Here is a 288358-nt window from a genome sequence, read left to right as displayed (position 1 = left end):
TCTACCTAGGACCTTGACTGCTGATGGAGTAATGACCTCCACTATGAAAGGGGGGTTAAATCTGGGCTCGTGCCACTTTCGGGTAACATTTTTAATTAAAATTGTATCTCCAGTAAAACGTCTTGGTACACGTAACTCTTCAGGTCTGGTTGCTGTATGGTCCTCATCTGTTTTCTGAGACTGACACCCCATCCGCTTGACATGGTCTGAAAATGACAGAGATACTCACACCTCACATATTCTCCATCTAGTAAATACTTCTCATACTAAAAACTTTGCAGCGCAAGTGGCTTCAGGGTGTGTGCATGGACCCGCCCCGAGCCACCTAGCGGAGGGGCACACCTCCACTATCATATACCTGTATCCATTACAGACCTGCAGCATATCAACATAGTCGATATGTAAATGCTGAAAAGGACCATTTGGTCAAGGAATAACTCTGCAGTAAATATGTGACTTACGATAGAATTTACTACATAAAAAGCAACATGTTCTAACAGGTTCGGTACAAAGTTGCAATTGCAGTCCTCTGCAATTGTTGCTGCGAGGGTCTCCCTAATGACATGTGCAGGGTAGTGTAGCTGTTCTAACACCACCCTTAATAAGGCTACAGGCATCACCGGTTTACCAGTGCTGTCTTGTCACCAGAGTGCCTCGAAAGGGGATAGAGAACACCCCCTCTGTGTCCGCAGGTCTTTCTCTTCCTGTGGGGCTTCACCTTGGACTTCCATAAATTGCGTTTGCGATGCATGGTTAAAGCTTTCATTCACAATCATCATCACCACCATTTTCTCTTTCACATCAGGCGTATTAAAACTCTTTATGTTAGGTGAATATGCACCTCTTTTGGCCTCTTCGTCTGTGGCTTAGTTTCTGCGTGAAATAAAGTCTGTTCTCTTCGCTTCACACTTAACTATCGTAATGGCTACTGGGAAATTGTAGTGCTTTAATAAGTCTGTCCAATAATGCGGTGTGTTGCACTGGAGTGCTGTCCGCTCGGAGGTAGCCCGTCCTTTTCCAATGTGTTAACCCTGTGTGCACGGTTCACGTCACATAGGCAGAGTCACTGTACGCTGTTATTTCCTGGTCTGCGTGTTTCTCGAGCACGACTATCAGCGCCACTAATTCTGCAGCCTGTGCTGAAAAGGGAGATGGTAGTCATGCACTTGACATTACTTCAAATTCCCCATTAGCCCTGTGATTTACCACAGCAGCACCTGAATGCTTTTCTCCATCAGTTTGATCAATTTTTGAAGAACCAACAATAAAGAGACTCTCCCCAGCTGCTGAAGTATTTTCTTTCACCCTTGGGATATCGTCATAGAATTTTTCATAAACCGAGCAATCATGTACTTGCTTGTCCTCTGCCAGCGGTTTTTCTACAAACGTGGCAGGGTTCATCGTCTTACATCTGAATATTTTAATCGCTGGATTTGATATAACCACCCTAAAAGCAGAAGCTTTTTGAGATGTCAGTGTACTTTTGAGTTTCTCGAAAACAGCAAATAAAGCATGTTCAACGTCATGGAACACCCCATTACTATGCTGGCAAACTTCTCAATAGCGAACACGGCTGCTGCCAATGATTGTTCGCAAGGGAAGTGATCACTCATTACTGGATCCAAAATCCCACTGTAACACGCTAAGGGATTGTACCCCAACGTAGTTTCTATGCGTGAGTACTGCTGTCATGACTGTTCCATTCGTGTGCAAAAATAAAATTAATTCCTCAGAATAATTAGGAATCCCTAAAACTGGAGCTGTGCAAATTGCCTTTTTCAACTCATCAAACCCCTCCTCCATTTCATCAGTCCATTCAATTTTTTCCTGATTCACTTGGGCCTTTTTCAGGGCCTGCACAAGGGTCTTGTGTATGAACTATAATCGAATACCCATGCTCCGACATAATTGCACAATCCTAAAAATGGTTGCATTTGCTTAATCGTGTGCGGTTTTGATGTTTTCAAAATCGCCTCAGCAAAATCGCCTCATCTCTTTCAGGTGTAACTTTCTTTCCTTCATGCAAGATTGACTGTCCTATGTATAACACCTCTTCTTGGCAGTACTGAAATTTCTCTTTGTCTACCTTATATCCCTTCTCTGCTAGAATAATCATTAGCTGAACTGAGTCACGTCTGCACACTTCTTCTGATGTGCTGCATACCAAATATCATCTATGTATTGCAGCATGACATTTGGCAAATCAACAATGCTTAGGTCCATCTGCCGTACCCTATTGAAAATCGATGGAGACTCACAATACCCTTGAGTTAATCTTGTGCTTTACAGCCTAGTCTGACGGGACGTCAATGACGTCAGATCTTGAGAATCTTTATGCAACGGGATTGAGAAAAACGCATTTTCAAGTCAGTTACAGTAAAATATCACGCCTCAACTGGAATAATACATAGGATCGTTGCCGGATTAGGAACTAGAAAAAACTCTGCCTCAACAATCTGGTTAATTGGTCTCATGTCCTGGATTAAACACCACACCCCCCCTTAGATTTTTTGATAAGGTACACTGCAGAATTGCATGGTGACTCTGACATCACTAAGATGCCCTGATACATCATGTCTGATATCGTCTTGAAAATACCCTTGTCTGCCTCTCGAGACATGGGATTCTGCCTTGCTCAAGGTAAAATTGCTCCTGGCTTCAATCTAATCTTAACTTCTCCAACCCCCTTTAACAGGCCTACGCCATAGGGGCCCGTAGTCCATAAAGAAACTTGCACTTCCGCTATATCTTCATTGAAAAATGTGGGACGCTGCCGCATGATCAAACATTTTCTGTGGAACCTCATGTCTTTCTGTCCTGATCCAATATGTAATGCTCATCTTGTGCATCTTTGCTTCTGCTTTCTCTCCTCCTCTCCCCTGCTGAACTCCTGGCTGACACTGAAACTGCACTGGTCACCTGGCTACCCTCTGTTCTTGGGCCCAGCTCCCCTCCGCGCCAGTTGCAGACCTGCACTGCCACCCTGGCAATCCTTGCACTCTGGGGCTGTTTCTGTACATCTATTGCCTCCTATCAGTACTTGACACCTGATGTCTGCACTTACCCTTGCACTTACCACCAGCTGCCTGCACTTCTTATTTATTGTTATTTATTGTTTTTATATATTTTCTGTGTATCCCATGTACTGCACTTCCCCTCCCCTTTCATCTCGCACTTTTCCCCTCTCCCCGTCCCCTGCATTTGCACGATCTCAATGTCTCCTGGCCTAGTAAGATTGCTGTCTCTGTCTTCCCTCTGTTCCCCTCCCTGGCCTCATCGCGCCTTGAAACACTTGTGTATAGGCGCTTCTTAAATGCCATATCCTATCATATCATGTCATATAATTTTGCTCTACTAACAGACAAAGATTTCTTTGAGAGTATCAATGATTTCATTTCTGGATTCATCAAAAATAATCAATTTAAAGATGCTTCTGTTGTCTGGGCCCCATGGAGCCCGGCAACGCATTGCTGAGGGGGCAGGGCAGAAGCCCCAACAAGGCTGCAGGTGCCCGGCAATGAAAGTGGTGACATCCCCATTGTCATGAAAGGCTTCTTCTGATTTGGCAGAGAAGTAATTCTCTCTCTTCATTCGGCTCATCAGTTCCTTGTATCTCTTCTTTCTCATGTGAGCATCTACTTTCGGGAAACTGTCAATATTCAGGTCACCATTTGGAATCACCAATGCTGGAATATGGACATTCACCAATGTGCATATACCTCCCCAATTCTTCGGCAACCTAATATATGCTTTGGATCCACATGCCCAATAATGATCCATGATCACTGCAGTACCATGTGCCATTACTGTAGCATCGAAAATTCATCCACAGTTCTGATTTTCTCTCATTTTTATTGTACCATTGTTTCTGTAGCACAGTTTGGAATTCTCCAATGGCACTATCTGTAGGGGTCCTCCTTTGTCTTCGACCCATGTTAGCAGCCTTGCCAGTCTCGGCCATAATGGTTTGTATACTATCTGTACATTTTCAATGGTTTCCTTATAGTGTCTAATGATCATCCATGCTCTGCAGATCACTACTCACTTCTCCCATCCGTCTGGTGAAAGCACTGTTCCCCAGATTTGCATTTGACCTCTTTTCTTCCATCTTCGCAATTCTTCTGGAGATTTTCCTTTGAAGTTCAGTTTTTTGTTTGTTTCTCTTCTAATTTCTGCTCCTTTAACTCCAGGCTTTTCATATCTTATCACAATGTTCTTTGTTTTGCCATTGTTTCTTGTCTTAATGTCTTGTACATAATCATCTTCGTCTGGATCAGTCACTTCAGTTGCCCATTTGAGTGAAGCATCACTTCCCATGAACTGACCTCTGGTCTTGCACATTGCTATGTGTGACAGACAGTGTGCTGTCTAAACATCTACTTCAACAGTTACAAAGATTTTTGGCTTCCCCATGCTGTAAGGTAGGAGTGCACACACGAAGCATTCTTCCTCTGAAGTTTGTCTTCCAACTTCCTTCATGTGTTGGTACCATATTTTGTTCCCAAGTGTGCTGTGCTGTCCAAGTAATTGTTCAATTTGTTATTGTCTTCTTGTGTGCTCCTTCTAATTCCTAGGATCTTCCTGTAGTTTGCTATAACCACTTCCTTAAACACATCTGTGTAGCTTCTTCTTGCTGGAGGATTCTCGGGTATCTTCATCAATGATCCTGACATTTTCATCTGTACCATTTGAGTAGGGGGGAGTCTGGTAAGTCTTTCCTTGTCTTCCTCTCTCTTTTTGGCTCTGTTTTGTGAACGTCCATATTGATTCTACCATTATCCCAGCACTTGATTGTATTGCAGGATTTAAGCTTAACCTCTTCATCACTGGATCAGGCATGCTCGTCGGTGCTGTCTCTGTTAGTTCATTCTCTAGAGTCTTTTGTCTCTTCAAATGTTCAACTTTCTCCATCTGCCTCTCAACTTCTCTTTGTGTGAAACCTCTCATTGTTGTTTTTCCAAGCTTCCCCCATTCTTTGGAATGTGATTCTGAACTTATTGACACTAGACCTGGTGTGTATGTACTCATTATTTGTGTATGTGTACCTTCCCTCAACCCCTTCATGGGTTTACTTTGCCGACCCTGTCTCTGGCATTGCAATTCATGTGTTACCCCAAGTTTCGTGCGTGTGTCATTATTTATCACATCCATCTCAAGTTCAATCACTCTGTCATTCTTTCTAGGAACTGGAATGATTATGTAAGGTCTGGGTACCTTTGTAGGTTGCATGCATACATCATTAGGTGGGTGCACAGGAACCTCAACGCTCTGTGTACCAATGAAAAATGCAGTTCTAATCGTCAACGACAGTAATATGATGATGAATACTATGCATATGTAAGTAATAAATATGTAAGTAAGCTTACAGCATTTGTTCCTTGGCCAATATGTACGTCTCTCCTCATGAGGGAGGACAATGTTACTGCTCTGGTTTCCCATCTCGATCATTTAAGGAAGCAAAACTAACTTTTAATACATGCTAACATTTGCCATTTTTATCTGGATTCTACTGTCTCTGTTTGCAGGTTACAAAAGCTGGACTGCTTATCCTCCTTGTCTGAATATTTGGGCTGTCTCTTGTCTCTGGAAACAGTTCTTTTTCTAAAAACGAAAGTTCCAAATGAGGCAATAGGTTCAGCAAGTCTTTTAATTCCCATGTTCAAAATATACCAGTTCCCAGTCAATGTCGCTTATCTGTTTCGCTCCAGATGACATATTGTTCCTTTTTGTCAGCATAAACAAAAGCGAAGTCCTTGGCAACACATTCATGATCTGTCCCTCGAAGGAAAGTTTTACAATCTTCTCCGGTAATTCTGCTGATGTTTATAAAGTTTGACCTGCATTATGATACCATGTAGGAGCATACTCATCTGTACAGAGCTCGCTGCGTCTTTAATGAAAATGAGGACATCAACACTGGTATGTCTCCCCACAAGTTCTGGAAAGTCTTCAATTAAGCGAAAGAAAATGTTACTAGCTAGTCTGCTATCTTCTCGTGACAGGGACATTTGTCTTGCCCTCGCTGTATTCCGGAAGCAAAAGAAACTGCACTGCAATCACTGTGAGCAGCCTCCTTATTGTCTTTTCGTTTTCAGGATCTTGAAGAAACTCTGTTATGCTTGTGATTCTTCCCACCAACAACGGGTATGACCTCAATACTAACTCGAAATAGATCAGAATGTCTTTGGTGAGGTCACTATTGCGAGGAAGTCGAAATAAGGCTTCTGTATTGAAAGAGTCAGCATACTGTACTCTCTTACAATTTACATATCCTCGATTGAAATCTGGCATATCTTTCTTTTCACGGCTTCCTCAGTCCAAAGTCTAAAATCAACAAGCTATTCTTTTGTTTTCTTACACGTGCATTTCTTCTTCACCCTGCAAGTGGGATGCACAGAGTGTCCGTGTTTTTATGTCCCCTTTTTTCCCCTTATTTTACTCAAAGGAAGTGTCCAGAATTAAGCCATAATTTGCACAAATTGTTCCTTGGTTCTGCTTTGCTGGTCATGCGTCCTTCTTCCTCGTCATGGATCTTGTCTGCCCGTGCTGTGGTTCTTCCCCATTGTCTGTAGTTTCTATGCAGAGGGGTGCAGGCAGAGGGTCTTCTCCGATGCATGGCTTGATGTCGCCCAGAAAGATCCAAGCTCTTCTTCCCTGTAGCTTGAATGCAGAAGGGTGTAACGTCTGAACCTCGGCTCGTCCCACTTTTTTATTCTGTGGTTTCTCAACAGGACTGTGTCCCCAGGGAATATGGGAGGAACATGTAATTTCGGAACTGGGTCTGTTGTAGTATCTCCTTCTGTGTTCTGTGCTGCCCTGCACCCTTCTTGTCGTCGCTGCAGCTGTCCTGAAATTACAGTAAGACAAGATGTCATACAATTCAAGTAGTTTTGCATTTCCAAACCTAACACTTTTCCTGTTGGCTGGGCATCACATCTAGCTCTATTTTGAGGTGGCAATGGCGTGCGCATCCTTCTGCCTGTCACGATTTTGTGTGGCGTGAGATGATGGACAGAACCAGGCTGGTTTCTGAGTGCATACAGTGCCAGTGGAAGACAGTGTAGCCATACCTTATTCAGAGTAAGCTTCAACTTGGCTATCCTTTCCTTTGAGCTTCTTGCATATGCCGTTCCCTTGAGGATGATATGCCAAAGAAAACTTGTGTTTTATACCAAGCAACAAGCTAATCTGTTCAAATACTGCATTAACAAAATGAGGACCATTGTCTGACCTCATGATTTCACACACTGCCCATCTGGGAAACACCTCCCTCACCAAGAATTTGGCCGCACAGGTAGAGTCTGGGTATGTACATGGCCCTGCTTCTATCCATCTAGAGAATGGACACACCACAAGAATTAGATACCTGTACCCGTTCCATACTTGAATCTTGTCAACGTAGTCGATATGCAAATGCTGAAAAGGCCCATTAGGCGTTGGGATAACTCCTCTAATTACATGTAGTGTATGCCCAGCCGTGAGCTGCTGGCATGTTATACAGTTCACCATAAAAAATGCAACGTGTTCTGCCAAGTTCGGTATGAACCAATCTTCACCAATCGTTGCAGCTAGATTCTCCTTTGTCATGTGCGCTGGATGGTGTAACTGTTCCAGTGTTATCTTCAATAAGGCTATAGGCATCACCGGTTTACCAGTGCTGTCTTGTCACCACAAGCTCTCAGAGGGGTTTAAAGAACACCCTCGTCGTTTCCATAAGTTCTTCTCTTCCTGTGGTGCTTCCCCATGGAGCTCCAGTAACTGAGTTCTTGCCAAATTGCTACAGCCTTCAAGCTCGCTCCGTGTAACAGTCATTCTCTCATGTACATCAGTTATTTCCACACTCATGATTATTTCGTCTTTAGTTGCCACACGCTTGGCTTCAGTGTCTGCTGTTTGGTTTCCATGTGAGATAAAATCTGTCCCTTTCATGTGGAAAGCGCATTTCACAACCGCTATGCCCATTGGGAGCTCTAGTGCCTTACTGAGCCTGTCCAGTAAGGCTGCGTGTTGCACTGGCGTGCTGTCCGCTCAGAGGTAGCCCCTCCTTTTCCAGCATGCTAGGCATGCATGCACTGTTGACGTCACAAAGGCAAAGTCACTGTACACTGTCACTTCCTGGTCTGCCTGATTCTCGAGTGTGAATATCAACACCAATCATTCTGCAGCTTGTGCTGAATAATGTGAGGTTAATCATGCACTAATGAGTACTTGAAATTCCCCATTTGCCGTGTGCTTCATCACAGCGGCGTCTGTATATCTTTGTCCATCATTTTGATCGATCCTCGAAGAACCATGAACGTAGATGATTTCTCCTCCTCGCAATGCCTTTTCTTTCACTCTGGGAATCTCATTATAGAATTCTTCATAGTTGGCGCAATCATGTATTGGCTCTCCTTCAGTGACTGGCTCTACTATAAACATAGCTGGGTTCAGTATTTTGCATCAAACTATTTTAATCGTTGGATTTGATATGATCACTTCATAAGCAGAAGCTCTCTGAGATGTCAGTGTGCCTTTTGGTTTCTCTAAAATGGCAAATAGTGCGTGCCCGACGAACAACGTCATTGGGAATCCCATTACAATGGTTGTAGCCTTCTCTATTGCGAACACTGCGGCAGCTAAACTTTGTTCGCACAGGAAGTGACCCCTCATCACTGGGTCTAAATTCCCACTGTTGTATGCAAGGGGCTTGTACCCCAACGTGGTTCTCTGTGTGGGTACTGCTCTCATAACACTGCCATTTGTGTGTAAAAACAGGTAGAATTCCTCTGCATAGTTGGGAATCCTTAAAACTGATGCAGTGCAAATGGCCTTTTTCAATTCAATAAACCCTTCTTCCATGGTTTCGGTCCACACAATTTTTTCTTTCATTGCCTGTGCTTTCTTCAAGGCTTGTAACAAGGGTCTGGTATAGGAACTGTAGTCAAAGACCCACGCCCTGACATAATTGCATAATCCGAGAAAACTGCATTTGTTTTATCAAGTGTGGTTTGGCTGTCTTTGAAATGGCTTCAGCTCTTTCAGGGTTAACCTTTTACCCCTCATGTGAGATTAGATGGCCTATATACAGCACTTCTGGTTATCAATATTGTAACTTCTCTTTGTCAACTTTATATCCTTTCTCAGCCAGTATAGTCAATAGCTGAATAGAATCGTGTCTGCACCTTTCCTCTGTTGTGGTACAAATTAGAATGTCATCCACCTATTGCAAGACTACACTAATGCGATATTGCTCAAGTCCATCTGCAGAACTCTGTTAAAAATCGAAGGAGACTCACAGTCCCTTGGGGCAGCCTTGTGCTTTTCAGATGAACTTGTCTGAACGTAAACAATGTCAGATCATGTGAATCTTTGTGCAATGGGATTGAGAAAAATACATTTTTCAAGTCAATCACTGTGAAATACCTTGCTTCAACGGGTATATTACATAGGATCATGGACGGGTTTGGGACTAGATGGAACTTGGCCTCGACTATCTGGTTTATCGGTCGTAAATCTTGCACAAGCCTCCAAGAGCCCCCTTTCACTTTTTTCACTGGGTAAATCAAAGTATTACATGACGACTCTGACATCACTAAGACGCCCTGCTCCATCATGGTAGAAATTGTCTTAAAAATCCCTTTGTCTGCTTCCCTACACATGGGATACTGTTGTGCTTTTGGTAAAATTGCTCCTGGTTTCAACTTAATCTTCACTTCTCCGACTCCTTTCAGTAAGCCTACCTCACAGGGGCCTGTAGTCCATACTGAGACAGGCACCTTTGCCATGTCGTCCTCAAAATATTCAGGACATTTTTGTGACAGCATCTTTCACTGAGGCACTTCCCTTTTGATCATTTTTACCAAATAGATGAGATTAACCTCAACTGTCATCTCTTCACTTGTTTGTTCTTCAAACAGATCGTCATCAGTGACGTCAGTCAATCTGTAACCTTCCCCAATGGCGATTACTGCACACCATTGTCTGCCTTCATCATCACAACTGTCAATCAGAGCCATTTCTCTTCACACTATGGCTGCTTGTATTGTCAAGGGAAACACTTGTCGCTTTTCCTCATGCATAGGTATTCTTGGTCTGAATAAAAACTCATCTGGGGTTATCATGGTTTTGTCTGCAAGGCCTGGCAGCCATGACATTAATATGCGCACTCCTTAAGCGAATATTTCTGGTTTGAATGGAATAGCTCTCATAGCCATTTGTCCTGCGTATGTTCTAATCATTTTGCATACGTTCAAATAATGCATTCCAGGAGTTGAACATGCTATGCCCTTCTCCGTGTACAAGATTGTCATGTTTAGTTTTGTCATTAGGTCTCGTCCCAGTATATTCACCGGGGCTTGTCTTGAATATAGCAGTGGCACATTAATGTCACATTCTCCTATGGAGACTGGAAGTTCTTTGGTAAAAGGAACATGACTTGTTGCTCCTGTGAAGCCCTGAGTATTTATGTCATCACCGGATAAAGAAAACTTGACTTCACGTATACACAAGCGTGTCGCACCTGTGTCAACTAAGAAAGAATATTCTTTATCCCCTATACAGACATCTACCCTTGGTTCCTCGTGAGGGTTTGGTGTCACTGATAGGATAGAACACATAAGGTCTCCCAGTGAGCTGTCCTAGTCTATATATAATCTTGTCCCATTCTGAGTAAACAGATTTCCCTGTCACTTGTGGCATTTCTCATTCCTGAATTCAGTATCTGTCCTGCACCTGTTGTTTGCGACAGTTGTATTGGCGACTGTTGAGACTGTCCCTGTGGAAAATGTGTCACATTCTGGGGTTGCAAACTTTGCTGAACTCCCGGTGCTTGCTGTTGCACAATGTGATTCTGCGCAACTCCATTTCCACCCTGCTGAGAGAACGCAGATGGATTCACCATCTCTCCTCTTGTGAACTGGTCGGTTTGTACCATGCCTTGACTTCTGCATGTGCGTGCTAGATGCCCTGTCATTCCACACGTCCAACATGTTGGTGGTGGTCTGATTATTTGCCCATTTTTCATACCCTGGATTCCGTTTTGCATATTTTGAAAACCTCCTTGATTGTTCTAAAACCCTCCCTGATTACTCTGCCATCCTCGTCCTCGAAAGCCACTTCCCCTTGGGTAAAGCCCATTATTGCTTTGATCAAACTTTCTTTGGCTATAGGCCTGCTGCATGTTTGACCCATCTCTATTTATTATCATTGGCCCCTCAATTGCATACATTGATAATTTTTTATGCACCAATTTAGCCGCTTCACCTTTTCGTGCAGCATCCTTTTTGTGATTTATCTCCTGCAGCAGCCTACAATAGTGCACAATGGTCAACTGTATTTCAGTCCATGGCTTAGCCTCAATACCCATCAATTTCTTGAGCTGCTTCTGTACCTGTTCTGGCAGGACTTGCCATAATATATGGTAAAACACAGGTATAGATTTCCCCCAAGATTCATGAGTTTCCAGCACCCAGGCGTCTTGGAAATTCTGAATGTAAAGCAAAGGATCATCGGACTCCTTCATCTTGCATGTCATTAAAGCTCCCATATCAGAAGTGTCTGGGTATAGACCTCAAAGCACTTTCCATAACGCGGTTCTGCAATTGTTAAACAGCGCTGCGTCATGCGCGGTATTAAATGTAGTCACTCCAGGGTAACCTGTTCATGCCCACACATCGTCAGCTCTATCACCATGTATGGCGATGAAAAGACCCTTAATATCCCCTATATTTAATGTGTTCCCTCCTGTCATTTTTTCTAATTCATGTATCCATTTTCCAGCTCTCGATGTCAGCATTGGGAGCTTATTTTTCAGGTTCGCTCTGTCCATGTGAGGCCAGGGTACATATTGTGGCCTTGCTCCTCCTTTTTCTAATAAAGGGAACTGTGACACATGAAACTCTTTCTCCTCTCTCATTATTTTCCTGTCTACCGCAGCGGTAATATTCCTGCATCGCCGTCTACCTCGCAATGTCCTTAGTCTGCTCACATAGGGTGGTGGAGACACCCCCCTCTGACCATATGATACTCCTTCATGCCAATTTGATGGTGTGGCTGACTCTGATGTCTTAGGTGCAGACCCACTAGAATCTGACCATCTTACTCCCTTTCCCCTAGAGAATCATTTTTCGTGTCTTCTCTCATCTTCTCTTTCTTCACATTACTTTCTGCGTCCGATATTGTCTGTGCCCAACTTGTGCAACTTCTCGCATCCTCCTCATTTCTGGTTATGGTCAGCCTATCTAATGACAGCTATCAATTTCTGCTACTTCTTGAGGCATCCTCAGTATCGTACAACTGAGTGCTCTCCAAACGCTCCTCCTCTCCTTCCCTTTGGGATACTCTTTCCAGCCCCATCTCATCATATATTCTATTGATCGTCTCTCCGATGCTTCTGGTGTCGAAGTCATCTTCGATATTTGCCCTAGACGTGCCTGGTACTGAATCGTACTCAGGGAAGAATTCTTCCATCTCTTCCCAGCCTACTACTGGATCGGGTTTTTCAGATATTCTAGATCCCGCGCTCTCTGTCTCCGCTTATGTTCTATGTTGTCATCAAACTCTCTACGTTTCCTCGCATCCTCTCTGACCCTATCTTCTTCTTGTTTCCTCGCATCTCTTCATTCGTTTGCCCTTTGCATTTCCTCATCCTTTTGTCTTTTTATTCTCTTCTCCCGTATCTTTTGTTCTTCTATCCTCCTTTGTTCTATTCTATCTCGATCAGCAGCTTTTCTTTGCTTATGATCGTGTTTTCTCTGCTCTTCTGCCTTTTCCTGTTTTCTGACCTGTTCCCCACGATATACCTGCTTTCGTTTCTGTCTATCCTTTTCTTAGCCCCTTCGTCTCTTGATCTGTTTTCTTTTTCCTTCCTCTCTAATTCATCCCGTTCTCCTTTTTGTCTCATATTCTCAATGCCTTAACCATTGAGCTTCAATAAAATCTGACCTCCCATCCATTAGTTCTGTGTGAATGCCATCTCCTCTGTCCTATCCTCATCTCCTTTCCATCTCTTTTCCTCTCTTCCCGTATCTGGAGATGTATTTGCTTATGTTTGGTCTCCTTTTTCCTTTTCGCGCTTCTCCTTGTCTTTCAGGACTTTGGAGATAATGGGCCTCATTACGAGGTAGGAGGTAACGGATTAGCGGCACCGGTAAGGGTGCCAGTGCTGCTAATCCCTTACTTCCATATTCCGAGGTCCCTTAGCGGTTCCCTTCCTTAACGCCTGGTCTGACCAGGCGTTAAGGACGGGACCTGCTAAGGGACTTCAGAGCTAATAACGGTACCGCAAATTGCGGTACCGTTATTAGCCACTTCCCCATTCCCATTGAGCCCTATGGGTCCTATGGGGGCTCAAATGGGAATGGGGAATGGTTCTCAGAATGGGGACTTACCGGGTCCTCCAAGGTTGGAATGACCCGGTAAGTACCCATTCCGAGAACCCGGACCCGGTATGCGGTAAGGGGGTAGCCATGGTGCTAGTAGCACCATGACTACCTCCTACCTCGTAATGAGGTCCAATATCTCTGTCTCTGGGACTCATTACAAGTGAGGCGGAACGGGTTAATGGGACCCGCTAAAGGAGGCGGACCCATTAAACCCATTCTGCCTCATTACAAGCTCCCCTCGCGGGACCCGGTAAGTAACGTCTGGTTACCATGCGTGCTTACCGGGACCCGCGAGGGGAAGAGGGAGCAAACAACAGGCCGCTCGTAATCGGCCCGTTGTTTGCTCCCTCCCCCATTCCCATTCAGCCCTATGGGGGCCGAAATGGGAATGGGGAAGGTCCAGGCCCGGGTTCCTGGAGGGAGGAATTACCGGGCCCTCCGAACTCAGAATGGCCCGGTAATTCCCCATTCTGGGAACCAGGACCCGATTTTGGCGGCAGCCATGCCGCCAATAGCGACATGGCTACCGCCAAAATCGTAATGAGGCCCTCTGGCTTTCTCTGGGCTTTCGTCACTACTTTGCATAGGTAACTCATATGCTGGGTTGCTATATCCTGTGGCTGCTTTAAGTTCCCTCAACGGGTATAATCCTCCGTCCTTACTAGCTTCGCTTTTTTGTTTCAGATGGGGCGGGTGGCGCAGAAGGGTCTTTACCCCCTTCTTTGCATATATTCAGTATCCAATCTAACGGTGGCTCCTCCTCCTTTTCTTGTTGGTACATTTTCCAAAGTTCTAAACTAGCTAGGCGTTTGTCTAACTTTTTGCCCGTGTATGTGGCGTGAAAATATGTCATCATGTGCTGTAGGACCGTTTTAGATAGCGATCGTCCCTGGGGCCATGGAATAAACATTTTGTTTACGGCCCTTTAACCCATTCTGCACTGTACTGTTTAAGCTTAGGTGCATGCTTCGGCAGCTGTTTGCACATGTGCGTCAATGGGGTCATGTCTTCCATGCTTAACATGTTTATCTTATCTTTGTATAACACTTTATTATGCTTTACGTTTCACGACCAAGATCAACAATATGAGCGAGCACCAATAGTTGCAAGCTCCAATCTAGTTTCATTTTCCGACAAAAATGTCACTTTTACTTTTGTTAACTACAACCATCAATACATGCCATGCAACATCATATTATCACAATCGTGCAATTTTCATGCTATTTTTAAATGTTTTTTACCTTCTGATGTCATAGACAAAAACGTGAAACAGACAAGACAGACTCCGGCCAGCTACACAAATCTCATGCCATCTGCTTCCTCAGATGCAATCTGCCCCTAATTGTATTCCGACATGGAATTTAAGCCCATTTCTTTCAGATCGTCTTTAATCGATTCTGGTCTTCTACGTCGTTCTATCAATTCAGGACCTTAAATGAAGGCTTCTTCTAGCACTCTTTTAAAACCTAGGAAAATGGGTGTATACTCTCTACCTTGGAAGTGGTTTTACAAAACATAGTTTAATATGCACAAACATTTCATCTGGCTATTGAAGCAGTAAAGACAATTCTTCAGTGTATAAATGATTCTTTTCAACATCAAAAAAAGTGTCCATTAAATCATTTCTAAAAGTTAAAATACAGTACCAAGTGTATAAATCACAAACAAGTGAATACATAAGGCATTTTACATTAGATAATGCCTTTTCAATGGATTGTTCTAGTGCTGTATCTGTGCACCAGTGTATAAGTATTTTAATGGCCACTATAGTGCCAGCATATAGAAAAAAAAAACCCAAACACTTGTACTATTATCACACAATATTAAAGTACCACAGGCGCCTCACAAGAGGGGTCCTGTTTAACACCTAAAACCTATTATATAGACAACATACACAATATGATGTCAACTATGTATAACACAGTCTATGTCAGCAATTTATTGCATAGATCTAAAAAAACATGAGACCTGCTCATGCTAAATCAGGGTCGACCGGTTTCATAACCGTAACTTATTGTGGTCATCTTCATCAGGACTTTTAATTAAGAAGGTCTTGACTGCCTGTCTAGGGTCGCTGTCTTGCACCCCTCCGTGTGTGTTTCTATTCCTATAGATTATAGTTCAAAGGAAACAAAAAAAGGGGGATGGTCTTAATATGTGCCATTCAAACTTCTACGAGTCTATACTGCTTTGCATATATTGCTTTTAAATTGTATTCAAGAATATCATTAGGCTTTCTTACTATTGGACAAATGATTGTGTCCAAGACATGTGCCTATTATTACATTTAACATCAAAGGGAAGGGGGGGGGAGAAGGGGAAGGGGTAGGTGGGGGTTGGTTGTGTACAAACATGCACGGGAACATCTCCACATTCTAATCATTTCGTTGTGAATGGAGGTGAGAAAAGGGGGGGGCTCCCCGTGGTGAAATGACCTTATAGCCCATATCAATCTGTGCGTTAACTTACCGCACTTAGCTGAAGAGCGTCACTGCTCTTGGGTGTCTAGGGACTAAACGCTTCCTGACGTGGAAGTACTCGATATCATGCTCTAAGGTTATAGAGTAGACTCATGTACACCCTATAAAAATACATGATGCTTTTATTTACGAAATTTCCACTCGAAAAACGGCCGTTTTTTTAAAAAAACGGCCGTTTTTTTAAAAAGACAATGCAAGACTTATAAAATGCTGTCTCTTACCTTGCTAGCTCTGTTGAGTGTCTGTATCAGTGCTTTAATGCAACTGCACCAAAAATCGTGGGCTGGAAATTGCTTTTACACTCTGCACCTGCCAAGCTAGTACTTACATAGGAAAACGACGCTCTTCGGGCCATGGAAAACTCTATGCCCGGTCGGCCATTTTAGTGCAGGAAAAACGAAGAGGCCATATTGAGTCGGGCTTCAGAGATGTATGTGTCCGAGGGCCTCCCAGTATAAGAGGTTCCTTCTAATGGCAATCGCTATGATTTTTACAAGTGAAACAAATGGATACAAGTCCATTGTTGTAAAACAATGAATTAATGTATTAATATATTACTATATAAGTAAAAATTTTAGTAAAAATGTAACTTTTTGAATTTAAGCGCTCTCACCGCTGGTGGCATATCGTGCTGAAAAACTACTACATCAGCATGATGTTATGTGCGCCGTTATTACTAAAGCAGGGGGGGGGGGAGAAGGGGGGGAGGAAGGGGGGGGGAGGAAAAAGAAGAAAGGAAAAAAGAAGGAGAGGCATCTGAATATGGCCCGTGATCTCTCTGCTCATATTTTCAATGTCCTAAAATGGTGTCTAATGTACTATTTATTCATATTGGTACTGTATCTTTCAAAAGAAGTTCAGCATTGTGCAATCATATTATTTTCCTACCCATAAATAAGACTGTTCAAAAATGAAGACAAAAAGGAAAAAAAGCACTTTTTCAATTTCAATCTCAAGTATAAACACAAAAATCCAATAATCTACAGGCTGCTGATACCTATTGATGGACACTGGCAATACATGTGATACATTGTTTTTTCATGACTAGCAGACACATTTATACTTTCTAAAACAGGATACCCAGGCTCAATGACATAGTCAGACTCAACAGTGTGGCATGTTCCTAAATACAAATGTATGTTCAAAATATTATTTTCTACATCATACATTAATTGAGATCATGTCTCACAGGTTTCCTATATTTTTGACTTCCAGATAGTTATGGGTGCTGTCTACAAGATGGATAGAACTAAATGCATTCAATCCTTAGTTTTGCCGTAATAAGGGCTCTGTGATGTATAATGCTTTTAGGTGGAAAGGACAGCTAGCTCATTCCACTGGATGAATTCATTGAGTCCTTTCTTATGGGTATTGAGCCTAAATATCCAGTTTTGCTCTCTCCTAAAGAGTATATTCTGGAAATTACCACCCCGTTTGGGAATATTGATTTTTTCAATTATTGTCCATTTAAATGATTCCGGGCTATGTCCTTTTGTGATAAAATGATTTACCATGGGCGCTGTCAACTTTTTAGTCCTTAGGCACGAGCGATGTTCAATCATGCGCTTCTTAATGGGTCTCATAGTCATCCCTACATATTTAAGATTGCAGGGGCATTTGATGAGGTAGATCACTCCTGCGGTGTTACAATTGGTAAGTTGTCGTTGTATCCAAGGAGTGCGGAGCCCCACATCTATTTCTTTTGTGCGCTCAGTTTGTGAGCACATTGAACAAGAGCCACATGGGGAGTGTCCTGTAGGAGCTGTACTTTGCCATATTGTTACAGGGTTGTTATCTCTTTTGTCTCTGAAGGTCTTAACTAACTTATCCCGGATATTACTCCTCCTTTTAATGGCAAATTTAGGCTCTTCCAGATGGTGTTGGCCTGTGTTCAGAATTGGCCATAGGTTCTTGATTTCCTTTTTTAGTCTGTTCAGCATAGGGGAGTAACTCATGACTGCCATGATGTTATTTTTAGCCAGTGGTTTTGGATGTTGTTGAAGAGTGACACTCCTTGGAATGTTTCGGGCTCTCTTGTATGTAGAGTCGATAATCCTCTTGGGATACCCTCTATGGGCCAGTTGTTTTTTGAGGCCTTTTCCTTGTTCTTCATAGTCTGAAATCTGAGTACAGATTCTTCTATGTCGGAGAAATTGTCCAAATGGAAGGTTATCTTTTAATGCCTGTGGGTGATAGCTTGAGTAGGTCAAGAGTGAATTCCTGTCTGTGGCCTTCTTATATACTCTTGAGCATAGTTTGTCTTGTACCACCATAATATCAAGATCCAAAAAATGTATAGTGTTTTTATCAAATTCTATAGTGAACTTGAGAAACGGATTAAGTGAATTAAGCCACGTGTGAAATCTGTGTAGTTCCGCTTCTGTGCCTCTGAAGATCATAAACACGTCATCTATGTACCTCTTCCATAGGATTATTTGATCCAAGTAAGGATTAGTGGGAGGATAGATGACATCACATTCAAAGGCATTAACAAAGAGATTAGCCAGGCTTGGCGCAAAAGTGGCCCCCATAGCAGTTCCAGAGATCTGCTGATAAAAAGTTTCATTGCAGATGAAATAATTTCTGGTAAGAGCTATTTCAGCAAGTTGTATTATCAACCCTGAAGGAGTATTATGTAGGTCGATGCCAGATTCCAGTAGGCGTTGTACCATGGAAAGTGTAGCTTGTTGTGGTATTTTCGTATACAACGACTCTATGTCCATGGTAACTAGCCATTCTGTCTCTTGATTGTAAGTAATGGAATCCAGGAGATGTAGCATTGCTGTAGAGTCCTTCACATATGCACGCATTTTTTAAACTTCGTCTTTGATGAAAAAGTCAACGAATTGAGAAAGAGGTTCTAGAACTGACTGGATGCCCGATACTATAGGTCTACCGGGAGGTGGAATTATTCCTTTGTGAATTTTTGGAGTAGCGTAAAAGGCTGGTATACGAGGGTTAGGCGGTGTAAGAAAAGCTGCTTCTTTTGCGCTTATATATCCCTCTGCTTCTGCTTCTTCAATTATGATGTTAATTTGACTTTGCAGTTGCTTGGTCGGATTGCTCGGAAGTATGCGATAACTAGTGCGATCTTGTAAGAGCGTCTGGACCATATTATCATAGTCAGCCTTATCCATCACAACAGTTGCTCCCCCTTTGTCCGCTGGCTTAATCACAATTGATTCATTATCTGCCAAGGTTTTTAATGCAGCTGTTTGTTGTTTTGTGCAGTTGGAGTGTATGAAAGGGATGTTCTCTTCTAATTCGCTAATTCTCTTGAGCAAAGCTTGCTCAAAGGTCGTAGATTCAACTGTGTTGGAAGAATAAGGGGGGTAAAATTGAGACGGTGGTTTCAAGCCGGTAGCGTCTAGTATGCCCGGCGTATTATCATCAAAAAATTGTTTTAACCTGATTTTTCTCATCAACTGACTGACTTCTATTCTTGTTTGAAAAGGATCATAGTATGCTGTTGGCACAAAAGACAAACCTTTTTGTAACACCTCATCCTCTGCTTTTGTGAGTATGTATGTAGATAAATTCACCACTAGCGAGTCATCGGTTGTTGGAGGCCTCTCCCTCTGCTGCGAGTGACTATCGTGGGGTGTCCTTGCCACCGCTGGTTGCCTCTGTTGCCTCCTCGTTGTCCTAAAAAAGGGGCATTAGTGGGAGCTCCCAAGGCCTGATTGGAGTTAAATCTTACTCTTGAGATGCCAGAACCATTAGATGATCCAGATGAAGAGCCTGATCTATTCCTGTTGTTTCCTCTCTGCATATTCTGAAATCTAAGTTGTGCTGCATCACGTCTAGCCTGTATTGCGTCATCTGAGAAGTAATCAACTCCCACATATGGATATATTTTTTCATGGGAAAAAGCTGCCAGGTCTTTTTTCAATTTGGTCAATTTTTTATTCAGATTCAGGTCTTTGAATTCTTTCAAAGATGTTTCTAACGTCAGTAATTTGGCATTATAAATGTCCAGTGAGATCTTGAGTTTCAAAGCGTCACTTTTATCGTTAAGTTCTTTCATCAGTTGTTCTGTGACTTTTTTGGCCGTATTGATTATAAGAATTAGCCAGTCTCTGGTACATTTGTTCGCTATATATGACCAATCTTTTCTGAATGCTATATTGTCCAAGAAAATCCTGGGTTCTATGTGTATTATAAAACCATTCGGGGCTGCGTGTGCTCTGAGATATTCAATCATCATAGCCCCATGTAGTTCTGTGCGGATGATTTTCTTTCTGATGATTTCCATTTCGTTCCATTCATCTGAATTAGGAATGACATGACTGGCTAGATCGGCACTCAATAGGGAAGGGTTAGATAAAATACCTTCAACTAGTTCTTCCGCATAGGCAAGGTAGTTGTTTTCAGCCATTCTTATGTGTATGGTTAGGGCTCAACCTAATAACTTGTCTGTCCAGTGACAGCAGAAAAAGACTACCAGTTTTGGTAGATAAATGGAGTGTTCCCCACATGTAGTACGGACAAACAAAGGACAATGAAGCAATTTCTTTTTATGCTTCCTACAATTATGGACTCCCAGGTGTGTATCACCTGGGTCCTAGGAATGAATCAATCAAACCCAACAACCCTGAGGTTGTGCGGAAAATACTAGAACACCAAGGGTTAATTTTACTTCTACCTTAATCAAGGTTAAATTTCAATTCTTACCGAGAATTACAAGATTATTGTCACACTCAATCACGGTCTATAGAGGAAGTGGTTTTACAAAACATAGTTTAATATGCACAAACATTTCATCTGGCTATTGAAGCAGTAAAGACAATTCTTCAGTGTATAAATGATTCTTTTCAACATCAAAAAAAGTGTCCATTAAATCATTTCTAAAAGTTAAAATACAGTACCAAGTGTATAAATCACAAACGAGTGAATACATAAGGCATTTTACATTAGATAATGCCTTTTCAATGGATTGTTCTAGTGCTGTATCTGTGCACCAGTGTATAAGTATTTTAATGGCCACTATAGTGCCAGCATATAGAAAAAAAAAACCCAAACGTACTATTATCACACAATATTAAAGTACCACAGGCGCCTCACAAGAGGGGTCCTGTTTAACACCTAAAACCTATTATATAGACAACATACACAATATGATGTCAACTATGTATAACACAGTCTATGTCAGCAATTTATTGCATAGATCTAAAAAAACATGAGACCTGCTCATGCTAAATCAGGGTCGACCGGTTTCATAACCGTAACTTATTGTGGTCATCTTCATCAGGACTTTTAATTAAGAAGGTCTTGACTGCCTGTCTAGGGTCGCTGTCTTGCACCCCTCCGTGTGTGTTTCTATTCCTATAGATTATAGTTCAAAGGAAACAAAAAAAGGGGGATGGTCTTAATATGTGCCATTCAAACTTCTACGAGTCTATACTGCTATGCATATATTGCTTTTAAATTGTATTCAAGAATATCATTAGGCTTTCTTACTATTGGACAAATGATTGTGTCCAAGACATGTGCCTATTATTACATTTAACATCAAAGGGAAGAGGGGGGGTGGGGGGGGAGAAGGGGAAGGGGTAGGTGGGGGTTGGTTGTGTACAAACATGCACGGGAACATCTCCACATTCTAATCATTTGGTTGTGAATGGAGGTGAGAAAAGGGGGGGCTCCCCGTGGTGAAATGACCTTATAGCCCATATCAATCTGTGCGTTAACTTACCGCACTTAGCTGAAGAGCGTCACTGCTCTTGGGTGTCTAGGGACTAAACGCTTCCTGACGTGGAAGTACTCGATGTCATGCTCTAAGGTTATAGAGTAGACTCATGTACACCCTATAAAAATACATGATGCTTTTATTTACGAAATTTCCACTCGAAAAACGGCCGTTTTTTTAAAAAGACAATGCAAGACTTATAAAATGCTGTCTCTTACCTTGCTAGCTCTGTTGAGTGTCTGTATCAGTGCTTTAATGCAACTGCACCAAAAATCGTGGGCTGGAAATTGCTTTTACACTCTGCACCTGCCAAGCTAGTACCTATATAGGAAAACGACGCTCTTCGGGCCATGGAAAACTCTATGCCCGGTCGGCCATTTTAGTGCAGGAAAAACGAAGAGGCCATATTGAGTCGGGCTTCAGAGATGTATGTGTCCGAGGGCCTCCCAGTATAAGAGGTTCCTTCTAATGGCAATCGCTATGATTTTTACAAGTGAAACAAATGGATACAAGTCCATTGTTGTAAAACAATGAATTAATGTATTAATATATTACTATATAAGTAAAAATTTTAGTAAAAATTTAACTTTTTGAATTTAAGCGCTCTCACCGCTGGTGGCATATCGTGCTGAAAAACTACTACATCAGCATGATGTTATGTGCGCCGTTATTACTAAAGCAGGGGGGGGAGAAGGGGGGGTGGGGGAAGGGAGGGGAAGGGGGGGGAGTAAGAGGGGGGGAGGAAAAAGAAGAAAGGAAAAAAGAAGGAGAGGCATCTGAATATGGCCCGTGATCTCTCTGCTCATATTTTCAATGTCCTAAAATGGTGTCTAATGTACTATTTATTCATATTGGTACTGTATCTTTCAAAAGAAGTTCAGCATTGTGCAATCATATTATTTTCCTTCCCATAAATAAGACTGTTCAAAAATGAAGACAAAAAGGAAAAAAAGCACTTTTTCAATTTCAATCTCAAGTATAAACACAAAAATCCAATAATCTACAGGCTGCTGATACCTATTGATGGACACTGGCAATACATGTGATACATTGTTTTTTCATGACTAGAAGACACATTTATACTTTCTAAAACAGGATACCCAGGCTCAATGACATAGTCAGACTCAACAGTGTGGCATGTTCCTAAATACAAATGTATGTTCAAAATATTATTGCATTCTGTGTATTCTAAGTTGTTTTATGCACTTCATCCACATATTTCACCCATACCATCTACATACTTCATCCGTTCCATCCACATATTTCACACGCTCCATCCACATACGTCGACCGTTTCATCCGCATACGTCGCCTGTTCCATCCACATACGTTGCCCGTCCATCCACATACGTTACCCATTCCATCCACAGACGTCATCTGTCTACATACGTCACCCGTTTCATCCACACACGTTATGCGTTCTATCACACACATTATACGTTCTATCCACCTACGTCATCCATTCTATTCACATACATCACTCGTTCTATACATATATGTCACCCATTCCATCCACATATTTCACCCGTTCCGTCCGCACTACACATTCAGTGGCTCTACGTACTCATTCGCTCTACGCATTCTTTTGTTCTAGGCACTCATCCGATCTACATGCTCTACGCACTCATCCGCTCTACGCAACTCATCCGCTCTACGCAACTCATCTGTACTATGCAACTCATCCGCTCTACGCCAGTCATCCACTCTACGCCAGTCATCCGGTCTAGGCACTCGTCCGCTCTAGGCACTCACCTGTTCTACACATTCCCCCGCTCTACGCACGCACTCGCTCTTGCGCACCCCTCCTTTCTTACGCACCCATTCGCTCATATGCACTCGTTTGTTCCATACACTCGTCGGCTCTACCCACTAGTCTGTTCTACGCAATCATCTGCTCCACACACTCCTCCATTCTTATGCACTCCTCCGCTCGGCGCACTCTTCCGCTCAGCGCAAGCATCCGCTCTGTGCAAGCATCCGCTCTGCGCAACCATCCGCTCCGCTCACCCATCCGCTCCACGCACTCATCCGCTGCACACACTGATCCACTCCACACACTCATCCGCTCTATGCATTCGTTCTTTCCACACATTCTTTTAGTATATGCATTCATCAGCTCTACAATGTCGTTTGCTCATATGCAGTCATCCGCTCTATGCCCTCATCCGCTCTATACACTCATCCGCTCTATGTACTCATCCGCTCTATGTACTCATCCGCTCTAAATACTCATCCGCTCTATACACTCATCTGCTCTGTATACTCATCCGCTCTATACGCTCATCCGCTCTATATACTCATCCGGTCTGCACATTCATCTGCTCCAGCCTTCTACAGACTCTTTCGCAGTTCCGCACTCATCCGCTCTACACACTCATCCGCTCTACACACTCATCCATTCTGCACTCATCCATTCTGCACATTCATCTGCTCTACACACTCTTGCGTTCTACACACTTCTGTGCACTTACGCACATATCCGCTCTACACTATTGTCCGCTCTACATATCCAGACGCTCAACACAGTCATCTGCTCAACATACTCATCCGATCTACACACTCATCTGATCTACACACTCATCCGATCTACACACTCATCTGCTCAACGCATTCATCCGCTCAGCGCATTCATCCGTTCCACACGCTTCTTCCATTCTAAAGATTTCATCCACTCCATCCACTTCGTTCATTCATCGTGCATTACATCCATTTCATTCAGTTAAATTTCGTTACTGTTTTTGTACGATTTATTCTTATTGTCCACTTCACTGCTTTGATCTACTTTACTTGTTCTATTCTGTTTGTCCTTTTATTTTGTATTAGTGGTTATTAGATGTCAATTTCTCGCATCTAGTAGTTTGTTGGATTGGTGTCATTCAGATGCTGTTATTCTGTTTGGGTTAGTTTGCGTATGGGTTGGTTTTAGGGGAAGAGCCAGGTTTTCAGTAGTGTGCTGAAAGACATTAGATCTTCAGCTAGGCAGATGTGGGGTGGGAGTGTGTTCCACAGCGTGGGGGCCAAGGCTGAGAATGATGATCCGCCTAACCTGACTGAGTTTGTCTTAGGTATGACTAGGAGGCCGACTGAGCTTGATCTTAGAGTGCGTGGAGGGTGATAGGGTTTTAGCTTGTCTTGTAGATATTGAGGTCCGGTTTTATGCAACACTCGATGGGAGATGCATAAGGTTTTGAAAGTCACCCTTCGTGGCACTGGAAGCCAGTGCAGAGTCTTAAGGGCTGGGGAGATGTGGTCTCTTGGTCCGAGCGCAAGTATCAGTTTGCCTGCAGCGTTTTGTGCCCTTTGAAGTTTATTCAGTTGGTAAGCGTGGACTCCGAGGTAGAGGGGGTTTGCATAGTCCAGTCTTGATATAACAATTGATTGGAGCGCGGAGAGTATGTTGGGAAAGGAAAGATATGGAAAAATGTGCCTAAGTGTTTTAAGGTGGTAGTGCCAGGACTTTGAGATGTTGTTGACTTGGCGCAAGAGTGTTAGGTCGAGTCAAGGGTGCATACAAGGTTTTTCACTGAGTTAGAGGGGGTCGGTGAGTTGCCCATGGCGGATGGCCAGGGTAGTGGGTGTGGAAGAAGTTCGGAGTTGCCACATACCATGATTTCAGTTTTCGAGGGGTTTAACAAGAGGTGGCTTTGGGTCATCCAGAGCTCTATGTCAAGGAGGCAGGAGGCGAGGTCAGGTCGGCAGTTGGGTTTGGAGTTCAGGAGTTTTAGAATTAGTTGAGTGTCATCAGCGTAGTTGTAACACAGGATGTTGTGTGAAAAAATTATTGGTGGGAGGGTGATCAGGTAGAGATTGAACAGGAGGGCAGATAGGCATGCTCCTTGTGGGACTCCCATGTCGACTGGTCGGGCTTGGGAGTAATAGGTGCAGAGTATCGTTATTTGGTACCTATCTTTGAGGAATGAGGCTTTCCATTTAAGAGCGGTTCCAAGAATTCCTAGGGAGTGGAGGCGGTCAAGTAGGATTGAGTGATTGATTGTGTCGAAGGCGGTGGATAGGTCAAGAAGGATTAATGCGGTGCATCCCGCGGAGTCAGCCGTCATTTTAAAGTCGTTCCAGATTGAGGTTAGGGTGGTTTCAGTTCCGTGACGGGCCCTGAAACTTGATTGTGCAGGGTCTAGGAGATTGCTGGCTTCGACAAAGGCATTTAGTTGGGAGTAGGCGGTTCAGTCAATGAGTTTGGCAAGGAATCTGGTGTTTGAGATGGGCTGGTAGTTTTTGGGCTTGAGAGGGTCGAGGGAGGATTTTTTTATTAGAGGTTTGACATGAACCGTTTTGAATGCGTCGGGAAAGATACCCGAGGAAAGGGAGGCAATTATGATGGATCTTGCGTGTTCTCCTGCGCAGGTGGAAGCAAACATTTCTTTGAGGGTTGTGGCCGGGCAAGGGTCTAGCGGAGAGCCGGATGGTTTGCGGGCAGATAGAAGTTTTAGAAATTGGTCTGGTGATATTGGACTAAAGGATTCTAACGTTGGTTGAATAGAGGTCACAGGCGGTGGGTTGGTCAGTATGGGGGAGGGTTGCCTGGTGGATGTAAGAGAGCCAGTTTGGTGGTTAGAGCATTTTTTCTCTCGAGAGCCGTGGCGTAAAAGTGGAGAGAGAGAGAGAGTTGCACAGTGATTGTGAGGGGGTCGGGACGGTCGTAGTTCTTTGCTGGGGTTTTTGCAGTTTAGGATTCGGGAGTTGTAGTAGGTTTTTTTTGCTTTCTGGATTTCGGCCTTGTACTGATGCAGGTGTCGGGCCAAGTTGCCTCTACTCTCCTGGGTTTTGTCTTTCTGCCATTTGCGTTCTAGGTATTTATATAGTTGTTTAGTGGTCTTCAGCTCAGGTGTGAACCATCTAGGGAACAGGCCATGGTGGACTGATGGTTTGCAAGAGGGTATGAGTCGCATTAGTGAGGTGTTGAGCCATGAGTCAAAGGCCTCGGGGGTTAGTTGTTTATTGAGTTGGCAGGTAGGAGGTGTAGACTGGAGGAGTGCGTCAGCTAGGTCAGAAACAATTATTAGTTTTTTCCAGCTTTTGCAAAGCATCGGAGGATCATATTCGAGTACGGGAAGGGGGTCAGGTGAGCAAATGGTGAAAGAAACAATGAAGTGATCGGACCAGATGATAGGGGTGGGGGGGTTTAGATGTATCCGGTTGTGGGAGCTAAAGATGGCATCAAGAGTGTGTCCTTTATAGTGAGTCAGGCCGTTTATGTGGGGTTGGAGGTTAATTGCGTCTAGACCATCAACCAGAGAGTGTGTCATAGGGTTGGTGGGGATGTCGAGCCATATGTTGAAGTCTCCAAGGAGGGTGAGGTTGGGATGGTTTAGTTGAAGGGTGGCAATAGCGTCGCAGAGGTTGTTTGAGAATTGTCTATGGTAGCCAGGGGGTCTGTAGATTATTAGGAAGCTGTGCGAGAACGACGGGGAGAGGGATAGTTTAACAAGGAGTGATTCGCAGGAAGGAATGGAAGGTTGGTTGTTGATGATTGAGGCGTGGAAGTGGGACTTGAAGACGAATGCTATTCCCCCACCTCTAGATGGATGGTTCAGTGGGATGAGGGAGTAGCCAGGGGGGAAAGCTTCATTGGCGGTTGGGGCGAAGTCATCAGAGAATCAAGTTTCAGTGATGAAAACCAGTTCTGGTTTGTCAGAGGCGAGGGGGTCAAAGATGCAGTGTCTGTTTTTTGCTACAGATCGGGCATTAAATAGGATGCAGTTCTCTTCGGTAGGTGAGGTTGGTGTCGGAGCTGGAGCAGAAGGGAGTGGGGGGAGAGAGTGGAAACTGGAGAGGGAGAGGGGTAGGGTGGTTGATGATCAATGGGAAACGTGGGCGAGCAGAAAAGTTGGCGGGTTTCGGGTGGGAGTGGGTGGATGCGTGTGTTAGGATGATTGGCTTTGGCCCGGGGGGTGGGCGGTTAGGAGTTTCAGTTGCAGTTAGTGAGAAATCGAGGGAGAGGGGTTTCAGGAAGGGTGAAAAGAGGGGGGAAGGTGGTGATTGGGGGAAAGAGGTGGTGGGTCAAGACAGGGGAGGCGAGGAGTGCAGAGAGAATGAGGGGGACCAGGTAAGTTTCCTCTTTAGTGTCTTTGTTGCGATTGGTGTGTGAGAGAGTTTAGGGGGTCAGAGGGGGAGAGGGATGAGGCTTCTGTTCTTGCTAGGGCTAGGCGTGCAGTTTTTAGGGAGGGGAAAGGGTGTGGTCGAGGGGGGAAGATGGTGGGGTTTTGTGGGAAAGGCGGGGGTTGGATGATTGCAGTGCGGGGAGTGCCCAGTATGATAGTGAGGGGAGCGGGCATGATCAACGTAGGCTGGTCGATGGTGGGCATCGGGAGAGCAGTGGTCTTAGGGTGGTTGGCTCGCCATTGTGCGCATCTGGCTTGGTGTTTGGAAAGGGGAAGGGTAGGGGATGTGAAGGAGGGTGGGATGATTTGGGAAGGGGGTGATGGGAGGCAAGGCAGACCGGAGAGTGGAGGCGGTCCACGGTTGTTGTTTCCGGCAAACCCTGGTGGAGTGGGTGCACTCATGGTTAGTATGAGCTGTTAGGTGTAGTTTTAGGTGCAACTTACACTTTATTGGACTTTATAAGTTCGGCTATATCACTGGGTGAGATTAGTTTTGGTTACAGGGTTCGACTAAGCCTGGAGATATTATTCATTTATTCTAGGTTTTAGTGTATTAGTTGTACTAGGTTGCAGATATTAGGCCGTTTTGAAGTGTAGCTAGACCTTATGATATGCTGATTAGGTGGCCTATTTAGTTGCAACTATAGAACAGTTGCTCTGTTGGGTAGGCTTTCTTCTAGTAAACTGGAATACAGGTAACTTATTAGGGCAAAATTGAATGCAGCAACACCACAGGTATGGTTTAGGTGGATTTTTAGGTGCTGTTTAGGAAGGCTTTCAAACGGTAGTTCTAAATTCAATGGGGGCACGCTATTAGCCACACTTCTAGATTCGAGCAAGGGGCGCTATTAGGCCCACTTCTAAATTTGAGTTTTGTACAGATAGGATATTAGGGATGCTTCTATATTCAGCTAATAACTCAACGCTACTGGGCACACTATTGGAGAGAGAGGGATATTATGTACACTGAGAGGGTATTAGGCATACTTCCGAGTTCAACGTACACAGAGAGTATATTAGGTACACTTCCAAGTTCAATTTGCACAAAGAGAGTTTTAGGGTTACTTCTGAATCCAGCTAGGGCAGATTATTATGCACACTTCTAAATTCGGGCAAGGTGCACTATTGGGTCCACTTCTCAATTTAGCTTTGCACTGAGAGGATATTTAGGGACACTTCAAATTCAACTTTGGGCAGAGGGGATATTCAGGCACACTTCTTAATCCAAGTTTTGCACAGAGACGCTTTTAGTCACACTTCTAGTCAATATTTTCCCCTTATACATACAATATACTCTTACTCTGACGTTATTTTTTGTCCCACCTCCCTCCGTTACCTTCCCTTTTCCTGTTTCGACGCCTTCAACATTTTTCCAAAGCATTCAGTCTTTTTGACTCACTGTTCGCATGTTTTTCCTCTCTGGATGCTTGGGATCACCGCCTTGGTTACCGCCTTTCCGTGCTGCTCGTCCGATCGGCTGCTTGTAGAAGTGGGAAGGGATTTTTGGGGGAAAGCAAAGGTTCCTTCAGACCTAATCTACAGGGTTTTTAATTAAACTAGCCACTATCCACAGGGAGCTCCTCATTCTATCAGCCGGATGGCAAAGGACTTGTGATATTGCCGAGGACCCGAAGTTACTTATGTCGGCGGTCAATGGGTGTCTTATCTAATCTTAACCATCTAATCTCTGCTTCCAAGTGAACTGGATGGACCCCAGCCGGCCCATGAGACTCAGGGTCTCCAAACAGTCCTTTAAGATGAGCAGCATCACCCTCGAGATAGATGGGGATGCAGATTTGTACTCTTGCATCAAAATAATAATGACAACTCAATAGTTTGGCAAAGGGAGTCCTTTTAATGACAAGTACAGAAAACGGGGAGTTCAATGAACATCAGCAACCGCTCAATCTTCCTTCTCGCTTAAATCTCCAATTAATTTCAGAAGAAACACAACATTTATACCAAAAACTCATCATCATTGACGTGTAATCTTCAAAACCTAACATGCAACTTGATTGGTTATAGGAAGGTAACTTTAACATAGGTACTATATTGTATATGGTAACAGGGAGAGGGGATTGGATTATAATGTCAGGTGGGGCAACTAAGCCCTTCCTTCAAACTGGCGACTGTAAACGTCACTAAAAGTACGACGTCTCAGTGGCTCTACTCTCTATAGGACCCTAGTTTACATGGTCCACTATGATTGGGTTGGCATCGATCCCACACATACTTTTCCACTTTGCTTAGCAGCATGCAGAATAATTAGCCAAGTGCACGGAGTAAGTCTGCACCCCAGCTTCCCTCCAATTTATGTTACAACCATTCATCACCTCAGTGGCCGTGTGTCAATTACTGCTTTGTAGTTTTGCCTTGAGTCTGCTTCTTGGTCTGAGAAAGTTAAGGAGTATGGATACGGCAAGGCTCGATGTGTAGGTGTGAAAGTCTCATCCCTTTCTGCCTGCCTTGCCACATGACTAGGACACCGTGAAATCGTCCTCTTCTTCGTGCTATTTTGTGTATTTGATTCAATTCTGCCAGTCGTTTACCATCTGCGGCTTATCTTGACCTTGCTGAACAGGAGACTCTGTTATTTTTTCTCTTTAATTGTAGGCATTGCTAGCCTATTCCAGCCTGATACGACCTTGGCTTCTTTGCATGGTTACCTTCAGTTGGGTTTCTCTGTCTTTAATTCTTTATTTGTTTGCTGCGGCCTTGTCCTCTTGAGACCTTTAGTAACCTCTATTCAATTCTGCTCATGTGCGTATTGGATTTTCACTCATCTATAAAGTGCTTTTGAGGTAGATATGTGTATAGTTGGCCCTTGCTGCAATCTATTTTACTACTAAGCATAAGCAAGCTTCATGATTTCTTTGCTTCTCTCGGTTTCTTGCGTATGTACACGTTTAAACTGGCTTAATGTCTTCATCTTGCATATGGCATAAGTTTCTTCATCTTGAAATCAACTGTTTCACCTCAGCTCAAGGTGTCACTTATCCATGGTATTTCGTCTCTTTATCAGCATTCTTAGGTCATTCTATACTTTTTATGTGCGTCAATCCAATCTCTCATGACGTCACCAGTCGTCTTCTTTTAGTATATTCTTGGCTTCTTCGGGTATTCCATTCTGACAAACGTCCTTTTGTCGTGTCTGTAGATATGATTTCTCAGGGGGTACCTTATTGTTCAGGTTTGCTGAGGTGTCGGTACTTCAATAGGTGCTGTTATTCTGATAGGCACTGGGCAGGGCCTAACTGCAGCTCTCTGCTGGTTTATCTGTTTTTCATACGTCACATATTTTGGCGTGAACATTCCTGGCACTTCGAAGGGGGTGGCTGCAGTGCGGATGATGCCTGCCACTTCCTCTTCAAAGTGCCTTATCATTCAAAACAGAGCCCTTGTACCATATGCACAGATTGTAGGTTTTAAATTAAAAAAATAAATGACTTAACTCGCAGCATAGTTCCTTTGTGTCAGTCACAATACATCTAATGTCAACATTGGAAACATTGCTCTTGTGCCAACACGTATTTTGACCGTACTAAGGATCTTTTTCAAGACTGGGCCAGTTAACATACAAATAATGCACTCAAAATGTGGATGATTACAATATTTGGTCAATATCATATAGAAACACGGTCTCCTGAAAAAGAAAAATACAAGGTTTAAAAAATGAAGTTTGCATATTAGGTAGGGGATCAGACTAGGCTGATAGCCTAGTTAGGTACATACAGTCATCTTGCATCCCCACTTGTCAGGTTGATCTTGGTGTTAACCCAAAGCAAACATGGAGAATTCCTCAGTTTGTCCCATTAACATTCCATCTGTGCACTGAGAGCAAGGTTTAGATGAACCACCTCTGGTGAGTGAATTTTTCCACTACCTCACACCAATAGTCTTTCTATTACATTTTTTCTCTGTTGTTTGAGTCTCCATTCAACAGAGATCATGCCAAAGTGCCCATCTTGATTCATTAAGCTATATCACACGCTGAATCAATTATTATTCTTTGGAAATAGTCTCTAGAGAGACATATTATTAATGAGATGTCCACTAGGGGCTAATATTGGTGCTTATCTCTCATGAACTATTCACCTTACTATGGTGAATTTCTTGATACTCCGATTAAACTCGAAATAATAATCCAGTTTATACAGTTAGAGTTCTGTGAAACAAAATAAGACAATGGGGGTCATTCCGAGTTGGGCGGTAGCCATGGTGCTACTAGCACCATGGCTGCCTCCCATACCGGGTCCGGTCTGGTTGAATGGGGACTTACCGGGTCATTCCGACCCTAGAGAACCTGGTAAGTCCCCATTCAACCAACCATTCTCAATTCCCACTGAGCCCCTATAGTGCTCAATGGGCATGGGGAAGGTGCTAATAACGGGCCTGTGAATAGCAAGCCTGTTATTAGCGCTCATGGTCCCTTAGCGGGACCCATAAAGGACATGTGGTCAGACCACACGTACTTTACAGTTCCCGCTAAGGGACCTCGGAATTGGGCGGTAAAGGATTACTGGCACCGGGCTCCTTACCGGTGCCCGGTATCCCTTACCGCCCAACTCGGAATGACCCCCAATATCAAGAAAACTATTACTGTACTTAATTCTGGCTGTCTATCGGCAGGACTCTGTCATACTAAAGGTAATATAGATGTTCACCTGATGAGAATTTATATACTCCATCTCCAATTTATGTATTCAGGCGATACGAGTTTGATAGTGAATCCTATAAAAATCGTAAATAATGATTAAATACCGAGTTAGTTAGCTTCTTATAACCCATGAACACTTAAATGTATTGGTGCTGGTGTGAATACTCACCGATCTCGCTTATTATATCCTTTAGCATAATGAGTGGATATGTGCAGTTTCTACTGTGTCAGCAAAATCACTGAACAAAAATAATCCATTCAAAATCCGTTATACCGATTGTTTTGTTTTGGAGAATTTAATCTCACTGATCTAAACTCCTATGTCAATTATTGGAATTGAAAAGGTCTCACCTGTTCCTGTAGAGAAAAATAAACTGACCATATTGTTCAAGGCCTTGTAAACACTGCGGTCTGGAGGTTAAATTGTGGCCGCCATTTTGTTTTGTGTTTAAATCTAATTAATGAGATCCTGCGTCTGACGTCCTAGTGCTCCATCATTGTTTACTTTTGCTACTAGGAAGCACTTCACGCATCTATTGCGCTGGTATTCGCCCATTACTGAAATGTGAAAGTAAGCGACCCCTCAATGTGCGGCACGTTATTCAAGTAACTGTGACATCTTTAACTAAGTTACTCAAGTAACTGTGACATCTTTAACTAAAGGCGTGCATGCGTGAGCCTCGTTTCGGGCCGTGCATGCGCGGAAGCAATAAAGATGGTCCATGCGGCAATTGCCGCTGGGACCCTGGAAGACACAGACGTGTGCATCATTTGCTCAGTGAGTGTATGCGTACGTGTGTTAGTACAGGGCGGCCCGAGGCTTGGTCGCAAACTACCTGTTCGTCTCAAGGACTACGTCCTGGACTCAGGAGACTGAGCCGACACCCGAGTCAGGTCAGCGACCCCCGTTGGGTCCGTTTACAGTTGTTATGTTCATGTTCTGTATAAGTTGTTCTTCTGTTTAAAGGAAAGGAGGGATGTGACGTCTTTAACTAAAGGTGAGCATGCGCGAGCCTCGTTTCGGGCCGCGCATGCACGGAAGCAATAAAGACAGTCCGTGCGGCAGTTGCCACCGGGACCCTGGAAGACACAGACGTGTGCATCATTGGCTCAGTGAGTGTATGCGTGCGTGTGTTAGTACAGGGTGGCCCGAGGCACGGGTTCGCCCATCACAGTAACGTAAATACATTTTTAAAAATAGACTATCCCCAAATGCAGTTTAGGAGATCAATATCTCCTAATTTATATACATAAGATTATTTAAAACGCTATGTCAGTTACCGATCTGGGTTCATGCTGAGCAGCATGAGTTTCTAATGTCAAACATTGACTCAAAAATGTTGATTCTGTGGATGAAAAGTTATTCTTGGATAAGGCCGATAGTAAATATAATCCAACCAGCGAATAACGTTATAATTGTTACAACACTTTTTTTTTTTTTTTAAATGAATGGTACCTGTTTATGAAGAAAATATATTACCTATTAGCTTGTAACTATGCCGTGGGTAAGTTATATATGTATGTTGCCCTCCCGATCCTAACTTACGATATAGCAAGGGCAGTGAGCATAATCACTGACTTGCATGCTTGAGCTGGTTCATTGTAGTGATTAATCTCCTAACGTGAGAATTCGGGTTACTATGTATCTATGTTAAAAATTAGTTCTGAGCTAAAGTGTGGCTGGGGACTCTCGAGTGGATACCTTCCCAAAGAACAGGTCAATGGGCCGTGTTTGTTCTCGCAGAGGGGCGCCTATGGACTCTTTTCTGAATGTATCCATGTTACCCTCCCAATCTAGTCTCCTAACAGGAACAACTTAAAATCTCACCTGACATGATACCTAGATGCTTGCGGCATATTAATTCCATGAACCGGTAAAAATAAACTGCATAATCATTGTTAAAAGCAGTGTGGGTCTATATCATTTGCGTTCTCAGTCAAGAATCAGATTATATGTTCTCAGTCAAACAGGTCATGCGGCATCACAGTTACCGTGCTCTACTGTGGTCACACATTACCTAGCTTCAAGAAGCATTGGAGCGCTTTACACAGGTATACAACAATACAGATACATAACTGAGCACTTTTCAGAGATAACAAGAGAACAGATATATAGTATAGGCCTCTGATACTGGTGCCAAGTACATAATGCTTTTTCACAAAAAAGATATGGGGCCTCATTACGAGTCCGGCGGTAACCGCGGTGGTAAAACCGCCTGGTTACCGCCGGACTCGTATTACCATTCTGCCTCTGTGATTCCCGGAATTACCTGGGCATTACAACCCCGGTTTACCGGGCATCACGGAGGCAGAATGGTGTAAATCCCCATCCCATTGAGTCCGATGGGACTCAATGGGAATCGGGATCATGGAAACACCGGCAGCATCTCGTAATGCTGCCGGTGCTTCCTCGTCCGCCTGCGTGCGGGAGGTGTTAAACCCGCCAGGTCAGACCTGCCGGGAACATCACCTCCCGCCTGCAGGGGTCGGGATCAGGCGGTCCGGAAACAAAGGTGGCGGCGGGTTTACCGTCACCGTTATTTCTGGACTGCCTGGGTCGTAATGAGGCCCATGGTCATGGTGAGCACACCACATATGCTCAAACTACTGCACACTGAGTATCTAGACTGATCATTATCTAACTGCTCACCACTTCGGGTGTGGCTCTAATTAGATCGGGCTACACTCCTAGGCCATGCTGGAGGCTGCAACCTTCTTCTTTGAATGATATCTATCGCTTATGTGCAAATGGTGATTGCTGAAATACAGATTTCTTTATTTTCTTGCATCTGCGTTTTATGAGAATCATTTATAGTTACTATTCAGGGTATATCGATGGCCATGACTTAGGGAGAACATTGCAACTGAAACAGAAAGATCACCGATTTAGAGCGCCAAGTTTAAAACTTTGATAGGCCACACAGTATAGAACCTACATTGACAAAATAACTGATATGATCGCGGGAACTATCCTGTGGCCGAAAAGACTGTTTTTTTGTGTGTGCACTTTGCAACATAATTATATGCGTGGGAGACCCCCATCTCTCCCACATTCCCCTTACACACACAGGGTAATTCATAGAATCCAGCGCACAAGTAGCGCACGCGGCTGGCGCACAGCTTGCGCCTGCGATAGTCTGCGCCAGCCGCGTGCGCCAAAACCGAATCCGGCGCACAGCGTATTCATGGATTTTAGCTTCCCCAGGCAGCCGTGGCGCACAGTGGCGCAGCGACTCGCTGCAGCGCCAGTTACGCCCCCAGGAACGCCCCTTGCGCTGGGAAATCTCATAAAAATCACAAACCAGCGCAAGGGGCTGCGCTAACACTGGACCATCACGGCAAGCGGCCCATGCGATTTTCAAGGGTGCGCGGGAAGTTTCACACGTCAAATCCCAGGCTACGTCCATTTCAGGGGTGCGCGGGAAGTTTCACACGCGAAAAGCTAGGCTACGGGAATTGCAGGGGTGCGCGGGAAGTCCCACACGCGAATAGCCTGGGCGCGTGTATTTCAGGGGTGCGCGGGAAGTCCCACACGCGATTACAGCAGGGTACGTGTATTTCAGGGGTGCGCGGGAAGTTCCACACGCGAATAGCCTGTCCGCGTGTATTTCAGGGGTGCGCGGAAGTCCCACACGCGATTACAGCAGGGTACTTGTATTTCAGGGGTGCGCGGGAAGTTCCACACGCGAATAGCCTGTCCGCGTGTATTTCAGGGGTGCGCGGGAAGTCCCACACGCGATTACAGCAGGGTACGTGTATTTCAGGGGTGCGCGGGAAGTTCCACACGCGAATAGCCTGGCCGCGTGTATTTCAGGGGTGCGTGGGAAGTCCCACACGCGAATAGCCTGGGCGCGTGTATTTCAGGGGTGCGCGGGAAGTCCCACACGCGATTACAGCAGGGTACTTGTATTTCAGGGGTGCGCGGGAAGTTCCACACGCGAATAGCCTGGGCGCGTGTATTTCAGGGGTGCGCGGGAATTTCCACACGCGAATAGCCTGGGCGCGTGTATTTCAGGGGTGCGCGGGAATTATCACACGCGAATAGCCTGGGCGCGTGTATTTCAGGGGTGCGCGGGAATTTCCACACGCGAATAGGCTGGGCGCGTGTATTACAGGGGTGCGCGGGAAGTTTTACACGCGACTTCAGCAGGGTACGTGTATTTCAGGGGTGCGTGGGAATTCTCACACGCGAATTGGCTTGGTACGTGTATTACAGGGGTGCGTGGGAAGTTACACACGCGATTAGGCTGGGTGGGCCCTCACAGGTGTACCCTGTACACCCTCCACGGCCCCTGCAGGCAGCCCACAAAACAGGGGACTACCCTGCACACCTGATCATGTCCTCCTGCACCCCCATCCACCAGGGGCACCCTCCACCAGGCCCCCACCCATGTCTCCCACCACCCCCACCCCCCAGCAGTGCAGGGGCACCTGCCATCAGGCCCCCACCCATGTCTCCCACCACCCCCACCCCCCATCCACCAGGGGCACCCTCCACCAGGCCCCCACCCATGTCTCCCACCCCCCCCACCCACCAGCACTGTGGGGCACGTGGCCAGCAGGCAGTCAGGCAGCAGCAGATGGCAGGTGGGAGCGTGCTCAGGGCTCTGGGGGACTGTAATTTGGCCTCCTGGCCAGGAGCGTGGTCTTTCGTGTTTGAACGCGTGGACAGCCTGATAGGGAGTGATTCTGCACGTGAAAACCCCACACTCAGCGAATCGCGCGAAAACCCGTCACCAGCATATGTGCGTCTATAGTTACCTGCACGTGCAGTGTCAAAGCGTGTGATTGGTGAAAATGGATCTACACGCAGGAGTGACAAAGCGTGTGATTGGTGAAAATGGATCTACACGCAGGAGTGACAAAGCGTGTGATTGGTGAAAAGTGAGCTACACGCAGAAGTGTCAAAGCGTGTGATTGGTGAAAAAGGATCCACACGCAGAAGTGACAAAGCGTGTGATTGGTGAACATGGGCCAAGCACGTACACGCCGTAAGTGACGCTGTACGTGTGGGCCTGTATATAAGGTAGTGTTGAACACCATTTCCTTGTACGTGCTTTTCGTGGAGAGCGAGTGGGTGAATTCTGTACTTCTTGTCGTTTCACACGCGATTTACTTCACGGCGTTTCCAGTTCGTACTCCCTGTTACCTCTGACAGCTTTTTCTCTTTTTCCTCTTGTACTGGTTTACCTGGGCCTGTTCCCTCAAACAGTGTCCCCTTCTACTGTTGTCCTGTCTCCTCAGACAGCGTACACATCTTCTTTTGGCGGGGGTGTTGCCAACCAAACGCGCTCATTTTTCACGCTCTTTTACCTGGCAGACGGTGAGTCACGCACGTATCTAACTTCTGTGCTTGCCCCGTGTGTAGCCTACCCCTTCAGAGGTCATTCTAGGCTGCGTGTGACACGCATACGTTCATTGTGTTACTGGATGCCACAGCGTAGTGCAGGGTTTTCCATCAGCACACGTGGTCTAGGAGGGGTATTGTGCACGTTCCTTAACTTTTCTGGGGTGCCTGTGCGTTGCGTGACCCGTCATCTTTCCCCAGGGGTGTCATATAGCCTTGCCACTGCACTAGGGTACGAATACCATCTGGTACCCAACCCCTTTGACACCCAATTGCCCAGGACAATTGTGCACACCGACTCCCATACGCACAATAACATCAGTGCCATGGTTGGGAGGCGTGCAAGCCGTAAGGGTGGCAAAGGTGGCCGAGCCACACGTGGTGGCCGTGGAGGATCCACTAGGGGACGTGGTTGTGACTTGCAGGGTGCCCCTGTCCCCCCCAGTCTGGAGGACCAGTCAGGGACACCCATGCCCCCCCCCAGTTGAGGGTCATGTGGCTGATACCAACCCTGATCAGCCCTTGTTGGACCAGCCCATTGTGGCAGCAGACCTGTCCGAGGGTGATCCCATCGCTGACATCCAGGTCAGCAGGTCCACTGCACGTGCACCGGTGCACATTGGTGTCATCAGGGCACGCGCATCTATGCCAGATAGGTCATCTGCTGGCCCCCGTAGCCAGGGTGTGGCTCCATCCACCCCACCTCTCATACACCCTGCCAAGACTGTGTCGGTCCTAGTTCATGCACCTCAGATCAGGCCTGACCCCATCCCACTACCCCCAATGCCTGCACCTACTCCCATGCTGAGTGTGCAATCCCACACACCCAGTACTGAGTCCACCACGGCTCCTGCCCCTAGTGTCCACAGCAGCGTAGGACACTCTGGATCCCCACCCCCTTCCAAGCGCAAGAGGAAGAGTGCACGTCCGGCACAGGCTGATTCCCCAGGCACGGCTGCACAGTCCGGCCCATCAAGGAAGCCAAGCTTCACAGACGCCGAACTGAATGCACTTGTTCAGTATGTGTCAGATCATGATAGGGAAATGGTCATCGTTGCAGGGTCCAAGACCACACATGCCAGACGCCAGGCACACTGGCAGACCATTGCTGACAGAATAAGTGCCCTTGGAGTAGTGAGGCGCACAGCTAGTGATTGCCAGAAGCGCTGGAATGACCTTAAGCGCAGGGCAAAGGATAAGCTGGCCTCAAGTCATGCCGCAACCTTGGTGACTGGAGGTGGGTCCCCAGCACAGGAAATAGAACTCACACCACACGAGTCCGTAGCTGGATCCTACGTCACCGAGGGACAACTCCAAGGTGTGGGAGATCTCCCTGATTACGAGGCATCATCCGGTGAGTGCACATGCATGTGTGTATTATCCATGTGCATGGTGTGTGTGTGAAGCATTCATGTTGGGTGCCTGTCAAGGGGGTGTGTGGCAGAGTAGATAGTGGCACCCATGTGCCTCATCCAGTATGTTCAGTGCAACACCATCTGCCCACAGCACTATCCCAACTGGCAACAGTGCACATATGGCCCTACACCATGGAAGTTGCCCTTGAATTGTCATTTTGTCACTACATTGTTGCTCATACTCCCCTGTCTATTCATCTGATGTCTTACATACCATTCCTATACTTTCCCCCAGCCAATCAAGTTTCATCTTCACATGCCTGACATGCAATGATACCACATGCTAATGCGTCCTCTGTATATAAATGCCAACCAACATGCTGTCATACTGTGGATGTTGCCTTGACATCCACCTCCTACCTGTGTGCTTTGGTACCGTCTGGTTTCGAGCCCCATTCCCTCACACTCCATGCTGCTCTTCATGGTCTATCTTCCCTGACTTCTACAGTTCAGACCATCGTGCCCTACTCACGACACCTGCTTGCTAACAGTCAAATGAGGGCACCCTGCCCTCCAATGCGACCCACCCTATTGCTGACAAGTGCATCTGAGCCTACTCAAAGCCAACTCTCACTGACATCTGCTCATACATGCCTTTGCCTGTCCCATAGACCCTTCACATGGTCCCTGTCCTCTCTCCTTGCTCCTCTTCCACCATCAATGGTGGGACCCGTTGGGGTGTACTCCTGGCCTCCTTCCAATCCTCAGAGGCCACAATTGATGTGCATGGTAATGGGAGCATCTCAGTCCAAGGCCCTTAGGCCAACCTCATTCTCCTTGAGAAATGCTAGCCACATCTCATCAACTTCCTTTCCTCTCCTGCTGTCCCCCCTCCTCTCTCCTCATCAATCCTGCACTGCCTCCCTGCACCCTCCCATGATCCTTCTCCGCCTCCCACTCCAACTCCTACACATGCTGCACCTCTGATCTCTAGCACTCCCCGTAAGTCCTCCAAGGCTGTCAACCTCCTCCACAATTACACTCCTTTCACTGCGGCTGCATCAGGCATTCCTCCGATATCTGTCACTTACATGAGGTTATGCACCTTGACATCCTTGGTCTCATGGAAACATGTCTGACGGCCAGCTCTGTCTGCATCCTTCACACACTCCTACCTGATGTTCAGGAGACCCTCTCCTTGGCCCGCCACTACTGTGCAGGGGGGGTGTGCCCTTGGCTTCCCTGAGGGTATTCCTGCCACTGTCACTCCTACTTAGACCTACTCCACTCTGGAATGGCTTGTGTGACGTCTCTCTCTACCACACCTTGACATTCACAAACTGTGCGTACTGTGTCTGGGAAAACTGGTCAAATGTACTACTTCCTTTCTGAGTGTCCTCACCTCTCCTCCTCACTCATGTCCCCAGACACAGAAATCCTCTTCCTTGTTGCTGTACGCATCCACCTGCATGCTTGTTGACCCCCCCACGTGACCTTTCTGTGACCTCAGCAACTCCCTCTCACCCTCTAGACTCCCGTCTGTCCCTACTCATTCTGCAGGGCACACTCTTGATGCTCTGATCTCATCTGACTTTCCCCTCTCCGTCCATCTCTGCACTCCTCTCTCCTGGAGTGATCACATTCTCCTCTCCTCCCAGCTCACCCTCACCACACCACAGGCAAAGCCACCCTCACCACTGTCACACACCTTCTTGGTATTCCAACCCATGAAGTGTGTGTCAGTCGAGGCTCATGCTGCCAAAATCTCCCCCCCATCCAGCTCCCCCTTAGGCTCACTCCCATCCTGACAGGGCCCACTCCATGCTCCACTCTATGTCAGGTACACTGGATGTCTTTGCCACGGTCATGACCACCTGTCTGAAGCCCCATGCCAATGCAGAGTCCTGGCATGACTCGGATCTTGTGAACCCAGACCACAGGTGCCGGGTGGCAGAGAGGGAATGTCCTGCATCATGCTCATCCTCTGGCAAACTGGCCTGCCACATGCTCCAAAGGCAATAGCGCCTCACCCTTTTCACCAAGATGAGATCCCCAATCCAAGGGCACATATCTGCGGCATGTGACAACTCTGCAGGACACATAGAAATCTGCAAGGACCTTGCCGAGCCAGATGCAGTGTGTACCTCCCCTGTCCCCTCCGAGCCCACAGCACTGCATGATTGTCTCTGTACCCCTATAGGCCACCCCCCCCAGCACTTGTCTGCGCCTAACACCATCTGCCCTTGACGTTAAGTCCTACTTACCTTGTACAGCACTCCCAGCCGCCACTTCCCCTTGCACTTAATTGTGCCACCCACCCCTGCACTTGCGTGACATGAATGACACCAGCACCAGTAGGATTGTTGACTGGCATCCCCTACTGCCCCACCACCCCTCAGTGCTCCGCTGTACCTTCATACATTTCTGGACCGGTGCTTCACGAATGCTATATGATTCCTTTACAGGTGATGGGGAGGTGGAATCTCATTGTTTACTGCATTTAGTTGATGTAGACAAGGCACTGTGCATCGTGGCCAATTTGGACTAGCAGATCCATGTACAACATGTCAACTTATTGATGTGATGATGCAATGTCAGGACCAGAGTGGTAGAAATCCTAAAAAGTTGCCCTCCTCTCCCTCTTCACTTGGTGGCTATGTCACATGCCATGTGTGTGATGGCATGTGCCTTTGACATGGCAATCACCGGCCAATGTGTGATGGCAGTGCTAGGCAGCATGGTGAGCAGGCGTTGCTCTCCAATCTGTACATTGTATGCCCTGAGCCTCCCCTACAGACCCAGTGATGGTGAATGCATAGGAGGTCTCCCAGTCATGTGGGACATGTGTCGTAGAACTACTGCCTCTGTTGTTCATCAGCCCTTGTTGCATGCCATGGTGCTAATGCCTGTTTCCATTTTTCTCTTTCATGTCTTTGCAGGGGACGAAGCACTTGTTGATGCTGGGGATGTGGTGGTTGAGCCGTCCCAGGAGGGCAACCCGGGCCGACCTTCCACAAGTGAGGGACGTGGTGTGTTTGTGGGTGAAAACCCACAAGTGCTGCAGGTCGTGCTGTCGAGGGGTGTCTCTGGGGGTTCCTCCCCCGAGCAGTATTCAGGTGTAGACTCGGAGGATGACACCTATGTGCAGTCGCAGGTGAGTGTTCTTGGGAGAGAATCTCCTCTGTCCGACCCACCTGCAGCCGGGCCATTGCCCTCAATGGGGATGTCAGTGTCGGCAGCTCAGCCTCCGGTGGTTACGGATGCAGGGCCACACCACACAATCTCTGATCCTGTTCCTGGGGCTGCAGATCAGAGAGCGAATGCAGTCCTGCAGCCTGAGGCCTTGCCGGCACAGCAAGGCGCAGTCCGCCTTGCCCCAGGCAGGTGTGGTGCCCGTCAACGTGGTGGCCGTATGCCACCTGGCAATACCGCTTGGGAGCAATCCATCTACGGTATGGCCAACCAACAGGCAGCATCATCCGAGATGATTGCACAGGCCATGGATAGGGTGGCCACTTCCATTGTCCCCCCAGAAAGGCTGATGGAGCGACTGGAGCAGGCTACAGAGTCCATCTGCCAGGCACACAGGGAGGATATGTTGGCGTCCAACAAGGACAGGCGGGCGGCACTGGCGACTCTGCGGGAATCACTTTCCATGGAGTCCCAGCGCCACAGGGAAGGCCTGAGGGAAGAATTCCATCACCTCAGGTCGACCCTGTTAGAGCTTGAGGCTTCATCCCATAGAAGGACAGAGGAGCAGCTGGAGCGTCTGACACGGACGCTCTCGGCCGAGATGCAGGCAACTCGTGCGGAGGTCAGGTCATCCCGGGAGTTACTGCATGGGGACCTCCGCATGATTATAACCCAGAACCAGAACTACCAGACCCGCCTGCTTGCAGCCATGGAGGAGCAAACTCGTGCTTTGCGTGGGCTGCCTCCCATTGTCACACCATCTTCTGAGGCAGCTCCCCCACCTCCTGAGTCAGCTGCAGGGTCTGGCCAGAGCGATAGCGACTCATCTCCCACAACAGAGTAGCCGTGTGGGCCACGAGCCTATGGGGTGTTTTAGTTTCCCATGATCCACACAGGTGGATTGTGGCGTGCATCCTGTCCTCGGACCTCATAGGTGCCCCCCCCCCCCCCGCCGGCCCTTTCATGGCCATTTTTTCTCAATTTTCTTTTTTCTTTTCCAAGAGTGTTGCCTTGTGTGGGTACCTGGGCATACACTGTATTGTGGCTGGGCACATGCAGGCTTGTCCTGAGTTTGGTTTAGATGCTTGGGTAGCAGACATCCACACCCCTCCTGCTTCCGTTTCTATGGGCTTGCAAAGGGTGTGCCCAAGTGACAGCAAATTACACGGTGACATTGGACTCCCATGAGCTGTTGGCCAGTCCATAGTCAATACTGTGTAGACATTCATGGTGTACATTGTTGTTGCACCTAACTATGCATGATGGTTTGATATGTGCCTCTACTTACATATGTTGCTCATGTATTGCAGGTATTTCACACAGTTCTTCACACGGGCATACTCTCTGGAGTCAGACTACATGTCGGTAGATGTGCACTGACACTTTTGCGTGGCGCCATCACTGTACATCTGGACGGTGAGGACATACCAGCAGAATCAGGTAATGAGACTACCATTGATTACATGCATTGTGTCTTGTTTGGGTGGGCTTCAGGGTGGGTTGGTGTGTAATTTGATTCAAATTACTCTTACACAGGTGTGTAGTAGTGGCTCCAGCGCGGTTAGCTGTTCAAGTGCGGCTATGTTCCATTTGGGGCACTGCTATTTGTGACACCGGTGTCATGTTGTGATGGCCAGTTTGTTTGCTCTCACATACCATGACATGGTGTCCTCAGTGGCGGGACTGTGAAGGGAATGGGTGACATGGCAATGTTGTCATGTAGTGAATCGCCTGTGGCAATGCATATTTGATTGATGGAGTTGTGTCTTCTCGTTGTGATGCATTGCTGGTGTATGTGTAGGTAGGGGTGCACACATAGTGACACTTCCATGTTAACAATCTCAGGCTGATGTGTATCTGACAGTTTATTGTCAAGTAATTTTGTGACATTGTCAGGTAGTGTCATCATTGATTGTCAGATGGTATGTGCCAGAGCAGTGTGCACTAGCCAGCACTGTGATTCCTAGGTGAAGAAGTTGGCCACCAGTTGCGTACGGGCTGCCACCCCCCGTGCCCTTTCCCCTCCCATGCGCAGCGGGCGTGCATGTGGTTGTGGATGTGGGGGCACCACCATGTCCACGGGCAGGCCCCGGCGTGTTGCAACGTTGTGCAGGACACATGCTGCCACTATGATCCTGCACACTATTCGGGGAGCATATAACAGCTGCCCGCCAGAACGGTCAAGGGAGCGAAAGCGTGACTTCAGCACTCCGAATGTGCGCTCCACTATGCCCCGTGTTGCAATGTGGGCTGTGTTGTACCTTACCTCGGGTGGCGTGGTGGGGTTCCGGATTGGGGTCATCATGTGGGGGCTGATAGGGTAGGCACTGTCCCCTGCGGAGGTGGTGATGGGTATCATTAGTGGTGTTGTGTCATGACCCAGTATCTGACATGCATGCATGTGCAGTGGCATTCATGCTCACCAAGCAGCCATGTATCTCCATGCTGGCCAGCCTCCAGGTCCCGGCATAGTGTAGACATTCTGTAGATGAAGCTGTCGTGGGTGGACCCGGGATAGTTGGCATATACTGATGTGATTATTCCCTTGGCATTGCATACAACTTGCACGTTGATGGAATGCCAGTGCTTGCGGTTTCTATAGATGTGCTCTGTTGCCCTGGGTGGACGTAGAGCCACATGTGTGCAGTCAATTGCACCAAGCACTTTGGGGAATTGAGCCACACCATAGAATTCCTGGATGCACGTCCGCCTTTCTGCATGAGTCCTGGGGAGATATATGTGCCTGCGGACTGATGGCCGTGCAGTGATGATGTTCAAGACCTGGTGTAGGCAGCGTGACTGCGTGGCCTGTGACACACCACCCACTATGGCACTTGTCCGCTGAAAGGATCCAGTGGCCAAGAAGTGCAGTACATTCAGGACCTTCTGCAGGGGGCTGAGTGCTTGGGAGCACAGGGTGGGTGATGTGAGGTCATCCTCCCACTCACTGACCAGGTCCAGTATGATGTGTGCTGGAAACCTGTACCTCCCATACACCTGGTCATCAGGCATCCCGAATAGGCTGGTTCTGGGTGTGAATATTCTGGCCCTGACTCTCCTCCTCCTCCTCCTTTGGTAGCCCACTGCCACTGCTGCTAGGAACGGTATGTTCATCCTGGCATCTGGCTTGTTTATTGATAAGTGCGCAAATTAATGCCTTGCGCGTGTTCTAGGCGAGCGTGTGACCCTCGCACCCCTGGAATCTAGTTCCCACTCCAATAGCGTGTGGAAATTCCCACGCAGCAGGCATACAGGTGCGCTGACGTACTTGCGTGTGTAAGTGCCCGCGCACCCCTGTAATACACGTACATAGGCCAATGGCGTGTACGCGCACTTTTGGCCAATTACACGCGATGTAATACACGTACATTGGCCAATCGCGTGTACGCGCACTTTTGGACAATTACACGCGATGTAATACACGTACATTGGCCAATCGGGTGTACGCGCACTTTTGGCCAATTACACGCGATGTAATACACGTACATTGGCCAATCGCGTGTACGCGCACTTTTGGCCAATTACACGCGATGACACTCTGACGTGCAGTATTTCCACGTGTGCTCCGTCATCACGTGCTGAGTGGGGAACGCCCGTGCGGATCACGTCAGACGCGCTTACGCGGTGAGGGACTCTGGTCCAATAGAATCGCGTATGCGTGCTGATGCACTTACGCGCTAAGGCCCTTTCCTCGGATTTCACGCTGACGTGCAGGAATTTCACGTGCCAAATCACTCCGTATCAAGCTGGCCACCCGAAAACACACGGAACACCACGCTCCTGCCCAGAAGGCCGAGTTACTGCCCCCCAGTGCCCTGAGCAGCCTCCCACGTGCTATCTGCTGCTGCCTGCCTGCCTGCCTGCCTGCTGCCACCGTGCCCTGCCATTTGGTGCCTGCACATCAGCCATCTGCAGGGGTCCAGTTGCTGTGTCCACCCCTGCTGGAACTGAAGACTCCCAACTGGGATTACATCGCTCCACAGCCCAGCCCCAGGACCCAGTTGCCCACCCACACCTGCCTCTGGGGTTGCCATGTCGGGCACTTCGACATCTGGCACCAGTGGCAACCCCAGGCCAGAGGGGCAGAGGGGCACCAGCTTCACTGCCACCGAAGTTGGTGTCCTGGTGGAGCATGTCCTGGGGCAGTATGATGCCCTCTTTGGATCGTCCCGCGCCAGCAAGGAAGGACGGGAGAGGATCTGGGCCGACTGTGTGGTTGCCATCAACGCGGAGGGGGTGGCAACCCGCAACGTCCAGAAGATCAAGAAGCGCTGGGAGGACTTGAGGTCCAGGACCCTTGTGAAGGCCCGGCGCCTCGTGGAGGGGGGCCGGGGCCGCATGAGTTCCATCCAGAAGAGGGTCCTGGAACGCGTACGCCCAGTGCTCCACGCCCAGGTCCTTGAGAGGGAGGCCCGTCTGGAGTTGAGCGGTAAGTGTGCAAGCATTACTGTGTGAGACAGGGCATGTTGCGGTGTGCTGGTTCTATGATACTTGCCTGTATGTGTGCCATGGGCCATGTATGCATGTATGTGTGCAGGGACATCATGGTAATGCATGTGCGACCAGTGATGTGTGACCCACATGGTTGTTGCATGTGTTGAAATGTGGCATGGGGAGCCCTATGCAGATTTAGGACATGAGAGCATGCCAGTCTCTGTACCTGGACATGGATGGGGGTGAAGGATGGGTGCTGATGCCAGGTACATATATGGTAGCCATGTCTGTGTGCCTGACCTGCGTGTCTGTGACTTGTGCATGCCATGGATGCATGACACATGTGTGTGACAATGCACAGATTCTGTGACGCACCCAACTAACCCTTGTTTCGCCTGTGTTCGTTGTGTTTGGGGCCAGATGGATGTGACTGAGGTGAAGTGTGTGCATGTGATATGCATGAGCCATGATGCATGTGAGTCACATATCATTGAATGTTTCAAGAGTCAATTGGACATGCATGGAAATGTGCATGGCATGCACCATGCCTGTTACTGTGTGTGTTTTGCCTGGACTGACCCATGTGTTGTGGAGGGACATGATGGAAGTGTACTTTGACAGGGGTGCTCATCTGCTATTGCTTCCTGTCTAGGGGACCATTTTACAGTAGCCTGATGCTTGTGTCCTTTGTCTCCCTCTACGCAGCGGCTAGTGAAGAAGAGGGCGGAGACGGCGCTGTGGAGCAAGGCGGCGGGGATGCCCCCACGGCTGCTGCGGAAGGGGTGGGTGAGCCCCCACAGGGGCCTGCTACGGCGGGAGACGGTGAGGAGCCATCCAGGTTGGTGGTTTGCACAGAGGAGGAGGAGGCCGACACTGGTGCACACATGGGGCCTGGTGGGAGCATCCCTGCTGGTGCAAGTGGTGCAGTCCAGGGCCAGGGGCAGGAGGCAGCACAGGTCACCGTGGAGGTGCCTGTGCATGTCGCTGTCCCTGACCCTGTGAGTGCACCACCATGCACCAGCAGGGATGCCCCGTCCCAGGCCCGTCCGCAGGTAGTGGGGATGTCCATGTCAACTGACTCCCCTCCACCTGCGGCCGTGGGAACCCCTGGCCGCGTGGAGCAGGTCCTGATTGGGGTCGCGATGCGCACGGCTGTGATTCGTGATGACGTGCGTGCTTCCCGGGAGGAGCACGCACGTCATCACGAAGTGCACCGTGCCGACGTGGCCCAATTGGGATCGGCCATGTTCGGGGGGTTCCTGCATGTGTTGGCCAATCTGACGGCCCTCTCCTCCTCTGTGCAGGCTATCCAACGGTCGTTCTCCTTGCCGTCTTCCGGCCCAGATGCCACCATGGCCCCCTGTGGACCTGCCCCGACCAATGCAGCCAGCTCGGTGGGGATCCCATCCCTGCCACAGTTGGGAGTCGGAGGTCCAGCAGGGGTGGACGACACAGCAAGTGGACCCCAGCAGATGGAAGATGTGCCGGCATCATCGGGCAGGGCACGTGCACGACGGCGTCGGTGGTTACCATCAGCCTGGATGCCGTCGTGCTGGCAGAGGCAGTGGCGTCGGAGGCAGCAGCGGGCTCGACGTGGGAGGCATCATGGCTCAGGGCCATCAAGATCAGAGGGGCAGGCATCGGCCGGAGGGCAGGGCAACCCTGGCATGGCGGTGTGTTCCGTGTGGGAGGAGTTTGGCCAGCGGATAGGTGCGGAGCGGCAGCGGGCGGAAGAGGAGCGGCTCGCCATGGCCAGGGCGGAGATCTCCATGCATCGGGCATTGAGGCGGGCTGAGTGCCTCGAGGAGGCTCGCAGGGATTTTGGTGAGCACATGGGGTTGTCCCTGCGAGACCTCGGGGCCAGGACAGAGTCCCGCCTCCAGGACATTGACATGGAGTTCGAGGATGCCCTGGCCAGCATCACCAAGTGAGCCGCAGGACTAGCCCGCTGCCTTTGTATATAGTTTTTTAGTTAGTTAGTGCTAGGTTTCCTTTATTTATTTTTATTATTTTGGACCGCTCGGACAATGGCCACTTTTTTGTACATATTTATTTTATTAGTTAGTATTAGGTTTCATTTGTGCTGTTGGGCTCATGGACCCTGGAACATTCCTGTATATATAGTTATATTTTGGGAGATACATTTTTTAATTTTTTTATTGTTTACACCATGACGTAATGGTTTTTCTTTGATTTCCTACTACATGGTTTTGCTTTGGACAAATTATATTGATTTTTTAATCCTTTGTTTTTTGGTTTATCATTTTTGTTCTCGGACATGGACCTTTTATTTACTTTGCCACATAGTTGTATGTTTTATTGGTTTACTTGATTTGTGTTTTTAATACATTTTTATATTATCTTACACTTGTGTTATTTTCTCTTTGGTTTCTTACATGTCATGATATGGGTTTTGACATTCACTTGCACCCATTGTGTATGTGTGTGTGACAGACATGTGTTCTTTTGCATACTTGCCTTTGGGGTTGTGTCATGTGATTGCATTCACTATGTGGGTGTGTGCAATCCTTGCCTGGGTGTTTGTGCTGGGTATGCTGGCCATTACTGCCATGATTGTGTATCGTCAGGACCTGGGGCCAGGGGGACATGGGTGGGGGCCTGCTGGCAGGTTCCCCACAGTGCTGGGGGTGGTGGGAGACATGGGTGGGGGCCTGGTGGAGGGTGTCCCTGGTGGATGGGGGGTGGGGGTGGTGGGAGACATGGGTTGGACATGGGTGGGGGCCTGCTGGCAGGTTCCCCACAGTGCTGGGGGTGGGGGTGGTGGGAGACATGGGTTGGACATGGGTGGGGGCCTGCTGGCAGGTTCCCCACAGTGCTGGGGGTGGTGGGAGACATGGGTGGGGGCCTGGTGGAGGGTGTCCCTGGTGGATGGGGGTGGGGGTGGTGGGAGACATGGGTTGGACATGGGTGGGGGCCTGCTGGCAGGTTCCCCACAGTGCTGGGGGTGGTGGGAGACATGGGTGGGGGCCTGGTGGAGGGTGTCCCTGGTGGATGGGGGGTGGGGGTGGTGGGAGACATGGGTGGGGGCCTGGTGGAGGGTGTCCCTGGTGGATGGGGGGTGGGGGTGGTGGGAGACATGAGCAGGTGTGCAGGGTAGTTCCCTGTGGTGTGTGCTGCCTGCAGGGGCCGTGGAGGGTGTACAGGTGATGCCTGGGAGCACACAGCCATATCGCGTGTGGAACTTCCCGCGCACCCCTGAAATCCACGTACCCGGCCATGTCGCGTGTGGGACTTCCCGCGCACCCCTGAAATCCACGTACCCTGCCATATCGCGTGTGGTACTTCCTGCGCACCCCTGAAATCCACGTACCCTGACTAATCGCGTGTGGAACTTCCCGCGCACCCCTGCAATCCACGTACCCGGCCATATCGCGTGTGGAACTTCCCGCGCACCCCTGAAATCCACGTACACGGCCATATCGCGTGTGGAACTTCCCACGCACCCCTGAAATCCACGTACCCGGCCATATCGCGTGTGGAACTTCCCGCGCACCCCTGAAATCCACGTACACGGCCATATTGCGTGTGGGACTTCCCGCGCACCCCTGCAATCCACGTACCCGGCCATATCGCGTGTGGGACTTCCCGCGCACCCCTGAAATCCACGTACCCTGACTAATCGCGTGTGGAACTTCCCGCGCACCCCTGCAATCCACGTACCCGGCCATATCGCGTGTGGAACTTCCCGCGCACCCCTGAAATCCACGTACACGGCCATATCGCGTGTGGAACTTCCCGCGCACCCCTGAAATCCACGTACCCGGCCATATCGCGTGTGGGACTTCCCGCGCACCCCTGAAATCCACGTACCCTGACTAATCGCGTGTGGAACTTCCCGCGCACCCCTGCAATCCACGTACCCGGCCATATCGCGTGTGGAACTTCCCGCGCACCCCTGAAATCCACGTACACGGCCATATCGCGTGTGGAACTTCCCACGCACCCCTGAAATCCACGTACCCGGCCATATCGCGTGTGGAACTTCCCGCGCACCCCTGAAATCCACGTACACGGCCATATCGCGTGTGGGACTTCCCGCGCACCCCTGCAATCCACGTACCCGGCCATATCGCGTGTGGGACTTCCCGCGCACCCCTGAAATCCACGTACCCTGACTAATCGCGTGTGGAACTTCCCGCGCACCCCTGCAATCCACGTACCCGGCCATATCGCGTGTGGAACTTCCCGCGCACCCCTGAAATCCACATACACGGCCATATCGCGTGTGGAACTTCCCGCGCACCCCTGAAATCCACGTACCCGGCCATATCGCGTGTGGGACTTCCCGCGCACCCCTGAAATCCACGTACCCTGACTAATCGCGTGTGGAACTTCCCGCGCACCCCTGCAATCCACGTACCCGGCCATATCACGTGTGGAACTTCCCGCGCACCCCTGAAATCCACGTACACGGCCATATCGCGTGTGGAACTTCCCGCGCACCCCTGAAATCCACGTACCCGGCCATATCGCGTGTGGGACTTCCCGCGCACCCCTGAAATCAACGTACCCGGCCATATCGCGTGTGGGACTTCCCGCGCACCCCTGAAATCCACGTACCCTGCCATATCGCGTGTGGTACTTCCCGCACACCCCTGAAATCCACGTACCCTGACTAATCGCGTGTGGAACTTCCCGCGCACCCCTGCAATCCACGTACCCGGCCATATCGCGTGTGGAACTTCCCGCGCACCCCTGAAATCCACGTACCCGGCCATATCGCGTGTGGAACTTCCCGCGCACCCCGGTATGCACGCACACGTTTATTTTTTCTCTCAGCGCGTGTCTGTGTTTGTGGGTACCCCTTTGTACGTCATTTGTCCTGGAGGGCCACAGTATTGGACATTGATCATGTCTGTATATAGGTGCTATTTGTTGGCGCTCCTTTTAGCGCACATTTCTTGCAGGCGCAGAGACGCTACCGCCTGCTTTCTTGTGGCGGTCGTGTTTGTGCCTGTTTGTGCCTGTGCGCTGTTTTGAGCGTGCGCTTTTTTGCCCTATTCTATTCCATGAATACGTGTTGTATGCGAGCGTGTGGGCGTTCCGCGCACTTGCCTCCTATACTTTCCCCGTGCCGCCCACATTCTTCCCCATTCCGAGTGTTGTGCCCCATTTTATTCCCCATTCCGAGTGTCCCGCCCTGTGTTCCGCCTACTTTAGAGCTGTGCGCTGCGCTCGGAGTGATAGCGCAGTGGCCGTGGCGCACGACGTTGGTTGACCTGTGCGCCGGCCTGCGCCGCGCGCTTTTTCAGCGCACGTCCTCTGCTTTTCTTGCGCACGGACTTCCATGAATCGACGTGCGCTGGTTTCCCTGCGCTTTTCGCTAATTTTCGGCGCAGCGCACGTATTGGCCCCTCTGCGCCGGAATTTTCGGCGCACATTTATTCCATGAATCGGCCTGTAAATGTTTACCCTAACCCACCCCCCACACATAAATGCATTCAAAAAGTGCAAATTAAAACAGTCTTTTCGGCCGTAGGATTTATTCACCATGACCATATCAGTGGACATCCGGATTGAGACATGAGTTGCTTGGAATGTGGTCCGGGAGTGATTTCGCAAGTCTGAAAATCTGAACATTCTGTGATTTTTATATTGAATTATAACGAAATGTATGAATTTGTGGATTTTAATTGTTATTTAACAAAATAGGTGTATTGGTGGATTTTCTTTTTATTTTGATTGTTATTATTTGCTGATTTTAGGGCCATCTAGCTGAAATAAAATATTCTTAGAATTAATTTGCAGATAAGCCAGGCAAAGCATTAGCCTGGTGCGTGACCTGATAGGAGGCTAGCAAGAAAAAAAAGAGTTCTCTTTATCCATCCATGGTGGCCTATTTTCAATTCCAGGATTTCCTTGAAAAAAAACATCTTAGTCATCCATCAGTCTGGAATTTAGAACACAACACAGGACGGAAACAGTCCTCATGGACCTTAAAACCACCTAATCCAGTATAGTAGAAAAAGGGCATTGCTGATGCTCTTGGATCTCTCTGAGGCCTTACACTTTTCTTGTCGAAAAGGCTGAAGTTCATGGTGGGTTGCTCCAACAAGGCCTAAGGCTGGATAGCATCCTTTCTTGACCCTAGGGTGTCAAGAGTAGCAGTGGAAGATATTCAATGTTCTTTAAACTATATCAAGGCTGGAGTCCCACAGGGATCTTGTATTTCACCCTCGCTTTTCAACATCTATATAAGACTTTTGCTTGACTTTTTGGATCATCTGGGTGTCCGATATACCAACTATGAGGACGACACCCAGGTGGTCTTTGAGCTGCCTGGCAACTATGTTCAAGATTCTGAAGCCCTTAATGGCGTGTACGCAGCAATACAGTCATGGATGATTTCTAATTCTTTGTCTCTAAATGATAATAAAATGGAGCTCCTTATTGTGGCTACTGGCCAGTGACTTAATAATCTTGGCACCTCTTACAAGAGTTTCAACATTGCAAATAGGCAGGGCATTCATCTTGACTTGGAACTGAATATGAAGGCCCATGTATCCCATACCTGCTTATCCTGTGGTTAGGCTTCTGAGCAAATCAGGCCTTACGTCTCGCTTGAGAACAGAAACATTCTTGACTTGGCCTTGGTGAACTCGAGGCTTAACTATTGTAGTAGCCTTCTGTCAGGGATGACACAGGCTAATCACCAGTCCCTGCAGACAGCCCAGAATCGTGCGGTGCATGCAGTTTTTGGACTGTGTAGACAGGATCATGTTACAGACTCTAGAAAGGCATTGCACTGTTTACCTGTCAAACACAGGATCACCCATAAGATTTTATCATTAGCCTACAAGGGCTTGACATCCACTACCGCTATGTACATGGCAAAACAACTGATTTTCGCCCTTCCCTCTCGACTTCTTCGTTCCAGCGTGGCCATAAATTTTAACAGTTTGAAAAAGTCTGAGTTTTCAGCCTGTACAGGATCTGGCGCTACTCTCTTTATATTATGTATTGTGGAGTTTGGGGTAGTGCTTGCTGTGAGTATGGTTCCCTTACTGAGGCTGTGCAGGAAAATACGTCAACAATTGCAAAAGATAGAGGGGGGTTTTGAACCATATATTCTTGCGCTAAGCACTGTCCTGAAGCACTGTTCTGAAGGAAAAGGCCTCTCTTCTTGAGTATGTGCTGTATTTTGCAGCAACAGTTTATTGATAAAGTTCACAAAGATACATATCTTAACAGTGTATTCTTTTCAAACATGCATAGATTCAATCCCATACTTGAATTACATACCATTCAGTACAGTTGGTCTAATTTCTCACATTCTTTGCGTTGAATTGGTGTGGTTTCGCTCTGTTAATGAGCCGATACTGTTTATGATCAGTCTACATTGGGGTAGGTCCATGAAGGGTGTATGTATCTTCGGTACAAAGTATATGGTTGGGAGTATCGGATGGGTTACACTTATGTAAATATGTTCTTCTTCTGTAATTAGACATAGATATTTCCAATGTGTGCTCATGAGTTTCCAATCTTTCTGTAGTTCTGTGATTGGATTTGTGGCAAGAGGTTGGTAGCAGTTTTTCTTGTTCAGTTGTTGCTTCGTTATGCTAATGTAGTCTTCTGTTTGGAGTAGAACTATGTTGCCTCCTTTGTGTGCAATTTTCACAATAATGTCATTGTCTTCCTTAAGTTTTTGTATGGCTTGTTTTTGTTTATAACTTAAGTTTTGTTTGATCCTAGGTTTTTTGTTCCATAGGTAAAGTTGTCTTAGTTCTTGGTGGACGGCCCTAAACAACATATCAATTGCATTGTCTGCAGCCAGAGTTGGGGTAAAATGTGATGTGGGTTTCAATTTGGTCGGTTCTGAGAGTTCCAATTAGATTTGTTGTTCTTCTACATATGTTTCTATGGTGTGTAGATCACTTTCTTCAGATATGTTTAGTAGACTGATGGTATTCTCTGCATGTGTTGATAAGTCAGAGCTAGGTTCTTGAATGCTTTGTCTTTTTCGTATTGTGTTGTTAAGAAAATATTTTTTTTATTTGATATTTCTACAGAAACGGCATAGATCAGTGATTGTTTCAAAGTAATCATAGGTGTTAGTCGGACAGAACGTCACATTTTTGTTAAATGCTGAGATTAAGGGGCCAATTCATAGAATTCGGCGCACAAGTGGAGCACGCGGCTGGCGCACAGTGTGCGCGTGCGGTAGTCTGCGCCAGCCGCGTGCGCCGAAACACATTCAGGCGCACAGCGTATTCATGGATTCCAACATCCACAACCAGCCGTGGCGCAGAGTGGCGCAGCGACCCTGCAGCAGCGTCAGTTACGCCCCCAAGAACGCCCCTCGCGCAGGGAAAAGCCATCAAAATCCCCAATCCAGCGCAAAGGGCAGCAGCAAACGCAGAGCGGGGAGCGTGTATTTCAGGGGTGTGCGGGTGTCCCCACACGCGATAGGCCTGGGTACGTGTATTACAGGGGTGCGCGAGAAAATCTACATGCGATTGGCCTGGGTATGTGGATTTCTGGGGTGCGCGAGAAATTCTACACGCGATTGGCCTGGGTACGTGGATTACAGGGGTGCGCGAGAAATTCTACACGCGATTGGCATGGGTACGTGTATTACAGGGGTGCGTGAGAAAATCTACACGCGATTGGCCTGGGTACGTGGATTTCAGGGGTGCGCGAGAAAATCTACACGCGATTGGCCTGGGTACGTGTAGTACAGGGGTGCGCAAGAAAATCTACACGCGATTGGCCTGGGTACGTGGATTTCAGGGGTGCGCGAGAAATTCTACACGCGATTGGCCTGGGTACGTGTACTACAGGGGTGCGCGAGAAAATCTACACGCGATTGGGCTGGGTACGTGGATTTCAGGGTGCGCGAGAAATTCTACACGCGATTGGCCTGGGTACGTGGATTTCAGGGGTGCGCAAGAAAATCTACACGCGATTGGGCTGGGTACGTGGATTTCAGGGGTGCGCGAGAAATTCTACACGCGATTGGCCTGGGTACGTGGATTTCAGGGGTGCGCGAGAAAATCTACACGCGATTGGGCTGGGTACGTGGATTTCAGGGGTGCGCGAGAAATTCTACACGCGATTGGCCTGGGTACGTGGATTTCAGGGGTGCGCGAGAAAATCTACACGCGATTGGGCTGGGTACGTGGATTTCAGGGGTGCGCGAGAAATTCTACACGCGATTGGCCTGGGTAGGTGGATTTCAGGGGTGCGCGAGAAAATCTACACGCGATTGGGCTGGGTACGTGGATTTCAGGGGTGCGCGAGAAATTCTACATGCGATTGGCCTGGGTACGTGGATTTCAGGGGTGCGCGAGAAAATCTACACGCGATTGGCCTGGGTACGTGTATTACAGGGGTGCGCGAGAAATCCTACACGCGATTGGGCCTGTGCGAGTGGGGCAGTGTATTACGTGGGTGTGCGGGAAGTTGAAGAGGTGAATTGCCAGTGTGGGTCCTCCCAGGTCTCCCCTCTACCCCCTCCACGACCTCTGCAGGCAGCCCACACCACAGGGGACTACCCTGCACCCCTGGTCATGTCCCGCAGGCAGCCCATCCACCATGGGCATGCCCCCCAGCCAAGCCACATGTCCCCTTGCACCCCCACCCCCCAGCACCGTGGGGCACCTGCCAGCAGGCCCCCAACCATGTCCCACACATGTCCCCTTGCACCCCCACCCCCCAGTCACCAGGGGCAGCCTCCACCAGGCCCCCACCCATGTCTCCCACCACCCCCACCCCTCCAGTCACCAGGGGCAGCCTCCACCATGCCCCCACCCATGTCTCCCACCACCCCCACCCCTCCAGTCACCAGGGGCAGCCTCCACAAGGCCCCCACCCATGTCTCCCACCACCCCCACCCCCCAGTCACCAGGGGCAGCCTCCACCAGGCCCCCACCCATGTCTCACACCACCCCCACCCCTCCAGTCACCAGGGGCAGCCTCCACCGGGCCCCCACCCATGTCTCCCACCACCCCCACCCCTCCAGTCACCAGGGGCAGCCTCCACCAGGCCCCCACCCATGTCTCCCACCACCCCCACCGCTCCAGTCACCAGGGGCAGCCTCCACCAGGCCCCCACCCATGTCTCCCACCACCCCCACCCCTCCAGTCACCAGGGGCAGCCTCCACCAGGCCCCCACCCATGTCTCCCACCACCGCCACCACCCAGTCACCAGGGGCAGCCTCCACAAGGCCCCCACCCATGTCTCCCACCACCCCCACCCCTCCAGTCACCAGGGGCAGCCTCCACAAGGCCCCCACCCATGTCTCCCACCACCCCCACCCCTCCAGTCACCAGGGGCAGCCTCCACCAGGCCCCCACCCATGTCTCCCACCACCCCCGCCCCTCCAGTCACCAGGGGCAGCCTCCACCAGGCCCCCACCCATGTCTCCCACCACCCCCGCCCCTCCAGTCACCAGGGGCAGCCTCCACCAGGCCCCCACCCATGTCTCCCACCACCCCCGCCCCTCCAGTCACCAGGGGCAGCCTCCACCAGGCCCCCACCCATGTCTCCCACCACCCCCGCCCCTCCAGTCACCAGGGGCAGCCTCCACAAGGCCCCCACCCATGTCTCCCACCACCCCCGCCCCTCCAGTCACCCGGGGCAGCCTCCACAAGGCCCCCACCCATGTCTCCCACCACCCCCACCCCTCCAGTCACCAGGGGCAGCCTCCACAAGGCCCCCACCCATGTCTCCCACCACCCCCACCACCCAGTCACCAGGGGCAGCCTCCACAAGGCCCCCACCCATGTCTCATACCACCCCCACCCCTCCAGTCACCAGGGGCAGCCTCCACCAGGCCCCCAACCATGTCTCCCACCACCCCCACCCCCCAGCAGGCCCCCACTCATGTCCCCTTGCACCCCCACCCCCCAGCAGGCCCCCACTCATGTCCCCTTGCACTCCCACCCACCAGCACTGTGGGGCACCTGCCAGCAGGCCCCCAACCATGTCCCACTCATGTCCCCTTGCACCCCCACCCCCCAGCACTGTGGGGCACCTGCCAGCAGGCCCCCAACCATGTCCCCTTGCACCCCCACCCCCCGGCAGGCCCCCACTCATGTCCCCCTGCACCCCCACCCCCCAGCACGGTGGGGCACTTGCCAGCAGGCCCCCAACCATTTCCCCTTGCACCCCCACCCCCCAGCAGGCCCCCACTCATGTCCCCTGCACCCCCACCCCTCAGCACTGTGGGGCACCTGCCAGCATGCCCCCAACCATGTCTCCCACCACCCCCACCCCTCCAGTCACCAGGGGCAGCCTCCACAAGGCCCCCACCCATGTCTCCCACCACCCCCACCCCTCCAGTCACCAGGGGCAGCCTCCACCAGGCCCCCACCCATGTCTCCCACCACCCCCACCCCTCCAGTCACCAGGGGCAGCCTCCACAAGGCCCCCACCCATGTCTCCCACCACCCCCACCATCCAGTCACCAGGGGCAGCCTCCACAAGGCCCCCACCCATGTCTCCCACCACCCCCACCCCTCCAGTCACCAGGGGCAGCCTCCACAAGGCCCCCACCCATGTCTCCCACCACCCCCACCCCTCCAGTCACCAGGGGCAGCCTCCACCAGGCCCTCACCCATGTCTCCCACCACCCCCACCCCTCCAGTAACCAGGGGCAGCCTCCACAAGGCCCCCACCCATGTCTCCCACCACCCCCACCACCCAGTCACCAGGGGGCAGCCTCCACAAGGCCCCCACCCATGTCTCCCACCACCCCCACCCCTCCAGTCACCAGGGGCAGCCTCCACAAGGCCCCCACCCATGTCTCCCACCACCCCCACCCCTCCAGTCACCAGGGGCAGCCTCCACCAGGCCCCCACCCATGTCTCCCACCACCCTCACCCCTCCAGTCACCAGGGGCAGCCTCCACCAGGCCCCCACCCATGTCTCCCACCACCCCCACCCCTCCAGTCACCAGGGGCAGCCTCCACCAGGCCCCCACCCATGTCTCCCACCACCCCCACCCCTCCAGTCACCAGGGGCAGCCTCCACCAGGCCCCCACCCATGTGTCCCACCACCCCCGCCCCTCCAGTCACCAGGGGCAGCCTCCACAAGGCCCCCACCCATGTCTCCCACCACCCCCGCCCCTCCAGTCACCAGGGGCAGCCTCCACAAGGCCCCCACCCATGTCTCCCACCACCGCACCCCTCCAGTCACCAGGGGCAGCCTCCACAAGGCCCCCACCCATGTCTCCCACCACCCCCACCACCCAGTCACCAGGGGCAGCCTCCACAAGGCCCCCACCCATGTCTCCCACCACCCCCACCCCCCAGTCACCAGGGGCAGCCTCCACAAGGCCCCCACCCATGTCTCCCACCACCCCCACCCCCCAGCAGGCCCCCACTCATGTCCCCTTGCACCCCCACCCCCCAGCAGGCCCCCACTCATGTCCCCTTGCACCCCCACCCCCCAGCACTGTGGGGCACCTGCCAGCAGGCCCCCAACCATGTCCCCTTGCACCCCCACCCCCCAGCAGGCCCCCACTCATGTCCCCTTGCACCCCCACACCCCAGCAGGCCCCCACTCATGTCCCCCTGCACCCCCACCCCCCAGCACTGTGGGGCACCTGCCACCAGGCCCCCAACCATGTCTCCCACCACCCCCACCCCCCAGCAGGCCCCCACTCATGTCCCCTTGCACCCCCACCCCCCTGCAGGCCCCCACTCATGTCCCCCTGCCCCCAGGTCCTGACGAAACGCAATCATGGCAGTAATGGGCAGCATACCCAGCACAAACACCCAGCCAAGGATTGCATCCACCCACATAGTAGATGCAATTACATGATACAACCCCAATGGCAAGTATGTAAATGAACACATGTCCGTCACACACACATACACAATGGGTGCAAGTGAATGTCAAAACCCATATCATGACATGCATGAAACCAATGAGAAAATACCACAAATGTAAGTAATAAATATATGTATTAAAGATGAAAATGAAGTAAAGAAATAAAACACACAACAATGGGGATGACAAAACAAATGGTCCATGTCCGAGAACTAATAGAAAAAATCAAAAAACAAAGGAATCCAAAAACTAATGTAATCCAAAGCAAAATAATGGGGGGAAAAAATAAGGAAAAACCATTGCCTCATGGTGAACACAAATATAAATCCAACAAATGTTTTCCAAACATCAAACTATGTACAAGAATAACCCAGGGTCCATGAGCCCAACACCATAAATGAAACCTACTACTACTAACTAATAAAAAATATATATACAGAAAAGTGGCCATTGTCCGAGCGGTCCAAAAAAAACTTAAAAAATAAAGGAAACCTAACACTAACTAACTAAAGAACTATATACAATGGCAGCGGGCAAGTCCTGCGGCTCACTCTGTGATGTTGCCGGCCAGGGCATCATCGAACTCCATGTTGATGTCCCGGAGGCGGGACTCTGTCCTGGCCCCGAGGTCTCGCAGGGACAACCCTGTGTCCACCTCAAACTCCCTGCGAGCTTCCTCGAGGCACTCAGCCCGCCTCAACGCCCGACGCATGGAGAACTCCGCCCTGACCATGGTGAGCCGCTCCTCTTCCGCCCGCTGCCGCTCCGCACCTATCCGCTGGACCAACTGCTCCCACACGGAAGACACTGCCATCCCAGGGTTCTCCTGCCCTCCGGCCGATGCCTGCCCCTCTGATCTTGATGGCCCCGAGCCATGATGCCTCCCACGTCGAGCCTGCTGCTGCCTCCGACGCCACTGCCTCTGCCAGCACGACGGCATCCAGGCTGATGGAATCCACCGATGCCGTCGTGCACATGCCCTGCCAGATGATGCCGGCACATCCTCCATCTGCAGGGGGACAGTTGCTGGTGTGTCCACCCCTGCTGGACCTTCGACTCCCGACTGTGGCAGGGATGGGGTCCCCACCGAGCTGGCTGCGTTGGTCGGGGCAGATCCACAGGGGGCCCTGGTGGCATCTGGGCCGGAAGACGGCATGGAGCACGACTGGCGCATAGCCTCCACAGAGGAGGAGAGGGTCGCCAGAAGGCCACACACATGTAGGAAACCCCCGACCATGGCGGCTCCCAAATGGTTCACGTACGCACGGTGCTCTTCGTGATGATGTGCATGCTCCTCCCGGGAAGCATGCACCTCATCACGAATGCCAGCCGTGCGCAACGCGACACCAATCAGGACCCTCTCCACACGGCCAGGGGTCCCCTCGTCCGCAGGTAGAGGAGTGTCAGATGACATGGACATCTCCCCTACCTGCGGACGGGCCTGGGATGGGGCATCCCTGCTGGTGCATGGTGGTGCAGTCACAGTGTCAGGGACAGTGACATGCACAGGCACCTCCACGGCGACCTGTGCTGCCTCCTGCCCCTGGCCCTGGACTGCACCACTTGCACCAGCGGGGATGCCCCCACCAGGCCCCATGTGTGGCTCAGTAGCGGCCTCCTCCCCCTCTGTGGAAACCACCAACCTGGATGTCTCCACGCCGTCTTCCGCCGGTGCAAGCCCCTGTGGGGGCTCACCCACCCCCTCCGCTGCAGCCGTGGCGGCATCCCCGCCGCTCTGCTCCACAGCGCCTTCTCCGCCCTCTTCTTCACTTGCCACTGTGTAGAGGGAGACATAGAACACAAGCATCAGGGTACTGTACAATGGTCCCCTAGACAGGAAGCAACAGTAGATGAGTGGCACTGTCATACATCACTTCCATCATGTCCCTCCACAACACATGGGTCAGTGCAGGCAAAACACATACAGTAACAGGCATGGCGCATGCCATGGACATTGGCATACATGACCAAGGGACTCATGATTCATGCAATGTTGGTTTTAAACTCACATGCATCATGGGTCTTGCCATCACATGCACACACCTCACCATAGTTCCATCCATCTGGCCTCGTACACCACAGACGCAGTGGATACAAGGATGACTAGGCTGCATCAGTGAATCTGAACATTGTCACAGACATGTGTCATGCATCCATGGCAGTTACAAGTCACAGACACGCAGGTCAGACACACACACATGGACACCATACGTGTACATGGGACCAGCACCCATCCCTCACCCCCACCCATGTCCAGGAACAGAGACTGCCATGCTTCCATGTGTCCATTCCGCACAGAGCCCCCCATGTTGCAATAGAACACATGCACCAACCATGTGGTTCACACATCACTGTACTCACATGCCTGACCATGATGTCCCTGCACACACACATACGTACATGGCCTATGTCACACATACAGGCAGGTATCAGACAACCAGCACACTGCAACATGCCCTGTCTCACACAGTAATGCTTGGCCACTTACCGGCCAACTCCAGATGGGTCTGCCTCCGAAGGATCTGGGCGTGGAGCGCTGGGTCTACGCGTTCCAGGACCCTCATCTGGATGTCACTCAGGCATGCCCGGCCCCCCTCCGCGAGGCGCCGGGCCTTATTGAGGGTCCTGGACCTCAAGTCCTCCCAGCGCTTCTTGATGTGCTTGATGTCGCGGGTTGCCACCCCCTCCGCGTTGATGGCAACCACTACATCGTCCCAGATCCTCTCCCGTCCTTCCTTGTTGGCGCGTGGTCTTCCGAAGAGGGCATCATAATGCCCCAGGACATGCTCCACCAGGACACCAACTTCCTTCTCACTGAAGCTGGTGGCCCTCTGCCTCTCTGGCTGGGGGTCGCCACTGGTCTCAGATGGTGCTTGCCCCGACATGGCGACCCCCGAGGCAGGCGTGGGTGGGCAACTGGGTCCTGGGGCTTGGCTGTGGAGCGATGGTATCCCAGTCGGGAGTCTACTGTTCCAGCAGGGGTGGACACAGCAACTGGACCCCTGCAGATGGCTGATGTGCAGGCACCAAATGGCAGGGCACGGTGGCAGCAGGCAGGCAGGCAGGCAGGCAGGCAGCAGCAGATGGCACGTGGGAGGCTGCTCGGGGCACTGGGGGGCAGTGATTCGGCCTTCTGGGCAGGAGCGTGGTCTTCCGTGTGTATTCGCGTGGCCAGCTTGATACAGAGTGATTTGGCACGTGAAAAATCTGCACGTCAGCGTGTAATTCGAGGAAAGGCCCATAGCGCGTAAACGCGTCTGCACGCATACGCATTTTCATTGGACCAAAGGCCCTCAGCGCGTGAGCGCGTCTGTGACGTGTCGTGCGAGGGTGTATCCCTCATTGCACGTGATGACAGAACACACGTGGATTTCAACCAATCGCGTGTGAAAGTTCACGGTACCCCGGAACACACGTACCCAGGCCAATCGCGTGTAGATTTTCTCGCGCACCCCTGAAATCCACGTACCCAGGCCAATCGCGTGTAGCATTTCTCGCGCACCCCTGTAATACACGTACCCAGGCCAATCGCGTGTAGATTTTCTCGCGCACCCCTGTAATACACGTACCCAGGCCAATCGCGTGTAGCATTTCTCGCGCACCCCTGTAATACACGTACCCAGGCCAATCGCGTGTGGAACTACCCGCGCACCCGGAAACACACGTACCCAGGCCAATCGCGTGTACGCTCGCTCCCCTCCGATCACACGCGATGACACCCGAATACGGGAAACACGTGCACGGCAAAAGACGTGCACAGGCGTCAACGAGTCCGCCCACACGGAGCGCGGACAGCATAAAAGTGCACGCAAACAACAAACGCGTATATACAGCGATGATGAATGCCCCATTTGTTGCTGCACTGATCGTGGGACACCGCAGGAGGAGGAGAATAGCCAGGGCACGCATTTTTGCACCACGGACAAGCCTTTTTGGGATGCCTGACGACCAGGTCTACGGCAGGTATAGGTTTCCACCCCATATCATCCTAGACCTGGTCAGGGAGTGGGAAGATGACCTCACATCCCCCACCCTTTGCTCCCAAGCATTGAGCCCCTTGGAGAAGCTGCTCAATGTCTTGCATTTTTTGGCCACTGGGTCGTTTCAGCGGACCACTGCCATAGTGGGGGGGGTCTCACAGGCCACGCAGTCACGCTGCCTACACCAGGTACTGGCAATCATGACAGCGCGCCCCTCAGTCCGCAGGCACATATACATGCCCAGAACACCCGCAGAAAGGCAGGCCGTTGTCCTGGATTTTTTCAGGGTGGCACACTTCCCCAAAGTGCTCGGTGCCATAGATTGCACCCATGTGGCCCTACGTCCACCTAGGGCCACTGAGCACATCTACCGAAACCGCAAGCACTGGCATTCCATCATTGTACAGGTGGTATGCGATGCAAAGGGAATCATCACCTCTGTCTATGCAAACTACCCTTGCTCCACCCATGACAGTTTCATATACAGAATGTCCGCCCTGAGCCGGGCCCTGGAAGCTGGGCAGCATGGCGACACATGGCTCCTAGGTCAGTACAAATGCCCTTGCACATGCATGCAAGTCACACACAGACAAACATCCCAACCCTAATAATCTCAATTATTATCGCCTCCCCAGGGGACAGTGCCTACCCTCTGAGCAACCACATGATGACGCCAATCCGGAACCCCACCACACCAGGGGCATAGTGGAGCGCACATTCGGAGTGCTCAAGTCACGTTTCCGCTCCCTTGACCGCTCTGGTGGGCAACTACTCTATGCACCACCAGTAGTGTGCAGGATCATTGTGGCAGCATGTGTCCTGCACAATGTTGCAACACGGCAGGGCGTCCCGGTGGACATGGTGGTGCCCCCACATCCCCAACCACAGGCACAGGCGCTGCCCATGGGAGGGGACAGGGCACGTGGCGAGGAAGCCCGGACCCAGCTTGTGGCCACATTTTTCACCTAAACTCCCACCCCTGCGGAGTGCACACAGGCCTGGCACATACCAGGTGACAATCGATGATGACAAAGTGACAGTCAACTGTCACAACCCTACCACCCTGAGATAGTTGCCATGGAAGTGCCACATCGTCTGCATCCCTAGCTACTTAAACACAAGCTATCCTGTACAACCAAAATGCACACATATGACATGTGACATGACATGGGCCATACACAAGTATTCCAAGGCGCAATGAGGCAGGGGGGGGGAATAAGGGAACACAGAGAACGGTACTACTAGGCCAGGTGTCATTGAGATTGTGCAAGTGCAGGGGTAGGGGGAAGCGAAAAGGGGAAGGGTGGGGAGGAGTCCAGTACAGGGGAAGTAGGCCAAAAGAATAATACATAGGTCGCCTGGTGGCAACTGCAAAGGTAAGTGCAGACAAGTGCTGGGAAGGGAGGGCTGTAGGGATAGAGAGACAGTACTGCAGTGCAGGGGTTGCCAGGGTGGCAGTGCAAGTGGACAGTGGCTGGGCCAGGGACCGAGGTTGGTGAGAGTGTCCCAGTAGCAGCTCCTGTGCAGTTCCAGTGAAGAATTCTGCAAGGGAGAGGCAGAGAGTAAGCAGAAACAAAGAGGAAGGTCTTGAGGTGCTTCCAGAACTGGAGATGGTTCCCCTCAAGTTCAAGTCAGGCAGGAAGTCTGTTCCAGGGGGAGGGCCCTGCTGCGGAGAGAAACCTACCCCCAGCTAGTTGCTCTGAGAAGCGGATGACCTGGACATGCAAGGTGTGCATCACACACACCTGCAAAACAGGCCATGGCCATCACTGTCATGTCAGTCAAACCCTCCCAAACATCAACATGACATGGCAAGCAATACCCATACACTGCCGCAGTAACAATAAGGTACACATTGCCATGTCCTAAATGTACAGTGGCATCGGACAATGATGCCTGACCCGGAATCAGATGAAATGACAGACCAACAAAATGTCCCACCCAAAATAAGTTGTTTCCAAATGCATTGCAACAGTCGTAGACGTAACATCACAATGAATGCCTGTCTATATGCACATTATGCATTGCAAAATCAACACTGCAGCTCATGTGTGCAGTGTCCCACTCCTGCATCACACTGCTCAGCGCACAGCACAGTGAACAGCCATTGCGTGTGATGCACACCCTGAGCATCACATCTAAGTGACAGACTACATCAAACATCAAATTTGGCATGTACTGGAACCATAATCGGTCACAGAACATGTGCTGCCGGGACACAGTGGGCACCAGAAGGCAAACAGTGTACACGTGGATATGCAAGGGTGGGAGTACATGGAGTGCATCCGAGTGCAAGTGTGTGGTTCTGCAGGGACATGCACTCCACATATGCATGTGCACTCAAGTGACCATTAGTGTTCCCTACACATCACATGTGAACATCCACCATGTGTACACCCCAGCATGTCAAACCACAACTATCCCCTCGCACCTGAAAGGAAAACACAACACATGAACAGGCATTGATCAGCAGAACACAACATGTACATAGGACAACAACATTACAATGGGCCTCATTACGACCCTGGCGGTAATCGCCCGTCATTACCGCCATGGCGTAATGAGCGTTTACGCCGTGGGACGATGGCGTAAAGAGCGCCACATCACGACCCATCGCGCACGAGCATTACGCCATGGCGGTAATGCAAATAACGCCATGGCGGAAAAGGCCCCTACCGGCATCGCTAAGCGAGCAAGGTGCCCTTCCGCCAGCGTAAGTAGCGGCCACCGTAATTTACGGCCACCGTAATTAGCGGCGGCCGTAAAAGGCCAAACCGGAAATAGCGTCATCGCGCCGGAACGGGAAGCAGCCCGTCGGCCATCTTTAAAAACACAATCCATCGCCATCCTACCAAACAACACCAGACCCAACCCTGACACCTGTCCCAACCAAACACCCACCCATCCAAGTTCCCGGAAATGCCAAAATCCGTGAAAAAGGCATGTGACCGCCAGCGCCAGGAGCGATTCAGCCGGGAGGAACTCTGCATGCTAGCGGAGACCCTGCAGGACAACGCAGGTGTTGTTTTCTCCCCTGAAATGACCAGGACAGCAATCGGGAAGAAGAAGGCCATCTGGGCCCTGGTGGCTGAGCGCGTCAGCGCGGTGGGGACCGTACCCCGCACCCCACAGCAGTGCCGGAAGCGCTGGGATGACCTGCGCATACGGGTCAGAGCCGTCATCTCGGCAAACCGCAACCTTGCCCAGGGAACCGGTGGAGGGTCGGAATCCCCCCTGAAACTCCAACCGTGGGAGGAGATCTGTGCTACCACCATCGGCATGGAATCCATCGAAGGCGTTGGAGGGATGGAAAGGGGAGCCCCGACATCAGGCGATGAAGGTAGGTGCCTCATACAAGACATGCCATAGTCACAGCAGTCCAATCATGTGTAGCACAAGGTTGCCCTAGAGTGTAAATGCAACACAAATCAATACTGCCCATAGCCACATGCGAGCACCACCCTGCATACACTGCTGGCACCCGCATACCTGCATCCACATACCACACCAAAAGGAGACAACCTGCATGGCACTGCCTGAAATCTGCCTCATCCACTGGCCAAAATAATGTCAACCATTGTCATTCAAAAGTCCGTATACCCATCAATAACGCCCTCCCACCTTTGCTCCACCACAGGCACAGAATCACACCCAGAGGACCAGGACACCCCTGCGCCAAAGAGGGCGAAGTCCAACAACAACCTCCCTGCACCCTCAACCTCAGCTGCAGTGAGGCAGTCCCCACGACAAGCAGGTCCCACTGCAGGCATACCGGAGGTCCCACCGGCAAGCACCCCTGTTGGCAGCAGGCCAGCAGCAGCTGCTCCACCTCCACCGACATTGCCTGCCACAGAAGGCAGGGGGTCAGCGGCCAGCAGCAACATCGGGGAGACAGCTGCAACAGCTGCATGTTCTGACTCGGACATGGAGCAGGAGGTCAGAAGCCCCACTGACCAACTACATTCCCCCTGTTTCTCAGACGCCAGCCCCCATGAGGGCGACACACAGGGGCACACTGAGGCAGAGGAGTGGCCTTCCACCCCATGCCCTGTCCAGACTCCACAGGAGGGGACCAGCCCCTCCATCACTCCACCTGCACTGGCCATGGGCCAGCACGGCCAGCCGTCCCTCGAGGAAATCACTCAACGGCAGCATCAACTGTCCGCAATGCTGGATGAGCATGCCGCGGAATGTGTGGGGGCTAGGTTTAGCATTGAACAGGCCACAGAGACACTAAGGGCGGAAGTGGCGCAGAGCACTGCCACCCTGAGGGATGCCATGCAGGCCATGTCCAGGGACATCTGTGCAGAACTTGCGGCCTTGCGTCGTGCGGTCACTGGCCTCACCCACACACGACAGGACGTGCATGCACAGGAGCAGCCAGGGACATCCTCCACTGCCAGTTCTGCGCAGAGCAGCCCCGTGCGCCGTTCCGGACGCAACCTGCGCTCCACAGCCAGGGGTGCCCCGGGTGCCGGGAGAGGGGGCTTGTGACGGCCTGTGGACACTGTCACAGGCATCTGTTGACAGCTACATGGGGTGTGTTGGGGTGTGCAGGGGTGTGGTGGGAGGTGGGAGGGGGTGTGTTGGGGTGTGCAGGGGGGAGGTGGGAGGTGGGAGGGGGTGTGTTGGGGTGTGCAGGGGGGTGGTGGGAGGTGGGAGGGGGTGTGTTGGGGTGTGCAGGGGGGAGGTGGGAGGTGGGAGGGGGTGTGTTGGGGTGTGCAGGGGGGAGGTGGGAGGGGGTGTGACACGACAGTTCATAGTTCCAATACACTTTTTTCTTTCAAAAAAAGGAAATGTGTGGACATTTTCATTGCGTATGTGTGCTTTATTGGTGTACAGTCCACAGTGTGCATGTCCCAGAGACACACAGTGCCCCAAGTGCAGTCTCCATGCGATGAACACCAGCCGTGTGTGCTAGAAGCAGTGGTTGATGATACTTTGGCGCATGGCACGCCCCTCCTGTGCATCGCCTCCTCCATGTGGTGGCGCCCCATCTGCACCCTCCTCATCCTCATCCTCATCGTCAGGTGGTTGCAGTTCTGCGTCAGGGGGCAGGGGCACATTCCGTCTGACGCACATATTGTGCAGCATGACACATGCCATGACGATCTTTGCCACCTTCTCATGGCCATACAGGAGTGCCCCACCAGACCTGCTGAGGCTTCGGAACCGTGCCTTCAGGAGGCCGAATGTCTGCTCTATGACCACACGAGTACGTGTATGTGCACGGTTGAAGTCCTCCTCGTGCTGGTTCTGCGGGTTCCGGACTGGCGTGAGGAGCCACCTCTTCAGGGGGTAGGCTGCATCACCTGTATGTAGGCGAGAATGTATGTGTCAGTCATGTTGTCTGATCAAGAACATGATGTTCCACCATGGCTGGCATGGAACTGTTACCTTGGCTCACTTCTACATGCACTCATTGATTCACACTATGCAACCAGTATATGCTCATTGCTGCCATGGCCTGTTTTGCATGCCATCACCCTATGTATGCAGAGGGGTTTTGTGCATTGTGAGTGGCCTTCCTCTGTATCCGTTCTCTGTGTTACTCACAGCCAGGTGGAGTATGCATCACCCCCCCCCCCTTTCTGCCAGGTGGAGTATGCATCATCCCCCCCCCCTTTCTGCCAGGTGGAGTATGCATCATCCCCCCCCCTTTCTGCCAGGTGGAGTATGCATCATCCCCCCCCCTTTCTGCCAGGTGGAGTATGCATCATCCCCCCCCCCCCTTTCTGCCAGGTGGAGTATGCATCATCCCCCCCCCCCTTTCTGCCAGGTGGAGTATGCACTGGTACGTCATTCCCATGCCCACTTCCATGACATTGCACTCACCGAGTAGCCAGGATCTTGGGCCTGCATGTCGCTCCATGTAGCGTGGTATTGTGGAGTTCCTCAGGACCATGGAATCATGGGTTGATCCGGGGAATCGGGCACAACAATGTGTGATGATCTTGTTGGAGTCACAGACCATTTGCACGTTGATAGAGTGGAACTGTTTCCGGTTGCGGTACGGTACCTCCATGGCACGTGGAACCACCAATTCCACATGGGTGCAGTCGATGGCACCAATGCAACCGGGTATGCTGGCTAGTGCATGGAAACCCACTTTGGTGTTTGCAATCTCCTGGGCAGTCCGTGGTAATGAGATGTGGTCGTCTGTGTGCTTGAGGAGGGCATCGAGCACTTGGATGAGTGTTCGTGAGAATAATGGTTGTGAAATGCCATGCAGGTGCCCCACTGTGTGCTGGTAGGTGCCTGTGGCCAGGAAGTGGAGTACAGCCACTACCTTCAGTAGGGGGGGGATGGCGGTTGGACTTTCTATCATGCTGACGATGTCGTCGTGTGTCATGTCTACGATGGCGGTGATGGTGTCCCGGTCCAAACGGTACAGGGTGTGGATCTGCTCAGCAGTGAGGTTGTTTGGATTGGCTCTGATGCGTGGGATTGGGGGCTGCCTGCGTGGTGGCACTGGCTGTGCTGGTGGGGCTTGCTGGGCCTGCCTTGCCCTCCTTCTCCTCCTGCGTCTCCTCTGTGCTGCCTGTTGTTGTTGTTGTTGTTGCTGTTGTAGTAGCACATGCATTGCTATCAGGTCCTCCAGCCCCAACATTGCTAGTCGTATTGGCATCATTGTGGAGTGTGACTGGGTGTGGGTAGGGGTGGGGTGTGCTCTTTTTGTACTCCCCTGAGTCTGTATTGCCTTCACCTGTGCTGTTTCTGTGCACCTGTGGCAGCTGAATGCACTTGAATTGGCCCTTTACGGTTGGTTCGCGATGGCGTTATTTGCACCATGGCGGTAAGGTACTTAGCGGCCTCGGTGATGGCGTTAGGTGCATGTCCGCTTGGGTCGGCATTTGCGTGCCTTTCCGCCATGGCGCTAAGTACGGTGTGGGCGGTCGCGTGCGCGCACCCTTAGCGCAGTTAGCGGCAGCGTTAACTACGATGCCGCTATTGGCATCGTAGTTTACGGTCAGGAGTCATGATCGGACCTGGCGGAAAACGATGGCGGTAAGCATTTACCGCCATCGTTTTTCACTTAGCGCCAGGGTCGTAATGAGGCCCAATGTCAGAGTTCCCATCACACTGCAGGGCAATGCAACTATCAACAACAACCCCCCCCTCCCACGCAAATGACCATGACCCACTGAACAACTGCACCTGGGTCATGGAGCCTCCAACCCTCATTTCCACCTGGCAACAGGATCACCTTTACCCTTCGTGTCCATCTCCCACCTTGTGTGTAAAAAGATGCCTGAACCCTCAGAATCACACTCATTTCCAAAATCACAAAATCCAAGGCATGAAAACGAACCCAAACACCCTCCAATAGATGACTTGACGTAGCAGTACCTCACAAACGCCAAGTACTACCACAATGATGCAACAACCAAGGTAGCACAGCAGAACAATGTCACGACAGGATGTGAGACATGTGTGGTACATGACATAGGATGATGCACCATGAATGGATGTGTACTGTCACAGGTCCCCTGTACAGGCGCGGGAGTCTCATGAAACAACCACCCACACCATGTCCTGGGTGCCTGCAAGGTCAAACTCACACAGGCCCCTGAGATCATGGTGGGGAATGAGGTTCAGGGATATGCAGTCGGGACAGGTGTAGACACACTGGATGACTGGAATGAGTGGCAGGTGAGGGGAGGAGGAATGACACATGAAACTAGGGAATGCACGAAAATGTACAACCTGCATGAACACATACACAATCCAAACAAACTTGGACATCATTGTCATGGCCTTCTGTAGTCCAGGCTCAGGAGTGGTACGAACCAACCACCCCCTCTAGGGTTTTGGCGCCTGCAAGTTCGGGGCTTACACAGGCATCCGCAACCCCAGTGGGGAAAGAGGGTCAGGGAACGTTGCTTGGATAGGCACGGGAAGCAGGAACACCGGGTAGAGGGTACAGGTTTCATAATTGCATAGTTTCACAGGTGATTAGGGAAAAAACATACCAAATAGGACCACACATACATCCATGCATCAGTACACTCCCCAGCAAGCCTATGCAGGGCAGTTTGTAAGGAAAACAACAAGACACTTAGCTCTGGTTTTGAGTGCTGGCCTCCTGCCTGCGCACTCTTAGGGCCGGTTACAGAAGCACTCCAATGCTGCAAAGAGAGACACAGTCAACAACCTGTATTTGCCAATTACACGAAAACACAACACAAAACATGCCCCATAGCAACAAACTACTCTACAAACAGACAATCAGTGCTCGATGCTTCGTACCCATATATAACATCACCCCTGTGACGGGTCATACACAGTCAATGCAGTAAGTCAGGCGCTGGTGGGTGCGTGGCAAATGGAACACCAATGTGTCACAATTCACACAACATGCAATGTTCCCTGGGTAAGCAGACAGACCCATATGGCAAGCCATGACTACAGAGCAAGTTGCGTACCACCATGACCAAAACAAAGTTGGCAGTGCATTTATCATGAAGTACGTGGAATAGACATGCACTGCACCCAAGTATGTCCCTTGCTGTATGTCCCTGTGAGCTGCCCCTTTCCATGTCTCGGAAGGCTACATGGTTGATACAAGTGCCTCAATGAACCTTGGTGTACCGCAGGGTATGTGCCACTGCCCCTGCATGTGTCCCAGACAACCCTACTATCAACAGCCATCAGTCCACAAACACACCTGAGCTGCATTGTGTGCTTCAACACCAATATTCGTCTAAGCTCACCCTCAGTGCTGTGACTAAGCCTGCATGTGCAACTCGCCTGGTGCAAGCTTTGCTGTGTCGTGGCCCCCCTGTGATGCTCACCTTGCCTGGAGTTCCTTGGAACATGTCAGCAGTTCTAGGATGTGGGTCTGCAATCACTGTGGCTCTGCTCGTGCACACATGTGCATGTGGGCACCAACAAACGGGTCAGGAATTCCGTCGTCCAATGGGCCATGTCTGCTGGCAAAGGTGCTCTGGTGCCTCATCCCCCTGCAGAAAGTGCATGAAACAAATGATTAATGCATCAAAGTGATCTGTGTGTGTCTCATCAGGCATCTCATTACTTGACCATGTCAGAGAGTCACATCACAAATCACACCATCAGTCCGTCTTTGACTTCCAAAGTGTGGAACACTATCTACAGCATGAATTGCAACAGTCACGTGTACAGGAAAGAAATGAGACATAATACACAATGCATAGCAATCAATGTCCACATTAATCATGACACACCCCATCTAGCAAAAGCTGAACAGTGGACAATTACACCTAAATCATCCCCACTAGGGGTGTCAACACAAGTCACAAAGCACCAGACATGCCACAGATATGACAGTCCAAAGCCCTTGTGTAAAATTCTGTAACACCGAACCATCCTTGCGAGCCCATGGATAAGGGAGGCAGGAGTGGCATATGTGAGTCAAGGAACCCAAGCAGCAAACACATACACAAGACAACCATGAAGGGCCCAGCTGGAACAGACAGTGGATGCCTTCAAAAACCACAAGGCACCGCACTGTCACATGAAAGCACAATAGACTACAAATTTTAAACTAACTCAACTATTAACTAATTACACTAACTATGGAAAACCTACATTACCTATTTAAACTAACTATCAAACAGAAACTTAACTAACTAAACTAAACGAAAAATCAAAAATGGCCACATACGACCCGGGGGGAGGGGAGGCACCCAGGAGGGGGGAGGTACAGGGTGCTGCTCAACATCCACATGCGATGATGCTGAGCCAAAAAAAAATACCTCCATGGGCTCAACGCCTGCACAGCACGACCTTTGTGGGAGATAGATGGTCGTCCGAGTCTGGCTCATCCCGGAAAGGAGGACGTGGCACAGTAGCCTGGCCACGCCTAGCCGCAGCTTGCCCCTCGTCGGCAGCAAGTCTGCCGGACAGGTGAGCCTGGTTCTGTGTGGCGATGTTACATAGGTCTGCATGCAGAACCTCACGTGATACACGTGCTTCCTCTTGCAAGGTAGCACGTGTAACACGGAGTTCCTCCTGCAAGGCCTGGCTGGACAACCGCTGCACCTCCCGGCAAGCCTGTAGCTCAGCCGAGATGGTGCGCTCAAGCTGTGCAAACCTCTCCTCTGCCTGCTGCCTCTGGGACATCATAAGGACACCCAGAGTGGATCTGAGGGAGGCATACTCCTCACTCAGGGCATCCATGTGCGCCTCTGCGTGAGCAGCAATTGCTTGACGCAGAGACGACATTTCAGCCTGGCGTGCCCTGTCTGAGGCCGCCATGCCCAGCCTGAGCGAGCGGGCCGTGGACCGTGCCGCCTGCTGCTGGAGAAGCACCTGCCTAGCAGGGGGGAGCACAGACCGGGCCACACGCTCCATGGTGTCAGCGATGTTCTCCATTGCTGCCCCCTGCCGTTCGGAATTGGCAGTCATGTCTTGCTCCCACTCAGTATACAGCGGTTGCGCACGGCGACCGCGTTGCCGGGCTTGACCCCTGCGGGACCCAAGGACCGGAGGTCCTCGCTGTGTTGGCACCGCCTGCGGCTGCACGACTACATACCCCCGTCGACGTGATGTCCCAGGCACATCAGTGACTGGTGTGGAGGGTGACCCTGCGTCCCGATCCACCACGGGCGGAGGAACCAAGACTGTCTGATCCCTCAGTGCAGGTGTCGCAGACAGAGGAGTGTCCACATCAGAATCACTCACCCCTGACACATGGACTTGATGCTCATCCAACTCAACATGGACGTCAGAGTCGTCATCAAGGCTGGACTCATAGGCAGCCAGAGACAGGATGGACTGCAGCACTTGGGGGTTTTCGTGGCCTACCACCCCACGACCCCCACTAGTGCCGGGTTGATGTGGTCTTACCAACCCTGTGTCTGGCATGACAACACCATCCTCTGCATCCATTGCGTCATCACCTGAAAAATAGAGAGGAAAAGGTCACTACACATGTCAGAAGCACACAACACACACACACACCGACAGCAAAGGCATCCGGCAGACATGTGACACACAACATATGACCCGGCATGCATGCTGGGTCTACTTTGAATAGCTACTGTGATCAGACCTGTTGAAAGGTGGCAGTTTGCATGGAAGTGGGTCTATGCAGTGCTGAAAATGTGTACGCCACTCACTACCTACATATACAAGCACTCCATGGTGTGTGCCAGGAAATGTGAAGGCAGTGCAATGTCAAATTCAGACATCACGTGCATTGTGTATTCAATGTGTACCATGTCTAGCAGCCAAGCACCCCTCCACCCCAGTACCAAAGCAGGGATGCCTAGCATGGTATCAAAAGGCTGCCCATACACCTGTGTATTGACAAGCAGTGTTGACTGGCATCAACAGCTTAATGTGATTCAAATTACAACACTGCAAATGATGCTGGGACAGTGGGCAGGACACATGATGGAAGATCCGGAGGCCAGCCACGTGTGAAGAAGACACGACAAGAGTTGGACAGAGTCATTGGCCATTGAACAGGCTGAGGCCTGTGAGCCACACAGATTGTCAGAGCCTAAACATGTGTGCAACGCAGGACTGAGCCACAGTTGACATGGGGAGGCCGATAATATGGCAGGCAATGTATGTAACCAAGGACTCATATTACAGTGATCATCCAGTCAAGGACACATAGGGGCATGCGTGCAATGCACATGGAGCATGAATGGGCACTCATGTCCCTGCGGGACATCTGACCCATGCACAGTACAAGTGGGATACCCTGCATCGAGTACTAAGGCTGTACCACACGGCATATGTCTGGCAGTTTCTAAGCTGGAAGTTAGCATCTACACAGGACACATGAACAAGAAACTACACATTGGCAAGAATGTAGCAGACCAGTGCAAAGGTGGAACTGGGGTGCAGAGTGGCGGAGGAGGGGCAAGGGAGCATGCCCACATGGAGTCCCGCATGCAGGCAGAGGAGACATGCATGACGGTAGCATTGCATTACTTACACATCAGAACCATGTACACGTCACATGTAGCAGCAATCATGCACAACACATCCCACAAGTGAAACACACACGTCCTCAACAACTACGCATGAACACTCACTGGACTAGGCATCAAAGTCCAGCATCTCTCCCACACCTTCGACCAATTCTGGTGGTATGAACTCCGCAACGAGAGCCTCATGCGGAGTGAGTTCTTCCTCCTCTGGTGCAGGCCCACCGCCAGTCACCAGAGTCAAGTTGTAATTTGAGGCACGCTTAGCCTTAGTGCTGCGCTTGATGTCATTCCAGCGCTTTTTGCACTCCTGCGCCGTGCGCACCTCATGGCCGAATGAACTGACATGTTCCGCAACATGCTTCCAGTGGGTGTCACGTTGGGCAGCCGTAGTCTGACTATTGGCACCCACTAGCATGTCACGGCTGTGTCCCCGCACGTAGTCCACGAGGAAGTCCAGTTCCTGCTTACAGAAAGGCTTCTTCCTCGACGTGCAGGAGGTCGTGGCTGTGTGTGGGGTCCCAGACTGTGCTGCAGGTGCAACCTTCCTCCTCTTGGACTGTGGCGCAGACCCTGGCTGGCTAATGCCGCCCTGACCAGTATGGCCAGTGGGTTCGGTGGATTGAGCCGAGGGAGTGGCAGGTGGAGGGATGACCAAAGGCCTGACTTGTGTCAGTGGCAGCTGGGTGCCCACTAATGGACCCTGCGCAGCAACATCAGCTGTGGCAGGGTCATTGACCGCAACGGTCCTGGTTGGCAGACTCACAACCGGGGTGCTGTTGGGTGCATCTGCCCCTGCACTTGCCAACACCCGGCTGTTCGGGCAGCAGATGACATGACTGCCCCAGGGACACGTGTCTTGGTCTGAGCAGCCCGGCGTGCCCCTATGGTTTCCCCCCTGGCCTGTTGGAGATCTACCAAGGGCTCTTCAAGTGCCAACGCAGCCTGCGCTGGCAGACCCTGAGCCTGGGTGGCGGTGTCCACAGCTGCACCTGCAGCTACCGCTACCCTTGGGCCCGTGGCAGTCGATGGAACGGACTGCCGGGTCATACGGGTGCCAGTGCCAGATGCAGGAGCTGCATCCCCCGGAACCACAGGGGGTGGTGGCATGGCTGCACCAACACATGGCACAACATTCTGCTCAAGTGGCGCACCCCTGCCTCTTCCCCCTCTGTGGCTGCCCTGGACACCCTGGAGTCCCCCTACTCCCTGGTCACCACGGCCACGTCCCCGACCACGCCCGCCACGAGGAGTACGCCCAGCTGAGGCGCCCCTCACCTTTGGTGGCCTCCCAACCATGGCACAGATGTAATAGTGCTGGCACAGATGGAGTGGTGCCAATGGGAGGTGTACAGCACAATTGACCTGGGCAATTGGGGTGAAGGGGGTGGGAAGCAAGATGTTAACAGCCCCCCTGCACCTGCAAGGCTGTATGTGACCCCGGTAATGTGGTGACGGGTCACGCAACGCTCAGGCACCCCAAAACTGCAGTAAAACCGTGCATGCAACCCTGCAGCCTATGTGCGTGGATTTAACCTCCCGCAGTACGCGGTGGCACCCAGTAACACGAATAACGCGTACACGTGGGACACGCAGGCTACGATGACATCGAAAATGGGTGCAATACACAGGGGCACCCGCAGTGGGAAAAGGAGCGTTTGCGACTCACCGTCTGACTAGCGCGATGCAGAAAAACACGCGTAGCCAATACCCCCGCCAAAAGAAGAGATACGTCCTTGAGAGCTGTGAAGTAGATGGCGCGCGAAACAACTGGAAGCAGCAACACACGTCGGTCTCCACGGAAGGCACGTACAGCGAACTGCTGGGCCCGCTCACCTTTAACCCGTGCTGAGGGAAACGCATGCGCGCGTCACGTCACATGCGGACGTGCAGTTTTTCACGCGCGTTTACGCGCATTACACGCGGACGTGCAGTTTTTCACGCGCGATTATGCGCATTACACGCGGACGTGCAGTTTTCCACACGCGATTAGCCTGGGTATGTGTGTTTCCGGGTGCGCGGGTAGTTCCACACGCGATTGGCCTGGGTACGTGTATTACAGGGGTGCGCGAGAAAATCTACATGCGATTGGCCTGGGTACGCGTGTTCCGAGGTGCCGTGAACTTTCACACGCGATTGGTTGAAATCCACGTGTGTTCTGTCATCACGTGCAATGAGGGATACACCCTCGCACGACACGTCACAGACGCGCTCACGCGCTGAGGGCCTTTGGTCCAATGAAAATGCGTATGCGTGCAGACGCGCTTACGCGCTAAGGGCCTTTCCTCGAATTACACGCTGACGTGCAGATTTTTCACGTGCCAAATCACTCCGTATCAAGCTGGCCACGCGAATACACCCGGAAGACCACGCTCCTGCCCAGAAGGCCGAATCACTGCCCCCCAGTGCCCCGAGCAGCCTCCCACGTGCCATCTGCTGCTGCCTGCTTGCCTGCCTGCCTGCCTGCTGCCACCGTGCCCTGCCATTTGGTGCCTGCACATCAGCCATCTGCAGGGGTCCAGTTGCTGTGTCCACCCCTGCTGGAACAGTAGACTCCCGACTGGGATACCATCGCTCCACAGCCCAGCCCCAGGACCCAGTTGCCCACCCACGCCTGCCTCGGGGGTCACCATGTCGGGGCAAGCACCATCTGAGACCAGTGGCGACCCCCAGCCAGAGAGGCAGAAGGCCACCAGCTTCAGTGAGAAGGAAGTTGGTGTCCTGGTGGAGCATGTCCTGGGGCATTATGATGCCCTCTTCGGAAGACCACGCGCCAACAAGGAAGGACGGGAGAGGATCTGGGACGATGTAGTGGTTGCCATCAACGCGGAGGGGGTGGCAACCCGCGATATCAAGCACATCAAGAAGCGCTGGGAGGACTTGAGGTCCAGGACCCTCAATAAGGCCCGGCGCCTCACGGAGGGGGGCCGGGCACGCCTGAGTGACATCCAGATGAGGGTCCTGGAACGCGTAGACCCAGCGCTCCACGCCCAGATCCTTCAGAGGCAGACCCATCTGGAGTTGGCCGGTAAGTGGCCAAACATTACTGTGTGAGACAGGGCATGTTGCAGTGTGCTGGTTGTCTGATACCTGCCTGTATGTGTGACATAGGCCATGTACGTATGTGTGTGTGCAGGGACATCATGGTCAGGCATGTGAGTACAGTGATGTGTGAACCACATGGTTGGTGCATGTGTTCTATTGCAACATGGGGGGCTCTGTGCGGAATGGACACATGGAAGCATGGCAGTCTCTGTTCCTGGACATGGGTGGGGGTGAGGGATGGGTGCTGGTCCCATGTACACGTATGGTGTCCATGTGTGTATGTCTGACCTGCGTGTCTGTGACTTGTAACTGCCATGGATGCATGACACATGTCTGTGACAATGTTCAGATTCACTGATGCAGCCTAGTCGTCCTTGTATCCACTGCGTCTGTGGTGTACGAGGCCAGATGGATGGAACTACGGTGAGGTGTGTGCATGTGATGGCAAGACCCATGATGCATGTGAGTTTAAAACCAACATTGCATGAATCATGAGTCCCTTGGTCATGTATGCCAATGTCCATGGCATGCGCCATGCCTGTTACTGTATGTGTTTTGCCTGCACTGACCCATGTGTTGTGGAGGGACATGATGGAAGTGATGTATGACAGTGCCACTCATCTGCTGTTGCTTCCTGTCTAGGGGACCATTGTACAGTACCCTGATGCTTGTGTTCTATGTCTCCCTCTACACAGTGGCAAGTGAAGAAGAGGGCGGAGAAGGCGCTGAGGAGCAGAGCGGCGGGGATGCCGCCACGGCTGCAGCGGAAGGGGTGGGTGAGCCCACACAGGGGCTTGCACCGGCGGAAGACGGCGTGGAGACATCCAGGTTGGTGGTTTCCATAGAGGGGGAGGAGGCCGCTACTGAGCCACACATGGGGCCTGGTGGGGGCATCCCCGCTGGTGCAAGTGGTGCAGTCCAGGGCCAGGGGCAGGAGGCAGCACAGGTCACCGTGGAGGTGCCTGTGCATGTCACTGTCCCTGACACTGTGACTGCACCACCATGCACCAGCAGGGATGCCCCATCCCTGGCCCGTCCGCAGGTAGGGGAGATGTCCATGTCATCTGACACTCCTCTACCTGCGGACGAGGGGACACCTGGCCGTGTGGAGAGGGTCCTGATTGGTGTCGCGTTGCGCACGGCTGGCATTCGTGATGAGGTGCATGCTTCCCGGGAGGAGCATGCACATCATCACGAAGAGCACCGTGCGTACGTGAACCATTTGGGAGCCGCCATGGTCGGGGGTTTCCTACATGTGTGTGGCCTTCTGGCGACCCTCTCCTCCTCTGTGGAGGCTATGCGCCAGTCGTGCTCCATGCCGTCTTCCGGCCCAGATGCCACCAGGGCCCCCTGTGGACGTGCCCCGACCAACGCAGCCAGCTCGGTGGGGACCCCATCCCTGCCACAGTCGGGAGTCGAAGGTCCAGCAGGGGTGGACACACCAGCAACTGTCCCCCTGCAGATGGAGGATGTGCCGGCATCATCTGGCAGGGCACGTGCACGACGGCATCGGTGGATTCCATCAGCCTGGATGCCGTCGTGCTGGCAGAGGCAGTGGCGTCGGAGGCAGCAGCAGGCTCGACGTGGGAGGCATCATGGCTCGGGGCCATCAAGATCAGAGGGGCAGGCATCGGCCGGAGGGCAGGAGAACCCTGGGATGGCAGTGTCTTCTGTGTGGGAGCAGTTGGTCCAGCAGATAGGTGCGGAGCGGCAGCGGGCGGAAGAGGAGCCGCTCACCATGGTCAGGGCGGAGTTCTCCATGCGTCGGGCGTTGAGGCGGGCTGAGTGCCTCGAGGAAGCTCGCAGGGAGTTTGAGGTGGACACGGGGTTGTCCCTGCGAGACCTCGGGGCCAGGACAGAGTCCCGCCTCCGGGACATCGACATGGAGTTCGATGATGCCCTGGCCGGCAACATCACAGAGTGAGCCGCAGGACTTGCCCGCTGCCATTGTATATAGTTCTTTAGTTAGTTAGTGTTAGGTTTCCTTTATTTTTTAAGTTTTTTTTGGACCGCTCGGACAATGGCCACTTTTCTGTATATATATTTTTATTAGTTAGTAGTAGTAGGTTTCATTTATGGTGTTGGGCTCATGGACCCTGGGATATTCTTGTACATAGTTTGATGTTTGGAAAACATTTGTTGGATTTATATTTGTGTTCACCATGAGGCAATGGTTTTTCCTTATTTTTTCCCCCCATTATTTTGCTTTGGACTACATTAGTTTTTGGATTCCTTTGTTTTTTGATTTTTTCTATTGGTTCTCGGACATGGACCATTTGTTTTGTCATCCCCATTGTTGTGTGTTTTATTTCTTTACTTCATTTTCATCTTTAATACATATATTTATTACTTACATTTGTGGTATTTTCTCATTGGTTTCATGCATGTCATGATATGGGTTTTGACATTCACTTGCACCCATTGTGTATGTGTGTGTGACGGACATGTGTTCATTTACATACTTGCCATTGGGGTTGTATCATGTAATTGCATCTACTAAGTGGGTGGATGCAATCCTTGGCTGGGTGTTTGTGCTGGGTATGCTGCCCATTACTGCCATGATTGCGTTTCGTCAGGACCTGGGGGCAGGGGGACATGAGTGGGGGCCTGCAGGGGGGTGGGGGTGCAAGGGGACATGAGTGGGGGCCTGCTGGGGGGTGGGGGGGTGGGAGACATGGTTGGGGGCCTGGTGGAGGCTGCCCCTGGTGACTGGAGGGGTGGGGTGGTGTGAGACATGGGTGGGGGCCTGGTGGAGGCTGCCCCTGGTGACTGGAGGGGTGGGGGTGGTGGGAGACATGCGTGGGGGCCTTGTGGAGGCTGCCCCTGGTGACTGGGGGGTGGGGGTGGTGTGAGACATGGGTGTGGGCCTTGTGGAGGCTGCCCCTGGTGACTGGAGGGGTGGGGGTGGTGGGAGACATGGGTGGGGGCCTGGTGGAGGCTGCCCCTGGTGACTGGAGGGGTGGGGGTGCAAGGGGACATGAGTGGGACATGGTTGGGGGCCTGCTGGCAGGTGCCCCACAGTGCTGGGGGGTGGGGGTGCAAGGGGACATGAGTGGGGGCCCGCTGGGGGGTGGGGGTGCAAGGGGACATGGGTGGGGGCCTTGTGGAGGCTGCCCCTGGTGACTGGAGGGGTGGGGGTGGTGGGAGACATGGGTGGGGGCCTGGTGGAGGCTGCCCCTGGTGACTGGAGGGGTGGGGGTGGAGGGAGACATGGGTGGGGGCCTTGTGGAGGCTGCCCCTGGTGACTGGAGGGGTGGGGGTGGTGGGAGACATGGGTGGGGGCCTTGTGGAGGCTGCCCCTGGTGACTGGGTGGTGGGGGTGGTGTGAGACATGGGTGGGGGCCTTGTGGAGGCTGCCCCTGGTGACTGGAGGGGTGGGGGTGCAAGGGGACATGAGTGGGACATGGTTGGGGGCCTGCTGGCAGGTGCCCCACAGTGCTGGGGGGTGGGGGTGCAAGGGGACATGAGTGGGGGCCTGCTGTGGGGTGGGGGTGGTGGGAGACATAGTTGGGGGCCTGGTGGAGGCTGCCCCTGGTGACTGGGTGGTGGGGGTGGTGTGAGACATGGGTGGGGGCCTTGTGGAGGCTGCCCCTGGTGACTGGAGGGGTGGGGGTGCAAGGGGACATGAGTGGGACATGGTTGGGGGCCTGCTGGCAGGTGCCCCACAGTGCTGGGGGGTGGGGGTGCAAGGGGACATGAGTGGGGGCCTGCTGGGGGGTGGGGGTGGTGGGAGACATGGTTGGGGGCCTGGTGGAGGCTGCCCCTGGTGACTGGAGGGGTGGGGGTGGTGGGAGACATGGTTGGGGGCCTGGTGGAGGCTGCCCCTGGTGACTGGAGGGGTGGGGGTGGTGGGAGACATGGGTGGGGGCCTTGTGGAGGCTGCCCCTGGTGACTGGAGGGGTGGGGGTGGTGGGAGACATGGGTGGGGGCCTGGTGGAGGCTGCCCCTGGTGACTGGAGGGGTGGGGGTGGTGGGAGACATGGGTGGGGGCCTTGTGGAGGCTGCCCCTGGTGACTGGAGGGGTGGGGGTGGTGGGAGACATGGGTGGGGGCCTGGTGGAGGCTGCCCCTGGTGACTGGAGGGGTGGGGGTGGTGGGAGACATGGGTGGGGGCCTTGTGGAGGCTGCCCCTGGTGACTGGAGGGGTGGGGGTGGTGGGAGACATGGGTGGGGGCCTTGTGGAGGCTGCCCCTGGTGACTGGAGGGGTGGGGGTGGTGGGAGACATGGGTGGGGGCCTGGTGGAGGCTGCCCCTGGTGACTGGAGGGGTGGGGGTTGTGGGAGACATGGGTGGGGGCCTTGTGGAGGCTGCCCCTGGTGACTGGAGGGGTGGGGGTGGTGGGAGACATGGGTGGGGGCCTTGTGGAGGCTGCCCCTGGTGACTGGGTGGTGGGGGTGGTGTGAGACATGGGTGGGGGCCTTGTGGAGGCTGCCCCTGGTGACTGGAGGGGTGGGGGTGCAAGGGGACATGAGTGGGACATGGTTGGGGGCCTGCTGGCAGGTGCCCCACAGTGCTGGGGGTGGGGGTGCAAGGGGACATGAGTGGGGGCCTGCTGGGGGGTGGGGGTGGTGGGAGACATGGTTGGGGGCCTGGTGGAGGCTGCCCCTGGTGACTGGGTGGTGGGGGTGGTGGGAGACATGGGTGGGGGCCTTGTGGAGGCTGCCCCTGGTGACTGGAGGGGTGGGGGTGGTGGGAGACATGGGTGGAGGCCTGGTGGAGGCTGCCCCTGGTGACTGGAGGGGTGGGGGTGGTGTGAGACATGGGTGGGGGCCTTGTGGAGGCTGCCCCTGGTGACTGGGGGGTGGGGGTGGTGGGAGACATGGGTGGGGGCCTGCTGGGGGGTGGGGGTGCAAGGGGACATGGTTGGGGGCCTGCTGGGGGGTGGGGGTGCAAGGGGACATGGTTGGGGGCCTGCTGGCAGGTGCCCCATAGTGCTGGGGGGTGGGGGTGCAGGGGGACATGAGTGGGGGCCTGCTGGGGGGTGGGGGTGGTGGGAGACATGGTTGGGGGCCTGGTGGAGGCTGCCCCTGGTGACTGGGTGGTGGGGGTGGTGGGAGACATGGGTGGGGGCCTTGTGGAGGCTGCCCCTGGTGACTGGAGGGGTGGGGGTGGTGGGAGACATGGGTGGGGGCCTGGTGGAGGCTGCCCCTGGTGACTGGAGGGGTGGGGGTGGTGTGAGACATGGGTGGGGGCCTTGTGGAGGCTGCCCCTGGTGACTGGAGGGGTGGGGGTGGTGGGAGACATGGTTGGGGGCCTGCTGGGGGGTGGGGGTGCAAGGGGACATGGTTGGGGGCCTGCTGGGGGGTGGGGGTGCAAGGGGACATGGTTGGGGGCCTGCTGGCAGGTGCCCCATAGTGCTGGGGGGTGGGGGTGCAGGGGGACATGAGTGGGGGCCTGCTGGGGGGTGGGGGTGCAAGGGGACATGGTTGGGGGCCTGCTGGCAGGTGCCCCACAGTGCTGGGGGGTGGGGGTGCAGGGGGACATGAGTGGGGGCCTGCTGCGGGGTGGGGGTGCAAGGGGACATGGTTGGGGGCCTGCTGGCAGGTGCCCCACAGTGCTGGGGGGTGGGGGTGCAAGGGGACATGAGTGGGACATGGTTGGGGGCCTGCTGGCAGGTGCCCCACAGTGCTGGGGGGTGGGGGTGCAAGGGGACATGAGTGGGGGCCTGCTGGGGGGTGGGGGTGGTGGGAGACATGGTTGGGGGCCTGGTGGAGGCTGCCCCTGGTGACTGGAGGGGTGGGGGTGGTGGGAGACATGGGTGGGGGCCTGGTGGAGGCTGCCCCTGGTGACTGGAGGGGTGGGGGTGGTGGGAGACATGGTTGTGGGCCTGCTGGCAGGTGCCCCACAGTGCTGGGGGGTGGGGGTGCAGGGGGACATGAGTGGGGGCCTGCTGGGGGGTGGGGGTGCAAGGGGACATGGTTGGGGGCCTGCTGGCAGGTGCCCCACAGTGCTGGGGGGTGGGGGTGCAGGGGGACATGAGTGGGGGCCTGGTGGCGGCTGCCCCTGGTGACTGGAGGGGTGGGGGTGGTGGGAGACATGGGTGGGGGCCTGGTGGAGGCTGCCCCTGGTGACTGGAGGGGTGGGGGTGGTGGGAGACATGGTTGGGGGCCTGCTGGCAGGTGCCCCACAGTGCTGGGGGGTGGGGGTGCAGGGGGACATGAGTGGGGGCCTGCTGGGGGGTGGGGGTGCAAGGGGACATGGTTGGGGGCCTGCTGGCAGGTGCCCCACAGTGCTGGGGGGTGGGGGTAAAGGGGGACATGAGTGGGGGCCTGGTGGAGGCTGCCCCTGGTGACTGGGGGGTGGGGGTGCAAGAGGACATGAGTGGGACATGGTTGGGGGCCTGCTGGTAGGTGCCCCACGGTGCTGGGGGGTGGGGGTGCAAGGGGACATGTGGCTTGGCTGGGGGGCATGCCCATGGTGGATGGGCTGCCTGCGGGACATGACCAGGGGTGCAGGGTAGTCCCCTGTGGTGTGGGCTGCCTGCAGAGGTCGTGGAGGGGGTAGAGGGGAGACCTGGGAGGACCCACACTGGCAATTCACCTCTTCAACTTCCCGCACACCCACGTAATACACTGCCCCACTCGCACAGGCCCAATCGCGTGTAGGATTTCTCGTACACCCCTGTAATACACGTACCCAGGCCAATCGCGTGTAGATTTTCTCGCGCACCCCTGAAATCCACGTACCCAGGCCAATCGCGTGTAGCATTTCTCGCGCACCCCTGAAATCCACGTACCCAGGCCAATCGCGTGTAGATTTTCTCGCGCATCCCTGTAATACACGTACCCAGGCCAATCGCGTGTAGATTTTCTCGCGCACCCCTGTAATACACGTACCCAGGCCAATCGCGTGTAGAATTTCTTGCGCACCCCTGAAATCCACGTACCCCGCTCAATCGCGTATTTAACTTCCCGCGCGCCACTTTTTTGATGCGCTGGGACTCTACCGCCTGCCTTCGTGTGGCGGCCATGTTTCAGCTTGTGCGTGTCTTTGGCTGTGCGTGGCTTTGCCCTATTCGATTCCATGAATACGTGTGGTTCGAGTGCGTGTGGGCGTTCCGTCTGCTTCCCTGCAGTACATCCCCAGTTACGCCCTTATTTTCACGTGTTGTTCCCCATTCCGCGCGTTACGCCCCATGTCCCGCCCACTTTCTGGTGTGTGCGCTGAGGTTGTGCGCTTTCACTGTGCGCGTCGCGCACGCCTTTCGCGATGTTGCAGTGACGTGTGCGCCATGCACGGGTTTGGCGCACATCCCGAGGAAGACACGCGCAGGGACTTCCATGAATCGCACGCGTGCGCGTGCGCCTCTTTTTTTCCGCTTGCGCCTGCTTGCGCCTGCTTGCGCCGGCTTGCGCGTAGATTTTCGGCGCACGTTTGTTCCATGATTCGGCCCCTAAGTCTGAGGGTAATTCCTGTTTGGTGAGATTGACTACTAGATTCTCTTCCATAGTTCTTCTTTTAGACATACAACCAAGTGAGCATCATAACCAATTTCAAACCACCATTATCCCCTGAAGAACCGTCAGCACATAGATGGGGAAACACGTGTTGGGAAAACACAGGCGCCAAATGCAATTGGGCAAAGCCATAGCCCTCATATCATCACAAGAACCAGTAAAGGCATAGGAATGAAAAAGGTGCATAGAAAGCACACAGACTAAACCAATTGAATTAAGGGGCACCAAGTACAATTGCAACACATAGAATAAATGGAGAAAGTATTTGCATCATAAAAATAAGACATTCTAATTGGAAGCAAACCAATTCAATGCAATAAATGCAATAAATGTGAGAAATTAGACCAACTGCACTTTAGTGACCTGTTATTCCCACATTTACATAATTTGAAAGAGACATCCTCCCTCAGGAAAGCTGTGATAATACTTATATCGAAACCACGTAAATCAGAAGCCAAGTGCACGTCATGCAGACCACTATTACTCATCAACACGGACTTGAACATTCTAATAAAATTCAAGCTGGTAGGCTCTCAAGAATTATGCCCTCAATAATCACAGTAGATCAAGCCAGAGGACAAAGAGGAACCTCTCACTTGAAGATCTTCTTCTCTTAGTATGCAAAGGCTGTTTTCTGATAGTGGACTCGGGCAATTCCAATCCTGGTGATTTTGCTATGGCCAGTTTAGTTGCCAAAAAGACCTTCGATCCTGTTAACTGGGGGTTCATCCATTCAACTATTCAACGGTTTGAGGTTTGGAATGAAGTTTCAACAATGAACTGCCTTATTGTTCAATGAACATACTACTAGAGTTAAAACCAACGCCACTATTTCAGACAAACAAAATATAAGCAGAGGAACTAGGTAGGGCTGCCCGTTGTCACTTATATTATTTGCTCCCATTATAGAACCCTTGGCCTGCAAAATTAGGTCTGACTTTTCCAATAGTGGTATATCAGTGACTGCGTTTATGCATGTTATATCACTTTAGACAGATTATATTATTTTTATATATTAAAAGATTCCAGTACTACCTTGCTAATTATGCTGTATGTAATTGAACAATATGGTGTCTGTCCTCTTAATTAACTAGTCCAAGTAGGTACTCTATTTCCATCTCCCAGGATGTGGGACTTGACAAGATACTTTTGAAAGTTAACGCATATTATCTCTAATACCTAGATGACCAATGCCAATTTCAGTAGTGTATATTAAGATCATTTAGGAAACACGCTAAAGAATTTAAACAGCCTGGTAAATACTTGGTCTAACCCACTGTTCTACTTAATGAGCAAGATTTCTGTTTGGCCATACTTCCTAAAATCTTTTATTTTCTTCAGGTCTTGCCAATGGATATAACAACATCCTCCTTTAAGGCTTTGGATGAGCTTTTACTGAAATTATTTTGCGTGAATGGTACTAGATTATTGAAGGAAAGTCCATTCTCTATTCCACAACTATCAATATGCATTTAGAACTACAATTGGATGACAGCCAGCCAGCATACTCAGAAAGAATTCACCCAGTATACTCCCAGAGGAAATGCAAGTTAACATTTCACTGAGGTCGACCTACAATCATGGAATAATCTGGATGGAGACATGAGACATTAGGGCAGTGGTGGGTAACGTGGCCCCCCAGATGTTTTTGCCTACAATCAGTGCTAACCTGCATAGTCAATGGTGAGGGATCCTGCGAGTCAAAGAGGAACACATCTGGAGGGCCACATGTTCCCCACCACTACCCTAGGAAGACTACTTCAAATTCTGAAAAACCCTTGAAACAGCCCCATATCTGCACGTTAGGTCTTCTATCAAACACTGTTGAACTCAATCCATTATTGAACAAAGGTAATAACTATTTATTAGGTCATGGATTGCCAGACCCTGAATGGACATTAAAGGTGCTGATGGTGTACCTACTCCCAGGATTTCTCATATTTCTACTGATACAGACTCTAAGGTCATAAATCACCCCAGACCCTTGATGCCATGCTCCCGACCTTTCAGAGGGTTGTTTTCGCACAGATGAAAAGTGATGTTCTTTGTGCAGTGGCGGTTACCGTGGCTACGGTGGAAACCCCTGTTTGCACATCACATAGCTAGCGCCTTTCTCCCGGTCACGTGCCACGGCGAGAATAAAGACCACCTTCTCCGGCTATCCGGTGCTTCTAATTGAAGTTGCAATCTGACTTGCGTGTTGTGACTAACGCTGAGTTTCCTGCTTCTGACCCATTGCTTTGTTGTTCTGAACCTTGCCTTTGCCCGACCCTTATCTGCCTTTTCTGCTATTCCATTGAATCCGACCCAGCCTGCATAACGAACTGCTTTGTGTTGTTATTTGGATAATCTGCTGCCCGCTCGCCTACCAGACCTTGCCTGCATAACGGACTGCTTTGCCATGCGTACGGATCTTTTCTGCCTTCCTCATCTTGATGTCGGACTGCCATCGGACTCCTTCCTAGCATTTCCATGAAGACCGAACTGCTGATATCTTCAACGCACTTGGGACTTACTGTACAGCGAAACACCTGGTTGCATTTTGATTCTGTTCTGCACATGGACTAGAGACGCTTGCTGCCAAGCTACTATTCTAGGCATCCTCATGCCGTCGGGATAGGTCCTTGGTGTTGCATTTCTGATTTTGAACTCTCAGGACATTCCGCTGCTTGAGTGATTACCCTTCTGGTAAGGACACTTCCCTCTTCCCACTGTTACTATCTTCCTACTCTTTCTGTTTACTCAGTTGGCGGTTTCTGTATTTCCAGGTACACCCATCCTACGGGATGCCATTACATTACCAGGTCTACTAGACCACCAACTACGTATAGGGGACAGTTCACCTATTGAGAGGTTAGTTTTGCCCGGTCTGTGTTGTGGTTTAGTTTGTGGAGCCAGAGCAGTGTGTCCCCATCTTCCAACTAATAGATCCCTCTGATTTACAGTATCACACAACTGAGGGCTACATTGATAGGAAGAACTCGTCTACTTCAAACGATTAGTATATCCTGACAGTTACTGGTTACTCCTATCACACTGTGAGAAGGTACTGGTGGTGAGTCCTAACACCTGCATACTCACATTTTTCCTCATCCACTTCAAAAATGTATCCTTTGGTTCTTGAGGGCCATTTTTATTTTCCATGTAGAGTGATCCAAAAGACCAATAAGAAATAAGTGATTGCACTACTTTAGGAGGTTGAACATTTGCTCACAGAGTCATCTCTACATGAAATTCTCCTCCGCAACAGCTCTGTTACCCTTAGTAACATCATCTACTGCTGCACATTCTCGAATATCTAGCTCTTCACTTAAGACTTGACTAATTTCCCTTTCTGTTTTGCCAGGTGACCTGAGACTATTTTGTCTGTATGTCTTTCTCCTTAACTGTGTCCAAATAAGAAAAACAATTAAATGATGTGTGAGATATCGAAACTGTGAAATGGTATAACAAATTATTTAAAACCATATGTGTCCACTATCTGTGCTCAAAATCATAGTGATACATTTGCTAAATGAGACCAACCTATTTATTAATTCATTCATAATTCTCGAGAACTGTAATGAATGCACCTTTAATACACCCTTCACTTACCGGCTATCATTCATGTGGGGCTCCAGTAGACTCACTGGCATATGCTTAGTTTTATAAATTATTTCAGCTCAGTGTGTTGCCTTAGAGCATTTGGTAACATAAAGCTATAAGTCAAATTATACAATCTCATGTGTTTCATGTTTCTCCATTTAATTAGTTTTAACATCAAAACTTCAAAGAGTTTTGAAAAAAGATATGGTTGCTTCAATATTGAGGAGCATTCTGATATGGATTTTGCTAGTTAGGTTCATCATACCATGAAATTCAGCCCTACTCGAGTCCGAATAGGACCAAAGAACTCAACACAATAAAATGTGTCTATACAGAAAAACACAGATGATCTTAGAATTTTTTTAATTTGAAATCATACCAAATGTCAACACAGTTTAAAATGTGTCAAAGGTGTTCATTGATGATCCAGAGTTCAAGAATGCAAGGATGCACATGAGCAATATGTTCTCTTATGACTTGGTTATCATAATAACAGAGAAAGCAAAAAGGTTAAGCCAGGAAGGGAAATGATCGTTTAAGAGCCGAGAAAAGTGTAGTTTAGCAAATTGGGCTCCCAGCTTATTCCATTTCTGATGGTTCGAGTGATGATAAAGAAAAAGCCAAATGTGCCATGGATTCCTGGAAGAGAAGCTTCCTTTTCCATCATCAATGCCTTTCTATACATGTTAACACACACTGAGATCTCTGTGTTCTCCTGGGGTCCTCTTGTTCCAATGCAGCCGAAGATAAAGAAGCAAAGACAGCTACCAGTAATGAAGAGCAGGTCTGAGGAAACTCTGGGGTGTGTAGAGAAGCAAAAACAGCTACCAGCAATGAAGAGCAGGTCTGGAGAAACTTTGAGGGGGGGGATAAGCAAAAACAGCAACCAGCAACAAGGAACGGGCATGGAGAAGCTCTGCGGTGTGAAAAGAATCAAAAACAGCTACCAGCAATGAAGAGCATGTCTGAAGAAACTCTGGGGTGTACAGAGAAGCAACAACAGCTAACAGCAAATAAGGACTGGTCTGGGGAAACTCTGGGGTGTGTAGAGAAGCAAAAACAGCTACAAGCAATGAAGAGCAGGTCTGGAGAAACTCTGGGATGTGTAGAGAAGCAAAATCAGCTACCAGCAATGAAGGCCAGGTCTGGGGAAACTCTGGGGGTGTGTAGAGAAGCAGAATCAGCTACCAGTAATGAAGAGCAGGTCCGTAGAAAGTCTGGGGTGTGCAGAGAAGCACAAACAGCTAACAGCAATGAAGGGCAGGTCTGGGGAAACTCTGTGGTGTGTAGAGAAGCAATAGCAGCTACCAGCAATGAAGAGCAGGTCTGGAGAAACTCAGAGGTGTGTAGAGAAGCAAACCCAGCTACCAGAAATGAAGAGCAGGTCTGGAGAAACTGGGAGGTGGGGGCTTATGGGTGATAAGCAAAAAGAGCTACCAGCAATGAAGAGCAGGTCGGGAGAAACTATGGGATGTGAAGAGAAGCAAAGACAGCTACCAAGAATGAAGAGCGGGTCTGGAGCTACTTGTGGAGGTGTAGGCACCAGTGGGATATAGTACTGAGTAATATTGGTGGCCTTGGATTTCAGAGGAAGTCAGAGAACCATGACCTGGTGTATTTGTAGTCTAGTCCGCTTGTTAGGATTTAGATTCGCAGTGCATTGGCTCTATAGGCTCAAGGCACAGCAGCATCATCATGTCCTTGAAATTTCATGGGGCGCGGTTCCACAATTCAGACTTCGACACAGCTGGCCAAAGCAAGGGGCATAAGGGCCAGTTCTCTCCTTACTCGGGAAGGTCAAAAATGCAGTTCCCACAGGTATATAGCAGAGTGATGGCTTCAGAGTCTTGGAAGATTGTTATGGGATAAACAACAAGATTCCTCATCTTATCCTCAGAGCAAATCCTATTCCATATAACATCACTTAACTCCATATTTATAGGGAATTGATGTCAGTGAAGGGTCCCAAAATGAGCCAACAATGTCACCCTCTGATCTGTTGAACTTGCTGTATTTTAACCTGAGGCTGTTTGGGAGAGGGATAACTCAGATGTCAGGGAGAAAGATACCCCAAACGTTGGTGGGAATATAGCCCTAGGGGTTGAAGAGAGAAACAACTCAGATGTTATGGAGAGAGATACCTCAGAGGTCATGGAGCCAGATAACAGAGATATGGGAAAGAGATAGATACGACAGACGTTGGGGAGAGGAGGACCCCCAAGCTTGGGGAGAGAAAGACTCTGATACCTTGAATATATTCTAGAACTCTCCTCCTGGTTCTGAAGGATGCATCCATTCCTTTGGTCAGTGGGAATATGTTTGATGAATGTATTGCAAAATATACCATTTCAGCTCTAACATAAGAATCAGTTTAAAAAAACACCACTTTATCAGTGCCTACTTTTGTCTTCGACAGTCGTCTTCAGGACTTCACCTGTTTTACTCCAACCCTGACTAAAATGCACTAATTGGTGGACCCTCCATTGCATTACTACTAGGCCACAGTTTGCCTATTGTTTAAAAAGAGTGCAACACCTTACAAATGCATTGCACAGAAACGCAGCACTTCTTTCATTACAATCAGCAGTACTAAAGTAACCTGAATGACGCCTGGCCTAGTAGGATCGTTGTCTGTCTTCCCCTTCTCCCTGCCTCGTCGCGCCTTGAAACAGTTGTGTATAGGCGCGTTACCAATGCCATATCATATCATATCATATCATATCATATCATAACCTACGAATGCACCTTTTTCTAACACACATTTTTGCCCTGTTCATTCTAATCTCCTGAACAGCACTACTCACGCTCCAATTGTTCTAACAACATAGTTAACATACTTTAGTAGACTATCCATAACACAACTTTGTTAACTCCTTTTCCCAACAACTCCTCTTTTACTAAAAGTACTTCATCATTACCATATATACCCACTAACTTGCTTTTACAATTACACGAAGAAGAAAATTCCCAAAGACACCATCCAGAAGAAGACTATTCTTCATATCCTACATAGTAAGTACATTACTATAGTTTGAATTTCTCTATTATTGTAATAATGTAGTTTCGCTGTATATTAGCCTACAGTAGTCATTTCAAATCGACATTTAGTTCACTGTTACTCATTATATTTCAACATGCCCACTCTTTCTATTCTCATATAAACACCATAATTGTAACACACACTGTTCTCCTCAAAACATCATATAATGGCCCTACTTATTCACTCACACCGCCACTCTCTTACTCACTAACCCAAACCCTTCACACCTCTACACACTCTTACGCTTACAACCTTCCCAGCAACCAACAACTATCATCCCACTGCACAATCACATAGCACTCTATTCATCTCTACCATCACAGTCACACAACCATTCACAATACATCCATATACATTCCACGACTTTTAAACACAAACATTCTTTTTTCCAACAGACACAACAGAATGCATACTAAAAAGCAACTCCATAGATAGCAAAGATAAAATAGAGCAGATACAAATAAAAGCAATCCATATAGTCATCCACCTCTAAAACAATTTATAGAACACATTACAACAAAACTGCTAGTAGCATCGCTCAGCAAAACTCAACCAGCAACCACTAAAAAAGGCCCCTCTTCTAAAAAGTAATAGTAAAATAAAATGTATAAACAAAAGCAAACGTTCTAATGAACCTAATCCAATATATACCAATGTTAACGTAGCCACAGAAAAGAATACAAAATGTTTTATTTTTACAAAGAATGCACCAGTGTAGAGTACTTAATAATCTTATGAAGACAGCTGCAAAGTCACGATCTATCCTTAAAAATTACAGCAGAAGACTAATCCTCGAAGATCTAATTGACAGCACATTTCTACTAGTAAGAAGGTTGTTTATATTAATTTTAAACAGAATGAAACCACTAACTAAATTAATCAGTAAATTACAAAAAGTACTTCTGAACATGCGCAATGTCAATGTAGATACCTTTTCAAACTTCTGTGAAGGTGAATGGATTCACACAAGCAGCACAGAATCATATTTCAATGAAGAGGCTAATAAACAAGAACAAAAAAAACAAATGACATAGACAGTAATGGATGAGGGTATGAAATGGCCAAAGAAACCCTTATAGTAAAACATCCCCAACAAACTTTCAACCAACTGTTTCTTTCACCCAAACAATCCGTCCAGTGTACAAATGGATATGCAGCTCAATGTGTAACGTACACCAACAATCCTTCAATTCTTGACAATTTCTCAATCCCTATGCAAAACTAAAAGACAAAAGTAGAAGGAAAGCTTTACAAACCATTGACTCGTGTCCAGTGCGCAGCCACATTGCACTGCGAGAACATTCATTAGCCTGCATTTCAGGAACTGCTTGCAAAAGCCCCTTCTACCACATCAACATTCTAGCAACACACCATTGCACTATACAGAATCTGGTGCATAGATTGTACTATGCAATAAGTGCTCTACAACTTCAAAATGTACATAACATTCTCCTATATGGAACAGCCAAACAACTCCATCAAGCAATGGATCACATTCAAAGTAAATATTTTGAAACTGAAGTTCACTTAGAAAATCCAGTACCTTCAGAAAACATTAGTGAAAACCTTACACACACCAACCTCGTAACAAACGCATACAAAAAAGAAATAGCAAAGTTTCAATAAACATCTGCTGAAATACCAGACCAAGGATGTGTCTGTTGTCGCAAACGTTTTTATAAAAAGAGCAAAAAAATAGAAGATATGGCCTACAAAACAGAGGACAAAGAGGAATCTCAATGGTTCCAGTTAGCTTTATATTTAACAGAAAATAAATACAAAATAACTGACCCTCAATAGTTTGCACGTACTGCAATACAAAGCTTGACAATAACAAAATGCCATCACTAAAAACATTAAAATATTCCCACCTCCAAAGGTTCTCCAAAACTTAACTTGTATGAGAGCATTACAATCCAAACAGTTCACCCATTTCAAGCTATAATACGCTTTCAACCCAACATAGCCAAATTTGCTCCTTCTGAGTTATTAAATGGTATTCGTGACACAGTAGTATATTTGCCATTAGATCCTAAAGAAAATGTAGAAAATCTAGGAGTATAACTGCCAATAGATCAATCTTTTTCCAGGTTGAAATAGTGTACCAACAAAAAACAAAATGATTTAGCAACAACTAGTTGACTTAAACAAGTTAGACAAGCCCTACAATATCTTAAAGAGAACAATGAACTTTACAAAGATTTGATCCTATTTATTTTATCATGTATTATGCCTTGAATGATTGATTGATCTGATGTGATGGTATCGATGTTATTAGATGTATGTGATTTGTTACATCATGTATATTGAATATAATTTATAATTCAGTGGTTTGATGTTATTATGTGTAAAGTTTTTTACGTTTGTTTAAAACTAGATCACATTAATAAATAATAATAATTGGTAAACACAGAGGAGAACTTAAGAGAAACCACCTAAATAATTCAGGCCAACTGGCCAATTTGAATGTGTAAATCCTATTACTGCAGCCAACATTTTGGACCAGTATACAATTCACCCGCTAAACTCCAAAGACACCATAGAAGATGCATCACAAACATATTCAAAACGTAAAGCCAAAGGATCTCAAATGAGCATATGGGAGAAAAGTGTAGAATCAAATTCCTTTCCTCTACTCTTTCCTATTGGAAATGGAGGAAGTTATGATGAAAGGTCCACACAAATAACAGCATCAGAATATCGTTCTTTATAAATGTATTCTGAAGACTCCAGATTCAGACAAAATGCAGAATAAATGTTCCACATCCTGCTCGGAAGTGAACTAGCAACTCTAAGTTATGGAGTTTCACACACATTAAAACAGTCTCTAATTGTTTAAACATATTCGCAAACCCAACAGCTTCAAAAGATAAAAGACAACATTGAAGTTTTGAAGTCAAGTATCACAAATCTGTTGGCAAACAATTGTGGTACAAAAGAATACTGGTTCCGACGTCACACTGATGTACGCCGTATGCTAAGGAACTAGGCCACCCACATGGTTTATTACTTTAAGTTGTGCATAATATGCATGGGATGACTTGCACAACTTCTTGCACACAGAAAACCAAAATAAAGAAGGCACAGACATAAAAACACCAGGAGAACTCTGTTCTCTTGACCCTGGCAATGTAGCACAGTACTTTCACCAGCACTTTAATGCCATGCTGCACTACATCTGCAATATAAATACCCCTCTACTCAGAGAAGTGGAGCACTTCTTTTGGAAAAAAGAATATCAATCCAGAGGAGCACCACACATCCACATGCTTTTGTGGATAAATGATGCTCCCAAATGACAGTGATGCCCGCTTTAGGGTTTATTCAAAAATACATAACCTGCGACATTGCTTCAGAAACCACACATTTTGACCAACGTACAAAAATCTTGTGCTTCCAAAAACAACATTTTGGCAAATACTGTTTACGTACATATAAAAACAAAGGTAAATACTATACCAAATGTTGCTTTGGCTTCCCTAGACCAGTTTCGGCAAAAGGACAAATAAATAGCTTGATGTCTAAAAGGCAAATTGCCTAAAAACACATACAATATGAAAAGAGATGAACCATCAAAGTACATCAATGATTGCAATGCAATCATTGCCCTCTTGTGGAATGCAAATATAGAAATATAATATATTGCAGACAGTTCCACTGCTGTTGAAAGATTTGACACAGCCTATCTCACCAAAGATGAGAAAACAGAGTTAAAAGACCTCAGAGATGACTTATCAAGTGGCAAAAGACTTTCACAGAAATTGTTCAGCTTTGCTATAAACATGATCTCCCATAGAGAATGCAGGTGCTACAAAGCTGCAGATCGCTTAACAGGTACAGCCTTATATGGCAAATCTGAACACATTGGGCCTCATTATGACATCAGCGGTAGCCATGCCTGTAATACAGGCACGGTTGCCACCAATGTAATTTTTTCTTCGGCGCCTGTGAATGGGCAATTACTGGGTCATTACGGCCCTGCCGAACCCGGTAATTGCCCATTTGTGGGTGCCAGAAAAAAGATGCTCCCCATTCCCATTCGGCCCTTAGGGCTGGATGGGAATGGGGAGGTCAGATGCACCGGCACCGTTTATGATGGTGCTGGTACATCTGACATGCTGTGCTTGCGGGTGCTGCTCTGCCCACCAGATCCGAACTGGCAGGCAGAAAGGCACCTGCAAGCACAACTCGTAGTTTGCCGGTCCGGGAACTACAGTACCGGCAAGCTTACTGGTACTGTAGTTCACGGACCGGCAAACTTATAATGAGGCCCATTGTCTGGCTAAACATTGGTTCAGCTTCATCTCGAAAAAGAGCACTGAAATTCTATCAAGAGACTACATACTACTCAAACAGAAGTACTGCTTTGTAAAACATGTGCCTGTACCACATAGCCTATAACTACTCCTACAAAAATAATGTCACACCAGATGAGACAACTGGCAAATATTTTGTCTCAACTTGTGAAGGAAGCCCAGTCAAACTTATCAAACCCAGCCTAATTAATCATAGAAAATTATAATTTAAATCTCATACATAGGGAACCTTATTACATGGCCCTACTTCAACTTTTTTAACCATGGAGAAAAGAAGAAGAATTATTATTAGCCAACCATGACTCATTTTAAGCTGCATTCAATGCAAATCAAAGAAGTATAGCAACTGCCAATTTCAAGCAATACTAAGAAATGTTGGCCAATGAACACCAACAAGAAGCAGCAGTTGAAGCACAACTAGATAAAGACAATCCAGAGGGAAGTCAACCTTCCCTTACAGGAACCACATGGAGAACCACTCATTCTAAATGAAGCAGAAATTTCCATGATTGAATTAGAAAATACTATGTATCAATATAAGAAATAGGTAGAATTGTCAGTGCTAAAATCACAGCTAAATGATGAAAAAGTCAGCATTTATCTAGAAGTCACTGAAGAAATTGAATGTGGTTTTAAACATGCTAAAACATGTGCCTGTAAAAAGTACAAACTTCTGCTCCTGTATGTAAGTGGTGAAGCTGGTTCTGGAAAAACATTCTTAATTAAAATAATCAGCACATTTCTACAAAACATAACAAACAACACCCTTTTGGCTGTTGTAACAGTCCCCACATGTTTAGCTGCCTACAACATAGGAGGTGTTACTTTACACCGACTAATGCTCCTTCCAGAAGAACAGCAAAACACATTAGAATACTACAAATTATCAGCAGAAGCTGCTACTGAAGTACACAGATAATTCAGCTCAGAAAGCAAGAAGTCCTAAAAACAGACTACAAACAACTGTTTGGGGGAAAACACATTATTGTTTTCTGAGACCTCCAACAGTTAACACCATTAAAAGGTGAACCTATTTTTAAAACATTAGGACACAAACAATGCCGCAAAACACTCGGCAGCATAGGGAATGTAAATCTCTGGTAACATTTTCAGCACAAAGAACTAACTCAAAACATGCATCAGTCTGCAGACCTCACCTATGCTAACATTTTAAAAAGCATTAGAACTGGTCTGCTTACGAAAGATGCAATATCCATCTTAAATAGTAGACTAATCCATGAGCTACATGGGTGACACACATCTGCTTGTGATGTAATGGAACAACTAACTCAACAAAATATAAAATGCATGTGTTTAATGCCAACCCCAGTAAGCTGTACTCAATCTAATGAGACAATGTTAAAAAAAGAAATGTAACTTCTACTGCATATCGGCTAAACAGACAAACTAGAAGTGCACAGCATGACACTCTCTATGTGTCAGCAAGCTAAAGCACGACTATGCGGCTGATTCATGGAATTATGTACGCCAAAAAACGGGCTTTGTGTGCCATTCTGCTTGCAAATCCCCATTTGTGAAACAGGGATTTGTGGGCAGAATAGTGCACATAGCCCGTTTTTCGGCGCACATAATTCCATGAATCAGCCCCTAAATAGCTTACAAAATTCTATCACCAGAACATCTGGATTGGAGAAAATGTTAGCGTTGTGTCTAAACTGCAGAGTAATTCTAAAACATCCTTGGATAATGGTGTTTGGTAAAGGAAACCGGCTGCAGAAATCTTTAGGGCCGTGCTCCTATGCCCCAAATGAGAATTGGGTGTGTTTGTATTGGACTTGTACACAATTGGCGCTTTATACATTTGGTATACCTCTTGGAGGAATCCTATGTTTATAGGCGTCCTATAGTAATGAAAGATATATAATCCACTTGTTGTAACTTAATATCATTTAGATATTTATTATCACCATGAGCGCCGACATGTGTTTCGAAAATTACCACAGTCTTTGTCAAGGTTGCAGTCATTATCACGCATGCATCGTCCATTTGAATATTGATCATCATATCCAAACATGAGTGTAACTTGTGCAGAGTGATGAGTGATGCGTGATTAAGTGAATGGTGTGTGTGGTGACGTGTATAAGCTCATAAGGAAAAGATTTTGTATTTTGACATTATTACATCATGAGTCATATTCTTTGACCCATTATCAGTTACAATCAATTCATTACAGATCATGATGAAAGTGGTGTATGCGTTGCATACCAATATAGAAAATTACATCATAGTACACGAGAGACATTTACAGCACAAGGGAAAGAGATGGAAAAGGAGATTATATCAGTTAGCAAGTGGTAGACATAGTGTGCTTATAATTAGATTTATTTATTTACTTGACTTTAATCGAAAGGATTTTAATGATTTTTACAAGAGCCTTTTTCTTCAAAATCATTTCATCGCTAGTTCACTATTTAGCAAGTGAACGATGAAAGAAACTCGATCATTTGTCTCGTATTTGGATCACCGGGTCATTGTTCTCCTGGTTAAATTCTAGAGGTATCAGTGACTCAACCCCCTCTGGTGCTGATATTCCTAGTTCGGCCTGTTCACTCAGTGAATTGGAGATCATTTCGAAGGCTAGTTCTATTAACTTCACCGTTGTAATAGTCCATCTCGTTGTCTCTCCTGAGATTAGCCTATTCCGCACAGCCTCTTCATCTAGCGTTACCGCCCATGCAGGCAGGATTCGAGGTATTTGTCTCTGTTTTGCAGAGTCTTCGGACATCTTAGCACTAGATGTTTCAGTGTTTCCACTTCCTCTTTGTCTTTACACAGACGGCATCTGTTGTCCATCTTTGGTGTTCGAATAAGATTTCATGAGTCAACAGCAGATTTAATCTGGCTTTCAAAAAAGTTCCTTGCAAGTTTTTATTCAGGAATTTTGTACAATAATTCAGTGGCGTTTTTACTTTATTAAAAGTTGGTGGGAGGTGCAAGAGTAGCTTATTTGCACTAGCAGTATCAATCGTCCAGATCCAGTCCATGAATTCCATTTTTCTTTTTACTCGGTCAGGATTGGTTTTTAGATCTTCTTCCGCGCATGATACTTCACTAAGGCTATCTTGTACTGTTTTCGCCCATTTATTCAGAGCCTTGCAGGTGCTACTTTTAAGCTCTTCTGCGATGATAGCATAAATTGGCAAGGGGTCTGCCATCAGGATCTTTCTATAAAGTCTCCTCTTACTCTGTTCTACCAAAGATGCGAGGGAGACCAAACCCAGTTCCCGTCTAATTGCTGACATGGATGTCGACTTTGGTAGGCCTTAAACTGATTTCCAAACATGTCCTTCAAGTTTCTGCTATATCGCACTCGGCATGTTTAGCGATGCCTCCATGCCATAAATAATGGACGGTACGACCTTGGACTTATAAAAGTTAATCGCTGGCAGGATGGAGAATTTCCCAAATATTTTGTCTACCAATCTCGTTTGAGCTGTTAATCTTTTTACTATATCCCATAACTGATCTTGCATTGCTTTATCTACGGAAGACCTGTCAATGGTCACCCCTAGATATTTAAACTGGTTGACTAGTTCAAGATTGGTTCTTTTGACTTTTGTTTTTGCTGTGTTGATTTCCAAAAATGTTTTTGTGCACCTTGCCTAATTTGTCAGTTTCCGTTGAAGGCCAATTTGGGTTTGATCAGTGATGATGGCGTTGTCTGCATAGAGGAGTAACGAGATGGTAATCTTGCCAATTTTTGGTGGAAATGCTCTCATTTTCTCCTCATCATTCTGATAGACCCCAAGGAAAGCAATGAAAAGGGCTGGGGCTAAGGGGCACCCTTGTTTGACGCCCCGCTTCACTGGAATCTCCTCCGACAGTGCACCTTGTTTGCTCAATTTCATCCTGATCCTCGTATCGGCGTGCAGGGCCTTTATCGGTCCCATGATTGACATTGGGCACTTCCAATTGCTTAGTTTGGACCACAGTTTTGCCAGGTCTATTTTATCGAATGCTTTCGATAAATCGACAAACGCCAAGTAGACTCTGGGTGCTCCTTCTCTTACTTTTGCTTTGAGAATATTTATCATCAAGATGTTTATTGCCGTGCTTCCATTTTTCTGGAAACCTGTCTGGAAGATGTCAAAACAGGGCGCGCTTTTCGCCCAAATTCTAAAGTGGTCCAACAACTGCATTGCATAGATTTTTCCCACAATGTCCAAGAGGGCTATAGGCCTATAACTTTCTGGATCTTCTCTTCCTCCTTTCTTATACACAGGCACAATTATGGCATTTAACCATGTTTCAGGGACCATTTTTATTTGGCCACAATGGGCGAAGATTTTACTGATTATTTCCGCCCATGCTTTCGCTGACTGTTTCAAACCCAGATTAGTCAAGCCATCTGGGCCCGGGGCCCTTGATGAATTCAATTTGTTGATGGCTATTTCAATATCGGCCACCTTAGCAACCTCCACCTACGATGTTATCTTATCCTGTTTTTCTTTGGTCATAGACATGTCTTGGACCTGCCTCTTTCCTCGGCTGGCCTACAACAGGTTTTCTGTAGGGGAAAAGTAGAGGTAGATAATTTGGTCACTTTGCGGGCACCTGGATCTTGGCCGCGTCCGGGAGTATGTATTTTTCAGTTATCATTATGACGTCTGCTTCCGACAGACTTACCCTTGATTGTTGATTGTTTGACTCAACATTGTATTTGTATGACTGTCTCTGCATTTGTTTTCCTCACCATGAACATGTCAAAAGATTGTGGTCGCTGTGCATGGTTCTTTTCACTTTATAGTCTTGGATTCTAGGTAAGAGACCGGTAGACACATAGATATAATCCAAAGTGGCTTTGGAGTTCAAATACTCCCAAGTCGGGATATTCCTTTGTTGCGTGAATACTGCAGCGATGTTAAACAGATTTCTTGGTTTGATCATCGCCCTCCATGCTTTTCCTCATTTCCATGTCGCTCCTTGTGATCCACAACCCTTCATTTCCTCGTTCCCTTCGTTACAATCTGCATTCAAATCTCCACACAAAATTACATCAATGTTCTCATTCTCAGCGTCGATCAGATCTAATATTTCCGCCATTTTTGTGCAATATGCTTTAGTTGTCATTTGTTGCGGATTCCAGTATGTATTTATTATAATGACTTGTTTGCTGCAAGCCTTCTTCATCAATTCAGATTGATCGGTCCATGCCGTCTGAATGACCAGCATCTCATATGATTTGTGTAGCTTTATAGGTGTAGCCAAGCCTACCCCCATTTTGTTGCTGTCAGGAGACCTGCCGATGGACGGCCTAAAAGGCCCTTGCATTCTGGTGATATTTCGACAACAAAGCCGTCTAGACTTGGTTTGTCTTGTAGCCACGTCTCTTGTAGACATATAATGTCCAATAAGCCCAGATCGACATCACCTGGTCTAGTTAGATGGGCGTGACCCCTTGTATTCCACGATCCCAAGACCAGATTTTTCTTGCTTTCTTCGTGCCCTAAGTTGGTGAGTTCACTGTGCGTAGTTTTCGGGTTCGGTTTTAGTTGCTAGTTTTCCGTTTTAAGATTCAACGTTGATTTTCGCCATGCCCATTGGCCCCTGCCTTCTGGCGTGTTCTTTGTTTGCGCTAGGGCTGTCTTGGAACCCCTCACGTTTCGGTGCCTGCGTGAGATTAACTCTGGACCATATTGCCGATATTTTGCGAGTTGTCCCCTCCTTGTCGCGACTTGTATTTGTCTGGGACTATTTCCTACCGTTCACTCCTTATTTGCATATTATTTCTTTTCTTCTCGTCGCTTGACTATCTCTGGCTAGGATTTTTGTCGTCTGATCGAAAGTACTCTCTCTCGCAGTCATGTGTCTTTTCACCTTGTCCTTTAGCTATCCGGTTCACTCGATAGCGCTCTTCTGTTCTCGATGTGAACCGATATTGCCTTTCTACCCGGTCATTATGGCCGTTTCCTTTCTTCTCCCTTTGAGTTTCTCGTTTTATTTCAGTCAACCAAAACCCATTTTGCTCCATTTCTATCACAGAGCTTTCATCCAGGTGCATGCAATCTTGAATGCTTAACGTTAACATAAGGCTTTTGCAATCTTTCTTATATGATATTATTCCACTAAATTAATGTCTCTTGTTTTTATACTTTTCAGCGAGTTCATTTTACTCATTAGCTTCAGGATCGACTTCCTATTGAGGATCATATAGCCTGTTTTTGTGTCTATTTGTTCAACTTTGAATACACGTTCCTCATTCTCTGAGTTTGTATTTTTTTTGCTTCGGTGATCATCTGCCCTTTTAGGGTCCTCTTTTCGCTGAGGCATAACTTGCAAACTCGATCCTTGCCCACTTGGGTTCATGTCTGCCTCACTCCTCTGTCTCTTCTTTTTTTGTTCCTCTGGCGAAACTATCTCTAGGATCTCGTTTAGGTCCTAATTTTCTGTTCTTTTTTGGAATTTTATCTTTTCTGTATTGCTTGTTACTTGATCTTGTGATTTTTTTTCCTTTATCTGTTGCTCCGTGTAACCCTCATTCTCTGAATTAATGGAGACGGTCTCCCAGTGTTGGGAGAGATTCATCAAGTTTGTGTCACTCATGAAATCTTCTAAGGATCTTGAGGAGCTCCTCAACTCCTCTCTGTTTTTAGATCTCGTGTGTTTTCTTGTGTTTCCTTATTTTTCTTTACTTTTTTTTCCTTTGACCTGGATGATTCCTGCTGACACCCTTTCTCCCCTGGTGTAGATTTTTGAGGCAGATCTTTCTTTGTTAATTTTAATACCACTGGGGCTTTTTTTGGTGGTTGGTCTAGCAGGCCCGATTTGATTGGGTATAGATGGGAGAGTTTCAATCAATCCTCACTCGCTTCCTTTACCTCTTGCCGAGCCTCTAATATGTCCGCACCTTCACTAGTCTGGCTTCCGGCCTCATTACTTTTGTTTCTCACGGGCTCCTTCACCTTCTCTGTTTGTAGGTGCTCAACTTGCATTTTCAGATCCTCTACTTCTTTTTCCCAGCCTTTCTGGTGTAGGTTATTCCTTTCTTCCAATGCTGTAATATAACCTTCTATGTGTGTCATTTTTGTGGACGTATTGGGATGTATTATCTTGTATACCATCTTTTATTGCCTCGTACAGTTTACAGAATGGGGCTAATGCAATCGTAATGGCGGACATGATGGTTAGCAAGTCAGATTTTTTGCTCTGTGAATCTTTTTGCGTTGGTGTGGCTATTTCGCTTAACCATCTATTTTTCGGTGATTTTGGCGTGCTCCCTGCTTTACCTGGCATTGAAATTGCTTCAATAAACAAGCTGTCGCTCAACCGGGTGCCTTGTAGCTCCCCCTCTATCATTGATTGCGTGTACTGCACTTTGAAGACTTCGCTGTGTTGGTTGGTTCATACCATAATGCTCTCTTATTTTGACTGGAGTACTTAATAGTTGGTCTGGGTTCAGTCCAGGCGAGAGACATTTTGACGGGGGTCTTTTAATTGCGGCATCTGTTTTGGATGGCCGGTTCCTTCTTGAGGTATTTTCTCTTGCTGGGTTAGTAGCACATTCAGCTGCTTTGGGGGACCCTTTACCAGGACCTACGCTTGTCTTTGTTTGCTTTCTTCATTCCTTTGTAGGCTCATTAGTCCTTGTGTAGCCACATCCTGTTGATCTTTCAAGGAGATCAGCCTCCGACTTTCTTCTATTTCCTCTCTTTGCAGTCGGATTGCTTTTGCTGCATTTCTTTTTTCTAATAGGATCTGTGAAAGACCCGCTTCCATGGGGCCTTTATTACCTTCCTGATCCCCTTCTGTGACCATTTTCTGATGTTTATTCGCTGAAGTGCTCTCTTGAACAGCTTCCAGGAGTTCTGCATCTGACAGTTCATTGTCCGAGTCCACTTTACGTTTCTGATGGTTTAAAAAGAATGCTTTTAAGGTTCCTGACAGCGATGGAGGTGGCAGCCCTTTTGACTGTGCTTCATTTCTTTTCTGTAGTTTCAGACTCCTATTCGCTGCTGCCCCTTTCGCTTTTACTGTTTTGCCGCCATTCTCTTGTTTATTCTTTGCTGTTTTCAATAAACAAATCTTTTCTTGATTTTTCCTTTGATTCGTTATTTTGCTCATGTTTTTTCTTTTTTTTCGTTATTGGCGATGATACCCTTCTCTCAGAGTCCAATTCTGAGTCTGATATTAACTTTTCACTTCCCCTCATACTTTCATCTTTATCACTCTCCTCACTCTCTAGTATAGTAACCGTCTTGTTCGTATGCTGGTTCGGGTTACTGTCTTTAAGGGTTTGTTCCTCCTGTGCAGAGCTTTCTTTTCTGCCTGGCTCCTCTACTGACTCTGGCTCCAAGTGTACCATAGCCCGAATAGACGTTACGGTTTCCTTCACTTGCTCACCTTCACTCCGGTTCCTGCCGTCTCTTTCTTGGACTACTTTTGCTCCTGTCTGCGGCTGCCCTTTCAAGCCCTAAATTCGGGCTCTTTATCATTTTTGTTGTCAACTCCACTCTATCCCGTCCTTCGGGACTCCTCGACACACTTCGGCTTCCCTCGCATACGAGCCCCCACTCTCTCTCCTTCCGTGTCAGGCTCTCTCCGTGCTGCTCCAGTTCAAGCGAGCCTGGAGTGCCGGCGGGAGCTTTCTTTACCGGCTCTACTTCACTTCTTGGTTCCCGTACCTCAGCATTGCAGCGCACCCGCAGAGGGTCCGTCAGTGGCCGCCCTCCGACTGCCCCTGCTGGAAACCCACTCGCCAAGCCGGTGGTACGCGCGGCGCTGCACGCCTCGTCGTTGGGTAAGTCGTTTAGCTTGCCGCTTGGTTCCATTTGCATGTCTTGTGTGTCATTAACTTGAGCTTGATCTGGGAGGGCTGAAACATTAACTGCATCCTTCATATGCTTCGTTTTGGTCGGCTGCGTCATGGGAGCTTGGAACTCTTCAAAGGTTTTTTGAAATACTTCTTCACTGATGGAAGTCTTTGATCTCGACCTCTTAACTGGGGTTTTATTACTCCTTAGACGACGCCGGCTTTGCTCCGCATCTGGATCTGCGACTGCCTCTTCAGCTCGCTCGTTTCTGGCGCCTTTTCGCTCCTGATGGACTAGGAGCCTCGAGGATTTCTGAGTCGAGTCAATTTCTCCGCGGACGCCCGCAGACTCCTGCAGACTCAACTCTCCTCACCAACTCCGCTCACCGCTCCGCACTGGGTGGGGGTTTATGAGTCCTCCCACACACTGGTTCAGTAGTACACAGGGGAGAGAGACTGCGACTCCTGCAGACTCAACTCTCCTCACCAACTCCGCTCATTTTAATTAGGCAAGTATGTATTGGTAATGTTGTGTGATCACCTAACAATTGGTGTTCTCTTCCGTATTTATTTGGTGGCTTATAGCCCAAGATAATTGTCCATATATCGAGGCAGATAGTTTTGCCGAAATCACCAACCACGTGGGTCCTTTGTTGTCCTTAGGTATCCGATCGGACCTCTTTTGTCCATTGATCAGGTGAGTCATGACCCGATTCTTAAGTATCCTGATCATTTGTTTTGGTGTATTGTTCTTGCAAGTACAATTATTGACCAGGTAACAGCAGGTATCTGATATGCCTGAGAAATTGTCTGCCTGCTTCAGGGCGTTATTCCGCAGTGACAGACAATCTTTGGAATTTAGCCTACCGGCGCCACAGTAGGGGTCTCCGGCGTGTACTATGTACTGCAAGCACGGCATTGGTAGTATAGTGTTTAATGATATTTGGCACAGACAAACTAGACATGCTTCCGAACTTCAGTGGCCAACCAATGGTAGTTTTGAAATTCCTTATATAGAATATTTAGAGTCTATATTATTAAAGAAAAAGGCTAGACCTGCAGCATTTGATGTATTACAGAATTAGAAAAAAGAAGCTATGCAGCAACTTAAAAGCAGAGAAAAACAAGCGTGCCGTCACATGTCCAACGCCAAAAAAAGCATTGTTGTACGATCAAAATAAATAGTCTGAGTCAGTTAGAAATATGGATAGGGCTTTTCAACTTGGTATTCAGAAAATGTATCCGTCTAAAGACTTTCATGTGTCTGATGAGTTGATTGACAAACTTCTAAATGAACGAAGGCCTGGTGCCACTGCGCCACCTCCGTATGTACCTATTCCTGCTGCTTTACCTCTTTCTGCTGTCGTTCTTCCTCCCGTAGTAATTCCTGCTCCTCCTATCGTTCCTCCTATTTTTCCTCTTCCTATGGCTATTGTTCTTCCCCCTATCGTTGCTCCTCCACCTGCACCTCCACCTTTGCCTACTGTTACGGGTCTGGTAGATCTGCCTTCCGGACCAGTGATAGCACCTTTGTTACCGAATGTACAAGATTTGTCTACTCGTCCTCTTCCGAGTGGTTCTGTTCCACTTGTAGTTGATAAGGGAGCGGAATCAAAGATTGTAACTCGTAATACTGTGTCTAAAGAGAGAAAGTGCGATTTGACCACATGGGCCAAACAGTGCATGGTGAGGGGTGAACAAGCTGATGTTTTTGCCACACTCTCTAATCTAGATAGTTTTCCTGAGAAAGATGTTTTTATTGACGGGTTGGGAATTAATTTATGTGTAATGTGGAACAGATTGCATGATATAGGTCTCCCACAAGGGTTGAGGGATCTGAATGTTTTAGCATATTCAAGAGATGCTGCGGAGAAACTATATGAGCACGTCAAGAGGGTTTTTGAGTATAGAAGGGAGTTGGAAAAGTTATAGAATGAAGAAATTGATGGTGATAGTTTGAACGCTACTTTTGTACAGAAACAATTCCTTCCTTGTTGTAAGTCGATAAGTGAGGAAACACGAATTTGCACAAAGGATGCGATTAGATGGATTTCAGACATGTCGATATCTCCCGTAGAAGTATATGATACGTATAGTCAGCATATGCCAGAAATGCAGAGGAAAGTGATAAAGGTAATGGTAGAATAGCTGCAGGATGAATGCATAAAACGAAAGATTTGTTGTCCCGCAGAATTATTGAATATCTATAAGAGAGCTTTTTTGTCTGACACTCCTTCCGCTGCTTTAGCACTCGATTTAGCTCTGTTGCTCATTAAGCATTCAGAGTTTCCTATCTATCAGTTGCCTATGAGAGAGGTTCTGCCGACATTTGTCCCAAAAGTTGAGATTCCAGCTAATGCCGCAGCAGGTACTGCTGCCTATGACATTCCTGCACATTATGTGTCACAGTTTGTTCACGTCCGTTACAGGAAGTGAACACCATCAAACAATCCATTCCCGATATTAGGAAGAATCCGACAGGGTTCTATAAAGAGATAGAATCTGTCTTGCAGTCGTCAGTATTTACTCTGAGTGATATAGATTTGTTATTTCCCGTGCTCCTTCCTATTGATTTGTGGAAACAGATTAGGACTGTAGACAATGTACCAGGGCTAGGGGACACATGGGTTGATATAGTATAGACTAGATAGAGAAAGGCCAGCTGGTGAGAGACCGCCACAGGTAATACTGACTTTGCCTGATAGAATAGTCATGAAACTAAAAGCCATAATCCCTGAAAGAAGGATTATTTGGGACAAACGTACTGCTTGTGTCCAAGGGAAGTCTGAGAGTGCTACCAAATTCTTTAATCGGTTCGAACAAGTGTTTTCAGATTTCAGTGGACAACATTTGAGCACAGAGTCTGGAAAACAACTATTTGTAGACAAATTTGTGCGTGGATTGTTGCCTGACATCCAATCGCAAATGATGTCTTCTGAGAGCGCTTGGCAAGCTAAGTCTCAGTCCGAAGTGTTGCATATGGCTCAATGCTATGAGACCCGAGTCAATAATGAGAAAAAGAGAATCGAAAAGAAAAAGGGAGACCTGAAAACTAAAGTTATATTGTAACAAATTGTTAGAAGCCCTAGAGGGGGTAATTCGCAATTTAGGGGACAGTATGCTCCACTGGGTAATGTGCCGTTGGGTCCTATACACACGAACCAATGTGCTTATTGCAGATAAGAGGGTCATTTGCGAGCAAAATGCCGGATCCTCCAGCAGAGGTCAAATAACACATTTGGTACCATGGGTAGACGATCCAGAGGCCGCCCTGGGGTAGGGGTCCTGGTAGAAGTCAGTTTTCTCAAAATTCACAACCTTTTTCACAGGATAATCAGTCTCTGAGTGTGGATAATAGAAACATTTTTTGATTAGCCTTCTGCTGCATATCTCTCTGAAGACCTTCCTTTTGATGACATTTTGTTTTGCTAGGATTGCCCGAAGCAGGGTTTGGAACCGATTCCTATTTCCATTTATCAGAAAGGTCCCTACGTTGAAATGATAGTGGGAAATAGGAAACATCTATTCTTGATAGATACAGGAGCACAGAAGTGTTCCATTGACCATTCACGGGTTCCGAACATTCCACTGTCAGGGCAAACCAATGTTTCTGTAGGGTTTTCTGGTTCACCAGTAGTTTGTCCGGTTTCTTCGCCGGTACTGATTACATTGGGTCCATTTACAGACCACTGTCCATTTCTTTTGACTACGAACTGTGGAGAGAATTGGTTGGGGTTGAATCTGTTGAAGGATTGCGGTAATTCATGCAGATGCGGTAATTCATTGTTCTTCGGATGGAGTGCGTTTGATGATTTCACCACAGCAACTTTCTGTCTCTCACCCCTTGACTAGACCTTTGCCACCGGAATTTAGTGATGTTCCGGAATGTTTATGGGCAATTGATGACAATGATGTCGGTGTTCTACAAATTGAGCCTGTTAAGATCATTTTAAAACACGGAGTAAAGTTGTCACGTATTCCTCAATATAAGATTTCGATTGATGGTGAGCAAGCTTTGAAGTGCATGGTCTCCAATTTTGTACATCGTGGGGTATTTGAGGAAATTGCAGGTAGTTTGTGTAATAGTCCGATTTTGCCTGTGTATAAGAAAGGCGATAATGCAGTTCCTTTTCGTTTTATCATTGATTTACGCGCTATCAATAAGATTGTTGCTCCACAATTTCCTATTGTGCCTGATGTGACGACAATACTAAACATGATTCTGGCTTCTGCTACTGACTTTAGTGTTGTAGTCCTTAAGAATGCTTTCTTTAGCATTCCTATACACAAGGATAGCAGATATCTGTTCACGTTCACCTTAAGGGGACGCTCGTTTACATTCACCCGTGCGCCGCAAGTTTACACAGAAAGTCCAAGCATATATAGTAGGGCTTTGAAAGAGCAGCTTGATACACTCGAGTTGCCTACCACTTGTACACTGCTTCAGTATGTAGACAATCTTCTTTTAGTTGCTGAGTCAAAAAGTGCCTGTAAGGAGGGCACCGTGTTGTTGCTTATTCACCTAGCCAAACATGGACACAAAGCTTCACTCAAAAATGTCAATATTGTCTAAAATGGTGGACTATGTTTCCAACTTGTAACCAAGCCTTCCCGACATTTTCACCAACTTAATGGTTAGACTGTCCGCGAGCTGAATGCCTAGACTAGTGGCCTCATCGCGAGTCTGGCGGTAACCCTTAAATGCAGCGGTAGCGCTATTACCGCCGTATTTAAGTGTCCGCCATATCATGGCTTTGGCGGATTTCCCCCAATGGGGAATGAGGAATTCCCGAATGGGCCCAATGGGGAATGGACAATAACCCTTCCGCCAAACCCGTGATCCGGCGCTAATAGCTAATTGCACCGGGGGGTTTGGCAGTAGGGCCGGCATTACCGCCCAACTCGTGATGAGGCCCCAGGTATTGAGATCTTGTCCCATACATGACTTGTGGTTTTAGGATTGTCTGCACCAACAAGCCTAATCCACGAAAATACATCGAAGACAATGTAGTGCAAATATTGAGCGTGGACACTGGCTGAAACACATTGTGAAGGGATATGTGCTAAGGCTTACTGCTAAATCCTGGAATACACTTTACCATTGTAACTTGTCTGAAATGTAAACCAAAGTAATCTGTGTGCATATTGTTGTATGAGCCATAAGTGAACTCGGCACAAACTCTAGACCACAGATTATTAAGCTGCAGAGGGGCTGAACATTATTACTAAATTGTATAAATGTACGAATGTCCAGATGTCCAGTACCTCTCACTCCTCACACTGAAGGGCTCGTACTCACTGTGATGTATTGAGGGCCAGATAGATATCTGAATTTGTTTCTTTGTAATTGCACAGTAGAATAAAGATCCGTGAATCTTTACAAGCCCGTGTTTGGTACATTTCCTTTTGTGGTACTCAGCCTCGATATTTCCTTTTACTTTTACATAACAAGAACCCATATTCACAGGCTGTCCTCTCAGCCCTAAATATCTTGACATTGCCAATGTGTCCCGCCTATTCTAATAGCTATTTAAAGTTCTGGGTTTATCAGGAGATGTGCACATGGGGGGCTTGGGGAATTATCATGATTACCCTGTCATTTAAAATGTTTGATATTATCTCTTTTAATTGTGTGAGCCCATGATACTCAGACCTGTGTCTCCTGACAGTGTCATTTTGTCACACCTAATTAAAATACTTGGTCAAACCCTGAGACGTTACAAGAACCTCAATCCATGGGCTGTCCCCTGTCTTCTAAGCTCAAACTCTGCAGGGGGCAGTGAACAGTCTTGCAGCTTGGCACAGATACATTTAATTGATCCTTTTACAAAACACTTGGAGCTTTTTTTAAATGAGGGAAATTCATTGCAGGCAGCCGCACAGAGGCCTTTGATTTTGGCTGTGTGGAAGAAATGGGGAACTATTACATATTTTCATTTTGTTAATTTAAATCTCCTAATCGGTGTGTGTGTATGTGTAACCCCTGCCAGCTATACGACTGTATTGCTTGCAAGTGTAGCAAACATTTGTTCAGAGCAGGCTATTTTGATGTATTGAATTCGTTTAGACTGCTGCAAACTTTATAGAAGGACATAAATCACACGCACACACATATACACAGCCTTGTTTCAAATATAAACACATTTTGTTCTAATAAACAAATATGTCCTTGTTTAAAATAGCACACAAGTTTTACAGGCCCATTTAACTATAGCAAGCGCTCTATAAGGTTCTACTAATCATTTTTAAAAATAAAAAAGTGCACAATTGCACCCGCGCTGTCCATACATTCCCATTTCCCATCAGCGCTGGAACATTACACTTGTTTTGCCAGCTTCTATTTTTAATGGTTGCATGGTCCTTAAGCATACATGCCTGAGCATGTCGGCGCCCGCCGCACCCCCAAAAAGGGCATGCCTAAAACTCTCTTTTTTATATTTAATCCAAATAAAATCATCTCTGCAATCCCCCTAGAATTATATTCAAACTCTCTAAAACCCCTATCAAGTTGTGATGTCATTTAGCACGTCTAGATTTATATTCATAAAACTCTTAGCACTGCGTGACGTCACCCAATCTGCATAGCTTTATATTCCATCTCTATCAAACTCTCACACATGCAGCACCAACCATTCCCTCATCATCGCTGCATCAACAAACCCTAACACTCGCCGTCTAACTCCTAGCAACTCACTTTGCCCTCAATCAAACAGCAGCGCACACTTGGTCTCCCATATTAAACATGTTTTAATATACATTTTATATCATTTTGATATAAACTTTATATCAAAACCTATCAAAGAGACACACACACACTTTATGTAGCTGTTTATATAAAACGGATATCAAATCGACATAAAATTTGACATTGAAACATTTTGATGTAAAAAATTCATTGATTTCAAATTCCATATAAAAAATAAATCAAGCCCACATCAAAAAGGGGCGGGACTAAGGACAACCAGGGGACATTCCCACCTGTCAAAAATGTTACATTGGAAAAAAGGGGCACCCTATAACTACTAACAGGGTCCTGTGATGGACAAAAGGCCTGAGTCAGATGCTAAGGCAGTGCACTTGGAGGTAATTTATGAGTTCCGCGTAAATTACGCAGAAGGGACCTGTCAATTTTTGCATAGGCAGGTCTTCTATGCAGACTTTACAACTTTTGCATTGCCGAGTGCAAGAAGGAAGTTTAAAAAGGTGGCATACTCTCTTTTATCCCACCCTTTTGCACATCGCTGTGCAAAATGATTAAGCAATGCATACCATTTACACATGACAGGCAGCGCTTGTAGGCAGCGTTTACAATGGATTCCTATGGAATCTGCCAGCTTTTTGCTGGTGTAAAGTTTTTGCATGGCGGAGAGGGTGAGCAATGTGGAATCGTGACTTATGATTTGTGCGTCTCTGCCATACAAACAACAGAAAATTAGCCGTAAAGTAAATTATGCACAAATAAGTGTTTCGCTAGACTTTGTGGCATTAGATTTACGGTACAGCTCAAACAATAAGGGCACCAAATAGTTTTTTTTCCTCCGTGAAGTGGGGGCTGACTGGTGGTGAGGCTTCTGTACTCTGGGTGCCCTTGGAACTCAAGTGAAATTACCATCAGTGTGGTAATATAGGAGTCATGGATGCGGGTCATTTTAACGTCATGGGGCTGTAAGTTAATTGGCAAGACCTGGGGTCTCATTATGGGTTCGGTGTTAAACCAACCAATTTAGTGCCAAAATCCTTTACCATTACCCACACTCAGTGGTGTTAGTCCCCATTTTTGGAATCCATATGCCTCTTTGGAGATTGTTTGCAGATTTACCGCAAATGGTGATTTTGATGAAGGCAAATCTTCACACTTTCCACCAAACTTGTAATATGACGGTGCACCAATGCAGCCGGAAATTGGCAGTAAACAAATGTCCACCATTGTTTACTGCACCTCTAAATTCGTACTGAGGTCCGTGGTCGTAATCTTTTCAAGCAGAATGCCCACACTAACATATTAAACTGTAGGCAATTCCTCATTTATTGCTACTTATCGCTTAGAAAAAGAGTGCACAGTCATTGCTGAAAAACGAAGGAATTAAATATGTGTAGTAATGGCTACGTGCCAACCTACAGCACCTATTGTACATTGTTTGCTTCTCTTGGTAGACAGTGTTCTTAGAAATCCCAGAGGGAAAGTGGCACCAATCACAGGAATGGCAGGTGCCTGCCCACACTTGCTAATTCAGTGAAATAGGTAAAATCACCTCTTTACAGAAATGTTTTCTGGCTGACATAGGCTCATTTAATAAAGCCTGTAATTAACTTGCATCTCTGGGCAAAAGATTAAGAAAGGGTTTCATTGGCATAGAGTCTCTTCCACTCACTTTCCAGTCCTAATGGTGCCAATCTAGCCGCCAGCCATGCTGTCATCTCTCATAAAACAACTGACATCTGGCGCGGGAAACAAGGCCTGCCACCCTGCGTGCCCAAAATGAGATCCAACCAAGGGAAGGTGCACTTGGCAGGCCTCGATCTTTCCATAGACTTCTCAGCTTTGGTTACCCATGTGTGGTGCACTGAATCCATGGATGAATGCCCGGAACTCATCACTCAGTAAACTCCTTCCCTGCAAAGTATTTTAAGTGGAGCAACATTAGGTGGTTTCAGTTCTCACTAGTACAAAGCAATTTTAATTCAATTTCCTTTGGAACCACTAGACGTTAAAATGAGCGAAAGATCATGTGTAGTCAGCGGTTGAGAACTTGACTATAGTTTCAATGACTATAGATTGAAATAAAAATCCAGAGGGGCCAATTCACGATGATTTATATCGAACAAATATTGGGAAAGACAATTGGCCTGATTTACAGAGCATTTTTCAATGGGATCGACACATTATAAAACGCTTCACATACCAGGCACAGTATAACGGGCTTTGTCAATGATACACCAGACAAGTTCCCTAGGGTAACTGTGACAATCAACTTCCGGGGCACCAGTGGCCCAGGGATGAATTTCGCTTTCTAAACCAACAATCAGCCCCACACCTCTAGTGCACCAGAAGTGATCCGAACAGATTGGAAACACAAGTCTGTTATAAACCTTCTTGTCCAATTTTGGTAACATGCACGGAATGGCAGGCCTATCGCTGCAAGGTCATGGATCGTTGGTTAGTTGCAACACAGCGAAAATACAATTATTACCCAATGAAAAAAGGGACTGTCCAGTCAAGGTTGCACAACAGACAGTTCTAGCACACTACAAAATACAACCCACCGTGTAAAGGAATGTAGAGGACAGACAGTTTCAAGAAGGAAAAGGGATGCACACTGGATACTGACAGGAGGGCAGTCGGTAAAAAAATAAATCGTAATAGTTCAAGGATACGTGGTTTCTCCACAAAGGGAGAAATGGGTCGTAAAATGTCATTAGGGGCCTTTGGAGAAGGATGTACCTTGTGCATGTAAAAGTTCTTTATGCTCGACAGGGTCGAGTCGGTTTCAGGGCTTTTTGCAGCTTCTGCGACAGAGTTCAAGACAGATGACAGGAGACACGGCGGCACCAGGCCAAGAATCGTTGTCTCTGTGCTTGTTGGCAGATCTGGAACGCTGGTCAAGTCATCTCGGATGGCTTTAGTGACTGCAGCGTGAAAACAGTCAGTGGTGCAGCCGGTCGCGGTTCGATGGCTCGACTGCCTCGAAAATGTCCTTAAAAGATGGATGCTGGTTGATGCTTATTGTGTCACTCCTGGCTTCTTCTCTGGGCTTGTGTCATACTTTAAGGTGGACAGCCCAAAGCCGAGTAGAGTGTTTGCAGGTAACAGGCTTGTCCCTTGTTTAGAGACTCTCTGGCACTTCCCACCTAGGAAGCTTGCTCGCGGAACCTAGCAGGGCACACTGTGTTCTGGCTGGGTAACCGTTCTTGAACTTCTGGATGGGGCCTCTGAGTTCGGTATCTCCCTCTGTTCCCTGGGAGATGTTTAGGGGAAGGATTTTGCTTCCCTCTTGGAAATCCTGGCCTTCCTTCACTGGCGGAAGCTGTAAGGCAGACTGTACCTTCAGCCAGGGTTCAAATGAGTACTTCTTCTTTCGAGGTCATCGGATGATCTGCCAAAAGAGGGGCTCAACCCTCTTTTAAAGCCAAATGGGCCCTAGTGTTTGGTGCAGGCTAAGCCTACCTCAGTGAACCAATCTTGTTCCCACCAAGAATCTTCTGTTATGCATCATAACCAGAGTGCTTTGCAACAAGAAAGATAAAGGGGTGACAATATGTACTACTAAGTCCCACCCATCTTCCTGTCTGTTGTGGATTAAAGTGTCTCTCTGGTTGATTGAGCTCTCTGTGGTTCCTGATCAAAAGCAGCAGGTCTCCCTTGAATCGGCGGTCAGACCAGACTTATGGTCGCCGCCAAACCACACACTCGTACCTTCCTGAAAAGGGGTCCAACTGCGGGGATTACCAATGTAAACAGTTGTCCCAGGCATGACATTTCACTGCACTTCAAACTAAGAGCGGGGAGCTGACTTCAGGTTGACACAGATGCATATCAAAAGGGTGTTGGGTATCCTGTCCTTCGTCAGTCTTGTGACCAGGACTCTCGCAGGCCTGCTTCATTTAACTTCTCATCAGTATGTGCTGCCACCAGCAGGGCAGACAAAGGGTAGGGAGGTTCCATGGAGCCTTTGTCAGTTAATGAGGCTGGCCATGGCAGGAGGAAGGCTTTGTCTTCCCCTTCTTGAGATGCTTTGATGTACCTGTGACTGTCACATTCCAGCCGAACATGACAGGATTACGGCGCTTGTAGGCTGTGTCCACCCAGAGTACACGTTGTGACTATGTGCTTGTTGTGCGGTGAGCATAGGAAAAGGTGTGCGGATTAGCCCCGCACACTTTCTGGAGGTTGACCTCCCGCCATTCAATTTCATTCCAAAATTTCAACAAAAAAATCTAGGCGAATGCACACTCTCTGTGCGGATGGCCGAATTCTTCACATGCCTCCCAGCCTCAGCATGTGAACTACCATCCTACTGAGGATCTGGTTCATCATCAAGACAAAAGTACCAGCTGGGGCCATCTGCATTTCCAGGCTGGTGGCCTGGCTTGTGCTGGATGTCCATATCTAATCCCTGTAGGGATATGGTCCAAAGCAAAAGCTTAGAGTTCTCCCCTTGCATGGCCATTAACCATCGTAGATGCCGGTGGTCTGCCTGGATCGTAAATTGAGAACCAAAGATGTAGGTTTTCAGCTTCTTTAATAGCCCATACAACTGTGTACACCTCTTTTTCTATGACAGCCCAGTTCCTTTCCGTTTTCGTCAACCGCCTGCTAATGTAGGTGACAGGTTGCGCCCCCGTTCAGAGTTCAGCTGCGCTAACACTGCTCCAATCCCAAATTCACAGGCGTCTGTCTGGATAATGGACTCTTAACTGTAGTCTGGCACTTCCAGAACTGGGGCCCTGCACAATCCACCCTTTAAATCCTGACAGGATGTTAGAACGGCGGGGGTCCAAGTTACCTTCTTCAGCATCTTCTTGGAGGTTACATCATTCAGGGCCATGGCAATGGTCCCATGCCCTCTGATGAGTGACCGGTAGTACCCGGTGAGACCTAGAAAGGCTCTCACCTGTGTCTGTGTGGTAGGGATGTTCCAAACCTTCACAGCCTGTACCTTAGCATTCAGAGGTTGTTTCTTACCTCCACCGACCAGGTGGCCTAGGGAAGTCACTGTGGCTTGCTCTATCTGGAACTCCGTGGTCTAGATAGTCAGACCTGCATTCAGCAGCACCTGATGCACTTGTTTCAGGTGGGATAAGTGATCCTCCCAGGTGTGGCTGATGACAGCAGTGTTGTCTAAATTGGCGACAATGAGGTTTTCCAGCCCCTACAAAACCTGGTTAACAATCTGCTGAGTAGTGGCAGGGGAATTCTTCAATCTGAAGGGCATTGAAGTGAGCTCATAATGACCTTCCAGGTTTGAGAATGCTGACCTCTCTTTTGCTCCATCTGTCAAGACGACATGCCAATACCCTGCCGTTAGGCCAAAGGTACTTATGTACTTGGCTGTGCCGAGCTTGTCACTGAGCTCATCTGACCGACGAATGGGGAGAGCATCTGTCTTCCTGACTGAATTGAGCCCCCTGTAGTCCACACAAAAGCGAACTTCAGTCTTTTCACCACTGGTCTTTTTAGGGACCAGTACCACTGGGCTAGCTCAGGGGCTGTGGGATGGCTCTATCACTCCAAGGGACACTATCTTGGAACCTTCTCCTTGATGGAGTCCCTGACCTTATCGGACATCCGGCGAATCCTATTCTTGACCGGCTTACTGTCTCCAGTGTCCACATCATGGGTACGCCAATCTGCGTGACCCGGAGTCAGCGAAAACAGACAGGCAAACTGTCCCAGTAAACAGCGAGAGTCTGTCAGTTGATGTGCTGACAGGTCAGTTGCATTGTTGACACCTTCAACTGACCATCTATGGTTTCAGTGTGCAGGAGGTCTGGGAGGTCTCCTACTCAGTCTCTCCGTCAGTCACTAATACCATGGCCAAGCCATCCCAACTATAATGGGATTTAGCCGGTTGACGTGAAAGACCCAGCACATCTGTTTAGGTCCTTTCATGTCAATTAGATAATTCACCTCACTGGCTTTTCCCACACACAGTAAGGCCCAGTTCACTTGACCTGAAGATCACTGGGGTTGACAGGCTCCGTAATCCACACACACTGGCCTTGAGAATAGACTGTTACGGTGGCCTTCTGGTTGTGCCACTGCTTCATCAGCTTTTGACTGACCTTTAGGTTCTTTGTCTACTGTTCCATGTACTTTGCCATTCTAGACCAAAGGCAGAGTACATAGTCCACCACATCTCATGGAGGGGATGAGGGCTTGCTTTCCCATCCCCCTTTCACTAGACCAGTGGTCTTCAAACTTCATTTTTTTTTCAACTCAATATTTTATTAGAATTTCAAGAAATGACAAAGACTTCAGACAATACATATATGCATGTAAAAATACATTAGCATGTTCTCAGCGCAGTTCCATATTGGGAGGGTTGGGTTTGTGGAAATATGCGGCTTTCCGGGGCGGGACAGCCAACATGAGTCTGCCTTATAGTTAGTTGGTTCATTCCAGCCAGCGAGTTAGTGGAGGTCTTCGTGTGAGGGCTAGGAACTTTCCTGCATAGTCCATAAATGGGGCCCAGGTGTTACAAAAGGAGTTCAGATTCCCTGATCGGATTGCTGTGATCTTTTCAGCCACTACGATGTCCCAGCACTTTGACCACCACAGCAGAAGTGATGGGCCCACCGGGTTTTCCAGAGCCGTACTAGTGCTATTTTGGCTGCTGTTAGGAGGTGGATGCACCAGCGCACTGTGTGTCCTGTCAGTGGGACTTCCCCATCACCGGTGGCCCCAAGCATTATGATCCCTGGATCCCAGGGAATCATAAGACCTGTGATTGCCTTTATCTGATGAAGTACCCCTTGGCAGTATTTTGTAGCGTGCGGACAGGTCCGTAGTAGGTGGAACAGCTTTCCCTCATTCGTGCAGCCTCTCCAACAGTTCGGTGAGATGTTTAAGTTCGATTTGTGTAACTGTACAGGAGTGAGGTAGTATCTATAACAAACCTTATACCCGCCTTCTCTGTTGGTGACACATTGTGTGGCTTTGTGCAGTCTTGTCCAGATCTTACCCCATGCTGCCATGTCTATTGTTCGCCCAGGTCCTTTTCCCATATTTATATATGATCATATATTTTTCTTTTGTGGAGGGGTCTGATTTGTCCAGGAGTCGATATATAGCGGATATTTTCCCTTTGGGGGGAGCAGATGTTAATGTTAGTTCCAATGCAGTAAGGTCCCTGGAGCCCTTCTCCTTAACTTTCCTCTGGGATATCCAATGACGGATCTGAGAATATCTGAATCTTTCCCCTTCTGCGATTTTGAATTTTCGTCTTGCAGCCTTCGAATGTGATGCGGTTACCACCCTCTAGAAAATCTGAGATCCTTTGGAGGCCCCCGTTTTGCCAGGCGGAAAAGCTCTGAGAATGGAGACCCAGTGAGAACTCTGGGTTATCCCATAAAGGCGTGAGCGGGGCCAGAGTAGGAGGAGTGGGCCCAGAGTAGGAGACCAGCGTTAGGCTGGGTCTGCGGGGCCTGGATGTGCGGGAGGTCGGCTAGAGGAGGTCTGCACCATGCATCTTCTATCTCCTTCCAGTACGGCGGGTCTGATATTCGAGTCCATGTGAATGCGGGGAATAGCTGTGCTGCTTGTCTATATCTTGATATTGCTGATGCTCCCAGTCCTTCTGAAGCTCGGCCTCATATCATGATTCTCTTTGCTATACAGGGCTTCCCCCCCTAGATGAACTTTAGTACGGCTTTCTATAGAGCACACAATTCCATCTCTGGGAAATGTGTGGGGAGTGCGAGGCATTGGTAGATTAGTCTTGGGACAAGGTTCATCTTTATCACCGCTATTCTAACCAACCATGAGATATCCTGTGTACCCCAGTGTTGTATATCTCTCCGCAGATCTTTAATCAGTTGTGGGAAATTGCACTGATAGATCTGAGTGTGTTTTTTGGGAATCAGTATCCCCGGGTATCTGAGCGCTGTGTCTGCCCATGAAATGGAGAGCTTAGGGCCAAGCTCTTCCTTCTGTCTTTTGGTGAGGTTGATTGCTAATGCAGCGGATTTATCGTTATTTATCCTAAATCTGGAAGCTATTCCGAATGTGTTGTGCTCCTCTATTAACGGGCTAGAGATGTGCCTGGTTGGGTTATTGTTAAAAGAATGTCATCGGCGTATAGTGCTGCTTTATATTCCCTGCCTCCCCCTGTGAGCCTGTGTATATCTATATTTTGTCCGACCCTTCCCGCGAAGGGCTCCATGGATAACACGAATACCATGGGAGACAGCAGGCAGCCCTGGCGAGTGCCCCTATTTATGGCAATACTCTCTGATCTCATTCCATTCACTCTCACTCGCTAATTGGGTGCTAGGGCATTGATAGTTCACCATTATCCTCTTTGTGATGTTGCGCCCAAGACCCATGCGGGCAAGCGTGAGCCTAATATATTCCCATTTCACAAGGTCGAACGCTTTGTGAGCGTCCGGGAGATAACCAGTAGTTCCGCCCCCTGTCAGTTGCCACTTTCAATAATGTCTAGCGTTATTCTAATGTTATCATGTGTACCCCTCCCCAGAATGAACCCTGTCTGGTCCCTGTCTATCAAGTGAGGGAGAAGGTTTCCCAGTCTCGATGCTAGGACTTTAAAATAAATCTTCCCATCCAGGTTCATAAGTCGATATGAGGACACCTGCTCAGGGTCTTTCCCTGGTTTGTGCACTAATATTGTGAGTGACTCCACCATTGATTTGGTTACCCTCCTGGATTCCAGGAACGAGTTGAAAACGAGTGCAAGCTGCGGGGATAGGATTTGTGCATATGTTTCATATAATTTTATTGTTAGCCCTCTGGGCTCGGACGGTGTTCTTCAGGGATTTCATGCTGTTGGATACCTCCTCTACTGATATTGGGACTTCTAAGGATTCGAGATGGGGTTTGATATTTGGACCTACATACGTTTGTAAGTACTGTAAGTTTGGGGTTGGCTCCTCGAGTGGGGTGGCAGGCCGGACATGATCGCTCTGTGATGGACTAGTAGGGCATCCATCTTATCTGTGTTAGAATATCAGGGTTTGCCGTCCTCACCGAGGAGGCATGATATATTATTTCTTTTATGCACCCGCTGCAATTTATAAGCTAATATGCGATTTGCCTTGTTGCTTTTGTTATAATAAAATTGTTTAGTGTATGCTAGGGATTTAGCAGAAGGGTCCGCCCAGTGAATTTCTAGGGATGTTCTCGCTTTTTTCAGTGCCCTCTCTGCCTTCCTCGTATGGCGTGCCTTTAGCTCCTTCTCCAATGTTGATACTTTTAGCTCTAGAGTGTTTCCTTGGATCTTGGAGATCCAATATTGTTCTGCAGCTGCACTTATAAGTGTCATGGTCATGAAGTCAGGTGCACAGGCATGCAGGGGTCGCATGCACAGGAGTCCTGGGTGGCTCATGCACAAAAGTAAACAATAACATCCATTTAACACCAAAAAGCTTTTATTATGGACATAGCACTTCAGATGCATTAACCTTGAACATTCCATCCATGAAGCAGGATGCATTAACCTTGAACATTCCATCCATTAAGCAGCCCAAAATGTATTCTCGGGTGTGGCTGCTAACTCTAGGAGTGGCAGGGTGTGGCTGGTAAGAAGGCCCTAATGGGCGTGCCCATGATCTCAGCTATGTAAGCTGCCCCGATCCTCAAGGCAGACGCTTCGCGCTATTCTGCACTTGCAAGCAGCGTAACGCTCACCGTCGCCTGAGGTCAGACTTACGTTTGAAGATCCTGCTTCCTGGACATCCTGCTTCCTGCCAGCATACTTACCAACTGGGGGAAGCTGTTCTTACCTGTACATCTCTTCAGCGAACTAAGTATTCATCTTTACACTTTCCGGAACGCCTAAATCTTCATCTTGGCACCGCAGCACTCCATCGTCGACAGCAGCGCCTGCAAGTTAAAATAGAAGACAAGGTTAGACATCGAAAAAACAGTCAGTTTAAGGTTGCGCTTTGCCATACTTCGCGCTTTTCCTTAAACCATCACTTACCTGCTGTTGAACATTGTGGTAGCATCCATCTTCAATCCGGCCACGTCTCTCAGCTGCATTGAGGCCGCATTTCCATCTAAGGGAAGAAAACAGAAGAGAGACATTATTGTGGGGAATAAATAGGAGCAACATATAAAGACATTAAACAGAACGAACAGCATCACAAGTGCTCAAGAAAGACTTCCCAATCATAAGGAGAAGCATAATCGCAGCTGGACTGGACTAATCCTTATCAGGGATCAGTGAAGGAACTAGATCCCATTCGACGCGCCCCTGCCAGAAGTAGCAGGATGGAGAGCTTATCTTTCATAATTCACAGGTGAGCTTTATGGGCCGGCGTATGCTCACAGAAACCGTACTTTGGGGTGAAGGGTTCGAGAGGTACAGCAATCACAGATTGGCGCACTCACACACTCTTAACTCCATGCAGGAGCAGTATCACCACGTACCACCGCTCACAGCTTTTCTGCTGAGGGAGATGCATGAAGGGGGTGATTCAAGTTCAGGGAGGGCTGCAACCGTGCCCCAACGCCTCCGCAGAGACCAGGTGAGTGTAACAATAAGTGTTCCCCTAACCACTGACTTCATGGCTTTCAAAATTGTCCCAATAGATGTGTCAGGGGTTGTGTTTTCTTTGAAATAGTTGGTCAGCCTGTCCCTCACCTCTGCTCTAATTGTATCGTCCAATAATATGGAGTCATTGAGCTTCCAATATCTTGGAGGGGGTGTGGGCGACCCTCTGATTGTTAGGTCTGCAGACACTGCAGCATGATCAGAAATAATCCTGTTGTGGATTTATTTTCTCCTTATGCACGGGAAGAGGTTCCCAGTGATCACGAGTAGGTCAATCCGTGAATGGCCTTCATGCACATTGGAATAAAAGGTGTAGTCCCTGGCTCCCATGTTTGCCAGTCTCCAGGCATCTACCACTTCGGTTTACCGCAGGAGTCTGGCGAGGGCTAGGACCTGTGTGAAGTCGGCACTAGGTGGGGGGAGGGATTGGGGGGAGGGTTTTGTCTGTTAAGGGTCGGGGGCCATGTTAAAGTCTTTGCCGATGAGAAGGTATCCTGTTGTAAATGTCAGTAGTGTTGAGAGGAGATCCAGCAGGAACTTATCTTAGCCGGCATTAGGGCAATAAATCCCTGCTATGGTAATTGGTTTCTCAGATATGTTTCCCTTCAGCAAGATGTACCTGCCCTTGGGGTCCACTTTTTACAGTGGGTTCTGTGAGTGGGAAATTATTGCTGAGTAAGATCGCTACTCCCCTTTTTTTCTCCACTGAGGAGGCGAAATAGGTCTTTTTAAATCGCCTAAATCTGATGCGTCGTTCGTCTGCAGCCAATAAATTTGTCTCCTGTAGAATTATTATATCCCCTGCTAAGGAGGTAAGTCAATTTTTGTATATTCCACGTTATAATGCGAATGTCTCTTTCCTCATCCGACCCCATGAGGCTCCTGTATGTATTCGGCTATAGGCCCCTTAGGACTGGGTCCAGTGTTAGTGGCGTGGTGAGTCCCCCTATGAGAGTGTGCGCGTGTGCTATCTGTGTATGTCTAAGTTGCGTAAGGCTTGGGTGTGTGGGGAGTCTGGAATGTACATGCTTCCCTAACCTTCAGCTTCCCCCCCTCCCTCCTGACCCCACTCCCCCCCCAACTACTAGGAGTGAGACCAGCTTCAACCGACGGGGCAACTAGCTGAGCCCCATGATCGAACCAATTGAGGTCAACAGGGCTTACCCGCCATCAATGGGACGGCAGTGGACATATCATGCGCCCAGTGGACCTGTATATTGCGTTTCAACTGCACGTAGTGATTGTGTTTAAGTGTGCTGGGGATTGCCCCTTGATATTGGGGGGACTCTCCCGCCTCCCCTGCCCACCCCTCTAATGGTAGTGTGGTTAGCGCTCCAACGAGAAGACTGTGAAGATGAGACACCTGGAGGGGCAACTAACCTGTGAGTGGCTGATATGAATTCTGATTCAGTCTGGCTTAGTGGTTTTATGAGGGTCGCAAGGCCTTTGCCTCCTGTTGGCTTGGGACCAGCAGCCGGCAGATGGTGTTCTTGTTTGATCTTGGGCGGGTGCTTCTGATTCGGAATCTCCACTTTCTGCCCCAGCTCCCATAAATGTTTCCGCCTCTTTAGGGATACGTATTTGCCTTCGGGCACCTTCCCACGTGGAATTCAAGGCTGTTGGAAAGATCCAGCTGTATTGGACTTCTCGGACCTGTAGCCATTCTGTGAGGTTCTTGAGTGCTTTCCGCTTCTGCAGGGTAGTGCTTGCTAGGTCTTGATATAGGGAGATGGTTACCCCTCTGAAGGTGATCTGTTTAGTTTTTCTAGCCTCCCTCATTATTTCTTCTTTCATTTTGAAGAAGTGAATCTGCACCAGCACATCTGGGGTGATGATGATGTCTGCCTCGGGGCTGTACGATGGACTCAGTCTATTTCCAGAGGAGAGTTGTCCAGGAGGGTAAGAATAAATCTGAACAAGTCCTTTGTAAAGGCTTCGAGTTCCGCGTCTGCAATTGCTGAAGAATCCCTCAGAGTTGGATATTAATCCTCATATAATGATTTTCTGCGTCCTCCTGCTTCGCCTCAAGCAGCTCACATTTTGCTTCCAGGGCTGTAATGCGGTCCAGGCCCTTTTCCAACTCAAAGGCATTATCACACACGTTGTTTTCCACGTCTCCCGTGCGGCTTTCTACCTCTTCCACCTTTTTGTCCAGCGTTGATATTCTTTGTGATTTTGTGAGTTCCTTTCTGGATCTCTTTTGTTATGATTGACAGTAGGTCCTTGAGGTCTGATTTAGTCACTGATTGAACGGGCTCGGGCATCTCTGGTGTGCTAGTTGCTTCGGTGGGTGCATCCTGTGTTTGATCATTTTTCTTTGCCTTCTCCTGGGAGGAGTGACTTATTAGGGCTCCGATATCTATATGATGTTTGTTTTGTCGCTTTCCCGCCCTTTGCCATGACTTCTGCGGTAACTCTAATGGTTGGTGGTGGGGGGGTGAGGACTCCTCACTCCTTGGCCTTGTCTCAGGGCAGACCTCTGCTGCTACACTGGCATGAGAGGTGTCACCTTATTCTTGCCGCCCCTCAATGCTATAAGCACCGTGGTGCTGCGGTGCTCCTCTGCCCACTTCCCCCGCCGGGCGCCTTATTGTGATCGCTCTTTTTTGGGATGCCACCAGCCACTCAACTGCTGCTGGGTGGGTGCTTCTTCTTTCTGCTTACGGCAGGTTGGTGGAGCTTCTTTTGGTGGTGTGAGAGCTCCCGTGGGAGGTAGTTGGATCTTTTGCGTACTGTGTGGTGGTAAGGGATTATGCAGGTGGGAGCTGTGTTGGGAGTCTGCCACGGTTACGTTTCCCCTTCCGACCGTGGTTCCCGGAAGGTTGTGGGGGTACTTGCTTTCCGCTGCTTGTCGAGATGACTCCCGGTGGACCAGCTGTGGTGCTGAGGTCTCAGGTTCTGCTGCCGGGAAGTGAGTAATTGATGCAAATAATCGCTTCAGGGGGCTGGCACCGATTACATTCCGGTTCCCGGTTCCATGATTGCTGGTGTTTGTCTCTTATTCTCCCCCTCCACTCTGATTTGACGTGGCTGCTTCCTCTGCTAGAGAGCGCGCACTGGGTCTCTGGCTGCCTGCCGGGCGTCTGGGCGTCTGGGCTGCTGAAGGGCTGAGGTGTACTTGTGCCCCTGTATGGGTGGAGAGATTGATTTATTAATGTGAGAGCACAGAAGCCCGCGTCTAGTGCGCCATATTCAAGGGGCCCCTGTGGATTCCGTCAGGTGTGGAGGGTGTGTGCCTCGGATCTGCAGCTGCAGGTGCTTCGGTGCATCATCTTGCTGCTCCCGCTCCAACGGTGTTGGGGAGTCGGGACGTCCCACCTGTTGGTTGCTGTTTCCCTCAGGCGATGGCAGAGGCTGGCAGCTGCTCCTGCCGCTCAGTACAGAGTGTCTCCGGCGGGGTCCCCGAGTGGGTGCTGCTTTAGCGACGGGATGGGTGAGCAGGTTCCTCCTCCGTGCTGGGAACTTCGCCGATGCTCCCCTCTAAGCTTATGGGAGTATGGTGCCTGTGTCCTGGCCCCGATCAGGTCATTAAATTTACAGTGCAGCGCTGTATTTATCTGGGCAGCATTAGCTGGCCAGGCTGTAAATGTGGACTCAACTCCCTTCTTCCCGCGTTCTTCACAAACTTTTTATGGCAAGGCCCCTCTGAGCAAATAATAAATTGTTCCGGAACCCCCTCCCCCGCCCCTCTGTGTGGTGTTATTTTTATTTTTTTTATAGAGATGGCTGCAGAATGCCTGGTGCCATAATTTTGATTGAAACACAAAAACTGTGCAAGTAAATACAACATTCTCCAGCAGGGCTTTTATTTTCTCAAAATACATTCCTATTAGTATATTCAGCAGAAGGTAATTTGATTTTACAGAGCAAGTACTAATGGGAAGGGTGGGCCTGTCTCTCAGCAGAAAGTGAGTCAATGTGTGACTTTATTTTTGAGACCGCCACTCTGAGGTTGTCCTCCACTTCCAGCCTTGTGCAGTATTTCGTTTTTAGTACAGCCAATGCTGAAAAGCCTATTTCACACGAGTAGGACGACTCAAAGAGTAAAAGAGACTGTATAGCAGACCTTGCCAAAGTAGGATATTCCAGGATTACCTTCAGCCAAAATGTCACCCACTGAAATGTTCCTAAAATCAGATTGCAGAGTAGTGTCTGACTGAACCTCAATCAGCTCATCCTGGACATCAAATGGAAGATGCACCACCTCCTGTGCCAGAATAGGCTGCATCACCCAGTCATTAATGCCAGCATTTTCTTCAGCGAAGTATTAATCTAGACCTTAATGTTTGTTAGATGACTTAATCAGCATTCAGTGAGTAAAATAACCTTGTAAAAATAAAATGCAGCTTTACATAAAATTAAAGAGAATTTTGGGATTATCAGGCACAGTGAAGGCCCCTCCATTGAAAATGTTGAAATGCCCTGACGCCTCTAATTTGAAAAGGATGAAATGCCCTGGCTCCTTCCCTGTCCACTGCTGCAGCAGGAGAAATGAGGACCATGGGATCTTTGTTCTGTTCACTGGTACAAAGTCCCCACAGTCCTCATTTCTCCCCCGTTTAGAGTGGAAGCAGTCTGCGGCACAGCTTGTAATGCAAAGTGTACATTTTAAGCACCAGGACAAAAAACAAAGTAGTGAATACATTGCTGAGCTAAATGAATTCTGACTGTCAACATGGGGGCAGTTGCTCCCCCTACCACCCTCTCCCATCTGAAAGTAGGGCAGTGTGTCACTAATGAGCCATCATTAGTGATTTCCTGCTCTTCATTCAGATGGGAGGGGCTGGTCGTCCCCACAAAAGGTGTGTGCTGTAATCAGGGCAGTTTCTAGCCAGCTTGGTGCTCAGAGCAAAACATCAAAAACATCAGAATGCACCCCCCACCCACACTGACTGGCACACGTCACTCCCAAACTACACCTCTGTCTTGTGACAAAACCCCTCCACAATATGAATAATTAATTGCTATATAAATGAAGCTGGTTTCATTACATTGTAATTCAAGTACTTTACAGAAAAAATTGTAATGTGAAAACACAGCTGTTGCAGCCCAAGTAAATGGTTTTTCTGTCACGGACCTGGCCCTATATTGCAGGTCTTCTGTTTGTACCACCTCACTTGTATTTCGCATGGGGCAATACTAGACTAACCATATGAGTTACTTTCTGATAGAAGGTTATCATCCCAAGATGGAAAATCTAGTACACTCTTATTGTACTCTTTCAAAATACCTCTCTGAGAGTGGGAAAGGGGACACATAGCACTAATGAGGATTCCTGTATACTTTGCATTAAATCACAGAGCATTTCAGGACTATAACAGTGATCAGAGATTTCTACATTTGATAAGCAAGTTTGTGATAAAAGGATTGTATGTGTGAATCTCTAAATGCATGACTGATGCAAGGCTTGTTGCTCACATCACGGTTCACAATACTCACCCTGAAATTAAAATGTTTGTAACCATAGATGCTCATTTGGACAGCTTACGTTTTTGGATGCGAGTATAAAATGGCTGTAACACCAGCCCCTCAAATGGGGCACAAGGCCTCTTTAGCTTCTTGTTTCTGAAGAATTTTAGAGGAGGAAGGGCTGCATCTCAGTGTGGGCGTGCCCATCCCAATACAGAGACATCTTTAGGGAATTATATCTACAGACAGTGCAGGATACCTCACAAGAGAGCCCCAATAAACAATGCACAGAAAGGCTACACAGAAAGGATTGTACCTCTTTCAAACTTTAGCCTGACCAGTAATAAGCTGATGACGCGTTTTAAACTAAACCAGTTTCTGATGCTTGGTAAAGGGCCCACAGTTCCTCAGCCACTAGCTCATCACCATTGCGCAGGCGTCAAGGGTTATTTCGGTAAGAAAGAGCAGGCCCATGCATTATCTAACCAAGCTGGCATTAGCATCTCTTATTAGTGCTGGCCAGCAGCTGGTGAAAACCATGGTGTGGCAGTGTAGAAAGGGCGGTTGGCCTCGTGGATTTACAATTTGAGGCAACTTCTTTGATTGTTTAAGTGTGGGCACAGTATGTCATGCTCGTCAGAGTCACATATACAAAACAGTCCAGTGTGCTCTTGTATGGATATTGGGCACATCAGAGAAAAACAGGTATATGTGCTATTACATGAAGGAGCACCACATAGACACAATTAACCAACAGGGTGGTGACGTGTACAGCACACAAATCATTGCTGCACACATCACTGCATTGATTCGCTATGGACTACTGTCTGCATGGTGACACACAATGAACTCCAATTTCCTAATCAAGGTGCCAAGTGACATTGAGTTGCCATCTGAGCTGTGAAGAAGTCAGTCTGATCTGGGCCCCCAGCTATGGCAAACTCATGCAGCTTGGGCAGGCCCTTCAGATCTACACTCACCTGGTCCTCCACCTCTGGCTGGTTCCTGCACTGTGCAAGGCAACTCTGAGGTCACTGAGTCCCCTGCTACCAAAGTAGGGCCCTCAGTGGCTGCTGGCCTCTCTCCCACAGGAGTTGGTGATTCAGCAGTCTGTGGAACTGGACTTGGGGCTACCGGCCATGCTGTTCCTTCCAACAAGCCCTCTGGAAGCACTCCAGGCCCTAAGGCTTTGAGAGTGTTCAATCTGGTGGTCTCTTTGGCCCTCAATTGGTTAGCCGCATGCAACTAATTCAGGATCAGGAAGATCATTACCCAACAGACATGGGACAGGGATGGAGCCTTTCACTGCTACATGGCGCTGGGTTAGGCTCACTGCTACACGAAGCTGTGTCATTTCACCTCGCCAGCTGAACTCTGCTATCGCCAAGGGGCACTTACTCTTTTAGTCAGAATCACTGACGCTACAATCAGGCCCATCAATATATTGGCCTGGCTGTGCCTACTGCCAGGTGACAGCAGTGAGGCTAGTCACGGTGTCTCGGACCGCAGGAGTTTTGTGTATATTGATATACACAAGTTCTAAATAGAGTTGACTGTTATTGGGAACTGGGATCTCTTCTGGAGACCCGGTACTGTTCCCACTGAGTGTAACCAATCCACATTGGCCCACTCCTTGGCCTAGTGTGAGGTCCTCCCATAAAAGGCCCACACTAATGATAACCTCTTCCATAAGTCCAACATTCACTATGGCATGATTGGGTAATCCCTTGCAAGCAGGATCCCCTTTCCTGTGGCCCAGCACCTTATACACTAAACAACCTTTGGGTGGTGAGAACGCAGGTGTACCAGTGTTTGGGGTGCCTGTGCTCCTATTTTTGGTGTGCACGGCTGAACTAGAGTTTTGGGATTTCCCTTCATTCTCTTGGAGACCTGACTTCGAATAGGATTGGGTTGGACCTTTGTCCTTCCCATCCTTGTTTACTTTTTTGACCGCCTATATCTCTTCTGGTTTAGGTGTGCTCGCCTGAGCCTTTTTCTGGACTCGAGTACCCAGCCTTTGCAAGCTCCCTAGGGTCTGTGATAGTCTTTGCCTCAAGATGCTGGTCTAGTTCAATCTCAAAGTTTTTCAATACATGCTCACACGCAATCAAGTTGTACATCCCTTTAAATGTGTCAACTTTGTTACCAGTAACCCACCCACTCAGATATTTCAACGACAAGTGTGTGAACACTTCAAATGTCTGCCCATTTTTCATTCCAAGCTCTCTGAAGCTCTTGAGATACTATTCTAGGGTTTTACAGAACTTCCTGAGGAAGGTTGCCTTCATGCTCTCATAAATGGGTCTTTCCTCAGGAATTAAATGAAGAATTGCATTAGTCCCTGGTGTCGGAAAGTAACTCATCAGATCTGCACCCCACAGTACCTCATCCCCCTCCTGTAGCTGGAAAGCCAGCTCAAGCACTTCAAACCAGTCATAAATATCCGTCTCAACTTCATAAGCCTGCTCTAAGTCTTTGGGGATGTGTCGCCAGGGCTTATCCTGGGCACTCTGGTTCGAGCCACCACTGCTGCTTTTGCTAAAGGTGGATCTGTTGGCCTCCTTCTTCTCTGCAAGTGGCAGCTTGTGCAGTTATACGGGACCTTGACCCACAGTTTCTGTTCCACTAGCACTAGTCTCCTCTCTTTGAGCAGGAGCTTTCTAGCCGCTAAATCATTAACAGTCAGAACAATACTGGGCCACTTAGAAATTGTGCTGAGGCCTGGGACCTGCAGGATGCCGCACTAGCCCCTGTCCTCACTGACACTTGAGTGGTGAGAAACCAAACTTGCCTCCCAGTAGGTTGATTGCTGAGAAACACTGCTCATTCGGTCGTTCTTGTCATTTTCCCCCTACAGAAGGTCTTGTTCGTTCGAGTACACAGGGCCTAGCCCACCCTGGGGTCTTCTCCCCAACCGCCCTCGCTTCTACCCAAGCTTGGAGGCTGGTCAGCAGCTCAGGTATGTTAGCCTTAGTGCTGTGGGGAAGTCCCCTCTCTTGACATAAGACGTGCAGGACATCCTTGGTCATGCCTTCTACAGTCTCCATGTCAAGACCCATGACTAATACCTAGCAGTGACTAAACATTGCCTGCAACAGTACTCCTTATCGTTGGGTGACTAAGCTGTGTGCAAGGCTCCAACTGATCCGACCGCTTGCCACTAATGTGACGTATAAACATCCGGGGCACCAGTGGTCCAGGGATTAATATCGTTTCTAAACCCTCAATCAGCCGCACACCTCTAGTACACCAGAAGGGACCCGAGCAGATTGGAAGCACAAGTCAATTATAAACCTCTGTTTCCAATTTTGGTAACATGGATGGAACAGCAGGCCCATTTCCGCAAGGTCCAGGATAATTGGTTAGTTGCAACACAGCGAAACTACAATTATTACCCAATGCTAAAAAGGACTGTCCGGTCAAGGTTGTATACAAATACAAATATCTACTTTATTATTATTCAACAGACAGTCTTGCACACTGCAAAATACAACCCACAGTTTCAAGAAGGAAAAGGGATGCGCTTTGTATATTGACAGGGTAGTCAGCAAAGTAATAAATCGTAATAGTTCAAGGATACTTGGCTTCAGCACAAAGGGAGCAATGGGTCGTAAAATGTTGTAAAATGTCATTAGGGGCCTTCGTAGACGGACTAGGGGGGTAGAACCAGAATGTACCTTGTGCTTGTATAGGTTCTTGGTGCTCGACAGGGTCGAGTCAGTTTCAGGGCGATTTGCACCTTCTGCGACAGAGTTTAAGACAGGAGACAGATCCAGGTATCAGGCGGCAGGAAGTTCGGCAAGCGAGACTGGACAGACAGCTCCAGGCTGGCCTGCACGGTTGCTCAGGGTCAAGAATCGCTGTCTCTGTGCTGGTTGGCGGATCTGGAAAGCTGGGCGAGTCGTCTCGAACAGCTTTAGTTAAAACAGTCAGTGGTGCAGCCGGTCGCGGTTCAAGGTCTCGACTGCCTAAAAAATGTCCTTAAAAGCCGGATGCTGGTTGATGCTTGTCGTGGCACTCCTCATAGCTTCTTCGCTGGGCTGGTGTCGTCCTTTAAGATGGACTGCCCAAAGCTGAGGAGAGTGTTTACAGGCAACAGCCTTGTCCTTTGTTCAGAGACTCTCTGGAACTTCTGGAAGGAAGCTTGCTGGCAAAACCTAGCAGGTCATGCTGTGTGGTGGCTGGGTACCGGTTCTGGAGCTGTTGGGCGGTTCCTCTGAGTTCGGTATCTCCCTCTGTTCTCTGGGAGATGTTTAGGCGAGGGATCTTGCTTACCTCTTGGAAATACTGGCCTTCCTTCACTGGTGGAATCTGTATGGCAGACTGTACCTTCAAATTCTTCTACTAGGTTAAGCCCCCACACACAAGGTATTGACACCTCCTACTCAGTGGGGATATAATATTCTCAAATCTAAAAAAAAGGAAGGGTATACAACATAATTTTCATATATACTGTCAGTAATAGAGTGGGTACCTTGACAAAAACCCCCTCTGAAAAAAATCTAGGGTTTATTTCTGTAACTATCTTTCATATCAAGTTTAATTATTAATATATTCAAAGCAACAAAATCATGACACAATTCTAAAAAACATAAAAGCATATGCACATGTTACAATACAATATACAAAACGCATAAAAATGTTTACCAAAAGGGGTAAACCAAGTAGGAAAAACAAATAATCTCTACCTGTATCGAGAAGCCAAAGGATATAAATCTCTTAAGCCATATTACGATTGTAATTCTTGGTTGGATTCACACAGGTCATCATATCACACATATTCCATTGGGTCTATCTGTGCGAGAAACAAACAAACAAATACACACAAGGAAAACCGTGAGGACAGGAACATATCACCTTATTAATCCACACCTGACACAAAGTGAACTTTGACATCTACCACCAGCATAAGTCATGGTGAGAGAGAAAGTACTCAATAGAGAACCTCACCTCAACAGAACCGTATAATTATCCGTCTGTCAATGTAGGGCCGGCAAAAAATCTTCCATAGTCCATTAATTTACCAGACGCTCCACAGGTAGAGATTATTTGTTTTTCCTACTTGGTTTACCCCTTTTGGTATTGAGGGTTAGGGCGAGGTGAAGTTTTTCAAACCGTTGACGCCTGCATAGTGATATGTATCTTTATATTTGTGTACCTACAGATATTGGAGTACCTTGTTGAAACTTGAAGTAAGAATTACAATCAGAAGTGGAAAAGAATCACCACATGTTAAGCACAAGATACATGACTGCCCCTGAGGAATGTCAAGTTATCTAATAACATCTAGGACAGAAATGTATATAAGTCGGGCTATGATGGAATTCGTGTTGAATAACAACCATTTTTCTTGTTCTGTTTCCCTCCTGTTCAAATAATGGTGTATGGGTTTTTTTAGTAAACATTTTTAGTCTTCAGTAGTAACAACTCAGAGGGGGAGAAAGAGGGCACGGGTGGGAGAATAGCTGAGCGACAACGTGTTTGTTTTGGAACAAGACCATGAAAAGCAACACAGGTTTGAATCCTTGTCTTGTGCTTAGAGTCTGATCTCCATATTGAGCGTGTTATAAAAGATGAATTACTGAATTAACAGGTCTAAGAATGCAACCAGAAGAGAGGATGACATCATTTACAGGCAAGCATTTTGATGTTCAATCTGATTTTATTTGCACTTACAGTTTTTTTACCACTTACCACGTCCCCTTTAAAAGAGAGAAAGAAATGTGGGTGTTCTTCAGGAAAGTCAGATCATAATTATTTTCAGTATCCATGGACCAAGAACTAAAACCAAGTTCTGTATTTATGACACTGGCCCCAAGTAGGCCACTCGAAATATTAACGTCTGTAAGCACTATCGTGAAAGAAGTCAATTTTCTCACCCAAAACAAATTTTATATTCTCAATCATTTGACACAAGAAAAACACATTTACCGCAGTGCAAAATGATGATGGTTTCCTGTTTTCAGTTTTAAAGTAACTCCTGGTGGTGTTTTTCCAGTGCTTTCTAAAACGTGGCATCAGTGTTTCCCCTTTTCCCTGCAAAATAATTGCAGACAATTTGCTTTTCCCATCAATACAAAAAAAAGTTGTTTTTATTGCTGCATTGATGCACGATGAATGTATGGCACATTGTGGCCACAGATTCTCCTGGTTCATGTTACAAACATGATTTACTTTCATGAGTATTCAGAATCATGTTCTTGACACACTAATAATTTATTTATTTATTTATTTATGGTTTTATGAAAAAAAACCTCTACAAGTTATTAAAAGGAATAAAACGGTACAGATTAATTTTGATTAGTAAATGACAAAGATTATATAATGCAAAATTCCCAATTTCATAAATTAAGAGAAAATAGTACATCAGAGCAAAAAATGTTTTGGGGGAAAACCATAATAGGAAGAGAAAGAAAACACAAATTGCTCTAGATACATAACTAACTAACTAAACAATTTACACACATCCTTTAGGAATCTTGCAACACTAATTATTAAGGAAACATTTTTACCATGAAGCATATTTAACCATAAATAATCCAATGACACAAAATAAAGATTTGAAACATATTTCCCAAAAAACAATAATCTTTGAGATCTTAATGCAGGACAATAAATCTATAAATGCTTCAAGGATACAACCACTTGATTGTTCTGACAAAACCTACAGAAAGCATAGTCATGTATATCATTTACCTGCCTTATATTTAAAATTTCATTTGTTAAACAAACATTAAAAACAAAAACGCATGAAGTTATTTCTGACATTTTCACTGTGAATTGGATCAAGTACGGTCCTAATGTTCCAATTTCTTTTTGTAAGACATGATATGTCCATATAACTTAGAGCTGGTAGTAGCATCTATAGTTTTAGACCAATCAAAGCACTGATTGTTCTTTTTTACAAAATTAGGATGAGCTAATAATACAGTCTGTGAGGACCCCATTTTTCCAATGATTGAGAGACCCCTCTCCTGCATCCACTTCCTCCTTGTTCCCTATCCCTCCCACCTCCCAAACCACCCCTCCACCGTGATTGGCTCATTCTCTGGTCATAACTGACCCTCCCAGCGCAGCCCTCTGCCTGTGCAGCCCCTGTGGCTAAGGGCCCCAAGGCAAAGGGTGGCTCCAACAGGGGCGGCTCCAGGTTGTGTATGCAGGTGTCAGCAGGGGAAGCCAGTGGCCTGTCATCAACCATTGCAGCTACTAACAAGGTAGGAGTGGCTGGGATGGGGAGTAGAGCAATCATTCTACCTTGGAAGCCCAACCACTTTACAAACTATCCCAGCACTATGAATGTTAGCCTGCATCGTACCTTTAGGAATTGCAGTTTGACTTGAATCACATCTGCTCTGGCTGCACTCTTCCACCTCTCGAAAGTACACACTGTTATATTACTGTGATTTACTGTAAGTGATTTACCTGCCTGGGCAACTCACCTAGAATATATTCCTGTTACTTTGATTCACATATAGAAAGTGCCCACTGAGGCAGTACTGTACTTTATTTGCCTGTCCCTCTCTCTTAGAACTTGTTCATGCTAGCATGATTCACACCCAGAAGGTGGCTACTGAGATATCTCTGTGCTTTACTTACAGGCACCGGTCACACATAGAAACTCTTCTTGCTGCATTGATGCTCGTCTACAAAGTCCACACTGAAATTTCTGCAATTTAGTTGCCTCTGCTGATTACTTAGAATTTGTCCCTGTTACATTGACTCATATCTAGAAAGTTCCCATGGTGATAGTACTGCAATCTAACTGCCAAATTACTTATAAATTATTGTTGTTAGATTGAGTCACATCTAGAAAGTTACATCTAGAAATGTATTGTTGTTAGGTCGAGTCACATCTAGAAAGTTACAATAATTTTCTAGAAAGCTGCCCACCTAGATAGTACTGTGATTTATCTACTTAGACATTGGGCCTCATTATAAGTTTGCCGGTCCGGGAACTACGGTACTGGTAAGCTTGCCAGTACCGTAGTTGCCGCACTGGCAAACTACAAGTTGTGCTCGCTGGTGTCTTTATGCCCGCCAGGTCGGACCTGACGGCAGAGCGGCACCCGCGAGCACAGCATGCCGGTGCATCCGACCTCCCCATTCCCATTCAGCCCTATAGGGCTGAATGGGAATGGGGAGCATCTTTGTTACGGCGCCCGCAAATGGACAATTATTGGTTCCGGCAGGGCCGTAATGACCCGGTAATTGCCCATTTGCGGGTGCTGGAAAGAAAATGACACCGGCGGCAGCCGTGCCTGTATCACAGGTAAGGCTACCGCCGATGTCATAATGAGGCCCATTGTTCCGTAGTTTGATTCGCATCACTGAGATGAGACTGTGATCTATCTGTATCACACACTTAGAGAATTGTTCTCATTGCATTGATTCACATCTTGAAAGTGCCCTCTAAGATATTACCGCAATTTATTTTGCCTATCCCGCACACTTAGAAACTGTTCCTGTTTGCCTAATTTGCTTCTAGAAAGTGCCCACTAAGATAATACTGTACTTTAATTGTACAACACATTTAGAAAATTGCTCTAGTTGCACTGATTTGCATCGAGAAAGTTCCAACTGAGACAGTACTGTAATTATATTTCGCCTGTCCCACACTCTTAGAAATTGTTCTTGTTAGCTTGATCCGCATCTAAAGTGCCATCTGAGATAGTTCTGTAATTTATTTGCCTTTCCTGCTCACCTAGAACTTGTTCTCTTAGAATTTGTTCTGTTACTTCGATTCTGCTAGAATCGTCCCTTTTACATCCACTGTGACTTAGAAATTCTTCTAGTTAGACTGACTCCTAGAAAGTTACACTGATTCGCACCTAAAAAGTGACCACAGTGATAACAATGTGATTTACTAATACCACAGACTTAGAAAAATGTTCTTGTTGCATTGATTCACATTTAGAAAGTCGCTGCTGTGACTCTGAAATTGTTCCTGTTAACCTGTTATGCATCGAAAGTGCCCGCTAAGATAATACAATAAGATAATACTGTGATTTATTTGCACCACACACTTTGAAAATTGTTCTTGCTGCACTGAATTTCATCTAGAATCTGCCCACTGAGACCGTACTGTAATTTTTTTGTCCCTGTAAGTTAGAACTTGTTCTTGTTAGCCTGATTCACATCCAGAAGGTGCCCACTGAGATATCCCTGTGATTTACTAGCCTGCAACGGTCACACTCAGAAACTGCTCTTGCTGCATTAATGCACTTCTAGAAAGTGCACACAGTGATATTTGTGATTTAGTTGCCTCTGCCGCTCACTTAGAATTCATTCCTGTTACACCGATTCTGTTAGAAATTGTTCCTGTTACATCCTCTGTGAACTAGAAATTGTTCTAGTTAAGACTGACTCTCTCCTAGAAAGTTACATTGAGTCTCACTGCGAAAGTCCCCACTGAGATAGTACTGTGACCTACCTACCTGTGCCGCACACCTGGAATTGCTCTTGCTCGTCTGATTCACTTCTCGAAGGTGCCCACCAAGACAGTACTGTGATTTGTTTACTTGTACCGCTCTCCTAGAATTTGTTCTTGTTGGATTGATTCACATCTGTAGGCTGCCCACTGTGATAGTACTGTGATTTCCCTGCCTGTGCCACTCATTTAGAATGTATCTTGTCACATTGATTCAAAGTACCCCCTGAGATGGCACTGTGATTTACTTGCCTACGCTGCACAATTAGAATTGCACTCACTCATTCGATTTAGGCGCTTCTACTTCATCTAGACCTCCACCCTACCGCTACCCTCTTTGGCCCTCTCCCACTGCCATGGTGTCCAGAATATAGATGCAGTTTTTACATCAAGGACCTCTACTTCTACTGTTACTAGTTCATCAATCCCTAGGTACCGCCCTGACCTCCCCCTGGGATGGGGATCCCAGCTCATCATATAACCCCTCTCCGACCTGTCCTGATTCCAATCCTTCCCACACCATACCCCCCTTTGCTCACCCCACATGGCACGTGCTCTAGCACCCAACTTCACGACCCCCCCTCTATTCCTCACCAGATCGCAAACCATGACTCCTCCCCTCGTACATCAATACAACCTGACACCGCCCACCCACTCTCCTACAATCATCCCTCGTCCAACTCTAAGATCAGAGGAGCACTATGGCGTGGCAAACACCTGCCTCCTCAAGCACCTATCCCACATCCTCATCCCACCCTAACTCATCGACTTCCACTCTCCCTCTGACATCTATTGAGAACACCCTGATACCCCACACCTTTTATCGAAATCCCAAGTAAGGGGAGCCCTCTGGCGCTCCAAACAGGTCAAATCCGCTTCTACTTCCGCTCCATCCTTGTGCCCTCTGAGGAACTCCCCTCCCTCTCTTCCAAACTCCCTTGCCGCCCATTCCCTCCCCCTCAGCCCACTGGTGAACTCACCAACCTCTTGACCAACCTCCCATGCCACCCTCTCCCTCCTTCGAAACCCCTACTCGACCCCTGCCAATAAACCACCCCCTTCATGTCCCTCTGAAAACAGAGCATATCGGCCTTTCTAGAATGGTAGCCTCATCGCCCTCCCCTTCTGACCCTCCAACCCCCTCTCAACGCCCTATGGCACCAACACCCACAAAATGCAGAAAACATGACTGGTCCTCTCCCTCGACCCTCTAGTCCTCACCACTTCTGCTTCAGCCCAACCTCCCAGCCGCTCGCTCCCCTACTCCCATAGACTCCCTTCTCCCCTCGCCCAGTTCTCCCCTTGCCCAGTTTCCACCCCCTTTCTGTTGACTTCGCCCCTGTACACCTTAATGCCCAGCACCCTCCAGACTCATTCCAAAATCTACCCACCTAAACCCCCACACACCAACTGATCCATCCACCGCCCTCCCAACCCCCCTTCACCCACCCCTCACCTCTCACATATCCACCTCCACCCACCTGCTCTTCCCGCCCCCATCAACGTAAACCTCTCACCCGTCACTCAAAGTCCACACACACCCAGCCCCTCCTGTACCCCACCCCACCCTGTCTGAACCGCCCAGAATGTTCCTACCACACCCACCACCTACCGGGCACCAACGTACTCCAAGCTCCCACTTCGATGAGCATCACGAAAACCACATACCCTCACAAAGTCACTTGCATCCTTTTTAATGCCTGCTCTGTAGCAAGAAACAGACATAGAATCTTTGACCTCCTACCCTCTGACAAGCCCAGCCTCATCTTTATCACTGAAACCTGGTTCTCTGATGACTGTGCACCTGTAGCACATGTAGCCTTCCCCCCTAGCTACTTGCTCATCGCCCACAATAGTCCCTCCAGAGGTGGCGGAGTGGCAGTCCTCTTCAATCCTCATTTCTCTGTCTCACTCATCGAATCCCAGACATGCATCCCCTCCTGTGAATCCCTTCTAGTAAACTCTCGCTACCACCGACTTTCTCCCACAGCTTCCTACTCATTTACAGACCCACTAGATACAACAGACACTTCGCCAACAACCTCTGTGATTCAATAGCTACCATCCAAGTAACTCACCCATCTCTGACACTCCTAGGAGACTTCAATATCTGGTTTGATATACCCAACAGCCCCATGACTCATCCGCTGGTTGACAGTCTTGATGCACTCAACCTCTCCCATCATACGACTGGTCCAATCCACTCATGTGGGCACAACCTTGATGCAATTTTCCGCTCCCATGACCTGGTTTATATATCCCGTCACAAACCACTCATCTGGACCAATCACTATGCCTTCCCTTTCTCGATCCACACCCCTGTCCCTCCTCCTACAGCTCCCCCAGCCACCCCTTGGGATCTCAAATGCTGGAACAAAGTCAACCTAGCCGAAGCGGTGCTTCTTCACCCCCCTGCAAGACCCACCCCGATAGAGCCTTAACCATCTACTCTTTTGACTCCTGCTTAATGACTCACTAAATCCTCTCACCCTCTCGTGCCCCACTTCTTCACACATTGGACCGTCCCCCAAATGGTTCACGCCTCACCTGAGGAATGGCAAAAAGCAAAACCGATCTCAGCAGATCCATGTTCTCCCTGCACCACCGTAATTAAAAAGCTGAAATTCGACAGGCCAAAAAAGCTTATTACAATAAACAAATTCTCAATTGTGGCAACCAAAGCAAAGAACATGATCATATCAGAATTCTTCAAACCCACATGCTCCTTCACACACAATCACTCGGCGACTCCCTCTGCCTACACTTCTAGAACGCCGCTCTTGACAGGACGACATTCCTTAACATCAAACTGTCCTTTCTCTCCCCCCCATCACCGACCACTCCTAATCCCATTGCCCCGATGCCCAATTCCTCTACCTTCGACTCCTTTAAACCCATCTCCAGAAACAAGTTCCTTGACCTACTAACAGCCAGCAAACAATCTGGATCGCCCCTCGGCCCCTGCCCCGACTCTTTCCGGAAAGAAATATTCTCATCTACCTGCGCAGGAGAATAGGCAAGAGCCATTCTAAATGAATACCTCACCTCTGGCATCTTCCATGATGCCTTCAAAATACTGCATGTGAAGCCACTTCTAAAAAAGGCATCCCTTGACCCACTTGACCCCAAGAATTACAGACCAATCTCCAACACCAGATTTCTCACGAAACTCATTGACTGCATACTCACAGCTCAACTCCTTTGTAGAATCCAACTGTCTCCTCAACCCCGCACAATCATGTGCTTCATGGAACTAAAACCACTCTTATTTAGATCTGAGATGATCTCAAGGTCAGGGCTGGTCTTTGTGTCAGGCGGATCAGGCAGCTGCCTGATGTCTGTCAGCCTCTAGGGGGCGCTGCATCAGCAGTCTGCTTTTCATTTAAAAAAAATAAAATAATAATCTTTCACTGTTTACCGTACCTTTTAATTAATTGACAAACACTGGCTGCGCCACATGTCACCACCAGTCACACAGGGCCCATTTTGTGGGGTTCAGATTATGTAATTTCACAATGAGTTGTCAACTCCCAGATCATTAAAGAACCCTGCCTGAAGGAGAGCAAAACGAAAATGTTTACTGGCATTTCAAAAGAAAAAGTAACATTGAACTGAAAACAAAGATTGGGTTCACCTGCTGTATGGCCTTTATTTGACACACCAAAACGTATTTTATTCCTATATTACCTTTTAGTTACATATGGCGCATCCCTGGGAAGGTTAACTGACATTTTCATACTTAAATATTCTAGTGTCTGCTTTGGACTAAACGCATCAGCTTAGCACCAAAGGTTGTTTAATTTTCTAAACAAGCCAGAGCCAGCCACTGCCTAGCATGCACACCAAATGGCAACTCAACTCAATGTTTAATGGAAATGCCATTAAAGTATACGAGGTACTTGCCTTATCAAAATGGCCGCCTGCTTTCCTATTGCAGACCTCAGTGCCTACTGAGTCTCCAGCCTCCACCCCGATAGGCTGCTGGGACTTCTTGAGCCACCATTGGCCACCGGCAGGCGAAGCCGGCCCACACTCCCCAAGGCCCACTGTAACAAGGCCAGCACCTGTTTGATGCCTGTTTGTGCCTGTGTCTGCCGTCTGCCAGACACCCTGTCTGTCACATACCAGGTAACTTCTAAACCTTCACAACATCATCATTGCGGCATAACGCTGTGGAGCATGGCCTCCTCCTAACTAACATCCACTTCACTAACTCTATCCCAAGCAACCATGACTTTGCCTAGCAGCATCACAACTGCATCTAGATTACTGAGTTTGCCTTTTGGCCATACTAACTATTGCTTTTATAACTAGATAAATTGACTTTAGACTGCCTCTCAGCAACTGCATTTAAACTGCCATAACCTGTTTGACCACTGCCTCTTTGCTGCATATCTATCACCTGTAGCCCTAAGTGCTAAAAGTCGAATTTAGGTGACCCATTGCTTGTGCATCCTACTAGTGACCTATGCTTCTTGCCCTGATTGCTAAAAGTCGAATTTAGGTGACCCATTGCCTGGGCATCCTGCTAGCGACCTATGTTTTTTGCGCTGAGTGCTAAAAGTCGAATTTAGGTGACCCATTGCTTGTGCATCCTACTAGCGACCTATGTTTCTTGCCCTGATTGCTAAAAGTCGAATTTAGGTGACCCATTGCCTGTGCATCCTGCTAGCGACCTATGTTTTTTGCCCTGATTGCTAAAAGTCGAATTTCGGTGACCCATTGCCTGTGCATCCTGCTAGCGACCTATGTTTTTTGCCCTGATTGCTAAAAGTCGAATTTAGGTGACCCATTGCTTGTGCATCCTGCTAGCGACCTATGTTTGATGTTGTGATTGCATTAGCGCATTACCTGCCTGCGCTGGATTATTGAACTTAGCCTATATGTCCATTGTGATTGAATTAGTGCATTACCTGCCTGCGCTGGATTATTGAATTTAGCCTATATGTCCATTGTGATTGCATTAGTGCATTGCCTACCCGTGCTGGATTATTAAATTTAACCCATGTGCCTAAATGGTTTATTGAACTCTATCTCTGCCCACTCACCCCTACCAATATAATGCTGGCTCTCCTTACCACTATCATGTTCCCTTTTTGTATAGTTCCTAATGCCACACCATGCACAAGAGGACAATTCATCAAGATTGGCGAAGGATTAGCCAGACTAGGTTGTCAACGTCACTTCCCAATCCCCGGCCCTACCCCCTTCCTCCCCACACACCCCCCTTTACCCATACTATCTTCGCACTCCCACATTACACCTGCCACTATCAAGAACGCAGCAACCTCAGACATCTCGTGCCTCAGTCCCAACCTGCCCACATACAAACACACCAAACCTATTAGCATTAACGATAGGACCACACCCATCCTGGGTATTGAAAGACTCAATAGACTTATGTCTAGAACTAAAATGTCCCTATTAGCTACCTCACTCACCACCACACCCAACAGACTGACCAGACTAAACACCACGCCCATTAATTTCCAACACAAAAGCCTCCACAACTCACCTCCCAAACACCAAATCAAGACCAAAACCACTGATTTTTCCCCCATCCTAGGTAACACACCACGCCCTGCCCCCACCTCTACCCTCAAAATTGCACTCATCAATGCCTGTTCACTAGGTGCCCATGCAATAGATATCCATGACTTTATCGAGAACCAACATCTTCATATGCTGGTAGTCACTGAAACTTGGCTTCACCCAGCGGCAGGACCAATACTAGCCCTTGCCATTCCCCCAGGTTTTAGCATCTTCAGAACAGATAGGACAAACACCCAAGGAGGTGGAGTTGCCATAATAGCCAAAACCACCCTGGAAATCAGAGACTGCCCAATAGAACAGATACAAGGTTATGAACTCCTACTAGTAAAGTATACTTCCAACCCCAAAACCACTACCAACTTCCTAGTGGTGTACAGATCACCCAATAAAAATACACACCCCGATTTGGACATCCCACTACTCCTAACTCCCCTCATCAAGCCTAAAACTAAATGCATAGTCCTTGGTGACTTCAACCTAGGGTACAATGACCCCCTGGACTCTGATGCATCAACCTTCTATACAGCTATGCCAGAAATGAACTTCGTACAACTGATAGACAAACCCACCCACTCCAAAGGAAGAACCCTGGAATGGCTTCTCACTCTTAACTCTCAAGTCACCATTGACTCCATCCTCCCAGTCAAATGGTCAGATCACCATGTAATCAACTTCACAATAGACAATGTTAGTACAGATCACCTCACTCCCAAAAAACCAGACACCTTCAAAACTAGAAATATCAAAAAGCTCTCATCTGACAAACTCACTCCAGCCTTGAGTGCTGCTCTTGCCCATACGGTTCTAGGCACCAACAACCCTTCCTATCTAGCAGAACAATACCAACAATGCCTCACCCAAACTATTGATCTACTTGCTCCCATCACCACTAAAACCCGTAGACCTGACAAACGATCCTGTTTTTGGTTTAATGAGGAACTTGTAGCCTTAAGACGCACAAAAAGATCACATGAACACCTTCATAAGAAAAACAATACCCCAGAATCAGCATTAGCCTTTGCTGAAGCCAACAAAACATACAAATCAGCAATAATCACCCAAAAAGCCAATGCCTTTAACCTCCGTATTACTAATGCGTCCTCAGACAGCAAAGAACTGTTTACCATCCTTAGAGAGCTTGAAAGCCCCTGTCAAACCTCAGCACCTACCAACTCTAGTAAAGACTGGTGTACCAGTATACAAAACGCCCTCTCATTTAAAATCCTCCTACTGCAAAATAAAATCAATAGCAAAAAAACACTCTTAGCTGACAAAACTCCACCCACCATATCAATGACCACATCAAATAACACTACTGGCCCCCCATTTCAATTCACACCAGTTTCTAACAAAGAAGTATTTGACACCATAACGAAACTCAAAGCCTCCAACTGTAAAGAAGACCAATTCCCTTCCCACCTAGTGAAACTCTGCGCCCCCACCCTTACACCCATCATCACCGAATTCATCAATGCCTCTTTCCTCACAAACACAGTCCCCACCAGTATCAAAAAAGCATGGGTGACACCACTTCTAAAAAAAACATCCCTGGACCCGTCAATACCCACCAACTACCGACCTATTACAACGGTCCCATTTCTCCTAAAAATAATTGATAAAATAGCCTACTGCCAAATTCAGAACCATCTGGAACACCATCAACTATTAGGAGACCGTCAGTCAGGATTCCGTTCCAACCATAGCACAGAGACAGCCCTCCTTGATCTGAAGATCCAAATGGATGCCACTAGAGAAGCAGGTAAACTCTGTCTACTGATGCTCCTGGACCTCTCAGCGGCCTTTGATCTGGTTGACCGCGATAAACTCTGTAACACTCTAGCAAACAATTTCAACCTAGCTCAGAACGCCACCAACTGGATTAAATCATTCTTGGCAGATAGGACCTCCAGAGTATCCATCGGCAAAGAATCAGCAGACCCGGTGCCTGTCCCTGCAGGTGTGCCGCAAGGCTCCTGCCTATCCCCCACTCTGTATAATGCCTATACCAAGCTACTATTCGCAGCTTTGGATGCCATGGGTGTCATCTATACTAAGTTCGCCGATGACACCCAAATCCTCATTCCACTCTCAGGCAATCACGAACAAGACTCACTCTTGGTTAACCAAATCTACTCACTCATTCAAAACTAGATGGCTAATAATAGCCTTTGTCTCAACGACGACAAAACTGAGCTCCTCATACTAGGCTCCTCCAGCAAAATCAATACCCTTGAGCCCGCTTTCAAATCATTCACCATCGATGGCACCATAATCCCTGTTCTTAAACAAGTCAAGACCCTTGGCGTTTGCTTAGATGCTACACTGTCCATGTCTAAACAAGTAAACACATTAGCCTCGTCCACCTCTTACACCTCCAAACTCATCTCCCTTAGCCGCAAATTCCTCTCAGCCAATAACTGCATTACTCTAGCCAGAGCACTCATACTGTCTAAGCTAGACTATTGTAATATCCTTTTCCTTGGCACCTCCAAAGCCAACATAGCCAAACTTAAACTCATGCAGAACAAGGCCCTGAGAGCAGCCCTAGGCATCAAAAAATATGAACATATCTCGAACACCAGAAGAGACCACCACTGGCTCCCTATCCAAGCTAGAATTTTATTTAAAACCTTGAGCATCACTCACAAATGCATGGCCAACAAAGCACCCAAATACCTCAACAACATAGTCATGAAGAAGCCCCAGACCAGACTCCTCAGGTCCAATAAAAACGCATACCTTGAAACCCCCAGATACAAAAGAGAGAAAGCAGGGGGTAGTAGCTTCAAAACACTGGCTCCCAGACATTGGAACGCTCTACCCACCCACATTATGAACGAAACATCCTTCCCAAAATTCAAAAGCTCTTTGAAGACTTGGCTTTTCAACAAGTACTAACTGAACCAGAGCACCAATCCGCTCCAATTAACTGTACATATCTGACTATTTTGTATATTGTTGTATATTATTGACTGTTATTCCTGTGTACTTCTGTGTTCGCTTTTAAGATTGCATTCTCCGATTGTCTGTAACTACGCTGTGATACCCCCGGGTCTGGGCGTATAACAAATGTAATAAAATATAAATAATATAATATAAAATATAAATATAAAAATAAATATAAATGTGACTTGGCATCTTGATTAGGAAAGCAGGGTTTATTGTGTCACCGTGCAGACCATAGATTGTGGCAAATAAGTGCAGTGGTATATGTGCAGCAATGATTTGTGCGCTGGCCAAGTCACCACCCTGTTGGTTAATGGCGTCTATGTGGCGCTCCTGTATTGTCACGAACCTTGCCCAAAACCTTCTCTGGCAAACCCATTGGCCAGGTGGAGTCAGGACTCGGGCCTCTAGAGCCTGGCATCCTCTTCAAAAGCCCTCATGGGGCCAGTCCTGGCGCCTTTGGCGCCAGGTTCATACACCATGAAAAACAATGTGCTTGGGAACTACTTTATTGTATTGTCAGCCAACATGGAGGCATCCACATAACTTGGTTCCTAAGAACCAAGTTATGCGGTCTAGTGTTTTGGGTGTGGTAGCCTAGGGACTACTTTACATGGACTATTTTGTTGGTGCTATTTAAACCACACCCGAGCAAGACAACACGCTTCGCCTTACTTTGCAGCTTGCAACGTGACGCTCACCGTGTCCAGCTATTCCCTCGAACCTCGGAGAAGCAGAACCTGCAAGGAGACAAAAGGAACATCATTAGCAGCAGCATATTACCTGTAGACTTCATCTTTAAACACTTGCAGCTACTGAGAACAGCCTCCTCGAATCTACATGCCTCCCGGACAGAACGACTTGAAAGAGGAAGATAGAGGCAACAATAAAGAAAGCAGTAGAGACATTTACAAATTACAAATTGCTCAAAAGGCTTACCTGGCTGGTCGCCTCTCGGCTGGCACCACTCCGGACATTCCACTCGCGCTGAAGAACACTGCGATCTACAAAGAAGGAAAACACAGGTTAGCAAAGGCAAGACTTTGCGGCACTGCGCATAGCTCTTACTTACCGCATCATAGCGCTCTAAATGCGCCATCATTTACCAGCGGGGCTCAACCAAGCCAGTTCGCCGCGCTGAAGCTCTGCATACCTAAGGGAGAAAAACAAGACATTTTTAAACAAAGAAAGGCATGCAGGATAGCAACAAAACTAAAGAACAGCAATAAGACCTACCTGAACAATATGAAATGGGCCGGCGTCAGAGAAGTAACTGGACCGCACTCGCCCAAGAAAGACAACGTGCCCCTGCAAAGAAGGCAGATCGGAGAGCACGCCTAATTCTACCACAAGACAGAACCTTCCCCGCAGACCACATCAGGGCAAAGCTGAGAAGCATACCAGTGAGTAACCCAGCTGGGTGGCGTCCCTGTGGATACCAGGTGAGCGTAACATGTAAGTAACAGCACATATACCTGTTGTCTGATGTGCCCAATGTCCATACTATAGCACACTGGAATGTTTTGTGTATTTGACTCTGACAAGCGTGCCATACTGTGCCCACACTTGAAAAACACATAGATAGAATTGTGAACATTAGCCTCCGTCACATCTAGATAGGATTGTGAATGTTAACAAGTACCACATTTAGATAGAATTGTAAACATTAACCTGCGCTGTACTCGTGTGCAATTGTGAATGTTGGCAAATGTCACACTTAGCTAGAGTTGAGAAAGGCCTGCACCGGACCCAGATGGAGTTGTGGGTTTTGGCCAATGCCGCACTTGGTTAGAGTTGTGAACAGAGGCATGCGTCGCCTCTTTATGGAATTGTCAATGTTGGCAATGTGCCACACCTGGATGGAATTGTGGACACTGGCCTGCGTCGCATTGTACAGGAGGGCGGGATGACCACCAACGGGCCCATAGGTCGGTGCTCACCCTCTAGTACTTGTAAAACAAGATAGCTGCACCATGTGAGGGATGTTGGTGCAGGATTCACTTACTCCAACACGACTCAATAATGACAAGTACATCAAACAGGGAAGCAGTTGGGAATCAGCATTGTTGCGACCACCTGTCTCGCTCCGACTTCCTCGAACTTCAGTTGAACAGCAACCTTTATGCATAAAACACGTCATCATTGACATCTAATTCTACAAAAACTCGTCATGCAATATAATTGGTTAGGAAAAGTAACTTAAGTATAGGTGCTGTATCTGTATATGATAATAGAACATGCAGATTGGATAACTCTTATCAGGTGGGCGTCTACACCCCTCCCTCTACATCACACGTGATTGACGTCACTGCAAGTACAATGTCTCATTGGTTCTACGATATATAGGACCCCAGATAACTTGGTCCATTGTGATTGGGCAGGTTACACCCCTAGACATAAATCTCCACTTTTAATTAACAGCATGCAGAATGGACACCCATGTGCCTGGTGTCCCAAGTTTCACCTAGCATCCCTTCCATCAATCAGTATCTTGGGCTATGTGTCAATTAGTTGGCTGGGTATGGCCTCGAAACTGTAGCCTCTTATCAGGCAAAGTTATGGCATCTCGGGTTCTGGGTGACATCAGACGGTGGTACCTCTTCGCGTCTGGCTGATCACGTGCTAGTTCACCATGAATACACTTCAGTTTCCAGCCTTTAGTGTATTTAATTCTGTTTCAGCCTCGCCACCTGCATGGGCCCCCCTTACCTTGACCTTCATGGGGCAGGCTGGTATGCTCTGAAATTTGAGTCTTGTTAGCTGACACTCTCCTCTATTTCTCTGGTTGACCTCGATTTCCTAGGCATGAGCCGCTCTTTGTTGAGTTTCGATTACGCTCCTTCTCTTGCCTCTGGCTGGGTTACGAAACTTGGCATGTTAGGCCTCTGGCAGCCTGGGTATATTTCTGCTTTACAAAATGGAGTCGCACTTGTACAATATGCCTTATTGAGGTAGATATATGGTTGGCGCTTGCCGCTCTAATCTTCTACTAAGCATTGCAAGCAGTATCGTTTTCTTTAGCCTCTTGCGTTTCAAGCCTATTTACACACATTTAACTGGTCGGTTGCTTCCATCTTGTCTCGTAGCAACGTTTCCTTACGTTTTAACATTGTCTCTTTCCTGTGTCCATTACATTTATTTTCGTAGCTACTCGCACTGGCGTGCTTGTCTTCGATAGCCGTTTTTGTTCATTCACGAGTCTGTCCAGGCCCTTGTGTCATTTCCACTGGACTTCCATTAGGGCTCTTTGGGTCTCTTCATGGACCGTCTGTAGGTACTCTTCGTTTCGTATCAGCAGCTGGTACGGCTGTCTGATAGTGTACTGTGCTGCCCAGGGTTGTCTGGTTATGGGCGCTTCAACTGGTATGGATCTTCTGATGTACACTGGGCAGAGCCCCAGTGCAGCTCTTTGTTGGTTCATCTGCTCCTCATACGTCACATACCTTGGTGGGTACGCTCCTGGTACCTTGAAATGAGGGGGAGGGGTGCCAGCCATGTCTGGGACCTCCTCTACATCATCTAGACAGTGTTGTGAAGGTAGGAAAGTGCCACATGTATATAGAAGAGCAAATATTAACAGTAACACCAACCTAGAAATTGTTCTTGCTGCATTGGTTCATAAATCCATGCAAACACTCTCATGCCATATCATTATGCTTGCTCTCTACTCTACACCATCACACAATTAGAATGCAGCTATACCCCTCGATCAAACTGGCCTAGCTGTTCACATTCCAACATTACCACTTGAACACCTTAGCATTCTAATAAAACGCAGCTATATCCCAAGAAAAACCGGCATAGTTGCATGAATAAGCGTCCTACATAGGCCTAACGCAGCTAGAACCCAGTCTTGGTGTCCACCCTCCAGACTTCACACATTCAACTGATATCAATACCTCCACACCTAATGCTAGGATGCAGCTATCATCAGGCAATTACATCAGCTGTACACATAACTGGTGCACTCAAGCACCCTATGACACCTTACTCTCTCAACTGATCTGGACTACAGTCCCCAAGGGCGTTCATCCTACCGGCGCTTTGAGGTCATACCAATGATATTTAGAGCGCTACATAAATGCCAAATAACATAACAAAACCCTTGGATGAAACCTTTTTTATCCAGTGCCTCTCTGCCCATACTTCCAAGATTTCCTCATAAGCGACAACTGCTTCCACTCCACCAAACTAGTGAGTGACTGCAAACCTAGCTCATATCTTAGAGCCGCAAAAGTAACGCAACGGGGTAGATGGAACAAACCCTTCCGCCATATTAGAGCCTCCTAAAGATCCAACTACCCATGAATCCATTCTGGGAAAAGTTCCAGATCATATGATAGCCTAGGTACCACCTTGGTAATGCAGAACTTCTAAGCCGGAGCATGCGAAAAATAGCCATACTTAATGTTCACTTTGACCATTTGTGCTGCGAGTAGTATCGCTTTATTCCTTAGGTACACCCTATAAAATCCCCTGCAAGGGTGAGCAACTATGGGATGACCCAAGTAAACCATTTGGTGTAGTCATAACAACATACTTGATATGAAATGATATGATTAGTTTATTTATATAGCGCCTATACACAATGTGTTTCAAAGCGCTTCAAGGCAAGGGAGGGAACAAGGGAAAATACAATGACATTCTTACAGCCATTGAACAGTACAGATGTGAAATTAGAGCCGGAGAAAAACAAAAGGTGAGGGAGAGGAGTGCAGAAAGGTAGGAGAGGAATAAAACAAGCGACTATCGTACTAGGCCTGATGACATTTTAGATAGTGCTGGAGGGGAATGGGGGGGGACAAGTATTTGGAGGGGGGGACAAGTATTTGGAGGGGAAAGACACAGACGAGGTTGCTATCATAGTAGGTCCATGGACAATTCTGATAGAGTAAGTGCATAGAAGAAAGTAAGAGGAAGAGTGGAAGAGTTAGCAAAGGGAGTAAGGGGGAGGAGGAGAGAACAGAGATTAAGCAGTCAAAAGGAGTGGAGAAGCAAGACGGGAGAGCGAATACAATTGCAGAAGTCAGTAGTAACACATGGGCCCTCATTACAAGTCAGGCGGTGGACCATGGTGCTATTAGCACCATGGTCCATGCCGGATTCCGCCATGGTGGATGGCGGAATTACCGCCCCATTCCAAGGTGAGTGGGGCGGTAATTCCCCATTCACCATTTGCCCTTCCCCATTCCCATTTTTGCCCGTTAGGGCATAATGGGGATGGGGAAGGCGCTAAGTACGGCACCGTAATTAGCACCAAGGTCGCTTAGCGCCTTGGACTTTAACACCTGCAAAAAGCAGGCGTTAAAGTGTGAATCAGGCGTTAAGGGTTAACGGCGCCGACCGCGCTGTTAACCCCTTAACGCCTCTTGTATCCTGGCTTGCAACATTATGGCCCTCATTACAAGTCAGACAAAAGTCTAATGAGGTCTTTTGTTATGAGTATGCAAGGCCTCCCAACAGCAATTAGGCCTTCCTGCCAGCAGTGGAGTGTCAGCCTGAAGTGTCAACCTTTCCCAGGCTGAGGACTGTCAAGCAGAATTGTTTTTTTTTAAATAGTTAATTAACTCCAAGCTGGGCTTAACTTTAAGTTTCACCTATCTTTCATTTAAACATATAAAATGAACACAGTTAATAGGTGGATTTTTTACATTAGCAATCCTTTGACATTTCTTAAAGAATTAAACTTTAAACAAAAGCATGCTTTCAAAATAGGATTTTGCCCTTCACTCCTGAAAAAGCACATTAAACTGAGTCCTTTAAATCAGATTTTCCTCTGCACCACATACACACTTTATTCAGTATTAGGTCTTCCCCTCTGAGCCACACTGGATTATCCTGGGCATTGAAATACCCTTTTACTCTCAATGATTGAATGGAAATGAATGGATCTAGTGCCAGAACAGCACTTTTTAAGGTTGCAAAGCTAACATTTTAAATGTAATTCCAGTTTTCAGCACAATTCTGCTGTTTTGCTCAATGTTGAATGTGGCAGAGCCCACTGGCATGCTCCTGCAGTGATAACTCTGTTTTTCACCCCCCCTGACTGTGTGTGGAGGGTGTGCAGCCTTTTCTGGTGGTGACCCCAATGCAGTGTTTGGCATGCACAGGAATCAGCGCATCCATTTTGGGCTGTTTCTTTCACCATTTGTAAAGTGATGCAGTGGGGCACATTGGAATGGGTCAAAATATCCCACAGAAACCCCCCCCGACTTCAGCTTGACTTCCAGTCGTGGGGAAGTTGGGCACATGTGAATTTTCTTCCTTCTTATGAAGAACACAGGTTTCTTCCAGTGTAAGTTCTTCTTCCCTCAGTGAATGATGTGACACGCTCTCTTCGCCGGCTCTGATTGGAATAGGAACGATACCCCCGTCTTCTGTCATGCTTTCTTTTCTGGTGTGGAGCGACACTCCGGATTTCTTTGGTTTTTCCTCCCGGGTCCCCGAGGAGGTCCTCCTTGGTTGTTAGGTGCACTCAGTCTTAATAATAGAAAAGAGAGCACAGCCCAGTTATGAACATATTCCCACTACTGCCTCCAATAGGGATGACAGCCGTGGGATATACATATGCATTCAGTGACAATTTACAATATTCCCCTCATGTATTTAATGACAATTTCAAATTTTCCTAGGTTTCATCATTATCTCCCTCTGGGTTTTCTGTAGGCTCTTCTATTTGCCACAAAGTATGCCTGGGGTGGCAACTCTTGAGCTGGTTGATGTGGACCCACTTGTTCTCTTCTGTCAATTCGCCTTGAGGATGCGGATTCTGTAGGCAACTGGTGAGATTTTGTCCTCAATTTCTAAAGGTCCCAGCCAGCTGGGCAAAAATGTGCACTCCTTGGCTTAATTCCTTTGGAAATTGTACAAGTAGACCCTATCTCCTACTTGATATTCATTTTTGGTTGTCTTAAGGGCATAGTGGGTCTTCATTCTGTCTGCAGATCTTTCTAGATTCCGCTGAGCATACACAAAAGCATGTTGAAGGTGTTTTCTCAGATTCTCAACATACTCATGAGTTGTGGAGGCATTTATCAATGTCTGGTCTTGGGTTCTATAGAGCATATGCTGGGGTAGCACCATCCTTCGTCCAGTCAACAGCTCAAAGGGAGACATTTTAGTTGCAGAAGAAGGGGTAGATCTGATGGCCATCAGGACAAGGGGTAATCGAATATCCCAACTTGGCCCAGAGTCTGCCACACATTTTTTTAATATGCTCACAATGGTTTTATTGTACCTCTCAACTCCACCACTAGAGGACCGGCAGTAAGCAATGTGTAATTTCCTTTTTACCCCAAGTATCTCCCACATCTTTGTCATCACTTCGCTGGTGAAGTGACTACCTCGGTCTGACTCAATCCTTTGGGCTAGTCCAAAACGCGAGAAGATGTGATTGATCATCAGGGCAGCTGCTGTTTCTGCCTTGCAAGTTGGAGCCGGAAGACATTCCACCCATTTAGTAAACAAGCATGTTACGGTTAACATGTACTTGTTCCCCTTAGAGGAGCGAATCACGGACCCGATGAAATCTACTTTTAAATCTGACCAAGGCAGTGTCATCCTCCTCTTTTGGAGGGGAGCATGGTGTGTGAGTGATGTTGGCTGAAATTGTGCACACACAAGACACCTCTTCAAGTATTGGTCGAGGTCCTGCCCCATGTGTGGCCAGTATGCAACCTCTCACAAGATTTCTAAGGTAGTATGAAAACCCCGATGACCGAATATGGCTGCATGATGGGGGTGACTTAGTATCTGGCTTTGGAATGAGGTAGGGTCCACCCACTGGTCACAGTCAGGTATGGATCTCCTCACCAACAAACCATCTTGGATTCAGAACACTTTAGGTAATTTCATCAACACTCTGAGGTCCTCTTTCCCAATGCAATCATTATCCGTCAGGGGAAAGTTCTCAGGGTCCTCAACGTGTTGATAAAACTTACCAATGATTGGATCCCCTTTTTGAGCTGTGATTAAATCAGCACCTGGGCTCTCATTACTCCACTGGGCAGTTGAGAGTTCATTGTGAGCATTTGTCTGGGACCTAGTGATAGCAGTGATCTGGATTTCCCCCAACAGGGACTCAACCTCAAGGCGATCCCCTTGGATGGCTCTGGTTTTGGCCAGCTGATCAGCTAAGTCATTTCCAGTTTTGTCTGGTCCCTCTACTTTGGAATGATCCTTGATCTTTTTCCAGTAGATGGTTATCCCACTAGAGGTGACCAGGTCATCAATATTTTGTATTAGCTTGCCATGTTTTAGTGGTTTGTTGTTAGCACATAGCATGCCTCTTGTTTTCCAATTAACCAGGTGCTCCACAAACCCGTTCCGGACATAATCTGAATCAGTGATTATGGCCAGTTCTTGGAGTTGGTGTTGGACAGCAGTGAGGATGTCTTGGTGAAGCGGCATCAGCTCTGCCACCTGACTACTAGGGGGCTGATTTTGTACCCAATGGAGGGTTCCGGGGCATCATTCACCCAGGAATTTCCAACGCCGGCCACTAATTCCTTTTACCGTTTTTGTCAACATGGTAGGAGCACCCATCCACATAGACAGTGGGCATTCCCTCACACTTGTCTTCTTCAGAGACTTTGTGTGGGGAATTCAGGTACACCTCCATGTTGTCCTGTATTTTAAGACTTTCGTCCTCGAGCCAGTTTTCTCTGGCACAATCATGCAAGTCAGCCAGACCTTGCGCGAGGGGCTCTTCTTGTTTTAGCCATATCTGACCTCCACAGGAAAGCCTTGCATTGACAGAATCCAGGAAGTAATTCTGGATTAACTCACATTTCCGGCCCGGATTCTGTCACTTTGAAGATATTGCAGAGGCTGATGTGGAGTCTCCACTATTATGCGTTCCCCCTGGATGAACGGGCGATAATTCTTCAATGCCCACACCGATGCCGGGAGTCCCTTCTCACAATCGTTGAAATTTTCCCCCACAGAGGATAAAGTCTTACTTGCATAGGAAATGACTTTATTGACCTTGTCATGCTTTTGGTATAATACTGCAGTCAAGCATGTATTTGAGAACCCTGTCTCCAAGAAGAAGAACTTGTTTTGATAGGGTAAGCTAGACAAGGCGCTTGTGAGTTGCTTTACTGCCTCGACTTGTTCTGGACCCCACTCCCACTTGACCCCCCCTTCAACAGATGGATCAGGAGTATTGTGATCTCTGCGTAATCCTCAATGAACCTTCTACTGTAGTTAGTCAGCAGTCCAATCAGGCTCCTTAGCTCACGCAGAGTTGTGGGGTCTTTTAGTTTCAAGGGTACTTCCACTTTCTTTTCCTGGGGACAGAGAGCCTCAGGAGTAATCTCATGCCCCAAGAAATTGACATGGGTCCTGCACCACTGTGCCTTTTGGAAAGATAGTGTTGCTCCGGCAACCCTCAACTGTGTCAACTGTGTCAGAACGTAATGGATTTCCGCTATGTGTTCCTCCACAGTTGAGCTTTTGATCAAAACATCATCTACATAGGCCAGGTTACCCCTTTCACCCAAGTCGGGCATGACCTTGTGTAAGAAGATATTAAATTCATTACCGGAGTTGATGTATCAATTGTACACAATGCAAAAAAAAACTAACATTCCATGAAAGTATTGTTAAATCAGACTTCACGCTAAAGCTTCACTTTATTTCATTTAACCGAGCTATGGACTCTCTTAAAGAGATGGCAAGCCACCTCCAGCTCTCTTTCTCATTCCCAACCTAGCACTCGTCAATCGTCCTTCTGGGCCAGTCATTCGAAGCCAAATTGTTGGTGGACAAAACCCTTTCAACTCCGACCATAGCTCCATTAGGAACAGTTTTTGATGGATAAGGCCTATCCATAACCTAATTTTAGATGTTTTTCTGTTTCATTCAGCAAGCTCTCATAAACCATTCTAGAGGGGATTTCCAATCTAACATAGTCGTATCGGCCCAGCTGTATAAAATCAACTAGCTTAATATATTTAGATGTAAGTAACCTAAGAGATGGAATTTCATTATATAGTGCCAATTGGATTTCTTTATCTCAGGCACAAAACCAGGATTTCCTCTCTCCTGCAGATCTCCTACGCTTGATCATTCTTGCCACACCCAGCAGCTGGTGAATCAGACCTGCATTCTCACAATTAACCAAATCTGACACGTCCTCTGACCAAGACCTGTTCAACTCCAAACAGGCTCAAAGAAAAATACCTCTGCTTGTAAGGGAGGCCACATCCTGGGAGTTAGGAGAGGGGTGGGGGGATTGAGTACAGGAGACACTGAGGAGGCTAGACTGGACAGTTTAAAAGTCAAGTCACAACACACCAAAGCTCCATCATCGCCCCTGAACCTGCACTGATCTCTGGGGCTGGCTAAGCCGCACTGGATGTCTATCTGTATCCTGATTTAGCTAAACCAGGGATTGTGTTCAACCATGCACTTGCCACACCTAGAACGATGATAATGGAAGGCTCACACAGCAACCCATTGTCTAAGTGTTGAGGGGGCGTTTTGAGACATGTTGCACACCTGCCTCCTTTTCATTTCTATGACTATCTTGGGCTGCCTAACTCCGAGATAGCATACTCCCAACCCACTCCAGCATTCTGAGCATGTATCTTGGTACTCAATGTATGAGGCCAGCCAGAACTGTGTCACTAGTTGTAGTGCACCTAGGGGGATGCTTAACAAAATGAAACTCCCTGAGAGACACAATCAGTAGAGAAGGAGAGCAGGAGTAGCCAAGCCAATTTAAGAATAGCAAGTGTTGTGAATGTGATTTCTACTACTTCCTATTTCATATCTAATAGGCATGAGTAAACTTCAACAAATATGGTTACGATGTTGTGTTTTCTGCTGATGTACTTTGGTGTTAATTTTTTTTTAAAGGCCAGAACTAGCTCGAGAGCAGTGAATCTCTTTACAGGGTGTGAGTAGCCAGGGATTGGGCTGGCATCTTTTAACAGTTGCACAGTACTGTGAATTGTGGTCTGTGTGTCCATTAGGATAAGTCCTTGGTCAGGTATTGTTGAAAAAGACATTTTTGAAAGCTTTATGACATGCAGAATCGTGGGGGAATTCTAAGTTGATACAGATGCCCAGTATCAGAGGGTGGGAGCATGATAGATGAAGGATTCTTTGTCTGTATTCTTTTTGTTGGCAAATTGTGACTCGAGCCAGTTGGCCGATTATCTATATGAGGAGCATGTGCCATTAGATATGTGGAGCTAAGCCACTAAGTGCGCTTTTGTGCTGCTGCTCCTGACTCCTTTTTAGATGGTATATTATTATTATTGTATTATTATTATTATTATTATTATTATTATTATTATTATTATTATTATTATATAGGGTATTTATTGAGCAGAGACCTAGCTCCAGGAAGCAACAGAGTGCTTTACAGTTATATGGGGAAGAACATGGTGAGGGAAGCAGAGAATTAAGGGAGCATGAAGCTAACAATAGGGGAGGAGAGTCACGTTGGCAGCAAAGGAGCTACCAGCAACCAGGGGAGGAAACAAGTGTGAGCTGATCACCCATTGTTAGGTTAGGTGGGGAGTGAATAGTATGTGGACCTACGTGTTAGGATGGAGCCATTAATTAAAGAAGAGGGTATTGAGTTCCTTCTTGAAATGTAGAAACAAGGGGGTGTAGACAGAGAAGGGCTGTCTTCTGGTTCTTTCCAGAAGCCCCAGTTTACAGATGATAATTTTCAGGATGGAGCCTTGGCATTCGGTAGGAGACTGGAGACTGGGTGTTGGTTAGAGTACAATTTGTTCATCTGGATGGCTGTGTGTCTTCCCTAGAGGTAAACCAATTCAGGGCAGTGTCAGTGAATCCCATCCTATCTGTGGGCAAGGAGAGGAGGATGTGGTGGTCACCAGTGTTGAATGCAACCGGGAGATCATAGAGGACGCGAAGACATGAGTTTTCACCTGATTGTTGGCATTCTTGATGCTGCACTTGGAGCAAAATCCTGACTGATAGTCTTGTAGGACGTGTAGTTGTGCGATTCTGGTAAGTAGCTGTGTCACGACTACTTTTTTCAAGTTTTTGCTAATAAACGAGAGGTTCAAATTGGGCCAGAAGCTGTCTAGGTTGTCAGAACTATGGTTGTTTTTACAAACAAAGTCATATGAGACCAGTGTTACGTTCTGGCCCGGCGCTGCGGCAGCCGGGGGACAGAACGTTGGAGGCCTCGGGAGTAGGCCGCAGTGGCGCAGCTCCAGCAGGAGCTAAATAACACACACCCACATGTTGCTGGTTTCACTGCCCCGGAACTGCCTCCTGTCCGCGGGGGCGGGGCTTTTATTAGAAGCCCTGCGTCACTGCGTAGCAGGACGCAGGGCGGATACAACATTCCTCCTTTATTTTAACTTAACTCGAAATCAGACAAAACATGTCATACATATCTGCAAATACTTCAACTACAAAACAGGGTGCCTCCCCTTCTTATAGTCCTCGTGGGGCTGACTACCACACATAGTTTTTGAGCCGAGCTGGCGGCTTAGTGGCGCTTCTCAAACCATATCCCCCACCCCTGGAACTGAGCCCCACTGTCTCATTGGCTGTCTCGCCTTCCATGTCCGGCTCACCCATTTCAGGTTCATTCTCCATACGGGTGCTTGGGTTCTCCCTCGTCCGGCAGGTGGTCGTCATCTTCTCGAGGACATTCCCCATCAGTCCATAAATTTCTTGGCACAGCCTTGAACCACGACGCATTTCGTGTCACCTGTCGGTGTCCTCTTTGCGCAGTTATCATGGTTCCTTGTCTCCATGGGACAGACTCATAGCGAGAGTCCAACTTGGATTTCGTTGCGGTTCCGCAGCATGACTACCTGGTCGCCCACTAGGTGGTTGGATGGTTTCGACCTCCTCTTGGCACTCATGTGTGCATTGGCTCCCGTTCTCCTTCTTTCTGTTCGCTCATTGTCAATCCTGTCCGGGCTTCTGCTGGGATGGTGTAGTATGGATGACTTTATGACTGTACCAAACATCAGGTCTGCTGGCGGGACGCCAGTCGTGCTGTGTGGTGTGACCCTATACTTTCGCAGAAATCGATATAGGTCCACTTTCCAAGGACTCACATTTGCTCTTTATAACCTCAGGACTTTTTTGAGTGTCCTCATGAAACGTTCCACATCCCCATTCGCCTGTGGCCACCTTGGCATAATGTGGTGGTAACCTATGTTCAGTTCTTGCAGGTATTGTTTGAACTCCTCCCCTTGGAATGGGGGGCCATTGTCACTCTTGAGTCTTGTGGGCAGTCCATGCGTCGCAAACATTTTCTCAATCGCAGGGATGACCACTTCCGCTGCCGTGGAGTCTACAATCTCGACTTCGGGATATCGGGAGTGGTCTTCAATGGCCACTAGGAGGTACAGGCCTTCTCGCAATTTGCAAAAATCGATGCTTATTGCGTCCCATCTGCCAAGTCCTCGCGCTGCAGAGCGAATCGGTTCTGGGTCAGGTGGAGCTCCGGTTATCTGGCATGGTAGACAGGTGTTAATTAGTCTCTCGAGCTTCTCATCTATCTGCGGAAACCACACTCGATGCCGGACACGAGCTTTAGTCCGTGCCATCCCTTGGTGGCCTTTGTGGGCTAATGCCACTATTCTGTCCTGAAGGCTCGGTGGGATGATGATTCGATCTCCCCTTAGTAGTAGCCCCTGTTCCGTGATGAATAGATCTTGCCGTATGGTGAATATCCCCGTGAGGAACGCCTTTGCTTCCGTTGTCCTATTGTGGGTGTTCTTCATGAATGACTTCCAATCACCTGAAATTATGGTGTTCTTTACCAGGTCACAACACGGGTCTTTGTGTGTTTCTTCAGCAATGTCGTCGATGCTGACGGCCTTTGGTCTCATGGCATGCACCACCTGGCAGATGTGTTCCTCTGTCTCCTCGGCTACCTGTGGAGTCGCCGCTCGAGGGTGCCTTGAGAGGAAGTCTGCCGGGTTTCCGCTTCCCGGCTGATAGACCAACTCAAACTTGTATTGTTGGAGATGTAATAACCATTTGGCTATTCTGGCCGGCGGGTGGGAGGATGTGCCCACGAAAATAGACAACAGGGGTTTGTGGTCTGTGTAGGTTGTAAACCTTCTGCCATACAGGTAGAGGTGGAAATGGCGACACCCCCATAGTACGGCAATTGCCTTGTTCTCAATGTGGGAGTATCGTTGCTCCGTCATTGTGAGGGCTCTGGACGCGTGTGCAATTGGCCTTTGCTCACCCTCTTTGGTCACCTGCGTGAGGATGGCCCTTAGGCCTACTGGGCTGGCGTCCACATATAGTTCAGTTGGGAGCGTGGTGTCATAGTACGCTATCTTGGTGTCCGTCAACAGTGATTCTTTGATGTTTTCAAAAGCTTCCTGACACACCTGCCCCCATTCCCACTTTGCATTGATCTTGGTAAGTTCTCGAAGGGGTTCCGAGAGTGTCGCCATCCCTGAGAAACTGCGCACTTTGCTCGGTGTGGTGGGTGGACTTGCAGTCTGGATGTCTGCAACTTTTTGGGGGTCCTGTGAGATGCCAGTGCTGCTGAACTTGTAGCCAAAAAACGCTATTTCCGTTTTGAGGAATTCACATTTTTCTTTGTGAATGGTTAATCCGGCTCCTTCTAGTCTGCCAAGGAGCATATGCATATGCAGCGTCTTCATGTGTTCTTCTCTGTCATGAGCATGGATCAGGATGTCCTCACTCACATTCAGGACACCTGGTATGCCCGGATGACCTCTTGAATCGTCTGTTGAAAAACCTCGGCAGCTGAAGAGATGCCAAAGCTCAGGCGCTTGTATCTTCGCAAACCCAAGTGTGTCGAAAAGGTGGTTATATATCGGGATTCCCTGTGCAACTTGAGCTGATGGTATCCTGCTTTCAGATCCACTTTGGAAAAATACTTTGATCCCGTGAGATCGGCCACAATTTAATCTAGGGTAGGCGGGATGTGGTGTTCCCGCTTGATGATTTTTTGACTACCATCGGGGAAACCCATGGTGTAGGTCCTGTTACTTCTTCTATTATGCCAGCTTTCTCCAGCGCTTTGAGTTCTTTTTCCACTTGTTCTCGCATGTGGAAGGGGCTCCTCCTGTGTTTTACGGCTTTTGGCTGGACCGACTCGTCAATGTGGAGTCTGATCGCTTTACCTTTTAAACATCCTATCTCTTTTTGCAGGATACTGTGCTAGGATCTTCTCAACTTCTTGTGAGTCCTTTACTTGACAGATGAAGCTTACTAGCCCCAAGTCTTCCACAGCATCACCACTTAAAAGGCATTCGATGCCCGCATTCACCAAGTAGATCTTGGACGGTAACATGTTTTCACCGTGGCTGAGGGTAATGCGGAATCTGCCAACCATGGGTAGAGGTTTCCTGCACCCATATGCGAACAGCAAAGTGCCCGTGTCCTTCAGGTTCGGTTGTGGCCGCAGTGTCTGAAATGTGCTCATGGGCATAACATTTACGGATGCTCCCGTGTCTATGGTCATCCATATTTGCTGGTTTTGGATTTTGACCTGGCACTTGCGCCTCCTGAGCCCTTTTCTCAGTGTGGCATGTCCATGATTAAGGGCTGACACCAGGTAGACTTTTCTCCCTTTTTTCCACTGTTCTTTGCCAGGCCCCGGTCGTGTCATCCCCTTCTTCCTCAGTCGAAGAGTTCATTGTTTCCACTCGTTGGGCACTAGCTTGCTTCTTTTTCTTGCTCCCACTCTTCTCTTGAGCATTCTGTGGTGACGGTTGGTGGGCACCCGATGACCGGCACACTTTAGCATAGTGGTCCTTCCTGCCACATGCACCGCAGGTTGTCCCTTGTGCCAAGCAGTTCCGCCATCCATGTCGCGGTCCACCACATCATCGGCACTCCATGGGTCCCGGGATTCGTGGCTGCCATCTGGCATGTGTGTAATTGCCAACAGTCTCATTCCTCATCGACTGTCTATTGGTGACTTGGGCTACCATGGCTGTTGTGAGGGCAGGCTGCAATTTTTGAAGTGTAGTGCCCATGTGAGATGCCCTAGTGTGAGCAAGTTCTCTCTGATGACCCAATTCCAGAATGCGTTTTAGGGAGATGCCTTTTTCACTCAATACCATCCTTCTCAGCTTCTCAGATTGGATGCCGTTGATGAGCTGTCTCCGAATTCCTTTCTCAACGTCTGTGAACTCGCAGGATATTGCCAGCTTTCTGAGTCGGGTGTGGTAGGCATCTAAGGTCTCCTCTTCTGCTTGAATGGTGGTACAGAATATAAAGGTTTCATAATCAGGATTGAGTTTGGGAGAAAATGAGCTGTCAAAGCATCCTTCACTTGCTGGTAAATGTCCTGGCCATCATCAATGGTTAGCGAGTTAAAAATATGTAGCACTTCATCCCCCACATTTAATAACAGGTGCGATCTCATTTTTCTGGTGGTACTAATGTCTTTACATTCCATTGCCATTTCAAATTTTTGGATCCATAGTTGCCGCCGGGGGCCAACTGACGATGGATCAGTGAATGGGTCAAACGGCTGTATCATTACAGAAGAGTCACCTTGTGGGCGGGCTTGCGGTGGTGACACCGACAAATTAGCAGCAAGTCTAGATGGTGTGCCGGGCCTGGGGGTGGACGTGCCGGTCGCCATGGCAGGGCCTCACTTCCCCTTGATAGGGTCTTCCTCCTCACCTTGGTGTGTGGCTGCAGGAGTCTGTGGTCCCCTCTGCGGGTGAAGTTACGTGCTTGCCGTGGATAGGTCTGCTACCGTGTCCCAGGTGCTCACATTGCCTGGTTGCTGTGATTATGTGTGCTTGCCGCATGTGGTGCCTTCCAGCGTCGTGCCACGTTACATCTGATCCCTAGATGTCAGTGGTCAAATCTGGCAGCTCCCTGTGGCCATAACGTGGAAGCTGCATCTCCATTTAGCGAATCGGGGGTGTGGATAGATTCTTTTTTTTGGGGGGTGGGGGGTTTTGGGTGTCCCCCCCCACCAGGGTGTCCAAAAATTGTGTGTGTTGCCGCTATGGCAAACAGCTGACGGTGCGTCGTACGCGTGTGCTGGTTCTCGTGTCCCTCGTCGCCAGTGTTACGTTCTGGCCCGGCGCTGCGGCAGCCGGGGGACAGAACGTTGGAGGCCTCGGGTGTAGGCTGCAGTGGCGCAGCTCCAGCAGGACCTAAATAACACACACCCACACATTGCTGGTTTCACTGCCCCGGAACTGCCTCCTGTCCGCGGGGGCAGGGCTTTTATTAGACGCCCTGCGTCACCGAGTAGCGGGATGCAGGGCGGATACAATCACAAGTCTTGAGGGTCTCCAGTTATGACCCTTCAGTGGGGGAGACGTTAGTGATGCCGAGGAGTGTGTTGAGCACCAGGCCTGTTAATTATTTAATGATAGAGCTCAGGATGATATTGTGCGAGTAGGCAGTAGGTTTGAAGGATGTGGGCACTTTTATCAGGTCTTGGGGAGAAAGAGGAGAGTGTTTGTTCCAGATGGGTAGTGTGTGTAATGGGAGGCAGGTAGGGGCGAATGCTGGGTGTGGGGGCGGGGGGGGTTTAATTCCATGGTCTGTCTGAAACTGTCTATTTTATCAATGAAAACGTTTTTTTTTTATAGTGTTTGATTCAAAAATGAAACTTTACAATTTATAACAATAATTTCCTTGCTTTAAAAGCAAAAAAGAAATTTACAGTATACATGTTTCAATTCATTTTCATTTTTCCTTACACAACATACGTTAAAACTTCAATTCAAATAGTTCAAAAATGAAACTTTACAATTTATAACAATATTTTCCTTCTCTTAAAAGCAAAACAAAACAAATAACAATATACATTTCCGATTCACTTTCATATTTCCATAAATAACAAAAAAGCTAAAACTTCAGTTCACTTAGTTCATTTAGTACGGAAATATCTTTCATTATTTCCTTAAAAAAATTGGTAAGATTAATAAGCAACTTACAACTATTCCCCCACATTCACCTATTCCATAGTGCAAGAATGTATAATATACAAGGTTCTATCTTTAACAGATAGAACTGAATGATTGGAATCAGGGAATAATTACAGTATTTCCTAAACAATACACACATTTGCGAAATCAGGGGTTTCATTTTTTCCCTTAACATTTTTGACCACCATAACTTGGAATTCTGGTCTGTAAGGGTGAAACCTAAATATCGCAACTCTTTAACCACCTCCAATTTTTCGATACCAATGACCCAATCATACTTGAGTGTTTTCTTACCATCCGCAAAAATCAAGATTTTAGATTTGGCCCAGTTTATTTTTAAGTTGTGGTCCTCTGCAAAAAGGTGAAAGGCATCCAGCTTATTCTGTAGCCCATAGGGGGTTCTGTCTAGGAGTAGTAGATCATCTGCAAAACTAATACAGTTTAATTTGAGATGTCCAAGTTTGGCCGGGTAGCATACAATATCCTTCCAAAGTATTTCAGTCTGAGAAAGATAGATGTTGAATAGTATTGCGGCCATAGAGCACCCCTGTTTCAGTCCAATTTCAGTTGGAATTTGATCTGTTAAGGTTCCCATTTTATTTACACGAACCATATAGCTCGTGTTAGCATGTAAAAGCGCTATCAACGCCACCAGATGTACTGGGATCCCCAAATGGATCATAATCTTCCATAGTAAACTTCTTATAACAGTGTCAAAAGCTGAACTGAGGTCTAACGCAGCCATATAGACTGGCCCAGTTCCGCTTTTATTAGAGTGACACTGAAGAAGAGATAGAATGGTGGCATTCAATGTACATCCCATATCTTTACGAAAACTGGTCTGAAATTTTGACAAAATATCATGCTTAAATAGATATTCCTGAAGATCTTTTAGAATAAGCTGAGAAAATACCTTAGCCGAAGCAATCGTAATAGCAATGGGTCTAAAGTTCTCAGGAACATTGGAGGGGCCCCTCTTATAAATGGGAACTATGATAGCAGAACACCAAGTGATGGGAATCTTTTTAGAGATGAAAATTAGATCAAATTTAGTTTTTAGGATGGAAGCCCAGAATTGCGGATCATATTTAAATACACATGCTGGGATGCAATCAGGACAAGCAGCTTTAGTATCTTTCAGCTTAAGGATAGCATCAGTCACATCCTCAAGCGACCACGGACATTGTTCTAAGATAAGTTCTGCATAATCAGTATGAGGAATACTTTGGAATGATTTAGGTAAAGAAAATGTACCACGTATAAATGTCTCCCAGGTGGCAGCAAAAATGGAAGGTTCACAAAAAATGCTTGGACCATGCACATTTCTTATCAGAGCCCAGATGTTCCTAGTATCGTGGGCCAATATATTGTACATCATACGCTGATTGTCCTTAATAGCACTTTTGTGTCTGTAAAGCCTAATCTGGTTCTTGAAAGAGACAATGATGCGCTTTTTTCCCAAGCCATACTCTAGTGGGCTCAAATTTAATTTGGCTAATTTCCTAATTTTAGAATTTTTTATGAGTTTTTGATTGTAAATTCTTAGATCAAATGCATGACGATGATCTCTATAAAAAGTAGATGGTCTAAGTTCATGCACAATATCAATCAAAAAAGCTTGAATAATTTTATTTAGTTTTACTTCCATTTTTAGTTTCGTAAACTCATAACTAGAATTTATAAATATATATATTGGATCCTCCTTAATTTTAAAATGAGTTTCCTGCAGATGTATCTATTCCATCTAATGGACAAGCCTGGCCTGTTAAACTCTATCAATTGCAGCGATTCTTCCTTAACTAATCTCCACGTTTTTGATTCTGTTACATATTTCCTAAATTGATGGCACATCAGGTTCGGGTGAGGGATTGGTACAATGCTTTACTACTTCAAATGGGGCTTTTCTCCTATTAGAGGCTGCCACAATGATGGTGGAGTGGTAAACAGCTTTGCCCTCAGTGATCAGAATGCACCAGTTGCTATGTAGAGATTTGTGGTTGGTAAGATCTCTGAGGTTATATTTTTTGTGCCACTGTTTCCCTAAGTCTCTGATTGAGCATTGGAAGTGAGTGCAGAGGTGGCTGGTTTGGTCTTAGTGTGGCTGGTTAGTAGGTGGGCATGAGTGTCCACCAATTTTATAGTACAGTTGCAGAATAATGCTCGGAGGACTGAGGCATTCCCTCTGGTGGGGAAGTCTGCAAAATTTGCTTCTGGTTTGTGTACTGGGAAGGATTTGAATGAGTGGTGCTGAGTGAAGGGGCATTTAGCCTGACCTTTGTGTGCCATGGCCCAGTGCGTGATCAACATTGGTGTGGCGGTGTGGTGCGAACAGTCAAGTGTGATAGGCTCTGTTCAGGTGATGGACGGATGATGTAAAGACTAGGTCTAGAGTGTTGCCTTTGCTGTGCATGGGGAAGAGCACAAGTGTAGTTGCCGGCGTGGGATCTCTGAGAAAGACAGTATTAGTGTATGTTAATTTGGTAGGAGAGTAAGTTGGAGATGCCATCAATGAAAGAGTTACTAATGTGAGGTGGTCTGTATGAGAGTTGGAAGTTGATGGAGTCCTTGTGTGATAAAATTCTGCAAGTGGGGTTATGTGTTCTTTCATGTGCCACCACATAGTGCTGCTTTTTTACAGGCTTCTCTTAACATGAGGGTTTCCTGCCAAACAACCTGAAACAGCAGTAGAATGCCATACCAAATTAGAGCAAATACATTGTGAAAGCTGTATTTCATGTAACTCTTAATTTTATAAAACCTTTTGTCCCCTTTATATTTCAAAGTATTTCTAAACTATTTTTAAATTTCAACTGTAAACTATAAACCCTTAACTCTATGTAACTTAAAACTCTAGTTAATGCTTAACTATTTTTAACTGGATTAACTGATTATGAAAGCATTCACTACACCCCAGGAATTAAAATAGTTAAAACATGTTAGACCAATACATAAAAGAGCTATGAGTAAGTTAGTGACAAAGAAGCACGATGGGGGAGAGAAACAGAAGAGGAGATGGCCAGCAATTACAAATGCATACTGAAAGAGTGAAGAGACGTAGCACCAGGCTAGTTCAAGTTTGGTATTGTATTGAACTCCATTTTGTCATCTATTCGTACTGCTAACATACTTGAAATACTGTTTACCACTGGGTAAGTTGATATGGGTAGGTGATGTATTACTTGAACAAATTATATATTATATTCTAAACTACACTATGCATTATAAAATATGTTGTACATTATACTATAGAATATGGTATGATATGAAATTGTTGTATGGAAACAAAATAATATGCTAACGAACAAAAAAACAAAAAGGAAAATAATATTTTAATATAAATGTGTTCTGAAACTGTACTAAAGAATGGACACAATTAAAACAGGAAACAGCTGTTTTGTTGCATTATTGGCATTAATGTAGGCACATTTCTAAATAGTTGATTAACTCCATGATAGCCTCCTTAATAGCAGAAGATGTTCAATATGGTCTTTGTAGTCCAGTTTATGTATGTGATGCTGAATTTTATATCAATGTGTGTGTTTTGTATTTTTGTTTTTCCATTTTCCAATCTTCATATTCTATTGTGTAATCCATATAATATCCTCTTTAGTGTTCTTTGTATCCTTATCCTCTAATTTTCAGTCAACCCAATATTCTGATTGTATCCCTGTATCATCATCCTTACTTCCTCTATTGAATCAATGTCTTGATTATAGGCTTGTATTATAATCCTCACATCCTCTACACTTCATGTGTTTCGATAATAGTGTAGCTCTATGAGGAATAATATTCTCTATCCGAAATGTGCCTTTCAGGCACCCTCTACAAGTCAGTATTTCCTTTCCTGCTCATGCAGACCTCTACCTTGTGTTTCCTCTCTACACTCCCTCTCCAATTCTCCTACCTTTAATCGCTCCACTCCTCTCTACCCACTGAATTCTTCTTAGGTCTGGCCTTCACCCTTTAATGTAAATCCCCCTTTCTACTACTATCATTCCCTCTTCCATACTACAACTTCCTCATCCACACTATTACTCAAACCTCCACACCACTACTGCTCCCACTTCCATACTACTATCACTTCTCCCATCCAACTACTCAAACACCAATATTTCACTCAGTACCATTCACCTCGCAATCGCACCTTATACTAAGACTCCTAACCCCACTTGCCACACGATCACGAACACTCACACTGCAGTACCATTTGCGCTGCCTCTTCAATACCTCACCTTCTCCAAAAAATGCTTCCACAATCCATTGCTCCTTCCGTTCCCCGTTCCCCGGCTGGTCTCTTGGTCTGTAACATCTTCCTCCTGTGACCTCACCTGAAAAACCCACAACTTCCTGTTTCCTGGGTTGCTTTTATCCCTCGTCCTATCCTCTGCTTAGTTTGCTGTACCTGTCTACCCCACCAGCGAGGTACAATCAATAACGTTTACAAATAGTGTGCTAACTCCTGCCTACTTTCTCTGTGCACGGCCACCGCAGTATAGGAATGGCAGCCCTGGAAGCTGAATGTCCATGTCCATGTTAGAGGGGCTGGGTGTTGGTTGACTTACAGGAAGTCCAGTGTTTTAGGCCTTGGTGGTCTTGTGTGTTGTCTGGCAGCTGCGGGTGTTTGCTGCCAGAGCAGCATGACATGGCTTCCCTGCAGTGCTGTAGGATTTGTGTTGCCGGGTCCCAACTTTTTCAGATTCCTCCTCACCTGAATCCTCGCTGTATATGGAGTCGGTAGATTCTTCTGGCGCAGAGCTGGTTTATCTTTTCCTGGGATATTTTTGGTCCTTGAAGAGGTAAGATCTCTCTCGGGAGGAAACCACTATGCCTGCCAGGTAACAGCTAAGGCCAGAGGCTCCCCACCTGTGAGAACCAAAAAATAAGGGGAAAAGCTGCAACGGCAGAAAAAACCCTTATCTTCGAATTCCAGCAGCTGATATGAGTTTGGGATCCTCACAGACGGTAGGGTATGAGCAAGACTGAAGGGTAGCTCTTCAGTAGACGTAGAACCATCGGCAATAAGAGGGGGGCCTCTATGGAACTCAACGGGCAGCAAAGCAAACCAATGGGGGAGAGGAGAAACAGGAAATGGGCAGGGCTACACAGTTGCTCAGAAAAGAGAGAGAATGTGCCGAGAGCACAGAAACTCGGAGAGCGAGCGAACTGGACAAAAGGAAAGGGAGTCCAGAAACAGGAACAGGGTAGCAGAAAAAAGCAAAGAGAATACAAACCAAGAAAACAGCATTTTACCCAAAGATGCTGAACAGGTTGTAATGCACAGTTGCAATGCTGAGACTAACATCAATAGAGGGTGCTGCCAGGTTGGAAAACATCCAACAATAGGAATAGCGAAAGGAATGGCATCGTATAGACCATCTGTTGCACACTTTTCAGGGAGGGCGAACACTGGCACCCTCTCCCTCTGATGGTTCTGTCTCTCTGGTGATGGAGCGAGGGATGATGGAGTGTTGTATTCATGCAGTGGGTTCCAGGTCTCTGATCTCCCGATGTGGATGCTGTGTGGCAGAGAGCTGCTCAGTCAGGCATCATCAAGTTTTTGACCAGTGTCTCTGAAACAAATAGAAAGACACTGGCATGCATCTGGTATAGGAGACAGGGTGTGAGACAAGTTCATACTGCAAAGACACATGCTGGAACAAGGGAGAGGGCCTGGCTGTAGTTTTCCCACTGGTAGGTCTCCCTCCTCCCACTGAGAGGGGTTCCCCTCCCCTCCAGACAAGGTCTGAGTATTGGCCTTGTCACAGTACCTTCCCCAGTACCTGATTTTGTTATTGGTTGCAAATGCAGGGTCAGTCAATGCATCTTCTAACTCAAAATGGCCCAGAAAGCGATTGGTGCACCCTGATGCATATTTAGCACCACATGCTGTTCCCTGAACATGTTTAAAGTGAAGACCATCAAAAGATAACATGTTGTGATTCAGTGGGAAACGTAGCATTTTCAATAACATCTGATTAGTTCCAAATAAGAGATTGATCTTGGTTTGAGAAAGGGACTTACTAATTCAATACCTTGATCATGTTTGATGCTGTTATATTGTGAAGTAACATCCATTGTGAAAAAGCAATAGTTGTGATTCCTGGTTATTTGCTCCAGGCTGTTCATCACATCCATGTTGTCTTTAATGTAAGAAGACAATGTTTGTACCATTGGATTCAAGTATATGTCTATTTAGTAACATATCCCATTCCATTTATTATACCCCTCATGATGAAACAATCAAATATTTTGTATGCATTTTTGGAATAAAATATATGTTGAGCAAAATTGGAGACTTGACATTAAACAAACAATACTCTTCTAAAAGCCTTTGATCATTCGAGTCTTTTCGTTGTAGCTCCCAGTCTTCCATGATCTGTTTTATCGGATTAAATTCTAATTTTGGTAGCAGCTTTTATCATTCAGTTCACATACATAATAATAATTTGGCACTTATATAGTGCTACGAACCCTCAGGTATCTGAGGGCTGCTTATTATTTTCCACGAGCTCGGAAGGATGAAAGGCTGAGTTTGGCTCCTGCCGGGATTCGAACCTGCGTTAGCAGGCTCTGCATGGATGTCAATGCGAGCGCTCTACTCGTTGTGCCACCTGACCGGCTGAGGTCATTGTTGTGGTTCATGATTACTATCCTATTGCCTATAATGATGTCATTGGTATCTTGAAATACTTCCAAATCTGCCTCCTCTTCAAGATTCCATTTAATTCAATGTGTGTTTATGCTTAGATTGCAGCCTACGCAAATCATTTGTCACTAACTTGCTAAATATATCTAAGGACTGTTTGAGGGCAAACATGATATACTTTTGGATTTATGTTTTAATGTTCTGCCCTTGCTGGCATCTGTTTGTATTTTGAGTTCTTTCATAAAAAGTTGTAAGTTATATTCTTCTTCTAAATCATCACAATTTTTTAGTGTTAATGTATCTTCAACAAATTAGACTGACATTTCAGAAATTATGTTATTTTGAGGTTTTAATATTTTGACTGTGTTTCAAAAAAATCTCTTGAGCTTTAGATTTATACAGAATTTGTAAAGGTCTGTATTTCTTTGCATGTAGTTGAAACGACTGCCAGGGCTAAATGCAAGCCCTTACTTAATGACGTCTTCAAAGCCATTGTCAAAGGTAAGCATGACAAATTGCAATTTATGTGTTCTTGGAGTTTAGATTCATATTCTTCTTGGATCCTATAAGAATGTCTTTTCTGGCTTCTTTTGTTATTTGTTTGTCCTCTTCTCTTACCTCTTTTCTTTGAGAGAAGTTGACAAATCGTGCCTTTCTAGATGTTGTTTTTCATACCTCACTTGCTTTTCAGTCACATTGCCTTATGGCATTCTCCTGTGATGCCTTCGAAATTCTTCTAAAAAGAACAATCTGTATTATGTGATGCTTTTAAGTTCCCTAAAGGTGAACTTGTACTGGGTCTTTCTTGATCACTTTCATTTTCACTGGCAGAATCTGATTACATTTGATGTTGGTGATGTCCTATTCTGTGATATGTTCACTAAATGAATACTTGTATTAGTATATATTCCTATTGTCATGGCTTCTCTGGAATGTAAATATTCTTCAATTTTTATAGTCATTTCACCCCATTGGGCGCGCTCCATGCTACACACCTCACCTGATCTCTCTTCCAGACCAATGACCTACTACCACTCACACGCAGTCACAGCTTCTTCAAAGCCACCATACCCAGTGAAATTGTATCTACAAACTGCTAAATAACACACCTGGCAAGCACACCATGCACCGTTCCCCTTGTTGCTCCAAAGGTCAGACTCCTTCACTGATTCTAGAAGACTGTCACCAGACCTCTCCTTTATGACAGGAAACAAGACTGAATTCCCCACCACAGCCCTGCATTCCCTCCCTCTCCCTTCTCACCTCAGTATCCACTCCCCCTCACTCCTCAGAATAGCGTCTCCACTCCTCACCCCCATGCACACACCCACCACTAATAACCACTGCACCTGTCATTACCAGAGGACTCCAACCTCGTGAGTATTCTTCACACACACACCTACAACACACTCAGCCACCATCACCACTCCCCTGAACAGAGACCTTAGCTCTTCCTCCAAAGAAACATCTTAGCTTCCAAAAGAAAAATCCTACCTTCTAACATTTCTCGGCCACAGTACCCATCCACTCCCGCAGACCCTACTACACAGAACACCCCAGTCATGCAGGGGACCTCCCCCAGTGGACCCCCCGCCCAGAATTTGGCAACTAAAACAGCAACATGCTTCTCCCACTCTTACTTCTATACCAACCATTCTCCTTCCTCCTGGTAGCTGCCATTACCCACTCCCTACACCCACCCTTAATCATCAACCCTTCACATCAAACACTCATCCTAATGGACTGAACTGCCTCCGGATCAATGCCAGATCCGCTGGAAAAGATCAACAACATTTACGACCTAATTTCATCTGAAGGGCCTAATATCCTCTTCATTGCCTCAAATGGGTTATCTCAAGACTTCCAGCCCATTGCACACAAGGCCTTCCCTCCAGGCTACACTATTATTGTGCATAACAGAACCAGTAGGGCAGGGGGCATTTCGATCCTGCACAATTCCTACCTCTCCATTGCACACTCAGAGGAAAAAGCATGCAAATCAGACTGCAAATCCCTCCTAATAAAATGATTCCTCTCCCCCTCACACACTCACAACTTCCTGCTCATGTATAGACCCCCGGGCCACAACAGATGCTTTTCAGACAATCTAAGCGACTCTGTAACAGCCATCTGGGTTTCTCACTCCTTCATCACTCTGCTAGAGAACTTAAACATATGGTTCGATGTCCCACATAACCCCATGACATAATCCCTTCTGGAAAATCTGGATACCCTACATCTGACACTAGTATCAGGACCTAAGCATTCTGCAGGCCATACACTAGACACAATCATCACCACTCTTAAGCTTCGTCCGCTAATCTGAACAGACCATGCAGCAATTTTCTTCACTCTCTCGACTTTAGACCTTCCATCCTCCCCGACAGCCCATGGGCCACTACCCATTCACCACTATGGAAGAAAGTCAAAGTAACTCCAGACAGTACGACGTTCATTCATCCCCCATTTTCATTTCACAGAAGTTTTTGCTGAAAATGTTTTGCTGTAAAAACATGAAAAAATATGGGGGGTTGAGGAGAGGGCATATGAGGGGCAGGATGGGCTGGTGTATAGGGATATTTAAAATAGGGGAGGGGGGATTGATTGGGGTAGCCCACTCACCCCAATCAGATCCTTCTCTAACAGACAGTGCCTCTCCCCCAGATGGTTCACATCGTCTCTCAAATCCCAGAACCACATCTTAGAACTCCAAATGCAGGCATGCCCGTGACTGTAGAATAGAATAACCTATGCCTAGCAGCTCATAGCCTACAGGGCAGAAATTTGCAAGGGTAAAACATTATAATACTGTAATACAATGACCAATGCCCCAAACATCTGCAGGGAACTCCACAAGCTTATTGCTGAATTCAAGGGCCCGGTATGCACTTCCTCCACCCACTCTCAGACTCTGTGGATCCCTATCAGACCACTACCACAGAATAGCCCTTGAAAGAAAACTTGCCATTGTCACTAAAATACTTTGCTCACGCCCCACTCTGCAGCATTCACGACCGAGTTTCAGACCTGCTCACCATCCGCTCGCTCTTCTCTACCTTCTCTCCCATCTCCTGCCCTGAATTTCTACAGCTACTCTCTAGCAGCCACCCCTCAGTATTCCATGTAGACCCCTGTCCTCCCACTCTTCTTAAAGAAATCCTATCTTCAACCTGTGCCGGCAACATTGCAAGATCCATTATTAACTCATCTCTCACATCAGGGACCTTCCCAGCAGAAGTCAAGATATTGTACATCAAACCCTTTGTCACCCTTAACTCTATTTTACCTTGTTTTCAATCTGGTTTTCAACCTCTTCTCTCCTCTGAAACCACCCTTCTTTCTGTCTTCTTTCTGTCTGTGCTCTCTGCTCTCTGCACGTTATGTTAAACACTGCTCTATTCTTATACTTTTGGATCTATCTGCTGCCTTTGAGACAATGGATCACAATGGATCACTTACTACTTGTCGCATCTCTTTCCTCTTTCCTCTTTTGGGTTTTCTGGCTCTGTACTTGCATGGTGTCAATCCTATTTGTCTCATCTTTCTTCTTTCATGCCTATTATTCATACAATTCTTTCAGCCTGTCTCTCAGCTATCGAAATCTGGATGTCTGATCACTTTCTTGTCCTCAATCCTTCAAAAACTGAAGTTCTCTTTTTCCCAGCTAACACGATCCCCCTCCACGTTGCTCCACCCTTCACCTTATGATCTCCCTCCCATCTGCCTATCTCTCTGAAGGCACGTAATCTCAACCTTCATCTTGACACTAATCTCTCTTTAATAATAATAATATTTATTGTGTTATAGTTTAAGTTATAAACTTTACACAAATTTCACATTACATAACATATAGTATTAAAACATGATCCAAAAACAATTTTAGGTACAAATGATTCAGAATCCAAGTACAATTTTAAATACAAATAATTCCTATCTTTTACCGAAAAAGTTAAAATAGAAGAATATATAATCTATATACATATGTTTCATACAATCTATTTGGTATTTACCCGCATATAATGAGTATAGTCATCTATAGAGTTATACCCAACCTAACTTCAATTTGCAGCCAGATAGTGTACAGGACTGTCAGCAGACGTATGCTGTTAGAGTTCAGACAACGATGCCAAAACAAAGCTTCCCCGATATGCGTGGTTTCATGGACATAGCTGGCAAAAAGAGGGGAAAATATGCTGGCCATCTCTGGACATTCAGTCAATAGATGCTTTGCCGTCTCCAGCTGCTCTTGGATTTTACATAGTCGGCATATGCGCTTCTCAACAGCAATCATATCTTTTCTCCCTGTGGTCATAAGCGTAGGTAGTTGTTCCAGTCTGAGCAACAATATGAACCGTCTAAGTCTGACAGATGGACAGATATTCAGATATTTCTGGGCTTTCCTAAAGTCGATCAATCTATATTGCACAAAATGGTAACTGCTCAGGCTCTTAAGATGTTCAAAATTCTCCAGCCAATCCCAGAGATCTACACGTTTGCTTAGTGCTCTATTTACTTCCTCTGAGTATTTACCATCTCTGTGTTGCCAGCCAATTTCGCGGAACAGATTATTCATCTGGTCGACGGTTGTGGAGATCAAACTTTCCTTTTCTAATTCCTGATGGACCGCTGTTAGTAGGCCATTACTTACATCTCGGGTCATTCTAAGATAAAGCGAGGCCCTCTTTTTCAGTACTAAAGCCTTTAACGAGGTCAGACCCAATTCTAATCTGATAATGGCCATAGGGACGGAGGGAGATAGGCCCAGAACATGTCGCCAAAATTTACCCTCTAGCACCTGTAGCCATTTCAGATCAGACTCCAGGAGGCCTTCCAAGCCATATGTTACCGCTGGAGCAAACACCTGGATATAGAGTTGACGAGTCCCCCACAGGCTAAAACCGCCTTGTCCAACAGTAAATCTATGGAACAAGGCAGTCAATTGTGACGCTTTAATACGGCGTGTTTGTTTACAGGCGACATAATCTCCACGATCTTCAAAATCTATGCCTAAATAGCGGTACTGGGGGACATAGGAAATGTTCGCTAGCCCTACTGTGAGTTGCACACGTGAGGCCTTCTTTTTAGTATATCTCATAATCTTTGTTTTACCTAGGTTAATACTCAGCCCATTCTTTTCTGCATACTCCCAAAGTGCCACCGCCGATCTACGCATCCCACTGATGGTATGGTCAAATACCACCAGGTCATCTGCATAAGCTAATACTGGGCAACTTGTTTTTCCGATTCTCGGCGGACAATTGCTAACATCATTTATAGCGTCTGGGATATCATAAACATATAGGTTATAGATTAGGGGTGCTGTTACACAGCCTTGTTTGACTCCCCTATTTTGCACAATATTTTCAGTTGTGTGGCCTTCTTGGTCCAACTTCAATTTAACTGAGTTGTTCAAGTGCAAAAGTCTGAGATAATATATTAAGCCTTCCGGACAGCCCATTGTTTGTAGTTTTTTCCACAGACGGCTACGAGGTATAGAATCAAATGCCGCAGAGAAATCTATGTAAAGTGCATAGAGAGGGGCAGATCCACTTCTCAATGCTCTAGATCGCAAGATATCCATTACCATGATGTTATGGGCAGTAGAGTAACCTTGTCGAAACCCACTTTGGAATCTAGACAGTACTCCTTTACCCTCGGCCCAAGATTGTAGTTCATTGAGCAAAAGTGAAGCAAATATCTTTCCCGTAACATCTAACATTGAGAGCAACCTATAGTTGCTTGGATCAAGTCTATTACCCTTTTTAAAAACGGGAATTAATATTGCCGTCTGCCAGGAGCAGGGAATTTTACCTGTTGTTACAACTTTCTCAAACAGGATATTTAGGAGACTCGCCCAAAACTCAGGGTACGCTTTCATAACAATGTTGGCCAGACCATTGGGTCCCGGTGCTCTTGACGATTTTATCTCTTTGATTTTATTCAGGATGAGCTCGTATGATATAGGAAATGGGACCTCACTCTTTTGCTTCTCACATCTCAATTACATCATATGGAGAACCAAAGGTTGCAGACCCCTGCAGTAGAAGGACTAGGAGTAGAGCTCAATATGATGGAGATTGCCAGTAAGTTAACTGTGCAATATTCATCTTTGTCTAGAATCACATCATGTTATGTCCGATGTGCACACTGTTATTTATGCATTTATTCCGTTGTGCCTGTGATTATCTAGAGGCTTGTGATGTCATCAGGGTTTTAAAGTAGAATACAAGCAAGGAGTTTTCTGATTTTATAGGATAGGAGGTGGCCAGTGATCGAAGTGTACGAAAAGAAGTAGTGGAACTATGTTCCCTGCTGGCCTGACCCTGCTCCCCACAAACCCCATTGCCACAAGCCCTCCCACACACAATACACCCCCCACAAACACTTGCACCTGCTGATTTAGGGAATGTTCAGTGCAGTGCACTGAAAGTGAAGGTTTCAACTTCTTCCTACACTTTTATTTTAAAACAAAACCATTCCGGAACGGTTTATTTTTTAAAATAAAAGTATAGGAGCTGTACAAGGTCATTTAAAAAAGTATAGGAGCACCACTCCCGACCGCTCCCGCTCACTTCGACCACTAGAGGTGGCCCCCTTCTTAATAGCCAAGAGATTAAACCTGTGTATAATTTCCCCACTCTACAAAATCTGCGACCGCTTTGAAAGTATTTTGCAGTATTGAGTTCTGTTAAAAAAGAGTGGGTTTTTTTTGGGCGCCATGTTCAGGCCCATCCTTGTTCATGGATGAGAAAGGTGTAGAACACTAGCAGTTTTGCTCCAGGGTGTCTAGGGGCCCAGCGAACAGACAGAAAGCCTCATGAATGGTGTTTGTGTGCTACAAGCTATCAGAGACCGGGTCCTTCCTGCTGTCCATCCACACCAGACCCACTTTCCCAAAGCGAACACACATACACGCTAAAGACGCAGCCCCGTTTCTTCGGTGTCGTAGGCTGTCAGCCACAAACTGCATTTCCAGCCCCCTGTGTGCTGCCCACCGTTCTCCTAGATGTGTGCACTCTGGGACTCTGGGCACCTGGAGGGAGAGAAGGCAACTATCTCAGGGACAGAGTGCCTATGCTTGCACTGACCTCTAATGAATTATTACCTCGAACTAATGGACTTTTCACTGCTTCTAGAATGTGCGGCGCTCTGCCAACTGCAGCTGGCAGAGCTATCCACTGGCATAACATGATGCACTCACAAGCTGAACTTTCTTGTGCCCAGGGAAGCTGTGGAGCACATTGCTGACGGAGCAGTCAAGCCTGACACCAAAGGCACGCCTTTGGTTGACACTGATCGCTGCCCAACAGCTGAATTCACAACTGGCCTTCCTCACCAGGTTCTAGTGGTATCCTACAGCGCTTTGCACGTTGGTACTTCTGATGCTGCTTTTCTATTGCAAGTATGGGACTTTCAGACGAAGCATGAAAACTGTTGTTGATGAACAAGCCAGCCTGCCTGAATGTGCACTCCACACAGATGACTGCTTGGTATGGTAGTTATGTACTGGCACGGTAGTTATGTGCACCGGCACGATTCCGTACTTCAAGAAATCTGTGCCTGAACAGAAAGTGTGCAATCTGTGAATGCAAAGCACAGAACAACTAAGCAAAACCGTCCAAGGAAACTATAATGCATTCTTTACAGAAACATGCACATTGACATTGGGCAGAGCTAACACCCTCTCGGATTGCCCGTGCAAAATCCATGTGTATCAAGTCTATCCATGGCTGCTTTGATTTCAGTCACTCACCGTTAATCGCCATTTGCCACTAGACTGAATATTTCATAACATTAAACATTCAAGTAAGCCTAGTTAGACTGAGGGGAAAGTGGCAGACAACACCGGCTGCACCAAACTATGAAACATAGGATATTGGACTCCAAATGAGGGCAACAATACCACAGGGATTCATCTACAAAGCTAGCATCAGTTAGTTCAGAAATATCTATACTTGAACATAGGATACTAGCCTCCAAATACTGCCAGGAATTCCACCCGCATGAATCTAAAAAGCTGGCATCAGTAGGTTCAACTATATACATACATGAACCATAGGATGCTAGGCTCCAAATACCAGATCAGCTGCATTCATCTATATAGATGGCATCAGTAAGTTCAGCAATGTCTATACTTGAACATAGGATACTAGCCTCCAAATACTGCCAAGAATTCCACCCGCATGAATCTAAAAAGCTGGCATCAGTAGGTTCAACAATATACATACATGAACCATAGGATGCTAGGCTCCAAATACCAGATCAGCTGCATTCATCTATATAGCTGGCATCAGTAAGTTCAGCAATGTCTATACTTGAACATAGGATACTAGCCTCCAAATACTGCCAAGAATGCCACCTGCATCAATCTAAAAATCTGGCATCAGTGGGTTCAACAATATACATACATGAACCATAGGATACTAGGGTCCAAATACCAGATCAGCTGCATTCATCTATATAGCTGGCATCAGTAAGTTCAGCAATGTCTATACTTGAACATAGGATACTAGCCTCCAAATACTGCCAAGAATTCCACCTGCATCAATCTAAAAAGCTGGCATCAGTAGGTTCAACAATATACATACATGGACCATAGGATACTAGGGTCCAAATACCAGATCAGCTGCATTCATCTATATAGCAGGCATCAGTAAGTTCAGCAATGTCTACACATGAACCATTGAATGCTAGCCTCCAAATACTGCTAAAAAATGCCACCTGCATAAATATGAAATGCTGGCATCAGTAAGTTCAACAATATGTATACATGAACCATAGAAAACTACTCTACAAATACCACCAACAATAGTAGCTGCATTCATCTACAAAGGCGGCATCAGTAAGTTCAGCAATATATATTCATACACCATGGGATAGTAAGCTCTAAATGCTGCCAACAATACTACCTGCATCAATCAATGTAACTGCCATCAGTAAGATTAGCGATATCTATAAATGAACCATAGTATTGTATGGTCTTGATACAGCCAACAGTGTGAGCTGCATCATCTATAAAGCTAGCATTAGTAAGTTCAGCAATATGTATACATGAACCATAGGATAATAGGCTAAAACAAACGGCCAACAATATTTTTACACATTGAAGATTAACTAGCCATCAGATAAAGTGCAGCATTAATTCTTAAACCAAAAGTACTCTTGCACAAACTCTCACACCCTTAATGCTGACAATATCCAAATGCTGGGGACATGGCAACGAATATTGTCTCTTTACCAGAAGGTTTTGGAAAAGATAATAAAATCCTATCCAAGACCAAGTTGATACCCAAATCACCATACTAAGCACCCACAGCCAGTCTATCCCACTGCCGCCTCTCCACCCGCCTGCTGATTTTGTGTTGATTTATGCTGTATTTGCAGTGGGTGCTCTCAACTGAATCAATAATTATATTATTCACTAGAGCCACTGGCTACAGGAACGGCACACATTCTTCAGGAGTGAGCCCACTCTCCAGCAGACACCGCCCTCACCAATGAGGAGGACTGAGATGTGGAACTTTCCCAAAAGAAGGAAAGTCACGAAGGACAACTTTTAACACATTGCCAATTTCCATTGTCAACAGAGGTTTCAAAACGTATATATAGATATAGATGTATTTATTTGAATCATTTAGCTCAACATAATTTGGGCCCGAGTTGGTCAATTCATCAACCAATTGGATTGTTATTAGTCTCAATCCAGGATGAGTCATGTTGGCTAGTTGAGGATATCCACATAGTCACATATTTCGTGTTCTTCTATTTTCTTTGGGTTGAGGAGAAATCCTTAAAAGAAAACACAATAAAGTATGTGTATTAGGATTATGGATCTTGCTACGAGTTTCACAGCACTGGCCGGAGGTATCTCATCCACTTTACCTGCAAAAATAGGAGGAATTACAGTGGACGGAAGGACCATCCAGAGTAATTACTCCAAAATCCCCATGGTCTCCAGACAAGGCATTTATCACTGCTGTTACCCCACTCGCAATGTGGCGAGATTGAATGGCTGCAATGGTGCATGAGTATGGTGGTATTTCCGTTGGCAACACTGCCCAACTCATATCGAAGCCCATTCTGTGTCATGACAGCGTGTGTATGATATGGAATGACATTGTATTTTCTCTTTTTCACTTATTTATTTTATTTTTATTTATTTAGTTGTTTTGTTTATTTGTCCATTTATATGGCGCTGGAGCCCACAGGCATCAGGGTGCAGAAGACGAGAAGGGAACGAGAATTAGGAAACCTGAGTCGGATACAGAAGGTCTATGTCTGGTCAAATATAGGAGCATTTAGCAGGTTGGTCGGCGCCCAGTTCTTTCGGTAGTTTGTTCCAGGCCATGACAGCCTGCACAGGAAAGGATGCACCGTACCCTCTGCCTCGTTTCTTGCTGGGAAGTATTATACGCATTTCGTCGTTAGATCTAGTGACTCTATTAGGAAAAAAAAGAACCTTTGTGCTTTTTTTAAAGTATCCTGCGGTTTGCCCGTTGCAGCATTTATTCACAATAGTGAGTGCCTTAAACCGAGTCCTGGCCTCCACTGGGAACCAGTGAAGGTTTATCCTATGTTCCGAGGCTAGTATCTATGCACATTTTTTACCAGGCGCGCAGCATAATTTTGCAGGACCTGCAAGCGACCAAGGCTGCCCTACTGGTGCCAATGTGTAGGGCTTTGCAATAGTCAACCCTGGGCATAATTAATGCTCGAGCTAGGGTCGTGAAATTGGATTTTGATACATAGGGTTTCACAGGCCTGGGGGCGTGGCCTGATGCGCATGGTGTAAGGACGTCGATCCCTTGAGCTCCGGCCGAGCCGCGCAGTCAGATCCTGCTTTGGGTGCTGAAAACTCATCCACATCACCCATTCTTTGGTGCAGTTGCACACCAGCGATTAGCAGCACCCTGCAACTTGCCCCAACAAAAATCGGACGTCAGGGACCTACTGAGACACTCTGGCCCGGCTCCCCCTGGCTCCTGGGGGAGGCACTCAGGATCCGGTCGAGCGGTGTAGCCAGATCCAGTTTCGGGTGCCGTAAACCCATCTACACCACCCATCCTTTGGTGCAGTGGTACATCAGGCGATTGACTGCACCTGGCAACCTGGTCCGACAAAAATCGGAAGACGGGGACTAGCTGGTACACTCCGGTCCGACTCCCCCTGCCCCCTGGGGAAGGCACTCAAGACCCAGCCAAGCCGTGCAGTCTCATCCTGTTTTGGGTGCTACAATCACATCCACATTACCCATCCTTTATTGCAGTGGTGAATCAGGCGACTGGCTGCGCCCGGCAACTCGTTCCGACAATAATCGGAGGATGCGGACCCACTGGGGCTCTCCGGTCCGGCCCCCCCTACCCCCTGAGGGAGGCACACAAGATGGCGGCCATATCCAGCTAACAGTCCTGGAACGACCAACGTAACTGTGTACAAGAGGAGCCCGACCTTGGCCGCCTACGCACCTCCCCCGTCGCTCACTGCTGCCCGGAGGCACAGTACACCCACCGGAGCGGATCGGCGGGCCCCGCTGAGGCATCAGTTGGGGATCGGGCGAAGACGAGGCGGGGGCTCCTGCGCCGGGTGCTGAACACCCTGGGTGTCTGGTGCTGGTGCCCCGACGCCAAACGAAGCCGGTGCGCGACCAGCGCAAGCCTCTCACCACTGCGACCCCAACCCGGGGCACCCCACACGAACTTTCCGCATCTCCGGGAGCGGAGCTTCCCCGCCCACACAGATCGTCTGGGTCGACCTGGGACCGGCGGCAGCGCTCGTCAGGGTTAATATTCTGAGAGCAGTGTGATCCTCCCCCCGGAGCACGCACTGGGGCTTCAGCAGGATCTGCCTCATATAAGTGGGACCCCCCTCCTCCTGGGATTTGATTCCATCATACTCCCCACGCTGGGTCCGATTCCACCATATTTCTTAGGCTGGGTCTGACAAATCAATTACCAAATTACGGGACGCTCCTGTCTACCTTGGGCAACAATAAGGGTCCACGCCGCGCTGCTCCCCTTGTCCTACCTGCTCCACAGCACCCCGAATCCCCTCAGCCCTTCACAATACACCAAAGGATCAGAGCCTGAACGACATGGCCCACAACTTCTCCTGTACCACAAACGCAAGGTGATCACATCCTGTGAACGCCCGGACCCTGGACTGCATTGAGCCGGGTAACCCCGCACATCTGTATGGCGCCATAATCAGACCGGAAAACTGTACACAACTTTATGCCTAAGTAGGGAACTCTAGATCCTTTCAGCAATCAACCGGGACCGAGACAATCCACTATGGCCACCGCAAGGAACAAAACCAAAAATGCCACTCTGGACCCCTTCATCACCTCGAAATCTCACCCTATCGCCCAGTCTACACCAAATGACCCAACAACACGGGACACTCCGGAGGCGGACACCAGACACAATCAGGTGATGGGGGCGATTGAGGCCCTAAGATCATTTATAGACACAAGGATTGGCGAAGTAAAAGCCGACATCCAGTTGATAAGGCAAGATGCCCGCAACCTAACGGAACGTGTCACCATTGTTGAGTCTTCCCAGAAAGACATGGCAAATGATACAGCGACCCTGAAAACTGTAGTCGCAGACCTCAGAAGTAAGGTGTCCCTCCTAGAAGCAAGGTCCGAGGAGGCGGAGGGCCGCGCTAGGCGCAGTAACATAAGAATACTGGGCATACCAGAAGGGACGGAGACTGCGGACCCGGCGGCCTTCGTGGAATCCTTAATACAACAAGAGATCGGGGTAGCAAACCTCTCACAGGGCTTTGCCATAGAGAGAGCTCATAGGTCGCTCCAGAACAAACCCCCCCCAGGCTCTTACCCTCGCCCCATCATAGCGAAGGTCCTCAACTTTCGAGACCGGGAGGTTATCCTGAAAGTCTCAAGAGAGGGTGGAGAAATTGAGCGGGGCAACTCCAAAATCACCATATACCCCGATTATACTCAGTCGGTTCAAAGAGCGAGAAACTCCTTTGTCCCAGTCAAGGCCAGGCTTAGGAAACTAAACCTAAAATATATGCTGCTATACCCCTCGAGATTGAAGGTAATTTATACCATGTGGATGGAACATAATAACCTGGCTGAGGTCCCTATTGAATCCACCCATGGGAAACTTAACGTAGACAGTCAAGGGTGAGGGCTGAACGCACCGACACAGGCACTAGCAACCCCCGCGATATATTTGAGGACTCATGAAACCACCACTAACAACGAAGCAAAACTACAAAATGAGAATTCTGAATGACTGCGGGGCTCACCTGACCTCCCACACATGTACACAGACCACGACCCCACGAAAGACCAATGCAGACCAGTTGTCAGCATGTACCTACTCGTGCCAGACACCCGGATTGGGGCAGACAGTGCGAGAGCACCTGAGCACTCCACCCTTGTGACAGATGCTGGTTGCACCAGTTATAATTGTTTTACACAAGTTGTTATTGTTTCGACTGCCCTAACTCTGAGGACCCTTAATCAAACTGAAATGAACCCGAAACTAAACACTGGAATTGACCACTCCACATGAACAGAACTAGACAAGGCTCACAAGAACATGCTGCTAAGCCGCAGAAAAGACAAAGATCTCCCCTTGGCAATCAATACAACCATGCAATGGCATCAAAAATAAGGGTGATCACATGGAACGTCAGAGGGTTGGGTTCCTATCTCCGGAGAAACCGTATACACTCCTACCTGAAGAGGAAGAAAGTATCATTTGCCCTTCTACAGGAGACACACCTCTCCCCTGACTCTGCAGATAAACTATCAAACTACTGGGGGGGCCAAGGTCACGGTTCATCATACTCGAAGTATGCAAGAGGAGTGTACACATGGGTGAGTCCAGGCACACCATTTCATCAGATGGGGGTAGAATCAGATAATGAAGGCAGGTACCTGCTGGTTTGGGGCATGCTGGAGAACACTCGAATATGCATAATGGACTCATATTTCCCCCAACACGGCATACCCTCACACCTTAAGAAGCTATGTGCCAAAGTTATGCTCCACAGGGATTACACCTTGCTATGGGGAGGTGATTTCAATTGTGTCATGAATGTAGAAATGGACAGATCCACCACACCATGAAAACACAATAACCTCCCCGCTCAGGCCCTCCACAGAGCGGTTGAGGACTTGCACTTGGTCGATATCTGGCGAGACCTTCACCCTGCTGACAGATCTTACTCATACTATTCGGCCCCTCACAACCTGCACACCAGGATAGACTACCTCTTCATAAATGATGAGCTAACCCCACAGGTCGAGTCCGCGAATTACTTGGGAAGATCAATCTCGGATCATTCCCCACTAATGATACAACTATGCCACCGTCCCCCCCGACCTCCTATCCCAATGTGGCGGATGCCAGTAGAGACATTAACCGACCCCGCATTCAAGGAGACCCTGGCCGAGAAGCTAGAAGAGTACATAGAGATTAACAAGGGAACAGTAGAAAAATGGAGCACTCTTTGGGAAGCAATGAAGGTAGGGACGAGGGGTGAGGTGATTGCCGAGGCAGGTGGGATTAGGAGGCAGCTGAGAAAGGAACTAGAGGTCGAGGAGGAAAAGATCAGGCAACTCGAAAACAATCCCTCTCCCACAACCGAGACGGAAATCAAGCTGAGGGAGAACAGGGAAGACTGCAGAATCGCATGGGAGAGGCTCTCAAAATTTGACTTCTCTACTCGCACTGTGAAAGCTCATAAAGAAGTGGATAAACCGGGTAGGATATTATCCTGGCTGTGCAGGAGGGAACACCCAACGCTGGCCCTTAATGAGATTGAAGACGATAATGGCATAGTCCACAGAACACAACAAGCAATAAATGATGTGTTCTCCGATTTCTATGAGGAACTATATGCCCACAGTGACCGAATTCCTGAAGCAGACATAAGAGACACCTTGGCAGAAGTTGGCCTACCTACACTGGACCAAAAAAATGTGATTCGTATCGTCCGCTGGCGCTCCTGAACTACGACAGCAAAATTCTAACAACCATATTGGCCAAGAGGCTTTCAAGGGTGAGGCTTTCCAGGTTCCCTAGTACACGTGGACCAAAGCGGGTTTGTCCCAGGGCGTAACACCACAGCCAACCTGAGAAAGCTCCAGCACATAATGGCACAGACAGAGGAATGCAAAGAAAACCTGGCGGTACTTTCGCTTGATGCCATTAAGGCTTTTGATTCAATTTTCTGGGAGTGGCTGATCGAGACCCTGAGGGAGTTTGGACTGGGTGAACACTTTATCCGATGGGTCAAGGTACTCTACAACAACCCAGTGGCAAGAGTAAAGACAGGGGGCTTGGTATCAGGGGCCTGGGCTCTTCAGAGAGGGACCAGACAGGGGTGCCCGCTCTCGCCAATGCTATATATCCTGGGTCTGGAGCCAGTAGCAATTTATTTTAGGAAACAGCTTTTTGACGCGGGTATCAACATCAGTGGAACAGACAACATCATCTCCCTGTACGCCGACAATGTTTTACTATATCTTCGAGACCCCCAGAAGAATGCCCCTACACCCCTAGACATCTTGGATAATTTTTCGAAATATTCAGGGATAAAGTTCAGCCGGCAGAAATCATGTGCCTTCCCTTTAGCTGGACTCAAGGGAAAAGCACTGAAGAACTCCCTGAGATCGGGATTCAATGGCAAGTGGAGGCCTTTAGTTACCTGGGCCTTACCATCAAGCACACACCAATCTCCACCCACGAGTGCAACACAGAGGCCGCTATGTCTGGGGTACGCAAATCCATTAAATTTTGGTCGAAACTTCCGCTTTCAGTGATCGGCAGAGCGGCAATATCCAAAATGATAATACTACCTAGATTCCTCTATTATTTCACTAATATAACATACTATATTCCCCCATCCTTCTTCAGGAAGCTGGAATCCTTAATTAGAGACTTTCTTTGGGGAAGGACCAGGCACAGACTAACACTGAACATTCTTACACTACCCTATGCCAGAGGTGGTATTCAGCTACCCGATTTCCAAAGATATTATCTAGCGGCACAATTGTCCCATGTCGCTAAGTGGCTATGTGACGAACCCACAGCCGAAACGAACCTTCTTCGCCAATTAACCTCACCCATGCATCCAAAAGAACTAATATGGAACACCAAAATGGGGCTTCCTAACTTGCCCATGATCGTCCAGATGGGGCGACAGGTTTGGAAAAAGGTCAGCTCTATGCTTGGGCTACAACACTCATATTCACCTGAGATTCCCATCCTAGCAGACGTATGCAAAGCCCCTGGCGACTTATCAATAATGAGGAGATGGGAGAACTTTGGCCTCTACACGTGGGGAGATTTGTTCGAGGAGGGGCTATTCAGAGACTTTGAAACACTGCAGGGGAAAGACGGACTCCCCTCGGGCCAATTCTTATGGTATCAAAAGGTGAAGCACATCGCCAAAGAGAAATGGAGTATGTGGCCCGAGGAAACTGAAACACACGCCCTTGTACAGGAGATCTACGGTGTTAGCGATGGCTGGAAACCGACATCGAGGTTATACACCCAAATAAATGACAGGCCCAACCCAAGAAGTGCACGTCTGAGAGAGAGTTGGGAGTCCGACTTGGGGGCTGAAATCACAGAGGGAGAATGGTCGAGAGCCCTATCGTACCCGAAGGAGGTCTCTAGGAACGCTAGATTCAGGCAAATTCAGCTCAATGTCCTATACAGGACCTACATGACCCCACATAGAATATCCACATTCAGCGACAGATCCAGCCCGACATGCCCATGGTGCCCCTCCGACCAGGCCGACATGATCCACATGTTTTGGACCTGCCCTAAGTCGCAGAAACTTTGGTTTGCTGTTGAACAGACCTGTAGGAAAGCGGGCCTGGAGGCATATGATTGGACACCTAAAGAATGCCTCTTAGGCACCCACCCGAGACTGAGTAAAATCAAACACCTGGTGAAGCTCATGGACATAGCATGTGTCCTCACAAAAAGAACGATCGCCATGGCCTGGAAATCGCCACGGGGCCCCACGTACGAACCCTGGATCAAGGAGATGGAAAGATGGACGGCGGCAGAAACTCGAGCCTGGGAGGAGTGGAACAACCGGGGTGGGGACGACTCGAGCACTACCCTAGAGGCCTGGAAGACCCTTCTGAGAGACATGATTTTTTCAACAAGCTACAAACCCCCCTGAATCCTACCCCTCGCCCTTTGCATGACAGCCTAATCCATGAACTGTAGAATTAACTCCACACGCACTCCCCCACTACGTTCCACAAAGAGCGAACAGAGCCAAATAGAGCAGAGACTGGGGTTCGACAATGAAGCAAGGAGCACAGTAACTCAGAGGATAGAAGGACAGTCAAAGTTACCATTGTTATTTGTTTACCTGTTTACTGTTTAAAGTTATTCATGCCCTATATGGCATAACAGACTTGCAACACAAGTCTCGACCCACATCATGATTGTAATGATTCTATGTTTAAATGTAAATGCCAATAAAAACATTTAAAAATAAATAGGGTTTCACATGCCTTAGTTATCCTAGGTGGTACCTAATTTTGTTAACCACATTTAGAATGTGAGCTTCTGAGGTAAGAGACGCTTCCAGAATAACTCCCAGAGTCTTCACCTTAGTAGCTATAGGAATAAGATGTTTATCAATGGTGAATCACATGTATGAGTTTCCCAATTTCCCTCTGGCCTGTGATGAACCAAACAGTAACAGCTCTGTCTTGGCGGCATTCAGACACATACTATTACATGTCATCCAGTTCTGTATAACGTTATAAACTAATGAAACTCTCTCATCGTCTTTCTTGTATACTCCACACAGCACGATAATGAGCTGTGTGTCGTCAGCATAATTAGTGAAGCAGACACCCATATTCTACAAGAGCGTACACAGTGGTTGACAGCAGACATTAAACAGGGATGGCGAGAGGCACGCCCCCTGTAGGACACCACACTTCAGCACCTCAAGGGGCGAGCAAGCACCACCTCATACAATCCTCGAAGATCTATTATCCAAGAATGAGGCAATCCAGGAAGCTGCTTCATTAGAGCAGCCTCCTAACGTCTTCATCCACTCACAAGCTTCGTATGGTCCACACGGTCAAAGGCTGCTGACAGATCTAACAGCATCAGCAGCCCTGCCTTGCTTTTGTCCATGAGCAGGATTATTTCGGTATGTAGGTCCACCAGGGTCCTTTAAGTGCTGTGCTGAGCTCTGAAACCAGATTTTCTCCAATGCAAGACCTGTGCACTTTCCAGATGTTTCTGTAGCTGGTCCATTGCTATCTTATCAATGTTTTACTAAAGGAAGGGAGCATTTGAAATAGGTCTATAATTCAAATAGTCCTTGGGGTCCAAGCCAGGTTTTTTTTTATCATCAGGGTCACTACTACTTTTTTAAGAGCAGTAGGGACCTTGCTCTCTCTAAAGGTGGAATTAATTAGGCGGGTCAGAAAGGGTATGAAAGGTTTGCTGTTTGCGATAATGCTTTTAGAGGGTAGAATTTTCCCAGCACAGGTCGATGGTGTCATGGATTTCAGGGTGTTTGTCAACTCACCATCCTGAATGAGTTTAAAAGAGAATTTGGGTTGCTCTAATTTTTCTGATTCCTTCTTATTCTCTATACATGCCCTTGCATCTTGCTGTTCCTTGTTGAGAGCAATGCTAGTGTGAGCTTTAGATATCTTATCTGAGAAGGCTTTCTGGATGTTTTGACATTCGGCATTGGTAGGCTTGATTTTATGTTTCGCGGCTTTGGCTTTTTCTAAGTCTCTAAGAATTTCAAACAGTTTCCTAGAGTTATTTTTAGAGTTAGCAATTTGGCATTCAAAGTACAAAATTTTAGCCAAGGAATCTCAGTACGATATGTTCTCTCTAGAGCTTTCCACGTATCTTTGTTGATCTGTGAAGGGTTTTTACCCCAGCATCTTTCTGCCTTTTGTTTTTCTTTTTTTAAATTGGCCATTAATGTCATATATCACTTATGATTGTTGGATTTCTCTTTAAGAATTTTGGTTTTAACAGGAGCTACCCGATCCAAAAGATTGGTTATCACCTTATCATATTCCACTACCAGCAAGTCAGGTGGATCTAAGGCTGAAGTGGTCCTAATGAGCGAAGTTCATTGTTCTAGTTCCGACTGGCCACTTTCTTCAACAGATTTTTTTAAGTCTCGGGGGGGAAATGGAATACTCAGACTAAAGAACACAAAGAAATGGGCAGACCAGATACAAGGACTGACTATCAGTGGTGTTAAAATAGGATTTTTACTAATGACCCAGTCCAAGATATTCCCTAACTTGTGAGTGGGGTCATTGCTATTAACCTCAAAACAACTTGTAATAAGGCATTGCGCCAAACACGTGGCTTCCAGATCTTGATGGTTGTTATACCATTTATTAAAGTCTCCCAACACTAAGGTTGCATTATTGGGTTTGTTAAGAGACACTATTATTTCCAAAAATTCATCGGAAAAGGATGGCCGATAGACCAGAACAAAATTCATGCAATTATTCGGGGTGGGAGCAACCTTAATAAGAATGATTTCACAATTGTTACAACTAATCAGTGTCTAAAGAAAATGAAGGTCTGCCCAAACCACTATTGCTACTCTTCCCCCAATCCCAAAATCTCTGTTGTGCCCATAAAAGGTATATCCTGGCGGTGTGGCAAGGTGGATATTTGGGCCACTAGAGTCGTGCATCAAGGTCTCTGTTAGACACATGATATCAATCTGTTGGCCTACAATATACTCCGCTACTTTTAAGGCATTCTTATCTAGAGATCTGGTGTTAAGTGTTATTTTAATAGGGACAGTTGGACTCATCCTTTGTATACCCATCTCTCCAACCACCGGAGCAGTGGAGTCCTCTTCCCATACCCCGGGAGAGGTGGATTTAGCCACAGGCATGAGCCCTGTGAGTGTTGCACTACCCCAGTTACCTCCATACATCTTTGAACTCCCCCAAACGGACCGGGAGGGCACTGACACGTGAAACCCTGAGCACTCCTACCTGAAGCAGGACTATACTATCTAGAAGACAGTTCCCAGCGTTAGAGGATAGATGTAGTACACACCTACTTAGTAGCAGAGTCATGTACAGCAGCAGAGCGAGCTGTCAGCGCCGGCGCATCACGCGCAGACTTGCAAGTCACTGGCGTGCGGGCGCTGATGCGTCTGACAACTGCTGAAATGAGCATGCAGACTACAATCCCACAGAGATTAGGTACACTATAACAAAAACAGAGAGCCTGTTGTTGACAGACTTTGCTGGGCCATCTTAAACATTTTTGGGACAGAGAGCACAGACACCTTTGGGGCTCCCCTGCACCATCATTGGCGCACACAGCATAGGTTTTACTACTTCCCATCTGAACAACCACTTTCTTGACCTTCACTATACTAAAGCTATGTTCTGATAATAGCCTCTGTTGTGCTAAAATACAACATACGTGCAGGTTTATCATCTTTCGACACAGGAAAGGCTAGGTCAACCTTGCTGGAATTTGGTATTGCAATCTTGCATATGAGCATAGATTTCTGAAATGAGTGCTTAACTAAATGAGCTCACCCTACCATTGTACAGCATCTACCCACCTTGTCTGCATGATTGATGAAAAAAAAAAAAAATAAATAAATAAAATCTGAAAAAAGTCACACTTTCTTTTTGAAGGGGTTTAAAAAGCATGTTTTTATTTCTACCATGATCGCTGTTTGGCCACATTTTCTCTTGCCCTAAGGACCTCCCTGGGGCCCTGGGGGTGATTGTCTCCTTCCTTTTGTACCGCTCGAGGAACTTCATGGTGGCCGCCTCCCCTCTCCTTGAGGTTGTGCTCAGATGGTGAGCTGCTCACTGGCTGTTTCCTTCATTTTAGCAGTCTATTGGGGACTGGCAGGCTTTAGCCGCCCCCCTCACTCCAGGGGCCCACTTCCTGGGCCCCCTCACTCGGCTGCGCCCTACACCTACATCAGAGTCTGATCAGCTTCTCCCTCAGCAGCACGAGGCACGCCTGGAGGCTGTGCCATGTGGAATCGCGGCCTGCACCGAGGTAAGGCGCTTACCCTACCATTGTGCATGAAAGTACCACACCATCCTATATCAATCCTATATCGATCCCAGTCTGGGCTAACAAAGAGACTGCCAACACATCACTCATGCACTCATGGTCTCTCTGGAGTGTCAGGGGCAGATACCTACATATCTGTGTCAATACACGACTATGCCATCTGAAGACATTCCCCAGTGGCCTCACGTGCATGTTTAACAAATGTGAACTGTATAGAAAACCCTGGTAAAACATAGAAACCTGTGTGTCCATTTTCCTCTTCCCTGTAGGACCAAGGAAAGCCACTGCTGTAACACTCCCACAGATGCAACAAAGATTCACTATGACACTGTATTTGGCTCTAAGAACACCAACGCTACTGAAGATTCATCATAACAAGGACTTCTATGTTAGTGGATCACATGAACTCTCCATTGCATATCGTGACATTATGTCTATGTGAGTGGCGGCACATTACCCTTTTACCATGCGCACTTGTCAGACTTATGAAAGGGACTTGGTAATTACTGATGTTATGTTGCATGCATTTTTTTAAGTGAAAAAACACCATTTACACAGACACTTATGATACTTGTAGCAGACTGGCTTCTGCTGGATGTTGATTTCCATATGCGATGGAGCCCATAAAGGAATTGGAGTTTCTCACTCCCAGCACTGTGCAAGGGTGTTCAAAGGCAACAATTAGGACACAGATCAGCACCATGGGTAGTTATGGTCCAGCCAACAGTTGACCACATGAAGTCATGTGGAGGAACTATGTTTTCATATCTAATCTTTTCTACAAAAGATCCTGCATGGTTTTAGCTGATGATTTACAGAAGGCAGACCACGATGGCCACCATCCTAAAGAGTTCTGCATAACAATCTTCAGGAAAATATGTGCATTTCGAGGGATGTCAACTCATGCGCTCTCTAGTCATACCTCAGGATTACACACTGGTCCTCAACGTGTGTCTAGCACCACCCTCACAAGTCATACGGTCACTGGATCATGAGAAATGGAGAGGGACCTTCCAATTGAATTGAAAGGATCTGCATATTGTGTTCCAAATGCATGATTACTGTTTTTGGTATACATTATCCCTTACACAACATTTAATACACACATAATACACTGATACAAAAATAAGTTAGCATATATATATATATATATTCAGTAAAATAAATTTGTTAACGGGACGTCATGGTTAAGTTGCGCAACTAAAAACCTACCAAATTCAGTAAAAACACTTTGTTAAAGGGACGTTATGGTTCCAAGTAAAACCAAAAAACCCCTGAAATTCGCCAGTTATGGTAAGCTAAGCAACCATAACTCACGCCACCACCGTGCACTGCTAAGCCTAACACCCAGGACATCAAAGATGACATCACAAATGTCATTGATGACATCACTGATGGCATCACATGTCTGACTCCCCCTTTTTTCCTTTCCTGACATATCTAGGCCACATGATTTTCTTCAGTAACAGTCAGGAACTAAAAATTGTAAATTACTATATTCGTAGACATCCTTCAAGTATGTTCTTAAAATAAATCCCTTATGGTCCAGTCATATCATATGAAACATATACATAGGGGAAGACACAACCTTGAAAGACAGCAATCCTTTTTGTGCATTAAAATTATCAGTAGAGTTATCAGCACTTTCTGATACTTTTGATTTTTTTTATTACTGTACTTTCCCTGTATATGCTCATATTTTTATATGTTGTACTCACACTATTTTCCTTAGGGTCCAGACACATCATGTGATATATATAGATAGGGTAAGTAACAGCTGTGAAACAGAGCAATAATGTCTCTGCATAAAGGTAATCAGTTAGGTTATGAACACTTTCTGCAACTATTGCTGTTTCTTTTTCTTACTTCAATTCCCTTGTATATATTCATATTTGTATGTGGTGTTGTCTCTTTGTGATTTGTCTATAATAATGCAATTATGTAGTAAGTGGGTTTTATTACCTACTTATCACAAGTTTCACTGTACGCAAAACTCTAATATGAAAACAGTTATCATTTCACTATTCAACATGGCAAGCTTATGAATATTGCACCTCCATCATGTATGCTGCACACAATGCCTATGTTTCTACATGAGTACCTTACTATACTGGATTGAAGTTAATAATAGAATGCTAGGTATATCAATGCATAGCTTAATGCACTGATTAGCACTTGATATTTATTCCAATAATCTTTGACACTTTTTTATTAACATTACACTAAGAATCCCTTGTACAGACTTTTCATGAAAGGTAAATGCACATGTGATGTCATCAGTGATGTCATCAATGACATTTGTGATGTCATCTTTGATGTCCTGGGTGTTAGGCTTAGCAGTGCACGGTGGTGGCGCGAGTTATGGTTGCTTAGCTTACCATAACTGGTGAATTTCAGGGTTTTTTCGGTTTTACTTGGAACCATAACGTCCCTTTAATAGTTTTTTTACTGAATTTCATAGGTTTTTAGTTGCACCACTTAACCATAATGTACCATTAACAAAGTTTTTTTACTGAATTTCATAGGTTTTTAGTAGCGCAACTTGACCATAACGTCCCGTTAACGTTTTTTTACTGGATTTCATAGGTTTTTAGTAGTGCAAGTTAACCATAAACTCCCTTTAACAAACTTTTTTCATTAGCACGCAGACAATATACAAAGATGGAGTGTAAAAAGCAATTTCTCAGGGATGGCTTTACACAGAATGTTGCAAAGTAAGAATTTATGCTCGTTCACAGTGAAGGTCAGCTGCTTCCATTTTTTGCTCGCAGGCCGGAGTGGCCCATGGCTCGCACTATAAGGTTCTATTGTTTTTTGACCTTGACAGACAGGGATCGTGCCAAAAGGCTTCTTTTGAAGGAGGGGTGCAAAAACGTAAGAGACGATAAGGATGACATTTCTGAAACTAAACCGCTTTTATATAACATGTCACTATGAGAAAGATCGTTGGCACAGACAGAGTCGTATTTAGGGGCTGCATGACGAGTAGACAATGGAAAATGCCAATATAATATAAGTAACCCTTTAGATTATTTTATACCGGAATATAATAACAATAGCGTGGCGTTAAAGCCCAGTTAAGTTGTAGTTGTTCGTTCAATGTGGCATATTGTTTTGTACCGCGCACTATCACCGCCAAAGTGGTCCCCTAGCGCTCAGACGGCTCTTAAAAAGGCAGAGGAGAGAGGGTGGGTTAGTGGGAATAAGTTAACATACTCCGTTGCACTATCCTCGCTAGCAAATAGTTTCACGCCCTAATAAATAAAATTAATATTTTTACTGAACATTGACTCGTGAGACTAATTTATGTTTTTAAAACAGGTACATCCTTCCCTACTGTCAATGCCACGATTTTCAGACCCCGGCAGACGGATTTTTTAACTGCCAGGTGCAGCTACTTCTAAACAACTTCATGACCCTCACCATTTTATTGGACAATCGCCAAGGACCAATATGCCCTTACGCGGTACTAGCGGCTAGAAGCAACATACCAACCATTATGGTGGTCTAATGCCTCGTTGTTGGAACAGCCTTCCGATTATCAGTGCGACCATAGTGCTTCTTTTATAATAAACCAACACCCTGTGTACCGCAAAGGAACAGCGCGTGACTCAAGATGACCTTTTGCGGATCGACAGCAAAGACAAATGCAAATCCCTGAATATTCTCTAAACATTTGATGTCAAATAAAAGTACTTTACGAAATGTACAATCTTGCTGTTTGCTTTTAAATCACAGTTTCATATTCCGAATTGTGGCGCGCTGTGTTGTGAGATGATCTGTGTTGTTTTACGGGTTCTGGGTAAAGTGGTGTAGAACTGGAGATGACTGGGCCTTACGCGGTACTAGCGGCTAGAAGCAACATACCAACCATTATGGTGGTCTAATGCCTCGTTGTTGGAACAGCCTTCCGATTAACTGTGCGACCATAGTGCTTCTTTTATCATAAACCAACACCCTGTGTACCGCAAAGGAACAGCGCGTGACTCCAGATGAACTTTTGCGGATCGACAGCAAAGACAAATGCAAATCGCTGAATATTCTCTAAACATTTGATGTCAAATAAAAGTACTTTACGAAATGTACAATCTTGCTGTTTGCTTTTAAATCACAGTTTCATTATTCCGAATTGTGGAGCGCTGTGTTGTGAGATGATCTGTCTTGTTTTCCGGGTTCTGTGTAAAGTCGCGTAGGACTTGAGACGACTGGGCGTGTTTGGCTACGCACCCTGTAACGTCACGGAGAGAGACGGGGGATATGAATGCTTTGATAATGTCAGGCTTGGGGGCGGGAGATATGATTTAGTGTCGCAAAAGCAGGTCAGCCAGGTCGATGGAGCAAGTGATAGGATTATCACATAATGTCGGCGCACAGCAGCCTGATTTATCGTTTGTTTAGTGGACAAAAAGTCGGGTAAGGCCCATAGGAAATTGTAATGTCAATGGACACAATGGACAACTACGTTTACGCCATGGTGGTTGGTGGATTTACCGCCCCATTCCAACCTTGGCGGGGCGGTAAATCCCCATTTACCCATTTACCCTTCCCCATTCCCATTTTGCCCCACAGGGCATAATGGGAGTGGGGAAGGCGTTAATTACGCCACCGTAAATTACGGTGGCATAATTAACTCCATGGTCCCTTAGCGCCATGGATTTTGACACCTGTTAAAAGCAGGTGTTAAAACCTCCATGGCGCTAAGGGACCTCGTACTCAGGCGGTAAGGGTCGGCGCTGTTTACGCCGCCGTAAAACCCTTACCGCCTGAGTTGTAATGAGGCCCATAGTGTTAAAGGTAAGTCACCTAAAAGTACATATTACATAAAAAGAAAAGAAGAAGAAAAATATATCAACCATTATAATGCAATCATTGCCCACTTATGGAATGCAAACATAGATGTTCAGTACATTGCAGACAATTTTACTGCAGTTGCACGATATGTCACAGCATACTTAACTAAAGCAGAAAAGACAGAGCTCCAAGACCTCTGGAATGACCTGTCATCAGATAAAACAGTGTCTCAGAAATTATACAGCTTGGGCATAAAAATGCTCACCCATAGAGAATGTAGATCATATGAAGCAGCTGATCATTTAACTGGTACTGCATTGTATGGTAAATCTGAAAATATAGTATGGCTAAGTCTTGGTCCAGCTAAATCTAGAAAAAGAGTTCTAAAATCATATGAAGATATAGAAACAATAGACAAAGGTGATCCCAACAGCCAAGACATTTTAAAAAACAATTTATTGGACACATACTACCCAAACAGAAGTAATACTTTGGAAAACATGTGTCTATACCACATAGCCCAAAACTACGCATACAAAAATAATATGAAACCTGATGAAAAAAAAGGTAAATATAGAGTGACAAACTGTGAAGGCAGCTTAGTTAAACTCACTAAACCAAATTTAATTAATCATATCAAATTGTCATTAAAGACTCCTCAACATAAATAAGTATATTACATGTCCCTGCTACAACTCTTCAAACCATGGAGAAAAGAAGAACAAATACTAGATAACTATGACTCATATGAGGATGCTTTCAAAGCAAATGAAAGCACTATAACTGATGTCAACTTTACACAGTACAAAACAATGTTGCACAATGAACAGCAACACGAAGAAGAACTCCAAGCCCAACTAGATAAGGACACTCCTACAGGAAGCCAAGAACCACTGGGAGAACCACTAATAATAAATGAGGCAGAATTAGCTATGATAGAAGTAGAAAACACCATTTGTCAGTATGCAGATAAAGAAGACTTAACTATACTACAATCAAAACTAAACAATGAGCAACGTAGCATTTTTCAAGAAGTAACAAAACAAATTACACATGGTGTAAAACATGAAAATAAAGAATGTTCCTGCCATAATTATAAACCTATACTACTGTACGTCAGTGGTGAAGCTGGTTCTGGCAAAACATTCCTAATCAAAATCATTAGTAAGTTCCTTCAACAATTGACAAACAACAAACTGTCAGCTGTTGTCACTGCCCCCACAGGTTTAGCTGCCTACAACATACGTGGTTTTCTCCAACCTGATGTTAGCTTTGATTCACCTCAGATTACAAGAAGTACTCAAAACAGACTATGAAGAGCTCTTTGCAGGAAAACACATTATTGTTTTTGGAGATCTGCTTCAATTAACACCAGTAAAAGGTGAGCCTATTTTTAAAACATTAGGACACAAACTCTGCCATAAAACTGTAGGCAGCATTGGAAATGTCAACCTTTGGCAACATTTCCAATACAGAGAATTAACAGAAAACATGCGGCAATCTGCAGATCTCACTTATGCCAACATTTTAAAAAGTATCAGAGTTGGTATACTTTCTAAAGAAGCAGAAGCAATATTGAAAACCCGGCACATTAATGCACTTTATGGCGATAATGCATGTGCTGCAGATGTTATGGAACAATTAGCCCACAAAAATGTCAATTGTATGGCCTTAATGCCAACTCTTGCAAGCTGTTTCAAATTCAATTAAATCATGCTAAGTAAAGAAATGCAACCAATCATGGAAATTAGCGCCACAGACAAACTAGATGTAAATGGTATGACACTACCCATGTGTGACCAGCCACAACAAGACTAAATAGTTTAGAAAAATCAATCTCAAACACAACAGGCTTAGAAAAGATATTAAAATTATCCTTAAATTGCAGAGCAACCTTGGCGTGGACCAAGGACTACTTAATGGAGCACTGGGTACAGTTGTTGGCTTTCAAACATACCAACAGGAAAACAAAAATCAGTTTGTCAATATACTCTTTGACAAACTTTCAGAAGTAAAAAGGATAGGACGCTCAACAGCTAGATTCCTTCTCTTCAAAGATATGTATGTACGCAGAGAACAATTTTCTCTAACTCTTGCATACGCAGTCACGATTCATAAATCACAAGGTCTTACCCTAGACAAAGCAATGATAGATATTGGTAACACAGTCTTTAAAGACGGCATGGGCTACGTAGCACTATCACGCTTACGTACACTTGACAGTCTATTTCTAATCAACTTTGATGCAAGTAAAATAAACGCTGATATTCCTTGCATTTTAGAATACAATAGACTTCGCTCACTATACACCCCCCACCTAAATACATATTCTGTTCCACAAAAAGTAAAACGTTATAAAAGAAAAATAAATCAAACAGAAATGCAACAGGATGTCACTGCAAATCCTCCAAAGAGAGTAAAAGAAACTAGTACTTCATCAAGTACCACAAGCAAAAAAAAATCAATTAGGGAAAGTAAACCAGGTACTTCTTTAAAGAAGGAAGACAAACTCCAAAAAAAGGAGTTAGATACAGAACTACCTGGACCATTTAAATTCTCAAATATAGTTGGTGTAAGTTGCTACGCAAATGTAGCAATGACTATTCTATTTCAATTACCACCAATTGTTGACTACATTTACTTACACAGTACAGACCCATTGTGTTTGCAAATGTTAGTACTTCACAGAAATGCAGCAAACAATCCTGACAACACGTATAGTGTTTATGGAATAAGACAACAATTGGACTACTGTGCTGGAATGGTGAAATTCACTATAAATTCACAGGAAGATCCACAGGAATTTCTAATGTACTTACTACAAGTACTGGAAAACAAAAACATACCTATAAATGAAATCTTTCAGATTTCATACATGTGGAAACATACATGCACTCTCTGCAACAATGTGACACAAGAAGAAATACCCAATGAACGCTTCATATATAGATCAATACCAAATTGTGAATCCATTCCATTTCAGCGACTTGTACAGAATGCAAACCATGGTAGATTATGCTCTACCTGCAATTCAGATAATCGCTCCACGTTAGTAATACAAACAAATGGTAAATACATAATACTAATGCTTCTACGTTACAATGCAGATGGTACCAAAAACAACTGCAAGCTGACTGGATTCACACATGGTCAAATATCACTTGGTAAGAAAACCTTCACAACAATAGGTATAATCTACCACGCAGGAGCCACAACCAATTCAAGGCACTACGCTGCATATATAAAAAAGAAATGTTTTGAATCTAATGATAGTACCATTACATGGTTTGAATCTAATGATAGTACCATTACTCTAAAGCAGAGATTACCAGCAAATCTTACAAACGCTTATTTGATGTTCTTAAAACCAAAATTTGATAACTAAACTGTATTTAAACCCTAAGTAAACTTGTGTTAACAAATATAAACTGTTAGAATACTCCAAAAGCTATCTAACTGCTCAAAGATTCTACAACAACTAATCAGATAAATGAATACCACTAAATTAGACCAAAAAATACAGTTAGAACACGCCAATTGGTATCTAACGTCCCAAAATGTAACAATATCCAAATAGATAAATCAATACCACTAAAATATATCAAAAAATAGACATATATAATATCCAGACAAATAAATAATATGTTACTGCTCCAAAAAAATGCAACAAGCCAAAGTATAAAGCATTAGCCAGAAACAACAAGTGAACACTGAAAACAAACAAACAAATAAACTGTAGCATAACAGAAAAAGTTTTTTTTTTAATCCAACATGGATTTTTTTTTCTCCCACAGACCCAATGATTTTAGCAACAAATACAGAAACTAAGCAAATTGCACAGTACTCTGATTGGTAATCTACTAAATATGAGGGTCCAAAAAAAAAAAGTATGTTGATTATACAATGTAATAATGCATTACAAAATACTAATACTAACATGCTATTTTCTTTTATCACAGAAATTAACAAGAAATACATGTACTCCGGTTACTAGACCAAACAGTAAGTATACAATAATAAGGAAAACCATAACAGCATATCACATCCATAGTATCTAATACCTTTGTTCCTTATACATTTGTTTTTCACCCAAAGTTATAAGCAAATATGAATGTGATATGCTGCGGTGGTTGTTGTTGCCAGGGCATAGAGTCTTGGGTGCATGGCCATTTGGCCATGCACCCAAGACTCTATGCCCTGGCAACAACCACCGCAGCATATCACATCCATAGAGTCAAACATTTCAACTATGGTCTATGGAAACTTTTAATGTCCGCGGACATTATGAGTGTTCTTAGAACACTTTCAACTTGCCAGCGAACAATACGGACAGCGTTTTCAGGACACCTCCTATGAACATTTCAGAACAACGCGATAGTTCTTAGAATACTTTCAACTTGACAACAAACAATACGGACAGTGTCCTCAGAACACCCCCATTTCGTTTATTTGCGAACATTTCAGGACACCATGAGTGTTCTAAGAACACATTCAACTTGACAGAGAACAATACGAACAGCATCTTCAGGACACCCCCTACGAACATTTCAGAACACCGCGAGAGTTCTTAGAACACATTCAACTTGACAGAGAACAATACGGACAGCGTCCTCAGGACACCCCCATTTTGTTTATTTGCGAACATTTCAGGACACCGCAAGTGTTCTTAGAACACATTCAACTTGCCAGCCACAACCCCCATTCATATTTGCGAACATTTCAGGACACAGCGAGTGTTCGACGTCTTCAGAACACCACCATTTTGTGTATTTGCGAACATTTCAGGACACCGCGAGTGTTCTTAGAACACATTCAACGTGACAGAGATCAATGCGGACAGCGTCCACAGAACACCCCCATTTTGTTTATTTCGAACATTTCAGGACACCGCAAGGGTTCTTAGAACACATTCAACTTGCCAGCCACAACCCCCATTCATATTTGCGAACATTTCAGGACACAGCGAGTGTTCGACAACGTCTTCAGAACACCCCCATTTTGTGTATTTGCGAACATTTCAGGACACCGCGAGTGTTCTTAGAACACACTCAACTTGACAGAGAACAATACGGACAGCGTCCTCAGGACACCCCCTACAAACATTCCCCGGACACCGCGAGTGTTCTTAGAAGCATCTTCAGAACACCCCCATTTTGTTTATTTGCGAACATTTCAGGACACTGCGAGTGTTCTTAGAACACATTCAACGTGACAGAGAACAATACAGACAGCGTCCACAGAACACCCCCATTTTGTTTATTTCGAAAAATTTCAGGACACCGCGAGTGTTCTTAGAACACATTGAACTTGCCAGCCACAACCCCCCATTCAGACTTGCTAACATTTCAGGACACAGCGAGTGTTCGACAACGTCTTCAGAACACCCCCATTTTGTGTATTTGCGAACATTTCAGGACACCGCGAGTGTTCTTAGAACACATTCAACTTGACACCGAACAATACGTACAGCGTCCTCAGGACACCCCCATTTTGTTTATTTGCGAACATTTCAGGACACCGCGAGTGTTCTTAGAACAGTTTCAGCTTGCTTGCGAACAAAACAGACACATATTGAGTCCTCAGAACACCCCCATTCAGTTTATTTAGAACATTTCAGAACACCCGTGATGTCCGCAGACAAATCGAACACAAAAAGAATGTCTAACACATAAAAAATACAACTTTCATCCTATCTCATACACTCCCACCCTCCCCAAACACTCCTACACACCAACACACTCTACTAAATACAAATTTTGAACAAAATTTCACTGCGCTGCCCGCGAATCCAAGATGGCGGGCGCTACCAAAAATCTGACGCGCTTCACGCTCCACGCCGTCCAATCAGCGAACACGTTGCATGTCCGCGGACACCACGCAAGCCGATTGGCCAATCAGGACACTGTCCGCGGAGTGAACAGGGAAGTGTGTCCGCGGACCGAACACAGATATCACTAATTTTTTTTACCTACATTTTGGTCATTTTAAAAAAAATATATTGGACGGATTTTCACCAAATTTGCAAAAGCACGCTTTCGGGACCAAGCCGCTGCTCCTGGTCCAAATTTGGTGAAAATCCGTCCAGCGGTTTGGGCTGTAGACGCGAGCAAAAATGTTTCCCATTCAGACTATGGGAAAAAAAAAAGTTTTGGGACCCCCCCTATAACTTTGCCCCCCTGGACGAATCCTCACCAAACTGTGCAGAGTGACCCAAATACTTTTTTTGCAAAGTTTGGTGAGGATTCGTCCAGGGAGAGCGAATTTATAAGCCACCCAAAAAGTGCTCTTCCTATGGAAACACCAACTTAACCATAGGAAGAGCACTTTTTGGGTGGCTTATAACTCCGCTCCCTCTGGACAAATCCACACCAAACGTTGCAAAAAAGTATATGGGCCACTGTGAATTTTTCCACACAGTTTGGTGATGTTTGGTCCGGGGGGGAAAAGTAATAGGGGGGTCCCAAAATGTCCTTTTTTCCCATAGACTGAATGGGGGAAAAAATGTGCGCACGCCTACAGCCCAAACCGCTGGACGGATCTTCACCAAATTTGCAGCAGGAGCTTGGTCCCGAAAGCGTGCTTTTTCAAATTTGGTGCCAATCCGTCCAGTAGTTTTCTTTAAAACGACCATAAAGTATGTCTCATAAAAATTGTGATATCTATGTCCACTCCGCGGATGCACTTCCCTGTTCGCTCCGCGGACAAGATACCAATTGGCTAATCCGTAGAGTCATGTGACACGTTCACTGATTGGATGTTGAACAGGGTGAAGTGCGTCACATTCTTTCACTGCGCCCGCCATCTATCATTCGTGTTTTGGTGTACGCGGACATCGCCGCTAACACATATAAAACAACACACCATTGCATTTGTTAAACTTATGAAATACTGTTTCCGAAGTGTTAATGATTAAGCGTTAATGAGACTGGGATGGGATGTGGCAGCAGGAAGTCAAAAAGTGGTGTTTTCTTGTCACCAAAGTCATACGGTAAATTGGAAGTTGCTGCTCCATATAGTGTCCATTAAGTACAGGCGAAGACTTACTGCGTCTGTGTTACAATGTATTTAAAATAATATTGCAGTCAGAATGGCATCCTAGAGTTTAAAATCTGAGGCAGCCACCTGCACTGTTTGATGGAAACAGCGGGTCTGCAAGTGTATGTGAGTAGCAGTTCTCATGAATGCATTCAGATATGTTGTTGAAAAGTCAGAATGTATTTTCATTCTGAGTGAAGGTCACTTGCTTTGTTTTTTTGGTTGCGAGCTCAGTAGGCCCACGCATCTGACTGAACCCATAATGGTCAATTGTTTTTTGACCTTGAGCGAAAGGGAAAATTCAGTAAGAATGCAGGGAGTGAAAGTTTGCAAAAAATACCATTTGATAAGGTTACATATTCAAAACGTTTGTGAGACACATGTAATACCAGTTCAAGAAGATTCTTTGGTGCAAGTACATTGCTGTCTGAGTTTAACGAAGACAATGGAGACGGTAAATATTGTGTACGTTTACTTTTGACGACTCTACACCGGAACGAGTTTTAATTTTTTATTACCAGAACAATAATTTTGGCAATGTACCTGAAGTACTATCTTTCTATGTAGTTGTCATTTATTTTTTTACTTATGGAGAGTGCAGATTCTCGGCGTTTGTAGGCTATCAATAGATTCACCCATGTTCAATGCTAATATTTCTTTAAAATGTCATGTATGACCACATCGATTTGTGTATCACTTTCCATGTTCTTTTTGTCTTTTTTGAAATCACGAGATTACATTTTTTATTACCTGAACATTAATTTTGACATTGTAACTGAAGTACTATCTTTCTGTGTAGTTGTCATTTTTTTTTACTTATGGCGAGTGCAGATTCTCGGCGTTTGTAGGCTATCAATTGATTCACCCATGTTCAATACTAATATTTCTTTAAAATATCATGTATGACCACATCGATTTGTGTATCAGTTTCCAGGTTTTTTTGTCTTTTTTGAAATCACGAGATTTAAGTTTTTATACGTGAACATTAATTTTGGCAATGTAACTGAAGTGGTATATTTCTGTGTAGTTGTCCTTTTTTTTTTTTAGTTATGGAGAGTGTAGATTCTCGGCATTTGTAGGCTATCACTAGATTCACCCATGTTCAACGCTAATATTTCTTTAAAATGTCATGTATGACCACATCGATTTGTGTATCAGTTTCCACGTTCTTTTTGTTTTTGTCTTTTTTGAAATTGTTTGGAAAAGGTTGGGTATTGATAGGTATTTTCTGTTACGTTTTCCGAACAGCTACATTTTGCCGTACTGTAATTGCCATGGATTCTAGATGCCAATTGATGGCTTCTTTGCACGCCAGGTGCACGTACTCGTGACCGGCTGCCTAACCGTCACTGTTTTGTGGGACGATCGGCCAGGACCCATTTGTCCATAAACTGAAGGGGCCATTAGAAGTAACATAACATCTTTTATGGTGGTGTAGGCTGAAGTTCATGCCGACGTCTTGGAAATCACTGTGCGACCGAAGCGGTTGCTTTATTGAAAATGAATCCTTTGTGTATGCGAAAAGAACAACGTGTGCCTCACGATTAACATTTTCGATGATGACCGAAGAAACAAAGTTACTATTTGACTGAAAATGGGAATAGTCCGATGGTCTCGGACAGTTTATTGTGAAATAAAAGTACTTTACAAATTCTAAAATGTTAATGTTTTCTTTTAAAAACAGTTTATTATTTCAAAATGTAACATGCTACGTTGTACGTCGCTGTGTGTTCATTTTCAGGTTCTGCGTCACGGCACGTAGGTGCTTATGGGCGCATTTGGCTACACTGGAGAGGAACGTCATCCAAAAAAGGTGTACAATATCATAAGGGTTGGTTATGTAACGAGTTGTGGGAGTGTTTTCATATTACAAAAGTGTCCTAATGTAGTTAAAAAACGTAGCGTTATACGTTTATTGACTGAGGGGTAGGCTGCAGCCATGGGGAGTGGCAGAATGTCGGGGTCATGGTATAAGGTCATGATCCGCACAATGTGGCTACTGGCCATGACCAAAAGGGAGAAAAGATAGGATTACAGTGGCCATGTCCACCTGGGACTGGCTTTGTGGTAAAGTTGTTTTGTAGGATACATTTGAAAGGGAAGAAAAAAGTGCTTGTGGCAATATGTTAACAGTGTTTCCTTTTTGCTTTTTGCAGGCTGCCATGGAAAGCAAAGAGGGGCCCTGTATGGAACAACCGCCTTGCCTTTCTATGGTGGCCATCTTGGCGTCCCGGGTTAGAACGACAAATCCTATTTTTTAGCAGCACACGTTACTGCTTTGCAAATCTAGATTGTTAATGGAATTCATCCCCCATTGTAGCGGTGCAAGGGGGGGGTAATGATCCAGAGATTGCGTTATGCACTCATGCTTCGATTGGCCTGATAACTTGGCCTGCTGGCCCTTTATTCACCGTTCCAGTCCCTGGAATGGAGGATGAACGCTACAATATTCCCATTAACATAACACAAACTGCAAATGGAAATGTTGAAAAATTGTATTGCGTCTATATCCTTTACTAAGAAATATAAAGTAGATGGAATGTATATGCGATTTATTTTTAAACTGTGAAAGGTGGTTCTTAAATGAACATTTACTTTGTTTACGGATGGCTTTTTTTTTTGGAAGGACAGCTAAGAAGGAAAGTTGCGGACGGAAATGAGTAAAGAGGCACCAAACAGTAATATGGGGGGTAGGTGGACAGGTGAAAATGTTGTGCGTGTGTTATTTGTAAGGTAGGGGCAGTGTTTATCATGCTCCTTCATTACAGCAGTGGTGCTGTTTCTTGGTGGGGAGGAGGGATGGCCTTAGCGCATGTCGTTTTCAGATAAATAGTACTTTTGCTAAAAGTATGTACTGAGTACTACATTGTTAATGGCTGACTACGAATAGGTGTTGGAGCTGTGCAAGGGAAATGTTGAAGGTGGAAGTTTCTACATCAGTAAAAAATGTATTTCCACACTGTCCACGAGGCATAGATCTTATTGTTAAGTGTGTACGGATTCTCGGACACGTCACCGTGCTGTGCGCCAGCATATGGTCATGTGGCATTCTCCGCAAGGTGTGCAATGAAGTCAGATGTTAGTTTACATTATGGTTACGTGCCACTACTAGAAACCAATGAACTTTAGTAAAAAAAACTTTGTTAAAGGGATGTTATGGTTACTGAAGGACATTCTCCCACAAACTTGAAGTGGGATGTGATTCACCTTCAGTGTGGCTTAAAAAAAAGTCACCTTGACCTTTTGACCCCGGTGGAGTATAGGCCCCTTGTCATCCGCCATGAAGCAGCCAAACTTCCCAAGTCCCAGTAGCACATCAAATTCAGGATTGCCTCTGAAATAACTATCTACATGATGACATCTGACTCAGGTTTTTACAGGACATAGGACAAAGTTAATACTCCCACCACACTGAGACAATGTGTTTTATATTGCCAAATGAAGAAAAAACAAATGTTCTATACCTGTTAGACCTGTCTGCACCTTCCACATGGATTTGCAGGTGCTTCTGGACCACCTCCTCTCAGCAGCCCACCTGGCCCCCTATGCACATTTTGAGTAAAGTGCACGTTTCTTTCTTGCTCCTAGTTTCATAGTAAAGAACCCCCTGTAGGGTTGCAGCATCACTCTGATAACATAGTTCTGGTGCAGCATCAAAACCTGGTGAGTTGTGACCATTGAGGGCAGGACGAGGGTGGGATTTTAATTTTGGACTGACAGGAGTTTGGGAGTTGGAGGCGACTGCAGGATAACCTCAGTGATAAACGACATGGGATTCTGGTCCCTGCCCCAACCATTGACTGACAAACCCCTGACAAATGCCTTGCCCTGCCTCAATGGGCCCTACCCTTGATAGGCAAATGTCCAACAGGTCACTGAGCATAGCACCTAAGCATATTAGTAACATATTAACGGAGGTGAAATGGGCTACTGCAGCCCTCAAATTTCATGCAGCCCTTCCACTGAACCAAAGGTTCTTGCCTCCCATAACTTGGTTGATGTTTCCAGGCTTCCCCTTCCCATCATCTGTTAACTTGCATATGCTTTTTTGTTCCTCATGTAACACAGTTTGTTTATTTGGGACTTAGACAGTGAGAGAGCACAATGTAGAGGTAGTGGGAGCTACAGCTCCAGTACAGTAGGAGTGCAGGGTTGCAGGTCATTTTGTCTTGTGAGATCTTTTTCCCCTTTGCCTAACAAACCAACTCCCCTCTAAGATCTCCTACCACTTTACACTACAAACACAACTCCCCCAGAGATGATCACCAACGGCCTAGTCATTAGCACATGAACACTAATCGCACTATGTCTAAGCTCTCCTCTTTAGCCCTAGAAACTCTGTAAAACCAGTGGCTCACCAGCCCCAACACATTGTGGTCTATCAAATATTTGGCTCTTCCCTATGGATAGGAAAGGGAACAGAACAATGTTTCTAGGTCATATTAATTCAACACGTTTTATATTCCTTTAAGTTATAAAAAATGAAACATTAATCATACAATCATATCAAAAGCAAAGTCAAAAAACAAAAAATGAACTACCCACTATTGACATAAAATTAAATAGAACAATCAAACATAAACCTAATATGTCAATTGTACTCAAGCATACCAGTCATGCACATCAACAACATCCACAACTAATAAGAAAAGTATGCAAAACAAACACATCATTTACACTGTAACATTTCCTGAACAAATCTTCTGTCCAAAAGCCAGAGTTCCGAAACAAAGCAACACACCATAGACACCCACAAAGGAACATATCAGACCCTTTATACTCCTGTTACTTCTGCGGCAATAATGGATTTGAATTTCTGCACAACAGAAAGTTTCCCCAACTTTTCCACCAATTTACCATGAAACTCAAATTACACTGGTCGCTTATCGCAGCCTTCCCTTTTGTTCCGTTGGTTAATGATGTGGTTAATATTTCCGCTGATGAATCATGTCCAGTGGAAGTACATCAACTATGTAGAAACATAGACATAACATATTAGCAAAGATCTATGGATAAGCATACATAATTCCGTATCAACTCAAAATCAATTATCACTAAAAGTAGATTGAACAAAGAATAAATATTTACAAAATTACACATTGCTGGATATTACATGAATGCCGCGGCTCCCTGGACTACAGAAATGGTTCTTGGAACATCATTTTCTGTTTTTCAGCTGAACAGCTCTGGTTCATTTTCCTAAATGGGAAAACACGTTTGCAGCAATGTTCCTATTTCATCTGTGTGTTCTGGGAACACACAAATTAATGAGAAGTAACATTATAAATACACAGGTCTGTTATGTTGTTTATCATTTTGATATAAAATATAGGGAACACATGAGAACATTTGAGAAAACAGAAGGGCAATATCGTTTTATGAAGATCAACTGTTTTCTGAAAATTCAAGATACATTTTAATGATATATCATTAGAATTCAGATTTCCAAGGTATTTCAAATCCATTTTGAGTAATGTATTGATATATTTCCACAGCGGAGAATGGTTGTGTTTTAATTTGCATACGTATTATAACGTGACTATCAACCGTTAAGAGAAGATTGTAAAAGACAACTTCAAACATATGGTGAGTTCAACATTATTGTATATTACACAAAGCTCTATAGAAATTAAGAAGACGTGGATGAAGAGCTCACATAGAATATTTCCATATGATTGCAGATTTAAAGGAATGGTTCGGTAAAAATGTTTTATTGCCCCTATGGGGCGGCCATGTGTTTTTAAGCCTAAGTCGCTCGATTTTAGAAAAATTTCCTATGGACCTTACCCGAGTTTTCGTCCATTAAACGCACGCAAAAACAGGCATCAGGGCGCTGCCATTTTGTGATAATCCATTAATTTCCCCCATCGCCCTGGCTGACTTGCTTTTGCGGCACCAAATCATATCCCCCACCCCTGAACCTGTCATCAGCAGACGCGTACCGCCCATTTCACAACGCCAAAGCACATCTCGTGTCAACATTCGCTGCGCTTCAGCTAATGATGGGTCGCCATGGAAACGGCAGGAAGCCTCTTTACTCAATAAGTATAAACAGACCATTTCACAAAACACAGCAGCAGATTTTCGATTCCATTCCTCTCTCTGTGTTACTTTGAGTATTCTGTGACTCGTTTCTGTGCTCTGGTCAGCTACCTTCGTTGCTTGTAGCCCGTGTGAACAGATACCACCGCTATAAATTATTTTAGTTTGTTTAACACACAATGGCTACAATAATGCCCGACATGTACGAGCCCGAGTATACCGAGGAGGAACTACTGGAAAGGGAAACACGCGAAAACGATGGGTCTTCGGACGGCAGTTGGGAAGACGATTCAACAGCTGAAGAGTCTGGACCTAGTCGCATGGACGGTGTTTCCACCTGGTGCACATGCAGTCGGTGCGAGCTAATGCCAACCGAGGATGAGAACTGCTGCTGCTGTGAAAACTCGGGATGCGTGGCCTACATTTAAGAAGGCGAGCCATGACCGCAATGCATCACCGAGCTGCCAGACTTCAGGGCAGCCTGCCTCACACGGTCCGTGTTGAGGATAATGATGGTGATTATGCACGAACTTCGTGCAACTGTTCGTCCTCGTAATCCGAGTAACGTGTAAGTATACTCTGCTTGTCATGCCACTCTTATTTCATGGTCTTCTACTATATCCAAAATTACATATACATATCATTGTAACGCATGAAAGTCGTTCAATAGTGTGCAGTGTCTAGATAGCATTTGTCCGAGCAGAATGCCATTAGTTAGAAGAATTGTCATTGACAACAAACGTTTATTAAACTTATCTTGGTCATTTAAAAAACAGTTTGTTTCATTCATTTTCACAGGTGGTACAGGCTGGTGGCCTATCGTTCCTTTACATGGTGGCTTCACGGGAGGCTTGGACACCGCGTTCGAAGAGTAATACCCGCCTGTGCCGTTCCTGCCGTAAGAGAAAAGTTCCCTAGTGACAGCGGTCAGTACAGGAGATTTTCTCTCACTGTGCTGCAACCTGACCTGTACAATGTGTAAAGTCTTGTATTTTTGTGTCATCAAAATAAGATACAAAATAAAACACCACATATATTTTAACAACGGTTGTTTCGATTTTTTAAATGAATCAAGTGTGTCTCCATTCAAGGATGGACGTCAGACATCTGTGCTCCGAATGGGTGAAGGTCAGGTCGCTGTGAAGCAGGGTGGTCACTACCTAGGCTAACATAATATATTCTCAATAATGCATGCACTAAATAACACTTGTTCAAAGTCTTTCAGTCGGTTATGTCTCTAAAAGTCACACATATATCTATACTATCAATCAACATTGGATTATACAGGCCTTAGGTTAAGGGTCTTGACCACTATAATACACTGTTTGAAGTGTGGGTCTGTACTCACAAGAATCTCCGGTATGTGGCATTTGTTATTGATAGGCAACGATATACTGTAGTAGGGGTCTAATGTTAGTTGGGGATTTGCTAGGTGGGCATCATGGCGTGGTCAGTGGTCTGGCACATGAAGAGAATACCTTGCAGGGACACAGGGTCAGAATGGCAGTAAGTTTCCTCTGGCGAGAGTGCGTGGGCAAGGACACGTTTGTGGAGATGAACCAGCTATGTGCTTGGTTCAGGCTGGTTCACATGCAGGACAGTGATCTCAGAGGAAGAGTTATGTGCTACATTTATAAGCTGTTGCAAATACCTCTGGAGTTTTCCAGTCAGAGTGGGAACGAGGTTGGGAGCCATGTGCTCTGCGCAGTGAGGCCTGGTCACCAAGATGGATTGGAAAGGGGGTACAAAAATGGATGCCATGTGTCCTGCTCAGTGGTACCATCTACCCGAATGTCAACCAAAGTTAACATCACATAAGGGCAAGGGGCGAACTCACTACTGGAGGCACTTGGTCCAAGTTTCTACTGAGAAGTAAAGGATGAAAGGGGCCTGATTGCCCCTCGCTCCCACACACTTGCCTGCATGCCTACCGGCCCATCCATCCCACCCCCTCTATCAAAGGCGGTTCGCAGTCGGGGATGAGCGCTGGCATGGGGGGCTGTCACGGGTGCAAATGGCCAAGGTGCCAAACAGCATGTACACTTCAAAAGGTATCCCACGTCCAGGGGCCATCGCTCACATGGCCTCCTCAGACCCCGTGTTTCCAGGCAGGCCTCCCCTGAGGCAGGCCGCCCCCCTGCAATCCACATAAGTGTGTCTCCATTCAGCAGTCTTCCTGTGCCTTATCAGCACGCCCCAGGCCCATCCATCCCACCCCCCTCTATCAAAGGCGGTTCGCACCAGGGGATGAGCGCTGGCATGGGGGGCTGTCACGGGCGCAAACGGCCAAGGTGCCAAACAGCATGTACACTTCAAAAAGTATCCCACGCCCAGGGGCCATCGCTCACATGGCCTCCTCAGCCTCAGACCCCGTGTCTCCAGGCAGGCCTCCCCTGAGGCAGGCCGCCCCCCTGCAATCCACATAAGTATGTCTCCATTCAGCAGTCTTCCTGTGCCTTATCTGCACGCCCCAGGCCCATCCATCCCACCCCCCTCTATCAAAGGTGGTTCGCACCCGGGGATGAGCGCTGGCATGGGGGGCTGTCACGGGCACAAATGGCCAAGGTGCCAAACAGCATGTACACTTCAAAAGGTATCCCACGCCCAGGAGCCATCGCTCAAATGTGCTCCTCAGACCCCGTGTCTCCAGGCAGGCCTCCCCTGAGGCAGGCCGCCCCCCTGCAAACCACATAATACCACGACATACACACGTCATTCATTCACAAACACACCCCTGTTTCTAATACTTTATAAACCACTTGATATGTCTCATGGGAACATCTTTGTGCTTTGCAAGTCAACTCCTGAATCTTCTACCTGAGAAGCACTGAGATCTATGCTAATCTGCTCGTCGTCGTGCTATCTGTGACCGCTTCGAGCAAACTCGTCAGTGTGCTACATGTGGCCATCTATCTGTTCTCCTGCAACATACTGCTTGGCCTGCTGAATCCAACTGTTTGTTGGTCAAGGTAAGGCCATGTATCCAAGTCACATTTCGGTCATTTTTACATTTCTATCTATTTGCGATTACAGTACCCAATAGAGCTATGGTCATTGGTCTCATTGCTATTGACTTGAGTTTCAATTGTTATGCTATTAATAGATCTATTTATTTTCATCTGTGTCAATTGTCATCGAATTGCATCCTTCGGGGGTCCAGTCTATAATGTAAGCATGTTTCCTTTTCGTGCAAGACAGAACATCCAAGGGACGAGTCACATGTTCAGAGTTTAGTCATATCATTTAAAAAATGTCTGTAACTTATGCAAATACTAAGCCGCACATGATGAACTGGTATAGTTCCGGCGACCAAAACAAACCTTGCATTCAACATGGTATGGTTCATTTACTTTTTTATGACATTTTTATTCATCAAGGTTTTATCATAATCTTGATATTTACTTTTCAGAATTTTCAACAATGCCTGCCTGTTCGATTAGCGGTTGCCCTTCGAAGACCCATGCTAAATCTGAAGGCACTACAATGCACGTATTCCCGAAAACTATTAGTCGAATAAGAGAATGGGTCATACATTGCGGATATCCACTGGATGAGCTGGAAAGTAGAGTCCAACAAGTCTTAGAGGACAAGAGGGGTGATCGATACCGCATCTGCAGCCGGCACTTTTCCTCAAACATGTACGCCACATCTTGGAAAACAAAGAAGAATTAACGGCGAACGGCACGAAAAATGCTCGCAAACGCTATTCCAACTCTATTCATCCACATTCCGCCACTGGTGAGTCAAGTGTCTGGATTTAGCTTTCAGCCGTGCGGTAGTGTGTAGGTAGCCAAATGGATTAATTGATGTTTTAGGTGTTGTGTCCCTTGTAATACTCCCTTGTAATACTTTCGATATTGATATGAGTGTATAGCTTTTTGAATAATGACATTTATCAATAAATTATTTTTAGATTTTATAACCCCCAAAGGAAATCTATTTATGGGCACAGGGAACTGTACTATATTGCGCATTTTCAATAGCATTATTCTCAAGTATTCTGTCGGTTTACATGGCATTTTTTTAATATTTGCATTTCATTATCAAACAATAATTTACCTTTACAACTGCTTGACTATCCACTGAATCTGAAGCAAGAACATTCTACATCCGTGATGTGCCCGCAGTTATCAACCACTTATAGCGCGTATCAGGTAATCATACTTGGCTATTCCGCTACAGACTTCTTTTATGCATGTCAAGTAATAGTTTTTATGTATCGTGTGATTATTTTACCAATTGTTTGGTTAGTGCTTTCCAATTGATATACACCTTAGTTGTCGTCCCCTGGTGTTTGTTTTCAGTTATAATTAGTGTTATCCATACTAATGCAAGTACTGTCTTTCAGGGAGATGCTGAAGCGTCCACCACATTGACAACAGCCCTAGATGTTCTTCAGCAGCACGAGGTATGGATACTGACAGCTCCATCGGCCGTGATCATCAGGACTGGAACACTTGTCGTTTGATTGTTCTACACCATGTTTCATTTGTGGTTAGCCATTGATATGTACCTGTGCGGTCGACCCCAAGTGTGTGTTGTGTTTTGAATATTGTAATGCTTATGATGCAAATGCTATGTTTCAGGCAGTTGTTGAAGCATCAACCCACGCACTTAATGCGGAGCCTGACATTCAAGTATTCCAGGGGAAGTGGAAGTGGGACCGTGCGGATACGAATCGGCGCAACAGCTTTAGGATGTGCGCACCACATTTACAACATCCATAGGTATTATTCAGCAGCACGAGGTATGGATACTGACAGCTCCATCGAGCGTGATCATATAACGTGATTCCATTTGCTATACTTTCTTCCGTATTAACGCAAGTACTGTGTTTCAGGGAGAGGACGGAGCTTCCTCTACAATTACAACATCCCTTGTAGGTGATGCAGATGTAAAGAAATCAGAGAAATAAGTTGATGAAATCTGATCATATTTAGATATTCCTTGATTCTTTTAGACAATGCATCATTTATGGTTATCTTTTTAGATGTACCTGTGCCGTCGACTGCAAGTGTGTGTATGTTTACAATATTGAAAACCATACTAACGCAAGTACTGTGTTTCAGGGAGTTGCTGATGCATCCTCTTCAATACAATCATTCGTGGCAGTCCATACCGAGCCAGAGGTATGGATACTGACAGCTCCATCGAACTAGGTCATCAGAGCTTGAATACTTGTCGTTTGATTGTTCCACACAATGTTTAAATCGTGTTTGGCTATTGAGATGTACCTGTGTGTTCGTCCTCACGTGTGCTTTATGCTAACAATATTTTGATACATAGTAATGAAAATACTATGTTTCAGGGAGTCGATGGAGCCTCATTCCGTGCTGTCTATGCGGATACAGAAAATATAGTTGTTGCAGCGCAAGAGGAAGGGGAGACATGCGGATACTAATTGGAGCAACAGCGTGCAGATGTTGAAGGTCGAGTCAAAAAAGTTGCAAAGAAAAGAAACAAAAATAAGGTTAGTTACAAACAGTTAATACATTTAGACATTTTTTTGTGCTGGGGACAATTTTAATGTTTTTTTCCAGTCAATTGTACTATACTTTATCTTGTGTTTAAACTGAACATCCGTTTTCCAATCTATCCTCTAGTTACCCGTGGGTGTCCGAACTATACATACACAGACAGTGAAGCAAATGAGAGATGTTGCTTGCCAGACCATTTACACTATGGAGGAACTATTAATTCAGACGTGGCGTGTTGAGACTCGAGATGCCCATGTCCAATGGCCAGAACATGAAATGAATGTGTCCGGAGAATCCAGCAAAGTTGTATTGGACCATTGCTACAGTGCGACCGCACCACCACCACAACAGGATTCTGGATGTATTGAAGATAGCTCTGAAGTAGTCGCAGATCAATTCACAAAATCTACACCCGCCAAAAAATTGCCACCAAAAAAGCTGTCGACATTGTTGTGTTCGCCCATCAATGTTGAAGTAGCAGATGTTGAAATGACTGAGAATAAACCAGCAGCAGCATTCACCGACGCATCAGAACTTGATAGCAGCGATATTTCTTTCAAATGTGGTGATATGTCCTCAACGTCACAGGCTGAAACAACTTTGACGCCGGATGACAGTCTAATGAAAGAGGGCAAATATATAGTATTCGACAGTTGTTTGATGAATATTATAAGTATGCTGAAATGTGGGCATTCCGTTATAGGGAAAGTATGTGGGAAGCCATTGATTCATGTCACTCGTCAAAAAAAAGGCAGTAACGTCAAAACAAATGCCGCCTGTAGATTAAATCATACGTTCTCATGGTCTGCACAACCGATGCTGGGGAAACTGCCAGCAGGCAATCTACTGTGTGCAGCTGCATCACTTTTTAGTGGGTCCAGTTTTAGAAAGTTAGAGTCTTTTTTTCAGTTTGTGGGACTACATTTCATTTCAAAAACGCAGTACTATAAATACCAACATGATTATCTGTTTCCGACCATTAGTGATGCTTGGAAATTGTCTCTAGCAAGTACATTCGAAGGCAAACGATTCAGGCTAGCCGGCGATGGACAGTGCGAAAGCCCTGGATTTTCTGCCAAGTACTGCACATACCACCTCAGGACATGGATAGTAAGAAAATTGGGAGTTCGGTGGTTGTGCAGGTAACACAATGTACATCCTCAGTGGCCTTGGAGAAACTAGGATTTATAAAATCAGTGGAATATCTACAATCGAGGGGAATGCACATCGACCTCATAGCCACGGACAGACACGTTTCAACTGCCAAGACAATGAGGGAGCAGTTCCCACATATTAAACATCAGTTTGACGTATGGCATCATGCTAAATCAATCAATAAGAAAATCTCGGCTGCAGGGAAAAAAAAAGGTTTGGAAAGTATTTCAGAGTGGTCCCAGTCTATCAGCAACCATCTTTGGTGGAGCTCCAAAACTTGTGAAGGGTCAGTGGAAATACTACTTGAAAAATGGCGGTCACTGATGCACCACTGTACTAACGTGCACCGCTGGTCAAAAAACCTACATTTCCACCAATGTGAACATGGCCCTTTGTCCCCAGTGGAGGCACGGAAGAAGAAGTGGTTGATTCCATCTTCACCGACACATAAAGCCATTGAGAAGATTGTTTTCGATAAAACTCTATCAAGAGATTTGAGGGCACTGACAGAATTCTGTCACACAGGAGGTTTGGAGGTGTTCCACAATATGTGCCTAAAGTACAGGCCAAAGCGCTTGCATTTCAGCATACAGGGCATGAGACATAGGACTCTACTTGCCGTCTTGGCCCATAACGAGAATCTCGGCCGTGAACAATCTAGGACTACGGGTAATGCAAGGATGCCTCGCTACACTAAGGCCTTTTCAAAAAGAAGTAAGCAATGGGTGATCAAACCAGTCTATGAGGAAATGGAGTTCGACTTTGTCAAAAGCCTTATTGTTGCTGTATTAGAGAAGCACAGATATGGAATTTTGAACGTTTCTGTGCAGAGCACTGATCCATTGCCACCAAACATTGCCACTGTGCCATGTCCACCCAAAGGAGAGCTGGTTGTGAAGTACAAATCCCGGTTTAAATAATTGTAATACGATTGTCTTTTTGTAAATAAATGTTATTGTACAGTGTACATACAAAGTATGCTAACCCTAACCCCTACCTTCACCATCCTGGGTGGCGAACAACCTGGGTGTCATCTTTGAATTCTCTCTCTATTCACCTCATATTGCTGACCTTGTCTATATGTGTATGTATATATTTTTGTTGATGTAACTAATTTTCGCAATCTCATGTAAATGCTGCGCACTGTTAACCGAGGGGAGGCTTGCGTATTGCAAATAATAAAACAAACAAACAATAAATCTCACTTTCAACTGAACTCCTCTGGTACTTTATACTTTCCCTGACCTTCCCCAGTACTGGCATGGAAAAACATCATGATGGCCAGAACACCCCAGAGAGTGCACAGGGAAAACATGAAGAATAGGCTGCCACCCATTTTTGCCTATGTTGTGACCACAGGAGGGCACTGCCTAAAACCACCATTGGGCTACACACACAGTAGCCTAAAACCATTGGGAATGGCAATGCTGATTGCCAAAAAGCAACTCAGAACTGTGGGGAATTCATTTTCTTAATCCCAAAAATGGTTGCATTACCAGTACTCACCACTATCAGAAAGCCGGCGTTTTAAAACCACCAGACTTTTGTGTAAAACTGAACAAATGAAACAAAACCAGACCAAGGAAAGACTTCCTAAGAGGTGGATACAATGTAAAACTATATTCTGAAATGACTTGAAGGAAGTAATTGTTTAATGTATAGGTAAAAATTGTCAGTTTGATTTGAATGTAGAAAACTGGGAACAAAAAGTGACATTTGGCTGAAACCTGCTTAATGAAACTGAATTCTGCCTGACAACTACCCCCGACAGGAGTTGAAACTGGATCATAAGGCCCCTCTTCCCAGGCCTAGCTGCATCCTGCTGCCCCTTGCCAAAAGAACCTGTAGCACCTCTCTGATTAGATTAGGGGTGGAGCACCTGGGAACTGGAAGGGACCGAACAATGCAACTTCCTTGACTCAGGCAAATGTTATATTGGGGGTGTTGTAAAATAGCTTCCTCTTGGGAGAAACTGGGGGGCAGCTGTGCCTCTGTGAACAAGCTGGCTTGGGGGAAGTGGATAAACCAGTTATTCCACCATCTGATGTGGGAAGCCACAACCCTTTCTGACCAGGGCATAATTTAAAAAAAAGATGGATAATTCATAGTACGGACTTGTCAGAATTATATAAGTAATACCATTATTCTTGTGATTTTTCGGTGCACATTTTTAGAGGCGTTAGGACCCTGTGGTGTATTCTGGGGGGTTGCTAGCGGAAAATAGGGTCTTACTCCAAATGTCTGCATGTTAAAAATCTGACACTTCATCAATTAATGTCCATACTCCTTGCGCACATGTGTGTAATTTTGGGTAAATGTCCGATATTGCAAAACCAGTTAAGAAGCGCAAAATGTTGTCATTTTTGAATGCAAGCCCCTAGGAAGATCAGAGGCGGAAAAGCATGGACCATAAGGAATTTATAATGTGTACATGTAATTTCAACAAATTGTGTATCTGGGAAAGATGTATTTGAATCAAATATAGATTTGTGGGCAAACTGACCAGGGGAGGATCCTCTGACCCATAAACAGACCTCATCATGATGACAATCCATTTCCTTCCCCCAATCATGGGAGAGGGGAGAATTGGGCCAATGACAAGTAGAGAGGGGCAGGCTTAGCTAGGCCCAGGCACACACCCATTTTCAAAACACATAAAAAGAGACTGCTGGGACAGGTAGAGACATTCAATTCCATTCGCTGCGGAGCATGCTGACCGACGACTTCACATCCAGAGATCCAGACTTCAAATCCATCAATCTCCAGAACCTGTAGCAGAAATTAACTCCAGAATTTGTAGCAGAGAAGCCCGAATCCACCAGCTGAATCCTCTTGAGCAGGCCTCAAAACTAACCAAACTATTCAACAGCCGGGCAAGCTGTTTGAAGTTTTGCCGAGAATTTTTGCAAGAACCTGTAGCAGTACCCAGAAAGCAGTGTTAAATCCAGAATCCAGAGAGGCTAGACCAGCAGAGCAGAGCTGACCCAGATCGCTGTGAGCAGAACCGGTGCCTGATTGACCCGCCGAGCAGACAGAACCGCAGCCGGATGTGTTGACCAGATCCGTGACGAGGCCTAGTTCAAATTTATATTGTGAGTACCTAGCAGAACTGTGCAGAACCATTCTCTTAGTTAAAATAATCTAATCCAAACTATTTTAACCTAAGTAGAACTGCCTCCTAGAAATCGTGTCATCTGTCATTTTTAAAGCTGCACAACTGTCACCTGTCAATTCTGCAGCTGCAAGCTGTCACCTGTCATTTTGAGTTTACTTTAAATCCAAAAAATGACCTTTATTTAATTGTCCGTATCTCTGGAACCATTTGGGCTAGGAATCTAGGCTTTCCAACGTACCTAGAACCGACTTCCTACTCCCTATACTTTTCCCGTAATCGCGAGACACGCACTCGCAAAATTTACGGCGATTTGCGATTTGGCCCGATTTCTTCATCTGTAGAAATCAGCAGCTTTTTGCTTCTCTTTGCTAAAATTCGTTTGCAATCTGCTGATCATTCATAGAATATTGTTAAAGTGAGCCTTAACTAATATAAAGTAGCCATAACCTACCCTGAACCTCTAGAGGGAATTAAAAGCAATTTTAGCACCTTTTCACTTCCTTGCAAACCACATTAAAGTAATTCGCCTGTGTTTAAAACTCATCCCTGTTTTCCCTAAGACTGTGTGCTCTCCTTCCATTTCTGGTATTGCATAGGGGGGGAGTGAATTGTCAAAAGAAAAAGTGATCATATTGCCTTTTGCTAAAATCATAACAAGTTATTTCTGTACTGCATTTTACTCCACCTTGCGTTTCCTTGAACCATATAAAGCATTCTTTCCCACCTTGTTCTTCTGTTCCTATTCATAGTTACCTCTTGCTGATTACTGCTCATATTCACAAGTGTAATATCCATTATCAATTTATTTATAGAAGTGTGATATATATATTGTTTAAATTTTCAAATAAACCTTTTAATTTGCAAAACAAACCTACTTCTTGGCTCAGTGGGGTCAGGGGGATTCTAAGAGGGGGGTGTTATACAAGGGTTGTCATCCAGAGTACTGAACTGGATATAAAAATACATCAATAAGGGTTTTCCTCAGCATCCCAGACTAGGCATTGACTTAGCTGTAGTGTTGATTGAATATCGCTTACAAAAGTGGGGGCTCAGAGCAGGGATATTCTGGGTTAGATTTACCACTTGTGCAGATTAATACAGTGTGCCAACTGACCAGATACACATATCCGGTTAGATCACCACGCTGTTTTACACTGTGAAAGCATCCCTCAAAGGAACGCTCTAAGGAAACGGTCTGTTTTGCAAAATAAAATACAAACTTCTGTAAGTCAGGAAGGAACTTAAATTCCAGAATGACGACCTTGGTAGATTTGAAAATAGCCAGAGAGCACTTCTTACATAAGCTATTTGTGAGAGGTGAGTGGACTCATCAGGACCAAACGGTCTGGTTGCAGGCAATCGCGCAACAGGTCACTGAAACAGGGTCAGATAAATGGGGAGATCAGGGTCCCCTACATGTGGCCCTGAGTGAACTATATATGGCCCCTAAAGCCAAAGATGAACATAATAAGATTGCCAGGATAGCGACATATTTGTATCTATATATGGGAGCCATGCAGGACAAATGTGCTGAAGTCAAGATCTGGCAAATAGGCAACAGATGGCGTTAGCGAAGGCCCAATCTGATCTGGACTCTTCTGAGCAGGGCCTGCTCAGGAGCCAGGAGTCAGAAAAGGACAGCAGACAGTACATCACTAAAATAAAGGAGGATATGGATGTGCTGCAACAGGAAAAGGCGGACCAGGATACCAGATTTCTGGCCTTGCAGAAGGAGTACCAAGAAGGTTTGGACTCCCTACTGCAGAGCCAGAAAAAGCTGGAGCAACAATTAGATTTCAATAGGGCATGTGCCGAGCAGGTAGTCACCCTGCAAAGCCACCTAGATAGGGAGAAGGCAGAGAGCAATAAACTGATTTTGAAAGACCTGGATCCCCAGGCAGAGTTTGACCAGGAGCGCCAGAAAGCTGGTGCCTTCCAAAGGCAAAGGGACGACCTGGCGGCACAGATGCAGGCTCTTAGTCAGGAAAGTGATTCCTTAGGCCAGGAAGTCTGCCACTTAAAAAGGAAAATGGAAGAAAATCACCTGGCCCTCCAGGGACTGGGTGACCTCCAAAAAGAACACCAGAACTTGCTAGAGCACACCAGGAGGGTGGAGGATGCTCTGGCAAGAAAGGAGCAGGCCAATAGGGACACAGCTCAGGAGGTAACCCTCCTGCAGCAGAGACTGGCCCAGTACTCCAGGACCAATCAGGAGGCACAGAGAGAAAATGAAGCTCTCTGTCAGCACAATGATAGGCTCCAGCAACAGGTAGCGATGCAGGAGAGACTGATAGAGTCTAGTAAGGCCTTAACTGAGGAACTGAAAGCGCAGGCTCTTCCATTGCAACAGGGAGCAGGGGCTGATAGAGACGAGGTGCGCTGGGAAAGGGAAACGCCTGAGTATAACCTCAGGAGCCCTGGTACCAGAGGCCTTCATCTCTCCCAGTCCCTGGACTCTGCCACCCCCATGTCTCCTCGCGCACATGAGCCCAGGGCCATGGAGATGGCAGACTACTATCCAGCTAGAAGTATGGGGCTCATAGGCCAGTACCTCCCAGGAATGGATGGGCGGGCAGGCATCCGGGTATGGGCACCCAAGCACAGTGCAATTTAGTGGGGAACCCCAGGAGAGTAGGCCCATTAAGGGCATCCTGAAAACCTCTGCCCAGTTAGGTCAGTGGGGGGGTACCCATCAAATCCTGGCAGCAAGGAGGGGTCTGAAGACTCCTCTGAGCATTACAGGACACAGGAGACCAGGTCCCCACATTAAGCCAGCCATTCCCAGGCTCGCAGAATCCGGGAAAACCTGGAAGATCAGACGGGCACCTCTGGGAGCAGTGCTTCTGAGTCAGAGGATGAATGGACCAGGGTTACCCGAACCAAAAAGGCCAATAAGGCAAAAAGGACCTTGCTTAAGGACCCATTGAAACAAATAAAGGCAATAAGGAGTGTCATCACGCCTTATCATAAGAACGCCAAGTATTCTGTTTGGGAACACTTGGAGCTCTATGAGCAAATGATGGAGACTTTCCATTTGAAGGACAGCCAAAGCTGTATTCAATATGTAAAGTGGACCTTCTCACCAGAATACTCCAGTTTCTTTGCGGGGCTGGAGGATCAAAACCATTCAAGGTGGTCCACATACAGGGCGGCCATCTTGAAACATTTTTCTGTGCACATAAATCCTCAAGAGGCTTGCAAGGCAGCCTACAATTTGCAATGTGGGGAGGATCAGGCCCCACAAGAGTTTGTGCAAGACTTAAAGCGTGCTTTTGCGCAGACCACCAGAAGGGTGCGCACGGATAGCAGAGAATTTATCAATATGTTTTTCCATGCCTTACCCAAATACATAATGACCCAGCTCGTGAGAGATTTTCATGAGAAAAGATCTTTAGACTGGGTCATTGAACAGGCTACCCGGATCTATGAGGTGCAGAAGCCCATCGAAAATAAAAATAATGTGCCGAAAAACCCCAAAACCAACAGCACCCCTGCTGCTGCCAAGGTGGCAGAGGTAAAGGTTGCCCCCGTTTTAGATTTGGAGATGGGGGGGCCTAAAAACCTGCCTGCAACAAATAGTTCACAGCCCAGAAGGCCCTCGGGCCAGTCACAGACAGGGAGTCGAGGAGGTAGTCCCACAAATGGGGTCCCCCGCTCCCCTGACTATGTAAGTCCCCGCTACAAGGGAAACCGACCAATCCTGGGTTATGTGTGGACTCCTCCAGCCCAAGGGGGGGATCCAGCCAAGCACCTGACCCAGGGAACTTCCCTCCTAACGTCCCCCAGGGGGGCAGAAATTCACCAAATCCTGGGCAGAACTTTTATCCCAGGTATCCACCCAATTTCCAGCCCCAAAATCATCCATCCTTCTTTCCCCAATTCCCTGAGCCCAGACAACCTAATCCGGGAGAGGGGAGGCCAATGGTGGAGGGATACCCAAATCTTCCCAATCCGGGGTATTACCAGAGAAGGAATAGCTACCCTTCCCGGGATCAGCCCAGGGGAGAGAATAGAGCCACGTATGAGCCTGAGAGGGTTTCACAACTTGAGCGCCAAGTCCAAAATACGGCACGAGATTTGGGTCACATACTGAGGGCTCAACAGAACCCTTAGATGAGCATGCCACCACGGAATGCCCCAAACTCTGGACCTGGTGCTCCAGAACAATGACGGGGGCAGCACCCCGATAACCCACCGGTTCCCAGGGAGGAGGGACAAGGGGAAGTGGGGTGTAAAGCCTTGGAGGAAGCTTCCTTCCCAACTTGTAAACAGCCCCTGCAAACCCAGGAACCGGAAATGAAATCTCCTGCTCCTGAAAGTCTGCCTCCAAAGGAGCAGAGGGGGGGTAGGAGAAACAAAGTACCCAAACAGGCCCAGTTTGTGGAGGAGGTACAGATCTTCCAATTTGAGGGACAGGAATCCTCAGAGGATCCTGGGAAAAGGATCTTCTCTTTTAGAGATGGGGGAACTCCTCCCAAAGAAAAATGGGTCCCAAGGGATGCCAATTCAGACTGGGGAGATGTGGAGACTGAGCTACCGCCGCCCATCATCTCATCCCAGAACCCACACTACCGAAATCCCCTGGTTCAAACCAATCCTGGTGACTGCCTCCAAAAAGGGGGGGCCCAGAACCGGAACCAGGGGAACTCACAATGGCTCTGATCTCCAGTTGCCAACTTTTTCTTTCAGATTCCCAAGACACTCCACAGAATTCTGCCCAAATCTCTTCTCTCGCCATGTCCAAAACCAGAATGTTAGCCCACCAGTTGTCCAAAAATGTGCATTATCTGTGCCCCCTTGAGGAGAAGGAGGGAAGATATTATGCCCGGTACAAGTACAGGGGCAGGGTACAATTTTGGCACTGGTGGACACTGGATCCCAAGCTACCCTTCTGTCCAAAAAGGGCCTTTGATGAACTAAATGCAGGAAGGGGGGAGAATTACCGTATTCCTCTCACCTCTCTTCCTGGACAACTGCAGAACTTTGACGGGAAGGAAATTCCGGTCGAGGGGACTGCAGATTTGGACATCAAAATTGGGCGACACAAGGTGAAACACTCGGTCATAGTAGTGACTCCAGAGGGCACCCCTTGTTTACTAGGGAATGACCTCCTGAGAAGGTTGTCACCCCTAATAGATTGTGTAAACAAGGTCCTCTGGACCGAGACTAGCCGACCAATACAATTAAAACAGAGTGTCAACCATGTTAGTTTAAATGGCACCTGCCACATGGTTGAACAAAAATCTGACCAAGTAGAATTTCACTTCCAGAATAGCCAAATTCCAGACGTGACAGTAATAGCAGTAGGACAACAGACTGGTGGTGGGGGGTCCTCTCTATTTCTGAAAATCAACCTTCCTTCCAGTTTAAGGTGGTATTCCACACTGGAATGAAACACCCTGAAATTCTTTACTAATCCACAATCAGAAACTCCCACTCCTATAGTCCAGAAAGATGTGAAATCAGCTCAGAGCCTGGCTGATATTCAGCAAATTGGAGAGCAGTTGTTCAACCCTGTTCAGTTAAATGATGGGAAGGACTCTGTTCTCGCTCGAGTGTGTGTGAACAACGGTAAGAGCTTCATCAGCGAAGCCATGTTCCGCCAACTCCCAAAAGATCGAGCCATTCCCACATTTAAACTGATAGACAAATGGGAAATGGACCTGGAAGCACCCAATTCCAAACATCTCCTGCCGAGCAGGTGTATGCTCAAAATCTCCATTGGCAACAAGAGCATAGTCCATAATTGTTGGGTCGTGCGAGACGTCACTGCCGCCTTTTACTTAGGCAGTGACATTCTCAATCGCTTTGCCATTCGTTTGGACCTAATAAACTTCAAAGCTTGGTCCCGATTAGCGGATAATCCCATGGGCTTTGATGATTCAGAAAAAGCATTTAGGTCAGCTCAATTGCTACCTTATGCGGTTGAAATTCAGATTAAAGAGGAATTCACCATCCCAGAAAGGACCCGACAATTCTCCCTGGAAGTGAAAGTTAAAAGAGGACAAAAATTGAAAAACCCTGATGCTTACATACATCTAAATGCTTCTCTCCAACAGCAAGGGTTGGGGGTAAACCCGACACCATTAGTCAACATAGAACATGACACCATTCCAATAGAGGTGGATAACAGCGACTTAAAGAGTATTACTCTAGCCACAGGCACCATTATTGGAATGGCGATTGATGACCGACATTTCTCCATTGATTTAGGAAATGAACTGTTAGGACCAATCTCCAAGGACTGTTTTGACAGTGACAGTGATGACAACACAACACCAGACAGGATTTTCACCCGGCATGGGGGGAACTTCCTGGTGTACACTTCTTGCCCTTATGGTAAGGAAGATGTGACTTGTGACTTCAGGAGAGATGAGGTGATTTTCCAGGTCCATGAGGGCTGCCTTTCCCACCTGAAGCCTCCAGTCCAAATCAGCACTCTGACCAGGGACTTCTCCACCCAGCTGGAGGAGGCCGCTGAGATAGCCAAACCAGAAGTCTTTCCAGGCTTCAGGCAGATGGTGGAAGAGAGAGTCAACCTAGCTGATGCCTGTGTGACTCTGGAACAGAAGCAAAAGTTGAAACAAGTTTTCTTGGATTTCCAATATCTCTTTGCGGTAGACTCATATGACTGTGGTCGCACCGACATCCACACAACAACAATTCCCACGGACCCTGGAATGACTCCAGTGTTTGGGAAGCAATATCGTTTGCCTCTCGCATCCATGGATTCCCTTACTGAAATAATTAAGCACCTTGAGTCCCGGGGAATAATTCGTCCAATACACAGCACCTTCAATAATCCGGTGCTGGGAATATTGAAGCCAAACGGCCAGTGGAGACTCTGCACCGACCTTAGGGAGCTCAACAAACGGGGCCATACTTCCCGATGGCCTCTGCCCTACATTGACCAAGGGCTGGCCCAGATTCAAGGGTCACAAGTATTCACTGCAATAGACCTGACCAATGGATACTGGACCGTGCCTGTCAGTAGGGAGGACCAATACAAACTGGCTTTTACCTTTGGGGGCCAGCAGTACACCTGGACCCGGACTCCCTTCGTATACCTCAACTCCGGCAATGAATTAAACATTTTCCTACATAAGGCCATGCCCGACCTGGGTGCGAGGGGTAACCTGGCTTATGTAGATGATGTCCTCATCAAAAGTTCATCTGTGGAGGAACACATAGCGGAGATCCGTTATGTTCTGACACAGTTGAGGGCGCCGGAGCAAAACTTTCCTTCCAGAAAGCACAGTGGTGTAGAACCCGTGCTAATTTCTTGGGGCATGAGATTACTCCTCAGGGGCTCTGTCCCCAAGAAAAGAAAGTGGAAGCACTTCAGAAGCTGAAAGACCCCACAGCTCTGCGGGAACTAAGGAGCCTCCTTGGACTGACTAATTACAGCAGAAAGTTCATTGAAGGCTATGCAGAGATCACGAGACCCCTGATTCATCTCTTGAAGGGGGGGTCAAGTGGGAATGGGGTCCAGAACAATCCGAGGCAGTAAGACAACTCAAAAGAAGCCTCTCACAAGCGCCTTGCCTAGCTTACCCTGTCAGAAACAAGGAGTTCTTCCTGGAGACAGGGTTCTCTAATACGTGCTTGACGGCAGTATTATACCAAAAGCATGACAAGGTCAATAAAGTAATCTCCTATGCGAGCAAAACTTTATCCTCTGTGGAGGAAAAAGTCAACGATTGTGAGAAGGCACTCCTGGCAACGGTGTGGGCATTGAAGAATTACCGCCCGTTTATCCAGGGGGAACACATCATAGTGGAGACTCCACACCAGCCTCTGCAATATCTCCAAAGTGACAGAATACGGGCCGGAAATGTGAGTAATTCCCGAATTACTTACTGGATTCTGTCAATACAAGGCTTTCCTGTGGAGGTCAGATATGGCCAAAACAAGAAGAGTCCCCTCGCGCAAGGTCTGGCTGACTTGCATGATTGTGCCGGAGAAAACTGTCTCGAGGACGAAAGTCTAAACATCAAGGACAACATGGAGTCATACCTTAATTCCCCACACAGAGTCTTTGAAAAAGACAAGTGTGAGGGAATGCCCACTGTCTATGTGGATGGATGCTCTTACCATGTTGACAACGACGGCGAGAAAGAACTGGTTGCTGGCGTAGGGAATGCATGGGTGAAGGAGTTCCCAGAACCCTCCGCTGAATACAAAATTGGTCCCCGAAGTAGTCAGGTGGCAGAATTGATGGCTGTGCATCAGGCCATCCTCACTGCTGTCCAGCATCAACTCCACGAACTGGTCATAATCACAGATTCAGATTATGTACGGAACGGGTTTGTGGAGCACCTGGTCAACTGGAAAACCAGAGGCATGTTATGCGCTAATAACAAACCCCTGAAACATGGGAAGTTAATCCAAAATATTGATGATCTGGTCACATCGAATGGGATGACCATCTACTGGAAAAAGATCAAGGGTCATTCCAAAGTAGAGGGACCAGACAAAACTGGAAATGACTTAGCTGATCAGCTGGCCAAAACCGGGGCCATCCAAGGGGATCTAATAGAAATAGAGTCCCTGTTGGGGGAAATCCAGGTCACTGCTATCACTAGGTCCCAGACAAATGCTCACAATGATCTTTCAACTGCACAATGGAGTAAGGAGACCCCTGATGCTGATTTAATTACAGCTCAGAAGGGGGATCCAATTATTGGTAAGTTTTACCAACACCTTGAGGACCCTGAGAACTTTCCCCTGGCGGATACCGATTACATTGGGAAAGAGGACCTAAGAGTGTTGATGAAATGTCCAAAAATGTTCCGGATCCAAGACAGTTTGCTGGTAAGGAATTCCAAAGCTGGCCATGATCAGTGGGTGGTTCCTACCTCATTCCGAAGCCTGATGTTAAGTCACGCCCATGACACGGCCACCGCCGGTCATAGGGGGTTACACACAGCACTGGAAATCTTAAGAGAGGTTGCATACTGGCCACACATGGGGCAGGACCTCGACCAACACTTGAAGGGGTGTCTTGTGTGTGCACAATTTCAGCCATCATCCCTCACACACCGTGCGCCTCTCCAAAAGAGGGGGATGACACTGCCATGGTCAGATTTGCAAATCGACTTTGTAGGCCCTGTAATCCGCTTGTCTAGAGGAAACGAGTACATGTTGACCGCTACATGCTTGTTTACCAAGTGGGTGGAATGTCTCCCGGCACCAAACTGCAAGGCAGAAACAGCAGCTGCCCTGATGATTAACCACATCTTTTCCCGTTTTGGTCTACCTCAAGGGATTGAGTCAGACAGAGGTAGCCACTTCACCAGTGAAGTAATGACAAAGATGTGGGAGATACTGGGGGTCAAAAGAAAGCTACATATTTCTTTCCGGCCAGCTTCTTCTGGGGCAGTAGAGAGATACAACCGAACCATTGCGAGCATCTTAAAAAAGTTTGTGGCAGATTCTGGGCCAAGTTGGGATATCCGATTACCTCTGGTCCTAATGGCCATCAGATCTACCCCTTCATCTGCAACTAAAATGTCACCATTTGAGTTGATGACTGGACGCAAGATGGTGCTTCCCCAGCATTTGCTCTACAGAACCCAAGAGCAAACGTTGATAAATGCCTCCACAACTCATGAGTATGTGGAGAATTTAAGGAAACACCTTCAGCATGCTTTTGCCTATGCTCAGCGGAATCTAGAAAGATCAGCTGAGAGTGTGAAAACGCACTATGATTTGAAAACCACCAGGAAGGAATATGATGTGGGAGACCAGGTCTATCTATACAATTTCCAAAGGAACCAGGACAAGCAGCGAAAATGTTTGCCTACATGGAAGGGACCGTTTGAAATTATAGACAAGATCTCCCCTGTAGCGTACAAAATCCACATCCCCAAAGGCAGTTCGGCAGAGGGGGAAGACAAGTGGGTACATATAAATCAGTTAAAGTGTTGCCATCCCAGGCACACCCTGCAGCAACTGGAGGAGTCCTCTGCAATACCAGAGGGGGCCGCTCCAGAGTAAATCAGTTCAAACTCTAAAATATTCCACATATCAAAAATATAGTAATGTAATGCAAATGTTCCCTGTTATATATTGTTTTAAAACCAGACTGCAAAATGCATTCGGATGTATAAAATGTACATGTTCGCCACACCATTAATAGTGGTGGAAAAATGTCTAGGTATGTGTATTGCCGCTGTTGCTTTATCATCATAGGAGAGAGGAAACCATGGAGACTGACCAAGGAGGACGACCGGGGACCGGGAGCAGAGACCCGAGGGGCCCGGGGTACCGCCCAATCCTCCCATCAGGACCAGCAAGGAGAACTGATTGATCGACTGGAGGGAGGAAAAGATGCTGAACTGTGCCATCCATGGAATTGGAAGAAGAGGAGGCGAACATCCCAGATCTTGCGAGTTCCATCAGCGAAAGGACAGAATGGCCATCGCAAGATGGGGGGATTGTGGGATGCTTTTTACCCATGCATCCAAGCCCTACCATAAAACTGTCCAGTACTGGCATGGAAAACATCATGATGGCCAGAACTCCCCAGACAGTGCACAGGGAAAACATGAAGAATAGGCTGCCACCCATTTTTGCCTATGTTGTGAGCACAGGAGGGCACTGCCTAAAACCGCCATTGGGCTACACACAGTAGCCTGAAATCATTGGGAATGGCAATGCTGGTTGCCAAAAAGGAACTCAGAACTGTGGGGAATTAATTTTCTTAATCCCAAAAATGGTTGCATTACCAGTACTCACCACTATCAGAAAGCCGGCGTTTTAAAACCACCAGACTTTTGTGGAAAACTGAACAAATGAAACAAAACCAGACCAAGGAAAGACTTGCTAAGAGGTGGATACAATGTAAAACTATATTCTGAAATGACTTGAAGGAAGTAATTATTTAATGTATAGGTAAAAATTGTCAGTTTGATTTGAATGTAGAAAACTGGGAACAAAAAGTGACATTTAGCTGAAACCTGGCTTAATGAAACTGAATTCTGCCTGACAACTACCCCCGACAGGAGTTGAAACTGGATCAACAGCCACTCTTCCCAGGCCTAGCTACATCCTGCTGCCCCTTGCCAAAAGAACCTGTAGCACCTCTCTGATTAGATTAGGGGTGGAGCACCTGGGAACTGGAAGTGACCGAACAATGCAACTTCCTTGACTCAGGCAAATGTTATATTGGGGGTGTCGTAAAATAGCTTCCTCTTGGGAGAAACTGGGGGGCAGCTGTGCCTCTGTGAACAAGCTGGCTTGGGGGAAGTGGATAAACCAGTTATTCCACCATGTGATGTGGGAAGCCACAACCCTTTTTGACCAGGGCATAATTTTAAAAAAAGATGGATAATTCATAGTACGGACTTGTCAGAATTATATAAGTAATACCATTATTCTTGTGATTTTTCAGTGCACATTTTAAGAGGCGTTAGGACCCTGTGGTGTATTCTGGGGGGTTGCTAGCAGAAAATAGGGTCTAACCCCAAATGTCTGCATGTTAAAAATCTGACACTTCATCAATTAATGTCCATACTCCTTGCGCACATGTGTGTAATTTTGGGTAAATGTCCGATATTGCAAAACCAGTTAAAAAGCGCGAAATGTTGTCATTTTTTAATGCAAGCCCCCAGGAAGATCAGAGGCGGACAAGCATGGACCATAAGGAATATATAATGTGTACATGTAATTTCAACAAATTGTGTATCTGGGAAAGATGTATTTGAATCAAATATAGATTTGTGGGCAAACTGACCAGGGGAGGATCCTCTGACCCATAAACAGACCTCATCATGATGACAATCCATTTCCTTCCCCCAATCATGGGAGAGGGGAGAATTGGGCCAATGACAAGTAGAGAGGGGCAGGCTTAGCTAGGCCCAGGCACACACCCATTTTCAAAACACATAAAAAGAGACTGCTGGGACAGGTAGAGACATTCAATTCCATTTGCTGCGGAGCACGCTGACCGACGACTTCACATCCAGAGATCCAGACTTCAAATCCATCAATCTCCAGAACCTGTAGCAGAAATTAACTCCAGAATTTGTAGCAGAGAGGCCTGAATCCACCAGCTGAATCCTCTTCAGCAGGCCTCAAAACTAACCAAACTATTCAACAGCCGGGCGAGCTGTTTGAAGTTTTGCCGAGAATTTTTGCAAGAACCTGTAGCAGTACCCAGAAAGCAGTGTTACATCCAGAATCCAGAGAGGCTAGACCAGCAGAGCAGAGCTGACCCAGATCGCTGTGAGCAGAACCGGTGCCTGATTGACCCGCCAAGCAGACAGAACCGCAGCCGGACGTGTTGACCAGATCCGTGACGAGGCCTAGTTCAAATTTATATTGTGAGTACCTAGCAGAACTGTGCAGAACCAATCTCTTAGTTAAAATAATCTAATCCAAACTATTTTAACCTAAGTAGAACTGCCTCCTAGAAATCGTGTCATCTGTCATTTTTAAAGCTGCACAACTGTCACCTGTCAATTCTGCAGCTGCAAGCTGTCACCTGTCATTTTGAGTTTACTTTAAATTCGAAAAACTACCTTTATTTAATCGTCCGTATCTCTGGAACCGTTTGGGCTAGGAACGAAATTTAAATTTCATCTGAAAGCTTAGAATCTAGGCTTTCCAACTACTACCTATACTTTTCCCGTAATCGCGAGACACGCACTCGCAAAATTTACCGCAATTCGCGATTTGGCCTGATTTCTTCATCTGTAGAAATCAGCAGCTTTTTGCTTCTCTTTGCTAAAATTCGTTTGCAATCTGCTAATCATTCATAGAGTATTGTTAAAGTGAGCCTGAACTAATATAAAGAAACCATCACCTACCCTGAACCTCTAGAGGGAATTAAAAGCAATTTTAGCACCTTTTCACTTCCTTGCAAACCACATTAAAGTAATTCGCCTGTGTTTAAAACTCATCCCTGTTTTCCCTAAGCTTGCTGGGAGAACTGGAACTGTGTATTGCATTATAAAGTGTGATTTGTTGGGATTCTTGAAGACTGTGTGCTTTCCTTCCATTTCTGGTATTGCATAGGGGGGGAGTGAATTGTCAAAAGAAAAAGTGATCATATTGCCTTTTGCTAAAATCATAACAAGTTTTTTCTGTACTGCATTTTATTCCACCCTGCGTTTCCTTGAACCATATAAAGCATTCTTTCCCACCTTGTACTTCTGTTCCTATTCATAGTTACCTCTTGCTGATTACTGCTCATATCCACAAGTGTAATATCCATTATCAATTTATTTATAGAAGTGTGATATATATATTGTTTAAATTTTCAAATAAACCTTTTAATTTGCAAAACAAACCTACTTCTTGGCTCAGTGGGGTCAGGGGAATTCTAAGAGGCGGGTGTTACACACGAGTTGTCATCCAGAGTACTGAACTGGATATAAAAATACATCAATTAGGGTTTTCCTCAGCATCCCAGAGTAGGCATTGACTTAGCTGTAGTGTTGATTGAATATCGCTTACAGCAGACAACGAGGACAAAATTGGGGGCCTTAGAACGCACCAAGCGAGCCGTTTCAGATGGGAGAGAAGCCAGTTCGCATTTGCACATTGAGGCACAGTACATAGATGGATTCGAAACTTCAAGTTCTCACAGATGGCTTTACTACGGGATGTTGCAAAGAAAGAATGTGTGCTCATTTCTAGTGAAGGTCAGCAGCTTTGATTTTCAGCTCGCGGCCTGAAGAGGCCCACAACTCGCACTGGCAGTATAAGGTTCTATTGTTTTTTGACCTTGAGAGACAGGGACCAAGCCGAAAGAACTTCATTTGAAGGGGGGGTGCAATAACGTAAGAGACGATAAGGCAGAAAATTCTGAAACTAGACCGAGTTTCATGTTAGTTCAGTATACGAAAAATTGTTGTCAAGAGCACAGTGGGATTTACGGACTGCATTACGCAGAGACACAATGGAAATTGCAAATATAATTTAAGTAACTCTTTAGACGCTTTTATACCGGAATGAAGAATTAATGAATGGGTGCATAAATAAATGAATGAATGAAGAGCTAGGAAAACGTTTTGTGGGATCGTCCTTGTAGCGGGCACATGGGCATGCAGGTCCACATTCCACTCGCATGTAGACATGATTTTAGAGCCGAACATACTCCATTGCACTATCCTTGAAAGCAAATAGTTTCAGCTCGGCCGTAATAAATAAAATGAATAATATTAATAAAGATCGGCTGGCGAGACTAATTATAATTTTTATGTTTTCAAAACAGGTATATCCTTCCCTACTGCGACTGCCACCAGTTTCAGACCCCGGCAGATGGCTTCTTCAACCGCCAGCTGCAGCTTCTTGTCAACAACTACACCACTTTGACGATCTTATGGGAAAATCGCCAAGGGCTCATATGCCCTTACGCGGTACTAGCGGCTAGAAGCAACATATCAACCTTTACACTGGCCTAGTGCCTACTTGATGGAACAGCCTTGCGGTTCACCGTGCGACCAAAGTGCTTCTTTTAACGAAAACCAACACCCTGTGTACCATAAAGGAACAGCGCGTGACTCAGGATAAAACGGAACAGTTTTTGCGCATACAGATAAAAGAAAATAAATGGCATTCCGAGTTAATATGGCAATTGCTGAATATTCTATAAACATCTAATGTCAAATAAATGTACTTTACCAAATGTACCGTGTTGCTGTTTGATTTTAAAGTACAGTTTCATATTCCGAATTGTGGCGCGCTGTGTTGTGAGTTGATCTGTGTTGGTTTCCGGGTTCTGTGTGAAGTCGCGTAGAAGACGACTGGGCGCGTTTGCCTACGCAGCACAGAAACGTCATGGAGAGCGGCAGGGAATATGAATGTTTTCATAATGTCAGGCTCAGGGGCGGGGGATATGATTTAGTGCCGCAAAAGGAGGTCAGCCAGGGCGATGCGGCAAGTGATAGGATTATCACAAAATGGCAGCTCCCTGATGCCTGTTTTCGCGTTCGTTTAATGGACGAAAACTCGGGTAAGGTCCATAGGAAATTTTTCTAAAATCGAGCGATTTAGGCTTAAAAACACATGGCCGACCCGTAGCGGCAATAAAAAAATGTTACCGAACCATTCCTTTAACAAATACATGAAGTTGATGAAATTCAGTTCTGGAGAAGATTTTATTTTCGAAATGTGTAGTGACATTTTTTGAGTTATCATCAACAGACGTATATTATGGAATCTCAAAGGGAAACTTGACTTTTTAAAAATGTTTCATTTACAGCTAATGTATTAATTGTACTAAGAAAAACCTAAGTGCATTACTATAAATTAATACAATTGTATATAAAATAATAATGCCATTTTTTGGGGAGTTACATTTAAACATAATAACATAATTATGTTTGGATCGTACAAGTTTAGAAGAGTAAATCGGTTACACTAACAGATGACATGTACTCATGACAGAGTGCAGACCTAGTCCACTGGAGAATTTAATGCAAAACATATAAAGGCTTTGGTAACTAGGGACCATCTCGAGATTGCACGTACAAATGCCGTTGCCCTCACTGGAAGTTAAAGAGATGGATGAACAAGGTAATGTATCCTTCGGTTCTGTAATGTTTTTGCAAGCATAGCCTATGTTGAAAAGGATATTTCTCATTTTTGAAACTCTAAATTCTTAGTAAAGCTATGAGCTACAGATGTGATTTTCACAACATGAGATAATTGGTAGATACAGTCCCAGAATGTGCAACTTTATTTGTTTGTCTTTTGTAAGGCCATTGTTATGTGAACTCAAACCTCAAAATTTCTTCAGCATGGGTCTGGCATGGATTCACATGCTCATGAATATTCCCTGTCGTCAGGCTGGGAATCCTCGGTAAAAGAAAAAACAGTTTCACTTACAAACTTTATTTCTCCTTTTAACCAATCACTGTCCTATGGATTATACTGTTCCCATCCAATGACAGTCCTCTCCCTAAGCCCTTCCTCTGACAGCCATCTTCAGATTTGTACTGCACGCTTCAGTTTTGGGAGTCCTTGAGTTTGCTCTCTGAGCTATTTATACATTTTCTGCGGGAAACCATTTCTATTTTTGTTTCTAAGGAGCCTGTGTGCTCTCTTCTACATCTGAGTAGAGCGGGGACCCATTGTCAGTGAATATCAGCACCCCTCAAGGCCTATTTCATGCCCTCCGACCATGACGGAGGAGAAGAAGGAGGGAAGGTCCCTCTTCAGGCCCTGCACCAAATGCGGGCTGCAGAATGTGTTTTTGGAGGATAAGCACCTTCAATGCCTCTCCTGCCTGCACCTGGACGACAAGGAGGTGGAGTGCGAAATTTGCCTCTGTTTCTCCAAGAAGACGACAAGGGACAGGCACAGTAGACTGGTGGTGTGGCTAAATGCCAAGGCCATTGGCCTGTGCAACAAGCAAGGTCATGTCTCTACCAGGACTGGCCGGTCCGAGGTGCGGTGTTCTAAGTCCTGTGAGGGCACCTCATCGATGGGGGCCCAAGATAAGGCCGAGAACTGCAAGTCTGAGTCCATCGGGTTCACGGCGGAAGTGGGTCCCAAGGTGGATAGGGCGCGATCGACATCACCATCTGCCTCCATTACCAGGTGGTAATTGAGCTCCACCTCGAAAGGAAGTCATCTACCCCGGCTAAACTTTGTGAGAAATCCGAGAAGCCACGGACAGAGGAGAAGAAGGCTGAGATGCCCAAGCAGGCCCAATCGCCTGAGGCCAGGACCTTGTTGACGACAGAGTTGGAGACTGTTGCAGATAAGAGTGCTGATCCTGCGAAGGTAGCACCCGCAGCTCAGAAGGTGTCCTTACCCCCAATGCGCAACACTGCCGCAGTGACTTTGGCAAAGTCTGCTGCACGCCAGGAGGGGGGGAAACTGTTTCAGGCCCGTGTCAAAACCCTCTGGGGGAAAAAAGGGTGGGCGAAGAAGCCCGAATCTGCCATCTCAGGCCGTCGCTCAAGCAATGGAGGTCTCGAGCCATGGATGACGAAGACCAGGAGTCCTTACAAATGGTCCACAAGGACGTGGAAGAGGAGGACGACGACGATGGTTCAGGGCCTAGTTTTCCTGTTCTGCCATCTCAGCCAAGCGATATTCCCTTGGATATTCTGTCGACTCTGCACACCTTGGTATCAGAGATTCAGTTGAGGATGCCTCCGGCTCCCGTACCTGTGGTTCCCCAGGTCCTCGATCAGCCTCCAACGAAGAAGAGAAGGCATCATCCGGCGCCCCCATTCCAACCTCCACCACCACGTTGGGTCCCTTCTACCCCAGCAAACCCAGACACTGGGATGGAGACGGATACGGGCACGATGATGGAGAATGACAACAAGGATATCATTGCAGCGGGCCGCGAATTCCCACATTTGGATGCTTCACATAGGGTGTCTCCACCGGATGAAGTGGGATCGTTCCACTCCATCATCTCAAGAGCCTCCGAGCTTTTCCAGTTAGTGCCCGATGAAACTAAAAAGGAGGGCTGCTTGTACCAGAGGGGCGAGGCCAAGAGAAAGACGGTCATTGCGGTACCCCTTCTTGACGACATTTAGGAAGAGGTCCTGGCCCTCATGAAGTCAAAAGGGATAATCTGGAAAAGAAGTTTCGGGTACCGGACTCCACACCCAAGGGCCTCAGGTTGCAGCCATCGCCAGATTCGGTGGTTTTGCTGGCTGTGAGAAAACCGTTGGCTAACTCGTCCTCGTTGTCTTCAGTCCCTTCAGACAACAAGGGGAAGAGCATGAACGTCATGGGAAGGAAGGTGATTTACACCGCAGCGTCCACTATCAAGGTGGCCAACGCACTGGAGATCTTAGACAGGTACGACAGGGAGTTGTGGTACAAGATGGGGCCGATTTGGGGGTTCCTCCCCAATAATAGGAAGATGGAGGCAATCGCTTTCTTTCAGGAAGGGGAGGTAGCAACTGATCAGATCACACCATCACAGTGGCATTAGACATTGCAGACACAGGGTTTCCGGCAAATGGGGAATGGTGTCTGCCTTTGTTGCCAAAGCTGAATAAAGGCGATGAATTTCCTCCAGGAGGTCCAAGAGAAGATGCTGGACATGCCCTTCGATAGAGATAACCTATTTGGGAAGGACATCGATGAGTCCCTTCAGGCCCACAAGGTGGATACAGAGACGTCCCGTTCCCTGGGCATCCGCCAGCAGCACTGCTCTTCTTTTCGCTTCTCCAGGGGAAAGTTGAGCAGGTCTTCAAAAGGTTTCTCCTCATCGTACCATCAGCCTTTCCTGATCCACAACTCATGAAGCTTACAGAGGCCGTTCCCAGGCCTACGGTAGTGGAGGACAGCATCGCCATTGCCCGCAGGCAGGATGCCGGTGCTGAAGCAAGCCTGAACTGACCATGACGTCAGGCCCCCACCTGTGCACCCCAGTGGGAGGCCGGCTGATGAGGTTCATCAGCGAGTGGAGAAAGATCACCACCAACAGATGGGTGCTGGATGCTCTCGCCCAAGGACATACCCTGGAGTTTCAACATAGGTATCTGCGGATCCCTTCCGGTTGCCCGTCAGGAGCAGCACATCGGAAGCGGTATGGCCATGCTGCAAAAAGGGGCGATAGAGCTAGTTCCCCAGCGACTCTGGGCTCCGAAGAGAAAGATGGTTTTTGCAGTACCCCTTCTTGACGACATTTGGGAAGATGGCCTGGCCCTCATGAAGAACCCTTGCATATCTCCAGTCAAAAGGGATACGCTGGAAAAGAAGTATCCGGTACCGGACTCCGCACCCAAGTACCCAAGGTTGCAGCCATAGCGCGATTCAGTTGTTTCGGCAGCCGTGATAAAATGGTCGGCTAACCCGTCCTCATTGTCTTCAGTCCCTTCAGAGAACAAGGGGAAGAGGATGGGCGCTATGGGAAGGAAGGTGATTTACACCACAGCATCTACTATCAAGGTGGCCAACCCACTGGTGATCTTAGCCAGGTATGACAGGGAGTTGTGGTACAAGATGGGGCCGATTTGGGAGTTCTGAGTTCCTCCCCGACGATAGGAAGATGGAGGCAATCGCTTTCTTCCAGGAAGGGGAGGTAGCGTCTGATCACACCATCACAGTGGCATTAGACATCGCTGACACAGGGTTCCGGCAAATGGGGAACGGTGTCTGCCTTTGTCGCCAAAGCTGGATGAAGGCCATGAATTTCCGCCAGGAGGTCCAAGCGAAGGTGCTGGACATGCCCTTCAACAGAGATAACCTATTTGGGAAGGTCATCGATGGGTCCCTTCAGGCCCACTAAGGTGGATACAGAGACGTCCCGTTCCCTAGGCACCCTCCAGCAGCATCTCTCTTCTTTTCGATCCTCCAGGGAAAAGTCGAGCAGGTCTTCCAAAGATTTCTCCTCATCGTACCATCAGCCTTTCCTGATCCACAGCTCAGGAAGCGTACAAAGGCCGTTCCCAGGCCTACAGTAGTGGAGGATAGCGTCGCCATCGCCCGCAGGGCAGGATGCCGGTGCTGAAGCAAGCCTGAACTGACCATGATGTCAGGCCCCCACCTGTGCACCCCAGTGGGAGGACGGCTGATGAGGTTCATCAGCGAGTGGAGAAAGATCACCACCAACAGAACACCCCAAGGACATACCCTGCAGTTTCAACATAGGTATCTGCGGATCCCTCCGGTTGCCCGTCAGGAGCAGCACATCCGGAAGCGGTACGGGCCATGCTGCAAAAAGGGGCGATAGTGCTAGTTCCCCAGCGACTCTGGGGCTCCGAAATCTATTCCAGATACTTTCTGTTCAGAAAGAAGACAGGGGGCTGGAGGCCCATTCTAGACCTACGACATCTGATCAAATACCTCAAGACCCAAAAATTCAGGATGGTCACGTTGCAGCAGGTGCTTGGCCAAAAAGAAAAAGGACATTTCTAGACATTACTGGACCTGGAGGATGCCTAATTCCATGTCTCCATTCACACGAAACATCAGAAATGTCTATGCTTTGTGGTGCAAGTACAGCACTACCAGTTGAAGGCCCTACCTTTCGGCTTGAAGTCAGCCCCCAGAGTGTTCATAAAGTGCCTGGCAGCACTGGTGGCCTATCTATGCCTACAGGTCATACACATATACCCACACCTGGATGACTGGCTGATTTGTGCCCGCGAGAATAGCTCAAGAGAATTGGCCATAGGACACATGGATGTGACTGTCCGGCTACTAACAGATCTGGGATTCTCCATCAACTATCCAAAGTCCTGCATGATGCCATCACAGAACGTGCTGTTCCTAGGAGCCATACTCAATACAGTGTCTTGCCTGGCGTCTCCCTCAGAGGTGAGGATAGCAGCCATTCTGGAGAAGGTGGAGCGGCTGTCGTTGACGACGACGGCCACGGTGCGACCCATGAAGTTGTTGCTGGGCATGATGTCCTCCTGCATCTACCTCGTCTGACTCTGCAGGTTGCAAATGCGACCCCCCCAGGAATTCTTTGGACGCCCAATGGATAAAGGGGGCCGGAAGCTTCATGGACAAGATTTTGCTCAACGACGAGTTACGGCGGGCAATAGTATGGTGTGCGTTCACTACAACATCGCCCAGGGCACAGGATTACAGAACCCACCATGCCAGTAGACGGTCACCACAGATGCCTCTCTAGAGGGATAGGGAGTGCACACCAGATGTCTGCCCACCAGTGGCCTGTGGTTGCCAGAGGGGAAGGATCTTCATATCAACATAGTGGAGCTATTGGAAGTGTTCTGAGCCCCTCAAGTCATTCCTCCCGTCTCTGAAAGGCAAGGTGGTGAGGATCTTCATGGACAACACCACCACCATGTTTTACATCAGGAAGCAGGGGGGCACTCGATCCCTGACGCTCTCCAAGGAAGCGCAGGACTTGTGGCGATGGACTGTCGGACAGGGGAATTTTCTCATCCCTCTTCACCTGGCAGGAGTCAAGAACACTATCGCAGACTCCCTCAGCAGGGAACTGCGCTCCTGTCATGGGTGGACTGCCTGTTCGCCGAGTGGGGCAGGCCCCATATAGATCTGTTTGAGACTGAGACAAACTCCAAGTGCAAGAGGTTTGCCAGCAGGTTCCACCAGCCAAGGAGCCTGCGGGATGTGGATATAAGTTACCTGGGGACTGCAGAGAGGTCCTCGCCAAGTGGAAGCATCTTGCTACGTGGTGCCGGTCGCAGAAGATTACCTCGCTGAGGGTCACGGCCCCGCAAATTCTTCCATACTTGCTATCCTTGGCCAAGGCTGGACTGGCACACACCTCTATCAAGGTACATCTGGTGGCTATCTCTGGTTATACCAGGTCACCAGGAAGATCTTCACTTTGTTCTCACAGACTCATCAAGGAGTTCCTCAAAAGACTTTTTCGATCTTTCCGGCTGGTGAAGGCTCCAGTGGTTCTGACAAGGCTCATGGGGGCTCCCTTTGAGCCTATGCATCAGGCCCTGCTCAAGTTCCTTTCATGGAAGATGGCTTTCCTTGTGGCCATCACCTCTGCCCGGAGGGTAGGTGAGATACAGGCCCTATCCTGCAAGCAGCCATACCTGACTTTCCACAAAACGAGTGTGGTGCTGCAGATGCACCCCTCTTTCATGTCAAAGGTTCCATCGGAAATCCACCCCAACAAGCCTTTGGTGTTACCTGTTTTATTCCCGAAGCCTTCGTCTCTGGCTGAAAGGTCCTTGCACTCGCTGGACGTTGCTCGTGCCCTGAGTTCTACATGGCACGCACGAAGAGTTTTCGAAGACTTCACAACTTTTCGTGAACTTTGGTCCCGTGAACCATGGGAAGGCCTTCATCAAGGCTTCCATCTCAAGGTGGCTCTCCGGGTGTATTATGCACTGTCATTGGTTGCCAAACTGACTGCTGCCCAGCTGTCCTAGAACCCATACCGACAGAGAGATTGCTGCAACAATGGCGTTCCTGGATGGTGTGCCCCTGCTGGATATCTTCAGGGCTGCTGCGTGGAGGTCCAAGTTCTACTGTGTCAAAAGGGATTCCAGGGAGAAGTCCAGAGTTGGCCAGGCAGTTCTACGTAACCAGTTCGCTTGAGGTGAGCCTGTTCCGGAGGTAAGAGTTAATTGCTTCTGTTGAGCCTTGCCACCTCCCGTGGTTGTGTATTGTTGTACTGCTATGTTTTCGTTATTCATGATCATGTGAATCCATGCCAGACCCCCATGCTGGAGAAAGAACATGGTACTGAACTGTAACTATTGTTCTCCAACATGGGTCTGGCATGTATTCACATGCGAACCATCCCTCCACCCTCTCTGCGGCTCTTCTTGGTCATACTGCCACTTTCCGTGCTTACCAAATCTGAAGATGGCTGCCAGAGGAGGGGCTTAGAAAGAGGACTGTCATTGGATGACCCAGATGACATTGATTGGTTGTAAGGAGAAATACAGTTTGCAAGTGAAAGTGAAACTGTATTTTCTTTTACCGAGGATTCCCAGCCTGACGACGGGGAATATTCATGAGCATGTGAATCCATGCCAGACCCACGCTGGAGAACAATAGTTACAGGTAAGTAAATTGTTCCCACTCTGACCCAACAACCCTCATTTTCATGGTAATGTAAATCTAATGACAGATGGTAGGGCTCCCATTGAAAATGTGCAAATGGCTCCCAGGAATCTCATATTATGTGTTAATAAACAGTCTCTTGTCTCCATGCCAAGATATCTATGGAGCTGGCAAATGCAGCATTGAAAAAAGGAGGGGTGGCAACCCGAAATATGACTGTACACGACTTTAACACCAACCCTTGCATTTGGTCAGACCACTGCAAGGTTGAATACATAATTTGTCTACCTGCACCCAAGAAATAATTTCTTGAGTTACCAAAGAAAGTTATAAATCGGAATTATAAGAAACTCAAGACAGGAGACCTCGAAACTTGTATGCACGCTATCATGAGAGAATCGTCGGACCTAGATCCTCCAGACAGACTTGCAGAAATCTACAAACTTCAAATCACCCAATTACTAGATAACACTGCGCCATTAAAACAAAGACCATCAGGGACCGCCCTAACCAATAAGACTGGTTCACCCCTTACTTACAAATCCTAAAACAGGAAAAAAGACAAGGAGAGCACTTATGGGCAAAAAATCAAAGAGGCTGGACACAATACCAAAAAACTCTTTGTGAGCTATACAGATCCTGGGAAAAACCTACTGCCCTCACTCAAGGCATTAACCCTAAAAAGGAAGACTGTGAACATGTGCAAAGGCATTTCAAAACAAGGTCTTACTAGCATGCAAAAAAAATCCAAAACTCAGAAAGTAGCAATAAAGACACCTTCAGAACAAGAGATGGAAACCCACAACAAGAACAACAATACCATGCCCAAATTTGGCTTTCAAACTATTACTATCGTCGATAATACGCAAATGCTAGAAAACATTAGGCCTACTTCCTGCATTGGGGACCTCCTTCCATCCAAGATCATGCTTAAAAATATCAGAATCTTTGCCCCTTTCTTTATACAATTCATAAATTCTTCTTTCTTACAGAGGGAAGTTCCCACTTCTATCAAAGAAGTAGCAGTTACACCCATTGTTAAGAAACCAATACACATTTTTTACTACAAATACTGGACAGGGCAGCAACCATCCAACTACAGGCTAACTTTGAATCTGCAGCAGATTTTCATCACAAACAATCTGGCTTCCGTAGAAATTATGGAACAGAAAGTGCTTTACTAGACCTGCAGACACAAATGCTAAGAAGTATAGAGGAGGGTAAAATAGGCATGCTCATTTTATGAGATCTCTCTGCAGTATTCGATCTCCTAGACCATGCCAGATTACTGGAAACACTGGCTGATACCGGTAAATGCTCATGCCACACTGTAAAATGGATTTGCTCTTTCTTGAGTGAAAGAACATCCAAGATATGCTGGGGTACTGCTTGTTCAGACTCCATTTCCATCAAGTATGGAGTGCCACAAGGGGCCTGTATTTTCCCAATCCTTTTTAACGTCTACATAAAGCTCTTATGTGACAAATTTGAAAGCATGGGCTTTCATTTCACCAACTACGCAGACAACGTTCAGCATATCCTGGACCTTAGTGGTGACTATGCAGAAGACACAAAATCCCTCAACCACTTATACTCAATCTTCCAAGAGTGGATGATTTAAAACTGGATGTGCCTGAACAGCTCTAAGACAGAGCTCATGATCTTCAGGACTAGCCAGGCCAGAAAGAAATTGGACCAAGCTTACACAAAATTAACTTTAGACGTTTCCACCGTCAAGGTGGTTGAAAAAGTAAAAACTCTAGGCACAATATTTCAGACATCCCTCAATGTGGATGCGCATGTCAACTATGTGACTAAAAATGCACACAGCCACCTGAAAATCCTAAACCAGATCAATCCCTTGGTATCACGAAAGAACTGCGAAACCCTGGTTCGAGCCATAATCATGCCCCGGCTGGACTATTGCAACACCCTATTATGCGGTGTGGGATGTTTTTACCCATGCATCCAAGCCCTACCATAAAACTGTGCGTTACTGGCATTGAAAACATCATGATGGCCAGAACTCCCCAGAGAGTGCACAGGGAAAACATGAAGAATAGGCTGCCACCCATTTCTGCCAATGTTGTGAGCACAGGAGGGCACTGCCTAAAACCACCATTGGGCTACACACACAATAGCCTTGAAACCATTGGGAATGGCAATGCTGATTGCCAAAAGCAACCCAGAACTGTGTGGAATTCATTTTCTTAATGTCAAAAATGGATGCAATACCGGTGCTCACCACTATCAGAAAGCCGGCGTTTTAAAACCACCAGACTTTTGTGTAAAACTGAACAGATGAACCCAAACCAGGCCAAGGAAAGACTTGCTAAGAGGTGGATACAATGTAAAACTATATTCTGAAATGACTTGAAGGAAGTAATTATTTAATGTATATATGAAAAATAGCTGCATGTAAATTGGATTTGAATGTAGAAAACTGGGAACTAAAGTGACATTTAGCTGAATTCTGCCTGACAACTACCCCCGACAGGAGAAACCGGCTCAGCCACTCTTTCCAGGCCTAGCTGCATCCTGCTGCCCCTGCCAAAATGAGATGACACCTCTCTGATTGGGTTAGGGGAGGGGCACCTGGGGACTGCAGAAAGTTGAACAAAGCCCTGTCCTGGACTCAGGCAAATGTTATATTGGGGGGGTCGTAAAATGGCTTCCTCTTGGGAGAAACTGGGAGGGGCAGTGCCTCTGGGAGCCACCTGAGCTGGAGGCGGGGACAGACAGAAGCTTCCCCCATGTGCTTTGGAACCTAAACCACACCCATCTGGGCCAGAGCATAATTTTAAAAAGATGGATAATTCATAGTACGGACCTGTCAAAATTATATAATTAATACCATTATTCTTGTGATTTTTCGGTGCACATTTTAAGAGGTGTTGGGACCCTGTGGTATGTTCTAGGGAGTAGTAGCAGAAATAAGGTTGTTACTCCAAATGTCTGCATGTTAAAAATCTGACACTTCATCAATTAATGTCCATACTCCTTGCGCACATTTGTGTAATTTTTGGTAAATGTCCGATATTGGAAAACTGACCAAAAAGCGCAAAATGTTGTCATTTCTGAATCCCAGCTCGCAGGAACATGGGGCTTGAACAGAGACCTGTCTTAATTCATCTGTAATACGTACATGTAATGTCAACCACTTGTGTATCTGGGAAATATGTATTTGAATCAAATATAGATTTGTGGGCAAATTGACATGGGGGGGATCCTCTGACCCATAAACAGACCCCATCATGATGACAATCCATTTCCTTCCCCCAATCATGGGAGAGGGGAGAATTGGGCCAATGACAAGTAGAGAGGGGCAGGCTCAGTTATGCCACGCACACACCCACTTTGCAAACACATAAAAGCAGACAGTGCAGGACAGGTAGGGCGATTCACTTTCCACTTTCTTGCGGGACGCTTTGCCGGGAGACTCCAGAATTCAAATCCATCAACCTCCAGAAACCAGAGATCCAGAGAGACCAGAGATCCAGAGAGACCAGAGATCCAGAGAGACCAGAACTGTGCAGTGCTGAGAGCAGAACCAGAGACCAGACCGCTGTTCAGAACCACCCGCCGGAAGTCCTGTCCAACCTGACCAGACCTTGACGGCTTATTTCAAAATATAGTATAGAGTACTCACTGTGCCAAAACCAATTTCTTAGTTTAAAATAATCTAATCCAAACTATTTTAGCCTATTAGAACTGCCTCCTAGAATCGTGTCATTCTGTCATCTTTAAAACTGAAAACTGTCATCTGTCATTCTGAGCTTTAAAATTTCAAAATCCGAAAAACTGCTTTCACAAAATCGTCCGTATCTCCGGAACCGTTTGTGCTAGGAGCGAGTTTTAACTGTCATCTTAAAGCTAGGATTGTAAGCTTTCCAACGATTTGCTACTCCTTATAGGGCCTCCGTAATTATGCTCGACGCACACGATTAAATTTGCAGCGATTTTACATTTTGCACAATTTCAGCCACGTGTAAAAATCAGCAGCTTCTTGCTTTCCTTTGCTAAAATTCGTTTTAACCTGCTGGTTACTCATAGAGCATTGCGAAAGTGAGCCTGAACTAATATAAACTAGATATCACCCACCCTGAACCTCTAGAGGGAATTAAAATCAATTTTAGCATCATTTCACTTCATTGCCACCACATTCAAAGCATTTTGGGCCTGTGTTTTAAAATCATACCTTTTTTCTCTAAGCTTGCTAGGGGGGGAACTGCATTTCATATTGCATTTTTGTTGGGATTCTTGAAGACTGTGTGGTCTCCTTCCATTTCTTACATTGCATAGGGGGAGAGAATTTTTCAAGAAAAAGTGATCATATTATCTTTTGGTTGAAATCATCTCAAGGTTATTTCTGTGTTGTATTCTGTCTCACCTTGCCTTTCCTTGAAACATATAAAGCATTCTCTGCCACATTCTTCTTCTTTTCCTATTCATAAGTTACCAAGAACTGTGCTACTGTAGGATTACCTATTGCTGATTACTGCTCATATTCACAAGTGTGCTATCCATTATCAATTTATTTATAGAAGTGTGATATATATATATATATATATATTGTTTAATTTTTCAAATAAACCTTTTAAATTTGCAAAACAAGCCTACTTCTTGGCTCAGTGGGGTAAAGGTGGATTCTAAGAGAGGGGTGTTATACAAGGGTTCATCATCCAGATTATAACTTGCCATAAAAATACCTAAATAAGGGCTTCCTTTGGGCATCCCTGACAAGGCACTGACTTAGTGGGATTGCTTGATTGGAGTCACTTACAGAGTGGGGGCTCGTAGCCGGGATCTTCTGGGTTAGAATTACCACTTGTGCAGCTTAATACAGTGTGCTAACTGATGGGATACATACATCCGGTCGGATCACCACGCTTTTGTACGCTGTAAAGCACTCCTCAAAGGAACGCTCTAAGGAGAAGGTCTGTTTTGCAAAATAAAATACAAACTTCGGTAAGTCAGGAAGGAACTCAACTCTCCAGAATGACGACACTGGTAGACATCAAAATAGCCAGAGAGCACTTCTTACATAAGCTATTTGTGAGAGGTGAGTGGATTCATCAGGACCAAACGGTCTGGTTGCAGGCAATCGCGCAACAGGTCACTGAAACAGGGTCAGATATATAAAGAGATCAGGGTCCATTACACGTGGCCCTGAGTGAATTATATATGGTCCCTAAAGCCAAAGATGAACACAATAAGATTGTTAGGATAGCGGCATATTTGTATCTATATATGGGAGCCATTCAGCACAAATGTGCTGAAGGCCAAGATCTGGCAAATAGGCAACAGATCGCGTTAGAGAAGGCCCAATCTGACCTGGTCTCTTCTGAGCAGAGGATGCACAGAAGCCAGGAGTCAGAAAATGAGAGCAGACAGTATCTCATTAAAATCAAAGAGGACATGTGTATCCTGCAACAGGAAAAGTCTGACCAGGATACCAGATTTCTGGCCTTGCAGAAGGAGTACCAAGAAGGTTTGGACTCCCTACTGCAGAGCCAGAAAAAGCTGGAGCAACAATTAGATTTCAATAGGGCATGTGCTGAGCAGGTAGTCACCCTGCAAAGCACCTAGATAGGGAAAAGGCACAGAGCAATAAACTGATCCTGAAAGACCTGGATGCCCAGGCAGAGTTTGATCAGGAGCGCCGGAAAGCTGGTGCCCTTCAAAGGCAAAGGGACGATCTGGCGCACAGATGCAGACTCTTAGTCAGGAAAGGGACACCTTAGGCCAGGAAGTCTGCCATTTAAAAAGAAAAACTGAAGAAAATCACTTGGCCCTCCAGGGGCTGGGTGACCTCCAAAAAGAGCATCAGAACCTGTTAGAGAACACCAGGAGGGTGGAAGAGGCTCTGGCAAGAAAGGAGCAGGCCAGTAGGGATGGGACGCAGGAGATAACCCTCCAGCAGCAAAGACTGGCCCAGTACTCCAGGACCAATCCGGAGGCACAGAGAGAGAATGAGGCTCTCTGCCAGCACAATGATAGGCTCCAGCAACAGGCAGCCATGCAGGAGAGATTGATAGAGTCGAGTAAGGCCTTGGTTGAGGAGCTGAAAGCCCAGGCTCTTGCATTGCAAAAGGGAGCAGGGGCTAATAGAAATTAAGTTCGCTGGGAAAGGGAAACGCCTGAGCATAACCTCAGGAGCCCTAGTACCAGAGGCCTTCATCTCTACCAGTCCCTGGACTCTGCCACCCCCATGTTCCCTGGTGCACATGAGCACAAGGCCACAGGGATGACAGATTACTATCCAGCTAAAAGTATGGGGCTCATAGGCCAGTACCATCCAGGAATGGAGGGGCGGGCATCCGGGTATGGGCACCCAAGCACAGTGCAATTTAGTGGGGAACCCCAGGAGAGTAGGCCCACTAAGGGCATCCTGAAAGCCTCTGCCCAGTTAGGTCAGTGGGGGGGTACCCATCAAATCCTGGCAGCAAGGAGGGATCTGAAGACTCCTCTGAGCGTCACAGGACACAGGAGACCAGGTTCCCACATTCTGCCAGCCATTCCCAGGCTCGCAGAATCCGGGAAAACCTGGAATATCAGACGGGCACCTCTGGGAGCAGTGCTTCTGAGTCGGAGGATGAATGGACCAGGGTTACCCGAACCAAAAAGGCCAATAAGGCAAAAAGGGCCTTGCTTAAGGACCCATTGAAACAAATAAAGGCAATAAGGAGTGTCATCACGCCTTATCATAAGAACGCCAAGTATTCTGTTTGGGAACACTTGGAGCTCTATGAGCAAATGATGGAGACTTTCCATTTGAAGGACAGCAGTAGCTGCATCCAGTACGTCAAATGGACATTCTCCCCAGAATACTCCAGTTTCTTTGCAGGGCTGGAGAACCAAAACCATTCAAGATGGTCCGCATATAGGGCGACCATCTTGAAAAAAAAATCTGTTCATAGAAATCCTCAAGAGGCTCGCAAGGCAGCCTACAATTTGCAATGTGGGGAGGATCAGGCCCCACAAGAATTTGTGCAAGAATTGAAGTGTGCCTTTGCGCAGACCACCAGAAGGGTGCGCACGGACAGCAGAGAATTTGTCAATACTTTTTTCCATGCCTTGCCCAAATACATCATGACCCAGCTAGTGAGAGATTTTCACGAGAAAAGATCTTTAGACTGGGTCATTGAACAGGCTACCCGGATCTATGAGGTGCAGAAGCCCATAGAAAATAAAAGTAATGCGCAGAAAAACCCCAAAACCAACAGCACCCTGCTGCTGCCAAGGTGACGGAGGTAAAGGTTGCCCCCGTTTTAGATTTAGAGATGGGGGGCCTAAAAACCTGCCTGCACCAAATAATTCACAGCCCAGAAGGCCCTCGGGCCAGTCACAGACAGGGAGTCGAGGAGGTAGTCCCACAAATGGGGTCCCCCCGCTCCCCTGATTATGTAAGTCCCTGCTACAAGGGAAACCAACCCATCCTGGGTTATGTGTGGACTCCTCCAGCCCAAGGGGGGGGGTCCAGCCAAGCACCTAACCCAGGGAATTTCCCTCCTAACTTCCCCCAGGAGGGCAGAAATTCACCAAACCCTGGGCAGAATTTTTTCCCCAGGTATCCACCCAACTTCCAGCCCCAAAATCATCCATCCTTCTTTCCCCAATTCCCTGATCCCAGACAACCTAATCCGGGAGAGGGGCGGCCAAGGGTGGAGGGGTACCCAAATCTTCCCAATCCGGGGTATTACCATGGAAGGGATAGCTACCCTTCCCCGTATCAGCCTGAGCGGGTTTCACAACTTGAGCGCCAGGTCCAAAATATGGCACGGGATCTGGGTCACATACATACTGAGGGCTCAACATAACCCTCAGATGAGCATGCCACCGCAGAATGCCCCAAACTCTGGACCTGGTGCTCCAGAACAATGACGGGGGCAGCACCCCGATAACCCACCGGTTCCCAGGGAGGAGGCACAAGGGGAAGGGGGGTGTAAAGCCTTGGAGGAAGCTTCCTTCCCAACTTGTAAACAGCCCCTGCAAACCAGGAACTAGAAACAAAATCTCCTGCCCCTGAAAGTCTGCCACCCAAGGAGCAGAGGGGGGGGTAGGAGAAACAAACGACCCAAACGGACCCACTTTGTGGAGGAGGTACAGGTCTTCCAATTTGAGGCAGAGGGATCCCAAGATGATCCTGGGGAAAGGATCTTCTCCTTCAGAGATGGGGGAACTCCTCCCAAGGAAAAATGGGTCCCAAGGGATGCCAATTCAGACTGGGGAGATGTGGAGACTGAGCTCCCGCCGCCCATCATCTCATCCCAGAACTGACAATACCAAAATCCCATGGGTCAACACATCCTGATGACTGCCTCCAAAAAGGGGGGGGGGGCGGCCCGAACCCGAAACCATTTCCAGTTGTCAACTTTTTGTTTCAGATTCCCCAGGCTCTTCACAGAATTCTGCCCAAATCTCTTCTCTCTTAATGTCCAAAACCAGAAAATTAGCCCACCAGTTGTCCAAAAATGTGCATTATCTGTGCCCCCTTGAGGAGAAGGAGAGAAGATACTATGCACCGGTACAAGTACAGGGGCAGGGTACAATTTTGGCGCTGGTGGACACTGGATCCCAAGCTACCCTTCTGTCCAAAAGGACCTTTGATGAACTAAATGCAGGAAGGGGGGAGAATTACCGTATTCCTCTCACCTCTCTTCTTGGACAACTGCAGAACTTTGACGGGAAGGAAATTCCCATCGAGGGGACTGCAGATTTGGACATCAAAATTGGGCGACACAAGGTGAAACACCCGGTCATAGTAGTAACTCCAGAGGGCACCCCTTCTTTACTAGGGAATGACCTCCTGAGAAGGTTGTCACCCCTAATAGATTGTGTAAACAAGGTCCTCTGGACCCAGACTAGCCGACCAATAAAATTAAAACAGAGTGTCAACCATGTTCGTTTAAATGGCACCTGCCACATGGTTGAACAAAAATCTGACCAAGGAGAATTTCACTTCCAGAACAACCAAATTCCAGACGTGACAGTAATAGCAGTAGGATAACAGACTGGTGATGGGGGGTTCGCTCTATTTCTGAAAATCAACCTTCCTTCCAGTTTGAGGTGGTATTCCACACTGGACGGAAATACTCTGAAATTCTTTACCAATCCACAATCAGACAATTCCACTCTTATAGTCCAGAAAGATGTGAAATCAGCTCAGAGCCTGGCTGATATTCAGCAAATTGGAGATCAGTTGTTCATCCCTGTTCAGTTAAATGATGGGAAGGACTCTGTTCTCGCTCGAGTGTGTGTGAACAACGGTAAGAGCTTCATCAGCGAAGCCATGTTCCGCCAACTCCCAAAAGATCCAGCCATTCCCACATTCAAACTGATAGACAAATGGAAAATGGACCTGGAAGCACCCAATTCCAAACATCTCCTGCCAAGCAGGTGTATGCTCAAAATCTCCATAGGCAACAAGAGCATAGTCCATAATTGTTGGGTTGTGCGAGATGTCACTGCTGTCTTTTACTTAGGCAGTGACATTCTCAATCGCTTCGCCATTAGTTTGGACCTAATAAACTTCAAAGCTTGGTCCCGATTAGCGGATAATCCCATGGGCTTTGATGATCCAGAAAAAGCATTTAGGTCAGCTCAATTGCTACCTTATGTGGTCGAAATTCAGCTTAAAGAGGAAGTCACCATCCCAGAAAGGACCCGACAATTCTCCCTGGAAGTGAAAGTTAAAAGAGGACAAAAATTGAAAAACCCTGATGCTTATATTCATCTAAATGCTTCTCTCCAACAACAAGGGTTAGGGGTAAACCCAACACCATTAGTCAACATAGAACATGACACCATTCCATTAGAGGTGGATAACAGCGACTTACAGATTATTACTCTAGCCGCAGGCACCATCATTGGAATGGCGGTTGATGACCGACATTTCTCCATTGACTTAGGAAATTAACTGTTAGGACAAATCCCCAAGGACTGTTTTGACAGTGACAGTGATGACAATACAACACCAAACAGGATTTTCACCCGGCATGGGGGGAACTTCCTGGTGTACACTTCTTGCCCTTATGGTAAGGAAGATGTGACTTGTGACTTCAGGAGGGATGAGGTGATTTTCCAGGTCCATGAGGGCTGCCTTTCCCACCTGAAGCCTCCAGTCCAAATCAGCACTCTGACCAGGGACTTCTCCACCCAGCTGGAGGAGGCCGCTGAGATAGCCAAACCAGAAGTCTTTCTAGGCTTCAGGCAGATGGTGGAAGAGAGAGTCAACCTAGCTGAGGCCTGTGTGACTCTGGAACAGAAGCAAAAGTTGAAACAAGTTTTCTTGGATTTCCAAGATCTCTTTGCGGTAGACTCATATGACTGTGGTCGCACCGACATCCACACAACAACAATTCCCACGGACCCTGGAATGACTCAAGTGTTTGTGAAGCAATATTGTTTGCCTCTCTCATCCATGGAGTCCCTTACTGAAATAATTAAGAACCTTGAGTCCCGGGGAATAATCCGTCCAGTCCACAGCACTTTCAATAATCCGGTGCTGGGAATATTGAAGCCAAACAGCCAGTGGAGACTCTGCGCCGACCTTAGGGAGCTCAACAAACGGGTCCATACTTCCCGATGGCCTCTGCCCTACATTGACCAAGGGCTGGCCCAGATCCAGGGGTCACAGGTATTCACTGCAATAGACCTGACCAATGGATACTGGACCGTGCCTGTCAGTAGGGAGGACCAATACAAACTGGCTTTTACCTTTGGGGGCCAGTAGTACACATGGACCCGGACTCCCTTCGGATACCTCAACTCCGGCAATGAATTCAACATTTTCCTACATAAGGCCATGCCCGACCTGGGTGCGAGGGGTAACCTGGCTTATGTAGATGATGTCTTCATCAAAAGTTCATCTGTTCAGGAACACATAGCGGAGATCCGTTATGTTCTGACACAGTTGAGGGCCGCTGGAGCAAAACTTTCCTTTCAGAAAGCACAGTGGTGTAGAACCCGTGTTAATTTCTTGGGGCATGAGATTACTCCTCAGGGTCTCTGTCCCCAAGAAAAGAAAGTGGAAGCACTTCAGAAACTGAAGGATCCCACAACTGTGCGGGAACTAAGGAGCCTCCTTGGACTGACTAATTACAGCAGAAAGTTCATTGAAGGCTACACAGAGATCACTAGACCCCTGATTCATCTCTTGAAGGGGGGGGGGCAAGTGGGAATGGGGTCCAGAACAATCCGAGGCAGTAAGATAACTCAAGAGAAGCCTCTCACAAGTGCCTTGCCTAGCTTACCCTGTCAGAAACAAGGAGTTCTTCCTGGAGACAGGGTTCTCTAATACGTGCTTGTATTGTACCAAAAGCATGACAAGGTCAATAAAGTAATCTCCTATGCGAGCAAAACTTTATCCTCTGTGGAGGAAAAATTCAACGATTGTGAGAAGGCTCTCGTGGCAACGTTGTGGGCATTGAAGAATTACTACCCGTTTATCCAGGGGGAACACATCATAGTGAAGACTCCACACCAGCCTCTGCAATATCTCCAAAGTGACAGAATCCGGGCCGGAAATGTGAGTAATTCCCGAATTACTTCCTGGATTCTGTCAATGGAAGGCTTTCCTGTGGAGGTCAGATATGGCCAAAACAAGAAGAGTCCCCTCGCGCAAGGTCTGGCTGACTTGCATGATTATGCCAGAGAAAACTGTCTCGAGGACGAAAGTCTAAAAATCAAGGACAACATGGAGGCATACCTTAATTCCCCACACAAAGTCTTTGAAGAAGACAAGTGTGAGGGAATGCCCACTGTCTATGTGGATGGATGCTCTTACCATGTTGACAACAACGGGGAAAAAGAACTTGTGTCCGGCGTAGGGAACGCATTGGTGAATGAGTCCCCAGAACCCTCCGCTGGATACAAAATTGGTCCCCGAAGTAGTCAGGTGGCAGAATTGATGGCTGTGCATCAAGCCATCCTCACTGCTGTCCAACATCAACTCCACGAACTGGTCATAATCACAGATTCGGATTATGTACAGAACGGGTTCGTGGAGCACCTGGTTAATTGGAAAACCAGAGGCATGTTATGTGCTAATAACAAACCCCTGAAACATGGGAAGTTAATCCAAAATATTGATGATCTGGTCACATCGAATGGGATGACCATCTACTGGAAAAAGATCAAGGGTCATTCCAAAGTAGAGGAACCAGACAAAACTGGAAATGACTTAGCTGATCAGCTGGCCAAAACCGGGGCCATCCAAGGGGATCTAATAGAAATAGAGTCCCTGTTGGGGTAAATCCAGGTCACTGCTATCACTAGGTCCCAGACAAATGCTCACAATGATCTTTCAACTCCACAATGGAGTAAGGAGACCCCTGATGCTGATTTAATTACAGCTCAGAAGGGGGTCCAATAATTGGTAAGTTTTACCAACACATTGAGGACCCTGAGAACTTTCCCCTGACGGATACCGATTACATTGGGACAGAGGACCTAAGAGTGTTGATGAAATGTTCACAAAGGTTCTGAATCCAAGACAGTTTGTTGGTAAGGAAATCCCAAGCTGGCCATGATCAGTGGGTGGTCCCTACCTCATTCCGAAGCCTGATGTTAAGTCACGCCCATGATGTGGCCACCGCCACATAGGGGGTTTCACACAACACTGGAAATCTTAAGAGAGGTTGCATACTTCCCCCACATGGGGCAGGACCTCGACCAATAATTGAAGGGGAGTCTTGTGTGTGCACAATTTCAGCCAGCATCCCTTACACACCGTGCGCCTCTCCAAAAGAGGGGGATGACACTGCCATGGTCAGATTTGCAAATCGACTTTGTAGGCCCTGTAATTCGCTCGTCTAGAGGAATGTTGACCATTACATGCTTGTTTACCAAGTGGGTGGAATGTCTCCCGGCCCCAAACTGCAAGGCAGAAACAGCAGCTGCCCTGATGATTAACCACATCTTTTCCCGTTTTGGTCTACCTCAAAGGATTGAGTCAGACAGAGGTAGCCATTTCACCAGCGAGGTAATGACAAAGATGTGGGAGATACTGGGGTCAAAAGGAAGTTACATATTGCTTACCGGCCAGCTTCCTCTGGGGCAGCAGAATGCTACAACCAAACCATTGTGAGCACCTTAAAAAAGTTTGTGGCAGATTCTGGGCCAAGTTAGGATATCCGACTACCTCTGGTCCTAATGGCCATCAGATCTACCCCTTCATCTGCAACTAAAATGTCACCATTTGAGTTGATGACCGGACGCAAGATGGTGCTTCCCCAGCATTTGCTCTACAGGACCCAAGAGCAGACGTTGATAAATGCGTCCACAACTCATGAGTATGTGGAGAATTTAAGGAAACACCTTCAACATGCTTTTGCCTATGCTCAGCGGAATCTAGAAAGATCAGCTGATAGCATGAAAACCCACTACGACCTGAAAACCACCAGGAAAGTATACGAGGTGGGGGACTGGTTCTATCTATACAATTTCCGAAGGAACCAGGCCAAACAGCGAAAATGTTTGCCTACATGGAAGGGACCGTTTGAAATTATAGACAAGATCTCCGCTGTAGCGTATAAGATCCGCATCCCCAAAGGTAGTCTGGCGGAAGGGGAAGACAAATGGGTACATATAAATCAGCTAAAGTGTTGCCATCCCAGGCACACTCTGCAGCAACTGGAGGAGTCCTCTGCAATACCAGTGGGGACCGCTCCAGATTAATTCAGTTCCCATCCTAAAATATCCCACATATAGTCTCTAACATATTATGATTGGAAAAAAAAAATGTTTCATGATGATATCTTGTTTTTCAAAATAAGAATGCTATGATCTATTCTCGTAATTTATAAAATTTATATGTCGCCCCACTATATCAATAGTGGTGGAAAAAGGTCTAGGAATGTGCATTTCCGCTTTGCTTTGTCGTCCTAGGAGAAAGAAAACCCGGAGACTGACCACGGAAGACGACCGGGGACCGGGAGCAAAGATCCGAGGGGCCCGGGGTACCGCCCAATCCTCCCATCATGACCAGCAAGGAGAACTGATTGATCGACTGGAGGGAAGAAAAGATGCTGAACTGTGCCATCTACGGAATTGGAAGAAGATGAGGCGAACATCCCAGATCTTGCGAGTTCCATCAGTGAAAGATCAGAATGGCCATCGCAAGAGGGGGGGCTTGTGGGATGTTTTTACCCATGCATCCAAGCCCTACCATAAAACTGTGCGTTACTGGCATTGAAAACATCATGATGGCCAGAACTCCCCAGAGAGTGCACAGGGAAAACATGAAGAATAGGCTGCCACCCATTTTTGCCTATGTTGTGAGCACAGGAGGGCACTGCCTAAAACCACCATTGGGCTACACACACAGTAGCCTGAAACCATTGGGAATGGCAATGCTGATTGCCAAAAGCAACCCAGCACTGTGGGAAATTCATTTTCTTAATGTCAAAAATGGATGCAATACCGGTGCTCACCACTATCAGAAAGCCGGCGTTTTAAAACCACCAGACTTTTGTGTAAAACTGAACATATGAACCCAAACCAGGCCAAGGAAAGACTTGCTAAGAGGTGGATACAATGTAAAACTATATTCTGAAATGACTTGAAGGAAGTAATTATTTAATGTATATATAAAAAATAGCTGCATGTAAGTTGGATTTCAATGTAGAAAACTGGGAACTAAAGTGACATTTAGCTGAATTCTGCCTGACAACTACCCCCAACAGTAGAAACCGGCTCAGCCACTCTTCCCAGTCCTAGCTGCATCCTGCTGCCCCTGCCAAAAGGAGATGACACCTCTCTGATTGGGTTAGGGGAGGGGCACCTGGGGACTGCAGAAAGTTGAACAAAGCCCTGTCCTGGTCTCAGGCAAATTTTATATTGGGGGGGGTCGTAAAATGGCTTCCTCTTGGGAGAAACTGGGAGGGGCAGTGCCTCTGGGAGCCACCTGAGCTGGAGGCGGGGACAGACAGAAGCTTCCCCCATGTGCTTTGGAACCTAAACCACACCCATCTGGGCCAGAGCATAATTTTAAAAAGATGGATAATTCATAGCACGGACCTGTCAAAATTATATAATTAATACCATTATTCTTGTGATTTTTCGTTGCACATTTTAAGAGGTGTTGGGACCCTGTGGTATGTTCTAGGGAGTAGTAGCAGAAATAAGGTTGTTACTCCAAATGTCTGCATGTTAAAAATCGGACACTTCATCAATTAATGTCCATACTCCTTGCGCTCATTTGTGTAATTTTTGGTAAATGTCCGATATTGGTAAACTGACCAAAAAGCGCAAAATGTCATTTCTGAATCCTAGCTCACAGGAACATGGGGCTTGAACAGAGACCTGTCTTAATTCATCTGTAATACGTACATGTAATGTCAACCACTTGCGTATCTGGGAAAGATGTATTTGAATCAAATATAGATTTGTGGGCAAATTGACCAGGGGAGGATCCTCTGACCCATCAACAGATCCCATCATGATGACAATCCATTTCCTTGCCCCAATCATGGCAGAGGGGAGAATTGGGCCAATGACAAGTAGAGAGGGACAGGCTCAGTAATTCCACGCACACACCCAATTTCTAAACACATAAAAGCAGGCAGTGCAGGACAGGTAGGGAGATTCACTTTCCACTTTCTTGCGGGACGCTTTGCCGGGAGACTCCAGACTTCAAATCCATCAACCTCCAGAGACCAGAGATCCAGAGAGACCAGAGATCCAGAGAGACCAGAGCTGTGCAGTGCTGAGAGCAGAGCCAGAGACCAGACCGCTGTTCAGAACCACCGCCGGAAGTCCTGTCCAACCTGACCAGACCTTGACAGCTTATTTCAAAATATAGTGTGAGTACTCACTGTGCCAAAACCAATTTCTTAGTTTAAAATAATCTAATCCAAATTATTTTAGCCTATTAGAACTGCCTCCTAGAATCGTGTCATTCTGTCATCTTTAAAACTGAAAACTGTCATCTGTCATTCTGAGCTTTAAAATTTCAAATCCGAAAAACTGCTTTCACAAAATCGTCCGTATCTCCGGAACCGTTTGTGGTAGGAGCGAGTTTTAACTGTCATCTTAAAGCTAAGATTCCTAGAACCGACTTGCTACTCCTTATAGGGCCTCCGTAATTACGCTCGACGCACGCGATTAAATTTGCCGCGATTTGACATTTTGCACAATTTCAGCCACGTGTAAAAATCAGCAGCTTCTTGCTTTCCTTTGCTAAAATTCGTTTTAACCTGCTGGTTACTCATAGAGCATTGCTAAAGTGAGCCTGAACTAATATAAACTAGATATCACCCACCCTGAACCTCTAGAGGGAATTAAAATCAATTTTAGCATCATTTCACTTCATTGCCACCACATTCAAAGCATTTTGGGCCTGTGTTTTAAAATCATACCTGTTTTCTCTAAGCTTGCTAGGGGGGGAACTGCATTTCGTATTGCATTTTTGTTGGGATTCTTGAAGACTGTGTGGTCTCCTTCCATTTCTTACATTGCATAGGGGGGGGAGAATTGTTCAAGAAAAAGTGATCATATTATCTTTTGGTTGAAATCATTTCAAGGTTATTTCTGTGTTGTATTCTGTCTCACCTTGCCTTTCCTTGAACCATATAAAGCATTCTCTGACACCTTATTCTTCTTTTCCTATTCATAAGTTACCAAGAACTGTGCTACTGTAGGATTACCTATTGCTGATTACTGCTCATATTCACAAGTGTGCTATCCATTATCAATTTATTTATAGAAGTGTGATATATATATATATATATATATATATATTGTTTAATTTTTCAAATAAACCTTTAAAATTTGCAAAACAAGCCTACTTCTTGGCTCAGTGGGGTCAAGGGGGATTCTAAGAGAGGGGTGTTATACAAGGGTTCATCATCCAGATTATAACTTGCCATAAAAATACCTAAATAAGGGCTTCCCTTGGGCATCCCAGACAAGGCACTGACTTAGTGGGATTGCTTGATTGAAGTCACTTACAGAGGAGCAAGCAAAAAGAATATCCAAAAGCTACAGATTGTGCAAAATGACGACATCAGGATATTCTACAATGCTACTAGGAAAGAACATGTCTCACACAACAGGAAGGAGCTTCACTGGTTGCCTGTAGAGAAACAAATTCAGTTTAAGACACTGGCTCTGGCCCATAGATGCCTATATGTAGAGGCGCCAGACTATCTAAAACAAACACTAAGAAAATACTCCCCAAGCAGGACTTTACACTCAAGTGCTTGACACCTTCTGGTTATGCCACATGCTAAAAAAGCTTGAGGAAAATGGAGTAATTGGAATAAACTTAATATATCTATGGAGTTACATTACCTTTCGGTAAAATCTGAAAACAACTCTGTTCGAATAAACTAGCCCTTTCAGCCATTTTAGTTTTTTTTACGATGTCTGTTTTGCACCCTGATGCCTGCGTGCTATGGCGCGGTAGAAAATAAAAATAAAAATAAAAATAATAATAATAATAATAATAATAATAATAATAATAATAATAATAATAATAAATAAATAAAAGGGATCAGAGGTACAACTAAAATTGTTAGGAATAAAATCTGTGGAGACAAAAGAAGTCATGCAAGAATATAGTGATGGGTCTAAGGATCCTGAAAGTAATTTTGTAGGTATGGCAAATTATATAAAGGTGGATGAGGAGTACAAGATAGCTAGCTTCTCGAATAATATCTCAATTTGTACGGAATTAATGCAATTAACATTACTATTATTAGGATTATGGAGACGCACTTTGAAAACGCAATGGTATTTGTGGATTCAAAGAGGGCTTTGCACACAATTAAGGAGGGGAATGGTGACGAGAAAGACATTTTTGTATATAAAACAGGGATTTGTATGTGGATGGAGAGATCCGTGTAGAGTAAGATTGGATTCCTAGCCATCGTGGGATCTTAGGAAATGAACATTGCATAGGGCAGCTATTGAGGAAACGAAAAGAGACTTCCGAAATATTGAGATCCCTATAGTACAGCTGAAATCCGGGTGATAGTGAAAGAGAATATTAGAGACGCATTGTATCATTGATGGGATGAAAGTAGGAAAGAAAGGCACCAGTATGCATCACAAAGAAAGGTTCAGGTGAAGAGCTGTTTGTAGAATGTTGAGTTATCAAGAAGAGAGGAACCCATTCTAAAGAGGTTAAGAGTAGGACTTGCAGGGTTGCATGGATTGAAAATTAAGATGGGGACGTCTGCATCACAGAACTGTGGAGAGTGTGGCCAGAAACAGTTGAACATTACCTACTGTTATGTTAAAGGTTTAAAGAGCAAAGAGAGTTATTGGAAAATAGAATAAACAGTATTGGGCCAATGTAGGAAGTATTCTGGACATGCTGACAATAAACAAGGTGCCAGAGCGCAGTGGAGGATGATCCTTTGGTACGTTAAAGAGACAGGGTAATGGGATGAGATATACAGGTTTAGACTACATCCTTAAATTAGAGACTGCAGCCTTACATGATCTTAAATCATGGACATCGCTGGCTTCTAGTTGCATGGAGACATCCAATAAGAAGGAAACGCGAGCTTAACAGTGAGGTGAAGATACTCCTTTTATGTAGGAAGAGGAGCTAAGAGAGACACTCTTCATAGAACCTTCATATGTATGCATGTTTGCTCTCAAAGGAAAATTAGAAAGAGATGTTACCAGTCCTGAACCAACTCTGCCTCAGTCAATGATGAAGCATGTGTTGACACCTATTACCGATTGAGGATATGGATTCCCAATGAAATATTGGAAGAGAACTTGGAGACCACAAATGGTGCATCATTGATGTGAGCCTGTGAGGAATGATTCAGCTCCAGAGCAAACTTAAAGCTTTTCCTTGAGTACAAGGACTCTGAATGAGAGATGCCAGAGCCTCTGTCCTACCTCATGGAGCTTTCACTCCCCTGCATCAGTCACACGAAAAAAACCATGTTTGATAAACTGCACCTTCACTACAGATTGTGGCAACCCCACAAGGGAAATCATATCCTGCATGGTCCCCAATAGGTTCCTTCTGTCTCTCAGAGTATATGTATTAACAAGCATTGGCAGCGCCACCTTCTTTGGCTTTTGTGTAGGCGTTAGATAGCATTTTCCAGGCTCTGACATAACGGCACAATGTGGCCATGCAATAGCAACAGGTGGAAAATAGTGTGTTTACCTGGGCATATGATAGCACTGCCTGGCAAATGCTTATACAATACTTACATAAAAGCCAAAACCATTGGCTTTGTCAATAAAGGTTACAAGATCCTCTCTGTGCCCAGGCCCAACCGTGCAGGGGAGGGTGTTGCCCTTATCTTCCCTGAGTGGATTCCTGCCACTGTCACTCCTACGCAGACCTACTCCTCTTTTGAATGTCTTGTCTGCCGACTCTCTCTCTCTCTCCTAGCCATTCCCTTACCGTGGCTTCTATCTATCGGCCACCTGGTCAAATTTCCTCCTTCCTCTCTGAGTGGGCTGACCTCTCCTCCTCACTCCTGTCCTCTACCACTCAACTCCTCTTTCTTGGTGACTTCAACATCCACCTAGATGCCTCCTGTCCCCCCACTGGACTCTTTTGTGACCTCTGCGACTCTCTCTCACTCTCTATTCTCCCGTCTGGGCCTACTCATTCTGCAGGGCACACTCTTGATGCTCTGATCTCTTCTGACCTTCCCCTCTCTGTCCCTCTCTCCACTCCTCTCTCCTGGAGTGATCACTTTCTCCTATCCTCCCACCTCACCCTCCCTACCCCACAGGCAAAGCCACCCTCATCATTGCCACCCACCTTCTCGGTCATCCGACCCATGAAGCGCGTGTCAGTTGCGGCTTTCGCTGCCACCTTCTCGCCCCCCCCCCCCTTCGGCTGACTCCCACCCTGACACAGCCCTCTCCTTGCTCCACTCTGCTATATCTGATACTCTTGATATCCTTGCCCCTGTCATGAAAATCCACCTGAAGCCCAAAGCCAAATGTAACTCCTGGTATGATTCGGATCTCGTCACCCTAAAACGCAAGTGCAGGGTGGCAAAGAGGAAATGGCGTGCTTCATGTTCATCCTCTGACAAACTGGCCTGCCGCCTGCTCCAAAGGCAATACCGTCTCTCTGTTCTCACCAAGAAGAGAGCCCTTATCCAAGCCCGCATCTCTGCGGCATCTAACAACTCGGCTGAACTCTTTAAAATCTGCAAGGAGCTTGCCAACCCTGCTGCAGTCTCTACCTCTCCTGTCCCCTCCCAGGCCCTCTGCACTGCACTGGCCTCCCACTTCATCTCTAAAACTCAGGACATCCTGTCCTCACTCTCCTCCTATCACCTCCCCCCCTCTCTTCCCTGCTCTTCCTCTGGCCCTTCTGCAGCCACCCCTCCTCCCTCCTTCTCTGCCTTTCCCCTTTTTTCTGCTGACGAGGTTTCCAGACAAGTCCGATCTATGAAAGTCTCGTCTAAACAGATTCACCCCTGTTCCTCCAAAACTATCAAGGACCACATCGACTCCCTGGCTCCTGCCCTGGCTGACTTTTGCAACCACTCCTTCGCCTCTGGAGTCTTCCCATCCCCCCTCAAGCACTCCCTTGTGCACCCTCTCCTTAAGAAACCCTCTGCCGACCTCTCCTGTCCGGCTAACTATCGCCCAATCTCCATCACTCCCTTCCTGGGCAAGCTCCTGGAGAAACTGGCCATCTCCCAGCTTAACCTCCATGCTGAAGCTGTTGATAGTCTCCATGACCATCAATCTGGCTTCAGAGCGGCCAGAAGCACAGAAACTGCTCTCCTGAACATCCGTGAGGACCTGCTCTTGAACCTCGACTCCAACACTCTGTGTGTTCTCATTCTGCTCGATCTCTCTTCTGCCTTTGACAATGTCAACCATGCCATCCTGCTCAACCGTCTCCGTGATAACCTGGGTATCAATGGTCAGGCTCTGGCGTGGCTGACCTCTTTCCTTTCCAATCGACCCTCCCAGGTCCAACTTGGGTCCTTCCTCTCTGACATCTTTTTCTCCACCTGTGGCGTTCCCCAGGGATCTAATCTCTCTCCCTGGCTGTTCAACCAGTATCTGGCACTCCTTGCCCACCGCATCGCCGCCCTCTGCCCCAACTTTCAGTGCTATGCGGACGATACCCAGCTCATTTTCAGGCTACCCTCGGCCTCCTCCTCTCCCTCCCTCATCTCTGACTGTCTGTCTGCTATCCAGGAATGGTGTGCTGCCAATGACCTCTGCCTTAATGCTAGTAAGACTGAGATCCTACTCATCGGCACACCCACTCCCTCCTTCCCTGCAGCTCTCTGGCCGGCCTCTCTTGGCCCTCTTCCTGCTCCTACCTGCAAGGCAAAAAACCTCGGGGTCATCTTCGACTCCACACTCTCCTTCTCTCCTCATATATCTGACGCCTCTAAGAAGTCACATTACCAGCTGCACCTCCTCAGAGGTATTCTTCCCTTCCTCTCCTTCCCTCAGAAGCTCACTGTCTCCCGAGCCCTGGTTCTCTCGAAGCTGGACTACTGTAACAGCCTCTATCTTAATCTGCCTGCCTCCACTCTCCGCCCTCTGCAACTCATCCAGAACAGAACTGCGAGACTTGTCCTTGGCCTCAAGCCCAGGGACCGTATCTCTCCAGGACTGAAATCTCTACACTGGCTCCCAGTGGCTGCAAGGATTAAGTTCAAAACCCTCTGCATTGTCCACAAGGCCTTCTTGGGCCTGGGGCCTAAATACCTTCAACTCTCTCTTCCTAAATGTCTTCCTTCCCGAGCCCTACGCTCATCCGTCTCCAACTCCCTCAGGGTCAGCCGCTTCTCGAAGCAACGAGCTGGGGGTAGATCTCTCTCCGCGGCAGGGGCCTCCCTCTGGAACAGCCTTCCTGCCTCCCTGAAACTTGAGGAGAACCATCTCCGGTTCCGGAAGCACCTCAAAACCTTCCTCTTCACTTTTGCTTTTTCTCTCCCTCTCCCCTGCTAAATTCTTCACCATAACTGCACTGATTCTGCAACTGGGCCACTCTCACCGACCTCGGTCCTGGGCCCAGTCACTCTTCACTTGCACTGCCTCCCTGGCAACCCCTGCACTGCGGGACTGTCTCTGTATCCCTACAGCCCCCCCCCCCCAGCACTTGTCTGCACTTACCTTGCACTTGCCACCAGCTGGCCCTATTTATTTATTATTTTATTCCTATTCTACTTATTTGTACTGCACTTACCCCCCTCCCCCTTCCCCTTGCACTTTTTCCCTTCCCCCTACCCCTGCACTTGCGCGGTCTGAATGACACCTGGCCTAGTAGGATCGTTGTCTGTCTTCCTCTTGTTCCCCCCTCCCTGCCTCGTCGCGCCTTGAAACACTTGTATATAGGCGCGTTACAAATGCCATATCACATCATATCATATCATAATGCTTGATTGTAACAATACTTTAGTGCAATGGACAGATATAAATCAAATATCAGAAGGTACACTTAGTTAAGATATATTTATTACTCCGACAACGAAATTACAGCTGCCTCTAAGCCATTAACTCTCAGCAGACTGCTTAGAAATACCAATGGCAGGGCAAAGACGGTTGTTATTGCATGACACCGCTAACTTAGAGAGATCCCAAGAGGATGTGCTGTGGGTGGGAAGGGGCAAATAGTCGGTGGGAATGGCCATACGGATTACATGGCATGGGGCTGTCAACGGGTGGGTAAGTAACAAAACATCCACCAGCTGTGTATCCCTCCTCCCATGTCATCTCCTTCGTAGCTGCACTGCAATGCAGGGTTGGAGCATGGGTGGGGTCGATGCGCCCCCACCCCGTTGCTCCCGCTGCACCTTGGCCAGTCTGCATGCTTTTGCTTCCCCTCTTATTTGATAAATGGCTTGGCATGGCAGACCGAATCCAGGCGGAAATGTCCGGGCAGCAGCCCAATGCCCATGGTGACCGTGGGGTGACATAATTTTTTCAAATATTACGGTCGAGAAAGGAAGGGTTGGGGAGGCGGGGCGGGGCCCGGGATAGTCAGTGGGCACCAGTGGAAAAAAAAATGCTTGCAAGTTGCAATAATCCAAGCCTAATGTATATTCACTTCAGTATTGTTGCGATTTCATTTTGACACAGCTCACCCTCCGCACACACAGTAAGTAACTTAGTGGCCCGCGATTAGTAAAGTTCTTTTTGATGTTGCAATTATCCACACTCCATCTGATGACATGGCCCCCACCCACACCCTTCTTCTCCCCTCCTGACTGTGCCAGCGCAGTGCTCTGGGGGATGGTGGTGAATGATCCCGTCCGGTCCATGCAAAAGGGACAGTGCAGTTTATCCTGCACGCGAGAGATGGAGAGAGACACACAGGGTAATTCATGGAAATTCGCACAAAAGTGTCGCACGCGGCTGGCGCGCAGCGTGCCCGTGCAAATGTCTGCGCCAGCCGCGTGCGATAAAATCAATTTACGCGCACAGCGTATTCATGGATTCTCGCCTCCAAAAGCAGACGTGGCGCAGAGTGGCACAGCGACCCTGCAGCAGCGCCAGTTACGCCCCCAAGAACGCCCTCGCGTGTGCATGTATTTCAGGGGTGCGCGAGAAGTTCCACATGCGATCGGGCCTGGGGGAGCGTGTGCGTGTATTTCAGAGGTGCGCAAGAAGTTCCACACGCGATTGGCCTGGGCGCGTGTATTCCAGAGATGCGCGAGAAGTTTCACACGCGATTGGCCTGTGCGCGTGTATTTCAGGGGTGCACGAGAAGTTCCACACGCGATTGGCCTGGGCGCGTGTATTTCAGAGGTGCGCGAGAAGTTCCACACGAGATCGGGCCTGGGGGAGCGTGTGCGTGTATTTCAGGGGTGCGCGAGAAGTTTTACACGCGAATGGCCTGGGTGCGTGTATTTCAGGGGTGCGCGAGAAGTTCCACACGCGATTGGCCTGGGCGCGTGTATTCCAGAGGTGCGCGAGAAGTTCCACACGCGATTGGCCTGGGCGCGTGTATTTCAGAGGTGCGCGAGAAGTTTCACACGCGATCGGTCCTGGGGGAGCGTGTGCCTGTATTTCAGAGGTGCGCGAGAAGTTTCACACGCGATTTCAGCAGGGTACGTGTATTTCAGGGTTGCCGGGGAGTCCTACATGTGATTTGGCAGTGTGGGTCCTCCCAGGTGTTCCCTGTACACCCTCCACGGCCCCTGCAGGCAGCCCACACCACAGGGGACTACCCTGCATCCCTGGTCATGTCCCGCAGGCAGCCCACCCAACATGGGCATGCCCCCCAGCAAAGGCACATGTCTCCTTGCACTACTGATCACCAACTCATGTCCCCTTGCACCCCCACCCCCAGCATTGCGGGGCACTTGCCAGCAGGCCCCCACTCATGTCCCACTCATGTCTTCCTGCACCCCCAACCCCCAGCATTGCGGGGCACCTGCCAGCAGGCCCACACTCATGTCCCACTCATGTCCCCCTGCACCCCCACCCCCCAGCATTGCGGGGCACCTGCCAGCAGGCCCCCACTCATGTCCCACTCATGTCCCCCTGCACCCCCACCCCCCAGCATTGCGGGGCACCTGCCAGCAGGCCCCCACTCATGTCCCACTCATGTCCCCCTGCACCCCCACCCCCCAGCATTGCGGGCACCTGCCAGCAGGCCCCCACTCATGTCCCACTCATGTCCCCCTGCACCTCCACCCCCCAGCATTGCGGGGCACCTGCCAGCAGGCCCCCACTCATGTCCCACTCATGTCCCCCTGCACCCCCACCCCCCAGCATTGCGGGGCACATGCGGCAGGCCCCCACACATGTCCCCCAGCCACCATGTCATCACAATCTAAATCCCTGGCCCTTATGGTCAGCCTCCAAATTCCAAACACCCACCCGAGTATTGCATCCACCCACTTAGAAATGGCAATGACATGATAGAACCCCAATTGCAAGTTTGGAAATGAACACGTGTCCCTCACATACACCCAATGGGTGTCAGTGAATCTCAAAACCCATATCATGATATGCATGATACCAATGAGATGATACTACACATTGAAGTTTGATGAAAAAAATGTATTAAAAACAGCATAAATGGAATTAAAAATAAACAAATGACAATGGGAATCAAAAACCAAAAGCAGCATGTCCGTAAAATAATGAAAAACAACAAATCATAATCCAAAGGAAAGGTGTCCAAAGTCACAGTTCAAGAAAGTAAATCCAAGGTAAAAACAAAACCGAAAACCATTGCTCCATGGGTAAATCCCAAAAAAAAAAAAATATCCAACAGTGAACTATATACAGATAAACAAACCAGGGTTCATGATCCCAACTGAAGAAATGAAACCTACATAAAAATACTACCTAATAAAAAAACTATATACAAAAATGTGGTCCATTGTCCAAAAGGTCCAAAATAAATAAAAAAGCAAAGGAAACCTAACACTAACTACATAACTATTTACAAGGGCAGCGGGCTAGTCCGACGGCTCACTGGTTGTTGACATGGGCCAGGGCATCATCGAACTCCTGTTCAATGGCTTGGAGGCGGGAATGTTCCCTGGCCCCGAGGTCTCGCAGGGATAATGCAGTGTCCAGCTCCAACTCCCTGCGAAGACCCTCGAGGCACTCAGCCCGCCTCAGCGCCCTCCGCATGGAGTCCTCCGCCCTGACCATTGTGAGCCGTTCCTCCTCTGCCCGCTGCCGCTTCGCACCTATCTGCTGGCCCAACCGCTCCCACACGGAAGCCACTCCCATTCCAGGGTTCTCCTGCCCTCCGGCCGATGCCTGCACCCCTGATGTTGATGGCCCCGAGCCATGATGCCTCCCACGTCGAGCCTGCCGCTGCCTCCGACGCAACTGCCTGTGCCAGCACGACGGCATCCAGGCTGATGGAATCCACCGACGCCGTCGTGCACGTGCCCTGTCCGATGATGCCGTCACATCCTCCATCTGCTGGGGTCCTGTTGCCGGTGTGTCCACCCCTGCTGGACCTCCGACTCCCGACTGTGGCAGGGATGGGATCCCCACCGAGCCGGCTGCATTGGTCAGGGCAGGTCCACAGGGGGCCCTGGTGGCATCTGGGCCAGAAGACGGCATGGAGTATGACTGGCGCATAGCCTCCACAGAGGAGGAGAGGGTCGCCAGAGTGCCCGACACATGTACGAGACCCCCGACCATGACCGCTCCCAACTGGGCCACGTTGGCACGGTGCTCTTCGTGATGACGTGCATGCTCCCCCCGGGATGCACGCACCTCATCACGAATGACAGCCGTGCGCAACGCGACACCAATCAGGACCTTCTCCATACGGCCAGGGGTCCCCTCGTCCGCAGGTGGAGGGGAGTCAGATGACATGGACATCCCCCCTACCTGCGGACGGGCCTGGGATGGGGCATCCCTGCTGGTGCATGGTGGTGCAGTCACAGTGTCAGGGACAGTGACATGCACAGGCACCTCCACGGCGACCTGTGCTGCCTCCTGCCCCTGCCCCTGGACTGCACCACTTGCACCAGCAGGGATGACCCCACCAGGCCCCATGTGCGGCTCAGTAGCGGCCTCCTCCTCCTCTATGGAAACCACCAACCTGGATGGCTCCACACCGTCTTCCGCCGTTGCAGGCCCCTGTGGGGGCTCACCCACCCCTTCCGCTGCAGCCGTGGGGGCTTCCCCGCCGCTTAGCTCCACAGCGCCGTCTCCGCCCTCTTCTTCACTTTGCGCTGCGTAGAGGGAGACATAGAACACAAGCATCAGGGTACTGTATAATGGTCCCCTAGACAGGAAGCAATAGCAGATGAGTGGCACTGTCAAAGATCACTTCCATCATGTCCCTCCACAACACATGGGTCAGTGCAGGCAAAACACATGCAGTAACAGGCATGGACAATGCTATGGACATAAGCAAACATGTCCAAGGGACTCTTGAAGCATACAATGTTGTTTTTGGACTCACATGCATCATGGGTCATGCCTATCACATGCACACACTTCAACGTACTTTCATCCATCTGGACTCGTACACCCCAGACACAGTGGATGCAAGGATAACTAGGCTGCATCAGTGAATCTGAACATTGTCACAGACATGTGTCATGCATCCATGGCATTCACAAATCACAGACACGCAGGTCAGAAACACAGACATGGACACCATACATGTACATGGCATCAGCACCCATCCCTCACACCCACCCATGTCCAGGAACAGAGACTGGCATGCTCTCATGTGTCCGTTCCGCATAGGGCTCCCTATGTTGCATTTAAACACATACACCAACCGTGTGCTTCACACATTACTGGTCTCACATGCATGACCATGATGTCCCTGCACACACACACGTGTACATGGCCTATGTCACACATACAGGCAAGTATCAGACAACCAGCACACTGCAACATGCCCTGTCTCACACAGCAATTCTTGGCCACTTACTGCTCGACTCCAGGCGGGTCTGCCTCTCAAGGATCTGGGCATGGAGCGCTGGGCGTACGCGTTCCAGGACCCTCAGCTGGATGGTACTCATGCAGCCCCGGCCCCCCTCCATGAGGCACCGGGCCTTTATGAGGGTCCTGGACCTCAAGTCCTCCCAGCGCTTCTTGACTTGCTTGATGTTGCGGGTTGCCACCCCCTCCGCGTTGATGGCAACCACAAAGTCGTCCCAGATCCTGTCCCGTCCTTCCTTGTCAGCGCGTGGTGATCCAAAGAGGGCATCATAATGCCCCAGGACAAGCTCCACCAGGACACCAACTTCCTTCTGACTGAAGCTGGTGGCCCTCTGCCCCTCTGGCTGGGGGTCGCCAGTGGTCTCGGATGGTGTTTGCCCCGACATGGTGATCCCCGAGGCAGGCGTGGGTGGGCAACTGGGTCCTGGGGCTGGGCTGTGGAGCGATGGTATCCCAGTCGGGAGTGTTCTGTTCCAGCAGGGGTTGACACAGCAACTGGACCCCTGCAGATGGCTGATGTGCAGGCACCAAATGGCAGGGCATGGTGGCAGCAGGCAGGCAGGCAGCAGCAGATGGCTCGTGGGAGGCTGCTCGGGGCTCTGGGGGGCAGTAATTCGGCCTTTTGGGCAGGAGCGTGGTCTTCCGTGTGCTTACGCGTGGCCAGCTTGATACGGAGTGATTTGGCACGTGAAAATTCTGCACGTCAGCATGTAATTCGAGGAAAGGCCCTTAGCGCGTAAGCGCGTCAGCACGCATACGCGATTCCATTGGACCAAAGGCCCTTAAGCGTATGCGAGTCTGTGATGTATCGCGCACGGGTGTTGCTTTTTGTGGGGTGCGGTGCGTGTGTTTTGCAGGCGTTGGGGTTCACACGCTATTACTTCACAGCGGGTGGGTGTTGGCTACACGTTCTTCTACACGCAAGGCAGACGGTGAGTGGTACCCTGCTCCCTCAGGCCTGATCGTGTGTAAAACCACCCGCGAGCCCCTGAAATACACATACCCCGCTCCCCCAGGCCCGATCGCATGTAAAACCACCCGCGAGCCCCTGAAATACACGTACCCCACTCCCCCAGGCCCGATCGCGTGTAAAACCACCCGCGAGCCCCTGAAATACACGTACCCTGCTCCCCCAGGCCCGATCGTGTGTGAAACTTCTCGCGCACCCCTGAAATACACGCGCCCAGGCCAATCGCGTGTGGAACTTCTCGCACACCTCTAAAATACACGCACATGCTCCCCCAGGCCTGATCGCGTATGGAACATCTCGTGCACCCCTGAAATACACGCACACGCTCCCTCAGGCCCGATCGCGTGTGAAACTTCTCGCGCACCTCTGAACTACACGCGCCCATGCCAATCGCGTGTGGAACTTTTCACGCACCCCTGAAATACACGCACACGCTCCCCCAGGCCCGATCGCGTGTGAAACTTCTCACGCACCTCTGAAATACACGCGCCCAGGCCAATCGCATGTGGAACTTCTCGCGCACCTCTGAAATACACGCGCCCAGGCCAATCGCGTGTGGAACTTCTCGCACACCCCTGAAATACACGCACATGCTCCCCCAGGCCCGATCGCATGTGAAACTTCTCGCGCACCTCTGAAATTCACGCGCCCAGGCCAATCGCGTGTGAAACTTCTCGCACACCTCTGAAATACACGCACACGCTCCCCCAGGCCCGATCGCGTGTGGAACTTCTTGCTCACCTCTGAAATACACGCGCCCAAGCCAATCGCGTGTGGAACTTCTCGCGCACCTCTGAAATACACGCGCCCAGGCCAATCGCGTGTGGAATTCTCGCGCACCCCTGAAATACACGCACACGCTCCCCCAGGCCCGATCGCGTGTGGAACTTCTCGCGCACCTCTGAAATACACACTCACGCTCCCCCAGGCCCGATCGCGTGTGGAACTTCTCGCGCGTGTAGAACTTTGGCGCACATTTTTTGCCTGCGCAGGGATGCTACCGCCTGCTTTCGTGTGGCGGACATGTATGGGCCTGTGCGCGTCTTTGGCCGTGCGCTGTTTTTCCCTATTCCATTCCATGAATACGTGTTGTAGGCGAGCGTGTGGGCGTTCCGCGCACTTGCCTCCTGTACTTCCCCTGTGACGCCCACATTTTCACGAGTTGTTCCCCATTCTGCGTGTAACGCCCCGTGTTACGCCTACTTTTGTTATGTGCGCTGCGCTATGTGGGAATTCGCTGTGGCCTTATCGCACGGCGTTCGATGACCTGTGCGCCAGCGTGCGCCAGCGTGCGCCAGCGTGCGCCGTGCACTTTTTCAGCGCACATCCAATATTTTTCTCGCGCACGGACTTCCATGAATCGATGTGCGCTGGTTTCCCTGCGATTTTCGCACTTGCACTGCGATTTTCGCTCTTTCACTGCAAATCGCACGTTTTCGCATGCTTGCGCCAAAATTTTCGGCGCACATTAATTCCATGAATCGGCCTGACAGAGTTTGCCCTCAGGTGGAGGTGGATCATGGAGGCTGGGAGCAGAGGTGCGGGTGCATTGCCTGCAGCAGCCTGCCAACCTGATGCTCACAAATGCCAATGAATAGAAATTGCACTATGGTGCTATATCACACACTGCTGGCTGGGTGCAGCAGGGGCTGAAGAATTGCATTGCCTGCATCCTGCTACTAGCCTGAACGCTCATGCAGATGCAATGTCACTTGCCAATAAATCGCATTATGGTGCTATGTGATTATGACACACTGTTGCAAGGCAGTTTAAATTTCCTGGCCTGCTCCCACCCCCCCCCAGTGCCGGCTCGCCCGAGCCTGACTCCCCAGGCCAGGCAGGCCTGCCTGCACAGCCACCAGGCTATCTGGCACCAATGCGCAAGTGCACAACCCACATTTGCTATAAATGTAGCAAATTCCCTTTCAATAACAAACAACTGAACTCATGCCTTCAATGCATTCTGGTACCAGTCACATCAGCACTCACGTCGTCGCCACCATGCACTCAGCGCACCAGCCAGCTTGCTTGCCGTCGTTCCTGCCGGACCCATGTCAGAGCCACTGCACCGACTGACTGCTGCTGCTGCTTGGGCGCTGGCCTGCCTGCCGCATGCTGCCGCCTCTCTTGCTCTGCACTCTCAGCCCACTGCTGTGCTGCCAGGCAGCACTGCAGTGGTGTGGTGGTTGTGGGGCCGGACCAATGCACCCTGCCGTGGCTGCCTGCCTGCTGCGACAGAGTGCGGCTGCCCTGACCTCCCTGACCTGACCTGCGCTCATGCGCCCTGGGGCCAGGGTGACAAGCTAGAGGCACTGGGAGTCGGAGTAGTCACCACATGGATCGACAGACTCGCACACTGGACAGGAGAGGACTCGGCAGACGAGGAGAGAGACTCTCCAGGCTCAAGAAGTAAGTAGTCTGTCAAGAGTGTGTGGCTGTGTTGTGCAGGGATTCACGAGTGACTGGCGGGGGACCAGGCCTGGCAACACTGTCACTGTGGTATACTATAACTGGGGCAGCCGCAGCATTAAACAGAACTTGGTGCTGCACTGCAGCAATTGATGAGGGGAGACTGGGGCCTGTGATTACATTGGTAACAGAGAGTAGTATATGATATTTGAATATGAAATTGAGCTCATGCAAAAGGCGTAGGGTACAGCAGCGTAGGTAGTAGGCAGCCATTAGACATTGGAGGTCATTCCGAGTATGGAGGTAGCCATGCTGCTTTTAGCAGCATGGCTACCCCCATACCGGGTACCGGGTTCCCTGAATGGGGAAATACCGGGCCATTCCGACCTTGGAGGGCCCGGTATTTCCCCATTCAGGCAATCCAGACCCGGTACATCCCCATTCCCATTCGAGCCCCCATTGGGCTCAATGGGAATGGTTAGGATGCAAACAACTGGCCCGTTAATGACGGGCCCATTGTTAGCATGCTGGACCGCTCGCAGGACCCGCTAAGGATGCCTGATTTTACAAGGCGTCCTTAGCGGGTCCCGCGAGCGGACCTCGTAATGTGGCGGTAGGGGGTTAACGGGGCCGGCAGCTCTACCGGCCCCGTTAACCCCCTATCGCCAGGATTCTAATGACCCCGATTGTTTTATTCTGAAGCAGGTCAGGATGGAAATTTCCTATGGTGAGAAAATGTGTGCGCCATTTAAGTCAACAAGGCTTGTCGAGCGTAGGCCGTTTGAAGCAGCATCAGCAAAGGGTACGGTTGCGCTGCCACAAGTGAAGCCGTGGGCTGGCTGGGAAAGGAGCTGTTATGCTACTTGAATTTATTTGAGCTCATGCAAAGGGTAGCCATATTTTATTCTGCAGCAGCACTCTGCACGTCAGACTTTTGAATCAAAGATTGTAGGCATTTATCAGACTCTCTGTAACTGTTATGATTTAAACTGACCACAACACCGTTTCAGTGGTGGATTTCCAGTCACTTAAAATGAACGTTTGAAAATGAAAATACATTAGGATTAAGCATGGCTGTCAAGTAACCCATGTCACGTGGGGCAACTTCAGTTAGCTCTGCCTTTATATCCAACAACGCTGTGTATACATGTTCTTTAAAATGAACTAAAAGTTCAAAAATGCGATATTTTCTGTATAAAACACAGTAGCTAACTGATGATATAATATAGTAGCACATACAATGAGGGCACTTAAGAACTCTGATGCAGCCTTGTGTCCTGCAGGTTTTTCAGGTATTTGAATGTAAGTATTCATGGGTAGCACCAGTGAGCTTCAGTATCCATACTGAACTTTGGTGCTGGGAATAATTGTCTGACCTTAAGGCTTGGTTGAAGGTGAGCTGTCAGAAAAAGTGGGCATAGAGCATGGAACCCAGCAAGGCGTCCAACCTTCTCTATGCTTACAAAGGGGAACTCTATCTCAGGCCATTCCTTAGATGAATGTGTTCCTCCTTTCTACTTTCTAGGGGACCTCTCAAAGTAGTGCAGTATGGAGACAATTAGTCATTTAGATCCGATCCGGCAACTGCAATTCATGATTTGACTGATTTGTGAGAGTAAAGTTAATCATGGGAAAATTGAAAGTAATTACATCATTATACTGACTATTATTGGTTTGCCACTGAAGCAACCAGTGAATTATTTACGGAAAATCAGCAGCCCCTATTGTCAGTAGCATAATGAAGATTACCAAGGCGGCTAGCGCGGGTAGTCTTGATTCTATTAAAGACACGGAGGCGAGTATTATGCTTTCTCTTTTTATTGCCACTTCCCACAGCAGCTTAACTTCCAAAACCTGAACTTTCTTTTCTTTCTTAAAAACAGAACAAAATAGAAAATGGAAAGAAATAAACAGTCCACAAGACTACTGCAACTTGGGACTACAAATCCCCATAAGTCCTCAAGGTCCCTGTAGTCTTGACCTTTCCTTCGCACCAATCCATGGCCAGCACAGTCCATATCTCATATCGTGCCCATACTGCTTCCTCTTTCTTTGATGATCTGAAAACCATAAATTGCCAACTCCTTGAACGTAACTGGAACAGCGACACAACACTTCAATCCGTAGTCAACCACGAGCCCTCCTTCACTCCAAAACCACTTCTCCTTCAACCGTTCTTGACATCTTCACCTGAAACCAAGACAAACATAAAATAATTGGGTGGGAGTACGCGATTTCCAGACACCAAACATGATACAAAATTAGATAAGCAAACCAATTCAACATCTTCTTCCCCAAGACATTCTTAGAACAATAAACCTAATTCAACTCTTATAGGTTTCCTTCTTGTGTACAAGGGTGGGAATAATGCTCGCCTCCATGTCTTTAATAGAATCAAGACTACCCGCGCTAGCGGCCTTGGTAATCTTCATTCTATGACAAGACCTGAGGCGATCATTAGGCTTGTTCAAAGCTGTCCAACACCATCTTGGCTAAAGAATCTACTGGCTTGAAATAAAAGGTCCTAAACGTAGATTTTGAAGACCAATCTGCTGCCTTTAAAATATCATGCAAGGAGACTCCTGTTGCAAACGCTCTGGATGCCATAGCTCCTCTCACCGAATGCGCACCAAACACATCTAGATCAACACCTGCCCAACACATGACTTCACGCACCCACCTAGATATGGTGGCTGTAGCTACTGCTTGAAAAGGTCTCCTGCGCGCAATCAGCAACTGTCGCACACCTGCTGGTCTCACATTCTCTGTCACTCTCTAGTACTCTTTAATGCAACGTGCAACACATAGCTTCGGTTCCTCAGGAAAATATGGATATGAAATTATTGAAGGAGCACTCTTTGTCCTCTGTGCAATTTGAAAAGCAACCCCTTCTGGATAAAAAAATCTTCCTATCATTTTCCAAAGCTTTCACATCCGAGACTCGTCTACAAGACACTAGACACAACAACATTGCCAATTTACCCGATAAATGTTTCGCTGCCCAATTCTTATTATCCGGCCACTGTTTAAAGAGGCGGAAAACCTTCTCCACGTCCCACATCACAGAATACTTAGGAACTGGCGGCTTCCGCATCTTCACACCTTTCAAAAGTCTAACCACTGCCGGATGTTCTCCGATGGGATGCCATTCACACCTATCATGTCCCGCCGATTTAGCTGACCTATACACTCCAAGTGTACGAAAGGCTTTACCACTCGCAGCCATTTCTGCTAGAAAATTAAGCACATGGACTACAGATGCCGAAACGGGATGAACACATTGCTCTCTGCACCAGTCCGCCCATTTATCCCAAGCGGCGTCATAGCTCCTAAGTGTAGAGGGGGCCCAGGAATCCCTGATACAATCTGCAGCCTCCCTCGAAAGGCCCGGCAAATCCCATCTACTCCTGAAATCCTGCAGGCTACCAGCTGAAGAGTCCCTTCTTGAATCAAAGGATGCCTCTGACCTATCGGGTCGCAGAGTAGGTCCGCTTCCCATGGAACTAATCTCAGAAAATCCGACAAAAGTTCCATCAGAACCGTAAACCACGCTTGAGACCTCCAGAACGGCGTCACTATTACCATCTCTGCCTGTTCTCGACGTACCTTCGCCAGGTTCCTCATTATCATTATGAAAGGAGGAAAAGCGTAAGTCAGCACTCCCTTCCAGCTTTGAAGGAAAGCATCTGTCCCCAACGCTTCTGGGTCCAGCCTCCAGCTATAAAACTGTGCCACCTGAGCATTCAGTCTGGAGGCAAAGAGATCTATCTCCATCGGACCCCACAAATTCTGCAACTGCTCGAACACTCTTCTGTGCAACTTCCAGTCACTGGAGTCCATTAGATACCTGGAATTCCAATCTGCTATCGAGTTCTGGACTCCTGAAAGGTATTCTGCCGCTAACACTATCTTCCTCTCTAGACAGTAATGCCAGAAATCCTTTGCTATTTCTACTAACATCTTGGACTTCGTACCCCCCATCTTGTTTATATAGCGCACTGCGGATATTTTGTCCATTCTCAGGAGAATGCAACAATTCACCCTGTCCTTCGCAAACGCTCGCACAGCGAACGAGCCTGCTAATAACTCCAGACAGTTTATGTGGAGCTTTAACTCCTCCTCCGACCAGCGACCTCTTGTCTGCAACTGACCGCACCTGGCGCCCCACCATGCTCTGCTTGCATCCGACTCTGATTATCTCTGGCATGTCCCCAAATATGGCTCTGCCGTTCCAAGCTTCGATGTCCTGAAGCCACCACTCTAGTTCTACTTTTCCCTCTTCGTCCAGAGGTATTAGCTGGTGATATCTCACCCCCTCTCTCAAATGTCTGATCTTCAATCTCTGGAGCGCTCTGTAATGCAGCGGCCCCGGGAAAATCGCCTGAATAGACGATGCTAGCAACCCCACTATACGTGCTAAACTCTGTAAGGAAATGACTGACTTCTCCAACACTATCCTCAGTTCCTTCTTTATACTTCTCATCTTCTGCTGAGGCAACTCTAACGTGGCCCTTCTGGTATCTATCACAAACCCCAGGAACTCCATCCTCTGCTTCGGGTCGAGCTCCAATTTCTCCTGATTGATCAGAAATCCCAGAGAAGACAATAGATTGCTGACCCAACTCACTTGCACCTCCAAAACCGTTTTGCTCTGAGCTAGCAACAAGATATCGTCTAAATAGACGATAATCCTGATACCCCTGCTCCTGATGGCCTCTGCTACTGGCCTCATCACCTTTGTGAACACCCAGGGCGCCGAAGCAAGCCCGAAAGGCAGACATGTGAAGCGCCAGCTTCGCTCCCTCCAAAAGAACCTGAGATAGTCCCTGAATTCTCGCTCTATCGCGATGGTAAGGTAGGTGTCCTTCAAATCTAGCCTCGCCAGCCAGTCTCCTTTGCGGAGCATATCCTGCAACAGATGGATACCTTCCATCTTGAAACGTCTGTACACGAGCCACCCGTTGAGCTCTTTCAAATTGATAACCGGCCTCGACTTTCCTTTCCTGTGCACGAGGAACATATTGCTTTAAAACCCAACCTTCTCGTCTGAACATTTCTCTATCGCCCCTTTCTCTACAAGCGCAGAAAGCTCCTTCTGCAGAAGACATTCCTCCTCTCTTGACATTCTTATACAATTTGGAAGTCGATTCTGATGAGGAACACTGAGAAACTCTAATCTCAGCCCCACTATCGCTTGCAAAACCCAAGCATCGCTTGATAGCATGCGCCACTTGTCTATACACTTCGCTGTGCGCCCCCCTACTTTGGGGTATGCTCTTACCTCCCGCTGCACTTTGCTGACGGAAATTCCCTCTGCCTCTTCTTCCTCGAAAACCTCTGCCCCGGACGGGGAAGAAGGCATCCTGCTGCCTTGAGGCCGTCTTGTGAAAGAACGACCGGCCACGCGACTTCTTTGCCGGTCAAGTGGCACAGCGAGTAGAGCGCTCGCTTTGACATCCGTGCAGCGCCTGCTAACGCAGGTTCGAATCCCAGCAGGGCCAAACTCAGCCTTTCATCCTTCCGAGGTCGATAAATGAGCACCACACACTGTGGGTAATAATAAGCAGCGCTCAGATACCTGAGGGTTCGTAGCGCTATATAAGTGCCAAATTATTATTATTATTATTATTTGTCGACCGGTCCCAGTGAAAACTCGCCCTGCAAAGACTTTACGAATGGAAGCCTGTGCTTTCTCAAGCGCTGTATAGGTCCCCACAAAACGGGACATCTCCTTCACGAAGGCTCCACCAAACAACAGCCCTTTGGCTGCCGCACCTGCCTCATAATTGGCAAGATCTCCCAACTTGTTATCAATCTTTAGTAGCAAACTTCGTCGCCTCTCTGCCGAAAGCGCACTGCTGGCGTTGCCAAGGGAGCAGACCGCCCTCTGCGCCCAGCTGGCGAGCGTACCTGGGTCCACCGGAACACCTGTGTCCCTGGCCCTCTCCGCCAAGTCCAGTGCGGGCGGCTCCAGCTTCCCTTCAGTTGCCCCCACCCTTTGGAATGCGCTCCCTCCGCACCTCAGAGCCATTGAATCCCACACTGTATTCCGCAAAGCCATCAAGACTAACCTCTTTGTTTGAATTCTCAAAACCTACCTGCAACGCACTGTAACATGTAACTACCGAAATGTTTTCAAGTATTTTTCTAGGGCGGCTTCACTGTAACCCTCAAGTAAGCACTCTTAACCTCTGCTCCAGCGCCTCGATGTCTGCGGGCTGTTTGTGCGCTTTACAAATTCAAATAAATAAATAAATAAATAAATAAATAATCTTGGCCAATGGACCCGCTATGTCCAACACCTTGTCCTGGCATCCTTTCCAGGCACGATCGACACCACGCCTGACATCTTTAGTGGCCTTTGTAACAAAGGTAACCATTTTGGTGTCCAACTCTGGTGTCTCCATAACTTTGTGCGGGAGATCAGGCCTCGGACACTTGGCCCTCATTCGAAAACGGACCTCCTTCTCCAGCGGCTTGCAAATCCTCGTGGCCATTTACTGAGCCATCCTGGGTGAGGGAACCCATTCTGATGACCTCGGATGTCTAATACTATCCGGGTCGAACATATCATCCAAATTCTCCACCTCTTCCATGTCCTGGAGACTCTCACTGTCCACAACGCCTTCCTCCTCGAGACCTTCCTCGTCCTCCTCCTCCTGCGAGGATCTCACGCCTTCTTCAGCGGCCCCTATATTTAACTCCCCCGGGGTAGGGGGTCCGAGGTCTGGCACTGCCGTTTTCTCAAGAAAAGCCGCCTTTAGCTTATCAAACGGGTCGGCAACCTCTTGGGGCTTCTGCTGCAACCCTGATTGACCCGGGGGGGTAGAAGAGTGGGGCTCTTCCGGGTCTTGCACACCCCCTTTTGCGCAGCTGCTTTTTTCTCAGGTGGTCCTCGAGACGTGCCCTCTCCTGGGCTGAGCTCTCTCACTTTTCGTTTGGGAGCCGAAGTTGCGAGGAGGGATTCTAAAGCTTCCAGCCGCTCTTGGATGGGCTTAACACCCTGGGATACTGCCACAGCCAGTGAATCCCCAAGAACTCTCTTAAAACTACTGAGGGACAAATCTTTATCAGTGTCCCACTCCTCCTCGGAATAGTCAGGGGAAGAACTGGCCTCCATCTCAGCAATACCAATAAGTCTGGCCACTTGTTCTTCCTGTACTCCCTTATCCTCCAAGATTTTTTTTTTTTATAAAGTTTTTTTTTTTTTTTTATATATACTGAGTGCCACACGTGCCAATGCTAAGCAGAGGGCAACCTAAACAAGAGGCTCGTTGCGATGCTTCCCCAAAATCACAGGCTCCGTGGACAGCTGAACGTAGCTCCGGCGCCGAAAAAGACTAAATGCGACGCTATTGCGCATGCGCGATGGCACGCGCATCACGTGAGATGGTCGCGCTCGCGGGTGCTTTACTCTAAAGCACCGTGAGCGCCCGCTGACAAGTTTACCTGATTAGGCACCGACTACCAACGCGGATGCGCAAGGACGCGTATACCACGGGACTCGTGGGTGTTTTCTTCTAAAGCCCCGCGATTACTCCTCCGATCGGGCCAAAAATAAATTTACAATACAATACAAATACACAATACAGAGGAAACGCCGGTCACCCGACGCGAGCAAGATGACTCGCGGTCCCGGCGTTCGCTCTGATAGTCTATTTATACGAGTAAAGATCACACAGTCACTCGTCGAACCAAACACACTTGCTTGTAGAAAAAATAAATAAAAAACAGCAACCAGTTCACGGGCCAACGCTCCTGCAAAATCCACACTCTGCTACCAAAGTAATACAGCTCTCAACACCTCAACACACAGAGCCCTGAAAAACTAGACTTATCTGCTCAGGAAGCAGCAAAGAAAGAGGAAGCAGTATGGGCAGGACATGAGATATGGACTGTGCTGGCCATGGATTGGTGCGAAGGAAAGGTCAAGACTACAGGGACCTTGAGGACTTATGGGGATTTGTAGTCCCAAGTTGCAGTAGTCTTGTGGACTGTTTATTTCTTTCCATTTTCTATTTTGTTCTGTTTTTAAGAAAGAAAAGAAAGGTCAGGTTTTGAAAGTTAAGCTGCTGTGGCAAGTGGCAATAAAAAGAGAAAGCATAATGATCGCCTCCGGTCTTGTCATAGAATAACACATAGGGTCTCATTATAAGTTTGCCGGTCCGGGAACTACGGTACAGGTAAGCATGCTGGTACCGTAGTTCCCGGACCGGCATACTACGAGCTGTGCTCGCGGGTGCCTTTCTGCCCGCCAGGTCGGACCTGGCGGGCAGAAAGGCACCTGCGAGCACAGCATGTCGGATGTACAGCACCGTTATAAACGGTGCCGGTGCATCCCACCTCCCATTTTCCATTCCGCCCTATGGAGCCGAATGGGAATGGGCAGCATCTTTTTTCTGGTGCCCGCAAATGGGCAATTACCATGTCCGGCAGGGTCATAATGACCCGGTAATTGCCCATTTGCGGGCGCCGGAAAAAATTACAAGTTTGGCGGCAGCCTGCCGGTTTTACCGGCAAGGCTACCGGCAAACTTGTAATGAGGCCCATAATCTGAGGCAATGACCTCCACTGTGACTGGCTGGCATCTCCCTCCCTCTCACTGGGCCTGGTGTTGTTCAGCTCCTTTGACCTCCCAGCCACACCAGCTGGAGCTGCAGCTAGCCGTGCTTGTACACAGAACGGCTCTGCTGCTGTGCTCAGCCTCAGCTCAGTCTACCTGTCAGTGACAGTGCTGTGCTGTTCGCTGTTGTGCCACAGTCACACTCTCTCCCAGATTTCCCAGGCTTATTAGTGACCAGGGTTGCCCACCAAAGAAAGGAGATTTGAGCCAAGTACTTCGTCACAGACATTGGGCCTCATTACAACTATTGAGGAATGCGTTTAACGTCGCCGGTAATGGTGCCGGCGCCGTTAAACATATTCCACAATATTACGAGGTTCCCTCACGAGACCCGCTCTGGACGTCTGGCTTTACCAGATGTCCAGAGCGGGTCCCGCCAGGGGACCAGGGAGCTAACAATGGGCCGGTCGTAATCGGCCCGTTGTTAGCTCCCATACCCATTCCCATTGAGCCCTATGGGGGCTCAAATGGGAATGGGGAAGGTCCAGGCCCGAGTTCCCTGAAGGAGGAATTACCGGGCCCTCCAAACTCAGACTGGCCTGGTAATTTCACATTCAGGGAACCCAGACACAGTTTTGGAGGCAGCCATGCCCTTATGAAGGGCATGGCAGCCTCCAAAGTCGTAATGAGGCCCATAAGCACGCACTCTCTACTGAGAGATTGTACATTTCACCCTCAGTGTCTATGCCGAAGACATCAACAAGGTTCTCGAGAGGTTTGCGGCAGTGTTTGAAGGCATTGGTAAATCGAAGGGAGAGCCCATCAAGTTGCATATAGACGAGACAGTACGCCTGTCGCACTAAAACACCATCGAATCCCCTTTCATCTCCGACAACAGGTGGAAAAAGAAGTACAAAACCTGTTAGACATGGATGTAGAGGAGCAGCCTCAATAGGAAGTCCCGCCCCTATTCTGCCTGTATGTTGGAAACCGGAAAATGTGACATGTGCACCGCCAGTACTGATACCTATACCGTGAAGAGTCTTTGAGATGAGGTATCCATGAAGAAAGCCGTATGTGAAGTATCCTCGAAAGGCTGATGATCTCCTGAGAAAAGTGCCTGGAGTAGTATGAAGATGTGAAAAGTAGAAGCTGGTGACGTCATGAAGAATGAGAGCGATGCACTGAGAAGGATGACCAGAGAAGAGAATGCAGAGGTGGTATAGAATCTGATGGCGAAGTAAAGAATCGAGAAGACTTTCATGGGCGGAACAAAGATTGCACGAGTGTGAAGAACACTGAAGAAAATGCAAGCCGTTCAATAACTGTACAGACGCTGTAACACAAGTAGGTTAAATATTCATAAGGCTGGCTATATGTATTATACAGACTGCATGTGGTGCCACCAACACATATGTATATAGAGTTCTGGACATTCGATTAAATATTGTAGTAAGCTAGTCTCCATGAAGGAAGATGGATTTAAAGCTATGTGTGTCACAGCTAAGAATAGGCTTGAATTTGAAGCCAAATCAGAGAGGCTGTCTTGCTTGATGTCAAAGACTGTAAGCAGACAAGAATTGGTTATCAGAGTGCGAATAACAGTACATGTGAGAACCCAAGGCATCCCTTGTTAAAGTTGCAAAGAAGGAACACCATGGTTGCCAAGTTTCTTCATTAAAGATGAATAAATGCTATAATACGAGCAAATTCATGGTCTCTGATCACGTGAGCTAAGGGTGAAAATAGATCAAGAGCATGGTGCACCAGATTGGAAATAGCAAGTGCTCATACTCCCATATAATCCCGGAGATGAGGAGCTACTGCAAGGCCAAGTTCAAAGACAATGTGAATGTCAGAAGGCTTGAGTGATGAGAAATGGCAGGCTAATTGGGTACATGCTGCTAGTGAGTTGAATGTTCCAGACGGGTACAAGCGAGCCAACCAATTATAGAGGGCCATATAACGAAGAGCCTTATAGTTTAAGAGCCAATGAGGTGTTGTGTTTCTAAATATTGTTGAAGATGACTTGCACAAAGGGAGGGCATGAGTGGCCCACCTGACTATAGAGACGCAATCACAGTCCTCGCCCCTATAGAGGTATACTTAGATGTTCCCCTTGAGCCAACCACGATTCCATGTAGGTTTTCTTTATTTGCCACATAGTATGATGTCATGAATGGTGGGTTATTGTTATAAAGGTGTGATTATTTTGGAAGAACCGCTGAGATCATGTGACGTCTGTTGATTTCTGTTGTACTCCCTGTTTTAGATAATTGTTAGTAAAACAGTGTTATTTCCCAACTTCCTGAGTCAGTCTTTATGCATAGTTTGAGAAGTTATTCTCTGTCCCATGCATAGTAGGACATGTTACCTTGAGTAAAAGGGCCTAAGGGTTCACGTGATAGCATGTCGGATGGTTCCAAAGACCCATTGACCTACTAAACTCTAGCACTTTCAGATGATCGAGTGCCCTTCGCCATCTAGCCAGAAGATCGTAAGGTTTTCTGTAGAGAGCAGCCGATATTGAAATTATTGGCAGAAAACCGATACAGCTGGGACAGGCCCCTCTTTCACAGTGACTTGCACTGCGATTTTCGCTCTTTCACTGCAAATCGCACGTTTTCGCATGCTTGCGCCAAAATTTTCGGCGCACATTAATTCCATGAATCGGCCTGACAGAGTTTGCCCTCAGGTGGAGGTGGATCACGGAGGCTGGGAGCAGAGGTGCGGGTGCATTGCCTGCAGCAGCCTGCCAACCTGATGCTCACAAATGCCAATGAATAGAAATTGCACTATGGTGCTATATCACACACTGCTGGCTGGGTGCAGCAGGGGCTGAAGAATTGCATTGCCTGCATCCTGCTACTAGCCTGAACGCTCATGCAGATGCAATGTCACTTGCCAATAAATCGCATTATGGTGCTATGTGATTATGACACACTGTTGCAAGGCAGTTTAAATTTCCTAGCCTGCTCCCACCCCCCCCCAGTGCCTGCTCGCCCGAGCCTGACTCCCCAGGCCAGGCAGGCCTGCCTGCACAGCCACCAGGCTATCTGGCACCAATGCGCAAGTGCACAACCCACATTTGCTATAAATGTAGCAAATTCCCTTTCAATAACAAACAACTGAACTCATGCCTTCAATGCATTCTGGTACCAGTCACATCAGCACTCACGTCGTCGCCACCATGCACTCAGCGCACCAGCCAGCTTGCTTGCCGTCGTTCCTGCCGGACCCATGTCAGAGCCACTGCACCGACTGACTGCTGCTGCTGCTTGGGCGCTGGCCTGCCTGCCGCATGCTGCCGCCTCTCTTGCTCTGCACTCTCAGCCCACTGCTGTGCTGCCAGGCAGCACTGCAGTGGTGAGGTGGTTGTGGGGCCGGACCAATGCACCCTGCCGTGGCTGCCTGCCTGCTGCGACAGAGTGCGGCTGCCCTGACCTCCCTGACCTGACCTGCGCTCATGCTCCCTGGGGCCAGGGTGACAAGCTAGAGGCACTGGGAGTCGGAGTAGTCACCACATGGATCGACAGACTCGCACACTGGACAGGAGAGGACTCGGCAGACGAGGAGAGAGACTCTCCAGGCTCAAGAAGTAAGTAGTCTGTCTAGAGTGTGTGGCTGTGTTGTGCAGGGATTCACGAGTGACTGGCGGGGGACCAGGCCTGGCAACACTGTCACTGTGGTATACTATAACTGGGGCAGCCGCAGCATTAAACAGAACTTGGTGCTGCACTGCAGCAATTGATGAGGGGAGACTGGGGCCTGTGATTACATTGGTAACAGAGAGTAGTATATGATATTTGAATATGAAATTGAGCTCATGCAAAAGGCGTAGGGTACAGCAGCGTAGGTAGTAGGCAGCCATTAGACATTGGAGGTCATTCCGAGTATGGAGGTAGCCATGCTGCTTTTAGCAGCATGGCTACCCCCATACCGGGTACCGGGTTCCCTGAATGGGGAAATACCGGGCCATTCCGACCTTGGAGGGCCCGGTATTTCCCCATTCAGGCAATCCAGACCCGGTACATCCCCATTCCCATTCGAGCCCCCATTGGGCTCAATGGGAATGGTTAGGATGCAAACAACTGGCCCGTTAATGACGGGCCCATTGTTAGCATGCTGGACCGCTCGCAGGACCCGCTAAGGATGCCTGATTTTACAAGGCGTCCTTAGCGGGTCCCGCGAGCGGACCTCGTAATGTGGCGGTAGGGGGTTAACGGGGCCGGCAGCTCTACCGGCCCCGTTAACCCCCTATCGCCAGGATTCTAATGACCCCGATTGTTTTATTCTGAAGCAGGTCAGGATGGAAATTTCCTATGGTGAGAAAATGTGTGCGCCATTTAAGTCAACAAGGCTTGTCGAGCGTAGGCCGTTTGAAGCAGCATCAGCAAAGGGTACGGTTGCGCTGCCACAAGTGAGGCCTTGGGCTGGCTGGGAAAGGAGCTGTTATGCTACTTGAATTTATTTGAGCTCATGCAAAGGGTAGCCATATTTTATTCTGCAGCAGCACTCTGCACGTCAGACTTTTGAATCAAAGATTGTAGGCATTTATCAGACTCTCTGTAACTGTTATGATTTAAACTGACCACAACACCGTTTCAGTGGTGGATTTCCAGTCACTTAAAATGAACGTTTGAAAATGAAAATACATTAGGATTAAGCATGGCTGTCAAGTAACCCATGTCACGTGGGGCAACTTCAGTTAGCTCTGCCTTTATATCCAACAACGCTGTGTATACATGTTCTTTAAAATGAACTAAAAGTTCAAAAAAGCGATATTTTCTGTATAAAACACAGTAGCTAACTGATGATATAATATAGTAGCACATACAATGAGGGCACTTAACAACTCTGATGCAGCCTTGTGTCCTGCAGGTTTTTCAGGTATTTGAATGTAAGTATTCATGGGTAGCACCAGTGAGCTTCAGTATCCATACTGAACTTTGATGCTGGGAATAATTGTCTGACCTTAAGGCTTGGTTGAAGGTGAGCTGTCAGAAAAAGTGGGCATAGAGCATGGAACCCAGCAAGGCGTCCAACCTTCTCTATGCTTACAAAGGGGAACTCTATCTCAGGCCATTCCTTAGATGAATGTGTTCCTCCTTTCTACTTTCTAGGGGACCTCTCAAAGTAGTACAGTATGGAGACAATTAGTCATTTAGATCCGATCCGGCAACTGCAATTCATGATTTGACTGATTTGTGAGAGTAAAGTTAATCATGGGAAAATTGAAAGTAATTACATCATTATACTGACTATTATTGGTTTGCCACTGAAGCAACCAGTGAATTATTTACGGAAAATCAGCAGCCCCTATTGTCAGTAGCATAATGAAGATTACCAAGGCGGCTAGCGCGGGTAGTCTTGATTCTATTAAAGACACGGAGGCGAGTATTATGCTTTCTCTTTTTATTGCCACTTCCCACAGCAGCTTAACTTCCAAAACCTGAACTTTCTTTTCTTTCTTAAAAACAGAACAAAATAGAAAATGGAAAGAAATAAACAGTCCACAAGACTACTGCAACTTGGGACTACAAATCCCCATAAGTCCTCAAGGTCCCTGTAGTCTTGACCTTTCCTTCGCACCAATCCATGGCCAGCACAGTCCATATCTCATATCGTGCCCATACTGCTTCCTCTTTCTTTGATGATCTGAAAACCATAAATTGCCAACTCCTTGAACGTAACTGGAACAGCGACACAACACTTCAATCCGTAGTCAACCACGAGCCCTCCTTCACTCCAAAACCACTTCTCCTTCAACCGTTCTTGACATCTTCACCTGAAACCAAGACAAACATAAAATAATTGGGTGGGAGTACGCGATTTCCAGACACCAAACATGATACAAAATTAGATAAGCAAACCAATTCAACATCTTCTTCCCCAAGACATTCTTAGAACAATAAACCTAATTCAACTCTTATAGGTTTCCTTCTTGTGTACAAGGGTGGGAATAATGCTCGCCTCCATGTCTTTAATAGAATCAAGACTACCCGCGCTAGCGGCCTTGGTAATCTTCATTCTATGACAAGACCGGAGGCGATCATTAGGCTTGTTCAAAGCTGTCCAACACCATCTTGGCTAAAGAATATACTGGCTTGAAATAAAAGGTCCTAAACGTAGATTCTGAAGACCAATCTGCTGCCTTTAAAATATCATGCAAGGAGACTCCTGCTGCAAACGCTCTGGATGCCATAGCTCCTCTCACCGAATGCGCACCAAACACATCTAGATCAACACCTGCCCAACACATGACTTCACGCACCCACCTAGATATGGTGGCTGTAGCTACTGCTTGAAAAGGTCTCCTGCGCGCAATCAGCAACTGTCGCACACCTGCTGGTCTCACATTCTCTGTCACTCTCTAGTACTCTTTAATGCAACGTGCAACACATAGCTTCGGTTCCTCAGGAAAATATGGATATGAAATTATTGAAGGAGCACTCTTTGTCCTCTGTGCAATTTGAAAAGCAACCCCTTCTGGATAAAAAAATCTTCCTATCATTTTCCAAAGCTTTCACATCCGAGACTCGTCTACAAGACACTAGACACAACAACATTGCCAATTTACCCGATAAATGTTTCGCTGCCCAATTCTTATTATCCGGCCACTGTTTAAAGAGGCGGAAAACCTTCTCCACGTCCCACATCACAGAATACTTAGGAACTGGCGGCTTCCGCATCTTCACACCTTTCAAAAGTCTAACCACTGCCGGATGTTCTCCGATGGGATGCCATTCACACCTATCATGTCCCGCCGATTTAGCTGACCTATACACTCCAAGTGTACGAAAGGCTTTACCACTCGCAGCCATTTCTGCTAGAAAATTAAGCACATGGACTACAGATGCCGAAACGGGATGAACACATTGCTCTCTGCACCAGTCCGCCCATTTATCCCAAGCGGCGTCATAGCTCCTAAGTGTAGAGGGGGCCCAGGAATCCCTGATACAATCTGCAGCCTCCCTCGAAAGGCCCGGCAAATCCCATCTACTCCTGAAATCCTGCAGGCTACCAGCTGAAGAGTCCCTTCTTGAATCAAAGGATGCCTCTGACCTATCGGGTCGCAGAGTAGGTCCGCTTCCCATGGAACTAATCTCAGAAAATCCGACAAAAGTTCCATCAGAACCGTAAACCACGCTTGAGACCTCCAGAACGGCGTCACTATTACCATCTCTGCCTGTTCTCGACGTACCTTCGCCAGGTTCCTCATTATCATTATGAAAGGAGGAAAAGCGTAAGTCAGCACTCCCTTCCAGCT

The sequence above is a fragment of the Ambystoma mexicanum genome, chromosome 6p, assembly GCF_040938575.1.
Source record: "Ambystoma mexicanum isolate Mex_15411 chromosome 6p, UKY_AmexF1_1, whole genome shotgun sequence".
NCBI lineage: Eukaryota > Metazoa > Chordata > Amphibia > Caudata > Ambystomatidae > Ambystoma > Ambystoma mexicanum.
This window is presented reverse-complemented; position numbering follows the sequence as displayed.